The sequence below is a fragment of the Pinus tabuliformis genome, chromosome 4_2 (genome assembly GCF_031772625.1).
Source record: "Pinus tabuliformis cultivar Carrire ecotype Pingquan chromosome 4_2, CPIR1, whole genome shotgun sequence".
In the NCBI taxonomy this organism is placed as follows: domain Eukaryota; kingdom Viridiplantae; phylum Streptophyta; class Pinopsida; order Pinales; family Pinaceae; genus Pinus; species Pinus tabuliformis.
This window is the reverse complement of record NC_142304.1, coordinates 597,228,151-597,516,508: the sequence shown is the minus strand read 5'-3', so window position 1 is coordinate 597,516,508 and position 288,358 is coordinate 597,228,151.

Sequence of the window (288,358 nt, the reverse complement as noted above, 5' to 3'; positions counted from 1 at the left end):
ATTACAAATTAAATTTCATTTTCAACTTTAATTTCACCATCCACATATGTATCTACATAGTAGGCTTCAATTTCTTCCCATGTTCATGCTCTTGTACAAAGTCATCTTTTTATTTCACAACTTCTTTATCATTTTTTTTATAATGTTAAAGAGAACTACAATCTCCAATGTTATTTATGTTCTTTTGGTTCAACAAGCTCTTGTATACTTTTCCCAACTATTTCTGGAATATAAAAAAATTCAACTTCTTATGTTACAACAATTATTTTATTAACAACTTTGATCCTCTATGACTCATCTTAATGCTAATCAATATTGCTCCCCCTTTTACCATATACCATCTTCAAATTATCCCAAGTTTCTTTGTACTCGCTATAATTTTGGAATGAATATTGTCATCTAAATCTGGTTGGATCAGAGAGAATGTTTTTCAATCATTCTTCATTTTTACTATAAGCTGATCCTTAAACTTGAATCATAACCTCATAAGCTACTTAATTTAGAGATATTTTAAAGGCATCCAACAAAATATACCGTAAGTGTTCTGAATATAATATATTTCTTATAATAAAAATTTAAAAAGTATAACTTTTCTTAGACAAACTAGATTAATTGTAGATAAAAATTACTTCTCTAATAAATTATAATTTAGTTATAAACTTAATATGGTCTTCTAATAGGGCTTGTCAGATGAAGGTTGGGATTTTTCAGGAGCGCTCTGGTGGAAACGACGGTTTGACACTCATGGATTCATCAAATCGAGGTTTCAAACCTAGAGAAGAATAGGGCCAGAGCGGCAAAGCTCCACAGAAGAGGACAAACTCTGACCCGACAAATGGAAAATGCGGGGTCCATAGGGACCCCAACTTACAAACAAATAATGATGAACAAGCAGACAGCACGAGATGGGGTGTAGATAGCAGGTTACGAAAGGTCAAATAAGGAAGATTTGACCAGCACGGGGAGGAAAGGCACCATAGGCAATGAAGGTAATAACAATAAAAAACTGAAAGGAAAGGATGACAGTAAAAGAACAGAAAGCAGAGTCAGAGAGAATCCAACACAAGCACATTTCGCTCATGAAAATAAATAGGGAAAGGAGCACATAGAAGCAGAGGTAGAAGCTCTGAATCTAGATAAAGAGGAACAAAGGGAAACGACGTCAGCGTTTAACAAAAAGAAGAACTAGGGTCCATGTAAACCCAAAGCTACAGAAACCCTAAGGGTTGTGATATCAAACCCGGAAATTCAGGCATACCGAAATCACATGAGTGAACATGCAGTGATCTGCAGATTCATGGGGTTTTGGCCAACAAAACGAGCATTGTGTCAATGGATAAAGCAACAATGGAAACCCAAAGGTGATATTAGATTGCACTTAGGAGCTAAAGGCTTTTTTACTGTTGTTTTCTCAAATCTAGAAGATAAGGATAGAATATTCAATGGAGGGCCTTATTTCTTTGCCTATGTGGGCCTTTACATAAGGCCATGGAAACTTAACTTTGTACTAGAAAAGGAAACCTTCAAGCAAGTACCACTGTGGATACATCTTTTCTCCCTACCAATTGATTATTGGGGACATGCAACTCTTGAACAAATAGGTAATAAGCTAGGGACCTTCATCAAAGCCTCAGAAGCGAATCTGCAAAAAAGTACACCTCCTGTGCTAGGATCTGTGTGGAAATGGATGCGTCGGAGGCTTTGCATGAGGGCCTATGGCTGGAGTATAGGGATGAGGATTATTTCCAAGCCATAGACTATGAGCAAATCCCATTCTGCTGTAGGAAATGTCATGAGCATGGTCATTTAATTAGAGAATGCCCACTTAACAAAGTAGCAGAAGATCACAAGGATGGCAAAGCAGAGAAGAACAAGGAAATCTTTACAAGACCGAAAGCTAGACAAAGAGCAAACAAGAAACGCCAAACTAAGGCAAGCACCTCACAAGGTAACATAAGCAATGCTTTTGAAATCCTCGAAACTGAAACGGATTCAGAGGACAACATCAATGTACAAAAAACCACTGAAATAACTAAAGCTACAATAGGACCTGGCATAAAAGAACCAGAGGGGAGCCCTCTGATCATAGCACTCTAGGTACAAGAAACAATAGAAGGAGTTGAAGAAGACTCAGAAATGCTCATAAGTGAAATCGGAAGCGAAGATATGGAACTCAATGATATACTAGAGCAAGAGGGTGTGGATCTACCAAACATGGTGGAAAACTGGAAAAAGAAGGGAATGGAACACATATCGGAAGAGGAAGTAAAGAGAGTTAATGACATACTCATAGCACGACAAAGAGCAGAGATGGAACTGCAAAGCAAAAGCTTGGGTATAGCTAAAGGGCTGGGAGTCCGAACACAGGGTCTGCATCAAACCTCCATAAGTTCCAAACACCGTAAAAAAAGAGGACGCAGAACCAACAATGAAGCATTGCAAGAACTGGGACAAATGCTTTTAAACTCCGGTAAGATGAAAGCCCTAGAGGCTTTTTCTCTAAGCTCCTAAACTTTGTTTAAAATGAAAATTCTTTCTTGGAATGCTAGAGGGCTAAATAGCCAAACAAAACAACGTCTTTTAAAGAAGAAAGTCCAAAAGGAACAACCAGACATAGTGTTTGTGCAGGAAACTAAATGTTCAAGTAACACGATACTCAATATAAGCAAAAAATTAGGTAAGCATATGGAATACTTGGAGACTGCCAGCAATGGATGGGAGGGAGGCTTAATCACTCTGTGGAATCCATAAGTAATCAAGATCCTCTCCTCTGAGGCGGCCAGACCTTTCATAGCTGTAGAAGCTCAAGTTGTAGGAAACTCTGAGACCTATATGTGCACCAATGTCTATGGTCCACAGAAACCAGAGGACAAACTTCTTTTTTTGAGAACTCTGCTCAACCTGAAGCTAAGGTATCCCCAAGCAAAGGCAATCATAGGAGGAGACTTCAACATGATAACCACCCTCATGGAAAAGAAAGGAGGTATAAGGAAACGCAACAAAGACTCTGAAGCTTTCCTAGACTTCATCAACATGGCTAAGCTAGTGGATGTTTTTCCCAGAAGTGGTGCTTTCACATGGAACAACAAAAGGGGAGGTGAAAAGCAAATAACTTCTCGTCTAGATAGATTTCTAGTTTCAGAAAATATATTGCTGGAAGGAATAATAGTAGAATCAAATATTCTTCCCAGTGGAGGGTCGGACCACTAGCCCATGACATTGACAGCTGCTATACAGGGCACTCCAAGAAATAAACCTTTTAGATTCAAAAAATTCTGGCTCACCCATCCTGATTTCATACAGCAAATTGAACAAGGGTGGAAAGAACCTGTGGGAATTAAAGGCACCAAAATGTATAGATTACAAGGTAAGCTGAAATACATTAAAGACAAGATCAAAATTTGGAATCAAGCAGTTTTGGGGAATATATTCAAGGAAAAAAAGAAAATAGAGGAGCAATTAGAGCAGATACATGAAGGATGAATCCAAGGGATCATAAACCCTGAAACTGTGAGTAAGGAAAAGAGGCTGATGCAGGACTAGCAACTTCGTTGCCAACAGGAGGAAACTTTGTGGAAGCAAAAATCTCGAGTCCAGTGGCTTAAGGAAGGAGAACAGAATACAAAATTCTTCCACAGATCAGCTATTGACCACAGAGGAGCTAATAAAATCCTTAGCCTTAAAAATGAATAGGGAGCCACGTTACAGACACATCAAGAGATCACTAACCTACTTACTACACACTTCAGCAACATAGCTCAAGAACCTGAAGTTGACGGAACGGAGGCCATTGATGAACTTATCTCCTCAATTCCCAAGCTGATCACGTCGGAGCAGAACTTAGCTCTGACTCGAGAAATTTCCATGGAAGAAGTGGAAGAGGCCGTGAAAGAAATTCCCAATGATAAAGCTCATGGGCCTGATGGTTTTACCATTAACTTCTACAAAGCTTGTTGGGAAATAGTCAAAACAGAAGTTTGGGAGGTTGTGGAGGATTCCCAATGATCTGCCTCAATCCTCAAGTCCCTCAACTCCACCTTCCTTGCCCTGATTCCAAAAGTGGAAGAGGCTAACACCCCTCAAAGTTTCATCCGATAGTGCTATGCAATGTCGTTTACAAGATTATTTCCAAAGTAATAGCCAATAGAATGAAACCCATACTTTCAGGCCTTATCTCAGAAGAGTAATCTGGCTATGTGGAGGGGAGACAAATTTTGGACAATGTCTTACTGGCACAAGAGATGATTCACACTCTTCAAACTCGTAAGAAAGCAGGTATGTTGATGCAATTAGATCTGTCAAAGGCATACGACAAAGTCAACTGGCATTATCTGGAAACAATTTTGAAAGCCTTTGGCTTTGCTGAACATTGGATAGTTTGGATTCTAGCTTTGGTCAAATCTCCTAAATTTTCAATTATGGTGAATGGTGCCCCTTCTGCACAATTCTCTCCTTCGCGAGGTCTTAGATAAGGTGATTCGTTATCTCCCTTCCTCTTCATGATCTTGATGGAAGGTTTGAGCAGACTTATTCACAAAGCTAAGGAGGAAGGAGTTATTAAAGGACTGCAGCCCCTGCCCATTATTCCAACAACTACCCACCAACAATTTGTTGATGACACAATGCTGCATGGCACTCCCACAGTCAAAGAAGCCTTGGGCTTCAAAAGGATTCTTAATCTCTTTAGCCAAGCTTCAGTTATGGAGTTAAATCTATCGAAATCTTCTATCTTCTTTTTCAATACTCATTTAGCTGTGCAAAAAAATCTCTCCTCCATTCTAGGCTTCCGAGGAAGCAGCCTCCCCTCAAGATATCTAGGAGCACCATTGATTGACAAACCTTGGCAAAAAATCCATTGGGAAAAGATCCTGGCTAGTCTGGAGAAAATATGTCATCATTGGACCCATAGGGCCCTTAATTTTGCAGGAAGATTGGTTTTAACCAAAGCAGTCCTCCAAGCCATTCCTCAATATATGCTCTCCATTATTCCAGCTCCCAAGGGAGTTCTGCAAAAGATAATGGTCGTCCAAAGGACATTTCTCTGGTCGGGTAATTCAGAGAAGAAGAAATGGTCACTGATAACATGGAGCAAACTTTGCAAACTTAAACCCCTAGGAGGGTTGAACTTACAAGACCCTCCCACAATTAACCGAGCCTATGGTGCCAAGTTATGGTGGAAGTGGCTGAAGGAACCTAAATTACCATGGGCCAAACATTGGAAAGAAAAGTATGCTCCAAATTATAGTTCCCAGAACCTAATCAGAATGCAAGAAAACCCAGAAGGCTCACCCATCTAGAACCTAGAAAGAAACAACCGGCAAATTATCCAGGAACATAGCTTTTGGGAAATTCGTGATGGGAAAACTGCCCTTTTTTGGGAAGATGCTTGGCAACAACTCCCCAAGTTGGAAAGGCCTGAGTTCGCAGATTGCAAAAGAAATAACCAGGAACTAGGGCGAACTACAGTGAATCAATATTGGAACCCTAATGAAAGGGACTTGGAGTGGAGAACTTGGATATTCAATGAAACAGAACACATGACTAAAGAACATAACAGTATGAGAAACCTGAGCACACAACTGGACAAACGAAGGATAATTACAGTAGAAGATAGTGACCAATTACGATGGGGGAAGCTAGAAGGAGGCAATATCACACTCAGAGAAGCCAAAACTCACTTAGAAAACTTAGAGCATGAAGAAAAAGGTCAAATGGTGCAACAAAGTTTGGGATTCCCAGCTTTGGCCAAAAATCAAAACTTTCCTTTGGCTCCTAATGCGCAGGAGAACACTTAGGAAAATCTTCGGAAAAAAGGATTCTCAGGCCCTTCATGATGTTCCATGTGTGGTAAGGAAGAGGAATCCATGAATCACCTCTTCAATACCTATGACTAGGCAAACAGTTTATGGAAATGGGTGGAAACCATACTTCAAAAGACAGACAGTGTCAGGAATTCTATTCAAGAAACTATCGAGAATTGGAGGAGTAATTTCTCCAATAATCAACTAGTTAATAGCATTTGGAAACTCCTACCAGGGTTCATTGCATGGTCAATTTGGAAAGAAAGGAATCGAAGAGTATTCCTAAACAAAATGAGAAATTTAAACCACTTAACAGAGACAATTCTCCAAAATGTCAAGCAGAAGGTTCTCATCAAAGGAAGAATAGAACAAGACACAAACATATCGAATGCAGACTTACAAATTTTGAAAGCTTTTAACCTTGACAAGGGAAACTTGGCTTCCTCCTCAAATTTTGGGCAGGAGTTGAGCACTAGTATGAACACCTGGAAGCAACCGCCTTTAGGTTTCCTCAAGCTCAATTTCGATGGAACCTCAAGGGGGAACTCGGGACCTGTGGGCTTCGAAGGGGTTCTCAGGGATAGTGAAGGTAGTATTTAGTACATCTACAGCCAAGCTCTGGGGGAAGGGACTAACAATGAAATGGAGTTCGAAGTGTTGGAACAGGGTTTGAGAATTCTCAGGAACCTAAAAGCGGGTGCAGCTGTGGTAGAAGGGGACTCTCAGCTGGCTATCACAGCAGCGAGGAAATTGTATTCGAGAGCCAAAGTGAGTAAGGTCACTCAGCACTAGAGATTGGCCAAGATGACAGAGAACATTGTCGAACATCTCTCTTGGCTGAACGAATTAATCTTTCAGGCAGTTAGACGCAAAGCTAACACCATAGTGGATCACTTGGCAAACTATGGCATAGATAATCCCACGGTCGTCTTGGACAGCTGTTGGCAGGACATCACATACATGGAGCTGAGAAGCAGGTGCACACTGCTTTCGAGGCAAGACATTTTTAACAAAAGATAAGGCAAGGGATACGAAGATCTTCGTCGGTAGTGGAGAATGACACCATCCAATCGAAGGGAAGTAGGGATAAAGGGCCGACATGCGAAAGTAGTACATGAATAGCAGAGGCATTTAATGCACAAGCCGGCTGGGGCAGTTCTTAGCAGCTCCATGAACAAAAAGTATGATCTCTGCCAGCATCAAATTAAAATAATTGCCACATGGCACTCACCAGAAAGGTTCAAGCAAGGCAAATTTAATAATAAGGATCCGGCCCATCAACAAAATTGTGATCCTCGGGGCAGAAATAATCATGAAGGGACGTGCAAGCATGAGGTGACGAGATGGGGTGCCTCAAGTGACTTAGGGGCTCATCCCTCTATAATTACAGTCCCTGACTACAAGACCAATGCTCTAATCTCCGAAGGTTACCAACATCGTCTCAATTGTGCTCTCAGAAGGTGGCTTCTGTCTGTTCTTTGTCATAGGAGGATGGCGCGAGAAGGCAGCAGGAATGCTTCAGCGAATAAAGCCCTGCAGCAGGCTCGGGAGGCATATGAAATGAGAACCTCGCAGAAGGAAAAACACAAAATAGAGGAGTTGGAAGCTATTGTTGCTGAAGAGGAAGAAAACCTGGAGGATAATGATATGGAAAAGGAAATGGAGTGGGTCTAGGACCCTGGCACGACCACAACGCGAACAACACAATATGTCCACACTCAGGCGGAGATTTGGCAAATGAAAACGATGTTAGCGAAAGCTATCAATATGCATGGGGAGTATCTCAATCAGGCTCGTCAGGTTAACCACGCTATTTCTGTAATTTCTATGGATCACACGGAGGTTTTGGAAGCTCTGGACTTCAAAATCAGTGCACTAGAGGAGCAATTTGGTAACATTTCCAAAAATTTAACAGTGTTGATTAGCCTTTTGAGGCATTCCATTTGCAAGGAAACCGCTGTCGTGGGGTTAGGGGCGGAGGAACCCATGGGGACCAATCAAGGGAAGCACCCGCCTCATTCCAGCAGAGCCACAACTTCGGCTGGCCAGGATTCCTCCACTAAGGATTTTATCGTTCTGGAGCTGTAATGGGATGCTTTGGGAGCCTCTGTGTGCTTTCATGGGTCTTGGGTCAGTACTTTTCTGTTTCAGCTCAGCGAGTCTACTTGTTATGTCTCGGCACTCTGTCTTTCTTTTTAAAAGTCTTTATCTTAGTTTTCCTTGCTAGTCTTGGAGGAACTCTAGTCAGATAGGTCTCCGTTCTGACATTTACTCAGCTGGAATTCTGATTTTGTCGTCCCCAGCCTCTCAATGCCGCCCTACATGGTGTGCCGTGGGGATTTTTGAGAGTCTAGTAAGTTTGGAATGGCTGGAATCAGGCAAGGATGTCGATCTTTAGTCTCCACAAACATACCTTTTTATACCATATGTATTTTTATGTCTTAATACAAATGTTGATCTACACAAAAACAAAAAAAACAAAAAATATGATCTTGTAATTAAAAATAAACATAGTATAAACTGAGAAGGATAATTCTTTCATTTTTCCCGAATATTTTGAAACTCAACCTAATAAATCAAAAAATACCTTGAAACATTACTATTATAATTTATTTTTAATCGTTAAAAAAATCCATGAAACACTACTTTTGTAATTTATTTTTAATTGTTAAAGAAATCCATGAAACACTATTTTTATAATTTATTTTTAATTGTTAAAAAAATCCATGCCATTTTAAATAAATCATATATTACAACGTTGTCATCAGCAATATTTTATCAATTGCCTGTTATGAGTGCGTTCATCTTCTTTCCATTAATACATACTGGATATACCATCAGTTGTGATGGAGCTACGGTGTATACATAGGCCATCTAATTTTAATTGGTTTCATGATCTTATTTCTTCATAACAAGATGATTAAAATAAAAATTGAAAAATGTGCCGGTACCCTATAAAACAGCCCTTCCATACAAATTTTCATCGGGATTCTGGCATTTGTAAAGGATGTTGTAAATGGCTGTCTACTATATCCAGCTGCCCCTCGTTTTATCTGGATGCCTTTAAGAGCCATTTCCAATTTTGACTTATTTTTTTCCAGAAGAAAAATCATAATATTTTATATTCGGGAAATATAAAAAACTGTATACATATCAAAATCTATGATAATCAGCTGTAAACAAACAGCATGACTGACTGTTGCCATAGCATATAAACCTCTGTAACTATTCATGATAAAGCCAGCAAAAAGGACGAGCCACCTGTAGCCGATCTGAGGGTAACAAAAAGTCTGAGCGCCATCATCATCTTTACAGAGCGTTTCATATGGATCAAAAACGCTATTGAAAACATTTAAACAGAGCCGCATGCAAAAAATCTATAGAAACACTACATAGTGTGAAACAGGACCCAATAGACGAAAAATAGAAACAGATCAGACCCTGGTTTTAATATGTGGAGGGCATATGGCCCGTGATTGAGATGAGGACGGAATCGAGGGGCTTCCTGTAGTTCTGAAAAATGCATGAGTTGCACCACTTCCATAGGAACCAACAGGTGAGGATAAAAAGAGAGTGCCAGGAAGGATTCTTCGCGCTCCACCAATTGAAAGCATCCTGAACAGATAAAAAAACTTGATGAGGAAAGCCATAAATCAAAGATAATTCATACCAGATTGATGATGAAGCGGCACAGCTGAAGAACATGTGCGAGTTGGATTCAGCTTCCGAAAGGCACATTTGACATCTGCCCGGGCCCTGCCACCCCTTTCTTTGAAGAACTTCCCAGGTGAGGTTTCTGTTGGAGAAGATGAGCCATGTGAAGAGGATCATTTTGAGCGGGCATGCAGCCTTCCATAATTTAAGTGGAAAGATAGGGGAGGAGGGCGTGAGGCCAGATAGGATTGCAGCATAGATATCTCTGACGGCAGTGGGCTGAGAAGAATTCTGAAGGGACCAGATAAGAACATCCTTTGGTCCCGTTTGAGTGAGGCCTTTTAATGTGAACTGTTTATAGCTGATGTCCATAGCGGCCGAAGAGAGAGGGGCATAAATAATTCCGCTGCGTCCTTCCAAATGGGGGATTGAGATAACCATGATTTAATTAATTTATCCCATGTGAAATAGCCCCTGGAGAGAAAAAAGGAAATCAGGGCAGAGGGGATCGACGATTCCAAATTGAGCGCCGTCTTATCAATGCCGATGAAAATGCTAGATCCCGAGCCAAAATTCCATCTCAAATTTGAAAAGAAAAGATCCTGAATCTTTCTGAAACTTTGCCAGATGGGGGAGCCACTTCTTATCTATGTTACCAGAAACGGGAAACGGAACGGGAAACGAAAACGGTACGAGAAACGAGGTTTGGAGGTTTCGCATATAAGAAACGAGGAGAGAGAAAAACACCATATTAAAGGTGAAGAAAGGAACCACTTTAGGGAATACTTTAGCCTCACGATCTTCATTCCCAAGATGGAACACAAGCACTTTCAATGATCTTAACGTTCCTACTAATTCAAGAAATCTGCTCACGGAGAAATTGTATCTCATTCTTGAATGCAACCTCAACTCAATCAAATTGCTACCACTGCCCATTTGGAGGCTTTCGATCATTGGGGAAATCTCATGAAATTTCAATCCATTCAATCTCAAGTCTTTAACAGACATATTGGCCTTGAAAGTTCTAAGTTTAGGGCAATTGACTGTCAATGGTTGTGGCTTATGGAACTGTAGAGCTAAATCTCTTAGGTTGAGAGCGGAGATGACTGGATTTTGCAGGCCAACGCAATCCATAAAGTTGAATTTACGAAGAAGAGGGCAATGTGAAAGCAAGCGGGCTAAAGAGTCATCTGTCATTGTGGTATGGCGTAAGGTGCACTTAGTGAGACACCTGAATCTGGAAAAATCAGTTGCAAAAGTGGTGAGAATACAAGTCTTCAATTTGAGGACAGTGAGACGAGTGCATGAGAAAAGGGAAGGCGGCGGGGTTTCCATTTCATAGGAATAATTGAGAGAGAGGCGTTTAACATTCTTCCGGGCAACGCACCGCAGCCATTTCAATACGTGTTTGGGTGTAAACCGCCGAGGGGCATGACGGAAAACGAGGTCCCAGGAATGGCGACGAGGCCCCATGGAGAGATCAAAAGAGTTGAGATCTGATTTATGCAATCCTGTTCCAATGCTTATCCATTGTTCCGCCCCTTTCTAAGCAGTATAAGCAAATATGCCATAATTTTATCGCACTCTCAAGTTGAATTAAATAAACCGAGATACAGAGCATGACCCGAAGTATATTTAAGATCACTGATATTGCAAATAGTTTTAACATCACGCATGACATCTCATTAAAAAAAACCAGAGATTGAAGTTCTTAGGTAGTACCTTTTGACAATAGAACTGACAATGCTGTTGAAGATAACTCAACGGGGGCGTGAAGCTGCTTGGCTCTGATCTGTGCCTTGCTTGTGCCTTGCTTGCATCTAAGTAATGATGGGTTCGCTCTGGTCTTCTGCTTAAATCCTTGACAACTGGTGTTTTTCTTTGACAGCGCTCTCACAATACCTTCTGTTCTCTCAAAAATACAGCAGTTCTTTCTTCAGCTGTCGCTCACAATACGCTGGAGTGCTTAGGCTTAATTTCCAGAAAACTAACAGTCCACTGCAGCAGACTAACAGTGAACTGCGAATTAAACTGGATTCAACCCTCTGTATCCAAAAAACTAACAATCAATTGCTAATTAAACTCCATTTAACCGACCGTTTGAAAAAATTACATTTAACCCGAGTTCGAAAAAATAAATTTAACTGCAAGTCTATCTGGAAACGGCCAGAAGAAACGGTTTCGTTTCGCGGGAAACTGTTTCTTGCCCGTGGAAACGAAAACGGCCGTTGCAGACGGCGTTTCTAGCATGGTTGCGTTTCTCCGAAGGTTTCTGCCCAGAAACAGCGGACATCGTCCCGTTTCTGGTAACTAGGCTTCTTATACCCAGAGAGAGCCTTCGAAACCAAAAAATCAAGCTTTTCCCTTTGAGGTAACGCTGGTTAATGAAAGAGCTCCATAGACATTTCCCAAATATGCCTGGGAGAAGGGATTTGCACAGCAGAGCTCTGCCGAAGGAAGGCATGTGCAACACGCCCCAGCCACCCACCTTCTTCGGCCTGGAAATGCAATTTTTTGCAATTTTTTGACTTATATATCTGCATGCCTTCAAAAGCCATTTCTGGTTTATTATTTTATTTACATGGGCTTCTGTGAAAAGGCTGCGCCACTGTTTTTTCCATATTGAGAGATCAAGAGAGAGGAATCTGCACAATGTAGAAAATGTTTATATTTTCATGTTTTGGGGTTGTGTGAATATGCTGGGTTGGGATGTATACATATTTTAGTAACTTTTATGTTTGTTTTTGGCCGGTTATATTGTAATTAGTTGACTATCAAAACCAACTTTTACTTCTCAAAATTTTTAAATTATTTATAAAAGATTTTAAAATTATAATACAAATTAAATATTTTAAAATTTTAAAATAATTTTAAAATTTTCATTTTTTAATTAACTATTATATAAAAAAATTAAAAACTTCTCTATGTAATTGTGATTTTTATTTTTTATAAAAATTAAAATTTAAAAATATATATATCACCAAATATCTATCAAATTGCTACTAAATTAATACTGTAAGAATAGTATTCCCATCAAATCCATCCACAGCATGCTTGAGTGACCCAACAGACAAGACCTTTCTTCCGTTGATTAAATTGCACTAAAAGCTTCATAGAGTACCTTAGAGAAGGAATGATTACCGAGAGTCAGCCAGGCAATGGGTATATATATATATATATAATTTCAAAAAAATTAATTATTTAGTTTTTTAAAATTAATTTTTTATTTAAAGATTTTGGAGGGTTGATCAGTTAATTATAAAATATATTATTAATTTTTTTTTAAGTTGTTGATTCAAATCTAAATTATATGCTTGAAAATTAGAGTGTTAAAGAATAGAGTGCATTATTAAAATGTTTTTTTGTGAAATTTTCGATTCAAACTTAAATTATATGATTGAAGATTATAGTGGTCAAGAATAGAGTGCATTATTAAGATGTTTTTTGTGAAGTTGTTGATTCAAACCTAAATTATATGTTTGAAGATTATAGTGGTAAAGAATAGAATGCATTATTAAGATGGTTTTTGTGAAATTTTTGATTCAAACCTAAATTATATGCTTGAAGATTATAGTGATAAAGAACGTAATCAACTCATTATCATGCAGGTATCATTGTCATGCAGGTATGAGCATGCCCCAATTACCAATTTGACCAAATACAAAACTATAGTAATATGTTACTCTTTAAAATTTTAATAAAACATTAAAATTTCAAAAAAAATCAAGTAATTATTTACCAGTCTTAATTTCTAATAAAACAAATTTTATATCAATACAAGTTAATCAACGTCTTTATTTTAATTTATATAAAAATTCAATATACCAAATTAAATAAATAAATAACACCCACATTATATTATAAATTAAAAATATTTTTTATAATATTAATCTTCTTAACCTTTTAGCATATCAAAACTATAGTAATATGTTACTCTTTAAAATTTCAAATAAAATTAAATAATTATTTAACAGTCTTAATTTCTAATAAAACAAATCCTCGTCTTTATTTTAATTTATATAAAAATTTAATATACCAAAATAAATAAATGAATAATCACTCTTTCCACAAATTAATTACTAAAAATTGTTTTGTTAAAAGTGATATTAGTAATTTAAGAAATTATATTTTTAAGTTGACTAGCCATAAATCCATTTGCCATCGCTACGGGAAGGGCAAGGAAGAGACCTCGGGCGATTCGACCTGTTTTCGTGCCCGGTACCATGATCGGACCGATCCAATCCAATAACAACTTATATATGTGTTGCAATTATACTCACTTTGCCATTGAATTGATAATCTGAAGTGTGATATTACTAATTTAAAAAATAGTATTTTATTATTTTAAACATATAATTTTAATAATTGTTTTGATATTGAATTTTTTTGATAAATTTAAAAACATATATTAATTTGTATCATATCTAAATTGAAAAATATATACTAATGAAATTGATATTTAATATTAAAAGTAAAAAGTTAAGAAATACATGAAGATGTTCTAATTTCATGAATAATCATATGAGCTATATAAACATTTAAACAAAATTATTGTGATCACGCTCATTATTGTTATTGGAAGGTTCATTATTGTTATTGCAGTGTTCGCATAACACAATATTATTTGACCCAAAAGCAAAAATTTACCAATTTTTTATTTTTATTTTAACCCAATAATACAATTATCAAAATCTTTATTTAAAAATTTGTCTTTTTCCTTTTATGAATGAAATAAATAATAGAAATCATTTTGGCATGTGAAAAAGTAAATATAGACAATTTTTAACTACTATATAATTATTATCATGGAATTATTTTGTTATTAAATACATTTTCCATAAAAGACAGGTACTAAGCAACAAAGTTGCATATTACATTGTTTACATAATAATGTTAGATATGACAAAATTCTAATTTAAAAAATGATATAGTATGAAAAACACTTAAAATATATCTAATGGTTAAATTATATTACATAAAATTCAATTCATGTCCAGCAATTAAATCAATTCTCACTTACCACTAGAGTTAGAAATTTTGATAGTTATTTTTTTTCAAAAATTTGATGATAACTTTCGACTCGTATTATAACCATTTAGTTTCCCTAAAATTGTTAGAATAAATTGTAGAATTGTTATAATGAAAAATAAATTGAAATAAAATTTATTATCATGAGTGGATGAATTGAATTTCTGTGGGTAGTAATTATTAGTAATTTTATATATTTACTGTTTTATTCACCAAAGAAAATATAAACAAAGGTGGGAAGTAACTCCTAGTAAGTATAATTATTTATATTTTATTCCTCTTTATTTTTATACAAGTACTTGCTTGAATTATTGTGGGGAAGTAATTGATGTTAAATATGTAATTTAATTGAATATGAGCTAATTTCAAAGATTTTATTTTTGAATAGTTTCCTTAAATAATAAAAAATCGCTACATAAATATGTAGAAACCATGCATGAATATTGCAACCATATCCATAAATTATGGCATAAATATAAGAGGTAGTTGTCCACATAGTATTATATTGTGTCAATGCTACAATTTAATCATAAGAATGCTTATTAGTCATGTAATAACATTTATTACTCTCTGCTAAAAAAAATTTAGCAATAATTTGGCTTTGTTGATCACTATTAATTTAACATTAACAAATACAACTTTATATATATATATATATAAATAGCCCATAACTTAAAAAAATTATTTTAATTTTGATATAATATGATGTTATGCACTAATTTCTTTTAAATACATAAATATTTAAAAAATAATATATTATTAAAATATTATAAAAATAAATATTTAAGTTTTAAATTTTATTAAATGAATTTCAATTCAATATCAAGCAATTAAATCCTTTCTCAATTTTATATATATATATAATACAACCATGTAGGTTTTATAAAATTTTGGGAATTGAAAACAAATTGAATTTCAATTTTATTATAATGGAATCAATAACTTTGGTACTTACCACTAAAAATAAGATTATATATTTAAAATTTTAATAACTAAAGAAAATATATAAATGGTGAGAAGTAATTCTTAGTAAGTATATGTATTTACATCTTATCTTAATTTTATATATATTTTTAGGCAAAAACTGAATTATGGTGGTAAGTAAAAAAATTTTGAATGCTTTATTTTTTGGATGGTTTTATGGGATAGATTAAATAATAAAAAATCATGCATAAATATTGTAACCATATCTCATTGTTTAAGAATTCTATAAATTATAAATTATTACAGTATGTTAGGTTACAAAATTTGAATTTTGATCGTATTGTATTATATTTGAACGTGATGATTTTTAGTTTATAAGGGACAATTAAATGAAAATTTGTTAACATGCAAGTATTTTTATATATATTTTCTTAAGTTTTATGTAAATTTATAAATTTCATTTTTTAGTTTGATTTAAAAAATAATAATATTATTAAATTTTTATTTTTTTTTAAATTAATTGAAAATATTATTAAATTTTTATTTATATTTTAAATTAATTTATTTTATTAATTTATTAAAAAATAAGTTTAAAATTTAATATAATTACCGTGTTAAATAAAAAAATCACTTATATTGAATACTTTATATTAATAAAATTATTTATAACGAACGACTAATTTGGTTAGTTTTAAAAGAATTTTTATATTCCTTTTTAAATATTTAATTAATAAAATTAAATATCTCTACTTTATTTTTATCTTTACTTTTATAACTTAAATTTTATAATTTTCCATAAAAAATTTAATAGTTTATATATCATAACATTTTTGGTTTTGGTCCTTTTTCATCCTTCCATATACTGTACCTTTACCTTTATGTGTATATTCTTCCCCACACTCTACCTTTACTTTTCTATGTATATTATCTCAAACATACACACTCAGAAATATAATATTTTTTTAATAAATTGAATTTCATTTTCTATATGGCTATTTAAAATGGTGGTAAACATTTAAAAATACGGTTATCAAATGGAATAAAAAGTAGTATGGGTTAAAAGCATAGTTATCGATAGAATAGTAAGTAAAAAATATATTTTTGAGCATATTTTTGGATTTTCTTTTGAGCATATTTTTGGCACTTTAAATTTTTGTACGTATCAAGTACGATATTTTTTTAGTGATTTTCGTGCTGTTGAAAAATGTTGATGCAACATCAACCATTTTTTAAATGTTGGACACTTTAAATATTCTTATGTCCTAATTATGCACAATTTTTTAAATGATGATTATTCAACCATTTTATAATTTTATTTTCAAATTGGTCTATTTTACAATCTACACTCACGATCCACAGAATCTTACACCTGTTTTGATACCGTGTTAAACTCATGGAAATCATTGAATCAAATAATTGAATTGATATTATGAGGAGCAAAATTCAAAAGCAATCAATGTATTCGAACTATTTTTCACACCACCTTGGCATTGTTCCCTCGTTTTTCTGTACAATTCTTCTCCTTTGCTGTCACTCATTCCACATTTCTCTGTACTTTACACTATCTCCAGTGCCCAATAGTTTCCCAAAAATGTGAATATGGTTTGTGTGAGCATGATGTATTGTGTGCTATGGAGGAGTCAAAGGTGTGAAAATCGCAGAGTGGTTTCAGAGAATTCCAAGTCAGAACCAAAATCATCTCATTTGCCTACAATGACAATGTCTGGACATTGGGATTCTCCAGTAAGGTTTCCAAAAACGTGGATGAGTGAATGAATCTTAGCTCTGGCCACGGCATGGCAGCAAATCAGGGAGAATTGACGATGAAGGCAAACAAAACCATGGTAATGATGGGTGCTAACATTGTTTATTAATCATCATGGTATATCTGAACTCAATCCACTGAGGATGGATTGCGAACAGTGATGTTGAAGTGGTCATATCTATCTATGCAGAGGAAAAGAACGTGTCACATGTGTGGTGAGTACCGGCAGAAGAGACTCATGAGCATAATGGGGGCTAAGTAGATTCCAAAAACAGCTTTGGTTAATGATAATCATGCTCAAGGTGAAAATAATAATCTCTATAATGTAATTACATTAGAGATCGTTTCTGTTAGGATAGGTTTGATTATGTAATGCTATTAATATAATTAGTATTAAACAGATATTATTCGTAGAAGTTGCTGGTACCAAATTAATGTTGGTAGAAGTTGCTCGAATCAAATTAATATTGTTTTGTTGTTTAGTAAATATAGCTAGTACCAAATTAATACAATAAACCACATCGAAAAAGTAATCTCTCTAATTACTTAGAGCAATTTTCAAGACGGTGTGGCCATGGCTCATCTCAGTTGTTGGATAAACCACCTACCATAGTTTGTGATCATGAGCATGCTGGTTGGCTAGATAATTTGCCTTTACAGCGATTCCAGTGAAGGGGGAAGAAAGAAATGGCAGTATAGTGATGGAAATTATCCAATGTGATGTGACTCTGATGATAAGGATGATTATAATGGCTGCCTTTTTCTTCTTGTGATGGCAGAAGTGGTAGTACTAATGTTTACCTCTGCTTGCTTTTGGCTGCGCAGTGTCGCCATGTAATTGCTGAAGGCAACCAAATGTAGCTGACACTCCTGTCATAAATTGTCGAATTCAACATCAAATCACTAAAGCAAAATCTAATAACATGGACTACTATCTTTGGCTACTTTCTGTGTTTTTTTTGGTCGATTCAATTCCAGATCTCAATTCTCGTAATGTGCTAGGCTACGTATGTAATGCTGCCAGCCATTGTTCTGCATCACTTCCATCACCCGGCAAGAGCAGCCACAATCCTGAACGTAAATCGATTGTATTTTTTGGACCAATGGCATGTACTAGCGGCAAAGTTGTGCGTCAGAACATTTGACTGCACAATGTGGTGAGGATAAAAATAAATTAGGTAAAATTTTAATTTTAATTATTTAGCACAAAGATAAAAGATAAAAGATAAAAAGATAAAAGATAAAAGAAAAAAATTAAATTTAAAACCTCATTTAAAAAAAAAAATAGATTGAGATTAAAAAAAAAAAAGTTATGGGATAGGAATGAATTTCAGTCCATAAATGTTTATATTTATATTTAAAATATATATTATTTATTTCAGGTTTGTTGAGTTTTGGATTGATTGTGAATGGATGTATTGTTAAAGCATTCTTTGCTATATGTTATTAGTTCAAATATCCATAGGTGGTAATTTAAAAAAAAATAAAAAAGAGTATAATTTATTCTAGAGAAATATATAACAGTTTTTTGAGAAAATTTTAATGACGAACTATTTAAAAATAGGCTCACTAATAATAGATCTTTTCAATTATTTGGTTTTTAAAACTTTCTGCAATAGAATACTCCAGATATAGCTAGATCAATCTTAATATTTTGTAGATTAATAGGAGTAATAGTACTCTAACACTACTCTTTAATTACTATCATCAACAATTTTGACACTAACCATTCAACAATGTCTTTATGGGCTTACCATGCTTACAAAATTCATAGCGTGATTTCATCTAGGTTTACAACTCTCAAAATCATCTCAATAAACTTCTTTAACTCCTTTATTTCTACATGTTGTTTCAACTTCTTCTCAACTCTATGCTCTATAATCGTTTTTCTATTTGTTCCAAACTTTGTATTTCATATTGCTTTTTCTTTCAACTTCAACTTTATTCTAGCCTTATTTTTCAATATTTTCTCATTTTCTTTGTCTTCTTGGTTTGATTCTTTGTTTGCATTTTTGGCATACTCCACAATTCTTTATTCTCATTTTTTGCATCAGCTTGTATTCTAACTATTGTTGATTAAATATTTATGTCAACCTTTGTAAGTTAAAATGTAATATCTTCATTTTGTTTCAATCTCTTCTTCCACTCTTGCAACGAATTCAATAACTATCTTGATTTTTTCATTTTTTCTATTCCTTATTTTGTTGAAGTTATAAAAACTTTTGCATGGTCACTTTTATCTCCATCATAACATCATGATCAAATTCAATATTTGTTAAAGTCTCATTATGTCAACAATTTTCATTACTAGATTTTCTTCACATTTTTCTACTATTGCAAAGTAAATTTCATTTCAACTTTAATTTCACCATCCACATATGTGTCTACATAGTAGGCTTCAATTTCTTCCCATGTTCATGCTCTTGTACAAAGTCATCTTTTTCTTTCACAACTTCTTTATCATTTTTTTTATAATGTTAAAGAGAACTACAATCTCCAATGTTATTGATGTTATTTTGGTTCAACAAGCTCTTGTATACTTTTCCCAACCATTTTTGCAATATAAAAAAATTCTACTTCTTATGTTACAACAATTATTTTATCAAAAACAGTGATCCTCTATGACTCATCTTAATGCTAATCAATATTGCTCCCCCTTTTACCATATACCATCTTCAAATTATCCCAAGTTTCTTTGTACTCGCTATAATTTTGGAACGAATATTGTCATCTAAATCTGGTTGGATCAGAGAGAATGTTTTTCAATCATTCTTCATTTTTACTATAAGCTGATCCTTAAACTTGAATCATAACCTCATAAACTACTTAATTTAGAGATATTTTAAAGGCATCCAACAAAATATACCATAAGTATTCTGAATATAATATATTTCTTATAATAAAAATTTAAAAATTATAACTTTTCTTAGACAAACTAGATTAATTGTAGATAAAAATTACTTCTCTAATAAATTAAAGTTTAGTTATAAACTTAAACTTAATATGATCTTCTAATAGGGCTTTTCGGATGAGGGTTGGGATTTTTCAAGAGCGCTCTAGTGGAAACGAGGGTTTGACAATCACGGATTCATCAGATTGAGGTTTCAAATCTAGAGAAGAACAGGGCCATAGCGGCAGAGCTCCATAGAAGAGGACAAACTCTGCCACGAAAAATGGAAAACGTGGGGTCCATAGGGACCCCAACTTACAAACAAATAATGATGAACAAGTAGACAGCACGGGATGGGGTGTAGATAGCAGGTTACAAAAGGTCAAATAAGGAAGATTTGACCAACAAGGGGAGGAAAGGCACCATATGCAATGAAGATAATAACAATCAAAAACTGAAAGGAAAGGATGAAAGTAAAAGAACAGAAAGCAAAGTGAGAGAGAAAACAACACAAGAACATTTCGCTCATGAAAATATACAGGGAAAGGAGCACGTAGAAGCAGAGGTAGAAGCTCTGAATCTAGATAAAGAGGAACAAAGGGAAACGGCGTCAGCGTTTAACAAAAAGAAGAACTAGGGTCCATGTAAACCCAAAGCTGCAAAAACCCTAAGGGTTGTGATACCAGACTCGGAGATTCAGGCATACCGAAATCACATGAGTGAACATGCAGTGATCTGCAGATTCATGGGGTTTTGGCCAACAAAATGGGCATTGTGTCAATGGATAAAGCAACAATGGAAACCCAAAGGTGATGTTAGATTGCACTTAGGAGCTAAAGGATTTTTTACTGTTCTTTTCTCAAATCTAGAAGATAAGGATAGAATATTCGATGGAGGGCCTTATTTCTTTGCCTCTGTGTTCCTTTACATAAGGCCATGGAAACCTAACTTTGTACCAGAAAAGGAAACCTTCAAGCAGGTACCAGTGTGGATACGTCTTTTCTCCCTACCAATTGATTACTGGGGACATGCAGCTCTTGAAAAAATAGGTAATAAGCTAGGGACCTTCATCAAAGCCTCAGAAGTGACTCTGCAAAAAAGGTACACCTCTTGTGCTAGGATCTGTGTGGAAATGGATGCGTCGGGGGCTTTTCATAAGGGCCTAGGCTGGAGTATAGGGATGAGGATTATTTCCAAGCCATAGACTATGATCAAATCCCATTCCGCTGTAGGAAATGTCATGAGCATGGTCATTTAGTTAGAGAATGCCCACTGAACAAAGTAACAGAAGATCACAAGGATGGCAAAGCAGAGAAGAACAAGGAAATCTTTACAAGACCGAAAGCTAGACAAAGAGCAAACAAGAAACGCCAAACTAAGGCAAGCACCTCACAAGGTAACATAAGCAATGCTTTTGAAATCCTGGAAACTGAAACAGAATCAGAGGACAACATCAATGTACAAAAATCCACTGAAATAACTAAAGCTACAATAGGGCTTGACATAAAAGAACCAGAGGGGAGCCCTCTGAGCATAGCACTCTAGGTAAAAGAAACAATAGAAGGAGTTGAAGAAGACTCAGAAATGCTCATAAGTGAAATTAGAAGCGAAGATATGGAACTCAATGATATACTAGAGCAAGAGGGCGTGGATCTACCAAACATGGTGGAAAACTGGAAAAAGAAGGGAATGGAACACATATCGGAAGAGGAAGTAAAGAGAATTAATGACATACTCATAGCACGACAAAGAGAAGAGATGGAACTACAAAGCAAAAGCTTGGGTATAGCTAAAGGGCTGGGAGTCCGAACACAGGGTCTGCATCAAACCTCCATAAGTTCCAAACACCATAAAAAAAGAGGACACAGAACCAACAATGAAGCACTGCAAGAGCTGGGACAAATGCTTTCGAACTCTAGTAAGATGAAAGCCCTAGAGGCTTTTTCTCTAAGCTCTTAAACTTTGTTTAAAATGAAAATTATTTCTTGGAATGCTAGAGGGATAAATAGCCAAACAAAACAGCATCTTTTAAAGAAGAAAGTCCAAAAGGAACAACCAGACATAGTGTTTATACAGGAAACTAAATGTTTAAGTAGCACAATACTCAATATAAGCAAAAAATTAGGTAAACATATGGAATACTTGGAGACTGCCAGCAATGGATGGGAGGGAGGCTTAATCACTCTGTCGAATCCACAAGTAATCAAGGTCCTCCCCTCTGAGGCGGCCAGACCTTTCATAGCTGTAGAAGCTCAAGCTGTAGGAAACTCTGAGACCTATCTGTGCACCAATGTCTATGGTCCACAGAAACTAGAGGACAAACTTCTTTTTTTGAGAACTCTGCTCAACCTGAAGCTAAGGTATCCCCAAGCAAAGGCAATCATAGGAGGAGACTTCAACATGATAACCACCCTCATGGAAAAGAAAGGAGATATAAGGAAACTCAACAAAGACTCCGAAGTTTTGCTAGACTTCATCAACATGGCTAAGCTAGTGGATGTTTTCCCAGAAGTGGTGCTTTCACATGGAACAACAAAAGGGGAGGTGAAAGGCAAATAGCTTCTCGTCTAGATAGATTTCTAGTTTCAGAAAATGTATTGCTGGAAGGAATAATAGTAGAATCAAATATTCTTCCCAGTGGAGGATCAGACCACTAGCCCATCACATTGACAGCTGCTATACAAGGCACTCCAAGAAATAAACCTTTTAGATTCGAAAAATTCTGGCTCACCCATCCTAATTTCATACAGCAAATTGAACAAGGGTGGAAAGAACCTGTGGGAATTAAGGCACCAAAATATATAGATTACAAGGTAAGCTGAAATGCATTAAAGACAAGATCAAAATTTGGAATCAAGTAGTTTTTGGGAATATATTCAAAGAAAAAAGAAACTAGAGGAGCAATTAGAGCAGATACATGAAGGATGGATCCAAGGGATCATAAACCCTGAAACTGTGAGTAAGGAAAAGAGGCTGATGCAGGACTAGCAACTTCGTTGCCAATAGGAGGAATCTTTGTGGAAGCAAAAATCTCGAGTCCAGTGGCTTAAGGAAGGAGAACAGAATACAAGATTCTTCCACAAATTAGCTATTGACCACAGAGGAGCTAATAAAATCCTTAGCCTTAAAAATGAACCGGGAGCCACGTTACAGACACATTAAGAGATCACTAACCTGCTTACTACACACTTCAGCAGCATAGCTCAAGAACCTGAAGTTGACAGAACGGAGGCCATTGATGAACTTATCTCCTCAATTCCCAAGCTGATCACGTCGGAGCAGAACTTAGCTCTGACTCGAGAAATTTCCATGGAAGAAGTGGAAGAGGCCGTGAAAGAAATGCCCAATGATAAAGCTCTTGGGCCTGATGGTTTTACCATTAACCTCTACAAATTTTGTTGGGAAATAGTAAAAATAGAAGTTTGGGAGGTTGTGGAGGATTCCTGACGATCTACCTCAATCCTCAAGTCCCTCAACTCCACCTTCCTTGCCCTGATTCCAAAAGAGGAAGAGGCTAACACCCCTTCAAAGTTTCGTCCGATAGCACTATGCAATGTCGTTTACAAGATTATTTCCAAAGTAATAGCCAATAGAATGAAACCCATAATTCCGGACCTTATCTCAGAAGAGAAATCTGGCTATGTGGAGGGGAGACAAATTCTGGACAATGTCTTACTGTCACAAGAGATGATTCACACTCTTCAAACTCGGAAGAAAGAAGGTATGTTTATGCAATTAGATCTGTCAAAGGCGTACGACAAAGTCAACTGGCATTATCTGGAAACAATTTTGAAAGCCTTTGGCTTTGCTGAACATTGGATAGTCTGGATTCTAGCTTTGGTCAAATCTCCTAGATTTTCAATTCTGGTGAATGGTGCCCCTTTTGCACAATTCTCTCCTTCGCGAGGTCTTAGATAAGGTGATCTGTTATCTCCCTTCTTCTTCATGATCCTGATGGAAGGTTTGAGCAGACTTATTCACAAAGCTAAGGAGGAAGGAGTTATTAAAGGACTGCAGCCCTTGCCCTCTATTCCAACAACTACCCACCAACAATTTGTTGATGACACAATGTTGCATGGCACTCCTACAGTCAAAGAAGCCTTGGGCTTCAAAAGGATTCTTAATCTCTTTAGCCAAGCTTCAGGTATGGAGTTAAATCTATCGAAATCTTCTATCTTCTTTTTCAATACTCATTTAGCTGTGCAAAAAAATCTCTCCTCCATTCTAGGCTTCCGAAGAAGCAACCTCCCCTCAAGATATCTAGGAGCACCTTTGACTGACAAACCTTGGAAAAAAATCAATTGGGAAAAGATCCTGGCTAGTCTGGAGAAAATATGTCATCATTGGACCCATAGGGCCCTAAATTTTGCAGGAAGACTGGTCTTAACCAAAGCAGTCCTCCAGGCCATTCCTCAATATATGCTCTCCATTATTCCAGCTCCCAAGGGAGTTCTGCAAAAGATAAGGGTCATCCAAAGGACGTTTCTCTGGTCGGGTAATTCAGAGAAGAAGAAATGGTCACTGATAGTGTGGAACAAACTGTGCAAACCTAAACATCTGGGAGGGTTGAACTTACAAGACCCTTCCACGATTAACCGAGCCTGTGGTGCTAAGTTATGGTGGAAGTGGCTGAAGGAACCTAAATTACCATGGGCCAAACATTGGAAAGAAAAGTATGCTCCAAATTATAATTCCCATAACCTAATCAGAATGCAAGAAAACACAAAAGGCTCACCCATCTGGAACCTAGCAAGAAACAACCGGCAAATTATCCAGGAACATAGCTTTTGGGAAATTCGTGATGGGAAAACTTCCCTTTTTTGGGAAGATGCTTGACAACAACTCCCCAAGTTGGAAAGGCCTGAGTTCGCAGATTGCAAAAGAAATAACCAGGAACTAGGACGAACTACAGTGAATCAATATTGGAACCCTAATGAAAGGGACCGGGAGTGGAGAACTTGGATATTCAATGAAACATAGCACATGACCGAAGAACATAACAGTATGAGAAACCTGAGCACACAACTGGATAAACGAAGGATAATTACAGCAGAATATAGTGACCAATTACGATGGGGGAAGCTAGAAGGACGCAATTTCACACTCAGAGAAGCCAGAACTCACTTAGAAAACTTAGAGCATGAAGAAAAGGTCAAATGGTGCAACAAAGTTTGGGATTCCCAGCTTTGGCCAAAAATCAAAACTTTCCTTTGGCTCCTAATGTGCAGGAAAACACTTAGGAAAATCTTCAGAAAAAGGGTTCTCAGGCCCTTCACGATGTTCCATGTGTGGAAAGGAAGAGAAAACCATGAATCACCTCTTCAATACCTGTGACTGGGCAAACAGTTTATGGAAATGGGCGGAAACCATACTTCAAAAGACAGACAGAGTCAGGAATTCTATTCAAGAAACTATCGAGAATTGGAGGAGTAATTTCTCCAATAATCAACTGGTTAACACCATTTGGAAACTCCTACCAGGGTTCATTTCATGGTCAATTTGGAAAGAAAGGAATCGAAGAGTATTCCTAAATGAAATGAGAAATTTAAACCACTTAACAAAGACAACTCTCCAAAATTTCAAGCAGAAGGTTCTCGTCAAAGGAAGAATAAAACAAGACACAAACATCTCGAATGCAGACTTACAAATTTTGAAAGCTTTTAACCTTGACAAGGGAAACTTGGCTTCCTCCTCGAATTTTCGGCAGGAGTTGAACACTAGTATGAACACCTGGAAGCGGCCGCCTTTAGGTTTCCTCAAGCTCAATTTCGATGGAGCCTCAAGGGGGAACTCGGGACCTGCGGGCTTTGGAGGGGTTCTCAGGGATAGTGAAGGTAGTATTCAGTACATCTACAGCCAAGCTCTGGGGGAAGGGACTAACAATGAAATGGAGTTCGCAGTGTTGGAACAAGGTTTGAGAATTCTCAAGAACCTAAAAGCGGATGCAGCTGTGGTAGAAGGGGACTCTCAGCTGGCTATCATAGCAGGGAGGAAATTGTATTCAGGAACCAAAGTGAGTAAGGTCACTCAGCACTGGAGATTGGCCAAGATGATAGAGAACATTGCCGAACATCTCTCTTGGCTGAACGGCTTAATCTTTCAGGCAGTTAGACGCAAAGCTAACACCGTAGCAGATCACTTGGCAAACTATGGCATAGATAATCCCACGGTCGTCTTGGACAACTGTTGGCAAGACATCACATGCATGGAGCTGAGAAGCAGGTGCACACTGCTTTTGAGGCAAGACATTTTTAACGAAAGATAAGGCAAGGGATACAAAGATCTTCATCGGTAGTGGAGATTGACACCATCCAATCGAAGGGAAGTAGGGATAAAGGGCCGACAGGCAAAAGTAGTACACAAATGGCAGAGGCATTTAATGCACAAGCAGGCCGAGGCAGTTCTTAGGAGCTACATGAACAAAAAGTATGATCTCTGCCGGCATCAAATTAAAATAATTGCCACATGGCACTCACCGGAAAGGTTCAAGCGTGGCAAATTTAATAACAAGGATCTGGCCCATCAACAAAATTGTGATCCTCGGGGCAGAAATAATCATGAAGGGACGTGTGAGCATGAGGTGACGAGATGGGGTGCCTCAAGCGACTCAGGGGCTCATCCCTCTATAATTACAGTCCCTGACTACAAGAGCAATGCTCTGATCTCCGAAGGTTACCAACATCGTCTCAATTGTGCTCTTAGAAGGTGGCTTCTATCTGTTCTTTGTCATAGGAGGATGACGCAAGAAGGTAGCAGGACTTCTTCAGCGAATAAAGACCTGCAGCAGGCTCGGGAGGCATATGAAATGAGAACCTCGCAGAAGGAAAAACATAAAATAGAGGAGTTGGAAGCTATTGTTGCTGAAGAGGAAGAAACCCTGGAGGATAATGATATGGAAAACGAAATGGAGTGGGTCTAGGACCCTGGCACGACCACAACGCGAGCAACACAATATGTCCACACTCAGGCGGAGATTTGGCGAATGAAAACGATGTTAGCGAAAGCTATCAGTATGCACGGGGAGTATCTCAATCAGGCTCGTCAGGTTAACCAGGCTATTTCTGTAATTTCTGCGGATCACACGGAGGTTTTGGAAGCTCTGGACTTAAAAATCAGTGCACTGGAGCAGCAATTTGGTAACATTTCCAAAAATTTAACAGTGCTGATTAGCCTTTTGAGGCATTCCATTTGCAAGGAAACCACTGTCGTGGGGGAAGGGGCGGAGGAAACCATGGGGACCAGTCAGGGGAAGCGTCCGCCTCATTCCGGCAGAGCCACAACTTCGGCTGGCCAGGATTCCTCCACCAAGGATTTTATCGTTCTGGAGCTGTAATGGGATGCTTTGGGAGCCTCTGTGCGCTTTCATGGGTCTTGGGTCAGTACTTTTCTATTTCGGCTCAGCGAGTCTACTTGTTATGTCTCGGCACTCTGTCTTTCTTTTTAAAAGTCTTTATCTTAGTTTTCCTTGCTAGTCTTGGAGGAACTCTAGTGAGATAAGTCTTTGTTTTGACATTTACTCAGCTAGAATTTTGATTTTTTCGTCCCCAGCCTCTCAGTGCTGCCCTACGTGGTGTGCCGTGGGGATTTTTGAGAGTCTAGTAAGTTTGAAATGGCTGGAATCAGGCAAGGATTTCGATCTTTAGTCTCCACAGACAGACCTTTTTGTACTATATGTATTTTTATGTCTTAATACAAATGTTGATCTACAAAAAAACAAAAAATATGATCTTCTAATTAAAAATAAAAACAGTATAAACTGAGAAGGATAATTCTTTCATTCTTCCCGAATATTTTGAAACTCAATTTAATAAATCAAAAAATACCTTGAAACATTACTTTTATAATTTATTTTTAATTGTTAAAAAAATCCATGCCATTTTAAATAAATCATATATTACAACGTTGTCATCAGCAATATTTTATCAATTGCCTGTTATGAGGGAGTTCATCTTCTTTCCATTAATACACTGGATATACCATCAGTCGTGATGGAGCTACGGTGTATACATAGGCCATCTACTTTTAATTGGTTTCATGATCTTATTTCTTCATACCCAGATGATTAAAATAAAAGTTGAAAAATGTGCAGGTGACCTATAAAACACCCCTTCCATACAGGATTCTGTAAATGATGCTGTAAATGGCTATCTACTATATCCGGCTGCCCCTCGTTTTATCTGGATGGCTTTAAGAGCCATTTCCAGTTTTGACTTATATATCTGCATGCCTTCAAAAGCCATTTCTGGTTTATTATTTCATTTATATGGGCTTTCTGTGAAAAGGCTGCGCCACTGTTTTGGCCATGTTGATAGATCAAGAGAGAGGAATCTGCACAATGTAGAAAATGTTTATATTTTAATGTTTTGTGGTTGTGTTAATGTGCTGGGTTGGGATGTATAAATATTTTAGTAATTTTTATATTTGTTTTTGGCGGGTTATTTGTAATTAGTTGATTATAAAAAAAAACTCATTTCTCAGGATTTTTAAATTATTTATAAAAAAAAATTAGAATTATAATATTAAATTAATATTTTTGAAATCAAAATTAATTTTTAAATTTTCATTTTTCTAAAAATTAAGAACTTTCATATATAATTGTGATTTTTATTTTTTATAAAAATTAAAATTTAAAAAAATATAATATCACCAAATATCTATAAAATTAATTAACACTGCCACTAAATTAATACTCTAAGAATAGTACTCCCATCAAATCAATCCACTGCATGCTTGAGTGACCCACCCGACAAGACCTTTCTTCCGTTGATTAAATTGCACTAAAAGCTTCATAGAGTAACTTAGACAAGGAATGAATACCGAGACTCAGCCAGCCAATTGGGATATATATATATATATATATAATTTAAAAAAAAATTATTTTTTTATTTAAAGATTTTGGAGTGTAGATCAGTGTAATGATTCTACCTTAATTATTTACCGGAATTTACATATCTCATAATTTTTTTTTTTGTTAAAACTATATAATTCCTCCATCATACTGTACACATATATTCATACAGCGCCAGATTTGATATGACTCCAATGTACAAGTGTTATTAAAGCGTTTAATATCAAAGATTTGGTTTTTATGCATGACGGTCCACGCGGCTAACAAACAGACTCTAATCTATTTCTTATGCTACTGCCATCACGTGGCTTGCAATATCTGCTGCGAGTGATATTAAATCTGCCCGCTCCATCCTGTACGTGGCCTAGGCAGGCGGTCCGGTCTCACCAGCCACTTGGAAACCCCACCTCATCGACGGTGAAGATTGCCTTCCGTGATCTGACGGTGGCTACCTTCGTGCGCTGTGACCTCTTCTCCGAGATGCATTGTGATTAACTTTGGTGCATGGCTGTGATTATTATGCCCACGGCATCGAACCCTCTTTGATGTTGTAAAATATAATACCTTGTTGGTTTTTCTTTTAAGCTGGCGCGAATATATATATATATATATATAGATATATAGACTGTTCGCATTTCATGGTCTTACCTGCGTTGAAACTATGCATTTTTTTTAAGGTTGAGATGTGGCCTCGGCCATCATAGAGCTCTGTTCTTTACATTTAATAATGAGTTTCAGTTACAGAGTCCTTTGTAAATCCGCATTTGGGTTTTGGTCATATTTCCACTGTGCACGAATCTAGTTTGAAATTATCAGTGCCCATTCACTCAGGGTCATTGCATTAATATTTCCCTTAAAACATCAATTTATTTATTAGTTTGCTTCTGTTCTTAACCCTAAGGGTTTTATTCCTAGAATGGTTCAGCTACATCTCAAAAAAGGGGCCATAGTTAGGCTTCGGCTCAGGGTTTCTTGGGTTCATCCATGACTCATAACCCTAACCACAGGGCAGAGCGACCCATCTTCGCACACCCTGGACTCGCTATCTGCTTCAGAACATGTTATTATGCTTTAATAGGTAACTTCAAGTGAGGCATCTATTATAGTTCTTTATCATCTTTATGTTACTTGCAAACAAGCAAATGTTATTAGTTTAGTTATGGTCTTTAAGTTGCTTGCGAACGAGGCAACTATTATCAATTCTTGTTTTTGTTTCTGTTGCTAAGTTTGTCCTTAGAATATTTGCAAATGAGCCTTCTATTGTCAGATCTATATTTAGTCTTGTGCATGAGAAAGCTTTTCTGCTTCCATTAGTTATTTAGGAACTAACTACACAATCCTTAAGTTATCACACAGTTTTGATATTTGAAAGTTCATTCGTCCAGGTAGCCTATTACGTTTGCCTCCCTATGGTCTTAACTTCCTTTTCCTTAATGCATGGAACTAGTAATAGAACTATATTCTTTCTTTGCAACAGAATCACTCTACCAACATTTTAAAGACTGTCGAAACGAAGTTGTTCAACTAAATCGAATTCAACTTTCCATTCTGAACAAAGTTATCTAAACAAAGACTGTTAATTAAATTCTTAACTGAGAATAACTCTCCTTGACAGTTACACTTCTACTTGTGCCTTTCAGAATAGAAATCTTGTATATAAAGAAAGTATTTGAACTTGCTATATTTATTTTGGTTATAACCCTAGGAACCTGTTACTTGCAGAGAGAAACACTTCTAATTCAGTACATATATTAGTACAGTCTTCGGTTGGTACCTCATACCTGTGTTGCTTCCAAATAAGTAACTCCAGAGGAAGAGGTCACCTCTGATTCTGTAGCTAGTCAAACCACCCGACCATGAGATTGTCTTTCGAGACCAAATCTCCCCCCTAGCTTTCTCAAAGACATACAGTCTTTTGCAGGTTGCTCGCGCTCTGCGCCCTTACTATCTGATCATCACCAGACATAGTAAGTTTCTTTCCCTTTTTTCCACTGCCTATCTCTACAACACAGTTTTTCCTCCCCTCCCTTCCTTTTCCTGGAAGCCATCCATGGTTAGGGGAGGTAGTTAGGGTTCAGCAACTGTTTCCTTTTTTTTTAACTTCCCTCCTCAGAAGTTACATGATATCCTCGTCACTAGGAAATCATTTCTCATTTTCATTCACTAATATAAAAATATTAATTAATGCAACAGATAATAACCATCATCCTTCAGTTTGTTTTTTCACTATGGTAAATAAAAATATTTACAACATTCTAGGGATATTACATCTCCCCCTCCTAAAATTGGACATTGTCCCGATGTCTTTCAGCCATGAACAGCCTTGGGTAAGCCTTTTTCATGAGTTCTTCATCTTCCCAGGTGGCCTCATCAGGCCCAAAGTGTTGCCACTGCACCTTAATTGGGGTAATAGCTCGTTTCCGCAACATTATTTCTCTCTGGTCGAGGATGTTCAGCGATTCGACCAAGATTTCTCCTTCTGGTTCGACCTGCAACATGCAACATCCTAAATTAGTTTAAAAAAAAAACATTTACACTGATCTATCATAGATAATTCTCACCTGTATATCCTGCCATCTGATTACATGCTTAGGATCATAAACATATTTTTTTAACATGGAAACATGGAAGACATTGTGGACCCATATGTGACTTGGCAAAGCAAGCTAGTAAGCCACCAGCCCAATTCTTGCTAAGATCTGAAATGGTCCACAAAATCGAGGTGCTAACTTAGTGTACCTGCTCCATTGTAATGTGCTCCTTTTTGTTCGAATTCTTACATACACATGATCACCGACTTGATACTCCTTAAACTTTATTTTCCAGTCAGAAAAGTTCTTTTGCCTATCTTGAGCTTCTTAAATTGGACCGTACCCTCTTAACCATTTCCTCCATTTCCTTAAGCATTTCGAGACCTAACATCAATCTGTCTTCCAGTCCACCCCAGCTTGAGGGCGTGCGACACTTCCGCCCGTACAATACTTCAAATGGGCTCATTTGCAATGATGTATGATAGCCATTATTGTACGCGAACTCGACCAAGTGCAGATAATCTTCCCACTTAGTTGGTTGTTGCATTACATATGCCCTTAACATGTCTTCCACCACCTGGTTCACCCATTCTGTTTGTCCATCAGTCTGAGGGTGATACACTGTACTGAAATTCAGTTGAGTCCCCAATTCTGCAAACAATGTTTTCCAAAAGACCGATGTAAATTTTACATCACGGTATGAAATTATTGTTTTTGGTAACCCATGCAACCTAAATATGTTCTGCATAAAAATATGGGCGATCTGTACAGCTTTGTAAGTAGATTGCACAGGTATAAAATGTGTTGATTTACTTAATTTGTCCACCACCACCATGATGGAGTCGTTATTTTTCTTTGTCTTGGGCAAACCTGTTATGAAGTCCATAGAAATGGTTTCCCACTTCCATTCTGGAATGGGTAATGGTTGTAATAACCCGCAGGGTGTTGGTGTTCTGCTTTAATTTGTTGGCACTCCAAACAACGTGCCAAGTACTCAGCCACATCTTTCTTCATACCCAACCAGTAATATTCTTTTCAGAGCGCAGTGATCATTTTCTGATACCCCGGGTGTCCAGCATAATGAATTTTATGAAATTCATCCAAAATCAGGTTCTTAATGCTGTTTTGATTGGGCACATACAACCTTTTCTTATAATACAACATTCCAGCAACATCTATAGCATAACCTTGCTGATTTTCTTTGCTGGTTGAATGCTGTACTTGTTGTTTTATTTGCTGATATGCGATATCTTGTTCTGTTGCCTTCTTAATCATTTCTTCGAAGGTGCTTTTCCCTTCACTGCAAGAAATCTCATAAAGACATTGTAATTTTCGACTTAAAGCATCTGCCACCCAGTTCTCTTTCCCTTTCAAATGCTTGATCTCGAAATCAAAGCCACTTAGGAAATCCACCCACCGTGCTTGCCTAGCGTTTAAGGTGGGCTGGCTAAAATAGTTGGTCAGATTGTGGTGGTCTGTCAATAATAAAAATTTTCTTCCCACAAGATAATGTCGCCACATTTTTAATGCGTGAATGACGGCTGCCAACTCCAAGTCATAAGCGGAATATTTCTGCTCATGTTCTTTTAATTTCCTTGACTCGTAAGCAATTACCTTCCCTTCTTGCATTAACACGCCTCCTACCCCTTCCTTGCTTGCGTCCGTGCACACCACATAATCTTTACTAGGATCGATTATGCTTAGAATGGGTGCGGTGGTGAGCAGATGCTTAAGTTGCTCAAAACTCTTTTGGCATTCTGGGGTCCATCTAAAAGTTCTTCCCTTTTTCTGTAAGGAAGTGATAGGATAAGCTACTCTCGAGAATCCTTCTACAAACTATCTGTAATAACCTGCTAATCCCATGAAGGATCTGATGTTTTCCACATCCTTTGGTAACTAGCCATTCCATTATGGTCCTTATCTTTTCGGGATCCACCGCGATCCCTTCTTTAGTGATTATATGTCCCAAATATTGTATTTGTTCCTTAAAGAAATCACACTTGCTGAACTTGGCATATAACTGGTGTTCTCGGAGGGTTTGCAGTACCAATCTGAGATGCTCCTTATGCTCTTCCATAGTTCGAGAATATATCAGTATATCATCAATAAAAATTAGCACAAACTTATCCAAATACTGATGATACATGTTGTTCATTAAACACATAAAGGTTGCAGGGGCGTTGGTTAACCCAAAGGGTAGCACCACAAACTCATAATGACCATATCGTGTTCTAAAAGCAGTTTTAGCTTTGTCTTCTTCTTTAATCCTGATTTGGTGATACCTTGATCGCAAATCAATCTTGGAGAATATCGTTGCTCCTTTTACTTGATGAAAAAGTTCATCAATACAAGGTAGAGGATACTTATTTTTTATTGTCAATTTATTCAATTGACGATAATCCATACACATGCGGAGGGTCCCGTCCTTTTTCTTAACGAACAATACCGGGGCTGTCGAAGGAGACACACTGGGGCGAATGTAGTTTTTGTCTAACAACTCCTGTAATTGCATTTTTAACTCTATCTATTTTGGTGTGCTCATTCTATAGGGTGTTCGAGATACCGGGACTGCCCCTGGCATCAATTCGATAGTAAAGTCTATGTCTCTCTTAGGTGGCAGTCCAGGAATCTCTCCCGGAAACACATCAACAAATTCTTGTATCACAGGAATGTTTTCCAATGTGGCTATTTTATTTTTCGAGTTAGCATAACCCACTTGGATGGCATAAATCTGACATCCCTTCCTAATGCATTTTGCTAACTGAGAGGCGGTTATTGGCTGAATCTGCATTGGCCGCTTAATTCCTTGCATCTCTTGCCTTGCCCCAAGCTCATCTTTGTAATAAATAGTCTTTGTTTTACAGTTAACTATGAACCAATGTTTTTCTAACTAGTCCATACCAATCAGTACATCATACGAACCAAGAGGAAGCACATTTAAATCTGCCATCACTGGCTGTCCTACTATCTTTAAAGGGCAGTTATTGACCTTAGCAAGCACTCGTCTCTTTGCCCCTGTAGCCAGCTGTACTAGCCAAGGGTCCTTAAATTTAACAGGTGCAATCTACAATGCTCCACAACCTTAGGACTAATATAACTTAATGTAGCTCCACGATCAATTAAAACAGTTGCAGTAAGGTCTGAGATCTTACCTTCAAATTCCACCATGGTTGGCTGGTACTCCACTTGACGATCTTCCAGGGCAGCATTAATCCTTGGTAAACTACATCCTACATCGCCGACTGTAGATGCTTCATGGATCTGGGAAACCTGTTCGGTTCCCTTTCGTTGAGGACAACTTTTAACGTAATGAGGCCCACCGCAGCCCCAACATTTCTTCAGAGGCCTTGCTATCCCTTCACTGTCTATCTTTCCAGGTTATTTGCTGATTCTAGACTCATTAGTTGGCTTTGACTTGAGCGAATTCTTCTATAAATTTCTGTTGTTTTGCCCTTTGGAAAAACCCTTGTTACCACCACCACGATTCGCTTTATTATTTCCAACCAACTTGCTGCTTCTCTTATCAATCCATCTTCCGAGATTTCTCCCTTCTATTTACTTTGCTAGTAACAAATCTTGGCTTTACGTATTACCTTGTTCATTGTCTTTGGATTGTCAAACTCAATTCTTTCCCTCATGCTCAAAGGTAAACTACTAACAAACCTTTGTACTTTAGCTTTTTCCTCTCGAATATAAGGCACATAATGGATCAATGAAGTAAAACGGGTGATAAATTCATCCATGGTTTGCTGTCCCAAACACAAGTCATGGAATTCTCTTTCCTTTTCATCATAAAAACGTTCGGTCAGGTATCTTTCCTTAAAGTACGTTTGAAAATTTTCCCAAGTTATTCTGTTCGCTTACTCCTCTTACAATCTTAACTTCTTCCCACCATAGAGTGGCTTTTCCCTGTAATTGGAAAATAGCCAACTATGCCTTGAGGTTGTGGTAGTACTCATATAGCTGGAAGTATTTATTCATATTAATCAACCATGCCTTGGCTGCTTCCTCCAATTCCCCATCAAAGTGTGGCGGTTTGATCTTACGAAACTCCCCTTGCAACTCTATCTGTTGCCTTTTTGATGTCTGTTGCTTAGAAGCATTATCAGATCGTTCTTCCTGTTCTTCCTCCCTTCCTTCTGATTCTTCGGGTTCTGTGTGGTGATTTCGCTCCCAGACACCCTTGGCCGCTCAGTGCTGGGATTCAGCGGTTGTTGATTTTGCTTGTCAAATAGGCTCTTTATAACCTTTCCTGTTCCAGGGTTAACCTCGCGTTATCTTCCCACAATCGGGCCATTTCATTTTCAACTCCTGTACTGTCTCTAGTATTACAAGATTCGTATTGCGAGCCTTTTCTCCAAGTTGTACCCATAATTCTAGGTTATTTTCAGGACTTGTTACAGGTCCCTAACCCGCCACAAACCTACGTGAAACACTGTTTGCTCTTCTCATATTGGCGGTCTTCTGTTTTCTTGTACTTAACATAAGAAGAAGTAACAGAAGGAGGGTTAACGCATTAACTGTTTTTTTTTTTAATTGCACAATAGAAATGGGAATAAAATGATCACACTTTATCTGTCTATGCTTTTTTTCTTTTCTTCCAGAGGCCACGGTTTTTGAAACTTAGCTCTGATACCACTTGTAATGACTCTACCCTAATTATTTACCGGAACTTACATAGCTCATTAAAAAAATTTGCTAAAACTATATAATTCCTTCACCATACTGTACAAATATATTCACGCAGCTCCAGATTTGATATGACTCCAATGTATAAGCGTTATTAAAGCATTTAATATCAAATATTTGGTTTTTATGCATGACAGTCCACGCGGCTAACAAACAGACTCTAATCTATTTCTTATGCTACTGCCATCACGTGGCTTGCCGTATCTACTGCGAGTGATATTAACTCTGCGAGCTTCGTCCTGTACATGGCCCAGGTAGGCGGTCTGGTCTCACCAGCCACTTGGAAACCCCTCCTCATCGATGGAGGAGATTACCTTCCGCGATCTGACGGTGGCTACCTTTGTGGGCTTTGAACTCTTCTCCGGGATGCATTGTGATTAACTTTGGTGCATGGCTGTGATTATTATGCCCACGACATCGAACCCTCTTTTCTGTTGTAAAATATAATACCTTGTTGGTTTTTCTTTTAAGCTGGCGTGAATATATATATAGACTGTTCGCATTTCATGGTCTTACCTACATTGAAACTATGTATATTTTTTTAAGTTGAGATGTGGCCTCGGCCATCGTAGAGCTCTATTCTTTACATTTAATAATGAGTTTCACTTACAAAGTCCTTTGTAAATCCGCATTTGGGTTTTGGTCGTATTTCTACTGTGCATGAATCTAATTTGAAATTATCAATGCCTATTCACTCAGGGTCACTGCATTAATATTTCCCTTCGAACATCAATTTATTTATCAGTTTGCTTATGTTCTTAACCCTAATGGTTTTATTCCTAGAATGGTTCAGCTACATCCCAAAAATGGGGCCACAGTTAGGCTCCGGCTTAGGGTTTCTTAGGTTCATCCATGACTCATAACCCTGACCACGGGGCAGAGCGACCCATCTTCGCACACCTCGGACTCGTTGTCTACTTCAGAACATGTTATTATGCTTTAATAGGTAACTTCAAATGAGGCATCTATTACAATTATTTATTGTCTTTATGTTACTTGCAAACAAGCAACTATTATTAGTTTAGTTATGGTCTTTTATTTGCTTGTGAATGAGGCAACTATTATCAATTCTTATTTTTGTTTCCGTTGCTACGTTTTTCCTTAGAATATTTGCAAATGAGCCTTCTATTGTCAGATCTATATTTAACCTTGTGTACGAGAAAGATTTTCCACTTCCATTATTTATTTAGGAACTAACTACACAATCCTTAAGTTATCACACAGTTTTGATATTCGAAAGTTCATTAGTCCAGGTAGCCTATTACGTTTGCCTCCCTATGGTCTTAACTTCCTTTTCCTTAATGCATGGAACTAAAAATAGAACTATATTCTTTCTTTGCAACAAAGTCACTCTACCAGCATTCTAAAGACTGTCGAAATGAAGTTGTTCAACTAAATCGAATTCAACTTTCCACTCTGAACAAAGTTATCTAACAGAGACTACTAATTAAATTCTTAACTGAGAATAACTCTCCTTGACAGTTACACTTCTACTTGTGCCTTTCAGAATTAGAAATCCTGTATATAAAGAAAGTATCTAAACTTGCTATAATTATTTTGGCTATAACCCTAGGAACCTGTTACTTGCAGAGAGAAACACTTCTAATCCAATACAGATATTAGTACAGTCTTCGGTTGGTACCTCATACCTGTGTTGCTTCCAAATAAGTAACTCCAGAGGAAGAGGTCACCTCTGATTTTGTAGCTAGTCAAACCACCTGACCATGAGATTATCTTTCGAGACCAAATCTCCCCCTAGGTTGCTCAAAGACATACAGTCTTTTGCAGGTTTCTCGCGCTCTGTGCCATTACTACCTGATCATCACCAAACATAATAAGTTTCTTTCCCTTTTTTCCACTACCTGTCTCTACAACATAGTTTTTTCCTCACCTCCCTTCCCTTTCCTGGAAGCTATCCACGGTTAGGGGAGGTAGTTAGGGTTCAGTGACTGTTTCCTTTTTTTAACTTCCCTCTTCAGAAGTTACATGATATCCTCGTCACTAGGAAATCATTTCTCATTTTCATTCGCTAATACAAAAATATTAATTAATGCAACAGATAATAACCATCATCCTTCAGTTTTTTTTTCACTATGGTAAATAAAAATATTTACAACATTCTGGGGATATTATAATCAGTTAATTATAAAATATATTATTAATTTTTTTTTGAAGTTGTTGATTCAAACCTAAATTATATGCTTGAAAATTATACTGGTAAAGAATAGAGTGCATTATTAAAATGCTTTTTGTGAAATTTTCGATTCAAACCTAAATTATATGATTGAAGATTATAGTGTTCAAGAATAGAGTGCATTGTTAAGATGTTTTCTGTGAAGTTTTTGATTCAAAGCTAAATTATATACTTGAAGATTATAGTTGTAAAGAATAGAGTGCATTATTAAGATGGCGTTTGTGAAGTTTGTGATTCAAACCTAAATTATATGCTTGAAGATTATAGTGATAAAGAAAGTAATCAACTCATTGTCATGTAGGTATCATTGTCATGCAGGTTTGAGCATGCCCCAATTACCAATTTGACCAATTACAAAAAGAAAAGTAAACTAAACTTTTTTTAAATATCTTTGGTACACCCACATTATATCATAAATTAAAAATATTCTTTATAGTATTAACTTTCTCAATCCTTTAGCCTATCAAAACTATAATAATATACTATTCTTTAAAATTTTAATAAAACATTAAAATTTCAAAGAAAATCAAGTAATTATTTACAAATCTTAATTTCTACTAAAACAAATTTTATATCAATACAAGTTGATCACCATCTTTATTTTAATTTATATAAAAATTCAATATACCAAATTAAATAAATCAATAACACCCACATTATATCATAAATTAAAAATATTTTTTACAATATTAACCTTCTTAACCCTTTAGTGTATCAAAACTATAGTGATATGTTACTCTTTAAAATTTTAATAAAACATTAAAATTTCAAAAAAAATTAAGTAATTATTTACCGATCTTAATTTCTAATAAAACAAATTTTATATCAATACAAGTTAATCACCATCTTTATTTTAATATAAAACAAATTTTATATCAATACAAGTTGATCACCGTCTTTATTCTAATTTATATAAAAATTCAATATATCAAATAAATGAATAATCACTTTTTCCGCACATTAATTACTTAAAATTGTTTTGTAAAATGTGATATTAGTAATTTAAGAAATGATATTTTAAGTAGACCAGCCATAAATCCATTTGTCATAGCTACGGGAAGGGCAAGGAAGAGACCTCGGGGGATTCGACCTGTTTTCGTGCCCGGTATCATGATCGGACTGATCCAATCCAATAACAACTTGCATATGTGTTGCAATTATACTCACTTTGCCATTGAATTGATAATCTGAAGTGTGATATTATTAATTTAAGAAATAATATTTTATTATTTTGAATAGACATATAATTTTTCGTTTTGGTATGAAAATATTTTTAGGATAAGTTTAAAAACATATATTAATTTGTATCATATTTAAATTGAAAAATATATATTAATGAAACTTATATTTAATATTAAAAGTAAAAAGTTAAGAAATACATGAAGATGTTTTAATTTCATAAATAATCATGTGAGTTACATAAACATGTAAATAATGTTCTTGTGACCATGCTCATCATTGTTATTAGAAGGTCCATTATTGTTCTTACAGTGTTTGTACAACACAATACTATTTGACCTAAAAGTAAGAATCTTGTCACATACCAATACACATGTAAATTTTTTTTTAAGAATCAAGACCATCGCACAAATATATGAGCATATGATTAAATAAACATTCGTTAGATTTGCATATTGCACTCATATTATAACCTTATCATTTGCAACATTTCTATGAGGAAACTTTATAAATATATCTATCTGTTCTCTGTTATGATTGGTTCATTAATCCGCTCATACAAGTCAGCGGAGATTATGACTCTACCCTTACTCTCGCCATGGTTCATAGGCGTTTATTTCAAAATTGCCTTATGTAAATCTCGGAATTAAATGGTAAGTACGTAAGGTTCTTAGGTGGCATTTCAGTCTTAAATGTTTATGGCAATTTCTGTCTATATGTGTGCCGGTTGCTTCACTGAGGTAGGCCGAAGCCGCAAGCCCCGTCCGGCTCTGCTACCTCACCAGCTGGCCTGCGCGGCGTCGTCCATCTGGCTTGATGAACGTCCGGCCTCCGGCTTGCCATGTGATCTCCGCATGCTGGGTACACTGCACCGTCCGGCGTTCTCGAACTTACCATTTCACCGCCTACTCCCGGTTCATACCTTGACGATCGAATGGTGGGAGAGAGCCCGCCCAAATCGAGGGCTGCGATCGATCCTTAAGATGGTGAGTACTTTAAATATCTTCCGCGTGGTCACTGCTCAGTTTTGTTACTCTTTTTACTACCGAGCGCCTCTGTCACTCATAGTTCCATGGTGCCCAGACTCATGCAGAGCTGCTCACCTCCAAGCAATCGGGTGTAAACGAACTTGCCCTCCAGCTCCAGAACAGGTATCGGCATGATGGCATAATCTTGGTTCAAGCTCTCCGCTCATCTGTTTCAGTACTCATGTTTCACAGATTTTTTCCGAGCTTAACATTTTAGTTTCTCTGTTATGATTCTGCCATACTTGTTTACAGTCTCTTCTTAGTTTTCTCTTTTACAGGTTTATAGTTATGACGATATTGTTTTAATGTATCTCAGTTTATGTATTTTGCAGGAGTCGAAGCCGGTTGTCAATCCAGCGGCAAGGCCGGTTGGTGCTTCCGCAGCCGTGGAAGACCTTCCGACTTTCTGCCAACCTGTCCAGGTAAGGGTCTTTGTTATTTAATTGTTATATATCAGAGTCGTGGCTTGTTGGCGTTATATGGTAATGGCTGAGCCGCTCACCGTCTGATACAGGTGGTTGGTCTGCTCCAGCTACGGACTCTTCCGCCATACACCGGGTTACTCCCATGGAGAAACCCATACTTACCTTCGGATGCAGTTGTTTTATTTAAATGTTGGGTCTCCCCGCCAGCCCTCAGGCGGAAACCTCCATTAAGAGGCGCGGGGTGCCCTGTATTATTCACTTGATGCCTCACAATGTTCTGTTGTTAATATATATGGACCAGTTTCCTCAGATTAATCAATGTTCGTTTAAATGATTCCGTTCTCGGTTTTAAGCTTAACTTAAAAGTTAACATTGGAGTTTTTTTGTGCACAGACCTTCATTTGGTTCTAATGCTGTATAAACGTTACCTACCGGGCTTGCTGCCTTCTCTGCAACTGTTAATATGAATATAAGTTTTTTTTTTGAACACTTGTCTCTGTTCATTTCATTTCCAAAAGTTTATATATGTTTGTCTTTCCACGGTTATTCTTTCTGTGTAAATGTGTACTATCGGTTATGCCCCCGCCGGCTATCCATATTATAGCCCGTTCTCGGCGTTTTTTGGAAGAGTCGGGGCATCTATTAATAGCTACTGTGCATGCATGTCGGCCTCGGCCCTTCCTCCATTCTGCGGGGCTTGGGCATATCTGGCCGACTATCTTGTTGTTTTTTTTTCTTCCTGTATTTGTTTATACCTTTAAGCTGGAACTTACAATATAAATGTCTCTTTTTTGCTGCGAGCTATTCGCTCTGCTTCGTTAATGGTCGAATGTTCTTTCCTTATATTAATATGAAATATGGAAGTTCACTATAGTTCCCGGTTTATACATGCATTTACATATCACTCGCACAACGATATTATTATTGCTCTATTTCATCTAGAACCGTAGAAGATGGTTTCGCAGTAATACTTTACATGTATTCACAGATTGTTTACGCTCAGTGCTGATTTCTTGTTCTATCTCGTCTGGAAATTATAGAATACGATAACACAGTAATGCTTTCCTGTTATGTTCTTCTATACTTATGTAACAGAGGTCTTATTCAACATGTTTGCACTGTTAACCTATGTTTGAAATGTCCGGCTCCAGACTTTGCCGGTTGGGCAGGGATTAGGTTCTTTCTTTAAAGATTGTTTAAATAGTTCCTCATCGCCTTTACTTGCATATCAAATGACCTTAGAATGAATACACAGGTTTTAAAGAAATTCTTAAGTGCTGTTAGCAAACCGTACCTGATCAACAGCAAACCTGTTTGTAGCACTTGTCAACCTCCCGACCGTAGGAAGATCCTCCTCGATCTTCCACCCCCAAGCGCTCTTGCAGATCTTTTATTGACTGCAAACTCCCTGGTTACACCAGAGTCACGCTATCTGGTCCTAACCAGACGTAGCGGATTTAGGAAGACTTTCACTTCCAGGCACTGGCTATCTGGTCTCTACCAGACATAGCTCCTCCTCATACTTTGCCATCTGATCCCAACCAGACTTGGCATTCCCCCTTTTCCTCTGGGGTCTCAACTGTCTCATGGAGGTAGTTAGGTTTTCTCTTGTTTCAACTACCTCAACAGTTTTTTTTTTAAATCAACAATTGATCACATACTTAATTAAACAGTGATAGCACAATCAATTATCATAGTAATTAATAGTAATAACAACAGAGTTATTATAATTTACCCAACAGGGTTTATGGTTCACAATTAAATTACTGTTTTACTTAATATTACCGCTTCGCTAGGAGCATTACATCTCCCCCTCCTGAAGCTCAACATCGTCCCGATGTTGCGGTTCACCCAGAAACAATCCAGGGTAAGCTTCTTTCATACTCTGCTCATCTTCCCAGGTGGCCTCCTCTGGGCCAAAGTGCTGCCACTGCACTTTAACCTGGTAGATGACCCTTTTCCGCAGCTCGACTCTTCTCCGATCTAATATGTTCACTGGCTTGACCAGGAACTCTCCTTCCGGTTCCACCTGAAACACATAATATTCAGGTTAGCTGTTTTCCAACATTTCATTTTTATTTTATGTTTATTTTCACAGCATCTCCTTACCTGAATGTCCTGCCAACTTATTATGTGTCTAGGGTCATAAACATATTTCTTTAAAACAGATACATGGAAAACATTATGAACCCGGATATGGCTGGGTAGGGCTAGATGATAAGCTACCGGCCCCACTCGCGCTAAAATCTGGAAGGGCCCACAAAAGCGAGGTGCCAGTTTGGCACATGTATTCCATTGGAGAGTACTTCTCCTTGCTCGGATTCTGACATATACATGCTCGCCCACCTCATATTCTTTAAAGGTTCTTTTCCGATCTGCAAAATTTTTTTGCCTGTCCTGAGCTGTTTTTAAATTAGCTCGGACTCTCTTGACCATGGCTTCCATCTCTTCCAACATTTCTGGGCCCAGCATGAGTTTGTCTTCTGGTCCACTCCAACTGGATGGCGTACAGCACTTCCGGCCGTAAAGTGCCTCGAATGGACTCATCCGCAAGGATGCATGATATCCATTGTTATAGGCAAATTCCACAAGGTGTAAGTACTCCTCCCATCGGGTAGGTTGTTGCATCACATATGTCCTCAGCATGTCCTCCACTACCTGATTCACCCGTTCAGTCTGCCCATCAGTTTGCGGATGATAGGCGGTGCTGAAATTCAATTGAGTTCCCAGACCTTCAAACAAGGTCTTCCAAAAGACCGATGTGAATTTGACATCGCGGTCGGATACTATAGTTTTTGGCAGCCCGTGGAGTTTGAATATGTTCTGCATGAAAACATTTGCGATTTGAGCTGCACGATATGTAGATTGAACCGGTATGAAGTGCGCTGATTTGCTGAGCTTGTCTACCACAACCATTATAGAGTCATTGTTCTTTTTGGACCTTGGCAGCCCCGTAATAAAGTCCATGGTAATGGTCTCCCACTTCCATTCTGGTATGGGTAAAGGCTGTAGTAAACCCGCAGGGTGTTGATGTTCAGCCTTAACCTGTTGACATTCTAGGCATCGCGCCAGATATTCTACCACATCTCTTTTCATGCCCGGCCAATGATACTCCTTCCGAAGCGAAGTAATTAATTTTTGATAGCCCGGATGTCCCGCATAAGGGCTTTTGTGATATTCATCCAGAATCTTTTCCTTGATACTGCTCTGATTGGGTACATAAATTCTGTTCTGGTAACACAGAATTCCAGCTGCATTCAAATTGTACCCTTGTTGTATTATGTGAGTATTCAAATTCTGCACCAGCTGTTTCTTTTGTAAGTAAATTCGATCTTGTGCAGCGGCCTCTTTAATTTCTTTGTCAAGGGTGGACCGTCCTTCACTAATACCAATTTCATAAATACAATGCACTTTTCGACTCAGTGCATCAGCTACCCGGTTCTCTTTTCCTTTCAGGTGCTTAATTTCAAAATCGAAATTCCCCAAAAAGTCCACCCACCTGGCTTGCCTAGCATTTAAGGTCGGTTGACTAAAGTAGCTAGTTAAACTGTGGTGATCGGTCATTAGCAAGAATTTTCTTCCCAACAAGTAATGGCGCCACATCTTCAACGCATGAATCACTGCAGTTAATTCCAGATCATAGGCAGAATACTTCTGCTCATGCTCCTTCAATTTTCTGGATTCGTATGCAATCACTTTCCCTTCTTGCATTAGCACCCCTCCTACACCTTCTTTGCTTGCATCTGTGCAAACAACATATTCCTTTTCCGGGTCTGCAATACTCAGCACAGGTGCAGTGGTGAGTAAGTTTTTGAGCTGTTCAAAGCTTCGTTGACAATCTGCTGTCCACTTGAATATCTTTCCCTTCTTTTGCAAAGAGGTGATGGGATATGCAATCCTGGAAAAGCCTTCCACAAACCGCCGGTAATATCCAGCCAGCCCCATAAAAGATCTGATATCTGCCACGTCCTTGGGTATTGGCCATTCCATTATAGTTTTGATCTTTTCGGGGTCCACAGCTATGCCTTCTTTTGTAATGATGTGTCCCAAATACTGGATCTGTTCTTTATAAAATTCACATTTGCTAAATTTACCATATAGCTGATGCTCCCGTAGTGTTTGCAACACTACTCTGAGATGCTCCTCATGCTCCTTAATATTCCGGGAGTATATAAGTATATCATCAATAAAGATTAACACGAATTTGTCTAGGTACTGATGAAATACTTTGTTCATCAAACACATAAATGTTGCAGGTGCATTGGTCAACCCAAATGGCAGTACCACGAACTCATAGTGCCCATAACGAGTTCGAAAAGCTGTTTTGGCTATGTCCTCATCCTTAATTCTGACCTGATGATAGCCCGACCTCAAGTCGATCTTTGAGAAGATTGTCGCCCCCTTCACCTGATCAAACAGTTCATCAATGCGGGGTAGTGGATACTTGTTTTTAACTGTCAATTTATTCAGCTGTCTGTAATCTATGCACATACGGAGAGTTCCATCTTTTTTCCTAACAAACAACACAGGGGCTCCCCAAGGGGATACGCTGGGACGAATATACTTTTTGTCCAATAATTCTTGCAGCTGCATCTTTAACTCAGTTAATTCCGGCACACTCATCCGGTATGGTGCTCGGGATACTGGGGCTGCACCGGGTATCAATTCTATGGTGAAATCCAAATCTCTTTTGGGTGGCAGCCCTGGTATTTCTTTTGGAAACACATCTGCAAAATCTCGCACAACTGGTATACTTTCCACGGTCGTAATTTTGTCTTCAGATCTAGCATACCCCACTTGTACTGCATATATTTGACATTTCTTCCTGACACTTTTAACCAGCTGTGAAGCCGTGATTGGTCGGACCTGGACTGGTTTTTGAATACCTTGAATTTCTTTTTCTTTTCCCAGTTCATCTCGATAAGAGATTGTTTTTGTCTTGCAGTTTATTACAGACCACCGCTTTTCTAGCCAATCCATTCCTATTAGCACATCATAGGAACCAAGAGGGAGTACATTCAATTCTGTTATTATTGTCTGACCGGCTAACTTTAAGGGACAGTTGCTGACCTTAGCCAGCACCCGTCTTTTGGCCCCAGTGGCAAGCTGTACCAACCAGGGATTCTTAAACTTAACAGTTTGCAAACTACAGCTTTCCACAACTTTGGGACTTACGTAGCTTAAAGTAGCTCCTGGGTCTACTAAAATGGAAACAGTTCGATCAAGGATCTTACCTTCAAATTCTATCATCGTTGGCTGGTAATCTGCTTGTCGATCCTTGAGTGCAGCATTTATCCTGGGTATGGACCGAGCCACGTCTCCCACTGTGGAAGCTTCGTAAACCTGAGACACCTGATCGCTTTCCTTCCGGTGAGGGCAATTTTTAATATAATGAGGTCCGCCACAACCCCATCACTGAACTGGTGGCCTAACTGTGCCCTCATTATCAGCTCTAACCAGCTGTTCACTGTATTTAGATTCAGCAGGTGGCTTAAATCTGATCTGATTTCTGGATGGATTTCTATTGTTGTTCCCTTTCGAGAATCCCTTGTGAAGATTGCTGTGAGTTCCCTTAACTCCTATGGCCACCCTACTGCCCTTTTTATTTGTCCAGCGTCTTCCAGAATTTTCTCCTTTCTGTTTGTTCTGCTGATAACATATTCTAGCCTTCCGAATTGCTTCGTCCATCGTTTTCAGATTATCAAATTCGATTCTTTCTCGCATAGCCTGAGGTAGGCTACTAACAAACCGCTGCACCTTAGCTTTTTCCTCCCTAAAATATGGTACATAACGAAGCAGAGATGTGAATTTAGTTATGAACTCATCTATGGTCTGCTGTCCCAGCCGCAGATCATGAAACTCTCGTGCTTTCTCATCATAGAAACGTTCCGTCAGGTACTTTTCTTTGAAATATCTTTGAAAAGTCTCCCAAGTCACATCTTGCTCACTCACTCCCCACACCATCTTGACTTCTTCCCACCATAATGTAGCCTTGGCCTGCAGCTGGAAGATGGCCAATCGTGCCTTAAGATGGTGATCATACTCGTAGACTTGAAAATACTTATTCATGTTGATTAACCAGGCCTCTGCAGCTTCTTCTGATTCCCCATCGAAATGAGGTGGTTTAATCTTCCGGAACTCCCCTTGTAGTTCTATCCGTGGTTTCTTTGGAGTTTGATATTCAGAAGCGTTAACAGACTTTTCTCCTCGTGCTTCCGCCCTTTCCTCTGCTTCCTCCTGTTCAGTGTGATAGCTTTGTTCATCTGATACTCGGGTCTGTTCAGGTCTAGGATGAGACCTTTGTTGATGTTGCTGCTTATCGGATAAACTTTTCAGAATCCTCTCTTGTTCCATGTTTAGTCTTGCGTTGTCCTCACGCAAACGAGCCATTTCATCCTTCAGCTCCTGGACTGTCTTTAATATTGCCAAATCAGTGTTGCGACCTTCCTCCCCCAGCTGTACCCATATCTCAGGATTTCCCTGAGGGTGGGCAATATGATCTGGTCGACCCAAACTTCCGTGAGGAGCGCTACTGGTTCTCCTCATTTTGCTGTCACCTGAACAGAATTAACTCACTTTAACAGATGTAATTTTTCTATATCTCGATATACTCCTTACTGGCTTATTAGGAGGCTACTTTACATTACTGTCTCTATTAAAATTAGCCCGAGGTCCAGAGTTGTAACCTGGGCTCTGATACCACTTGTCACATACCAATACACATGTAAATTTTTTTTTAAAAATCAAGACCATCGCACAAATATATGAGCATATGATTAAATAAACATTCGTTAGATTTGCATATTGTACTCATATTATAACCTTATCATTTGCAACATTTCTATGCGGAAACTTTATATATATATTTATCTGTTCTATGTTATGATTGGTTCATTAATCCGCTCATACAAGTCAGCGGAGATTATGGCTCTACCCTTACTCCCGCCATGGTTCATAGGCGTTTATTTCAAAATTGCCTTATGTAAATCTCAGAATTAAATGGTAAGTACGTAAGGTTCTTAGGTGGCATTTCAGTCTTAAATGTTTATGGCAATTTCTGTCTATATGCGTGCCGGTTGCTTCACCGAGGTAGGCCGAAGCCGCAAGCCCCGTCCGGCTCTGCTACCTCACCAGCTGGCCTGCGCGGCGTCGTCCATCTGGCTTGATGAACGGCCGGCCTCCGGCTTGCCATGTGATCTCCGCATGCTGGGTACACTGCACCGTCCGGCGTTCTCGAACTTACCATTTCACCGCCTACTCCCGGTTCATACCTTGACGATCGAACGGTGGGAGAGAGCCCGCCCAAATCGAGGGCTGCGATCGATCCTTAAGATGGTGAGTACTTTAAATATCTTCCGCGTGGTCACTGCTCAGTTTTGTTACTCTTTTTACTACCGAGCGCCTCTGTCACTCATAGTTCCATGGCGCCCAGACTCACGCAGAGTTGCTCACCTCCAAGCAATCAGGTGTAAACGAACTTGCCCTCCAGCTCCAGAACAGGTATCGGCATGATGGCATAATCTTGGTTCAAGCTCTCCGCTCATCTGTTTCAGTACTCATGTTTCACAGATTTTTTCCGAGCTTAACATTTTAGTTTCTCTGTTATGATTCTGCCATACTTGTTTACAGTCTCTTCTTAGTTTTCTCTTTTACAGGTTTATAGTTATGACGATACTGTTTTAATGTATCTCAGTTTATGTATTTTGCAGGAGTCGAAGCCGGCTGTCAATCCAGCGGTAAGGCCGGTTGGTGCTTCTGCAGCCATGGAAGACCTTCCGACTTTCTGCCAACCTGTCCAGGTAAGGGTCTTTGTTATTTAATTGTTATATATCAGAGTCGTGGCTTGTTGGCGTTATATGGTAACGGCTGAGCCGCTGACCGTCTGATACAGGTGGTTGGTCTGCTCCAGCTACGGACTCTTCCGCCATACACCGGGTTACTCCCATGGAGAAACCCATACTTACCTTCGGATGCAGTTGTTTTATTTAAATGTTGGGTCTCCCCGCCAGCCCTCAGGCGGAAACCTCCATTAAGAGGCGCGGGGTGCCCTGTATTATTCACTTGATGCCTCACAATGTTCTGTTGTTAATATATATGGACCAGTTTCCTCAGATTAATCAATGTTTGTTAAATGATTCCGTTCTCGGTTTTAAGCTTAACTTAAAAGTTAACATTGGCGTTTTTTTGTGCACAGACCTTCATTTGGTTCTAATGCTGTATAAACGTTACCTACCGGGCTTGCTGCCTTCTCTGCAACTGTTAATATGAATGTAAGTTTTTTTTTGAACACTTGTCTCTGTTCATTTCATTTCCAAAAGTTTATATATGTTTGTCTTTCCACGGTTATTCTTTCTGTGTAAATGTGTACTATCGGTTATGCCCCCGCCGGCTATCCATATTATAGCCCGTTCTCGGCATTTTTTGGAAGAGCCGGGGCATCTATTAATAGCTACTGTGCATGCATGTCGGCCTCGGCCCTTCCTCCATTCTGCGGGGCTTGGGCATATCTGGCCGGCTACCTTGTTGTTTTTTTTCTTCCTGTATTTGTTTATACATTTAAGCTGGAACTTACAATATAAATGTCTCTTTTTTGCTGCGAGCTATTCGCTCTGCTTCGTTAATGGTCGAATGTTCTTTCCTTATATTAATATGAAATATGGAAGTTCACTATAGTTCCCGGTTTATACATGCATTTACATATCACTCGCACAACGATATTATTATTGCTCTATTTCATCTAGAACCGTAGAAGATGGTTTCGCAGTAATACTTTACATGTATTCACAGATTGTTTACGCTCAGTGCTGATTTCTTGTTCTATCTCGTCTGGAAATTATAGAATACGATAACACAGTAATGCTTTCCTGTTATGTTCTTCTATACTTATGTAACAGAGGTCTTATTCAACATGTTTGCACTGTTAACCTATGTTTGAAATGTCCGGCTCCAGACTCTGCCGGTTGGGCAGGGATTAGGTTCTTTCTTTAAAGATTGTTTAAATAGTTCCTCATCGCCTTTACTTGCATATCAAATGACCTTAGAATGAATACACAGGTTTTAAAGAAATTCTTAAGTGTTGTTAGCAAACCGTACCTGATCAACAGCAAACCTGTTTGTAGCACTTGTCAACCTCCCGACCGTAGGAAGATCCTCCTCGATCTTCCACCCCCAAGCGCTCTTGCAGATCTTTTACTGACTGCAAACTCCCTGGTTACACCAGAGTCACGCTATCTGGTCCTAACCAGACGTAGCGGATTTAGGAAGACTTTCACTTCCAGGCACTGGCTATCTGGTCTCTACCAGACATAGCTCCTCCTCATACTTTGCCATCTGATCCCAACCAGACTTGGCATTCCCCCTTTTCCTCTGGGGTCTCAACTGTCTCATGGAGGTAGTTAGGTTTTCTCTTGTTTCAACTACCTGAACAGTTTTTTTTTTTTAAATCAACAATTGATCACATACTTAATTAAACAGTGATAGCACAATCAATTATCATAGTAATTAATAGTAATAACAAGAGAGTTATTATAATTTACCCAACAGGGTTTATGGTTCACAATTAAATTACTGTTTTACTCAATATTACCGCTTCGCTAGGAGCATTACAAATCTACTTATTTTTTATTTTTATTTTAAACCAATAATACAATTATCAAAATCTTTATTTAAAAATTTGTCTTCTTCCTTTTTACGAATGAAATAAATAATAGAAATCATTTTAGCTTGTGAAAAAGTAAATATAGACAATTTTTAACTACTATATAATTATTATCATGGAATTATTTTGCTATTAAATACATTTTCCATAAAATACAGGTACTAAGCAATAAAGCTACATATTACATTGTTTACATAATAATGTTACATATGAAAAAAAAATTAATTTAAAAAATGATATATTATGAAAAACACTTAAAATATATCTAATGGTTAAATTATATTACATAAAATTCAATTCATGTCCAGCAATTAAATCAATTCACACTTACCACTAGAGTTAGAAATTTTGATAGTTATTTTTTTTCAAAAAATTCATGATAACTTCGGACGAGTATTATAACCTTTTAGTTTCCCTAAAATTGTTAGAATAAATTGTAAAATTGTTATAATGAAAAATGAATTGAAAGAAAATTTATTATCATGAGTGGATGAATTGAATTTTGGTGGGTAGTAATAATTAGTAACTTTATACATTTATTGTTTTATCGGCTGAAGAAAATATAAACAAAGATGAGAAGTAACTCCTAGTAAGTATAATTTTTTACATCTTATTCCTTTTTATTTTTATACAAATACTTCCTTGAATTATTGGGGGGAAGTAATTGATGTTAAATATGTAATTTAATTGAGTATGAGCTAATTTCAAATATTTTATTTTTTAATAGTTTCCTTAAATAATAAAAAATCACTACATAAATATGTGGAAACCATGCATGAATATTGCAACCATATCCGTACATTATGGCATAAAATATAGGAGTTAGTTGTCCTCATAGTATTATATTGTGTCAATGCTACAATTTAATCATAAGAATGCTTATTATAGTCATAAGAACATTTAGTACTCTCTGCTAAAAAAATATTTAGCAATGATTTGACTTGCATGTTGATCACTATTAATTTAATATTTATGAATACAACTTATATATATATATATATATATATATATATATATATATATTCTAAACATCTAAATTGACCATATCTTAAAGATTTTATTTTAATTTTGATATAATATGATGTTATATGATAATTTCTTTTAAATACATAAATATTTAAAAAATAATATATTATTAAAAAATTTATAAAAAAATATTTAAATTTTAAATTTTATTAAATGAATTTCAATTCACTGTGAAGCAATTAAATCCATTCTCAATTATATATTTATATATATATCTATCTCTCTCTCTCTCTCTCTCTCTCTCTATATATATATATATATATGATATTACAACCATGTAGGTTTTATTAAATTTTCGGAATTGAAAACAAATTGAATTTCAATTTTATTATAACGAAATCACTAATTTTGGTATTATCACTAATAATAAGATTATATATTTACAATTTTAATTACTAAATAAAACATATAAATGGTGAGAATTAATTCTTAGTAAGTATATGTATTTACATCTTATCTTATTCTTATCTATTTTTTAGGCAAAAACTGAATTATGGTGGTAAGTAAATTTTTTTTGAATGCTTTGTTTTTTGGATGGTTTTATTGAATAGATTAAATTATAAAAAATCACCACACAAATATCTAAAAATCATGCATAAATATTATAACCATATCCATAAATTATGACATAAAGTATGTTAGGCAGTTGTCTCCATAAAATTATAAAGTGTCGAAAATACAATAAATCCCCTCAAAATTATAGCATAATTAAATGTTTGAAATAATAAAAAATATTTATTTATTTTTCAAAATTAGACATTATAAATTACATTTATCAATACTAAATTAATAATGTGGACAAAAAAATTAATAATTTAGAAAAAAAATATTTAATAATTTTTTTTTAAGAAATAAAAAAAATAAAAACAAAAAACAAAACCAAAAAAACAATTTATAATTCTAATATTTATAAAATTCAGGTTTCTCATTGTTTAAGAATTCTATAAATTATAAATTATTACAGTATGTAGGTCACAAAGTTAGAATTTGAATTTTGATCGTATTGTATTATATTTTAACGTGGTGATTTTTAGTTTATAAGGGTCCATTAAATGAAAATTTGTTAACATGCAAGTATTTTTATATATTTTTTTAAGTTTTATGTAAATTTATAAATATCATTTTTTATATTTTGAATTAAAAAATAAAAATATTATTAAATTTTTATTTATTTTTTAAATTAATTGAGAATATTATTAAATTTTTATTTATATTTTAAATTAATTTATTTTATTAATTTATTAAAAAATAAGTTTAAAATTTATACTCTAAATTAATATTAGAATATAATTAGCCTGTTAAATAAAAAAATCACTTATATCGAATACTAATTTGGCTGGTTTTAAAAGAATTTTCATATTCCTATTATTTAAAGTTTTTAAATATTTAATTAATAAAATTAAGTATATCTACTTTATTTTTACTTTTACTTTTATTACTTAAATTTTTATGATTTTCCAAAAAAAATTAATAGTTTATATATCATAACATCTTTGGACTTTTTTCATCCTTCCATATACTCTACCTTTACCTCTTTACGTATATTCTTCCCTCTATTCTACCTTTACTTTTCTATGTATATTCTCTCAAGCATACGCACTTAGAAATGGTGGTAAACATTTAAAAATATAGTTATCAAATGGGATAAATAGTTGTATAGGTTAAAAGCATAGTTATCGATAGAATAGTTAGCAAAAGGTATATTTTGAGTATATTTTTGACACTTTCTTTTAGCATATTTTTGGCACTTCAAATTTTTGTACATATCAAGTATGATTTTTTTTTTTTAATATTAGTGATTTTCATGTTGTTGACAAGTGTTGATGTAGCATCAACCTTTTTTAAATGTTGGACACTTCAAATATTCTTATGTCATAATTATGCACAATTTTTTAAATGAGGATTATTCAACCATTTTTCAAGTTAATATTTTGAATTTTTTTTTAAATATTAGTGCAGCATCTACGCCTTTTTAAAAGCATCAACATATTTAAAAAGTGTTGATGCAGCATCAACACCTTTTTAAATGTTTAGCATCGAACACCTTTTTAAATGTTGGATGTTGGTGATTCTCATGAGGGTTTTAAAAAACATCAACATATTTAAAGTGTTCAACAACGCCTTTTTAAATGTTAAAGATCAACATATTTAAAGTGTTATGCAGCATCAACACCTTTTAAATGTTGGATGTTGGTGATTCTCATGAGGGTTTTAAAAAACATCAACATATTTAAAGGGTTCATCAACGCCTTTTTAAATGTTGGTGATTTTCATGAGGGTTTTAAAAAACAACAACATGTTTTTTTAAGGCATAGTTTTGACACTTTAAATATTCTTATGTCCAAATTATGCACGATACTTTTAAATGCAGATTATTTAACTATTTTTCAAGTTAATATTTTGAGGTTAGGACTTTTTATTTATATATTGTTAATTAATACTTCACATAAAATAATTGTCACTAAAAAATAAGAATTTTAAACACTCCACAAAATATACACATTTTAAAAATAAATATAATTAAAAACATATGTATTTAGGTAAAAATGACATTTTAAATAAAAGAATTTTATGAAAAAATTGAATTAAAAAAGCTGGAAAACAGCAAATTTTATAATAACAAAATTTTGATGTCATTTCATGTGTTTTCCCCAAAAAAAATTATTCAAATAAAATTTTAAATGAAAATAACAAAAATTAATATTAAAAAAAATAAAACATACAATTTTAAGAAGACAATAAAATAATATTAAAAAAACAATAGAAACGATTTTAAAAAATTAAAAAAAAAACACAAACAATTTTTAAAAAGCTTTAAAAAATAAATAAATAAATAAAAATTAGGGGCTTTAGGCTTTAGCAGAGGAGGTACTGAGAGTCAATTTGATAGTTGATTTTTAAATTTTTATTGCAATGTGTCAAGTTGTCTTAGGCTAAAATTTCAAAATCACTATACTTTTAGCATTTACAAGAGAATTTACTTTTGGTATAACCACTCTTTTATTTGGTGTACATTCTTAAAGTTTTTTAGTATTAAAATTTTTCCATGATGCCATGGTTGAAAATTGTCTAAATTTTAAGGTTTTTCTAAGTCATGATATTTTATATTTAATGTTATGGTTTATAAGTATTTTTTTTAACACTATTGCTGAAAATTGTTGGAATTTGAAGGTTTCTCATAGACATGATATTTTATATTTGTACTTAATATTTAATGCTATGGTTGAAAACAATTATAAGTATTTTTTTCTTTAATACCATGGCTAAAAATTGTTGGAATTTGAAAACTTTTTTATAAACATGATATTTTATATATAAAGTCATGCCTGAAAATCATTGGAATTTTAAGGGTTTTCAAAGATGTGATATTTTATCTTTAACGTCATGCCTGAAAATCCTTGTAATTTTAAGACTTTCTAGAGATGTGATATTTTATCTTTAATGGCATGCTTGAAAATTATTGGAATCTTAAGATTTTTTAGAGTCATAATATTTTATCTTTAACATCATTATTAAAAAATGTTGAAAATTTATCCCAATCAGCGCATTTCATTTTCATGATATTTTTTTGCAAAAAAATGGCTTTTAATTCTATTTTTAAAAATATTACAAATTTAATCAAAAATAAATAAATAAATAATAAATAAAAAATACAAACAAACCCAAAAAAAACCTAAAAACTTTATTCTAACATCAATGCTTCTCGCTATTTTATAATGTTTTTTAAGTAACACTTTTTGTTTTCAGAAATTTTTTAATATTTATTTTAGATATTTTTAACTAAAATTATAATTTTGAAATAATAATTTTCGTTTAATCAATAACTTCATTCATTTAAAGTACACTTATTAAATAAAATGTAACAATTAAAATTTTCTCTGATAATCATATAATGCCATGCATAACAAACATATTTCTCTGAATAAGCTTATTTTATAAACTTTTTAGGATATAATATCTTTCCCACCCTTGGGATTCCCATCCTTGGGACACAACAAAGAAAATTTCAAATTAATTTGCATAGCACTAAATATTATTCAATGATATTACATTTCAGTAGACATTATTAGTGAGAAGCTTGGTAGGCATTTAGCTTTATTCTTCCTAATTAGTTTTGGATTTTACACATTTTTCATTAAAAATTTGGTTATGCTTAATTGTTTTCATATTTATAAAGTTATATAAATTTAAGAGTGTTATAATTTTATTATAAATAAGTGTTTTACGTATTTATTATAACCTATATTAAAGCATCATGGTAAAATGTATTATCAGAATAACTATAGCCAATCGTGATGAATAGTCGAACGTTGAAGTTTGAAGAAAGAGAGCGCCTGGACAATGGAGTTGCATTAACTTTAGAGGGTTTGGTTGGGCGTTGTTACTGAAGTTGTTATGGCGTGATATGTTTGGAGAAGGAATATGGGTTAAAGTGTTGAGTTACAAATATATCAAGAATAAAGATTCTATATGTTGGATCTGTCAGGTATCTATTGGTATCACAATGGGGACGATGATATGGCGTAGTTTTAACACGATTATAAATATTTTTTTGCAAAATTTATGCTTGCAATTGTATAATGGACACCGGATTATGATAGGAGGCGATCAAATCCTGGGTATGTGCACGGAATCATTTATCTATATAGACTTATTAAATTTTTTCAATAGCAGAGGCATCTTTTTCTAGAACCAAGTCATCGGAGAATGGCTTAGTAACGTACCAATTTGGAAGAAGCCCAATCAGCTCGAATTGTCCACACAACTCGCACTGGAATGGCAACAAATCACAGTAAAGATGGAAAGCGCTGGAATATGCAATGACAGAAGGGGCGACCAGATCACTTGGGTTGGAAAGGAAAAAAGATGGGGAGATTGAGGTAGCGGATACTTATTTCAACTTTTGCACACTGGAGCTACAGCTCACTGAAAGATGTTAGCTTTACAAATTTTGGTGTATGGAAGTACCTACCAAGCTCATCATGTTCTTGTGGCTCACATGGAAAAACAAAATCCTTACCTGGGACAACCTACAAAAGAGAAATCGACAAGTGTTGGGGATCTGTTACCTATGTTAGAATGAGGTGGAAGATAACAGTCATCTATTTCTGGAATTTCCTTGTTCTGTCCGCATATGGAAACATTTTTCTGCTAATATGAACATTCCATATGTGCAATACAATAATATTACTCACTGTTTAAAATGGTGGAGCATACAATGTTCCAGATGGAGGATGCTTTCCTGGCTGTTTTTTGGGAGATTTGGAAATGGTGCAATCAATGTATTTTTGAAAATGTTAAGGTGAAAGAAGATATGGTACTTTCTCACATAAATCAATGGATCAGTGTTTATAAGGGAAACGACTGCTCGCATAAGGATAAGGCTTTCAAGGGGGCAGCTCCACACTTTGCTTACCTTGCAGGTTTTTTGACAGGGCATCACAAGGAGAGAGGTGCGGCTGTGGTTGTTGGATTAAGTTCTCTGAAGACCAAGAGTATTGGATACACTGGTATGTGGGAGGGGGATCGGGCATGAGAGCAGAATCCATCACTTTGTGAGGATTACTCTGGTTCACAAAATACATGGACATCCCTCATATACATATCTATGGGGATTCCCGGTGCATCACTGATCATATCACTAGAAAAAACAAGATTCAACAGAATACACTACAAGGCTAGTTATGTCGAAACTGATCATATCACTAGAGAAAACAAGATTCAACAGAATACACTACAAGGTTGGCTATGTCGAATTGAAAAGTTATGGGCCACATTTCAGGAATCCACTTTACAACATATTAGCCAGGACTACAACCAGAATGCAGATAGGATGTCAAAGAAGGGCTTATTGGATTCATCAGAAGGATTGCACATCCAAAAAAACGACATTTAATACAGATGTCGGATGCATCCACCTGCCTGGGTAGTGAACACTTTCTTCTTAATCATGTGAAGAACACTGCCATATGAGATAAGTATATTTTTATATATTTTTACTCAGTGTTTTTTGTATATGGTATATATGTAAACAATGACACAACGTGCTTCTACAAATAGTTGACAAGGTTAGATACTTACACTTCCTGGTATATATATTAGTGTCATATAGTGTTGTAAATTGTATGAGGAATATGAGGCTAGATATACATACATGTTAAATATAGATAGGACTCTGGAACAAGGTAGCTACAAAAGCCCAATTTTCTGAATAATGTATTTTTTATATAATAAAAAACAAACATTTTTTCCCGGTTGAAAAAAAAAATAGAAATAACAAATATGTAATAACACGTAAAAAGAATTAGAAATTGAAAGTTTGTAATCCATTGAAACCAAGCAGACTGAGCACTGAGTAGGTCTAAACATTAATGGATTATGGAAATATTTTGAAATTGAAAAATTAGTTTTCTAATATCTCACTAACTCAAATTTAACAAAATAATTTTTATTTTTTATTTTAGTAAACAAAGCAAAATTTTAATTATAACCCACGGACTGTTTACGTGTATATTTTAGAAAGTAAACTATATACATAACAAAAATTACATACCATTCTATTTTATTTACCATTTCAATAAACATATCACTAATTATTTATCCTTTCAATAATGTCACCTCAGAGAGTCAAGCCATACATTAATGACGATAGGTTATACCATAATTCTGCGTAATGCTTTTAGTTGTGGCTCCAAATTCGATAGCATCTAATAGCAATATGCAGAGGACATAACTTTATAAACCTCGTGCCCCATCTATACCATAGTATTTCGCTAAAGATGACCTCGAGAGATAAATTATGTAATCCAGCTCCCATCCCTTAAAATGTAGTATAGGTTTGATAATAGATACTTGAACCACTAGGATTTTTTTTTAAATAACCACTAGAATTTATGATGGATATTGTAATGGTTACCATTTATAACAATTATTATTGTTTTTAATTTTATTAAAAACAATACAGTGATTTGTTTTAATTATAAATTTAAATTATGAAATTTTTATAATTTAAGTTTTTGAAATTTAGAGAATGTGGAATTTATTTATGTATTAAAAATATATTTTAAATAATAAAATTAAAAATAAAATAGTGATATGTTTTAATTATAAATTTAAATTATGAAATTTTTATAATTTGAGTTTTTCGACTATAGAGAATGTGGACTTTATTTATGTATTAAAAATATATTTTAAATAATAAAAATTTACTATTTTATTAAAAAAATCATTATTGAATTTATTAAAAATTAAAAAAAAAAAACAAAAAGTATTGTGGAGAATTGTAAGTAATTGGGGATTTGAATATGGGACTTCAAACTCAAATTATTTTACTGTAACATGCTTTATCCATCTTATCTACCAAAAAAAGGAAATTAAAACTTAATTTACCTAATCCTAGCTACAACTTAATGCACGGGTATTTATAATAATCTTTCGATACACTATGCAATAAAATATGTTATTAATGTTATATGTAGCCGATATATATATTGTTTGCCATTAATTTGTTTTGTACTCAACTGTATATCTACTCATGGTTCACTTAACGATTGATGGATAACACTTGCCTGGTTGAACCCTGGGCCAACTATGAACCCAAACCAAACCCTCTAGAGATTTCAATTGATTGGATCGATGGCCCACGTTGCATCGTTGATCGATTTGGGGATCAATTTGACGATTTCTATGCTTCTTAGGTGTTCAAAGTGTAACCAACCAGTTTTCTCCAAGGGTTTGTTCAGCATTTACACTGATGCAACGTTCAAGAAAATGCTCTACAATCTGACCTTCTTTTGTATGAGACTTTGACTTTGTTCTGCCATCTATTTCATTTTCGCAGATCTTTCCATTCAAGGACATGTTGTTAGATACAATACCAAAAAGGGGATTGATCAACTCATAGTTTTCAACTCGCACTCACCTAAGAATGAAGCTAACCCTTGGATAATTGTTTGCACTTCTTTACTAAGGTTTTGGGTATCATTCTCAAATTTTTATGGTGCTTCATTCTAGGTTTCGGCAAGTTCATTTCTAGGCATTTAGCAACATGTTTTCCAAATCCTGGTAAGTCCCAAACCCTGCTATGTTTTCCATTGATTTTGCTCTGTTTACTTCTCAACCTTGTTCTAATTTATTTTGGTTTTTTGGGTACAAGATCTAACCTAGGTATTATTTTCTCACAATTTGAGGATGATAGGATTACTAACAACAACAAACATAGACTGGTTTTGCCTATAACCAAAGGTTTACTCTTATTTCCAGGTGCATTTTCCTCATACTTCCCATAGGCCAGTCGATATTCCATTAGTCTAATTATTTCTAACATCTAAAAAGGGCCACGGAAATGAAGGGCAATATTTGCACAAATAGTCAATCTTAAAGTGTTTTTCTTAGTTTTTATTTGCACATATACTTGATCTTTGACTCTAAATTGCCAACAGGTTCTTTTCCAGTCAGCATAATCCTTTTGCCTATCTTGAGCAGCCTTTAAATTCTATCCGAATTTCTTTACCATTTGTTCCATCTCTGCAAACATCTCTGGCCCTAGCATTAATCTATTTTCAGTACTACTCCAATTCGTGGGTGTTCTACACCTTCTCCGTATAACACCTCGAAAGGGCTCATCTTCAAAGATTCATGATAACCATTATTATATGAAAACTCCACCAAATGCAAATATTCCTCCCACTTGTTGGGTTGTTGCATAACATACATCCATAACATATCCTCCAGTACTTCATTCACACATTCATTCTTCCAATCTATTTGTGGATGGTATGTAGTGTTGAACTGAATCTGGCTTCCCAGTCCTATAAAGAGGGCTCTCCAAAATGTAGAGGTGAATTTTACATCTCTATCTGATATAACTATCTTAGGAATACCATGCAATCGGAACACTTCTTTCATGAAAATATCAACAATTTGAATCGTCTTGTAGGTAGATTGTACTGGAATAAAATGAGTTATTTTACTGAGTTTATCCATGATTACCATGATTGAGTCATTGTGCTTTTTGGATCTGGGTATTCCCGTGATAAAGTCAAGTGTAATTACTTCCCACTTCCACTCAAGTATAGGTAATTGTTGAAGAAGGCCAACAAGGTGTTGGTGTTCATCTTTGACTTGCTGACACTCTAAACATATTTCCAAATATTATGTAATATCTTTGCGCATCCCCAACTAAAAATAATTTTTTTTATTGCTGAAAATTTTTCTGGTACCCAGGATCGGTAGTATAAGGACTCTTGTGAAATTCATTTAGAATCATATGTCTAACTGAAATCTGGTTAGGGACATATATCCTTCCCTAAAAGTTAACAACTGATCCTTATTTATATTATATTATGACTGTTTTTCTTGGTTGTTAGTCTAATGGGCTTGTTTCCATAAAAATGTATATTTTGGATCTCTCTGGGAAACTTCTTTAATTTGTTCCAAAATTTTAAATTCTATTTGACTATAATGCAAGTCATAAACGCAATGCATTCTTCTGATGAGTGCATCTGCAACATGATTTTCCTTTCCTTTTAGATGTTTAATGTCAAATTCAAATTCACTAAGAAAGGCATTCCACCTTGCTTGACAGGCATTTAAATTGGGCTATTTGAAATAACTTGTCAAACTATTATGGTTTGTCATTAGTAAAAATATTTTTCCTAAAAGATAGTGCCTCCATACTTTCAATGCATGGACCACAACGATTAATTCCAAATCATATACAAAATATCTCTGCTCATGTTCCTTCAAATTTCATGACTCATACGCTATCACTTTCCCATCTTGCATTAGTACTGCCCCTACCCCTTCTTGACAAGCATCCGTGTAGACCACGAATTCCTTGTTTGGGTCAAAAATCTTTAATACAGGGGCAATGGTTAATAGATGTTTTAACTGTTCAAAATTTTGTTGACACTCTGTGGTCCACTTAAAATATTTTCCCTACCTTTGTAAGGAGGTAATGGGGTACACAATTTGAGAGAATCCTTCAATAAAACGGCAATAAAACCCCGCCAGACCCGTGAAATATCGTATATCAGCTACATTTTCGGGTACAGGCCACTCCATAATGGTTCTAATATTTTGAGGACCAACAACTAATCCTTTAGTTGAAATGACATGCCCCAAATACTGAATGTCGTTTTTATAAAAATCACATTTGCTAAATTTAGCATACAATTGATGGTCTCGTAATACTTGCAGTATCATATGCAGGTGTTCCTTATGGTCCTATAAAGTTTTAGAATAAATAAGAATATCATCTATAAAGATGAGGACAAACTTATCCAAAAAAGGATGAAAGGTTCCATGAATTAAACTCATGAATGTCGTTGGTGCATTGGTTAGTCCAAAAGGTAAAACCACAAACTCATAATGATCATAAAAGGTTATAAATGTCATCTTAAAAATGTCCTTCTTCCTTTACCCGAATTTGGTGGTATCCCGACCGTAAGACAATCTTAGAGAAAAAATTTCGCCTTTGACCTGATCAAAGAGATTGTCAATTTGAGGCATCAGGTAATTATTCTTGATTGTTAGTTTATTAAATTGTATATAATCAATGCATAGTCTGAGTGTGTTGTCCTTCTTTCTTACAAATAATACCAGAGCCCGCTAGGGTGATACACTAGGATGAATATATCCTTTATCGATCAATTTGTGTAACTACATTTTGATCTTGGTTAACTCAGATACACTCATGTGATAAGGGGCTTTGGATATTGGCATTACTTCGGGAATTAACTCAATGGTAAAATAAATGTCTCGTTTTGGGGGTAGCCTTGGTATATTCTCAGGGAACACATCAAAAAAATCTTGGATTATTGGTATGTTTCCTAAGGTGGCGGTCTTATCCTTAATATTAGAATACCCAACTTGAACAACATAAATCATACAACCCTTCCTAATGCATTTACCTAATTGAGAGGCAGTAATGGGATGCAACCTCATAGGTTTTTTAACCCCTTGGATCTCTTATTGAGAACCATCTTCAACAAGGTAACTAATGGACTTTTCTTTACAATTTACTAAGGACCAATGCCCTTCTAGCGAATCCATTCGAATCACCATGTCATAGGATCCTAAAGCCAAAACATTTAAATGAAATTGAAACTGTTTCTTACCTACATCAATGGGGAAACCTGGTCATCTTAATGGTCACTCTTCTTTTAGCTCTAGTGGCTAGCTATACTAGCCATGGATACTTAAATTTATGAACTTGTAGATGACATTTTTCTACTGCTTTAAGGCTAACATAACTTAAACTCGCTCCCGGATCTACTAAAATAGACACATATTGATTAAATAACTTACCTTCCAACTCTATCATAGTAGGTTGATAATTTGCTTGATGGTCTTATAACGCACAATTGATCCTAGGCATACTTTTCACCACCTCCCCAGCTGTAGAAGCTTCTTGTACATTAGTAGCATACTCAGGCCTGAAACGATGTGGGAAATTCTTATAATAATGGGGCTCTCCAAAGTCCCAACACTGTAGAGGTGGATTTCTTTTTTGATTGGGCTCTGGCTTGCTCGATTCTTCTGTCTACTTAGGTTCTGTTTGCCATCTAGTTTTCTCTCATTTCTTCCAAACCGTTTGTTTGGCTGACTTTTTTGTGTGTTTTTTAAACTTGCATACTTAGTGCCTATGATATTCTAATAGCTCTTTTGCCCTTTCCTCTGGGGCCAACCTTTATTACTGTCCCCTTTTTGCTTCATCTACAGATAGAAAATTCAGGCCTTCTGAATTGCTTCATCCATGTTCTTGGGATTATTGAATTCTATTGTTTCCTTCATGTATGCAGGAATACTACTCATAAAATGATGTACTTTAGCTTTTTCCTCTCGAATATATGGAACGTATCTCAACAATGATGTAAATTTGATGACAAATTCATCCATAATTAGCTGCCCCATTCAAGTCATGAAACTCTTTGGCTTTTTAATCATAGAACCATTATGTTAGAAACTTATTTTTGAAATGCTTTTAAAATGCATCCCAAGTCACATCTTGCTCCTCTATCCTTTGCATTGCCTTTACCTCCTCCGACCATAAGGTTACTTCCCTTGAAGTTGATAGATAGCTAATTTAGCCTTAAGGTTATTGTCATATTCATAAACTTGGAAGTATTTTTTCATATTAATGATCTAGGCTTTAGCAACTTCCCCATCAAATGTTGGGGGTTTGAGTTTTCTAAATTCCCCCCTACAGTTAAAGTATCTATTTCTTCATTATCCTCTGATCAGAAACATTGTCGGTACCCTCTTCATTATTATCTTTGTCTCCCTCAATCCTCTAGGTGTGAATTTCTTCCGAAATATTTTCATTTTTGTGTCAATGTTCTTCATCATCTTTGGTTCTTTTATCAAGACTGAGCTGAGAAGTCCTATGGTTATGTCTATGTGAGAGACTTTGTAAGATTTTCTCATGATCACGCATTAGTCTTTGATTATTTGTTCTCGATCGAACCATCTCATCCTTCAGTTGTTGGACAGTTTCTAGCAGCATAGTTGTTTGGTTCTGTCATTCTGCACCCAGCAATACCCACATCTCTAGGTTCGCTTCAGGGATTTGTATAGAATCAAACTCCATTATTGGCCTTGGTGGGGGTAGACTTCTAGCTCTTCTCCTCATTATGTTCTACTCTTCTCTGTGTACAACAACACACTCACCATCACTACAATTTCCCAAATTACATCACAGTGTTGAAATTGTGCTCTGATACCAATGAAATATGTTATGCAAGAGTACTTATAATAATATTTTGATACACTATCCAATGAAATATGTTATTAATGTTATACATAGTTGATATATAAATTGTTTGGCATTAGCTTGTTTTGTACTTAACTTCATATCTACCCATGGTTTGCTTAACGGTTGATGGATAACACTTTCCCGGTTGAACCTTGGGCCAACTGTCAACCCAAACCAAACCCTCTAGAGAGTTCGATTGATTGGATCAGTGGCCAACATTGCATCTTTGATCGATTTGAGGATCAATCTGATGGTTTTCATGCTTCCTAGGTTTTCAAAGTGTAACCACTTGGTTTTCTCCAAGGGTTTGTCTAAAATTTTCACTGATGCGGCATTCGGGAAAATGCTCTACAATCTAACCTTATTTTTCATGAGACTTCATCTTTGTTCTGCCATCTATTTCGTTTTTGCATATTTTTCCATCTGGGGATATGTTGTCAGATATAGTACCAAAAACGGAATTGATCAGCGCAATGTTTATGGCTCACACTCACCTGGTACTGAATCTAAGCCTTGGATAATTGTTGCACTCCTTTACTGAGGTTTTGGGTCTCATTCTCACAGTTTTCTAGTGCTCCATTCTAGATTTCGGCGGGGCCAATTCTAGGCATGCATCAACATTTTTTCTAAATACTGCTTAGTCCCAAACCCTGTTATGTTTTCCATTGATTTTGCTTTGTTTACTTCTCAATGCTATTCTAATTTGTTTCTCTTTTTTGGATACAAGATCTAACCAAGGTATTCTTTTCTCACAGTTTGAGGATAATAGGATTCTTAACAACAATAGTCATGCATTGGTTTTGGCTCTGACCGAAGTTTTACTCTTGTTTTCAGGTGCATTTTCCTCATACTTCCCGTAGGAAAAAATTCATCAGTCGAAGCCATAAAACCTCTTTTCAAAAGGGTTGCTTCCATAACATTTCTTCAGTAGGATAAACAAAAAATGTTCTATAATATATTTCCCGAAATGGGTAATCCCAAAATTGGGAAGGGTTTTCGATCTTGAGACCATTAACAAGGATTGTGAGGAGAAACTCGACATTGTTCTTTAATGAATTAATCTATTCCTTTTCAAGTGTTTAGCTTTCTTAATAGTTGTAATGGTTTTGGTCCTCTGCAAGAGGGTTTCACGATACTCTTTCCAGTTATGTCCAATGCTGTGTAATATTGTTTTTGGTAACGTTCATATGAGTTCTTGGCAAGAGCTTCCATGCCAATTTTATGGGGTAATTTTTATGCTATTACCATTTGTCTCCGGAAAGGGTATTTGCTGATATATATATATATATATATATATATATATATATCATGATATATATATATATATATATATATAATTTGGTTTTCATGAGTTGCTCTGCTCTTGTGTATGAATGAATGATTGCATCTTTATCATTTATTTCTAGAATTCAAGTTAGGTTGTCTATTATTTACTAAACAGTTTTCCATAACACTGTTTGATACAAACTATACAACACTAGCTATGATTATTATGTTCTTTGTTTGCGTTGCAATTTCCTACCTAATATTTTCTAGAATTCTTTTCCAGTTACCAGGTTCTGAACTGTGCCCGGAGGTTGTTTAACATCAAGCATCCCAAGCTCTAACTAGTACCATATATGTGTTCATTTATAAGTGTAAATTTATTTCCCATTAATTGGTTCGCGAGATAAATTTCTTAGGGTTTCCTCTTTTCTTTTGTGTAACCCTCACTGGTCATAATAGTCTTCTTGTTCTCCCTTTGTTTCTTCAATTACCAGTTCATGGACTCTTGGGTTCCAAACTCTACAGCATGGGGTTTTGATTACCAAATCCTTTGATAATATTAATACAGAGAATGAATATTTTTGGGCTTCAAAGAAGAATAACCCCATTAATATATTTTAGTTTTTTTTACATTCTCTTAAAGGAAAATAATAAATATTAGAATTGATGTAACACCCTCCTCCCACATCCACCCAAGTAACCATGTCAACCGGGGTAAACATGAGACGAGAGGCTAATATGATCAGATTCGCCCTCCTAGGTGACCATCACAACATAGCCATCCAACTTCATCCACAAAACCTTTAGGAGACAAGTCAGCCACTCAGACAGCCTGTCCCTGGGTCCTACTGCTATGTTAACCAACTTATGCCAGAGTAACGCTCCCCAGACACTGCCAAGGCGAGTTATAATGCTCCCCAGACACTACATAGGTGAGTTATAACACTCCTGAGACACTGCCCATGTGAGTTAGTCTCTAGGCTAACGCTCTGTTTTGTTATCATTCTGGGATTTGAGCCACCTTTTTCGGCCCAGAGTTTGGGACACTGCCCAAAATGAAATGATCACTTACAATTGGTAAGAATACAAGGAAACAAGGATGCAAAAGCAATAAGATCAATAAGATCATAACTGGACTCCTACTATCCATGACAAGCATTTCATCAAACATATCATCAACATGTAACCTACATGTGTAAACAACATAATTAAGTTTAGGGATCTCTTACTTTTCTAAGAATCGCCATGAACCATTTTTTCCTCATGTTATTTGTTTCCTTATCATTTATTATATCATAGATACATTATCTAGTCAAATACAATTAAAATCATATTGAGAGCCATACATAGTTGTTGTCACAAATTATACATATAACCAGCATAATAGGAACAAAAATACAATGGACATATCAGCCATAAAAAATCCATATATACATCAATACTTTTACACATGAAAATCAAGGGAATGAATTTCTCATTAATGAATGCAATAAACCAACCAAACATGGGCCTACCATGTTCCACCCAGCCATAGAATGGCTGAGCCAAATCTCTCTTCAGCCATTCACCCTCATGCCATATTCCAATCATGAATGTGGGATCTCATAGAACGCATCAATCAAAACAAATATAGGGCTCCTAGAGGCCATCCACCTAAACCCATCAAACAATGGTTCCACCTCACAGTCGGACATCACAAAACCATCATCAGATTGGTCTCCATCCAAGCCTTCTAGGGCTTCGAGAGTGTTTATCGAACCAAGGCTTCCAGAACTAGTAACTCAACCCAAAACGTATACAGAGATTCCAGAGTGTTTGTCCAACCACGGGTTCCACAACTAGTAAATCAACCTACCAAGGGCTTCTAGAGAATTTGTCCAACCAAGGATTCTAGGACTAGTAACTCAACCCAAGCTATTACAGGGCTTGCAGAGCATTTGTTCAACCAAGGCTTCTAGGACTAATAACTCAACCCAAGCTAAGGAAACATGAGAACCAACAAAAAACAAACAACGAAAGTAAACCCACAATCACCATGGCTATCCAGGAAATGGCAAGACTAGGAAATCCAATGTCGATCTAGGAAATCATCCATGCCAATGACAAATCACAAGCAAGAAACCGCATGGATATGTCATGCATGCCAAAACCAGTGAAGAAATCATACATGCAACTCGGTACCTGAAAGAAAATCTAATTTTGCTTATGATGTCGATGCCTTATTGCACTTTCCCACTCTTCCTTTTCCTTCTTGCTCCAAGAATCCAAGTATGCCACACCCTCCAAGAGTGCTCCAAGAAAACTCTAAGTATCCAAGAGTATGAGAGAGAGAGAAAAAATAATGGGAGAGTTCCAACACTGAACTGACAAAAGGTTACCAAGTGATCCTCAGAAGCCTTTTTATGGATGAGGCCTCTATTTTCTTCATTTTCCTCCTCACATGCAACCTATGACCTTTCACCTCCTTTTTTCCTAATTTCCATTATTTTCATAAATAAATGTGCCAAAAATGCCTTTTAATGCCTTAGCCATTGCCTTTTCCAACTTCCTTATAAACACCCCCTAGGATGTATTTCCCAACATTCAGCTTGGAATGTGTGTCCCATTCATTCGTGGTTATTGTTTTTAACTTTTATTACATGGAATTTTCACCATGGCTATTACAGAACCCTCCCCCTTGGGGGACACCATCCTTGGTGTTCAACCACACATATACTTAAACAACCTAATGAAAGAAGACATACTACTCATGGAGCTTTATAACATAGCTCGATGCAGTATTTACAATGAAAGATCCTCTCAAGAGAAAAACATCATGACAACATGACAACATACAACATAATGGAGCTTTATAACACAACTCATTACGATATTTACAATGATCATCCTCCCGAGTGCCAACTCATATAACATCATAACATCATGATAACATAACCACATGATATCATAATAACATGACACCCATACCGCATATTGGAGCTTTATAACACAACTCATTACGGTATTTACATCTATACATGGGTGTACATATATCAACATCATCAAAGATATAGATACCAAAACATATGCCAAATCATATACCAAAACATGTATCAAAACATATGCTAAACATCATGTTAAAGCATATATCAATTCATATTATAACATATATCAAACCATCATAAAGCATATATCAACCACCATAAATCAGATACCAAACCACCATATGAAAATACCAAAGCACCATGTCAAGCTGCTTTACCTCAACCGTAAACAAGGAAGGATACATGACCCGCATCTGATCTACCATCTCTGATGTAGCTTCATTGGGCCCAAAGTGCTTCCATTGCACTTTAACTTGCTTGATTGCTCGGTTCCAGAGCATGAGCACCTTTTTTTGCAATATACACTGAGGCTCCGGATGGAATTCTCCATCTGGTTCCACCTACAATATAGACAATTCAATCACATCAGCAACATCCTTAACATATTTCTTAAGAAAAGATATATGTAAAACATCATGGACTTTCACTATCAGACACAGTGCAAGTCGATAGGCTACTAACCCAATCCTCTCAATGATGTTGAAGGGTCCAAAAAACAGCGGTGCTAGCTTTGCATATGAGCCAATCCGCAAGGAGATCTTCTTCGGTTTGATGCAAAAATACACATGTTCCCCAACCTGGAACTCCTTGAACAACCTGCTCATGTCTGCATAACTCTTCTTCCTATCTTGTGTTGCCTTGAGATTCTTCTTGATCGCTTGCATTTCTTCTTCCATGTCTTTCAACATATCTGGTCCAATCAATAACTTGCTAACCAGATCACTCCAACTGATAGGAGTGTTGCAACTCTATCCCTACAATACCTCAAAAGGACTCATCCTCAGTGACTCCTGATAACTGTTGTTGTATGCGAACTCTACCATAAGGAGATACTCTTCCCACTTTTGTTGCTGATGCATCACATACATCCTCAACATGTCCTTTAATACCCTTTTGACCCTCTCTGTTTGTCCATCTGTCTGCAGATGATAAGATGTGTTGAAGGCCAACTCTATGCCCAAACTTGCAAATAACTCCTTCCAAAAATTAGAAGTGAACTTTGCATCCCTATCTCACACAATCTTCTTTGTAACACCATGTATTCTAACCACGTCTCTGATGAATACATGTGCCACATCACTAGCTGAGAACATAGACTTCATCGGAATGAAGTGTGCAACCATTGTTAACCTGTCCACAATGACCATGATCGAATCATGTTGTTTCACTTTGTTTGGCAACCCTATGATGAATTCAATGGAAATAACCTCCTATTTCCATTCTAAAATTGCAATAGGTTGTAGCATTCCACCTGGATTTTTACACTCTACCTTCACTCACTGACGGTCAAAGCATCTAGCCACAAACTCTGTTACATCCCTCTTCAAATTCGGCGAATAATGATATCTCTTCATTGTCAGTGTCTTCTAATAACCTGGGTGACCTGAATATGGTTTCGCATGAAACTCCCTCAAGGTCACCTTCTTGAGCTCACTGTTATCTGGTACATATATCATGTCCTGGAACCTGACCAATCCATCTATTGTAAGATGATAGTCCATGCCCTATGCATATGCACTTGTACCTGTACCTGTACTTGTATGACCACCTATACCTTTACCACTACATGTACCTGTACCTACACCTGTATATGTACATGTACCATGACCTATACATGTACATGTGTTATCACCTTGTCGCAACATGTGCACAATCTCCATATACCTAACATCATGTTGTCTTACTTGTAATATCCCTTCCTGTAAATCTGTCCCATATGAGCTCATAGCTTCCAAGTGATGTACCTGTATGCATCTACTAATAATATATGCCACCCTGTTACCCTTACTTTTGATGTACCTGATCTCGAAATCAAACTCACTGATCATGGCCAACCATCTAGCTTGCCTGGTGTTTAGATTCGACTAGTCAAACAAATACCTCAACCTAATGTGATCACTCATAAGCATGAACCAGCTTCCAATAATATAGTTCCTCCACATCTTCAGTGCATGTATGATCATTGTTAACTCAAGATCATGTGTAGGGTAGTTCTTCTAATTCTCGTTTAGTTTACAAGACACATAACATACCACTTGTTTGTCTTGCATAAGGACTCCACCAAGACCTCTCTTGTAAGCATTTGTGCATACCACAAACTCCTTGTTTTCATCTGCAATCTGTAGTACTGGTGCATGTATAAAAAACTTCTTAAGATGCTTAAAGCTAGCCTCACACTCCTCAGTACATTCAAACATCTTACCTTTCCTCTATAAGGATGTAATGGGATAGGAAATCTATGAGAAGTTCTTGATGAACCTCCTATAATATCCTGCCAGACCCATGAAAGATATCACCTTGTCCACTCTTAGGAGATACCCACTCCATGATGGCCCTTATCTTCTCTGGAGCTACTGCAATGCCTTCCTTAGAGACAACATGTCCCAAGTAGTGCACCTCAATCTGAAAGAAACTACACTTCGTGAGCTTAACATACAATTTATGCTCTCTCAAAAACCTCAATACTGCTGCTAAATGCTTAACATGGTCTTCCTCATTTTTAGAATATACCAGTATATCATCAATGAACAAAATAACAAACCTATCCAAATATGGACGCAATACACTATTCATCAAGAACATGAATGTAGCTAGAGAATTAGTTAAGCCAAATGGAACAACAACAAACTCATAATGTCCATACCTGGTCCTGAACGCAGTATTGTAAATGTCCTCTTCTTTGATGCATACCTTATGGTATTTGGATCTCAAGTCAATCTTCAAGAACACTGTTGATCCCTTCAGCGGATCGAAAAAGTCATTAATCCTCGGAAAATGATATATGTTCTTGATAGTTAGTTTGTTCAACTCCCTGTAATCAATGCATAATTTTAGGGTACCATCTTTCTTCCTCACAAAAAAGACCGATGTGCGCTAAGGTGATACACTTGGCCTAATGTATCCCTTGTACAACATTTCCTTCAATTGTAATTTTAACTCAATCAACTTGGGTGTGCTCATCCTGTAAGATGCTTTCGATGCTGGAGTTGCCCCTGGCACTAACTCAATTAAAAATTCTACCTCCCTGTGAGCTTGCAACTCTATAATGTCCTTAGGGAATAGATCCTGAAAATGCTACAAAATTGGGTACTTATTCAACACATAGGCATCCTTAGCCTCCTTACCCTTATCACTAGAAATGTGTATTGCAAATAGCATGCACTCCTTCCTAAGGCTACATTTTTCTTGCATAGTTGTCACCATCCTAACTGATGTAGCTTTCTTCTTACCCTGTAATACTCTTAGTTCTATGTTGTCATCAACACTCTCAATAACTTTATCATAGCAGTCAACCTTGGTTCTATGTAGATACAACCAATCCATGCCCAATAACATATCATATGAACCCAACGTAATACATTCAAATATGTTGTTGTAGGCATACCATTTGAGTCAAATGCACAAGCTCTTACCCAATGATGCACTCGCTTCTTTGTACCTATCACACCAACTACACTAACCAAGACTCTACATGCAACTCCTTATTCAAACTTCACTTATCCACCAAGTTGGGACTAACATAGCTATAATTAGATCTAGGGTCAATCAAAATAGAAATAACTTCATCAAAAAGCTTGTTGTCCATATCATTGATAGAGGCGTGGTGTTCTTCATGCCTATTGTCCACGACGCATAGATACGAGGAATACTTTGGCCTACATCTCCAATAGTCTGCACCTCCTATGCACTATATATTTGAGGTATACCACCCTGATTTCACAGACAATCTCTCATATGATGTTCTTTTCCATAAGTCCAACACTCTATAGGCTTCCAGCCTCCATCCTTATTCTTTTCTTCAGATAGACGTCCCTGTCCTCTATCTGATGCATTAAACCTCTTAGGTGGTGCAAAATTCTCATTGTTATTTGTACCTTGTGGCCTTGTTCACTTTTTATCCCATTTTCCTTCTTTTTTTACATTACCTCTCTATATTAGCTTAGTTTCAGTGTTGCGCTTCTGTTGTTCATAACAATGCTTTAGCTTTCGAATGCCTGCTCCAATGATCTAGGCTCATCAAATTCAATCCTATCTTTGAATGAAACCAGTAGTCCACTAATGAATCTATAAATCTTAGCCTTCTCCTCCTTAAGTTAATGCACATACCTCAATAGTTCCAAGAACTTACTGGTGTACTCATCATCTGTCATGGATCCCAAATTTAGTTCTTAGAATTGTTTTTCCCGGTCATCAAATTATCTATCTGATAGATAATTTTTCTTGAATAGCCACTCAAATTCACTCCAAGTCAGATCTTCTTCATTTATGTCCCTGACATTCTTCACATCTTCCCACTAAATGTTTGCTTTACCTTTAAGACTGAAAGTCGGCACTCTAGCTTTCAAGTTCTCTGAATAGTCATGCAACCTGAAGAAATTATTCATACTGAGTAACGAAGCCTCTGCATCCTATGATCTCTTTACCTCTCCATAAAAAGTAGGTGGATTTGCTTTCTTAAACTCATCTAGCAATTATCCCCTATCACTCCTCCTGTAAGGATGATAACGGTGACGATCATAGTGCTTATCTGAATGAGAACTAGATTCATACATGTGTCTATCCCTTCTCCTCTCCAAAGTGTCCAACAATCTTCCATATTGGATTGTGTCATCTCTATCTGATCAGTGAACGCCATGTGATCTACTACCATATGGCCCATTAGTTTTTCCTTCTTGCTCATGGATGATCCGATGTGGCGCTTGCCGCTGCAAATCTAACAAACTCTGGAGTATCACTGCATTTACCTCGGCTATATTTTCATGTATCTATATGATTATGTCATTATCTACCTTACAACTCCTTATCTCTTCCTTTAAACTTCTCAATGTTACTACCAAATCGGAAGAGTTCCCAACAACATACTACTCTATGGATTCATAGGGAGTGTCTCTGTAGTCAACCATCTTTCTAGCCATTTGATATTTCTTCCTATAAGGCATAATATGCCAGATAAACCAAATCACAATAGATTAATGTACCTTAATATAGCTCGAGGAGGATACCTTGTCTGCAGGATCACCAAGTCAATGCGATACATGTATAACATAATCATAGCATATTGACAAAGTAAACGTATCAACTCATAAACATCACTCTAACTAGGGTCTAGTCATCAATGCAAGGCCATATCAATAATGCATTTATGACCTCATGCATGACAATAACCATTAATCCATTGTACACATTGCTACATGCAACCGATAACATGCATAAGAAATTTGTAATCAACTACAAATACGCATAAATGCATGTAGGTCGAACATAATCAATCAGTTCTTGCAATCAACCTACAAGACCGATACATGTAATCCAAATATTCAATAATGTAGCCTAACATACAAGGATGTAAGTAGGAGCCATAAAATCGACATTTAAGCGACAAATAACCATATACAGTCAATCACATACTCATGTTGAATATGTTGATCTAGATTGTCATTGATGTCAATATGGCAATAATCTAGGATACTAAATGATGATATGAAGCCAAGGAGAAGCAGAGCAAATCCATGAAAAGAACATGAGTAGTCAAAGAAGAGCTATTAGAAGAGGTCATTGGAAGCCACGAGAAGCAAAGAGGAACACATCGGTGGAGGTGCATAAATAGTGTTAACGGAGAAATATCAGACGAGTTAACATATCAGAGGAGTATTGTAGAGTATCAAAGCAGTTAACATATCGGAAGAACGGGGGTGGGAAAGTATAGACTTCCTTGATCATGGTTGAACTCCCGCACTCAATCCTAACCTTCGATCTCAAAGTCAACCCTTAGACCACTATCAACTGTGGCGGTTAAGGCCAGGTTTTAATCCATGTGCCAGACGAAGTCTCGTAAACCGTCAATTGAGATAACATTGTGGACCCACTGCATCATTATAATACATCTTAAAGAAATATCTCATCTGCCATACTGCAAGTGTTTAAATCCTTGTCACATTAAAACCTCCGATCACGATATTATTATGGACCCGATTGCGCCATTATAACACGCCCTATTGTAATATCGCATCCGCTGTATCAGAACTTTCATATCGCAATTCATAAATGGATGTCACAGTAAAAATTGCGATTGCGATATTATGATGGACCCAACTACACCACTATGACATAACTTAATGTAATATCGCATCCGTTGAATCACAAAGTTCAAAAGGGATGACATGTTAAAACCGTCATTTGTGATAAAGTTGTGGACCCGATTGAGGTATCAAAAGAAGCTTATTGGAATATCGCATCCGTCACATATCGCAAGTCTGGAAGAAATGTAACAATGGTAAACCGCCGATTGTGATTAAGGTGATGATGTGGCAGGTGGGACCACCCATTATATGTTTTTTTAACTATGTTGATATGTGAAGATCGATGATGTTGATATTGGAGGACAGAGTATGTTATGGGCACAACTTGTAAAAGACCTCCAGAAGTTGTGATTGTGATTAAAGGAATGACGTGGCACGTGGGATCTCCAATGTGGATATAACCTCTCTTGTGATGCGATTTCCATGAATAATTAAGTTTGTGGATGAAAGGGCCTCTCTGATATAATTTTAATATGTGACATCATAAGTCGGCCTCTCTTCCAAATGAACATGTTTGTTGAGTATTAGTGAATTCGAAGAGACAGAGGAAACCGAAGATCAAGAATTCGAAAGTCGAGAAGCCAAAACTTCGAGCGAGCGTAGAGGAAGCAGAAGATCAAGAGAGCGAAAAAGGAATCCAAAGGTCAGGCATAACAGGCATCTATAATAGAGAACAAGAAAAGGTTCACAACTAGTGAAGTGAAAGAAACAAAGAAAGTCGTAGGTCAAACAGGAGGACAGAAGTAAGTTGTAGGTCTAGCAAGGTTGGGAGAAGAGAATAACTACCAAACATATCTAGATAATATACATCATAGGGTTAGAGCCCTTGGGGTTGGTGCCTCAAAATTGGTAGGATTGGTGTCCTTGGAGTTGGTGCTCCTAAATCCAAGGTTGGTGCCTTGACAAGACAGGGTTGTTTCCCTAGAGGTTGGAGCCTCACAAAGTCCAAGTTGGTGCTTGGGAACTGGTTGAAGCCGTATATACATTATACTTGATTTATTGTAAAGATTATATTAATAAAAGCATGTATTCCTAGTGTTCATTTTTGTGGTCTAAATATAAATGATTTAACTGATAAAAATAACAATTGAAAAGAAATACTAATTCACCCCCCCCTCAGTATTTCCAACAATTGGTATCAGAGCAGGTTTCTTCATATCAGCCTAACAACTAGAAGAAGAATTCTTAATCACTATGAGAAATCAAGAAGTGTCAGGAAGACCTCCTCTGTTCGATGGGACAAATTTTGGTTTTTGGAAAAAAAGAATGTCCTACTACTTAATGTCCCTTGGACTTGAAGTTTGGCATTTGGTTTTAAATGAGTACAAAACTCCTTCCACTCTTCCAACAGATCAAGATGAAAGGAAAGATTACATTGCAAATGTAAAAGCCTTAAATTCCATCACTAGTGGAATCATTGATTCTGAATTTACAAAAGTCATGAATTGTGGTTCGACTAAAGAAGTATGGGATAAGATAATTAGCTTATACGATGGGGACTCCAAAGTTAAGAAGGCAAAGCTTCAAACTTGTAGAAGGCAATTTGAAAGTCTGAAAATGGATGATGAAGAAGATATTGCATCATACTTTCTCCGAGTAAATGAAGTGGTCAACACTCTTAAAGGATTGGAAGAAAACATTGAAGAAAGCACTATTGTTCAAAAGTTCTTAAGATCTCTCCCAGATAGATTTGACTGCAAAGTAAGTGCTCTAGAAGAAACGAAGGACCTAGATACTCTCAAGATGGATGAACTTCATGGAATCCTCATTGCCTGTGAGATGAGAAAAGGAATCCCAAGTTCCAAAGATGCAGCATTCAAGGCCTCAAATCAAAACAGGGGAAATAATGGAATACCAGTAGTGATGACTCCGATGTTGAATCCAAATTGACGCAATTTGTATGAAGACTAAAGAAAGTATCTAAGCTAAAAGGTAAGTACCCTCTTATTTGTTTCAAATGTGGAAGAATAGGCCATTATGCTGAAAAATGTCCTCATAAGCATGATAGTGATCATGAGGAAAATTCTAAAAGGATGGTATACAAAAAGAAAGGGTTCAACAAGAACACTTTCTTCTCTAAGCAGAATGAGTATGATGAAGGTGAATTTGTAGTCATCAAAAAGAAATCAACTAATCAGTTCCCTCACCGCAAAGGAGGTAATGAAGAATCAGATGAAGAAAATGACCATGCTGGAAGCCAAGAAGTATTATTCATGGCATTCACAAATGATGATGATCCAGGCCTAGAAGGAAATGTAGATGAATTGTTAATAAGTGCCATTAAATAAAATGAGAAATTACGAAATAAAATCATCTCTCTCAAGGTAGAAAACGAGGAAACAAAAAGAAGGAAAGACCTCTTGAAAAATAAGCTAAAAGAAAAGAAGAAATTTGTGAAGAACATTAAGCCAAAATAGTATCTCTAAAGAAGGAATTGGAGCAAGTCAAAAAGGGTTAGGAAAGCTCTCATATACTTGATTCTATCCTAAATAATCAAAAACCTCAACATGACAAATATGGGATAGTTTTTAAAGGAGAATCATCAAGTACTAAGAATAATGCGAAAAGCTATGTCGATGTACTTTCTAGCAACCCAAAAGAAGAAAGATTATTTCATCAAAGGCCCATCTCAAATCCAAAGAATGAAGAGAGAGTAACTCCAAGGAAGAATGCTTATTCAAATCATGGCTATTACAATAGGTACAAAACTATCTTTTTTGGGCATTGTTTTTATTGTTAAAATTTTGGTCATCAAGCTAGACATTGCATGGCTCGTAAGAATGAAACACCAAAATTGAAGGATCAAACAAACAAACCATATGATCTGAAAGGGCAAGTACAAATCAAGACCTACAACTCTTTTGATCCCTTGGCTAAATTTGATCCAATTTTCTCATTATGTAATGATAATGGACATAATGAACAAAATTTCCCCCTCAAAAGAAGAAAATAAAAAAATGAGAATCCCAAAATGGATAAATGTGGCCTAGCTCTATGTGTGCACAGTGATGAAAATCATTGGTTTGTGGATAGTGGGTGCTCTAGACATATGACAGGGAACAAAAGGAAGTTTGTCTCATTGAACAAAAAGGAAGGAAATGTATCCTTTGGAAGTGGATCTGCCAAAATTGTTGGAAAAGGAGCTATTACCATTATTAATGGAAAAGGAAAGGCTCAAAATGCTTTGCTAGTAAACGAGATCAAACACAATCTCCTGAGTGTTAGCCAAATCTGTGACCAAGGACATAGTGTTGTTTTTAACACTAAATATTGTGAAATAAGAAACTCTTCCTCAGGGGAACTTGTGGTGAAAGGAGTTAGAATATCAGATAACATCTACATTCTCAACAAGATTTAAGAAGATAAATGTTACTTAAGTCAAATAGATGAAATTTGGTTGTGGCACAAGGGACTTGGACATACAAGTTTCGATAAGTTGATCAATATCAGCAAGATTAACGCAGTACGAAACATCCCAAAATTATTCAAGCCAAATCAAGGAGTATGTGGTCCATGTCAACATGGAAAGAAAACTAGAACCAACCACAAGACCAAGGAGTTCTCTACATCAAAACCTTTGGAGATAATCCATGTTGATTTATGTGGACCAACTAAAACTCTGGCACTCCAAGGAGAAAGGTACTTTGCTTTATTTGTTGATGACTATACTAGAATGATGTGGGTATATTTCATAAATATAAATCCAAAACATTTGAATGTTTTAAGAATCTTGAAGCTTTTGTAGAAAATGAAAAGGATTCTAAGATTAAATGTCTTAGAACGGATAGAGGGGGATAATTCACATCAAAAGAATTTAATGAATTCTGTAAAGTACATGGAATTGAAAGAGAACTCTCTGCTACTAGAACACCCAAGCAAAATGGGGTAGTTGAAAGAAGAAACCAAACAGTTCAAGAAATGGTAAGAACAATTTTAATAGCAGTTGACTTGCAACCAAAATTATGGAGAGAAGCAGTCGGGACAACTGTTTATACCTTGAATAGAACTCAACTAAGACCAAACAATGAGAAGACTCCTTATGAATTATGGAAAGGAAGACCTGCTTCACTAAAATACTTCAAGATTTTTGGAAGCGAGTGCTTCATTAAAAATCAATGATGGCTCACTAGGAAAATTTGATTCTTGGGTTGACGAAGGAATATTCCTTGGATATTCTACAAGGAGCAAAGCCTACAAGTGCTACAATAATCGACTACGTAAAATAGTGGAAAGCATTGATGTGAAGATTGATGAAGACCTTCCAAAAAAAGAAATTGAAGATCATGAAGTTGACCCTCTCATTGAAGAAGAACCTGAAAAAGAGGAAAAAGGTCAAGAAAAACACAAGGAAAAAGAACCATCTCAAACCTGAAGAAGGATGACAAGTACACCAAAGAAAAATGATGTTGCTCTTCTATCCATGATAGTGTAGAAATTCTGCTCTCTACACATCTTGTAGAGAAACTGTAGATTAAACTGATTATGCAAATGTACTAAAGCAAAATACTCAATCTACTTCTACTATCAAACTTGCGGAAGCTTAATTGATTTTGAGAAAGATCAAACAGAACACATATAATAGAGAAGAAGATTCAATCACACATGAAACACAGAAGAATACTCTAGGGAAAGCCTCAACTAAAAACCTCACTATCTGTGTTATCATACAAGGTGGAAATATCTCAGGATTACACAAAGATTTAGCTCTCAAGCTATCCAACTCTCAGTACAATCCCTCACTGTTGCTCACAGACAGAATAGACAACACATATGCCTTCTCCTCTATCCTCCAAGCCTCCTATTTCCTTGTGTTGTTCCTCTGGGATGATTCACCTTCAACCAAGTGGAACACTGCTCTTACACACTATAAAACTGCACAATCCTCAAGGAACCTTGTTCCGTCTGCATGGATGAGTTTCCTTTATAGGAAAATTCCTCCAACTAATAGTACATTGTCCCTACCTTTAAACTCAACTGGGTCTCTGTCTGAACTGACATGCATGAGTTATTTATGAGAGAATATTCAGTTATCTAGAGAACACTAGTTGCATGCATGCATGCATTAACTGATTAAACTCACAATTAGTTCCTCAAACAGTTCGAAACTAATTTAACTGGACTTAACTCAGTTCACTGAACTAACTAATTACAACTCATCCTTATGTCCTTAATTAAGGAATAACTTCCTCAATCAAAGGGATAATTGTTGCATGTCTTCACAAAGACTTCATGTTTGAATTTCTCCAACTAATTAACTCAAGTTGAATTAATTAATTATTTTTCAAACAGCTAGTGAGACTAAATTCAAATTTTAATTCTCAATTTTGATTCAAGGACAAATCAAAATTGGAATATATCCTGAAATTCTATCTATGGCAATGCTATTTTTAGCATTTCTTGTTGCTATTTTCAAAACTCCCTCTCAACAAGAAAGGGATTATCTGTCACCCCGATCCTGGCTCTATGGAACTCGAATTTACACTTTGATAATGCCTTAGTCAAAATGTCAGCATCTTTCTCCTCGGTCGAAACATACCGCAACAACATGATCCTCCTCGCCACACAATCTTTGAGATGATGATATCGAATGTCTATGTGCTTAGACCTATCATGAAACACTGGATTCTAAGAGAGTTTGATACAACTCTGATTATCACAATAGATCACATTTGGATCCATCCTCTGATCAAACAAACCAACTAGAATTTTCTACATCCAAATGGCCTCACATGCTGCCTGACTTGCAGCCATGTATTCAACCTCTGCTAAGCTAAGTGCAACTGACCTCTGTTTCCTACTGTACCAAGAAACTGCAACTGAACCAAGGTTGAAAATTCCCCTTGATGTGCTCTTCTGATTTGATGGAATCCCTGCCCAATATGCATCTGTGAATCCCTGTAGCTTCACTCCCTCTGACCGTCTGTACCATAATCCAAACTGAGATGTGCCTCGGAGGTATCTCAAAACATGCTTTGCTACCTTCCAAAACAACTTGGTAGGCTGAACCAAAGCTTGACTCAATTGGTTCACTGCAAAGCATAAATCCAGTCGTGTGTTCACTAAGTACATCAGTGAAGCCACAAGTTGCCGATACACAGTAGCCTAAGTAGCATCCTCCTTCCTCTAGTTACCTGCTAGAGGAATCTACATGTGTTTGCACTTCTCCATGTGGAATCTCTTGAGTATCTCATTGGCATACTTGCCTTGAGATGCTAGCACTTCCCCATCATTCTGCCACACTTCCATGCTTAGAAAATAGTGCATGAGACCCATGTCTTTCATCTCAAACTCTCTTGCAAGGTCCTCCTTGCAAGACATGATCAACTGATCATCACCTGTCAATATCAAATCATCAACATAAAGAACAATGATCAACTGCTTACCTTCCACCATGATGTGGTACAAGTTCGCATCTGCTTCACTCTTTGTGAAGCCCAACCTGGTGAAGTAGTTTTCGATCCTGGTGTACCAATCACGAGGTGCTTTCTTCAGCCCATACAAATATCTCTTGAGTTGGCACACATGCAACTCACGATCGAAGGTCTCAAATCCTTTCAGCTGCTCTATGTACACCTCTTCCTTAATCTTGCCATTGAGGAATGCAGTCTTCACATCCATCTGATGGATCTTCCAACCCATCTGTGCTGATAGTGCCAACATCGATCTGATAGATGATTACCTTGCTACAGGAGCAAAAGTCTCATCATAGTCAAGCCCCTCGACCTGTGAGAAACCACGGGCAACAAGCCTTGCCTTATGTTTCTCCACACTAACATCAGTAGCATGCTTTACCTTGTAAAGCCAATGGGAACTCATAACTGACTTGTTCTCTACTCTTGGAACCACATCCCAAACACTGTTCCGAACTATGGAGTCATACTCCTCCACCATAGCATCAACCCAAATCGGTTGTTGCACTGCTTCCTCCAAGGAAGATGGCTCGGTTTCAACACATTCCCCAACAAGGGCCATGTATCCAGTGTACCTCTCAGGTTACCTCCTCTATCTGCACTGAGAAGATGGTTCTCCCACATTCTCTCTCACATCCAACAATAATCTATTAGCTTCTCTCATGCACTTCTGCCCATCTCTAGAAGACTCTCCATGAGTGGATGTCTCCACTCCTGGAACCTCTGCATGCGGCTGCTTCGCATCAGTCTGAGGCTCCTCCTCCTTAGGAACCAATAGTTCCTCCACAACCTGTAGGTTGAGCTCCCTCTCAAGGGAAACTCAGATGGCCTTCTGCTCATCAAACTTGAGATCTAAGCGAACCACTGTCCTCCGACTGGTAGGCAAGTACACCCGATAGTTGTGTGGTGTGTCAGTGTACCCCACAAGTATCCCCAACTCTGTTTTCGGCTCTAACTTCTTCAGGGCATCCTTGGTCACATAGAAAAAAATTGATGAGCCAAAGATCCTAAAGTGACTCACATCTGGTCTCTTCCTGGAGAAAGTTTCCTTTGGTGTCTTCATCCCAAGTATGCGATGCAGGCTTCTATTCTACAAGTAAAGTGATGTGTTGCATGCCTCAACCCACAAATGAAGTTGCAAGCCTTGGTCATGCAGCATCGCTAGAGATTCTCCCACAATCATTTTGTTCTTCCTTTTGCCCACCCCATTGTGCTATGGGTTATGGGGTGCCGTCAACTCCCATTTATTTCCTTCTACAACACAGAAGTCCTTAAACTCTTGAGAGACATACTCTCCACCATTGTCGCTTCACAAGGCCCTGATCTTATTTCCTGATTCTTTCTCAACCAAGGCTTTGAACTCACAAAACCTTGAGAAGGTTTGATCCTTCTTCTGCATGAAATAGACCCAGCATCTACGATAAAAATCATCAATGAAAATAGCATAGTACCTTTGTTTAGCGGTGGAGGTTGTCGAGAATGGTCCACACACATCTGTATGAATTCGCTCCAAGATTGCTTCTTCTCGACTATCTCGATCCTGAAAGGAAGAAATGCATACTTACCCAACGTACAACCTTTGCATGTGTCCACTTGTTCAAGTTTACCTTTGGAAATTCAGGTAGAAATTTGTTGCATTATCTTCAAGGCCCCATGATGCAAGTGGCCCAACCTTTAATGCCATAACTCACCAATATCTTGGCTTTGCACCAATTTTTCTTTGGAACTCAATGCAGCACAATCATCTACCTCCAACTTGTAGAGATTCTTCACTCGAATCCCAATCCTCTTAGTCTAACCCATGGCTATGTGTCTCAGGAACGCCTTTCCTTTCTGGAGACACCATCTTAGCCTTTTTTCTCCAGCACCACGACCGATACCAAGTTCTTTTTCAGTCCTAGCACATACTTCACATCAGTCAGGGTGAGAGGAGCTCCATGCTCCCTCTGAAACACAACCATACCTTCACCTGAAACACGGTACTTTCCATCATTTCCCATCTCTATGCGCATCTGGAGGTCCTTCTCCTCCAAGGTACTGAATAAATTTTATCACCAATCATGTGGAATGAAGCTCCATTGTCAATATACCAAACACAACCCATCATCGATGACACCATGTATGCGAAGAGGGTAAAGTTCGAAATGGACTTTACCCTTCGAGGATCCCGACATTCTGATCCTTTCGAGGATCGGAATGTTCGAAATGGACTTTATTTCGAGGATCCTGACATTCTGATCCTTTCGAGGATCGGAATGTTCGAAATGGACTTTATTTCGAGGATCCCTTCTTGGACTTCTTCGATGGGCAATTAGTTGCATAATGCCCCATCTTGTGAATTCGGTTTGCACCTGCAACCCCGAACTTCAAACTTCGAATTCTTCTCAGTAAATTGTTCATAGCTATGACAAACTTTGCTCTGATACTATGTAGAACTTTTTCTACAAAACCTCGCTCTGATACCATGTATAAATTCTGCTCTCTACACATCTTGTAGAGAAACTGTAGATTAAACTGATTATGCAATGTACTAAAGCAAAATACTCAATCTACTTCTACTATCAAACTTGTGGAAGCTTAATCGATTTTGAGCAAGATCAAACAGAACACATATAACAGAGAAGAAGATTCATTCACACATGAAACACAGAAGAATACTTTGGGGAAAGCCTCAGCTAAAAACCCCACTATCTGTATTATCATACAAGGTGGAAATATCTCAGGATTACACAAAGCTTTAGCTCTCAAGCTATCCAACTCTTAGTAAAATCCCTCGCTGCTGCTCATAGACAAAATAGACAACACATATGCCTTCTCCTCTATCCTCCACGCCTCCTATTTCCTTGCATTGTTCCTATGGGATGATTCACCTTCAACCAAGTGGAACGCTGCTCTTACACACTGTAAAACTGCGCAATCCTCAAGGAACCTTGTTCCTTTTGCATGGATTAGTTTCCCTTATAGGAAAATTCCTCCAATTGATAGTACATTGTCCTTGCCTTTAATTTCAACTGGGTCTCTGTTTGAACTGACATGCATGAGTTATTTATGATAGAATATTCAGTTATCTAGAGAACACTAGTTGCATGCATGCATACATTAACTGAATAAACTCACAATTAGTTCCTCAAACAGTTCGAAACTAATTTAACTGGACTTAACTCAATTAAATAAGATAACTAATTACAACTCAAATACAACTCATCCTTATCTCCTTAATTAAGAGATAATTTCCTCAATCAAAGGGATAACTGTTGCATGTGTTCACAAATACTTCATGTTTGAATTTCTCCAATTGATTAACTCAAGATGAATTAATTAATTATTTTTCAAACATATAGTGAGACTGAATTCGAATTTTAATTCTCAATTTTGATTCAAGGACAAATCAAAATTGGAATATATCCCAAAATTCTATTTATAGCAATGCTTTTTTTAGCATTTCTTGTTGCTATTTCAACAGATAGAACCATAAACATTTACTTAAGCAAGGATCCTCATTGGATAAAAGCCATGGAAGAAGAAATGTCTCAAATCGAGAAGAATGAGACATGGGAGCTCGTACCTCGTCCAAGGGATAAAAATATAATTGGAACCAAGTGGGTGTTCAAAAACAAAATGAATGAAGATGGACAAATCATCAGAAATAAGGCAAGGCTTGTTTGTAAAGGTTATTCACAAATTGAAGGAATTGACTTTGAAGAAACCTTTGCACCAGTAGCTTGTGTGGAAGCTATAAGGATGTTCTTGGCATTTTCTTGCTCAATAGAATTTAAAATCTATCAAATGGACATAAAATTAGCATTTCTGAATGGGGAACTCAAGGAAGAAGTCTACATAGAGCAACCAGAAGGGTTTAATCTAGAAGAAGGAAAAGTATTTGTTTGTAAGTTGAAAAATGAATTATATGGTTTGAAACAAGCTCCTAGAGCTTGGTATGCAAGATTGAATCACTATCTACAACAACGAGGCTTCGTGAAAGGGGTGGCAGGAAGTAATATCTACATAAAGACGGATGAGGATAAGTTACTAGTCACACTTGTCTATGTTGATGATCTGATTTTTTCTAGTAATAATGATGAGATGAGCCATGAGTTTGCTCAAAATATGTCAAAAGAGTTCGAGATGTCGATGATAGGAGAGTTATCTTACTTCCTTGGACTACAATTATCTCAAACCACGACAGGCATGTTCATATCTCAAGCCAAATATCTTAAAGACGTGATTAAAAGATACGGAATGGAAGACTGTGCACCCATGAGCACACCTATGATCACAGATTGAAAATTAAGCAAAGATGATGACTCTCCTCCAGTAGATGAAACTCATTACAGGTCAATAATTGGAGCCCTTCTATACTTAACTACTACAAGACCCAAAATTATGCAAGCAATAGGAATGGTGGGAAGATTTCAATCAGCTCCTAAACAATCCCCTCTGTTGGCTGTAAAAAGAATTCTCAGATACTTGAAACGAGCTCCTGATTTTGGTCTTTGGTACCCTAAGAGATCAACTCTTATTGTGACTGCATACATCGATGTTGATTGAGATGGAAATGTCGATAATCGAAAAAGTACTAGTGGAAATGCATTCTTCTTGGGAGATTGTCTAGTATCTTGGCTCAACAAAAAACAAAAATCCATATCACTATCAACAGTTGAAGCCAAGTATATAGCTGTCGCAGATTGTTGTACTAAAATATTATGGATGAAGGAAGCTCTGAAAGATGTCAACATATGTACAAATCAACCAATCAACATACATTGTGATAACACCAATGCTATCAGCCTAAGGAAAAATCCAATGATGCATTATAAGACCAAACATATACCAATCAAGTATCATCTCCTTCATGAACAAGTAGCTAAACAAAACATCATCTTGGAATATATCAATACTAAGGAGCAGATAGCTAATATTTTGACAAAACCTCTTCCTTGAGAAGCATTTGAACATCTTCATCAAAAGATGCAGGTTATTTCTTTAGCATCACATTGAGTTGATTCGTAAGGGGAGAAATTTGACCAAGGGAGTCATTATGCACTCCTTTGCCATTGATGTCAGAGGGGGAGAGAAGAAGAATATTGCCATCAATAACAAAGGGGGATATTGTTGATCTAGATTATCATTGATGTCAATATGGTAATAATCTAGGATACTAAATGATGGTATGAAGCCAAGGAGAAGCAGAGCAGATCTGTGAAAAGAATAGGAGAAGTCAAAGAAGAGCTATTGGAAGAGGTCATTGGAAGCCACGAGAAACAAATAGGAACACATCGGCGAAGGTGCATAAACAATGTTAACGGAGAAATATCAAAGGAGTTAACATATCGGAGGAGTATTGCAAGGTATCAGAGGAGTTAACATATCGAAAGAACGGGGGTAGGAAAGTATGGACTTCCTTGATCGTGGCTGAAGTCCCGCACTCAATCCTCACCGTCGATGTCAAAGTTAGCCCTTAGACCATGGTCAACTGCAGGGGTTAAGGCCGGTCTTTAATCCATGTGCCAGACGAAGTCCTGCAAACCGTTGATTGAGATAACATTGTGGACCTGCTACATCATTATAATACATCTTAAAGAAATATCGCATTCGCCATATCGCAAGTGTTTAAAGCCTTGTCATGTTAAAACCTCCGATCACGATATTATTACGGACCCGATTGCACCATTATAACACGCCCTATTGTAATATCGCATTCGTTGTATCAGAACTTTCATATTGCAATTCATAAATGGATGTCACAGTAAAAACTGTAATTGCGATATTATGATGGACCTGACTGCACCACTCTGACATAACTTAATGTAATATCACCTCCGTTGAATTGCAAAGTTCAAAAGGGATGACATATTAGAACCATCATTTGTGATAAAGTTGTGGACCCAATTGAGGTATCAAAAGAACTTTATTGGAATATCGCAGCCATCGCATATCACAAGTCTGGGAGAAATGTAACAATGGTAAACCGCCAACAGTGATTAAGGTGATGATGTGGCAGCTGGGACCACCCATTATATGTTTTTTTAACTGTGTTGATATGTGAAGATCGATGATGTTGATATCGGAGGACAGAGTATCTTATGGGCACGACTTGTAAAACACCTCCAGAAGTTGTGATTGCGATTAAAAGAATGATGTGGCACGTGCGATCTCCAATGTGGATATAACCTCTCCTATGATGTGATTTCCATGAATAATTAAGTCTGTGGATGAAAGGGACTCTCTGATATAATTTTAATATGTGACATCATAAGTTGGCCTCTCTTCTGAACGAATGTGTCTGTTGAGTATTGGTGAACTCAAAGAGATAGAGGAAACCAAATATCGAGAAATCAAAGGTCGAGAAGCCAAAAAGTTGAGCGAGCGCAAAGGAAGCCATAGATCAAGCGAGCAAAAAAGGACAGGCAGATCAGGCATCTATAACAAAGAACAAGAAAAGGTTCACAACTGGTGAACTGAAAGAAACAGAGAAAATCGTAGGTCAAACAGGAGGACAGAAGTAAGTCGTAGGTCTAGCAGGGTTGGGAGCAAAGAATAACTACCAAACATATCTAGACAATATACAACAGAGGGTTGGAGCCCTTGGGGTTGGTGCCTTAGAATTGGTAGGATTGGTGTCCTTGGAGTTGGTGCTCCTAAATCCAAGGTTGGTGCCTTGACAAGACAGGGTTGGTGCCCTGGAGGTTGGAGCCTCACAAAGTCCAAGTTGGTGCTTGGAACTAGTTGAAGCCCTATATACATTGTACTTGATTTATTGTAAAGATTATATTAATAAAATCATTTATCCCTAGTGTTCATTTTTTTGGTATAAATATAAATGATTTAGCTGATAAAAATAGCAATTGAAAAGAAATATTGATTCACCCCACCTCTCAGTATTTCCAACAGAATACTCTTCATGAAATCAACATCAAATTCTCTGTGATAACCGTACTACAACCCTAATCCAACATCAAGCAATTGCAACAAGTATATAAGTGTAAGAGATGCACATCCATGCATGACTAACACATTCAACCCATCCAATCTGTTAGTTGAACCATGCTCTGATACCATTCTATAACACCTCCTCCCACATCCACCCAAGTAACTATGCCAACCGGGTAAAACATGAGATGAGAGGATACTATGATCATATTCAACCTCCTAAGTGACCTTAAGGAAGTGGAATCGATGAAACATCACACACAGTCATCCAACATTATCCATGATGAGCCTTGGTATTGCAACAAGAATGTTGTAACTCCCAACGCTACCGACTTTAATTATCAACCTATGGTTTGTACAAACTTAAGAGGTATTGACACTATATGTGCAACATACAATGTGTCTTTCATTTGTTGTCATGATGTAATGGAGTGCATGTATTGAAGTCAAATCCTAAACTAATTGCAGAAAATGAAATGTTCTAAATGGAACCTTAACCTATTGCAAGAAAGAAAGTACAAGGAAAGAGACGGAAATTCAATGCTAAATCACACAATTTCCTAATTAACTACCAAGAAACTATGATTTGTAATAATATTAAATTATCATGAAAAAAAGGCTACTATCTAAGCATGGAAGTAAGAAGCATCAAACATCACTAATGTGCAAGTAATGGGACTAAAATAAATATGTTTTTGTCTTTTTGTTTTTTCATGCAAAATCAAGTATGCAAACTAATTTCCATTGGTGATGTGACAGGTGAATTAAGGATGTTGGAGGTTGGATTAAAGGGTTAGGAGATGGTTGGATGGTGTGGGAGACCCTTGGGAGGCTTTTGGTGACTTCCTAGAGGTTTTCTCTCAATTTGGCCTCAAAACAGGCCATTTCAGGAAAACCTACAAGATGTACTAGAAACCTACAGGATCATACATGAAACCTATAGGATACAACCGAGAGAAAAATGTGAGGTGTTGGAGGTGATGGGAGGCCTAGGAAATGTGTGTTATGAGTGGAATGGAGTGGAAAAATTCCTAGGATCACTCAGAACGCAAAACCAAAGTCGGGAGAGGGATGGATTTGCTCAAAAAGCTTGGAGAAGTTTCCTTGTGAAATGATGAAATTGGTGAGGGTTTAATGACCAAGAAAATAAAATCCAAATTGGATGGGACAATTTTTTTTATTAACTAGGATGTATTAGGTCCCTATTCCAAGAGGAATAACTCAAAAATACCTATGTTAACCCATGCAAAAAAAATAAAAATAAAACATTACTAGTCGAAAATCTAGAAATTTGAGAACTAGTGAGCTAGTAAATCTAAGAAATCTCTAACCAAATCAAGTGAAAATGCAATGGGGTAATTTTTGTTATGAACTAGAATGTTTTTGTGATCTAATGCAAGTGGAATCAATTCAATTGAAGCTCATTAGCATGCTCTAAAAAATAGCAGAAATTTATTGTTCTTTGTTAAAAAGGAGGTCCAACAATCTAGATTTGGGAATAAGAAGACTAATCCAAGCAACTCAATCATTCCTATGAAATTCCAAAGCTTTTCCAAGGATTAAATAATGCTTGTGACCCTTCAAAATAACTTACATCAACCATTTAACTCAATCCTACAATAAGAAATCATTAATTCTAAATGCAGAAATAGAAAGAAATAAAAACAAGAGATGCATGTGAATAAGCAATGAAAAGAGGGAAAGAAAATGATACAAAAGCGCTTTGAGGTTACTAGGATGGCCAAGTCCAAGGAAACTCAGATACATATGGATGAGAACAATATTTAGAAGCTGAACATGACACCAATCTTCATTATTTTCGTCAATAGAATTACATCCCTGCAAGAAAATACAATGGAGCTTCAACAATACAAACTCTCTCTACTATAACATTAATCAAAATCTCCCCACAGAGGAAAATTCGACTTGGTACTTATACAAAATGATTAGGAATCATTCCCCATAAATGGAGGAAAATTTTCCCACCAAAATCCCTTGATTAGTGAATCTAGTCCCCAATACTATGAATTTGCATTAAATGGCACGAAACACTTTCCTATATTTTCTCAATCATTCCCTAGAGGAAAATTCGACTTGGGACTTATACAAAATGATTAAGAATAATTCCCCATGGATGGAGTAAGCTTTCCCCTCCGAAATCCCTTGATTAGTGGATCTGATCCCTTGATTGGTGGATCCGCTCTCTCGATTAGTGGAACACATTCTAGATTTTCTCAATCATTGGAGTTCCACAATTTGTGCCATAATTTCATAATATCTTGTTGACTTATTATTTATTATTAATCCTCCAGTAGTAGGGGACAAGTCCCTAAATTATCTCCTCCTCCAACTCTTCATAATCTGCCTAATATTCTCATAATATTCCACAAAAAATAAATAATATTAGGCACAAATATTCAATTATTCATAAACCTTCCTAATGAATATATTAAAGTTAAAAATAAATTATCTAATGCAAAAAGAGAGATTTAATGTGCTGAAGGATTATAGGCCTTAATTTATGTTTTAAATTAGAGGCATTGGTATTAATTTATGTCTAATTTAGAGGCCCATCATAACCCCCTGTTGAAAGTGTTGCTCATCCTCTGAGCAACTTAGTGACCTCATTGTGCCTCATCCATGGCCCTAGTGGCCTCTCTCTTGTGCATTAAGAATCTTGGCTGTAAGTTCTGCAAGGAAAAACTAAAAAATATATTTGTGCAAAGAAAAACCCTTATTTCTTTAGACCATTAATTTGCCTTCTTCCCCTTATTCAAGATGGTTCTTGATTATTTTTTTCAGTTTGGCAAGGTCTTTCACACCCTTATCAACATTCTGATACCTTGTTCCACCATTTATTTGCCTTAGGACTACCTCCTATAGGATTTCTGGGTCACTGTAATTCCTATAGGATCATCCTGTAGAAAACACAGTCCCTTTGTAAACTAAAGTAAAGGAGTGGAAAAAATGACAGAAATGGTGGAGGAATGAATGGTAATGAGTGGTAAAATAAAAATTTGAGTGACAAGGGTCTCTTTGTGATCCTCCTTTGCTCTTTGACCATCCTTCTTGCTAACCTGCAAATGGAAATTTCATGAAAATGGAGAGGATGCTCTCTTTTTTTTTTTGAGAATGAAATGAGATGGATGAATGATGAATAGATAGTGAATATGAAGTGGATAGAGGGATTGGAGTGTTGTGGTGACCTTGGCCTTTGCAAAAATTTCTTCTTTAACTGTTGTCCTCATTCCTTGAAATCATTACCCTTCATAATTTGACTTTTCAACATTGCATGAGTGGAGTGAGCTGCAATCAACTAGTTGAAGGTAGCTGAGACTGCTAACCCATCCTTAGCTTATAAAACCTCATCTATCATGCATTGACAACAAATTTCTAACTATAATATGCTCAAGAGAAGAGGTCAAGAATATTGCATACTTGTACCTACCTAATGGTTGTTGGAGAGACATGCATGCTGCTGCTGAGTCGATGTTGATGTTCAGGTGCTGGATGGTGACGGTGATGATCCTAATGCTACTTCTAAGCTCTGGAGGAGCGTCTTTGACCTCTGGATCTCCTTTAAAACTTCTCATTGCCAATCCTATAGGTGTTGTTCTGTATCCTGTAGGTTTACATGACAGCGACTTGTTTTGTCCATATCTCCCAAATAGTAGACTGGATTGAGCTGAAACTTTTTGAGCATGTTGCCATCATCATTATGCACCTCCCCATAGAAAAATTTTGGTCAATGGATGCATGGATCTTAAGAAAAACCAGAAATGGCTAAAAGTGATGGAGGACGATTTCTTGGAAACTGTGCACTGGAATTTGTGGAAATTTCTTGGGCATGTTACCATCATCCATATGCATCTCCCCATGAAATTTTTTTTTAAATGGATGCACATATATTGAGAAAATGAAAAAATGGCTGAAGGTGATGGATGCCAATTTCTTAGAAACTGTGCACTGGAATTTGCTGAAATTGCTTGCAGTAAACCTTATTCTCCCTTAGGCATTTCTCGCTAGCAGAAAATTTCTCTCCCATGAATGGTCCATCATAGATTTATCATGAATGAGATCCTTCCCTCACTAGAATATTAGTTAAGCGGGTGGGCGAGCCATATAATTCCAAGCTGGTTTCTTTGTAGAAAGCTTTACCGTCAAGACCGAGCAGGGCGAGTTCTTGGCCGAAGCCAAGAAAAGGTTTACCCACTTCATTTTCATTTGCCAAGCCATCCAGCTGGCTAGCTAACTAACAACTAATAACCGTTAGGTTAAAGCAGGAAAGACAACCTGAATGTTAGACCAGCCACCAGGGTAGCTCGAACAATCTAACTTCGCATTGTCAGGTATAGATTAGTTGTCGGGTAACCTGAATTCCTTCCTTTTGACTGGACATAACCTAACTTACATGTTACCACCATCCATATGCATCTCCCCCTGAAACATCTTGGCAAATGAATGAATGGTTTTCAATTTATGGCAAAAACAAATTTCTGCTCTATGTATTTTTGTATCTTGTAGTAAAACAAAGCATCCTGTAGTTTTTTGGGACAACAAGGAAAATGAGTGGTAGAAGCTTGAGAATGATGGTTGGATGGTGAAAATAGATGAGAGTGATGGATTGGCATGGCCTTGGCCTTGTTGGAGCATTTCAGCAAAGTAGGAGAAAGTCAAAATTTGACTTCTTTTGACTAGGCTTGACCAATCTTCCTTTTGGTACCAACTTGTTCTTGTTTCTTGCAGATGTTGGAGATTACATGCATGCATGGAGAAAGGATTATTTTATTTTTTCCCTCTTTTTTTTCTAGGCCTACTAGCTGCCTCAAGGAGGTTTTCAACTAGTAGGTCTGCCTAGGTGCCTCAAAGAAGGTTTTCACCTAGGATCTTTTCTTTTTTCTCTTTTTTTATTTTTCTCCCAACCCACTAACCGCCTCATGGACGTTTTCAATCAATGAGCCAATCTTAGGCATCTCCAAGGAGATTTTCATCTTATATTTTTATTTTTTCTCTTATTTTTCATTTTTCTTCTACTACCCTACCCTACTTGAAAAACAAAATCACTCTCATCTATAATAATACTTCCAATGTGCACATGAAGATGACAGACAAAATGATGTGGAGGCTTGAAATGTATGCGTTGACATGTACCTGGATTTCAGAGACCAAATGATTTGACTTTGAAAGGATCAAGCATAGTTGAGGAAGAGAGTGATCCTGCGACTTAGTGACTGTTTGGAACCATATTTCAATATAGTTGTAATGTCCTTGGTCCTTTTGTTGATCTAGATCATTCTTCATGTCTTCTTCTACCATGACATTCAAATATTCTTTTTTTTTGTTGATCGTTCTCTTGAATACATGGAGGATTTGATGGTAACCATGAGGGAGTTCTCTCAATCTCTGATTTTGATGTCTACTCTTCATCAATCGCAACCCATGGTTCTATGGTCTTCTTATTTGAATCTTCTTCTTTTGGATGTGGTCTTTCAATGATATCAAGATGATTTGTTTTTTGCAATACTTTTTCTCAGCTATGGTGAATACCATTGATCTCAAGAGGAGATGTTTGGAAGTGTTGTACCTCAGCATTATAAGTGGGCTAAGCTACTTCAATGTGTGGGTTTTGGAATGGTGATACATGTAGTTGAGTGGGAGTGTATATTTGAGATGGATGTGGATGGGGTTGTGGTTGTGGTGGAGGTGAATGGTAAGGATCACATTGAGTTTGGTATGGAGGATATTGAGGAAAATACTGAGGATATTGTATATGACTCCCATAAGTTCCTTGCCAACCTTGTTTCCAAGATTGGTTTTGGGGTTGATATTGCCAATGTTACCAAGGAAAGGGTGTGTTCCAATTACTTTGAGGTGGATATGCATATCCTTGAAATTGTGAATTAGGCTCTTGCATCATATTAGGTTGAATATGCTACCATGGTCCTCTTGGAGCTACATAGCATTGTTGCATTGGCAATTGACTTGCTCCATTTTCCTCTTGGTGAACTTCCTTCAACTTTGGTAATGAGGAGAAACATTTAACACCATCTGATTCTGTATGGACAACACAAACATCTTCTTTTTTCTCATTTTGTATTCTTAACATTTCTACTTGTTTGGTTAGATTGCTAAGAATTTTTGTTTTAAAATCATCAAACAACTTTCCAAGTTTAGGTTGACTTGTTGATCTTGATGTTGATTTACCTACTCTTGCTTTTCCTCTTGACATGTGTTTGCATGTTTCACAAATTTCCTCAAATGATAATTGATATACATCACCTCTACTCATGAGATTAAGGAGATCAATCCACTCATCCCTAATTGTTCTAAGTAAGAGTGTTTTTAGTGTGTCAAATCCTAAATGATGTAGTTTTCCCCTCTTAACATTGTACATGAACCTCTCTATTAGATCCTCAAGGCTCTCATCTTCTCTTTGATTCATTCTAATTATTTTTTCTTTAAAATCATGATCTTTATATTTTTCTAGGAATATATTTTGCATATCATTCCATGATCTTATTGAATTAGTCCCTAAACTCATGAACCATTTAAGAGCTCTATCCTTCAATGTTTCCAGTAACAATCTCAATTTTTGAGTTTTTAATAAGTAACCATAAGAGCTATAAACAATCTCAAATTCAAATAAAATGTTTACGGATCCTCTAACCTTAGACCATGAAATCTTGGAAGAAAAGATGGAGGGATGTTCTTCATGTTCACACTACCATCAGTATCTTGAATGAGAAATCCAAGAGGATTTTTCCTCATTGTCATCATCTCCATCCATTTCTTCTACATTCTTTGTCATATTTTTCTTCTACTTGCAAAAGTGAATGGTGATATGGCTCTTACCGCACCACATGATCAATTGGGGGTGGGTTGGTGTTGGAGACTGTTTTGTTGTTGTTATGATTGAATGAAAACATTAATGCGATGCACTTTTCTATTTTTGAAATGAAATATGCCTAATGCAATTATTATTTTTTTGCAAAAATTAAAAAGAAATGAAATAACTAAGGAAGAAAACAATGCATACTTTGACACCTCCCCGGCAATGGCGCCAAAACGTGATGAGCCTCAGTATTGCAACAAGAATGCTACAACTCCCAAGGCTACCGACTTTAGTTATCAACCTAGGGTTCGTATAAACTTAAGAGGTATTGGCACTATATGTGCGGCATACAATGTGTCCTTCATTTCCTGTCATGATGTAATGGAGTGCATATACTGAAGTCAAATCCTAAAATAATTACAGAAAATGAATTGTTCGAAATGGAACCGTAACCTATTGCAAGAAAGAAAGTACAAGCAAAGAGACGGAAATTCAATGCTAAATCACACCATTTCCTAATTAACTGCCAAGAAACTATGATTTGCAATAATGTTAAATTATCATGAACCAAATGCTACTATCTAAGCATGGAAGTAAGAAGCATCAAACATCACTAATGTGCAAGTAAAGGGACTGAAATAAATCTGTTTTTCAAGTATGCAGACTAATTTCCTTTGGAGATGTGGAAGGTGAATTAAGAATGTTGGAGATTGGATGGAAGGGTTAGGAGATGATTGGATGATGTGGGAGTCCCTTGGGAGGCTTTTGGTGACTTCCTAGAATTTTTCTTTCAATTCGGCCTCAAAACAGACCATTTCAATAAAACTTACAGGATGTACTAGAAGCCTACATGATGATCCTGTAGGAATTATAGGAAACCTACAAGATACAGCCGAGAGAAAAATGTGAGGTGTTGGAGGTGATGGGAGGCCCAGGAAAGGTGTGTGATGGGTGGAATGGAGTGGGGAAATTCCTAGGATCACTCAGAACTCAAAACCAAAGTCGGGAGAGGGATGGATTCACTCAAAAAGCTTGGAGAAGTTTCCTTGTGAAATGATGAAATTGATGAGGGTTTAATGACCAAGCAAATAAAATCCAAACTGGATGGGACAAATTTTTTTATTAACTAGGATGTATTAGGTCCCTATTCAAAGTGGAATCACTCAAAAAGACCTATGTTAACCCATACAAAAAAATAAAAATAAAACATTACTAGTCGAAAATCTAGAAATTTGAGAACTAGTGAGCTAGTAAATTTAAGAAATGCCTAACCAAATCAAGTGAAAATGCAATGGGGTAATCTTTGTTATGAACTAGAATGTTTTTGCGATCTAATGCAAGTGGAATCAATTCAATTGAAGCTCGTTAGCATGATCTAAAAAATAGCATAAATTTATTGTTCTTTGCTAAAAAGGAGGTCCAACAATATAGATTTGGGAATAAGAAGACTAATCCAAGCAACTCAATGATTCATATGAATTTTCAAAGCTTTTCCAAGGATTAAATAATGCTTGTGATCCTGCAAAATAACTTACATCAACCATTTAACTCAATCCTACAACAAGAAATCATTAATTCTAAATGTAGAAATAGAAAAAAATAAAATCAAGAGATGCATGTAAATAAGCAATGAAAAGAGGGAGAGAAAATGATACAAAAGGGCTCCGAAGTTCCTCGGATGGCCAAGCCCAAGGAAACTCAGAGACCTATGGAGGAGAACAAGATTTAGAAGCTGAACATGTCACCAATATTCATTATTTTCATCAATAAAATTACATCCCTGTAAGAAAATACAATGTAGCTACAAGAATACAAGATCTTTCCATAATAACACTAATCAAAATCTACCCACAGAGGCAAATTCAACTTAGTACTTATACAAAATGATTATGAATCATTCCCCATGAATGGAGGAAGATTTCCCCACCAAAATCCCTTGATTAGTGGATCTAGTCCCCAATACTAGGAATTTGCATTAAATGGCAGGGAACACATTCCTAGATTTTCTCAATCATTCCCTAGAGGAAAATTAGACTTGGCACTTATACAAAATGATTAAGAATAATTCTGCATGGATGGAGGAAGCTTTCCCCACTGAAATCCCTTGATTAGTGGATCTACTCCCTTGATTGGTGGATCTGCTCCCTTGATTAATGGAACACATTCCAAGATTTTCTCAATCATTAGAGTTCCACAATTTGTGCCATAATTCCATAATATCTCCTCCTAAATTATCTCCTCCTCCAACTCTTCATAACCTGCCCAATATTCTCATAATATTCCACAAAAAATAAATAATATTAAGCACAAATATTTAATTATTCATAAACCTTCCTAATGAATATATTAAAGTTAAAAATAAATTATCTAATGCAAAAAGAGAGGTTTAATGTGCTGAAGGATGGTCATAGGCCTTAATTTATGTTTTAAATTAGAGGCATTAGCCTTAATTTATGTCTAATTTATAGACCCATCAATCTACAGAACCTTCAAGAGATATGTCAGCCACTCAGACAGCTTGTCCTTGGGTCCTATTGTTGTTTTAATTAACTTAGGCTAGAATAACTCTCCCTAGACTCTTCCAAGGCAAGTTATAATGATCCCCAAACACTACCCAGGTGAGTTATAATGCTTCCTAGAAACTACCTAGGTGAGTTAGTCTCTAGGCTAATGCTCTGTTTTGCTAGCATTCCAAGATTTGAGCCACATTTTTCGACCTAGAGCCCGGGACACTGCCCAAAATGGAATAATCACTTAAAATTGGTAAGAATACAAGGAAAAAAGGACGCAGAAGAAATAAGCTGAACAAGACCATAACTAGACCCCTACTAGCCATGATAGCCATTTCGTCAAACATATCATCAACATGTAACCTACAGGTGTAATTAACATAATTAAGTGTAGGGATCTCTTACTTATTTGAAAATCACCATGAACCATTGTTTCCTCATGGCATTTGTTGCCTTATCATTTATTAGATCATAGATACATTATCCATTCAGCTACAAGTAAAAACATGTTGAGAGCCATACATAGATGTTATCACAAAATATACATATAACTAGCATAATAGGAACAGAAATACAATGGACATATCATCCATCAAAATCCATGTATACATCCATACTTTTACACATGAAAATCAAGGGACTAAATTTCTCATTAATGAATGCAATAAACCAATTGGAGTTGGGACTACCACGTTCCACCCAACCATATAATGGCTGAGCCAAATCTCTCTTTAGTCATTCACCCTCGTGCCATATTGCAAGCATGAATGTGGGATATCATAAAACACATGAATCAAAACTCATCCAAGGCTTCTAGAGGCCATCCACCTCAACCCATCAAATAGTGATTCCACCTCAAGGTCAGACATCACAAAACCATCATCAGATTGGTCTCCATCCAAGCTTTCCAGGGCTTCTAGAGCGTTTGTCCAACCAAGGCTTCCAGAACTAGTAACTCAACCCACAACTTATACAAGAATTTCATAGCATTTTTCTAAGCAAGGCTTCAAAGACTAGTAACTCAAACCATCAAGGGCTTCCAGAGCATTTGTTCAACTAAGGCTTCCAGGATTAGTAACTCAACCCAAGATATTACAGGGCTTCCAAGACTAATAACTCAACCCAAGCTAAGGAAACATGAGAAGCAACCAAAAACAAAGAATGAAAGTAAACCGACAATCACCATGGCTATCCAAAAAATGCCAAGGCTAGGAAATCCACTATTGATCTAGGAAATCCTCCATGCCAATGACAAGTCACAACCAAGAAACCACATGCATATTCCATTCATGCCAAAACTAGTGAAGAAATAATACATGCAACTCGGTACCTGTAAACAAATATGATTTAGTTGCTTATGTCAATGTATTCTTGTGCTTTCTTGCTCGTCCTTTGTCTTCTTGATCCAAGAATCCAAGTATTCTGCCTTTTTATGGATGAGGGTTCTATTTTCTTCATTTTCCATTATTTTCCCTCATTTTCCTTCTCACATGCAACATATGATTTTCACCTTGTTTTTCTCCAAATTTCCATTATTTTCATAAATAAATGTGCCAAAAATGCATTTTTCCTTTTTAATGTCTTAGCCATTGCCTTTGTCAATTTCCTTATCTATAAACAACCAAATGAATACCCCGTAGGATATCTTGCCAAACATGCAGCTTGGAATACTTGTCCCATTCATTAGTGGTTACTGTTTTTAACTTTTATTACATGGAATTTTCACGAAGTTTATTACAATTGAGGAAAAAACATAATTCATATCAACAACAATTATAGTTTCACAGTCCATATTCTTTTCTCAATCACTAAGAATAAAGCACTACTATACTTGGTACTTTACTTTTTCCACGAAGGAAATGTTTTGGTAGCCTATAGTGACACTGCACCTTATCTTTGATACGTAGTGTATGCTTATCTACAAATATTTACAGTATACAATTAGGCTGCAACCATTATTATCAGGTTTTGTAATACTTATCTGTTAATTTTGGTTATTTGGGAATCGAGAGGGTAATCACGCCTCACACAACCTTGAGAAAGGAAATTATTTGGGAATAGAGAGGGTAATCATGCCTCACAACCTTGAGAAAGGAAATTACGTCTTTTCCTCTGAGCACTTAATAGAGAAAGGAAATTACATCTTTTCCTCCAGAGCAACCCCAACAAGGTTATTCCTCAGGCAACAGACCTCCCAGGTTCAGCTTGGGACATGTAATAGTCTTAAGACTTCCACCAGTTTTATTTTTCCAGCTCAAGAAATCAGGCAGCGGGACATGTAGTAGTCTTGAGGCTTCCACCAGTGTTATTTTTCCAGCTCAAGAAATCAGGCAGCATCATGTATGGGTATTCAATTCATTTACTCTTCTCTTCGTTGCTTCAAGCTTCATCCTGGGTTGCCTTCCTTGGCCACGTATTTGAGTTTTTCCTTAAAAACCCAAATAGGAAAGAGATAACTGATTTTTTAAACCGTCTAGTAAAAATAATGTTCTTTATCCATTTACCCAAGTGAATTACATAATTCTCTTACCTACTCTTTGTGAGAAGAAAACAATAATATAATTATAAACCTAAACTATCCATGAACTGTTAGGCTTCCGATTAGCACGCACGTTATTTTTAAGTTTAAATAGTAAAGTAACTGCAAGTAAAAATCACAATGTACTAGATTGTCAAATGAGTAAACCAAAATATTTAAAAAGTTCTAATAATTATATTTACTTATTAAATATGCTTTTGAATGAAAAACATATTTTACAGATCATCAAATTTCAAATCATTGTGACGTTGAAGTACTAACATAGAATCATCTTAATCATAGATCTAGCAAGTACCTAAAGGGATGAAATATTTTGAGGTGTAATCAATTATTCTAATCCAAAGATTGAAAAAACAACTTTTCTTGTCCAAAGCTTGAAAAAAATTTACAACTTGAGAAATTTGATCTATCTTGGTGCCTAATGCTTGATAGTTTGGTGGTTTCTCTCTAGTTGTATACATGGATTTAATGCCCTGAACTTCTCCTTGGTTTTGGATTGTGTCATCTACACAACTTAAACTTGCAGTTCCAATGAATCTTTGTTGGATTTTTGGCAAAATTGACCAAAAAACATGTACATGAAAAGTAACTACAATGTAAAAAGTGAGGCTATTTGAAATGTTTTAACCATAATATTTTTTTTTTTTTTTCCAATTGTTTTATATAATAATTTTTTTAACTATATATAATATATACATAGTTGACATTGAAATCTTCTGGTTAACATAAGTAGTGATATATTTTATTAAATGTTTTTATGTTATTAATATATTTTTAAATACATGTTAATATCATTTAACTCTGCATATTGAATTTTTTATTTATGACTTATATTAAATTTTATTATTAGTAATAATATTTTAAATGCAACATATTAATTTATATTAAAAATTTGAATGAGTTATACATTTCATAAACTTTTTTACTTTCAATTACCTTAACTCTTTAAAAACAAAGTTATCTATATATATATATATATATATATATATATATATATATATATGTAAATTTATTGGCTTAAGTTTTGCATCTTTAGTATGTATATCTACTAATCTCATGAAGTAAGATAAGAAAATTAAAATTGATTATTTATTTTATTATTTTTATTTAAAAAATATATATTTTATTTTAATTTTAAAAAGAATGTATCCACTTAAAATTGAGCATGGACTGAATCACTTGTCATCCTCATGCTAAATTGTAGAATACAACTCTCAACGCAAAAAATAATAAAAATATATATAAATTTTACATTAAATAGATGAATCACTTGTCATCCTCATGCTAAATTGTAGAATACAACTCTCAACGCAAAAAATAATAAAAATATATATAAATTTTACATTAAATAGATCTTTAACATTTATACCTATATTTGTCATAAACTAACTGGAAAACACATAGGAATTTAAAAATTACACCACCAAAGTAGGAATTTCAAAATCACACCACCAATTAATTTGACAATGCAATCCACTCCATTGTCAGTTTAATTTGACAATTTTCCGGTTTTTCAGAAGAAATTTACCGTGGAATTGCATCCCTCTTCGGAAATAAAATCAACACATTTTCTTATTCTGAGCAGTAACTTATGTTACAAGTTTTCAGGCACCTAAGTGCACTGGTCAAGCGGTGGGGGTTGTTGGCTTTCTCGCACCCCGCCCATAATCGAATCTCTTCCCTGTGGAGCTGCGACTATTATTGAGCAGTTATATATTGATGCGATGTGTTTGATGTGGCTGATGTACATTTGTAAATATTGTAAACACTGGGCCTAATATAAAAAGCTTCTTCAGGGGACTAGTTCCCTTTTTAAAAAAAAAATATTACAAGTTCTCACATGCATATTCATTTATTTTTCAAATTTGTTAAAGTCACATGCTTTCATGATTTTAGAAAGTCTGGTTATATGCTTAAGACCAAATATTGACCGCTTAGACGACCCACAAATTCCTTGAATCAAATAATGAAATAGATATGTAGGATTGAGACCAGATATTGACAGCTTAGACCGCCCACAAATTCCTTAGAATCAAATAATGAAATACATATATCATGAAATTCTTTGGAAAGAAACAAATAATTAAACTGATATTATGAAGAGCATACTTCACAATGTATTAAAAGTATTTTCTGTACCATCCTTCTCCTTTGTTGTCACACATTCTACATTTATCTGTCCTTTGTACTATTTCAAGTCGCCAATAATTTTCGAAAGTGAATATGGGTTGTCTCAGTTTGAACTTTGAAGCCTTGATGTATTGTGTGTGATGGAACAGTCAAAGATGTGAGAAATCAATCATGCTCTAACTAAATCGCAGAGTTGTTTCAGGGGATCCCAAATCAGAGCCAGCATCATCGCATGGCGTACAGTGGCATTGTTTGGAAACAGGGATTATTTCCAAATACTCAGCGAATGCAAACAAAACCATAGTAATGATGTGTCCAAAGATTATTTATTACTCATTATGTTAAATGTTGTATCTGAAATTTATCTGAAATCAATCCATTGTGCTTGGCTGTTGGTTTCTTGAAATGTTATATATATATAGAGTATGCATTGCATTGCATGAATATCGGAGAGTAAACAGTGATGTAAGTATGGGGAGAAGAGTTAAGTCAAATGTTATATATATAGAGTATGCATTGCATTGCATGAATATCGGAGAGTAAACAGTGATGTAAGTATGGGGAGAAGAGTTTAAGTTAAATATTTGAGAATCTGATGGACATGGACGTGGTTAAAAAATTGACAGCGATTTATGCCAGTTCGATTCTCAAATATTCAGGGAATCTGCAATCCACTTAAGGATGACTAAGTAACCCAAAAAGACAAATTTAATAAGAAGTGTTATTTAGAATTTCAATGCTAGATGAAAAGAAAAAATAATCATCTATCTCAAAATTTGCTATAATTTTCAATCATTCCATGCCTGCAGCTCAAGACGATGTGACCAAGGTCCCTCTCCCGTTCGATAGACCACCTACCATTGTATGTGATCATGTGCATGTGATCATTTCCCAAGGTCAGAACAGCCATTCAATGAAAAAGGCAATCATTCCATGCCTGCAGCTCAAGACGGTGTGACCAAGGTCCCTCTCCCGTTGGATAGACCACCTACCATTGTATGTGATCATGTGCATGTGATCATTTCCCAAGTTCACAACAGCCATTCAATGAAAAAGGAAGAAAGAATTGGTAGTATATTGATGAAAGTTATTCAATGGGTATGTTGTGACTGTGATGATGAGGATGATTATAATAGTGATCGCTTTCTTCTGGTGATGGTAGAAGTGGTAGTACTAATGTGCCGCCTCTTCTTTTGCTCCGCTGCTTGCTTTTGCTTGAGTGTGCTATAATTGCTGAAGGCAAACTACCATAGACTCCTGTCATAAATTGTCATCTCTTCCTGCGCATTTTGTCGAATTCAATGCCATGTAAGTATGGTAAACGTCCATTAATCTAATAACACGGAGTTATTAACTTTTTTTCCGTTACTATTTCTCAATTCACAATATGACTGTCTAGCTGATATAAATTTTAACATGAAGTCTTATTCTTGGTTACTGTTTTTCAATTCACAATATAGTTTTTTAGCTGATTTAATCCTTTAATTTTAGCGGGGCTTACAAAGCTTGAAATCAATTAAAAAAATTGTTTTAGCTGATCTACTTTTGCATGTCAGTATAGCTTGTCATTAGCTTTATATTTTTCATTTTTATTTTTTCCCTGAATTTTATATTTGAAGTACTCCTTAAATTCAACTTTAATTTTATTATTCATTATTTTTTATTTTTTATTTGATTTTTTCTATTTGTTTTCATTTTAACTACCAAACATTTTTGTATTATAAAAGATATTTTTCTTTTTTCTTTATCTTTTTTTTCTATTAACACAACAATTTCAAATAAATTTATTAGTTTTTCATTTTTATGTTCCATTTTTCTGCAATTATAACCATTTTTCATAGTCATTTTCATCTTGATTTTGCAAGTCATTCCCCTAGAAATACTAAATCAACATCATAATCAAATTCAATATTGTTTGCAATCTCATTCACGTATTTAACAATTTTCATCATGGAACGTAACACTTCATTATCAAAAGGACTACTCCTATGGGATAAAGGCAATTTCATTTTTTCTTTCCACTTCAATTTCATTATCCTCATGTGTATCTACATTGTGGGCTTCACTTTCTTAACCATGTTCATGCTCTGCGTCCTTGGTCACAATTTCTTTATCAAATTCTTTCACAATGTTCAACACAATTACAATATTCATGCCTTGTTTATTTTCTTTTACTTTAACAAGTGCTTCCATAGCTTCTCAAATTATTTCTACAATATCAAAAAAATTTACTTCTTTGGTTACAAAAGTCACTTCATCAACAACTCCAATATTCTATGACTCAAATTGATGCTCATAGGTGTTGCTCTCTCTTTAACTATATGTCATTATCAAAGTATTCCAAGTTGTTGTGGCAAATTTGGGAAGAATGCTCTCATCCAAACCTTGTTGAATGAGAAACAATGTTTTTCCATTGTCCTTGTTTTTAATAATCTAATCCTTCTAAGTTTAAATCATGACCTCATAGGCTACATGATTTAGGAATGAATTCTTAAATCCATTCAATAGAATATCTCATAAATACTCTACATGTGGTGTGTTTCTCATCATAATAATTTAAGTCATAAATTTTACTAAAAAACTAGGAAATGACTACAAATAAAAATGGTTGCTCAAATCCATGTTAACGACGCTAAATTTAGTTAAATTTACTATGAAATATATTTCTAATCAAATAATTTGGTAGACTAAAAACACAAAATATATTGCAATGAAATAAAACTTGTAAATTTGCAAATATAGAAAAAAAAAAGTTTACAAAAATATGAAATCAAAGTAAATATATGTAAAAAAATGTTCATGTAAAAATTGAAATGAATCTAAAAATTAACTATGTCTAATTTTTTTTTATCTTTTTATAATAATTTTATTATTATTTCGACCTGACCTAAAAACAAAATGTAAATTTCTAGAATCAGTTATACCTTTCTGAATATGTCAATCAATTGTTTGTGATGGAGTTACGTTGTACACATATGCCTTTCTAATTTTAATGGGTTTCATGAATGGTCTTATTTCGTGATACCTAGAGGAGTAAAATAAAAATTGAAAGATGTGCAGGTGCCCTATAAATATAATCCTCCGTTCCATCCAAATCTTCATCGGGATTCTGGCACCGGGAAAGCAAAGTTGTACAGGAACGTGCCTATATAGCTGTATGGCTTTAAGAGCCATTTCCAGGTTATTATATTTTTTAAGTTGTGTTCTGTGAAGAGGCGGCGACACTGTTTTGGCTATGTTGAAAGGGCGAACGTAAGGGCGAGGAATCTGCACGATGTGGAAAATGCTTATATTTTGAAGTGGCTTGTTTGTGTGGTTTTATATATATTTAATCGGTAATTACTTTAATGTTTAAATTTTATGAAATTCATTTTTAATTATTTTTTTTTTTTCAGAGAAAAAATCTATATATGTTCGAAGCCCTCATGATTACAATATGGTAGAAGCCAATCAGAATACGGCCGAAATAAGGCCGAAGCCAGGCAGAATACGGCCGCGGCCGAAGCCGGCAGATACGGCAAAGCCGTCACATATCGCCGAAGGGGGACCTCCGCACGGTCCGTCATATCATAGTTAGATAATTATTTAACAAATATAAATATGATCTAAAATATATATTTAAATTCAGTAACATTATTTAATTATATAATAATTTAAAATACATATTTAAATTCACTAATATCATCTCATTATATAAACTTCTAACACATATAAATGTCGTTAACTAACTTACATATCTAATAATTTAGCTAACATTATTTAATTATATAATACTTGAAATTACGTATTAAATTCACTAATATCATCTCATTATATAGACTTCTAACACATATAAATGTTATTAACTAACATACATATCTAATAATTTAGCTAACATTATTTAATTATATAATAATTTAAAATACATATTCAAATTCACTAATATCATCTCATTATATAGACTTCTAACACATATAAATGTCATTAACTAACATACATATCTAATAATTTAGAAGACATCACTATCTTGATCACATCTAACAATATCCCATACTAATTATATTATTTTTTATTAGTTTTTGTTAGCATTTTATAAAATTAGTACGATAATAAATTTAAATTGGACAAATTACTATAAATACTAAATTTAAATTACTTGAAATCTCATCATTTTAGCGATAAATTAAATTTTATTAAAAAAATTGTTAAATTATATTAAATCTAAATTAATTATAAAAAAATTGACTTAAATTTTTTAATAGATTGAATTTTAAAAATAAATTTAAAATATTATATTTATATTTTTTAAATAAATATTATTCATAAAAATTTATTGATTCCATTTTCTTATTTATTAATTTGAACATTAGAAATTAGAAATTAGAAATTAAAAAATAAAATAAAATAAAATTTATAAATACATATTAATTTATAAATTATATTTTAAATAATAATTATAATTAACAAATTAATTTTATATATATATTTGAAAAATTAAAAAATAAAATAAAATAAAATTTATAAATACATATTAATTTATAAATTATATTTTAAATAATAATTATAATTAACAAATTAATTTTATATATATATTTGAAAAAATAAACTTATTTTATATAGACTTTATAGAAAACTTTATATATATATATATATATATATATATATATATATATATATTAAAAATAATTAAAATAAATACAATGCAATTTGTTGTTAGTTTATTAATTAAAATAACTATTTCATAAATATTATCACTATCAACTTTTATATATATTTGGAAAAATAAACTTATTTTATATAGACTTTATAGAAAACTAGATAGATATATATACATAATAAATACAATGCATGCAATTTGTTGTTAGTTCATTAATTAAAATAACTATTTCATAAATATTACCACTATTAACTTACAATCACCTTACAACGACCTTTGTGGAGACTTTAACCCACAGCTCTAGCTAAATTCCTTCAACCATATAATTATATTTTATTATAACCTAAAGCTTCTGCGTAAAATTATCAGACTGAAAAACAATAAAGAGGACTGCTAGCTTCAAACTTTGATGCAAATGACTTGTCGAATTCTTATCACGTTCAATGATTTTGATATTTTAACTAGAGGTTTAAGAATGCACATAAGTAAAATTAATTTCATCATTATAAGTGGACAAGTTAAGGTATTGAATTTAAGAATTATCGTTATCAGTGGTTGCTTTCAATTTCTTGGACGAATCTTATAGGAATAGTTCTTTGGGGAAAATTATAGGAATAGTCTCATCACTAGTCTTCAGCGCCTCATCGGGAGTTTCTCTCTTACTGGAGCGCGGCCACCTAAAGAAATTAGGTTTCTTAACGATTATTAAAGTATCTAGGTTATAAAGTTCAGGTCTCTTATTGATAAGGAATTCTATCAATGTATGTTATAAAGTTCGAATTTGAATATTGACTCACTGTATGTATGATATTCGAAGTTGGTGATGGTTTTTAGTATAAAAGTAGATGTGGTTTGGAATTAGGTCGAGAATTTGATGAAAGTGATGTGTTTTTGCTGGGTTTCATTAAGTTTTATTCAAATTCATTAACATATCTTGTATTTTGATTGACATTTATTGAAATTAATATTATTTGATATTGTCGAAAGTGTTGTGGATGATTTTAGGGATAATTTAGTTCTTCCAAAATAGCTTACGAGATTTGAACTCGGTTTTATAGAGAATTCTATTCAAACCAATTGATCTTTAATCGCGTCGACAAATGAAACATTATGTGATTTATGTCAAAAGAATCTCTTTTAAACTCATATGGATCACAGAAGCTTCAATACAACAATAAAAATATATATATAGCTAATCAATTAACTCAGTAAAATATTTAACTTTTTTATTAACAAATACACAAATACATCTACCAAGTTCGGCCGTACTGGCCAGAAAAATTCGAAAATACGGCAGTACGATTCGATTTGGTGGCAAATTCGGAAATTGGAATTCCATACAGTTTTTTTTTTGTTTAAATAAATTTTTTATATTAATTTTTTTTATAATAAACCTTAAAGGGTAGGTTAAACTTATTAACTTATTACAATGATGATGGAATTTGGTAAATAAAAAATTTTATATTAAAATTTTTTATAATAAACTGTAAATGGTATGTTAGGAATATTACAGTTATGATGGAATTTAGTAAAATGATATGTTAAGAATATTACAATTATGATAAACGGTAAATGGTATATTAAAAATATTATAATTATAATGGAATTTAGTAAAATGATATATTACTAATATTATAATTATTATGATGGAATTTAATTAAAAAAATTATTAGTATAAAATTTAATATTTAAAAATAGAAATTTCTATTTTATTTAATTAAATAAAAAAATTTTAATATAAAATTTAAAAATAGAAATTTCTATTTTATTTAAAACATAAATTTTTATATTAAAAAAAATTACATGAACTATTTAATTTGGTAAAGATTTTTGTTTATATATATATATAGATATATAATAGAAATTTATATATTAAAAAAGTATAGTAAATAGTAAATTGCATATTAAAAAGTTACAGTTGTAAAAAAAATAAATTATATATTAAAATATAGTAAAAAATAGTTAATTTATACGTGTTAAAAATAATAAATTCCTATAACAAAGAAAAATAAATTGTTATTTATAAATATTTATAAAATATATAGTCTCTAATTTTTTATATTTGAATTTTATACTTCCCCTATTCCCCACTAGTAACAAAATGGAATCGGTGAATTAAAGTTGGGGTGTGTTTCTCCCTTCGTGTCTGTTGGGGTGTGTTTCTCCTTTCCCGTCTATTTTGAATTGTGTAGAATGCATATCTGGACTAACAAAATCTACACTGTAAACAACTCTTTGAAAGTGTGTTTTACTGGAAACGCTAAATCTACAAGGAGAGAATTATGTTGTTTTAGTTATAATTAATAATGCTGTTATTTTTTTTTATTTTTAAGGGTTATATTAAAATTTAGAATTTAAGAATATAATTTTTTTTTTTAAATATATATTAGAATATAGATTTTTGTTTTTTTTTTTTTAAATATATATTAGAATATAGATTTTTTTTTTTTTTTTTTTTTTTTAAATAATTTAACTTTGAAAGATCTCTACTTTCGAATTTTTCCCGAATATTTTCCGTATCGAATCGAATTCGAATTCGAATTTGGTAACTATGAAATACACCATCATTCGATTCAAATTTGGTAACTATGAAATACACCATCTTTCGTGATACAGATACAGAAATCCTTACCCTACGTTAAAGTTTTAAACAACAAATATTGTTTTTCCTAACCAGATGAGCAATATCCAAGTATCAATATATTCAACAACTCTGGCCGGGAATTTCACTGGAAGTAAGTACAACAGTAGTTGACTATGTCCAAAGTTCAAGCCAAACTATTAAGGTCACTGAAAGCCATCAGTCCTGCTGAGGACACTTCAATTGTAAGGATGAGAAACGAGGACACTTCAATGGTAAGGACGAAGAACGCATGCATGAAGGACGATTTTAAAAAACAGTGTTTGTAGTGTACTTTTTACGTAAAAAGTTGCAGATTGTCCATCTTACAACATTAATTCATTCAGAGTAGAAATCTGACTTCAAACATCTTTTAAATTTTAGGGTTTCCGTAGTTTTGGTGGAGACAAACAACATTAATTCAGTCAGTAAAGAAATCTCACTTAAAAGATCTTTTAAATTTTAGGGTTTCCGTAATTTTGGTGCTCGTTCCAATTATTTTAGTAGAAAATATTGACAACGTAATCAGTATTGGAAAACAAATAAAGTTAGAATAGACAATTTGCTATTCAAATTCCTGATTCCACTGATCACCACTCATTTCTTTTAACACAAAACCCATTTCATATTTATTTCTACAATCCTGGATGCATTTTTATTTCTAGAACCTACCGTGTAATTCTGTTTTCTGTGTTTATGTAAATTTTCACTGTTACTATTCAATTTCTCTTGCTTATATGTAACCCTCTGAAGTTGAGTACATGTACATATCTAATTTATGGATGTAAATATAACTATATTATAACTATGTTAACTATAATTCTACTATAACTATGTTCACTAATCAAATTGGAAGGAAATTGTTATATTTCAGTTTGAAATTTAACTTTTCAATAATAACCACTTAAAATAAATTACTTCAACAAAAAACACATATACCTCCCAATGTGTCAAATTATCCAATCTTATCTAATCTTTAAATCCGAACAAATACCTTAGAGTGTTCTTCCTTAATAGCTTTTATCTCCTTCTATGAAGATTTTTTTTTTTGCTATATTCACTTTTGATTAATGTTTCTCAGTTAATGCGATTTCTTGTTTTTTCAAGTGACTTTCCAATTCTAAAACTCTTTATTTTTCATTTTTCATTAGCGAATTTACTTATTGATGATCCGTTTGCATTAGCAAATGCTGGTAATGCATCACCAATCTCCTCAACAAAATCTTCAACATTTAGATTTGCAACATTCCAAAAAATCACTGATTCGTTGGAAGAAGTTGACATGCTTTTCTCTTTTTTATTTTTTTAAAAGATAGTTTTCTTTTGACTACTAAAAACATAATTATTCAAAGATACCATTATCCTTAACTCTAATTATTGTAGTTAATGATTGACTTGAAAGAGCAATGATGGGGCTATCCATTGTATAATACATAATTAGAGTGGATGAAAATGTAGGTACCATGCCTGAATAGGAATACCTGCAGTCATTGTTTCAATCGTAAACTTACATCTTTTTATATATAAATAGATATTTTTTCTCTCTCTTGATCCCATCTATTTTGTTTCAGAAGTGGTTTGTAAACTGACATTCTTTTAAATATAAATAGATATTTTTTTCCCTGATCTTATTTATTTTGATTATTATTTTTTGTATTTTTATAGTGTTTTTTTTTCTATCTTTCACTATTTCTATTATTGATTAAATATAAATAGATATTTTCTCTTTCTCTTGATCCTATCTATTTTGATTATCATTTTTTGTGATTTTATAGTGTCTCTTTCCTTCTTGTTTTTTTATGTTCTTTCTTTCACTATTTCTATTATTGAGCCTAGAGTCTGATTCTACAACCCAGTATGACGGGATGTATAAATATGTCCGTGTTCAACATGGAGATCACACATGTCCCTCTTAAAATAAAAATAAAATACATTCTAAATAGAAAAATAATGCCCCCTATAATAAAAAAATGAATATGCTATACATAAAGTAATTTCATGTAATGTAATTAGAAGTAAAATAAAAATAAAAAAGTGTGAGTAAGATGTTTAAAACTTATACATTTAAAAAATATTTCAACACAAGATTTAAATAAACTATGTCAAGATCTATCTTAACTAAGATTTATGTATATATCATGAAAAAAATAAGATTTTATTGTTAAAAAGTTTGAGGTGGTCACAATTTTTTTTACAGTTTGGTCTACTCTATATAATATTTAAATTAGAATTTAAACAATGAAAACTCACACATTATATTTTACACTCTAAAAAAATTTACATATAAAAAAATTTGATTCTTTTTATGTTAAATCCATACTTAAAATAAATCTATAATAATTTTTAAGTGCCTTTACCAGTATAGATATTTTATTTTCCATTATTTTTTTTATTTTTCTTATCAATAACCATATCTACTTCTTTTTTATTCTTTTCTTTTACAGAAGTAGTAGTTCTATCAAGTCGAAAAGAAGAAACATAGAAACATTTAAACGATCCTATTAACTTCTTCAAATATTTTATTAATTCTTCGTACTTTGTTCACTCGAAAATCATATGAAAAAGAGAATGGTTATGAAGATAAGTTTTGTACGTTACGGCGGAGCAAAGTCGTTTAAGTACTCCTTTTCGATAATGCCTTTTGAGGCTTTCATGTGCCAACCAAATTGCTTCAAGCTGCTTTGTTTCTTTTGAAGCATGTTCGATGTTTGATAAAAAATAAGTTCCTACTAGGAGAGGAAGAGGAAAAGTAGGTAAAATTCATTTTGATTTTTTTAAGACCGATAGCAATATTTGTGAACATACTTGATAAGCAACTTTTATGACCACTAATCTATCAAGAGTATATTTAGAAAGGATATTCAACAACCAACAAGAGCCACTATGGTAGTGGTAGTCTCTACTGGGGTTGAGAAATTCGAGTTCTTTGAGTTGCCATATTTGTGAACATACTTTGATAAGCAACTTTTATGACCACTAATCCTATGAAGAGTATACTTAGAAAAGATTCTCAACAACCAACAAAAATTAATTTCCACATTCACATATTGAGGATTTTCATCAATCCCCAAATTAACAAGAGAGCCACTGTCGTAGCGATAGTCCCTGCTGGGGTTGAGAAACTCGAGTTCTTTGAGTTGCCACAATGACTTTGGCAGTAATTTTAACATGTTCCAATTTTACACTTTTAGTCAGGATTAGACTGATCAGTCTTGGGCATCTCAGTTCCCTTGGCATACTTGTAATTTTATTGCGAAAAACTGAGATTCTTTTGCAATATTCGTGAGCATTCATCTTTAAAGACAGAGTTCTTCTCTGGAAACATAATAAATGAGCAGAGATACTCCCCATTTGCAGAAAAGAGTGAACGTGTTCTGGGTGAAGGTAGCTTGTCCTAAGCATCACAGATCTTCCCGTGAAAAATCAGTTTGTTCCGAAACATCCACCTTTTTCTTTCGGTACCATTCCTCGTTCATAGTGATTTTTCAACATATGTCATGGTTGTCGAAATGTTGTTTACATTTGTCATGGATGTCAAAATGTTGTTTACATTTGTCGTGTATACTGAAATAAATTAATTTCAATTTAAAATGAACGAAATGCCAAAAATAAAAAGAATACTGTCAAATTTATTATCTCATTACGCACGCTGATAATGAGAAAAATGCATTTCTTACTTTCCTAATTTTCAATCAATATAGAATTGTGAATCACGATGGATGAACATGATAGATTGTGAAGTGGCAGACTAACAATATGGTTCACCTCCATTTGTATTTCATCAGAATTTATACTATACCGCATACATTATTAATGTAGTATATCTTTGCAGCGTACCACATTAAACGTTCTCCGTTTACCATAGATGATAATTTTCAAAACTTTCATAAGATACGGTGACGTAGATATCCATTGCGATTGTATTAACATAACGTGATTCACAACGTTGAGATTTTCACAATAAATTATCACTCTTTTTAGTTGAACTTATTAAATCGAAAAAAGAGTTAACAACTTAAAAACAATTCATTTCAGGTCGTAACAACTCTTTCCATTTCATTGCAGGGACTCCCGGTTGCTTGCATCCCTCACCATCACTTCTAACAATCTCAGCCAATGTGAAACATGCCCTTCCACATCAGCCGACTTCAGCTTATGAACAATCTCAGTAGAATTGTAGTTCAGGTAATAAGCTTTCATGGATTGAAAACTGCTCTTAACAGTACTAATTCTAACTTCCCAATACAGTTTCAAACATGCCTGAGCCCTACCATTTCTCTTAAGGAACTCTGCAATCATCTGAAGGCTTTCAATACCAACAAACGCTTGTTTCGATTGGGGTATTTCACTGCTTACCTTGAGATCCCTCGGCAGGCTATTCTCAAACAGAATCGACATGAACGAGGACTCGAGCTTCTTCACAGCAATATCTAGCAGCTCCCCACCATCATCCGAATTGCCTTTGCTTCCTAGGGCTCCAATACAACCCTGCAATCTACGGATTGTGTACTTGTCCACCATCGGACTTGGGTTCGAAACTCGAACGGCCTCCTCCAGCAACCCCACTGCCAGAGGCCTGTTCTCCAAAACAAAACTCAAATAGCCCTCCAGCCTAAGGGCAGCATCCAGATAGCCCTTGAGATTGTCCTTGGGATCGCCCATGAGGGCAGTTTTGAGTTCTCTGATCGAAATCATGGCCTCGAGGATTCTTAGCGCCAACCCAACTGCCCCATGTATGCCGACTTCAGCAGCCTCCACAAACATCTGTTTCATGAAACAGAGATAAGCTATATAGTACTTCCAAAGATTGGAAAAACAAGAAGAACAGAATTCATGAAGCATAGAAGACATATCAGTAAACATCGAGTCATTGTGTACTTGTCCACCATCGGACTCAGGTTTGAAACTCGAATGGCCTCCTCCAGCAACCCCACTGCCAGAGGCCTATTCTCTGAAACAAAACTCAAATAGCCCTCCAGCCTAAGGGCAGCATCCAGATAGCCCTTGAGATTGTCCCTGGGATCGCCCATGAGGGCAGTTTTGAGTTCTCTAATCGAAATCATGGCCTCAAGGATTCTTAGCACCGGCCCAACTGCCCCATGTATGCCGACTTCAGCAGCCTCCACAAACATCTGTTTCATGAAACAAAGATAAGCTATATAGTACTTCCAAAGATTGGAAAAACAAGAAGAACAGAATTCATGAAGCATAGAAGACATATCAGTAAACATCGCATTTGTTACCTGAAAAACAAATACAATGATCGCAAAATATAGGACAAACCACCTACTTGCAGAAGCCATGGAAGCTGCTAATACTCAGATGGGGTATATACACAAGTGAAGAACTCAGATGTCCTGATTCAGCAGTGAAGATGGAGGCAGGTTGAGTCACCCATCAAGGTTCATTTCTGCGAGAGACAGAGCTTTTAAAAAGACACCTGTAACACATGCAAAAAAAAATGTATAATACAAAAATATATTTCAAACACGTAAAATCCCGTGGGCCCACAATTTTACCACCTGCCTGCCTCTCGTCCTTCTTGCATACCCAACGTCTTTACCTCTGTCTCTTTTGCATGTCCAACGTGTCTACCTCCTAGCTAACCAACTCATTAAGCAAAACCTCAGATGCAGCTAACTAGAAACCCACACTTACTTTGTTGAGAACCAAAAACCCACCGTTACGCAGATTGGTTCAGTCGACTAAAGATCGATAGGGAATTCAAAGACAGAATTAGCAGCATTGCTCAGAGGCTTAAGGAAATCTCAAGGGAGAAGAACAGGGCAACTGGAAAAATTACAGAGTAGAAAACAAGACAATGTGAGCAGTCAAAATTCAAGAACTGATGGCCTTGTCATCACACCGGGAGACTCTGCCATGCAGAAAAGAAGAAGAGTGTCTGAATATGGTCCATGTACATCATCACAAGTTGCATCTGACAAACCAGGTAAGCGTAGTCTTATTTTCCCTCAGTTTCAACAGTTGCTGTCAATTATTGTTTTATTTTACTGTTTTACATTATAATACTTCTATTCCCAATTTCAATTTGTATGATACACTTTTAAAATTTAAAAACCAATATAAGATTATACTTGCTAGTCAAATGATTTTATGATCCTATGTTGATGACAATGGCAACAGATAAACAAGGCAAAAATAGGAAAATATCCAGTTTCTGACTAAAAGAACCAGGGAGGGCTTCAAATCTCAAATAGCGAAATGCAATTACATACAACTAAATCAGTGGATTAGAAAGGGAACTACTATTTTTGAAACTAGGGAAACAAACACAATAAACTCTGAAAGTTGAACTCTAGATCGCAAGGGTCTTCTGATAGGTTAAAATAAAACTTTCATGTAGTACAGAAGAAAGAGAAATTTCCTGAAAAGGTGAAGGATGCAAATGCAAACCTAGGCCTAGAGTCTCCAAACTGTAGTATATGCAACAACGGATTAGAAGGGTTTTAGATGCAGCATGCCCGGAATACAGGGCCATGCAACGATATGCAATTCAAGCAATGGATTAGTATTATTTGAATTCCTATATCTGAATAGAACCATGAAGACATTTGTAACTGTGCATGAACATGGTAACCACCTGGAGAATGAAAAATCCTGCCCAAGCAAGGCATGAGGCAATTATCAAGAGAGAGCCCTTAGTTCAGTCTTTGCCAGGGACAGCTGAGGCAGACTTTACATATTTGGTATTCCGTTCCGAGTAACAGGTTTCCATAAGTCTCTGAAGACTTACTCCTCTTGTCATACTTCATTTTGGTAAGTCCATTTGAATTAAGTAATTAAGAAATTACAGTTTAACTGAATTTCGAAATTCAAAATTGTTTTTTGAAGAAGCATAACAAAAACAAGCTACTGTAATCATTTTTATAACTTGTTTAACTGAATTTCGAAATTCAAAATTGTTTTTTGAAGAAGCATAACAAAAACAAGCTACTGTAATCATTTTTATAATGAAAAGTTATGGTTTTTTTAGGGTGACAAAAAAAAATAATTGAATTTCGAAATTGTACCTCCAGGCGCAGATTAACCAGATAAGATAGGCGACAGTGGATCAACGAAGAAGTGCAATTAGGCTTGTCTTTCTCTGCTTTTCTTCTGCGAATTGAACCGGCTGGCTCTGATGCGAATTGAATTGAACCGACTGTGCTCTGATGCAAATTGAACTGCCTTGGCTCTGATGCGAATTGAATTGAACCGACTGTATACAATCTGTTGTAAGCCACATGAGGATGCCTCTATCAATGTGACTACATGCAAAAAGACTCACAGACGGTCACCACCTATCTCGTCATGCAGTTCACTGCTCTGAACAATCATGTCAGCACGCAACGGTGACAAGTGTAAACAAAAACTTTGCATAAAATAACTTCCCGAAACCTTATTACTTTGCATAAAATAACTTGATCCGCCTTTGTTTTAAAACACTTAGGATAAAATAACTTGCATTCACTAAAATCACATTGGGGCAAGAGATGCTTGCAATAAGAGGGTGAAATCGAAAGTTTGGTTAAAAAATTTTGGAGCCAAATCACCAGCAATAAAATTTGCTTAAAATTGCTTAAACACTGAAAATTTACGTTCAATAGAAGAACTAATACTTGGCCAACGCTCAATCGAACGGCATAGTCCCTGCTATGCCGGAGGCAGGGACTAAAACCTCATAACTCAGGGAGGAACAATTAGTCACTTTTTTAAACTTATCTTGTAAATCATAATATTTTTCTATATTAACTAATGACTTAGGAATAGTGTTTTCAAAGTTAGGTTTGACTTTTAGAGAAGAACCAGAGATTTTTTTATCATGTTGATTTCTGTTAAATATTACATTTTTTGAAGTTATCTTTTTGTGTAATGAAATTTAATATTTGTTCATCATTGTTAAAAACTCTCCAATTTAAAAATTGATTCTACAGAAAATTTGTCATGAAAAAAAAAATCTAGAGAAATTAACTTAAAGCTACATTGGCTAATAAGTCAAAATAAGTGTTTTTGGATTGAGGTATTGAAACAATATCGAAATTATCAAAACTATGAATTAAATTTCATAACTCATGCTAATAATGCTATAGATAATTAGAAATACAACAAATTTAAGTTATATGCTTATTTATTAATTATTTTTTAATCCCCTATTGCTTTTAAGTTTTTCCCTTTTAAATCAATTGTATTTTGAGACCTTGAAGTCGGACCTCATATTTAGCAATATTATATGTACAGTGAAAGCCTAGCTTTACATGATAACAAAAAATGATTTCCATTAGGGTCTTTAAGTATACAACAAATACTTGCACCATTGGTTTTGGAACCATGAAAAGATAACAATCATAATAATTACTTACATCATTATTCACATAAATATACTATATTATACATTTTTTTTAGAAATTTATGTACAATGAAGAATTTCAAATTCAAAGCTTAAATTTACAATAGGTGAAGGGTCGATAACAAAATTTCCAAAATATAAATCACAAAAATAGTTCCCAAGAATAAATGTATTGAACATGATTGCTTTGGTCGTTTAAATCAATAACTTGCCGCATGGACCAATAAAATCATGCCATTTGTACCAATTTCATAATGTAACATTAGTCCCAAGATAAAAACACCTTAGCATAATTACACATCTTAAAAGGCCAAGTGAAATAACTACACAAGTTAATACATGATAAGATCAATAAATCATAGCCACCTCCTCTCTTAGCCAAAATTAGCCCCTAAAACATGTCAAATATCTCCAAATAAAAAGAGTACACTTTGGCCAACAATCCAACTCTAACGTTGGGCACCCTATAAAGTAGGTGTTTTAACCTTGTAAAAGTTGAATTAATGTTACATGTCACTTCATAACCTCCCCCAAAGGATGTTTTACTAAAGGTCAATGAAACATTAATTGTGAAAGATGAAAAGGGGTCCACAATAACCCTCAAATGGTGAAACATACTTCCAAATATGTGAAACACTTTGAACAATGTGAAATGACATCCAAAGGAACATTAATGGTGAGATATGACTTAGAATACATAGAGTTGCCTCTAAATGTAACTCCCCTAGGTATGTAAAGTGCCTCAACTAAGTGTTCATACCCCAATATACTTAATCAATAGGGTCTCAAGTGAATTGTCACCCTCATCATTGCTAGAAATCTATTACCATGATTAAGGAAGAGTGATACTTAGGCTAATATCAAACCAAAACATGTACTCATTTATTCTAGTAATGAACTACAATTATCATTGATCTCCAAGGGGTTCACACTACTTCACATCACTTCCACCATGTTTGTTGGGAAAAAATCCTTCCAAAAATGCAAATATAAACATGAACTATCAAGTGATAACTATGATTACGCACATTGTAGTTAGTTCATTGTACTATACTCCATGAGGTTTTCACCTACTGTTGTAGCTGCTACAACCACCCTCCAAAATTTTGTATATGATTTGATTTGGGAGCCTTCCTTTCTGTCCACAAGATCTTATCTCTTACTATCGTCAAGTATTCATGATTTGATAAAGACTTATCCTTTTATGTTGTGCTTTTGTTTACTTGTTTTGATATTGATATGATCTTTTTAAGTCATAATCTAACCTTCTGACCTGACCTTGCAGTAGTCCTGGGCTTGCCCCCAGAATTTGTGTAATCTTGGAAGGCAAGCTAGCCTTGATGATGGAAACTACGCAATCTAGAATGGTAGCTTAGTCTTGAGCTTGAGAATTGTGCAGTCATGGATGATAGCCTAGCACTAATCTTAGAAAATTCACAATCCATCCCTTGTGCTTAGAAACTATGCAATGCACTGAGCCGGGAAGTTGTCCAGTTCCCCAAAATTGCACAATCATCCTTGGAAACGTGCATGGGAAGTTTCTTGAAAAAGAAAAAAATAAAAACAAAATAAAAAGGCATCCCTAGAAAATAGGGAGTCATTATTAGTTTCCAAAAGGTGGTACAGTCGCTATTTTTAGAAATTTCCACCAAGTGTCACTTTTTCCTTGATTTTAGGCATGCGCGTCATAAACCCTAATCCACCCAAATCTATTTAATTGACACCTCTAGAGCTCATTTTTACATTAGATCTTGGAGATATAGTATTCCCAAGGAGATCAAGGATATTTCAGTGGAGTTTGTGTCACTTTTCCGGGTGAGTTTTGCTTTTGTCGTCTTTTGTCGCTTTTTCTGTCGCTTTTCGCTGTTTCACTTCTGTGAGTGTTGTTTTGCTTGTTTCTCTTCATGGTTGTTGGTGTTTTAACTTATATTATCTTGTAGAAGTGTTGATTCATTTTGTCGCTCACCTTTCATAAGTGTCACATCAGTTTTCTTGTTTTTGCACACCGATGATCATCATTTCGGAGACTCTTCTTACATATTTATTTTTCCTTCTGTTTGTTGAGTTTTGCACTTAATGCACGTTGATATATCCATACTTAGTCATATCTACATTTTAACTTGCATTATCACTTAGATCTGCTTGTTTCCTACACCCTAACCAACAGATATGCACTTCACTTCACCATGCACTACCTTGCCCAGCTGGGAATTGTGCAATTCCAAGGCTCAAGCTAAGAGCTTGGCCTTTGAGACTGTGCAATGCATAGTAAAGGCTAGCCCAACTACACATTGCACAATTTCAGGGCTCAATCCTGCCACCTTGGCCACTAAGACTGCGCAATGTGCAGTCTCTCCATGTCACTGCTCAGGCTGAACTGCACATTGCACAATCTCAAGCATCAGGTTGCCTCACTGGATGTTGAGACTGCACAATGCATAGTTCCCTTAGCCATTTTCCCTCCCTTAATCATGAGAATTGCGCAATATCTCTCATAAGTTTGTGTGTTTACTACCTAATATTGCTTTGAAATTTGATTTGTAAAAGCTAATGTAATCTTGCCATGAGTGCTTTTTCCTCATGTAGGTATCACAGTTGTTGAGAATTTCTCTCTATCAGTCACTATTATCATGGCACTCAAGAGATCTTCTTCAAATGATACCACAGAAAGTAGTATCGGGGAAGCAGTTGAGAGTACACTAGTAAACTTGCCAGTATATTCAGACACTCAACTATTTGTGGAAAAGGAATCATATCTTACATGGCATAAATTGAACAATTTTTTTTAGCAAAGAGCTTCAAAGTAGATCTAGAGGACCGATAGGTATATGTTAATGTCTAGAAATTAAGGCTACACAAGGTTGCATGTAGATATTTAACCTTCCCATGTGTAAATGTTGTCAACTAGATTGTTCACATATTGATGTGAAGACTATGACTTTGAGCAATGCTAGTGGATAGAATCTTGCTACTTTTCTCGCAACAAATAACTGTCTTATATACCATTTTCCCAAGCCAAAATCGCTCATGGATTCATACTTCTATGCCACCAATAGTTGTGTGGGCACAAAATACATTGTTAAAAGATGGTTGAAAGGACCATCAAAGTTTCGACAGACACCCACTAACACTTAGAAGACAAAGTCTCTGAGGAGGGCATATCAACTCTTGATCATCCTAGCTTGTAGAAGCTATGGTCAGCGAAGCACTGAGAGATTTCCTGAAGGGTAGGAAATATTATTGAACCAGGTTGTAAACAAGGGGAATTCATTCAACTGGTGAGACTTGTTGGATCGACAATTAAGTATCCATGTAGCCAATGCCCTGAATCATCCCAAGGGCGGGCAAGCAATATTTTGCATGTTTGCATATTTACTGGATGCAATCTGCACACACAATTCATTCCCTGGCATGAACTGGACTTGGACACCTCGAGATCATGTTGTGCATATCCACTACAGATTTCTCTCAGATTGAAGCCACAAAGGAGTAATGGAGAAGCTAACTGACCACTTCCTCATTTCACTACACAACATGATCTTTGAGGAAGAACCACCTTACATGTCACGTGGGGCAATGGAAGTAGTATCAAATATTGCAGATTGGTTTTCCTCACTAGATGACACCTTCCTTAGAATCTTCGGTAGCCAGAAGTGGCCGCATATTTTTCCAAGGTATGCCACCAACAAGCTTGTCATTCAAGAATTTTCATATCATCTCTCCACAGGGTTGTCAACACCTTTGCACAGAAAGAAGAAAGCACCTTTTCCAACTCTCCCTATTCAAATTGGATTGTACAAGATCAAGAACTAGAAAGTCGTAGATACCGAAGAAAAAGTGATAGAGAAGTTTGCATTCAGTACTTGGGACTTTAATCCGTTCGATCCCCATGGTATTTGCATACTACTTTGCGAGAATTCACTTCTAGTGGCTCACCAGGACATTTCATTGGTCAAAGGAGGATCCATGGAATAATTTTTATAATGCCTCCATGTCCTGCGAGCCTGTCAGTTTTGTAGGAACTTTACAGGTGACTCCGCAGAAGGAACCTACTCTAGAAGCAGTTCCAACAGAAGGGAGAAACCTCACATAGGATAAGGGAAAGAGAAAGGTAGTTTATAGCCCAGGGGGAAAACGAAGTCGTGTTAGGATATTCCGACACATAGGAAATAGTTAAGTATAACTTAATCTAGTGTAGAGTTAGGTAAAGTGTGTTTCTTTATTATGTACATTTGTAACTTACAATATGACGATCACGATATGTTCTATACATGAAGTGATCTGATGGTTCATTCTCTCCTCGGTATTACCGACACTTGATATGTGGCTTAACACCCGATTGGTCCATGATCTCTATTTAAAGAGCATGGAGGATCATTTGTAGGGTGACTATTTATGAGAGAAGCTTGTGTAAATTTTCTTTCTTTTATTAATAAATTCCTGAAGTGACCGCGTTGGCTCAAGTCGTGGACTGTTTCCCTCTTTGAGGGTTTTAACCACGTCAAGAATATTGTTGTATTGATCTGTGATCTATTTCTGAGCAGTGTACTTTGGTGTTCTATCTAAGGAACTTACCCTATAAATTTCTACATGGTATTAGAGCTATTTGAGGGTCGTATCCGTTGGTGATCCAAATCGGAAGCCAATACAACTGCATCTGACTGTCATTTCCTAGATCTACTGTTTTTGACCGCTTTCAGGCCGAGAGGACTGATCTATTGTGTTAGGAGCATCTATTCCAGTGAGGAAACCCTTTCCTTTCATGCGAAAAGGTTTTTGATAGCCCTAGGTACGTCACTTTTAAGATCTTGAGGTATACAACCTTTATTTTCAGTTTTAGCTATTTATCTCTCTATTTATTTCGGTTTATTTATCTCTCTATTTTTTATTACTGGATTTATACCTTTCATTTTTGTGTATGCTCTTTGCCCCGCGACTCTGTGCGATCTTGGCAAATCAAAAACAGAAAGGAATGATTTTTCTCATGCGTATTCTCTTTTCCGCCACGCCTTAGTGTGATCTCGAAAAATCAGAAACATTGAGGAAAATATTTAGTTTCCGGCAAAAGCTAACTTCAAGCCATAAGGTTTATTTTTTTTGTATGTCCATGTTGGGTTGTGTGGTTTTTTGTTTTGTAGGCAAAAAGAGATTTTTCAAGTAAGCACGCACCCCAAAGCTTCAGTGACTAAAAAAAAACCCTTCCTCTTTTCCAAAAATTACTAACATTTTAAACTAGCTCACTTGGTCCAAAGTTACTTTATGAGAATAGAGGTCTTGAGTTCAAGTCTTTATTTTTGTTGAGTTACTTTTTCAAAAAGCACATGTAACTTATGTTTTAAAGTTACTTTATGTAAAAGTGTTCTCACCCATTATAAAAAGTGAGTCACTTATAATTCTAAAGTCTCTTTATCTTTTATTTAAGTTACAATTTAGTGGGTAGCTCATAAAATACCATTGTAAAAATGACTTTCACTTATTTATAAAAGTGGGTCACATATTTTTTTTTTTTTAAGTGAGCTAATTATATTAAGTTTGCAGGGGGGGAGGGAGGGGGGAGGGGATTTTCTTAAATATAACATTACCATTCACTTCCGCACATACATGCACTTCATCAGCATCTTCAACAACTTTTCTTCAAAAATTTATTTCTTCTTCATCTAGAAGCCGTTTTCAGAGTCATTTTTTTTAATCAGCCTAACTTTTCGAAATATTTCCATTGGAACATTTAGTTTCAGCATCTACAGCTTTAGTTTATGTTAAAATGGAAATTCCATGCCGAGTTATTCTTGACAACACCAACTACTTCCAATGGTGGTCCTACATTGTGGATTTACTTAGAAGTAAAGGTCTTTACAGAATAGCCTCAGGGCAAGAAAATAAACCTAAAGATGAAGATAAGGCAGCCAAATGGGAAAATAGGCAAGATCAAGCACGTGGGTTAATAGGGATGTCTATTTCTCCAGACCTTAGATTCTATATTGCAGAACTTGATACCCCTAATGAAGCAACGAAACAACTTACTAAAGTTTTTGGAATTAAAAATAATATTAGAGACCATCAACTAGAAAATGAGTTGCTTACGTTGGACCCCAATAATTTTTCTTCCATTGAAGATTTTTTGTCCAAGTTCAAGACCCTTAGACTTCTCTTGGAAGGTGTTAAGGTTAAGAAAGAAGAGGGTAGCGTTATCTATTCCATTCTTACTAAGTTGGGACCAGACTACTCTTTGTTTGTTTCCACCTTCCATTCTACTAGAGAAGCATTTATTTCTCAAGGACAAGACTACAAGTCCCCCTCTTTTGATGCCTTTTGTGATTCTTTAATAAGAGAACAAGAAAAACTCTTACATATTGGTCTTCTAAATCTTGGAAACTCTTCTAAGAAAGCCTTAGCCGCCCAGCAACAACCAAATTCAAAGAATCCTAAGAAGCAATATCCTAAAAAGAATGGTCATAAACCAAACAAGGGTTCTAAGCATTTTCACTCTCAAAATGAAAAATCATTTCAACAAAATGATAAGGAAAATAAAAACAAAGGGAAGAAGACTCATAGACATTGCCACTTTTGTAATCTAGATGGCCACTTACAATCGAAATGCTTTAGGAATATGGAAGCCTTGGAAGCAGCAATGAAGAAGCATAACATCCATTTGGAGCACTCTCCAAATTCAACTTCATCTTCAGGAATTGCACTTTCTGCATGTGGTTGTCAAGCATCTCGGTCTGGTTATGCACTAAATGTATCTTCTTCTTCTCATTCTCATGAGTGGCTCATTGATTCTGGAGCTTCTTATGACATGGCCAAAAACAAAGCCATGTTTTCTTCTTTAAATGATTGTAACACCAAAAATATATATGTTGGTGATGATATATCTCTTAGTGTTATAGTGACTCAAACTATTCATCTAGACAATGGTCAATTTAATGATGTATTATGTGTTCCAACCTTATCCTGCAACCTTCTATCTGTATATCAGATAAGTCATTCAGTTTAAGGTAAAATCGTTGAATTCTCTCCTCATGATGTTGTAATTAAGGACCTAAGAGATCCTAAACAGATTTTAGCTACTAGCATTGCTGATGATTCTACAAGGTTGTATAAGTTTAACAACTTTGGGTCATCAACTCTTCCCTCAGTATTTGTTTCTCATAATGATGAAGTGAACAAACTTTGGCATGAGTGATTTGGTCACTTAAACTATCGCTCCCTTCAAAATCTATGTAAAGAAAATATGGTGATAGGTCTTCCTATAGTATCTTGTAGAGATGGTGTTTGTTCTGGATGTGTACTTGGAAAACATCATAGGAATAGTTTTGAAAAGCGTGCCTCTTGGCACGCCTCAACCCCTTTACAACTTGTGCATAGTGATTTATGTGGTCCACTTCCAGTTGTTTCATTCTCTGGCTACAAGTATTTCTTAACTTTCATTGATGATTTCTCCAAACACACTTGGGTATACTTCTTAAAACTCAAGAGTGAAATATTTAACATGTTCTTGGCCTTTAAGGCCTTTGTTGAGAAACAATCTAGACATCAAATTCTTAAGCTAAGATCTGATAATGGAGGAGAATACGTTAACAACAAATTCATCAACTTCTGCACTAAGAATGGAATTCAAATGCAACATATTGTTCCATATACTCCACAACAAAATGGTGTAGCTGAAAGGAAGAATCGCACCTTAAAGGAAATGGCTAATTGTATGCTTCAATCTAAAGGACTTAGTCTTAATTTTTGGTCATACGTAATTAACTGTGCAAATTACGTAGTAAATCGCACTCCTACTAAGGTTTTAAAGAATATCACTCCAGAACAAGCATGGAGCTCAATTAAACCAGATGTAAGTCACTTTCGTGTTTTTGGAAGCGAAGCATGGGCCCATATTCCATATGAGAAACATAAAGATTTAGAACCTAAGAGTGAAAAATGTATTTTTGTTGGATATTCTAAAGATGTCAAAGGATATAGACTTATTCCACTTAAGTCCAAAAATGTTATCATTAGAACAGATTTAAAGTTTGTTGAAAATATATCGATCTGTGAGCTTAGTTCGGCGGATGTGCCACCTCTCTCTATCCCTTATACTTCTAAAAATATTTCTTCTTCAGATGATGACAGCGAGGATGTGTTATGAAACCAGCTCAAGAAAACATAGAAAAGATAGATCAACGCCTTAGAATTCAACCTCTTCGAGGGGGCAACCTCCTTTACATTACATAAATGAACAATTCTTGGATGATTCAAATGACAAAACCTCCTTTCTATATATAGGAGTCTAAGGAGTCACAATATAATCCAGGCGACCTAACAATAATAATATAAAGCCACAAAAATAACAATAGAGGGATTCTATGGGGCACAGTAATAACAATATGGGGGCAATAGGGGCACAACAATATTAATAAGGGGTATAACTATAATAGTAATGGGGTAATCACTAGTATTATAGGGACCCAACATGCCCCTCTCCTTCAAAAAAGTGTTGTCCTCAACGCTTGAGCAGTTCTGGATACTTCTGCATAAAATTCTCATCCTCCCATGTGGAATCTTCAGCGGATAAGTTCTTCCACTTGATAAGATACTCTGAAATTGATCGATTTCGTAGCTGTCGAGTTCTTGTTTCTGTGACTGCTTCCGGTTCCAATATAATTTTTCCTTCCTCGTCAAGTTCTGGCAATATTGTTTGAACTGGGAGCTTGTCACCTATAACCTTCTTTAAACATGAAACATGGAAAACTGGGTGCAATCGAGAAGCTGCAGGAAGCTCCAATTTGTATGCCATAGTACCAATCTTTTGCAACACCTTGTATGGACCATAATACTTTGGTGATAATTTATTATCCTTCTTAGCTTGCTTGAGAGACATTTGCTTATATGGTTGTAGCCGTAGGAATACCCAATCACCTACATCAAAACTTCTTTCACTGCGATGTTGATCTGCCTGTTGTTTCATTCTATTATGTGCCAACACGAGGTTATCCTTTAAGAGTTGGAGGACTTGTTGTTGATGTTCGATGTGATGTTCCACTGCCTGAACCTTAGAATTTTCTCTTAAATATGATGTGATGGATGGTGGTTGATACCCATAAAGTGCCATAAATGGGGTCATTTTTGTTGCTGTATGGAAGGAAGTGTTATACCACCATTCAGCCAGAGGCAACCATTTGACCCATTGTGTCTGTTTATCAGATACAAAGCAACGAAGATATCCTTCCAAACATTTGTTTACTATCTCAGTTTGCCCATCAGATTGAGGATGATAAGATGAGCTATGAGCTAACTGAGTACCAAGACAAGAAAATAATTTTGTCCAAAAATTTCCAGTGAAAATGGGATCTCTGTCACTTACAATAATCTTTGGGTTTCCATGTAGCTTTTGAATTGTTTCCATAAATGCAGTAGAAACTGTACTGGCTTTAAATGGATGTGATAATGCACAAAAGTGTGCATACTTGGTAAGTCTGTCAACTACCACCATGATGACACTCTTTCCCTCAGACTTGGGTAAACCTGTGATAAAATCCATTGAAACCTCCTCCCAACGTTGGCTTGGAATGGATAAAGGTTGTAATAGACCCAGTGTCTTAATTGTTTCAACTTTATTTTGTTGGCAAACCAAACATTCCGCCACAAACTTTTGAATATCTGATTTAAGGCCATCCCAAAAAAATTCCTTCTTAACCCTGTGGTAAGTTTTTAAAAATCCTGAGTGCCCTCCTAAGGGAGAAGTGTGCAATTCCATAAGAATCTTTTGTTTTAGCTGGGAATTCTTACAGAGGTATAAGCGATCTTTGTACCATAACGAATCATTTTGCCAGCTAAATGTATCAGACGTACTGGAATCTTGTTGTAACTTTCGAATAAGTGCCCACACTTCTTCGTCATTCTTCCATTCCTCCCTTGCTTCGTTTATCCAATCTGGTTGGATAATAGAAATGGCGCACAACAATGCTTCCACATCCTCATCCTTTCTTGAGAGTGCATCTGCCACCACATTTTGCTTCCCTTTTTTGTAGATGATTTCAAAGTCATAACCCAACATCTTTGTGACCCACTTTTGTTGCTCTTCAGAGGATAATCTTTGTTCTAAAAAGTATTTAAGGCTATCATGATCTGTTTTTACCTTGAAGTGTCTTCCCATTAGGTAGGGTCGCCATTTCTTAAGTGCATGGAGTATTGCCAACATTTCCTTCTCATAAATAGCTTTGCTTAAAAACTTTCCCTTGATTGGACGACTTTCAAAAGCAATGGGTCTTTCATCTTGCATTAGAACAGCACCAATTCCATTTCCTGAAGCATCACATTCCACAATAAAGGTTTTTGTGAAGTCCGGTGTAGCTAAGACCGGTGCTTGGCACATTGCCTCTTTAAGATGTTCAAAGGCCTTTGTTGCTTCCGGAGTCCATGAAAATGCATCTTTCTTCAATAATGTTGTTAGAGGTGCTGCTATTCTCCCATAATTCTTAACAAACTTGCGATAATACCCTGTCAACCCGAGAAATCCTCGCAGATGCTTTATGGATGTGGGGATTTTCCATTCCTTAATGGCTTTAATTTTGCTAGGGTCTACCTTAACTCCTTCATGAGATACAATATGACCCAGATATTCCACCTCCTGGACTCCAAAGAAACATTTGGATCTTTTTGCATATAATTGTTTCTCCTCCAATAGTTGTAGCACCCTGTCAACATGTTCAACATGATCCTTCCAAGACTTGCTGTAGATTAGTATATCATCAAAAAATACTAACACAAATTTTCTAAGGAATGGTTTGAAAATTGAATTCATCAAACCTTGAAATGTTGAAGGTGCATTGGTAAGGCCAAAAGGCATGACCAAAAATTCATAATGACCCTCATGAGTTCTAAATGATGTTTTCGGAATGTCTTCAATCTTCATTCTGATTTGATGATATCCTGAACGAAGATCCAACTTGGTGAAGTAAATTGATCCATGCAATTCATCCAGTAATTCATCAATGACAGGAATGGGGAACTTATCTTTAATAGTGAGCTTGTTGAGCTCCCTATAATCCGGACACATGCGCCATGATCCATCCTTCTTGTGCACCAATACTACTGGAGCAGAGAAAGAACTTTGACTCGGTTGAATTATACCAGCCTCTAGCATTTCTGCAACCATACGTTCAATTTCACTCTTTTGGACATAGGGATATCTGTACGGCCTGATGTTTGGAGGAACACTTCCTGGAATCAGATGAATAGCATGATCATGATCACGCATAGGTGGGAGACCTTTGGGAGTCTCAAATACCTTGGAATGATTGTCCAGGACTTTTTGGAGATCTGGAGAAATAGATGATTCTGATGTGGAAACATCTAGCGAACATAATTGTGCAATTACACCTCTTTGCTCCTTTTTTAGAAGCTTTTTCATACCATTAGAGCTGATTATCTTTCCTGGTTTCCCTGCAATACCCCTTAATTCAACTTCCTTTCCTTCAGTAGAAAATTTGATGAAAAGTTCTTGAAAATTAAAAGCTATTGTACCCAAGGATTGTAGCCATTGGACTCCTAGTACAACATCAGCACCTCCCATTGGAATGGAAAGCATTGGGCTAGTCAATACATATTCTCCCATGGATAGCTTGATATTATGGCACTTTCCAGAGCAATTTATTGTTCCTCCATTTGCAATCATCACTTGACACTCTGGTGCTGGATATAGGAAGCAATTCAATTCTTTTGCTACCTTACAATGAATAAAATTGTGGGTGCTTCCTGAATCAATCAACACTATTACCTTTTTCTTCTTGATTTGTCCTTCTATCTTGATGGTTTGAGGAGTGGTAATTCCCGCCAATGCATTACAAGATATGGTCGGATTTATTTGTTCTTCATCTAGGCTTTGTTCCTGGAGTATATCCTCTTCTTTTGACCTTTCTTGCTCCTTTTCTTCTTCCTCTTCACAATCTATGTAGAATAATTTCTTCTCAGCACACTTATGACCTTTAGTGTATTTGCTATCACAACTGTAACAAAGCCCTTTTGCTCTTTTCTCTTCCAATTGTTGTGGTGTCAACCTTATAGGTTGTGGAAGACTAGGGGAAACAACACTTCCGTCTTTATAGTTGTGAGTGGTATGCTTCCTGGTTGCCATAATTTTGCTTTCCATTTTTCTTGCTAACCTGAATGCCTTCTCTAATGAATCAGGTTCCCAAAGGCGAACATCATGTTGGATATTATCCTTTAAAGACCCTATGAACACATCAATCCTATGCTCCTCTGGAATATCTTTTACCCTTATGTTCAATTTTTGGAACTCCTCAATGTGCTCCATTATTGAACCCTTTTGTTTGAGACTTATCAATTGGCTAAAAAAAGTGTTGCTTTTTGTATCCTCATAATGTGCTATCAATTCTTCCGTAAAAATTGCCCAAGTGATAAATTGTTTACGAGAGAAAAGCCATTGATACCATACAAACTGATTTGGTTCCAAATATAAAGTTTCCATACGTACCTTTTGTGTTTTTTGCACATTATTGAGATCGAAGAATTGCTCCATCTGTAATATCCATGTGGTGGGATCCTTGCCATCAAACTTCCTCATATCGATTTTTGGAATATGGTGAGTCTTCGATCCAACATTAGAGTCTATGGAATCATGATTAACATTTCTTTTGTTCTCATCATGAGTTTCCTTTAGTACCCTTTCACCCTTAGTGACCATTTCTTGTAGCAACTTATTCATATTTATTTTCAATTCGTCCATGTCTGTCTTCATATCTATGTTCAAATCGTCCATCTTAGTTTCTACGCTTTTCTTTAAACCATCCATCTTAGCTTCTACATCTTTCTTTAAACCATCGATCTTAGATTCTGTTCCTTTTTGTGCAAGTGACAATTGTTACACTTGGTCGCGTAATTTTGATATATCATGTTGCATTTCTTCCTCTTCTTCATGGGTCATGCTAGAGCTTTCAGGTTGCCTACTAGGTGTTTTAATTTTCTTTCCTCGGGGCATCAATTACCAATAATAATGCTTTAATATGCCCTTTGAATTCCTTCAAACTAATTTTTCAAACCAATCTTATGCAAAAATTTTAAAAAACTACACACCTTTTTTTCACTTTGTAGGAGCTCGATATTTCCTCTGATGTATCTCTGTACTTTCCTATCATCTAGTTCTATATTTGTGACCTGAAGTATCCCTTCATGTCCTCTTTCCAATGCCGCAAGTCTGACCCAAATTGGATTCTCCAAGGAAGAGTTATGCGAAATCTCCCTCAGTGACTTGATTATAGACTAGTTCAGTAGGGCGAACTTGTATGACGTGCCACGAGTCACTATTTCGACCTTTGGATCTGAAAAATGCATACAAGAAATTTCAGTCCGTCCTCTTTCTGTACCTTCTTACGAAATTTCAATCCGATCCCCAGAGAGAAAGTTATGTCGATTTTCCCCAGGTCACCTGTTTGGAATGTAATTCAGGAGTCTGCAAAAAGACCAACTTCCTCAGATCATATCTCCACAAATGTAGCACGAAAAGCCCTGAAATTCGGACCCAAGGTTCAGCGCGATTTCTTCTCAAATGGGTTGTTTTTGCAACTTCTGGAACATCGTAGAAAAAAATTTATAGTGAAAATGCCACAAATACCTGTTTGGAGCAGCGAAACCCTAGAATCCAAAGCTCTGATACCAAATGTTATGAAACCAACTCAAGAAAAGATAGAAAAGATAGATCAACGCCTTAGAATTCAGCCTCTTCGAGGGGGAAACCTCCTTTACATTACATAAATGAACAATTCTTGGATGATTCAAATGACAAAACCTCCTTTCTATATATAGGAGTCTAAGGAGTCACAATATAATCCAGCCGACCTAACAATAATAATATAAAGCCACAAAAATAACAATAGAGGGATTCTATGGGGCACAGTAATAACAATATGGGGCAATAGGGGCACAACAATATTAATAAGGGGTATAACTATAATAGTAATGGGGTAATCACTAGTATTATAGGGACCCAACAAGATGACAATCCTCCCCCACCTTCTCAGGATCCTCCTTCAGCTCCTCAGCTTCCAAAATGGATCCGTGCTACTCGAGATGCATCAGGTGCTCTTGCAGGTGATCCTACAGATCAACGACGTACACGTTCTCAGTTCAATAGAGCCTCTTCTTTACTGGCTCAAGCTTCAGTGAATTATGATCCTGACACCTTTGCAGAAGCTTCAGGCCATCCAGATTGGGACGCAGCTATGAATGAAGAATATTGTTCATTATTGGCTAATGATACATGGGATCTTGTTCCTCTTCCAAAGGGACAAAAACTTGTTAGATGCAAATGGCTTTACAGAACCAAGTATGGACCAGATGGAAAATTTGATAAACATAAAGCTCGTCTTGCTGCTAAGGGTTTTTCACAAGTTGAAGGCATTGACTATACTGAAACCTTCTCCCCTGTTGCCAAAATGAACTCTATCTGCATTGTTCTTTCCCTTGCTTCCTCTTTCAAATGGGAAGTCCATCAAATGGATGTTAAATCTTCCTTCTTGCATGGGGACTTGCATGAAGAAATCTATATGGAACAACCTATTAGCTTTATACAAACAGACTCCAGCCTTGTATGTCGTCTTAAGAAATCCCTTTATGGTCTCAAGCAAGCCCCTCGGGCTTGGTATGCCAAAATGGATAACTTTCTTTTAAATACTGGCTTTTCTACATGTCATTCTGACAATACTGTCTACACCAAGAAAGTGGGTAAGTCTCTTATCATTATTGTTCTATATGTTGATGATCTTATCCTTACTGGTAGTGATCCCAACCTTATAAACCATGTGAAGTCCAACCTTAAAAAGATGTTTGAAATGGCATACTTAGGACACTTGCATTATTTTCTTGGTCTTCAAGTCTTGCAATCCAAGGAAGGTATTTCCCTTTTCCAGGACAAGTATGCATGTGATCTTCTACACCACTTTCACATGGAAGACTGTAAGCCAGCCCCTTCTCCCTTTCAGTCTGGAGCCAAACTTTCAGTCACTTGTACTTCCCCTGAAGTTGATGCTACCTTATACTGTCAGCTTGTAGGAAAACTTTTGTATCTGACCCATACCCATCCTGACCTTTCCTTTGTTGTTGGCCTTATTTCTCGGTTTATGCAAAACCCACATGAAAGTCATTGGAAAGCAGCTAAAAGAATACTTCGTTATGTTCGAGGTACAATTCAATTTGGGATTCATTACAGTGTAGAATCATCTCCTCTATTGGTTGGTTTCACTGATTCTGATTGGGCTGGTGACCCTAATGATCAAAAGTCTACTACAGGTTATGTCTTCACTCTTGGTTCTGGACCTATTACATGGGCTTGCAAGAAACAAAGTGCCATTTCTCTTTCTTTAGCAGAAGCTGAGTATCATGGTGTTGTAGAAGCTGGTAAGGAAGCCCTGTGGCTTCATCGGATCCTGTTAGAGTTTGGTTTTCAGCAGCATCATCCGACTACACTTTGGTGTGATAATCAAAGTTCCATTCAACTATGTAAAGATCCAGTCCAACATCAACGCAACAAACACATTGAACTACACATGCACTTCATCAGAAAGCTCATTCATGACCATGTTCTTGAAGTGAAATATTGCTCAACCGATGATCAAGTTGCAGACATCTTTACAAAGGATCTCATAGAGGTGAATTTTACTAAACTTTGATTTATGGTTGGAGTTCAAGAAGTTGTCACTAAGGGGGGATAGACTCTAATGCCTCCTTCCTCCTCCTATTGTGTCATATTTGTGCATCCTTCAATCCTATCCCAAGTTGTTCTTAAGGGGGGATGTTAGGATATTCCGACAGATAGGAAAAAATTAAGTATAACTTGGTCTAGTGTAGAGTTAGGTAAAGTGTGTTTCTTTACTATGTACATTTGTAACTTACAATCCGACAATCACGATATGTTCTAGACATGAAGTGATCCGACGGTTCATTCTCTCCTCAGTATTACCGACACTTAATTTGTGGCTTAGCACTCGATTGGTCCATGATCTCTATTTAAAGAGCATGGAAAGTCATTTGTAGGGTGACCGTTCATAAGAGAAGCTTGTGTAAATTTTCTCTTTTATTAATAAATTGCCTGAAGTGGTCGCGTTGGCTCAGGCCCTGGATTGTTTCCCTCTTTGAGGGTTTTAACCACGTCAAGAATATTGTTGTATTGATCTGTGATCTATTTGTGAGCGGTGTCCTTTGATGTTCTATCTGGGGAACTTACCCTGTAAATTCCTACAAGTCGTAAGATTAAAGTGTATCTAGCTATTATGAAAGAAGCTTTAGTAGCAGAGGTAAAGAGAAAATACAGGATGCAGAGAGAAGAACGGATTAAGAGAGAAGAGAAGAGGATATTGGAGGAAGAAAAGTAGAAGAAAGAACAAGAAGAAGAGGAGAAGCGGGAAGAAGAAGAGAGTTGAAGTGCAATAGTAGAAGAAACAATGCAGAAACAAGTTGAAGAGCAAGAACAAATCCGGAAACCAGCGCAGGAGAGTCGACAAATGAAGGACACAGAGATTGATCAGTAGATTGAAGAGTTGATAGAGATCGTAGACATGGAGGAGTAACTAGAGCCGCGGAATCAAGATGTTGACCTAATGCCAAGTACACAACAGGTCACCATTCAGTTTCCACCGCCTACAACAGAAGAGTTAGCTCCAAGTGAGGAAGAGGAAGTGTTTCCTCTTGATGATGATCTGGTCATGGACATGTACAATTTGTCGTATGATGAACTTCAGAAGAAGATTTTACAAGTGCGTAAGAAGCATTTTCCTTATGACCTCACATCGCCTACATTTATTAGAGAAAGGGTAATTTTGGCAGACACTAGGAAGAATCCCAATGCCATTGCCACAATCAACTTGGCCTTTGTAGGTACGGCAAAGTCAAACAATGAGTACTTGATGGCGAAGAATAAAAAACTAGCACAAAACTTGTAGGTTGTTAGGAAAGAGGTAGAACAACTCCACACAACAACTAAAAATGCAGCTTCCACACAGTTCCACTTGTAGAAAATGAAGGGAACGATACTTGGTGAAGTATCGACACTTGGAGAGACCATACAAAATCTTTATGAGGAGCTTGTTACTGTGCATAATTGTCCACTTGCATGGTTTGCAGCAGAAATGTAAAGAATTTGACAAAACTCTCAAGAATGTACAAGATGCCATCGATGTTGTACATGAATGGTCAATGTGATCCAAAGGGCGTCGCTTGACTTGGGAAAGAAAACAAAGCAAAGGAAGAGATGGAGAAAGCAAGAGTGTGGATGTTGATCCAGAATTAAAAAACAACTCGCCTCATTCATTGGTAACATTCAAGCCTCATATGCATGGTTATAAAACAGTCTGGATTTCTTGGTGAACTCACACAGGATCCCATCAGTTGGCTCACTCACTGAATCCAAACCTAGGAATCAATTCAGGCAGGAGATCAAAGGATACTTGGAGTAGCTTAGACAAATTTCCACCAAGGAAGATTTGGAGCTGAACAGAAAAAACATGTAGAAGTACATTGGTGGTCTTGTCTAAGTGAACACAATGTTCTCCTGCTCCAGTAGGAAGTTCAAATTGGTTCCAAATCATTGTACTCGGATGCCATGTAGGCTAGAGTCCGCTTCCAACCAGACACCATCACACAGTTTGGGAATGTCATCGCATAGTACCAAGCTTGGCACCGATACGTGACCCGAATACATCAAGTGGAAGTTGTTGAGCTTTAGTTTCCCTAAACTCAAGCATGATAGTGTTTTGTATTATTAGGTTGTCTAGTTGGCTCTACCCAATTATAATAGCCCTGGTGAAAATTTCATGTAATAAGAGTTAAAAACAATAACCACAGATGAATGGGACACTTATTCCAAGCTCAATGTTGGGAAAGACATCCTAGAGGGTGTTTATTTGGTTGTTTATGGCTAAGGAAATTAGAAAAGGCAGTGGCTAAGGATTTGAAAAGGAAAAATGGCATTTTTGGCACATTTATTTATGAAAATAATGGAAAATAGGAGAAAAGGGAGGTGAAAGTTCGCAGGTTGCATGTAAGGAGGAAAATGAAGGAAAATAATGGAAAATGGAGAAAATAGAGGCCTCATTCATAAAAGGGCTTCTGAGGATCAGTTGGTAACATTTTTTTAGTTTAGCTTTGGAGCTCTTTCATTATTCTCTCTCTCTCTCATATGCTTGGACACTTAGCATCATCTTGGAGAACTTTGGCATTGGAGAAAGAAAGGCAAAGAAGGCAAGAGGAAGTAAAGATCAAGTAGGGAAGGGAAGGATCAAGAAGCTACAACAGGCTTCATTACAGGTATCGACTTGCATGTGTATTTCCCTTGCTAGATTTGGCATGCATGGGATTGCATGTGTTTCTTTTCTACCATTGAATGTGTTTTTCCAGGTGTGACAGTATTTTCAGCCTAGCCTTTCCATTTCATGATAACTTTGATGAGATGGGTTCTCTCATTCAATTTATGTGAGATGGCCAAATTGGATTCGAAGTTGAGTGGGGTGGATCTCCTAATTGACAAACACATGGTGTAGTGGTCCTTGAATTGAACTGAGGATGCATGAAATCACTGACCTAATAACCTCTTAACCAAACTATGGGTTGCGGTAAAGCCAGATTTTGTGCCTCGGTGGGCCTAGGAATCATTCCCAGTGAATGGCGGGATATACAGTAAAGCCAAGAGGTGGATTTTCTCTTTGTTGGCCTAGTGATTCCATGATGGAATGCACAGTAAAGCCTGGAGAGTATGTATCGGTGTAGGGCTTAGTGATTCATGGATTGGACTGCGGATGCATGGGAAATCCTGAGAGACTAGGAGGCACTCAAATTCCCCACGGTGTAGGCAAATAGCTCCGGTGGCATCCACATTGATTGGAGTTTTTGATGTGTTCTATGAGTCCTACATTCATGCTTGGAATATGGCATGACGGTGACTTGATGAAGAGAGACTTGGCTCAGCCAATCTATGGTCGGGTGGAACGTGGTAGTCCCATCTCCAGTTGATTCATTGTATTCATTAATGAGAAATTCATTTCTTTTATTTTCATGTGTAAATGTATTGGTGTATATATGGATTTTGATGGCTGATATGTTTATTGTATTTATGTTCCTATTATGTTGGTTAGATGTATATTTTGTGACAACAACTATGTATGGCTCTTAGCATGTTTTTTCTTTTATTTGAATGGATATGGTATCTATGACCTAATAAGTGATAAGGCAAAAAATGACATGAAGAAACAATGTTTCATGGTGATTCTCAAATAGGTATGAGATCCCTACACTTAATTCTATTGTTTACACATGTAGGTTACATGTTGACAATATGTTTGATGAAATGCCTATCATGGATAGTAGGGGTTTGGTTAAGGTCTTGATCAACTATTTACTTTTGCAACATTGTTTCACTGTACTTTACTTGATTCTAAGCTTTCATTCCATTCTGGGCAGTGGCCTGGGCTCTTGACCTGAAAAAGTGGCTTAAATCCTAGGGTTACTGGCACAGAACTGGAAACTTTAGTCCACAGTCGCTAATAGGCAGGCCTAAGAGAGCGACTTTAGGTCTATGGGTGCTCCCTTTCCTGTAGCATGAGAGCGACTGTGGCCTCAGAGGTCTAGAACAATAGTGGGACCCAAGGGCATGGTATCTCAGTGGTTGACTTGTTGATGATGTTGTATGACTGTAATGTTTCGTCGATTCCACTTCCTTAAGGTTACCTAGGAGGTTGAATCTAATCATAGTAGCCTCCCGTCTCATGTTTACTTTGTTTGGAATGGTTACTTGGGTGGATGTGGGAGGAGTGTGTTACACCAATTTTTTCTTATATGGGTATGAGTAATTGTAATATTCTTTTGTAAATAATTTGTAAGTGGAATTCCAAGTCTCAATATTGGAATGTGAAGAGTCATGATGTAATGTAATGAATCATTTTGTAAAGAAGTTGAAGAGTCACAGGGAAGTCCAAAACTCAAAAAGGGGAGTTGAAGAGTCATCCCCTCTTGTTATAAAGATATCCTCATAACCCATGTAAAGGGATTTTGGGAACCAAGTGTTTGGCTAGGCTTAGGCTTAGAATTAGGAGCTTGGGAGTTTGTGAGAGCCTTGGCTTATCCATAGAATAGAGGGGGTATACTTCTTTGAAGGAGCAAGTGATGTTGACTTCACGTTCCACTATTGGGGCTAGTGGTCTATAAATGCTATATGTATGATTGGAACTTTAACTTAATAAAAGCTCAAAGCCGACACGATTTCATGCATATGTTGTAAATATAGTAGGATTATTCTTGTTATGTTTGCAATGTATGTTATTTAACTTACGCTTATGTTTATGAACTATTTCGTTTGCATTGGTACAAATCTTTTTGAATATGTGTTGTTGTTTAATTCATCATTGTTAACTTGTGAACTATTTTGCATATTAGATTGTAATATCATTTATGCTCGTGTTCCTTTCAAGTTGTGTACTATTACAGGCTTCTAAGCTCACTCATTTTCCCTTTCGTGTGGTAGAACCTTCATGCATCGCACTTGAATGTCTACAGAGTCACACACTTGTTCTCGCCAAAGTCAGTATACATCACCCTACGATCTATTGCATCTAAGGCACATCATTAAAACCCACTGCGTCGACAATTGGGTCGTATTCCAGATGGGACTCCTACACCAAATAGTGTGAGTTATAATTGGGACTTCATATCGGGGAGATCCCCTAAATGTTGGTGGGTTTAGCATTGTCAACACCTACGAATATATTAGACATTGATATGCAAAAAGATATGATCAAATTTGTTCTTCCAAGTAGATGCGAATTATACTGTCATTAATGGCTCATCAATTAATATAGTATTTTCATTCTACTTTTACTAGTATTTATTGAGATAAGATGAATGGACTAATGCTTCTAATAATATTCATTGTCTTACATTATGTATTCACTTATGCACACTGTAAAATGACTAAACATCATCATATTAATGATTGAAGTGCACTTGATATTTGCTTTTTGCAAGGAATAAATATAGAGGAAAAATGCATTGACAAACTCTCACAAGTACCCAAAGTAATCATATTATTTTTCTTGTGCATTTTCCTAAAGCAATCCCCATCTCACTGATCTGAAAATGGAATGTACTTGAAAAAGGGTGCAAGGTATCCATTTTCATTTATGTAAATGAGTGCAAAAATACTCCAAGTTTAAATCTGAAAATGGAGAACTTCTTATTTCTAATACAGAGATAGACTGTAGGGGCATTTATCGGATAGGTCACCTCTAAAAAGAGGATGAGATCCAGAGGCTACCTGGCCCTCTACAGGCTCTGCCTAAAGAAATAATAGAAGTAAACACTCAGATGTCACTAAAATACTCATGCATGAAGCTTGATGTCTTGGCGGAATAAAACATTTAAGTTTGAACATATATTTAGGTTGTTATGTGTGGATGAAAGTTATTTAAATTTGTTGTTTAACACATTATATCAGTTTTGTTTAGCATGATATCTGCAGCAAATAATGACACAAAGATGATGAAGCAGTTTACCCCGCCTAGGCTACATCTGTTGGAACAAACCTCCCAAAATGGGCTTGTCCTCTTGTATTAAGAATGCTGCAAAGGCTAATACAAGTAAATAATTGCCCCTAAAGGCAAATTTGACTATGAAAACAGAATCATAAGATATGAAAAAGCTAAGAATGCTCTTCCCCAAGCACTAAATAGTGAAATTGTACCTTAAACAGTACTTTCTTCAAATGGCCCTAGTGGCCCTTTAAACTTATATGAAGAAATTAGAGGTGAAGATGACCTCCAATGGTTCTGAAACCTCTGCCAATGGACTCATAAGGTAAAAAATAGCAGAAGTAGGCTTTTGAATCACCGAAAACGGATGAATACAGCCCCCAAACAGCTCAAGCACTGAAATGGCCCTAGTGGCCCTGAAAGCTTCCCTAAAGAAATTCGAGGTGAAGAATGCCTCAACAGGCAAAAAGAGTTGTAGAAATGGACTCAAAACACTGAATACATTCAGAAATGACCTTTGTTTCACATTAAATGGCTGCACACATCCCAATGTAGCTCCTAAACTAATATGGCCCTAATGGCTCCTAGAACTTCCACGAAGCAAAAACACCTGCAAACAACCTCTGTTGGCTGTGAAATCTATTCCAATGGCTTCAGAATGTTGAAGAGACCCAAAAAAAAAAAAAAAATCGTCCAAAAAGGCCTCCCCTAGCCAAAGTTATGGCCTATTCATGAACTGCTAGTCAACCCCTAAAGAAACTCAACTTAACTTTAGTTAAGGCCAGTTAAGCCCTCCAAATATGGCGAGACCGCAAAAAATGGCGCCACCGCCAACCTAACTACCAGTTAGGCCCTTAACCACTGTAGCTAACCATGCGCATGTGACTGCGATTTTAGGGCGTGGGTTGCGGCATTGGATTTCGTGCCTGACCCCGGGCTTTAGCTCCTGGTTCATGGTGCATGGTCATATATGTAAGGGGCTGGCCCCTTTTTACGCCTACCAATTAACTGTTCACACTTTAAATATGAAATATCCCGTTGACATAAAAAGTGTGTCCCATGTGGTGTAACGGTAAAACCTTTGCACTGTTATGAGGTAGGTTGGGGGTTCAATCCACCAATCCTCCCAAAATTTTATATATGCGCCCAAAAATATGCTGACATCACCCTGGGCCACATGGTGGCCTCAGGACCTGCCACGTGCAGAATTCCATTAGCTACCAAAAATAAAATATTCTCAAAATATTTTAAGGAATATTCCCTGGTGGAATATCCTTTTTTATTTTATTTTTTAAATTCAAAAAATGGAGGATATTGGGCAATTTTTAAATTGAGATAAATTTTGCATACGGATTCTATTTTTCGAACCGTTCACGGCGGTAGAATCAAGAGGACGATCTCTATCCGGTTGTTCAAGTTCGAACTAGTTCTAAGAACTTTCATTTTTTAGCATTTTCGACACTTGGTCTTGAGCACCTAATCACACCTCCCAAATGAGAGGCTTTTGGTCCCCAAAAGCTTACTGAAATCTCTGAACTAAATTGTACAGCAAATGAGAGAACAAAAACATCCTCTTCCGTTCAGCCAAATGAGTAGAAAGATAACCAAAATCTCCTGCCTTGCCAACTGTTGTCATGGCGAATTTTTGCTGAATAAGCCAAGTACTTGTCAAATCCTGACCAAGCTTTCTCGCCAGAAAAATCTGAAATTTGCAAAAACCAGCAATGACACTTGCTAATGTATGAGCTGAATTCTCCCACTGAATATGCAGGCTTTCCCATGTCACTATACCCATCAATGGCGACATCTTTCTCCAAAAAGAAATCTGAATGTGACTTAGGCCAATACCCACAACAAACTTCCAAAAATGAAGTAGTTGTAGAAGAATTCTTGTACCAGCTGTAGCATGCTTAAATTAATGAAAATTCTCATCCCAAAATCTTGGGATACGTGCTGCAAAAACTTCTTAAAAAGAAGTACAATGGTTTTGTTCATGAATAGTAAAAGTAAGCAAACCATAATGAACCAGGTAGAGACCCATGCTGAAAGTTAAGCCCCCTTTGCTTGCATGCTTTTCCAGCTCATGGAAAAATGACACGAAAGGTACCTTGTGCAACAAGACAATCATCAATGACAAGTTGACCTGAAATGTGCTGAACAATGGACACAACCATAAATGTAGCAAGGGTGTACACAACCGACACAAGTCGACAAAACATGTGCAACACAATCGACACAAGTAGACAACATAAGTGGCACAATCAACACAAGTCGATGAACAAGGTGCGACACAATCGACACAAGTTGATAAGCAATGTGTGGCACAATCGACAATGTAAAAAGTGTGATCACAAGCGACACTAGTTGACCAACAACAAGATACATTTACAATCACATATGCATGTATCATGAACAATGAACTATATACAGTTCGGAAAATACACATACAACCTCTATGTACAAGTGCAACTTCAACTCTTTTTTTCAGAGACCAACAAGTACATCAACCCAAAAAAAACATGTGGGTGACAAAGAGCTGAAATGAAAGACATTGTTGCAATAATAGTGAGCACCATATTCATCTTTTACCTCCATGGCAAAATTTTGAAACAACATAAAAAAAACATGCATACATCCAAAGTTTGTATATGCGCAAAAGGAGTACATCTTACTGTGTCAAGAAGTCCATCCACTTCTCACCAAGCCACTTCCATGGCAACTTTTGCTACTGCAACGTTTCCTCATGTGAAACTTCCCTGTCCACATCAATAATGGAATATGTGGTTCCGCCTTTGCCAATCTTCTCATCCTCTTGCTGCATGTGTGTGGGACGACGAGTTGGATGTAAAGTCCAACAATGAGAGACAACATGTCCCCTCTTTTGGAAAAAAGTGCAAATCTTATGCACCTTCTTTGAAGGTAGTCTTTTCTTTATCTGCTTCTTGTGTGCTTTGTTCCTCATCCAGCATCTCGAAACATGATGGTTAAATTGACCACAATATGTACAAGAGAACTTTCTTCCATTAAAGCATGTAAAATTATCATGCTTTGCAGAAACACAATCGAATTGATCATGAGAAGATTTATACCTCTTGTGTTGCTTTGCATGTTCATCCTTTCTGCCTCCATGAGGAGATGAACTAGTAGAGGCTCCAGCTTTCAATTGCAAACTAACATCATCATTCTTGTCTTGAAAACTGTCTAAAATTGCATGCTTTCCATAAGCTGCATGTCTACCATCTTCTTGCTGCAACAAAGGCTTAAAGCAATGGCAATCATCTTTGAAACAAATTTGACATATTTGCCTCATGGAACTTGGAACAAAAGTTCTCTTTGAATTAGCCTCACATGCCTTCATGGCTTTTGAGTCTTCGCCATTAGATTGCACATAACCAAGTCCAAGATTCTTGGGTCGTTCCTCAATAGAAAGGGGTTCAATCATGCCTTGTGCATGCTTTCCTAATCCTTTGCCTTCATAACCCATCTTAATCATTAACTTCGATCCTACTCCCCTTGTATACTTTTCGAAAGACCCAACACATCTTTCTAAATAGGAAACTGAAGACAAATCAGAATGGATTACCTCTTTCTCACGCATGTTCTTGGTCAAAGCCTCTTGGGCTTGCTGAAGCTACAGCTCCATATCATGAAATCTTTGAAGAATTTCTTCCTTCTCCTGCTTCATGGCCAACAATTTCTCATGAAGCTCTGTGCTTTCTCTTCTATCCTCAAACAGGATCTACACCATATCCTTCAATATAAGGAATTCACGCTTCATATCCTCATCGAAGAACCTTGTGAAGGAGGAAACTTCACTTGATGAAGTTGTCATTATAATGTCAATGAAAAAATTAACTTCAACAATGTTCTTAAAGCTTTTCAAAACAAATGACAAAGATTTTTCACCCAAATGTCTTTACAACCATCACATATTCAAGTAGCCAACAACACACAATTCAAGTGAAATTCTTGTTCAAGCAGCCAACAGCAAATCAACTCAAGTGAAAATATTGGAGTGGTTTTGAGGTCCTTTTGGGGTAAGGAAAATATCTTCTATTCCTTTTGTCTTCTCCAAGACTTAGCTAATCAGTAGCTATCCCCAAACTTCGGCGAACTCAAACAACATGCAGTTTGAAAAATAGTAAAGCAGTCAATCTTCTACACTTCTTTAAAACACCTTTCAAGCTATACAATCAAGCTATTGATGTCAATCAAGCAAACCAAGTGCTCTGATACCAACCTAATCTGAAAATGTAATGTACTTGAAAAAGGGTGCAAGGTATCCATTTTCATTTATGTAAATGAGTGCAAAAATACTCCAAGTTTAAATTTGAAAATGTGAGAACTTCTTATTTATAATACAGACACAGACTGTAGGGGCATTTATCGGATATGTCACCTCTAAAGAGGGGATGAGATCCAGAGGCTACCTGGCCCTCTATAGGCTCTGCCTAAAGAAATAATAGAAGTAAACAGTCATATGTCATTAAAATACTCATGCATGAAGCTTGATGTCTTGCGGAATAAAACACTTAAGTTTGAATGGTTGTTTAGGTGTTTATGTGTGGATACAAGTTATTTAAATTTGTTGTTTAACACATTATATCAGTTTTGTTTAGCATGATATCTACAGCAAATAATGACACAAAGATGATGAAGCAGTTCACTCCCTCCTGGGCTACATCTATTGGACCAAGCCTCCCAAAATGGGCTTGTCCTCTTGTATTAAGAATGTTGCAAAGGCTAATACAAGTAAATAAGTGCCCCTAAAGGAAAATCTGACTATGGAAACAGAATCAGAAGATAGGAAGCAGTTAAGAATTCTCTTCCCCAAGCACTAAATAGTGAAATTGTACCTTAAAAAATACTTTCTTCAAATGGCCCTAATGGCCCTTTAAACTTCTATTAAGAACTTCAAGGCGAAGATGACCTCCAATGGTTCTAAAACCTCTGCAAATGGAATCAGAAGGTCGAAAATAGTAGAAGTAGGCTTTTGAATCACCAAAAACAGATGAATACAGCCCTCAAATATCTCAAGCACTGAAATGGCCCTAGTGGCCCTGAAAGCTTCACTGAAGAAATTCGAGGTGAAGAGTACCTCAACAGGAAAAACTAGTTGTATAAATGGACTCAAAACACTGAATACATTCAGAAATGACCTTCGTTTCACATTCAATGGCTGCACACATCCCAATGCAGCTCCCAAACTAATATGGCCCTAGTGGCTCCTCGAACTTCCATGAAGCAAAAAACACTTGCAAACGACCTCTGTTGGTTGTGAAACCTATGCCAATTGCTTCCGAATGTCGAAGAGACCCAAAATCAAAAAAACATTCGTCCAAAAAGGCCTCCCCTAGCCAAAGTTATGGCCTATTCATGAACTGGCAGTCAACCCCTAAAGGAACTCAAGTTAACTTTAGTTAAGTCCAGTTAAGCCCTCCAAATATGGTGGGACCGCCAAAAATGGCGCCACCGCCAACCTAGCTACCAGTTATGTCCTTAATCGCCAAAACGAACCATGCGCATGTGACCGCGATTTGAGGGCGTGGGTTGCGGCATTGGATTCGTGCCTAACCCCGAGCTTTAGCTCTTGGTTCATGGCGCATGGTCGTATGCGTAAGGGGACGGCCCCTTTTTGGGCCCGCCAATTAATTGTTCACACTTTAAATATGAAATATCCCATTCACATGACAAGTCCATTCCATGTGGTGTAACGGTAAAACCTCGACGCTGTTATGAGGTGGGTTGGGGGTTCAATCCACCATTCCACCCAAAATTTTATATATGCGCCAAAAAATATGCTGATGTCACCTTGGGACACGTGGCAGCATTCCATTGGCTGTCAAAAATGGAATATTTCGGGAATATTTTAAGGAATATTCTTTGGAATATTTTAAAGAATATTCTGTGGAATATTTTATTTAAAAAAATAAATAAATAAAAAAATGGAGAATATTGGGCGATTTTGAAATTGAGATAACTTCTGCATACTGAGTTTGTTTTTCGAACTGTTCACGGCGCCATAATCAAGAGGACGAGCTCTATCCAGTCGTTCAGGTTTGAACCACTTCTGAGCACTTTCATTTTTGAGCATTTTTCGACACTTGATCTTGAGCTCTTGATCACTCACGGTTCTATGTTTTCTCTTTGAAATTGACCCATATTGGTGGTATGAAATAGTTTTGCATAGGATATAAACTTTGACATTGACAATGATGGTGATTTGTGGCCATAATATCCCAACAACGTTAACTATCATTATTGCTAAGTTTCTATGTCCATGAATATTATCATTCTCAGTATGAAATTTAAGATTGTGGAAATGTTATTATGCATCAATAGTAGTATCTTCTAAAGATTAGAAAGAGGGAATTATGGGGCAAGGGGTCACATAGTAAAATTCCTCCCTTAATGTCAATTAATCAACATCCATATGTTTCTTTTATTTTGTTCATATAAGAACAATGAAACTGTAATAACATTTCAATTTCTTTGGCATTGGTATAGTCATATTTACTTACATTAATAAACTAAAGCTATTTATAAGAATTGAAAGTATCCAAATCATTGATTTAATGATCTTACAAGAATCATTAAATTGATGTTTAGGGGAGAGATGAATATCATACACCTATTAACATATCAAGGATATGTAGATATATGACATTGTTTACTAAGGATGTTGATATAGCATCATTTACAAAATGAAATTAAAATTTCAATAAACTAAAATAGGATAAATAGGAATTTTTTTTCAAAGGATTGATTTTTGTGTATAAACATTGAAACAATGCCATATACATGTCATTTCTTGACACCAAATCTAGTAGTTCCATTGAGGCTAATGAACCCCATTAATGGTGTATGCTAAGTGAATTTTTGAAATAGATGATTTATAGTGGCCTCTTGTAATATCCCCAATTTTGTAATATAAATTGTGTATAACTAAGATATAGTCTAGTGAAACAGATGATATGGTGGAGGGATAATATATGTAATGTAAACATTGTATGTAATGATAATAATAAAACACATAATTGGTTATGTGATAGAGAGATGAAAAGAGTATGAGGAGAATATGACTCCATGAGAGGGAAACGAGTTTGGGTTAAGATGTTCCCATAGGGGTCAAAGTCAAAGTCATGAGCTAAAATATTAGTTGATTTTTAATTTAAAATGATTTAACTTTAGGGAAAGTCAACCCTAGATGATTATATGAGGGTAGTTGAGAGAATTCCATGTGTCAAGTTAAAGCCATTCATATAAAAGTGAGGATTTGGTGAGTTGTTAATTCATTCTTACCTATTTGTGTTATCAATTTGTATGGTTTCCCAAGGGGGGCAGCAGTACCTTATAGAGACTCAGCTACATGTAGAATGCAGGGAGAAGTTACCATAGAAACATCCATGGTGCCCCAACATAGATATTTTCTAAGCCAACTTATGATAGAGCCTTGTTAGAGTCAATTAATTTGAGTGAATATAATTTTAGAGAAGGGGGGTCCCCTCTTAGGTTGTGTAGGCTGAGAGGAAAAAAGAGAGTTGGTGATTGGGATGGTTGATCGAGTGAGCTAATTTTGTACAAGGGAATTTGACAAAACCTACCTAACTTCTCTGATACCACTTTGACACAGTTAGACGTAGGTTGTTGACGTTGTCAAGGTGTGTCACTAAGTCCGAAATGGATTGGTCTCATCCCCTAGGCAATAACTCCTTTTGGAACCCCACATTGCTGTTGAAACACCAAATCTTATGCACACACAATCACCACTCATGGCTATACTTTAGCCCTAACCCCAATTAACCTGTCATTAGAGAAATTTTGAGGTCTCAAATGGGCCTTAAAACAAAACTGTACAACCAAAATCAACTTTATAAGAACCAATAGGATTCAAGATGATGATATAAACCAAGGGGATGATTCACCATTTTTGGAGTAAAAAAGTAACAAGATTAAAAAAACACTACTTTTTCAACTCATATTTTTAACTTATCTCCCAACAATTTTACTCATACTTCAAGCAAGAGAACTCCTTGGATGCAAAATTTAATTCATCATCCAAAGAGTACCCATGTTGCATACTTTGTATGGACCCTACTACATGAAAAATGAGAAATACCTGAAAATGTGATTGCAATCAAAATTTTTCATGTATTTATCATTTTTCATGTAGTAGGTTCCATCAAAATTGTTCAACATGGGTAATCCTTGGATGAGGAATTAAATTTCACATCCAACAAGTGATCCCTCTCAAAATTTGAAAATACAAGTTGCAAAAGTAGCTTTTTCTTTTTTCCCTCTAAAATTTGATGATGCAATCTAATATTATTTTATTATTTCCATTATTATTTTATAATATTCCTTAGGAGGCCCATTTTAGAACTCAAAATTTCTCTAATGGGCCTCACATTTTCCCCCATGGAACTTGCTCCTTTATATGTTATACCTGACTTCTTGATGTGGGTACTAACCAATGACTACGATCACATGGTCAAAATCATTGGCCATAGTTCATTGTAGGGGTCATCCCCCTATGACATCAATCAAGGGGGAGTGTTCACTAGTAATTTTTACTTGGGGTATTTCAAAACTAATTGAATGACATAAATTTGGTGGAAGAAAATCAATGACTCTTGTTGATTGGAGGTAGGTGGATCCTTGATGTCAACAACGATCGGGGGTCTATAATTACATTTCCGCACTCATGGTTTCGACTCTCCTCTTTAGCTAGAGACCATGCACTTTGTATGCTAGCACCATCCACTTTTTTTCTCTTCAAGATAGGATGATCATCAAAAGGACTTGTCACCAATTGGCTCTGATCGTTGTATGCATCTCGTTGCGCTCAGAACTTACATCTTCAACAAACAATTTGGCTCTATGAAGGTCTGGATCATAATCTTGACGTCTCACACAGAGCTCTTACTAGTTCTCGATCTCTATTCTCTAAGATTGTGCTCACATCCTTTCTACATGACTCATATTTATAAAACTACTTTTATGGAGATTGAGCCAAGTCTCAAACTCTTACATTAGTATTCCAATGTAGGGGTCACACATAACCCCCAAAATTAAACAAAGGTGAGATCGACAGTGGGGCCTATTAATAACACCCAATCCCAGTGTTCAATTCAGTGTTGAAATTGAATTATTGCCACAACATGGAGCGATATCAAGCCAGTGAATGCCCATGGATATCAATCCCCATTAATGATAGAAAAGAAGATTCAACGCCTTAGAATTCAGCCTCTTGGAGGGGGCAACCTCCTTTACATTACACAAATGAACAATTCTTGGATGATTCAAATGACAAAACCTCCTTTCTATATATGAGTCTAAGGGGTCACAATATAACCAAGCTGACCTAACAATAATAATATAAAGGCACAAAAATAACAATAGAGGGATTCTATGGGGCACAGTAATAACAATATGGGGACAATAGGGGCACAACAATATTAATAAGGGATACAAATACAATATTAATGGGGGCATCACTAGTATTATAGGGACCTAACACATTAGTATTCCAATGTAGGGGTCACACATAACCCCCAAAATTAAACAAAGGTGAGATCGACAGTGGGGCCTATTAATAACACCCAATCCCAGTGTTCAATTCAGTGTTGAAATTGAATTATTGCCACAACATGGAGAAATATCAAGCCAGTGAAAGCCCATAGATATCGATCCCCATTAATGATTACATAGACAGAGTAGATTCTTAACATGTCACCTAATTCGGAAAGTAAAACCTACATTAAACAGAAGGGAAAAATACACATGGAAACTCAAGGCCAGTTCATTCTATTATTCATAATAAAATATATTCCACTGTGAACTACAAGCTCTTATGTTCCTCCTCAAGCTCCCTAAGCTCTACTCCCTCCAATTTGATCGAATCCTAATTGTACATACATGTATAAATCCTACTAAATAGAAAATATCCTAACCAAATAAAGGTAAATAAGACATTTTCCCCAAACTACCAACACCTCAAGTTGGGACTTGTCACTTTTGCAAAGACCCATTTGGCCAAAACACCAACTCAATAAAACAACCTAACCACACACATTCTTCTATAATTTAGACACATCAAATTCACATATTCTAGATTTTTTTAACAATTACACTTGACCCCTTTGGGTATAATAAAATAATTTTGACTAGGGGTTGATGATTCTGCATTAGACTCTCTAAGCTTAAATTTTCATGACTTAGGAATGTGCCTTTGATTGTTGCATCCTCTAGGATCTCATAATTTGTTGTTGATATCCATTAGCTTGCTTGTCTAGTCATCTGGAAATTATCCTTTCCTTTCCAAGATCCCATGTTTTATATTGTTGTTACTTAATTTGGTTGTTGTAGTCCTCCATAACTAGCCATAACTTCCTACTTGTCACTTCTCTTTGGTGGCTTCTGTTATCACCCCAAGAAACTCTCCTAGGTTGTATATCAGAGATGTTCAGGAACATTACAAACTCAACAAAATTGTTGGAAATGGGTGGATGAATGAAAGGAAATTATGCATATTCAAGCCAGATAACCACTTCTACTATGCTTAACCCAAGACATGGGTGAACACCCCCAGACTACAAGGCTTTAGACCACCAATTACTCATAGTTTGAGGATTAAGTGGAAATGGAGAATACTGATCACACCAGCAGATGCATAGGACCCTATGATGGCCAGCTGCAACCAGTTTAAAGGTCTGTAAATATATTTCCTAATGCACAGACAGGATGACAGCTCTCTGGCATTAAAACAACAGAAACCTACATACACATTCAATAATACTTACTAGATTCTAACACAGAGGTGGGATGACAGCCCCTCTAATGCTAAACATCAAGAGCAAATGAAAAATGCATAACAGGCACAGCCTAGAACAAAGAAGAAGTGGAAAGTGAGCAATTGACAGCAAAAGAAGCTTGCATTAGCTGAAAATGAAGACCAGAAGCTGCAGGTATCACAGTAGTTACAGTCTCCAGAAGTTGAACTTTACATCAAAATAACATTCATCAACCTTGATTACATCTTGTTTCTTGGTATATATGGAGTTTGTTTACAAAATTGCTCTGTTTTTCTATGCGTGGAGGGGTCATAACTGACCACCAACCACATTTACAATCAGATATGGGTCTCTGCTGCAAACTGTGTGTTTTAATGAACAAAATCGGCCTTTCTGGTACTCTGTTGTACTTCACGAACCAGTGGAATGTCGTGTTTATCTGCTCAAGGCTATCCTTCTCGTCCTTCGGGTGTACAATGTGTTGAATGCAGTGGGTGAAGTATTAACTGCGCAGAGTATTTGGTGAGTGATCGCTTCATGCTTCGGGTGAATGATACAGGGCAACGAGACGAAGACAACATGGAGGATGTATGAGTGGGATAGGAAGGCAATATTGACCGTTGGATGAAGTAAACGAATGGCGGAGATCGACTTGGAGAGGCTATCAGGAGGGAATGCAAATGGAGGATCGAGGGTCATCGGATCACGGGATGGACGATCAGACGGTCGACGGGCGACTAACATGCGTGGGTGATAATGAGCGAGGTCGTACAGGATGGCGGAAAATGGTTTCCCCGCACCACTTCGGGATGGCAGGCGGTTTGCATATGTAGGGGCGCGAGCACATACGATGAGCGACACATGGCTGGTGGGTCTGGCGGGAAAACTGCTTTCCCTGCGGGCTACCGGGCGTGCGGCTTTCGGCGGTGGGAGCAACGTATAACGTTGGATCACAAGGTGGAGGATCGGACGGTGGTGAATAAAAGCACATGCTTATTGCTTGATGTGACAGGGAAGGGTCCCACTGATAGTATTTTTTATATGTGCGTGGCCATATAATCCATGGACTCGCAAGTTTAGCTTTGGGCCCGGGACCAGAGGGAAAAGGGGTTATACGGGGTTTATAAAGGAAAACAGAAATAATGGAGTTAGGGAGAAATAAGGAGAATTAAGGGAAGGAAGAAACGGGGGTAGCGGGAGTTATAAGGGTATAAAAAAAATAAAGGGGGAAGGGATAAAATGAATAGCTACGAGCTCTTTTTTTACAAAAAACACACAGCCTCAGTGTCTTTGACCCAGCGAATACCAAATTATGTAGCAGAGCTAACACTGGCTCCTTCTGGGGATGAGATCCTCCCTGTGAGGTCTCAAGAACCTGTAGCTCAATGCCTTTCCATTTGAAAACAAATTAGCCAAAATTCCTAATGTTCCATTGGGCATGGAGTTTACTTTGCCTACACAAAACTAATAAAAACAAAATATTTACAAACTCTAAGGCGAAAGACCTTAAACAACATAATTTTTTAGAAAACGCCCATTAACTGGGCCATCAAAAACTGCTTCTCCTCCCATACTTTTCAGTATGAAGGTGTTGTTCCCTTGAATCTGTGAAATAATGAAAGGGCCTGTCCAGAAAGCATCAAATTTCCCATGGTTGCCTTTCTTTTCTTTTAATGCATCCCACTTCAAAACCAAGTCACCAACCTAAAAATTATCTATTTTTGCCTTCTTGTCAAAGGCTTCCTTGATCTTTTTCTGATGTGTTGCAGCCTTTTCAACCAGTTGTTCTCTAATCTGATGTACCTCTGCTAAATCAGTGATCCTCTTTGCCATTTCTTCTTCCTCATTTTGCTATGTTTGAAGGAACTTTGCCACAGGGAGAGTTAGCTGAATTGGGAATACAGCTTCAGTACCATATACCAGCTTGAAAGGAGAATTCCCTGTGGATTTCTTAATGGTCACTCTGTCAGCCCACAGTGCATACTTGAGCTTTGAATCCCAATTCTTCTTATTGTCCTCTAACAGCTTCTTAATTATCCTTATCAGGCTTTTATTAGAGGATTCTGCTAGACCATTACCTTGAGGATAGTATGAGGTGGAATGAACCAGTTTAATACCCATTGAATCACACATTTCCACCAATTCCTTTGCCCTAAAGGCTGCTGCATTATCTGTGATTAATTTATGTGGACAACCAAATCTACTGAAGACATTATCTGTCAAAAACTTCATGACCACATTATGATCAGCCTTTCTGGTAGGAATTGGTTCAATCCACTTAGTGAAATAACCAGTGGCTACTAATATCCATCTGTGCTGGCCACTGAAATGTGGATTGATTTCTCCAATGAAATCCAAGCCCCACTGCTGAAAAGGTCCTTTTGCATGTATTGGTTTTAGGGGTAGGGACTTCAACTGTTGTTTTCCTTCAAATCTTTGGCACTTGTCACAAGATTTAACAAATGAAAATACATCAGAAAATAAAGTGGGCCAATAGTACCCAGCTCTAAGAATCTTATGGGAAGTGGTTTTCCAATAATGGTGCCCTCCACACATGTTGGAATGAAATTGATGCATAACTTCTTTTGATTGTCCTTTGTCCAGACACCTCAAAACCACTCCAGATGGATCCCTCCAGTAGAGCAGGTTTTCATTAATGCAATATTTGGCTACTCTAAGCTTAATAATTCTAGGTTTACTTTGAGTAAATCCTGAAGGGATTTCTAGCTTCAGCAAGAAATTAACTATTGCAGAATACCAATCACAAGAAGCTAGATTTTAGGCCACTGACTGCTTTCTGTCTGGTTCAGCTGCTTCCATTTCTTCTGTTTGACCATTTTCTACAATTGTGCACAAGACATCAATATCCAATGATCTGCAATTTTCTTCATCCAATAACTTGGCAAGACCCTGACCTCTGACAAGCTTGGTGGGCTTCAATTCTATATTAAACTCAATCAATTTTGCAATCCATTTAGCCATTCTTCCATCAACATCAGGTTGTATTAAGACATCTTTTATTGCAGTAGAGGGCACATATGCAATTATCTTGGAATGCAGAATGTAAACTTTGAAAGCTTTCAAGGATTTGATAAGAGCATATGCTTGTTTTTCTATAATGTCATACCTCAGTTCAGCATCCCTCAAGTTTTTGCTGAAAAATGCTACTGGATGTTCTTAACCTTCTTCATCTGCTTGCAATAAAACTGTTGCAATGGTGTCTTCAGAGGCAAATGAAAATATATGGAACTCCTTGCTGTAATCTGGACTTATTAATATGGGAGCCTCCATAATGGCTCTTTTAATGGACTCAAATGATTTTCTTGCTATATTATTCCATTTGATTTCTACCCCTTTCTTCAACATGGAGGTAATATGCTTCACATATTCAGCAAAATTCAGGATAAACCTCCTCACAAAATTAATTTTGCCCAGAAAGGACTGAATATCCTTCTTTGATCTTGGGACAGACAAATATTGTATTGCTTTGATTCTTTCTAGGTCAATTTGTACACCTGAAGCAAAGACAACATGCCCTAACAGCTTGCCTTCTTCTAAAGCAAATTGTGACTTTTTAGGATTGATTGAAATCCCAAACCTTTTGCACTTCAGAAACACTTTTTTCAAATGCTGCAAATGATTTTGATGGCTGCTGGAGTAAATTGTTATGTCATCTAGGTAGATAAGGAAAAATTTATCCTTCTCTCCTACAAATGCTATATCCATAGCTCTTTGAAAGGTGGCTCCAACATTCATCAGTGCAAAAGGCATCTTAGCATACATAAAAGTGCCCCAAGGAGTGGTGAATGCAGTGTTCTCTTGGTCATCCGGATGCATAGCAATCTGATTAAAGCCTGAAAATCCGTCCTGGAAAGACATTACTTTGGCTCCTGAAACTTTTTGCGGCAAATGCTCCATCTTGGGTAGAGGATAGTTGTCTTTCTTAGAGAATTTGTTTAAATTTCTGAAATAGATACACAATCTGATTTCTCCACTTTTCTTCCTCACTACCACCAAATTGGCTATCCACTTGGAATATCTAAGAGGAACTATAATCTTGGCAGCCATCAATTTTTTAATTTCTTTTTCAATTAGAGGAAGAAGCATAGGATTTAATGGTCTCATCTTCTGTTTGAAAGGAATGATGTCTTTCTCCAGAGGAATTTTATGCTGAATTATGTTTTTATCATACATTTTCAAGTCACTATACTCCCAGGCAAACACATTAGCAAATTGCTTTATTAATTTGCAATATTTAGCACTCTGTTCAGCAGACAGATGAGTGGACAAATTTATGTATCTAGGCTGACCTGGACTTCCTATATCATGCTTACAGACTGTAGATTGGTCTTCTTTTTGGGCAGCTTTATAAGGCACATCATTTTGGTCAAACAGTCTTTCTAGAGGAATTAAACCCTTAGGAATATGATTTTTGGGAAGCTGGACAATGATATATTTGCCAATTTTATTTCTAAGCTAGGATTTGGGGCTTTCTAACAAGGCTTCATTATCTTGGTCAATTTGCAATTCAGCAAACTCATCAATGACTTGTAGAAACCTATTTATCTCATCATCATCATCAAAAACTTTCCAATGCTGGACATTGTCAGGCAAGGATGATCTATACTTCATTTGAACTTCATAAACTAGTCTGGGAGGCATGGGAGGAATAAATAGACTAGCAAACACAGCAAGGAAATCAGCGAGCTAATTTTGGGCTCTAGGAATATATGAAATACATAAATAATCAAAAGAATCTATGATTCTCCATACATCATCTCTATATGCTTTCAGCCTTGGGTTTTGCCTGAAATGTTTTATTTACTTGTTGAATAATCAAATCAACATCTCCAAACACCTTCAAATTCTTGATTCCTCTGTCTTTTGCTGCATTAAGGCCCAATCGCAAAGCCTCATACTCTGCTATATTGTTTGTGACTTGAAAAGCCAACTTGAAAGACAGTTGTGTGGTTTTTTGTTCTGGAGATATCAGCACCACCCCTGCTCCTGCAGTCTCCCTGGAACATGCTTCATCAAAGAACATCTCCCAAACCTGACTTCCTTGATCTTCTTCGGCCCGATTTTTTGGTTTCCTGATCTGCAATGAGGCCTTCTGAGATTCTTCTATTTGGAGAATACATGCTCCAAAATCAGTGTCCACTGCATATATGGGATGATTAGTAGGATTCTTCTCATCACTGATAATGTATGCCAGTTGTGCTTCTCTATACAATCTCCTGCTTTCTCCTCCAGAAACTGGGACAGTGGCATAAGATAGATCATTCTGTAATGTCCCACCTAGTCTCTTAATCCACCCTTTGGACAGCAGCATGCCAAACTTAGGAGGGACATCTACTACCACAATATCCATCATCATACTCTTCATGGGCAGCTGCGTTAGGGTAATGGCCAGATCTTTAATTAATCCTAGGAATTTCACTTTTCTTGAATCAAAAGAGAATAAATCATGATATGGTATAGTAATATCAAGGCCTAACTCTTCCATGACAGCTTTAGGTATCAAATTGTGGCTGGCCCCTGTGTCTAGCAAGCAATTGTGGAAGATTTTGTCATGAATGGTCAAGGAGACATAAAAAGATGGAGAATTATTATCAGCAGGTTCAATCATGGGCTAAGCACAACAGCAGGCTTATCATCTTGCAAATTGACAGAGTGAGTGGATGTTTGTGTGGTTTCCAGCTCAGGAGCTTCAAGGATAGGCTTTCTAAATACTTCACTCTTCACCAATTCCATTAAGGGCACAAATATTTTCATCTTCTGGACTTCTGACTCTAAGTTGAAAGACGAAGGTAATTTATTAGAACCTCTTACCTCTTGAACTGGAGATTTGAGGATCACTGGATCAGCTGCTAGTCTTCCCTGTTTGATATTCTGTGACTCTGTTTGGACAACAGCTCTTTGGGCAGGATTCTCTTTGACATTTTTTGCATTTGACCTCAGATTATATCTTCGATGCTCCTCATCTTGTAGAACAACTTCTCTGTCCCATTCTTGACTGTCTTGTTCTTGCAGCAATGATTCTTCATACGCAGCCAATGTCAAAAAAGCAGCACTGCCTTTGTCTTCCATGCAGTGAATTTCATCCTCATCTTCTTCAAACTGTTCCTCCTCCATGACTACATTCTGGAAAGGAGCTTTAACCTTTTGTTCCTCATTTGTTTCTTTACCCCTTTGAATAATTTGCAACTGTTCATTTGCTCTTCTAAATGGATTTGGATTTCTTGGAGCAAATGTGTTCTGCTGCCTTGTTTTTCCTGAATTCTGCTCAACCTTTAGCTTAGAATTTCAGCAGCCAATGACTCTATCCTCTTAGTCTTTTTATCTAATTTAGGCTCTGAAGATGATGTAGAGGAAGTAGAAGCCTGACCTCTCTGCCTCCTTCTGTTAGCTTGACTTTTTAGCTTTTCTGCGGCCATGATATTAAACTCTACTTCTAGAGTTGCATCCTGCATGTCTGCCAGAGTAACACATCTCCTTTCTCTCAACAACAAGAAGAAATCAAATTCAAATGCATTGGCATAAGTGAGTTTGGCAAAGGTGGGGGTAGGCTTTACCTCAGCTGGTATCCTACTATACATACGATCAAATCTTTTATTAAAATCAGGCAATGATTCCCCATTTTCTCTCTTCAGGTTACCAAACTCAGTATGATAATATAGCAAGTCCTTTTTATCTCCCCAGTGCTTCAAAAATGCATCATCTAAGGCTTCAATATCTTTTATTGTTCTCTGGGGTAATTATCTGAACCACTTTCTAGCCTCTCCATCAAGGCTCTGGACAAAAACTCTCATCCACACATCATTTTCACTTATATCTAAATTATCAGCATAACTGTAAAAAGCTTCTAAGTGTTCTTCTACTGTCACTCCTTCTGTGCCAGTAAACTTAGGCATATATTTTTGATATTCTCCCAAAGGCATAGGGTTCAAAAGAACAGGCAAGACCAAAGGTCCATACCTAGCAGCAACAATTCTTTCTATCTTCGTGGGTGCTTGCTGGCCTGCCATGATTGGGATATGTGTAATAACACTGGCAGATTGAGCAGTATGAAACAATGAAATGGATGACAGAGACAAAGGGATGTTCTGGACTGTATGGGAAACTTTCTTTGGACTGAAACTCAAAGGGGAACTAACTGAACAAGGGGATGCATTAATCTCTAAAGGAATTTCCTTAATAACAATGTTGGGCTCTAAATCTTCAAACTGTATGTCTTCAGCTATAACTTTATCTTTCAGAGATGAATGAGATTTCTTAGGCTTACCTAATCCTAATGCCCCTTTCTGTGATGCTTTCTTCAATTTGATAGTCCTCTCAGGGCCAGGCACTGGTTCAACTGGTGATTTCTGAGGATTTCTTCAAGTATGTCTCACAAACTGAGCCAAAACTTCAATGCGGAGTCGCCAAAGGTTGGTCTTCCTCCAGTGGAGTCACCAGATAGATGATTACAACCATAAATGTGCCTAGACCTTGTCTATCATCAAAATCTGGAATTGTGTCGTTTTCCCAGGGAAGCTGAGCTTCAATTCTCCTCTCCCCGGCAACGGCACCAATTAATGTTATCAGCCCAAGAAACTCTCCTAGGTTGTATATCAGAGATGCTCGGGAACATTACAAACTCAACAAAAATGTTGGAAATGGGTGGATGAATGAAAGGAAATGATTCATATTCAAGCCATATAACCACTTCTACTATGCTTAACCCCAGACATGGGTGAACACCCCCAGACTACAAGGCTTTAGACTACCAATTACTCACAGTTTGAGGATTAAGTGGAAATGGAGAATACTGATCACACCAGTAGATGCACAGGACCCTGTGATGGCCAGCTGCAACTAGTTTAAAGGTCTTTAAATCTATTTCCTAATTCATAGACAGGATGACAGCTCTCTGGCATTAAAACAACAGAAACCTGCATACACATTCAATAATACTTACTAGATTCTAACACAGAGGTGACAGCCCCTCTAATTCTAAACATCAAGAGCAAATGAAAAATGCATAATAGGCACAGCCTGAAACAAAGAAGAAGTGGAAAGTGAGCAATTGACAGTAAAAGAAGCTTGCATTAGCTGAAAATGAAGACCATAAGCTGCAGGTATCACAGTAGTTACAGTCTCTAGAAGTTGAACTTTACATCAAAATAACATTCATCAACCTTGATTACATCTTGTTTCTTGGTATATATGGAGTTTGTTTACAAAATTGCTCTGTTGTTCTATGCGTGGAGGGGTCATAACTGACCATCAACCACATTTACAATCAGATATGGGTCTCTACTGCAAACTGTGTGTTTTAATGAACAAAATCGGCCTTTATGGTACTCTGTTGTACTTCACGAACCGGTGGAATGTCGTGTTTGTCTGCTCAAGGCTGTCCTTCTCGTACTTTGGGTGTACAACGTGTTGAATGCAGTGGGTGAAGTATTAACTGCGCAGAGTATTGGGTAAGCGAGTGCTTCATGCTTCGGGTGAATGATACAGGGCAATGGGACGAAGACAACATGGAGGATGTATGGGTGGGACAGGAAGGCAATATTGGTCGTTGGATGAAGTAAACGGATGGTGGAGATCAACTTGGAGAGGCTATTGAGAGGGAACGCGAATCGAAGATCGAGGGCTGTCGAATCACGGGATGGACGATCGGATGGTCGACGAGCAACTAACATGCGCGGGTGATAACGAGCGGGGTCATACAGGATGGCGGAAAATGGTTTCCCCGCACTGCTTCGGGATGACAGGCAGTTTCTGTATGCGGGGGCGTGAGCACATACGATGAGCGACAAGTGGCCGGTGGGTCCGGTGGAAAAACCGCTTTCCCCGCGGGCTATCGGACGTGCGGCTTTCGGCGGTGGGAGCAGCGTATAATGTTGGATCACAAGGTGGAGGATCAGACGATGGTGGATAAAAGCACGTGCTTATTGCTTGATGTGACAGGGAAGGGTCTTACCGATAGTATTTTTATATGTGCGTGGTCATATAATCCATGGACTCATAGGTTTAGCTTTGCGCCTGGGACCAGAGGGAAAAGGGGTTATACGGGGTATATAGGGTTTATAAAGGAAAACAGAAATAATGGATTTAGGGAGAAATAATGAGAATTAAGGGAAGGAAGAAACGGGGGTAGCGGGAGTTATAAGGGTATAAAACAAATAAAGGGGGAAGGGATAAAATGAACAGCTACGAGCTCCTTTTTTACAAAAAACACACGGCCTCGGTGTCTTTGACCTAGCAAATACCAAATTATGTAGCAGAGCTAACAGCTTCCATACTCAAAATTCTACAAAAATATCACGACCTACTCCTTGGTCATTATTGCCCTCACTTGCTTGATGTAATATCCTACAATAAACCTTGTCTTGTTGTGGATTTTTTCCTCCTCTTCATTGGTGTACCATTTCTTAGGTACCTTCTTCATCAACATCCTGAATTTCTCAATTTCAATGGTCAACTTATTCTCTTGTTGGATCAGACTACTTGCACTACTTATTTGTAGCAATATATTCAAGACTTTCATGGATTTAACTACCACTTCTTCATTTCCATAACCTTGTTACTTCCATTCTTCATTATTAGACATCTTGAAGATGTTTAAGCACCTTGACAACCTTCTTTTTAGTTGCTTAACAGTCATGTTTTCATCTATTTCACAACAATTCTTATTGTTATCTTCAACACCTTGGTTTTTTCCTTGAGATTCTATGGAAATCTCTTCATCCTTCAATAATATATATGTTTTCCCTTCATATGAATTCACCTGCTATTGGAACTTTCTTAGTTGAATGTTCTACTCCTCAACACAAGGTGCAACTTTACTTTTTGTAGCATTCAACTCTATATTCATATGCTAAATATTTTCAATTTTATGAAATAAATTTATCTCATCTCATTTCTTCTTTTCTTGTTCTAACAATAATTTGTGCCCTTGGCCTAAGAATTGTTCTCCACTAGCGATGGTTACATCAGGAAACTGATAAAAAAAAATATTAATATGCTTTTAACATCCCAATATCCTCCTAATCTTTGGTTGCATTATCTATACAATCTCCTTCAACCCTAGGACTGTCCAACCAAAATTGTAAATCATATTTGTATTATAACGCTATAATATTTAAATGGTGTCCCTTCTCCCTTATGATATTTTCCTCCTCATATTCACTTCCTTTTTAACAATTTTCAATAGTTGTTGTTCCTCTTCAACATGTTTACGAGGATCCATATTCCCTTTTGTTGTCACAAGTTTATTTCCATTTTTTTCATTTATATATTTATCCTTGTCTTGATCTCTTAGAGATATTTTTTCCTTATCTTATTCCTTGTTGAAAATTTTTAATGGATTTACATCATCGTAATATGCAAGACCTGCATTCACACACAACTTATGAGTTTTATAAACATAAGGCCTTCTAGCCTCTTTTTTTGCCTTCATCATCAATTTTTATTGGTGAGTATTAATCTTCTTCTAATTTCCTTTATGATACAATGTTGTCTCATCTTCTTGTATGATAGATTTTAAATTTTTTCCTCCTATCGTGCTTTGAAATAACATTCCTTCATTCCCCCTATTCAAATGAAAACTATAGATGAATTTCCTTCTTTGTCATTCATGTGACTTGCAACCATACAAAAAACATAAGTATTAAAACTGTGAGGCTTTCTATCCCATTTGGTGCCTCTACGACCACACCTTTTATCAACAACTCCTTCTACTAGTTTGGACTCTCCATGTAGTCCATGAGACTCTCAAATAGTCGCTCCTCAACATCTTCCTCATTCTCTTATCCAAATAATGTGTCTTTCTCTAGTTCACATAATGAACTTTCTGCTCTCAATACTTAGTTTCTATGAGTTGAGCACTCAACAGGTGCCTTGACTTCCTTCTCAACTTCCTAACATATAATTTCCTAACAGACCTTTTGGTATCATAGGTTCACTTCCTCTCGAACCTCTTAAGCTTCCTCTATTCCTCTGGTTATTGCAATCTACTCATCTCCCAAGAACTTAACTTGTCCTCTCCACCTTTCTTAAGGATCTCCCATGTTCTCTACTCTTTCAACCTCATCTAGAACAAATTCTCTCTCTACAACCAATATGTTGTGAGGGTTTTTTACTACAACTCCCTTTTCTCCTTCTGCTACTTGTAACCACCAATCTCTTTGGTTAGATTAAACTAAAAAATCATAATTCCATTTTTTATTTCACCTACCAAGCCTCTCAAATAATGAGATCTTCAACTTTCTACATTCCTTGCTTTAGAAACTCTCCTAGCTTTGCTCCTTGGTTGGTATCTCTTTAATATCGCTTCAAATCCTCTAGTTTTGTTTTAAGTCTCGGTGTCTTGATATCCTCCTATGTTCTTTCTCAGGTTCCCTTGCCTAAAATTCTTCTAAGGCTTCTCTACCACTAACTCTCTACTATTTGTGGCCCTCAACTATCCTCGGTTCTTGAATCACCCTTCTTTTTCATGAGTACTATTTTAATCTTATTTTTTGGCTACATATATTATGAATGTTTAGTTTCTCTCAATCTCCAAAGAGTGATTATTGTGCTCTAATATCACTCTAACACAACTAGGCATGTAGGCTACTAACGCAGTCCAAGTGTGCTCCTATATCTGAAGTGGAATGGTATACTATCATCCCTTAGGACACAACTCCTTTTAGAACCTTGTAATGGTATTAAAACCCCAAACAAAATTCATACACAATCACCACTAACTAGTATACTTTATACCCGATCCCAATTAACTGGTGGTACTGCTCCTTCCCCCACAAAACCTAATCCTTTCTACTTTGTGCGTGTTATACCTAGCTTCTCAACATGGGTCATGTTGTCACTGCGAAAAACACCCTCCTTAATTTCGCCAATACTTGAATTTTGGAGCCTACTATGGACCTTGTGATAGGTTGTTCCATAGTCACTTCTTGGTGGGTCGATGCTTTGTTAAGTCTTTGAGCTTGCTTCTAGATCACAAGTGTCGAAATGACCTGCTCACATATGCTCAATCTATAATGCATTCATTAAATAATTTCTTCGTGTAAGCTTGAACACGTGTGTTACAGTGCGCTAAGATAGTTTCTATGTAATGTTTAACCCATGTCGGTAGTTAGTGTGCACTTTCGTTAACATTTGCTCACTTTGTTTGCAATCGTACTTCTATTTCAGTGAGTTTCTTCAACTGTTTCCTTTTTCGCACTTTCATCTGTCTCATTTTCATGCTTATGATTGCCGTTTTTTCTTGTGTTTTCTTTAATTAGTGTCATTTTCATGTTATCTTCATCCTTGAATGTGTTTTTTCACCATCATTTACATATCGCAAGTTTTGTTCGCACTTTTTTTGTCATATCACAAGTGTCGTCTTTTGCCACTTATCGTGTAAAGTGGACTTTTGGCTTGTTTCAAGGGTAAATGTTTGTGATAATGACTTGTACTTATAATGTAGACATGTTTTGCACTCGTTTCCAAAGTTTCAAACATTGTTGCACAAGTGTCGTCATTGTCGTTGCAAAGTGTACCTTTAGTGTCACAACTAGGGAAACTCGTCGCAATTGAGGAAAGTCGTCACATTTAGGGAAGTATCTTGTTCATGTATTATGAGTGATCAATGTTTTGTCTTCAATTATTCTAATTATGTGATCATGCTCAATTTTTGTCCTTGTCCACTTTGGCTCACTGATTCCACACTTATTCTAAGTGTGTGATCATGTTCAAGTTTTGTCCTTGTCCACTTTGGTTCATTGATTCCACACTTAGCCTCATCCGGAAAATTTCACTCCTGGGAAAGTTGACCTGACTTAGCCTTCTTGGACTATGAAGTATGTAGTCTTAACCCTCAAGCCCTGACCTTACCTCTTAGAATTGTGCACTGCGTAGTCATAGTGCCTAGCTTTGACCCTTACGCTCCAGAATTGTGCAATCCTTGCCTCCCAATCAGCCTTAACTACACACTGCACAATGTCAAGCCTCAAGCTTCTAGCCTGACACCTTGAGATGTGCAACTGTGCAATCCTTGAGACTTTTATCCCTATATAATTATGCATTGGGAAGCTTCAAGCCTCAAGCCTCAACCTTGATCCCTTGAAACCCTCAACTACACAATCTCCCAGCTTGTTCTCCTATCTTAAATACACATTAGGTAACTTCAAGCCTCAAGCTTGACCTCCTGAGTTCCCTAACTGCACAGTCACTTAGCCTAGGCCCTCATAATTGTGCACTGCATAGTCTCAAGCCTCAAACCTCCATCTTGAGCCCTTGAGTCCCTCTGCCCAGGCCTTCTCAACTACACGTTGCATAGTCTCAAGGCTCAAGCATCCATCCTAAGTCCTTGAATCCCTCAATTGCACGATCCTCTAACCATGGCCATCCTGAACTGCGCATTGTGTAGTCTCAAGCCTCAGTCCCAGACCTTGGCCTCTAGAACTACACAATCCTTGAGTCAGTCACTCAATTAGTCACTAGTTCCAACCTTAACAAGTGATTTCATGAAGCATCTTAGGCCAGGGGTTTATTGGACTGATGTCATCTTGTCATGAGTGTTTTGCAGTCACATGTATTCCATTATGTCATGACAGGATGATGATGAAGGAGATGGACAAGTATCCCATTCTAGAAGATACCCTTGTAGTTGCAAAGGTAAGTTGATCCATTAAGTGAAGACAAGGGACGTGGTTTGCAACAACAGCTAAAGACCAAGACCACATTGGAGACTTGGTATCTTCAATTCATGAGGTGGAGGAAGAAGAAGAGTGTGTTCCATATTTCAAGAAGACAGAACGGAAGAAGCAACAAAGAGTGACTTGACACTGCCATTTCATCATGTAGTCCATGTCACTAGTTTAATTTCATTTCATGTCATCAGACATCATCTGCCACATCATTTTATGGAATATGTAATTCAACATTGCAAAATATATTATAAAAGTGGAAGTCCAACAGTGATCCATGTAATGTGAAAAGTCATGTAGGAACTCAAAGAGCCATGGAGAAGTCAAACAGTGATGAAGGTACTCCAAGAGTCACAAGGGAGATGAATGGTCACCTCATTTGTTATATATACACCCTCATTGTACAAGAAAATGACTTTTCACCTTGGCTTCTCCGATAAGGCATAAGAGAGACAAAGTCAATACTTTTGGGGAGAAAGTCATGGATCCAATGCTCCACTATTGGAACTAGTGATGTTCGTTGTATACATATGTCTTGGGACTTTTACTTAATACTTGAAGAATGATGGCCATCACATTTTCATGCATGGATTGTGAATATTTGTAAGATTTTTAGGTGAATGTTTATGATTCATGTTTTCTTCCACCTGTACTAAATTAGTTGAGCTATTTCGATAATTTTAGTGCTTATCTTATTGAAAATGTGTTGTAATGGTTGTAACAATTGCCACATCTATGTGGACTATTCTTCTTGATGTTAGTGATTCTCTTTTCACTTTTGTGTGCCTTTACTAGGGTCGTACTATCATCTGTCTCTTAAGAGGCTCACTTCTCCTCCCTCTGTAGTAGAAGAATCTTGATACCCCTGCAACCGAACATTCACCAGGCACACTTACTTGTTTTTCGCAAAGGTAAGTACACGCTTCTCTATCTTGTGGGCAACTAAATCCAAGGAAAATATATAAGAATATATGGTTTTCGGGTTGATACTTCGAATGGGGAACCTATTCCAAATGGTGTGAGGTCTAATTGGGAATTCACATCGGGTAGAATCCCTCAGTTGATGGATTTCTATCATTGTCAACAAATGGCAATAGAAGGAGGGCCAGACAACAAGTTGTGCCTGTTGAGTCTATTTTGAATCTCTTATCTTAAATGTCTCATCCTAAAATCATATTCTCAGGGTATTTTTCTAACCTATCCTCTGGTAAACTTTTAATCCCCGATGAGCCTCTTTATCACTTGTCCCAATTGAAGTTTGATGGTAAGGATGGGGCATCCATAACTCAACACATTTTTAATTTTCTTAAATTTTTTGAATATTACGAAATTAATGATGAAGATTTTTCTTGTGTGGCTTTCGTCCTTATCCTTCAAAGTCTTGTTAATCGATGGTTTCATACCTTACCATCTTCCTCCATCCACTCTTTTCATTATTTCCTCTGGGATCTTTATCAAGCCTTTGATACGTATGATTACCGAGATGTTCTTAAAATAATTAATCAGTTAAGTATCAAGCCTAATGAATTAGTTGAGGATTTCTCTTATTGATTCCTTCACCTTTGTTTTGAATTTCCTTAAGAATATACAAATTGGGATTTCTTGATCCAGGTTCGGGTGTGACGAAGGACCCTTCCAAGACCTTTTACTTTCGTGATGTGTTAAATTGCATTTTAAAAGAACATTAATGAATACATCTGCATGCGGAAAAGAAGAGGGACATAACAATCATCAGCACATGAAAACATAAGCGTTGATAACGGAGTTTGTCTAGGAGGGACTACGTCTCCGGGCCCTGGTGTCAAGATGGTGTAGGCCGCTGCATTAAGTGCTGTCAATAATGGTGATGTACAAAAGAGATGATGTTGCGATCATACAAGGAAAAATTCCCTCACGCAGGAGTGGCTCTAAGAGATTTTCCACAACTGGAACTCTTAATCAAAAGACTCCTATCATTATGACACAAAAACATGCATGATGAGTATCCCGCCAACATGGCACAAAAGGGATCTCAATGCAAAACATGCATGACGATAACAAGAGTATCCCAACAACATACAACAAGGGATCTCAAAACATAACATGATGAGTTATGACAAAAAGTACATCACATAGAAGATTCTGCATCAAATCAAGCAAGGAATCATGACAACATGTAATAAACAGGATCATGCATCAACATCAATCAAGGATTTTTGCAACATAATGCATAAATAAGAAGTACATGAACACATCATATACCTCACAACCAAGGGCCATATGAAGAAGTGGATGTCACACTGCTGAAGCTACTCGGATCATCGATCTCAAGGCATCGATCGTATGAAGATGACTGCTCGCACATGAAGGTGGACATCTGCGCTGGCACTTAGAAAAGTGACTAGAAGAAGAAATAAGAGAATGACAAATATGAGTGTACTATCAAATTTGTGGTGTCAAGTAGTGTTGAATCGACTGTCCAAAATCCGAATTCTGAGAAGTTGAGAATTATGGGCTCAAGGAATCTTTTAGATTCCCCCGAGATTCCTCAAAGATTATGTTCCATGGATGGACTAGAAATTTGCAACTCAGATGGCTAATTTGTTCTCACCATTGTGATCCCTGCGGAAAATCATGAAAAACAAGTATAAACTTGACTATATTCTGACAGGGAAAAATTTTACCTTCTTGGGAAATTTTCAAGGCTCATGGTTTCGCTCCCGTTTTTGCTGAAATCATGGTTCCACATGAATTCTAAAAATGATCAAAAAATTCAACTCTGATGGAGAAACAGACAGCACTGTTGCGCTCGTGGCGACGAGAAGTGTAGAATCCATATAAAATTTGTCAATTTCTGACAAAGTGAAAATTTTACCCTCCTGCAAAATTCATGGTTCCTACATTAAAATATTAATTAATTGTCTTGAAATCCATGCCCACTTTCTGCCTCCTCGAACTACGTGCACTAGTAAAAATATGAGTTTATAAAGAAAAACTTCGGCGGATTTACCAATGAAATGGTTTAGCGTAATGGTAAATTCGGAATTTGGTTGAGGGGTCGGGGGATCAAATCCCGCCCCTCTATATATATTTTTATAACCACAATGATATATTAATGGGGGTTGGGTCCGCATTGGGCAGCCCACCCCTAATCCTCCCGCATTATCGGTGCATATAATATCGGCGATCGGCCTGATCGGCGCCTATTAAATCGGCGATCAGCATCCAAAATCGACGATCGGCGTATGGACGTTGGCATATATATCGGCGCGATTTAAGGGGTTTCGCCGATATATATATCGACGATTGGCACATATATCGGCGATCGGCGCTACGTATGTATCAGCGATATTATAATGGGTCGGGGTGATAGGGTGTGGGCCGGGTCCACCGCCGGTGGCCCGCCCACCCCGATATACAATGTTTTAAATATATATGCGATGGTTGAGGGGTCGGCGGGGGTTATGGCCACCGACCCGAAAATAGATATTGTTGTGATTTGTTTAAAGGGGCAATTAGACTGGCGGGGAGTTATGGCCCGTCGGCGTTATAATAACTTTGGTTATGAAGGTTTGGGGTGGCAGGGGTGGTGGCCTGCCACCTCATAACAAGTTATATTTTGGATTTTATAAAGAAGAGGGTTGAGTTGAAACTTCTAGAAAATAAGGGTAATTGGGAAAATTAACAAGGCAACAATTTCGACCGATTTCAGGAGCTAGGTTTATGCCTCGGGGTCGGTCAAATTGTAGGACACTTAAACTTGGCCCACAGCCCAACTTTGACCAAACTTTGACTGGCCCGTTCTCCCTCATACGAGCTCAGTTTGACAAACCGTTCACACCTCCATGATCAGGACGATGAGATCTATGGTCTAGTCCTAGTTTGAAGTCATTCTGAGCACTTTTATTTTTGAGCCCTCTTTGTCTTGTGTGTCTCTCTAGAGCCACCTAGATCAATCCTCCCCACTGAGGAGCTTTTGGTCGTCCAAAAGCATGAAAAATAATCTGCAACTTTCTTTGTACCCTACCTGCATCTCAAGCGTCCTGAAAAGGTCTCGCTTCTCTCTCCTTCACCTTTGTTCTTCGGAGCCTTAAGCGACGAGCCAACACCTGCTACTTATGCAACCTGTAGTACATTGTTTTGCAAATTACATGCTGGAATGACATGACCAGCTAAAGACCCAAATGTCCCACACTTGCCATGAGTTTATAACACATACTCGGTGGTCAATTTACATTAAGATGGACGCAGTACCCCAGTTATGACAACAAGGCCAACATATCATTGTTGCTTCAAAAAGTGATGGAAAACACATTATCACTGCAACACATGATTTACAATCATAAGGCCAAACACTATTGTTTCAACAAGTGATAGAAACATAACATCACTTTCAAAGTGTAAAATACGACTCAAAACATGACCAGACATCATTGTTGCTGACCAAGTGATGGAAAACACATCATCACTTTTACACTTTAAAATGCAACAAATGATTTACAAAAGAAGGACCATGAAACGAGAACATGTCTAGAAACCATTTTTCACTTATCGATGTGAATGGGTCACCTCCTTGAGGTAGTTTTGCTAGTCGAACAACTGCTCTTCTTGGTTCACGCACCGACGCTTTGTCTTTAAGGCGCTACTCTAGATAGAGCTTCCAACAAGTGGCTCTTTGATGGCCATTTCTGTCGCAATGACTGCAGTAGGTTTTCTTCCTCCATATCTTCTTAACATGTTCTTTTCATGCTGTTGAGAGGGTCTTTGACACCTCATGAGTGCTACCATTCTTTTCCAACACTTAGAAAAGGTATGGTTAGGTAAACCACAAAAGGTACATGTTTTTCAATGCCTTGATCTTCGTTTATTAACAACATGATCATAATCAAAATGAACATTCGAAGATCGAAAGTGGTTATACCTTCCTTTGTTGTCTCTGATGTCAGTATGGCGATGAGAGCTTGCCTCAGCTCTCTCCCTGCAATGGGCACTGTCGTGGGATGATGGGGATGTGTTCCCATCATTCTCTTTCCTCGACAATTTCATCGATGTCTCGGACAACTCTGACACCTTCGAGCACTCTCCTTTAGTGTATCTCGAGCCTGCAAATGGATGTTTGTGCACAACCTCCAAAGGTTGAGTTATGCCTTGGTTATTAACACCAAGTTCTTCTTTCTCCTCGTGCCTCATCCTTGTAAGGAGCCTCATGTTTGTCCCTATAATTGGGATCTCCAAATCTCCAATAGACATCATACTATGAGAAGATGAAACTAAAAGGAAATCAACATCTTTTACCTCCTCTTTCGATTTGGAAAGAACTGATGAGGGTTTCTCATCATCCATTGTTGGTGGTTCGCTAACTGTCATGGCGCATTCCCCAACTTCCTTTCTGACATACCCAAGTCCTGTTCGACACGGTAATTCCTCTACTTTGATGGGGTTGACAATGCCTTGGCCATTAATGCCCAAGCCTTTTCCTTCATACCCCATTCTCTTCAACAGTTTGGAGCCAATTCCTATGGTATGATTTTCAAAAACAGCAAAATCATCATCAGGAAACATACATGAAGATGGAGAACTACTTTTTACCTCACATGGGTCTCGCTACAGCTTTTCCAAGGCCTCGTCCTTTGCTTGCAGCTGTCGTAGCAAACTCTGTTTTTCCTCTTTCTCTTCATGTAGATGCATCTTCAATTCATCATTCTCTGTTTGAAGATTATGTTTGTTTTGCTTCAATTCTTCCATGGCCTCTTCTGTGGCTTGCAACTGAAGTTGCAATCACTCCTTTTCCTCTGTCTCTTTCTGTAGAGTTTCATACATAATTTCCACTTTCTTGGAAATGTTGAGCATGGTCTCGTACATCACTCTTTCATCCTCTGTCATTGTTCACACTGCAATTCACATCAACACAAAGACCGCTCTGATACCACTTGATCCAGGTCCAGGTGTGACGAAGGACCCTTCCAAGACCTTTTACTTTCGTGATGTGTTAAATTGAATTTTAAAAGAATATTAACGAATACATCTGCATGCGGAAAAGAAGAGGGACATAACAATCATCAGCACATGAAAACATAAGCGTTGATAATGGAGTTCGTCCAGGAGGGACTACGTCTCCGGCCCCGGTGTCAAGATGGTGTAGGCCACTGCATTAAGTGCTATCAATAATGGTGATGTACACAAGAGATGATGTCCGATCATACAAGGAAAAATGCCCTCACGCAAGAGTGGCTCTAATTTATGTTCCATAACTAGAACTCTCAATCAAAAGACTCCTATCAGTATGACACAAAAACATGCATGATGAGTATCCCGCCAACATGGCACAAAAGGGATCTCAATGCAAAACGTGCATGACGACAACAAGAGTATCCCAACAACATACAAAAAGGGATATCGAAACATAACATGATGAGTTATGACAGCAAGTATATCACATAGAATATTCTGCATCAAATCAAGCAAGGAATCATGACAACATGTAATAAACAAGATCCTGCATCAACATCAATCAAGGATCTGTGTAACATAATGCATAAAGAAGAAGTACATGAACACATCATATACCTCACAACCAAGGGCCATATGAAGAAGTGGATGTCACACTGCTGAAGCTACTCAGACCATCGATCTCAAGGCATCGATCGTATGAAGATCACTGCTCACACATGAAGATGGACATCTGCACTGGAACTTAGAAAAGTGACTAGAAGAAGAAATGAGATAATGACAAATTTGAGTGTACCATCAGATTTGTGGTGTTAAGTAGTGCTGAATCAACTGTCCAAAATCTGAATTCTGAGAAGTTGAGAATTATGGGCTCAAGGAATCTTTTAGATTCCCCGGGATTCCTCAAAGATTCTGTTAAATGGATGGACTGGAAATCTACAACTCAGATGGCGAATCTGATCTCATCATTGCGATCCTTGCTGAAAACCATGAAAAACAAGTATAAACTTGACTATATTTTGACATGGAAAAATTTTACCTCCTTGGGAAAATTTCAAGGCTCATGGTTCCGCTCCCTATTTTTGTTGAAATCATGGTTCCACATGAATTCTGAAAATCACTGAAAAATGTGGAACTCTGATGGAGAAATGGATAGCACCGTTGCGCTTGTGGTGACGAGAGGTGTAAAATCCATATAAAATTTGTCAATTTCTAACAAAGTGAAAATTTTGCCCTCCTACAAAATTCATGGTTCTTGCATTAAAATATTAATTAACTGCCTCAAAATCTGTGCCCACCTTTTGCCTCCTTGAACTGCGTGCACTGGTAAAAATATGAGTTTATAAAGAATAATTTCGGCGGATTTACCAATGAAACAGTTTAGCGTAATGGTAAATTCGGAATTTGGTTGAGGAGGGGTCGGGGGATCAAATCCCGCCCCTCTATATATATTTTTATAACCACAATGATATATTAATGGGGGTCGGGTCCGCATTGGGTGGCCCACCCCTAATCCTCCCGCATTATTGGCGCATATAATATTGGCGATCAGCCTGATCGACACCTATTAAATTAGCGATCGACATCCAAAATCAGCGATTGGCGTATGGACGTTGGCATATATATCGGCACAATTGGGGTTTCGGCGATATATATATCGGCGATCGGTGCTATGTATGTATCGACGATATTATAATGGGTCAGGGCGATAGGGTGTGGGCCGGGTCCACTGCCGGTGGCCCACCCACCCCGATATATAATGTTTTAAATATATATGCGATGGTTGAGGGTTCGGCGGGGGTTATGGCCGCATACCCGAAAATAGATATTGTTGTGATTTGTTTAAAGGGGCGATTAGGCCGAGAGGGAGTTATGGCATGTCAGCCTTATAATAACTTTGGTTATATAGGTTTGGGATGGCGGGGGTGGTGGCCTGCCACCTCATAACAAATTATATTTTGGATTTTATAAAGAAGAGGGTTGTGTTAAAACTTCTAGAAAATAAGGGTCATTGGACAAATTAATGAGACAACAATTTCAACCGATTTCGGGAGCTAGGTTTATGCCTCGGGGTTGGTCAAATTGTAGGACACTTAAACCTAGCCCACAGCGCAACTTTGACCAAACTTTGACTAGCCCGTTCTCCCTCATACGAGCTTGGTTTGATGAACCGTTCGCACCTCCATGATCAAGACGATGAGATCTACGCTCTGGTCCTAGTTCAAAGTCATTCTAAGCACTTTGATTTTTGAGCCCTCTTTGTCCTGTGTGTCTCTCTAGAGCCACCTGGATCGTTTCTTTAAGCAAAAGTTTGAGAATTTGGTTCACATCTCTTTACACAGCGAATCTGAACCTCCTGATGTTTCTACTTCCCCAGATCTTGTAAACCATGAAACACCCCTAATATCACAGGAGGCATTTTTTATTCCTTTTATTCCTTGTCCTCCTCCTTTTCCAGTTCCGATGAGGGTGCCTCCATGTGATGATAATAAATTTGGGAAATCTGCACATAAAATTCCTAATCCATCTTCTCATCCTCCTTTTGCTTTTCATGATTTAAATTCAATAGAGGAAATCCCAAAATGGCTCATGAAGCCTATGGGGAAAACAAATCCTTTCATTCCTCAATACGACATTGACACTCTTAACATCAATCTTGAATTAGGTTCCATTGAAAGTGTTCTTAAAGGGACAAATATCATCCTCTATCATCTACATATCATGACTCTACGTATCATGATCTGCTTGATCAATCATCTCCATCAACTAGCTATTCATGCTCTCTTGATTCAAATTGTGATCAAATATAAGGCAGTCACATTACACTGGTAGAGGCGAAGGAAAGTGGAGATATTTTTTATATATCTTCCCTTTTTCAAAGTTTCCCATGTCAAGATGATGGTGATTCTCCATTCTTTGTTGATATTGAATCTGGTAATCTTGGTAGTCAGTCAAATGCGATCATTTTTCATAATCAATATCAAAACCTAGGAAACAATCATTCTAATGAGGATGAATCTGTCGATATATATGATGATGGATTCCCAAGTGCACCAACTGATCTTCCTAACTCTCAAGAAGATATTAATTTGGAATATTTAGATCTGGAATCTGATTTGGTCAAAGGAGATGTTCTTATCGAAACTTCCTCTTCACCTCATTATCCCTTATGCCCTACCATTTTTTATGCATCTACTTGCAATGGAGACACTCCATGCTCTTCAAGTTCTTCATCTAATGAGTTAACTTCTCAATTGGCACAAGGTGGTGAGGATATCCATGATGAAAGAGAAAACAATCAAATCATTGAGTATCCTTTCCATCCCTCATCATCTCTTGTTTTGCATAAAGATAATTCTTCAAATCAGCTTGCTCAAGAAATTTCCTCGATTCATTCATCTGCATATTTGCGATCATAAGAATATTTCGACTTGAGTAATCTGGTTGTTGAAGTTGTAAAATCTAATCAAATCAGTGATAGAGATGGTTGTCATCCGGTTAGTAGTGGTATTATTGAAATCAGTGGTAGTAGTTATCCTCACACTGTGCACGATCTGGTTCAATCTTCAAAATGTGATTTTACAATCCTTGAAAGTTCTGGGACTTGTCAGGGAGTCGAGGCACTTCAACTTCTGTTGATGGTTATGTCAGGATCTCGTGACTCTAGTAAGGTCCCTGAACTAAGTCAGATCTAGTTTCTCTCACGAAATCTTTCTTTTCGCATGGTTTCAATGGATCTAAATTCCTTCTTGAAAGATGTTTTATATTGTGGATGTAGTCTTTCGAGATTTCAATATTTTATTTCTGATCAGATTCATGAATATTCTTCAGTTGATTCATCTTCATGCAAATATATTATGTCAAACTCAAGTTTGGAATGTGTATCTCTCATATAATCATGAAAGACAAATCATGATTCTATGAGAGAATCATGAAAGACGAATCATGATTCTATGTCAAACTCAGGTTTGGAAGTGTCGTCTTTTCCCATGGGAATTATCACTTATCGCATAAAGTGGATTTTTGGCTTGTTTCAAGGGGAAATATTTGTGATAATGAGTTTTTCTTATCATGTAAACATGTTTCACACTCATTTTCAAAGTTTCAAGCACTATCGCACAAGTGTTGTCACCGTCGTCACAAATTTTACCTTTAGTGTCGCACTTGGGGAAAGCCATCGCAATGTCTTCACATTGAGGGAAGTTTGTCATTCAGGTATTCTGTGTTATCAAATTTGTTTCTTAAATTATTCTATGTGTGTGATCATGCTCAAGTTATGTCCTTGTCCACTTTGGCTCACTGATTCCACACTTAGCCTCATCTAGAAAATTTCACTCCTGGGAAACTTGACCTCACTCAACCTTCATGAACTGCGCATTGTGTAGTCTTAACCCTCAAGCCCTGACCTTACCTCTTGGAACTACATATTTCACAGTCATAGTTCCCAAATTCGACCCTTGATATCAAGAATTGTGCAATTTATGCCTCCTAGACAACCTTAACTATGCATTGCGTAGTGTCAAGCCTCAAGCTTCCAACCTTACACCTTGAGTTGTGCAACTGCGCAATCCTTGAGACTATTCTCCCTCTATAAATGCGCATTTGGAAACTTCAAGACTCAAGCCTCAACCTTGAGCCCTTGAAAGCCTCAACTGCACAATCTCCCAGCTTGCTTTCCTGTTTGAACTGCACATTGGGCAAATTCAAGCCTCAAGCTTGACCTCATAAGTTCCCCAACTGCGTAGTGACTTAGCCCAGGCCCTCAGAACTGTGCATTGTTTAGTCTCAAGCCTCAAGCTAGGCCTCCAGCTTGAGCCCTTGAGTCCCTATACTTTGTGGTCCCTCTTCCCAGGCCTCCTCAACTGTGCATTGCATAGTCTCAAGGCTCAAGCCTCTAGCCTGAGTCCTTGAGTCCCTCAACTGCGCAATACTTTTACCCTGGTCATCCAGAACTACGCATTGTGCAATCTCAAGCCTCAATCCTTGACCTTGGCCTCTATAACTACGCAATCCCTAATTTAGTCACTCAATTAGTCACCAATTCCAACCCTAACAAGTGATTTCATGAAACATCTTAGGCCAGGGGTTTATCAAACTGATGCCATCTTATTATGAGTGGTTTGCAGTCACGAGTATTCCATAATGTCATGACAGGATGGTGATGAAGGAGATGGATAAGGAGACCATACTAGAAGATATCCTTGTAGCTGCAAAGATAAGTTGATCCATCAAGTGACGACAAAGGGACATTGGTTTGCAACAACAGCTGAATACTAAGACCACATTAGAGACACCTTATCTTCAAGTAATGAGGATGAGGAAGAACAAGATTGTGTTCCATATTTCAAGAAGACATAAAGGAAGCAACAACAAAGAGTGACTTGACATTTCCATGTCATCATGCAGTCCATGTCACCATTGTCATGCCATGTCATGTCATCAATCATCACCTACCACATAATTTTATGGAATATGTAATTCAACATTACAAAATGTATTGCAAAAGTGGAAGTCCAAGGGTCATCCATGTAATGTGAAAAGTCATGTAGGAATTTAAAGAGTCATGGAGAAGTCAAACAGTCATGAGGGTAGTCCAAGAGTCACAAGGGAGGTGAATGGTCACCCCATTTGTTTTATATACACCCTCATTGTATAAGAAAAATACTTTTCACCTTGGCTTCACCCATAAGGCATCAGAGAGATAGAGTCAATACTTTTGGGGAGAAATTCATGGCTCCAATGCTCCACTATTGGAGCTAGTGATGTTCGTTGTATACATATATCTTGGGACTTTTACTTAATCCTTGAAGTCTGATGGTCATCATGTTTTCATGCATGGATTGTGAATATTTGTAAGATTGTTCTGTGAATGTTTATGGTTCATGTTTGTTTTCACCTATACTAAAGTAGTTTAACTATTTCGATTATTTTAGTGCTTATCTTATTGAAAATGTGTTGTAATGGTTGTAAAAATCATCACATCATATAGTATACATATCCCGAAGAATAAACAAATCAAGTAACGACTAATTGATCATGTCAAATTCATAAATCACTAGGTTAAACCAGAATATACAACAAACAAAATTAAATAAAGAGAATAAACAAAAACAAAGATAATGAATAGAATTATTTATTTAAAAATGGATATCTTTAGATCGTAAAATCATCATGAATTTGGTGTGTACAATATGTGTAGTCAGACATTTCCAAAGGATGAATTATTTTATCCCAAATTCTCCCCTTCTCAAATGAGTAATGAGTGTTTATATACAAAAATGATCTAATAACTTAGGCATAACTACCCATATATTTAAAAGAAAATTAAAAATTATTTTTGGAGATAGTTTTGTAACATTTGCTCCTTAGATTAACTTTATACATAATCCTTTCATTTCATTAATTTTGTCCAAATCATCTACTTAAGAATCTGTTAAAATATTCTTGATGCAATATTAAAGAAAAAAAATTAGTTTAAATATAAAACATAATAATAAATTAAACTAAAAATAAATACCCTTCCCTATCTGAACTCTCCCCAAAACATATTCTTTACGTACCTTTATATAAGTTATTTTTCCTTTTTACCTTGGTAATATTTTCACAAACTATAAAACAAAAAAAAACCTTAGATTATAAAATATATTTAACACATGAATTTAGTACCTTTATATAAAGTTATTCTTCCTTTCTACCTTGGTAATATTTTCACAAATTAAAAATAAATACCCTTCCCTTTGTAAACTCTCCCCAAAACATATTCTTTACGTACCTTTATATAAAGTTATTTTTCCTTTTTACCTTGGTAATATTTTCACAAACTATACAAAAACCTTAGCTTATAAAATATATTTAACACATGAATTTAGTACCTTTATATAAAGTTAGTTTTCCCAAAAACCTTAGATTATAAAATGCATTTAACACACATGAATTTACTTTCCAGAAATTTTAATGCTGCATAAAAAAAAAATCCGGAAAGTAAATTCATGTGATTCCAGAATTTTTAATACTGCATAAAATCTGAAATTTATTTTTTTATCTTTAAAATGTTTGAATTTTTTCCCTTTCTAATAAATCCGCAAGACAACAATTGAACATTCAAATCTTACATGTGAGCAACTGGTTCATTTTTATGTGAAAAATAAAAAAATCAGATTGATAGTGTGCTGGAATTAATTTTAAAATTTATTAGATTTAAAACTATGGACTAATTCCAATGAAAATAAAAAATAAAATATAATGTTAAATATGATTTAAAATTTAAATTTTAATTATATAAACTTACGTATTTTAAAATATATATATGAGACTTGACAAAATTTGATAGGGTTAAATATTGATCTGTTGCAGTTAAAATGGTTTTTTAGCTGCATATTTGGATTCAGCACCCTGAAAAACCCCTGTAACGTTTTGATTGTGCAGAAACTAGCTATCAAACTTGCCATTCCAATAAATTGCTGCCAGATTTTGACCAGAAAAGCTTCCAAAAAGTCCCATTATATACGACAACTGCAAATCGAATAATTGAAAGATTTGAATCAAACGGTGTAGGTTTTCTTCGGCTACAGACGTGATAGGTATTTAATCCTTTTGTTGGTCCCAAAAACATGTCAAAATTTTGAGGGTAAATATGTGGTAATAAGAAAATGTTATGTGATGAGAGGTGAAAGGGTAGTTAGAGATTTTTTATATTTTATATTTTATATTTTATTTTTAAATTTATTTATTTTATTTTATTTCTATTTTATTTTATTTCTATTTTATATTTTATATTTGTTTTGTTTTTATTATGTTTTATTTATATTTATATTTTTTATTTTTTTATAATTGTTCTAAAAGCAAAATTTTGTTTTAATTTTTAATTTTTTAAATTATTATAATAATGATTATAATTTATAATTATAATTTTTTATAGATTAAGGTTTTTAATTTTTCATTTAATATAATAATGGTTTTTATAAGTTATAATGATCATTATAATAATAAATTTAATGTAGGTTGGATATGAATATTTTGTTATGAAGATTTGAGCATGTTATTTCAATCATAGGAATATGAGAAGAAGTCATATGATGAGGGAAATGCAAGGCAAGGCCCACAAAGGTAGTCTAGTTCTAAACAGAGTCAAATTTAGTCCCATCATCTGGCTCCTACTAGGGATGGTGCCTCTTTGCGAGGCACCAAGAACAACAAACCAGATGCCTTCAAATTAGGTAGGGAATCAATTTATGATAAGAACATGCCCTTCATTTGTTAATAGGAGGAAAAATGAAACTCAAAAGGAAAAAACATAAATCTTAATCTATCCTAGGAAAGAGAATAGAAATATTTGCATCTTAAAATAGAAATGAAACCAAGATTAATCACATGAAATCCTAGTGTGTAAAGACTGATGAGTTCAATGGTTATTGGCATATAAGACATTTGTTCATATTTTCAGTCTATTAAGATGATTACAACAATGATTTAAGGTCTAACGACCATCTTTTGATATATGTCTCAACCTTCATTAGAGCATTTCAAAACCATATGAAAATAATTGCATTGTTACAGTTGTTGATTGAAGATTGTAGAAATTATGGTACTATTTTAAGATCACAAGGATGGCATTCATTTTAAAATAAAGTTCAACTGAAACCATGATTCTAGTTATCAAGGTTTATTCCCTTTTTGTTTCCACTACATAAGTTTCCAAAATCAGGCGTCGCTCCACTCCCAGCAAATGTTCGTAGCCCTAGCAGAGTCATCCACTATCCTGACTAAGAAATTTCATCTTTTTTCATTCATATATGAGCATGAAAATAAAAAACTTTAGTTTATTTCACTTATTGATTATGGGATGATCACGCACTAGAGTTTAACCAAATACCACTGACCTTACTCTGTTGCCAGTGAACATCTATAACACCAATGGAGATGTAAACATTCCCCATTTTGAAGCAACTAATGGAATGATTACACACTGGGGTGACCCAATACCACAGATGACGCTCTGTTGCCAATGAGCATCCATATCCCCAACAAAGTCATCTACATCCCCCATTAGGAAAAAGGATTACTTTCAAGTAATCAAGTACAACACATTCATTAATGAAGGTCTCATGCATGGGATATAATTATAACTAGAACAACAAGAGTTTCATTGCTATTTGATTTTTTGAAAACAAATATTTATGTTCATAGTTTAAGCACTCATAAGGTAATTCAGTCCATCATGATATTTATGTGTAAGCAGTTGAAAAAATGATATGGTCAAAGAAAATGCTTCAATCATGAAGTTTGAAATCATTAAAATGATAAGGTCCAAGCCTTTTGGAAAAATAATTACCCTTCATCTATCATATATGAGCAAAGTCTTTAAAGATGTACTCCAAACTCATCAATATAGTGTATACTATGGAATCATGAATCTATGTTTCATTGTGGCTATGATCACTAAAGTTTCTCTAAGATGTAAAGGTATCATGTTTATTTCTTCTAAATCTAAGAAGAAAAAGTAAGCAAAAAGATTGTTTATGCACATATTTTATATACAATGTGTCTCAATAAAGATATTTATCAAAGAAATTGAAAATCAAATGTAACCAAGTTAAAAACTTGTCAATGACACACTTTCTAACTCTGGGCTCCACTCTAAACCGAAATATTAGTATGGGAAGTAAATTCAAATAAGAATAAGTTTTGTTAACTAACCTACATCCTAGAAGTAAGTAGAAGTATAGGTAACAGTATTTTGATGTTCTTTTAAATACCTTGTCAGTCTAGCTTTCCATGAAATCATAGTATTCTATGTGAAATTTCGATTGATCAATCCTTTCAAGCATACAATTTTCTGCAATCATTTCATAGGAGGTCCTTTCATATTTTCCTTTCTCATTTATTTCTGAAATTGAAACAGACTTAGTCCCATTGCAATACAAATCTTCATAGCATTCTTTAAACAATTCCTTATTAGAAGCCAGTAAAGAGTATTCTTCAAAATAATTTGCATATTTGAAATTAAAACCCATTGTATCATAATCCAAATTTTCAATATGTTGCGAAAGAGATGGTAAATTATGTTTCAGAAGATGAAAGGTAACCTTATCATTATATGATGCAAAGATATCAAGTTTTTTAGTAATGGTATTACTATTAAATTCAAGGGAAACTGGATTTCCTTCTTGATAAGATTTACAATCTGTAAATTTTGAACCATAACCATGATCATCCTATAAGTTATTAGACTGATTATAGTTATCATATCTAGGAAGAAGTGAAAGATATGAATTGATGTTAATTTCATTTTTGCTATCAAAATCACTTTCCTCATAATTATCATAAATAGGTTGCAAAGACGTTGATTGAGTTATGTTGTTATAATCCCCATTTTGATAAATATTATAAGTATTTATAGCGTTTCCAAAACAAGAATTAAAATCTCGACTTGATTCATGATTCCTTTCATCTCCATAATTATCATAAATAGGTGTTTGAGAATAGTCAACATGAAAACTAGATTGAATGGAATTATAATAGTCAAAGAGAAGTTCATTTATTAGTTTCCATGTTGCATCACAAAATGGTTAAAAATTTGGGTCAAATGATTGAAGAATATATGTATCAAATAGTTATTGTTGAGCATCTTTAGGAATATGTAACATGATTTCAAATTGGTTAGATATAAAATCAAATATTTCAAATGTAGCATCTCTTTTAGAATTATTATTATTGTTATTATCTTCTAAACATGAAACCAAAGATAATTTAGAATTAACAAGAGAGATAGAATCTTGAAATTTTTCAAAACATGAATGCATTGTATGATCTTTAGTGAGAAGTGTCTTCTAAATGGTTTTTATAATTTTATATACCCTATTCATTAATACCTAAGATAGAATATGTCCTTTGAAGATATTTAGAGTTAGAATCATCAATATTACTTTCCACTTCGTATTCATTGTCCATTTCAAGTTCTTTACTGTTATCATATTGATTTTTATTATAAATTTTACAACAATCAAAATCAAGTAACCCTACAGGATATATACATTTATGATGCTCACAAAATATTGTATAAAAATCCTTCAATGAAGAGATTCCATTAGGAGGAAGTCTTTAGTACCACTTATTGGCACCACCTTCCAATGACATCACGAACAACTTCATGAGTACATCCTCGTGATGAAACCCCATCTTGGGAATGCAGTCATGGAACTCTTTGAGGTGTTGTGTCAAATAATCGCCTTCATCATTTCGACAGCAAGGCAGGAAGGTATCCCATACTTCAATGTATGTCATTTCATATGGAAAACCTATAATGTCAGAAAAATTTAAAGGGACAAAGTGTGAATAAATCCATGAAACTGTCGTTCAAATGAAAATGAATAAGTTAAATAATTAAGGAATCAACAAGTGAACATATAAACAAAGAAATATTTACTTGAAACCCTATAAGGCACATACAACTGTAACACTGCCCACCGATGGGTCACAAACTAAACCATTAATTCAGATACTAGGAAAATGAAATATGGACACTTTGTTCCCTTGTAACGACGTCATAAGAATGTTGGTTCTCAAATCATTCTAGTAACTAAGAGCAACCCAAGAACACATTCATTTAGGATATAAATCCTCCTACTTCAGGTTAAAACGAATTGCCTCCCTTCACCTTAGGGGGGTATTCCTTGTGTGAAGTGTTAACTAAATAAAATTTCTTTTAAAGTAAATAGAATAAGGCCAGATTAATGATATGAGAGAATGAAAAAGTTTAATGTTTTAGCTTTAGGGAAGGGAACTTATATGAAAATATAAGATCTATGGTTTGAATGAATAATTCAAGTACACAATTTAAATAAATAACTCAAACCTACATTAAAGGAAAAAACACAAATAATATATATAAATTAAAACATGAATAAAGGTAAAATAAAATAAAAACTAAAATACTTATATATCTTGAGTGTAATGTTATTCACTTAAATGCAAGTATAAGGTAACTCAATAACATGTATTGAATTACTTTACAAACAATACATAAAACAAATAACTAACACATTTATTCTACCAACAATATATATTGGTAAATAAATGAATTCAATAAAGATTACAACAAATTAATAAAGATCATGTCAATTATCAACATGTTAATAATTATCAAGATAGAGATATATAAAACAATAAAATAAGATAAAAAGAGTTGGTATGTATGATATTTAAAATGGGCAAATGATAGAAAGTATCATATTGACTTCAAACTGCAACACAACCTTTAAAGTTGATTCAAATTCTTTAAATAACATGTATTTAAAAGCTTTAAAGCAACCTACATATGCAATATTCATTGTATAATCAAGTTAAATTATCAATCTTGCATATTTTACAAGTAAATATAAACCCTAAATAAACAAGGACATATAGAGAGGGAAATAAAAATAAATATTCTTATTTATATGGTTTTCTTTATGACTTTTTGCAAATAAATAAGCAATCAATGCACTGGTATATTTAACAATAAATCAAAGAAATATGTCAATTTGAGCATTTTAGATAGTATGCATATCTTGAAGAATAAACAAATCAAGTAATGAGAAAGTGAATTACAAATTGATCATGTCAAATTTATAAATCACTTAGATCATAATATACAACAAACAAAAATTAAATAAAAAGAATGAACAAAAATAAAGAGAATGAGTAGAATTGTTTATTTAAAAATGCATATCTTTAAATCACAAAATCCTCATGAATCTTGTACATGTATAACATGTGTATTGAAACTTCTCCAAAACCCAATTTCTTTTTCCCAAAGTCTTTCATTCTCAAATGAGTAATGACAGATTATATACAAAAATATTTAATCACTGAAGCCTAACTACCCATATATTTAAAACAAAATTAAAAATTATTTCTAGAGATAGTTTCATAATGTCTTCCTTCTTAGTATTAACTGTATGCATAATCTTTTCATTTAATTGATTTTGTCCCTATCTTCCACTTAACAAGCTTTTAAAATGTTCTTCCTTCTTTTATTAAAGAAAAACAAAAAATAGTTTAAATATAAAGCATAATAATAAACAAAACTGAAAATAATAATGCCCCTCCATGTGTAAACCTCTCCCATAACATATTCTTAACATATTCTTTACCTATTTTTATATAAAATTATTTTTTAATTTTACCTTAGTAATATTTTCCTAAATTACACAAAAACCTGTGTTATAAAATATATTTAACACACATAAATTTACTTTCCAAAACTTTAAACCCTCCATAAAATCTGAAATTTGTTTTTCATTTTAAAATGTCTGAATTATTGTTGTCTTTCTAACAAATCTGATATATTTAATACACATAAATTTACTTTCCAAAACTCTTTTTTTTTTTTTTTTTCTTTCAGAAGAAGAAGCGAAATATATTCATATAAGAAGATTACATAGTGCAAATGCAAGAAGCATATGCAGAAACATTCATATATGGAGATTACATAAGCAAATGCATGAAGCATATGCAGAAACGTGGACCGAGCCACAAACAAATCTGCTATAACAGATCCCAAATAAAACCCCGAAAGGCCAATATTGCCCCCCAGACAGGGCAATCCAAATATATGGTGCAGAAGAGGTACCAAAAAACCAAGCAGATAAGCATCTGAAGAAAGAACAGCAAGATCTGACTGTCCAAAAAGGAGGGAGAGGCATGAAATGAGGAAGAGAGCAGCAAAAGAAGCCACTCCTTCCCCGCCCCCTCAAACTCTCCACCTGATCCAGACGAGAAACAGAGGAAGAACGCTGCCACAATCAACCGCATCTGCCTGCAAAAAAGACCAAACGAGAACATCCATAGGAGTGGCACGAAATAGGGCAGAGGCACCACTATTCCCTCAACACTCCAAAGGATATGTCGTGGCCAGAAACAGACCTAACTGCCACCAAGAAGGGGAAGACCCATCGGAGCAGAGGCGTCACCGAGGGCAGAGGCGGCAAGGGGAGCCACCTCGCCCCCGCTTAGAGAAAACTAAAGACCAAAAGACTTCAGCCCTCCTGCTCGCCCCTACTCGCCGCTCTTGCCCGCCCTCCTACTCACGCTCCTGCAAGCCCCTTCCGCTCCTCCCCCCTGCCTGACGCTTCTGCTCGCCCCCCTTGCTTGTTCACCCCTACTCGCCCTCCTGCGCACGCTCCTCCCCTCCTACACACGCTCCTCCCCTAACCGCCCTCCTGCCTGCTAACCTCCTGCACGCGCTCTGCCCCTATCCACCCTTCTGCTCGCCCCCTGCCTGCTCACCCCTCTACTTTCCAAAACTTTAAACCCTCCATAAAATCAAAAATTTATTTTTCATTTTAAAATGTCTCAATTATTGTCTTTCTAACAAATCTGCAACAAAATAAATAGACATTTAAATCTTACACAAACAAATTCATATTTAACGTAAAAACAAAAATCAAATTGTTAATGTGCTTGAATTAATTTCAAAATTTATTATAAACCTAAAACCATAAACTAATTTCGTTCAACGCTCCTTCCTGCTACAGACAAATTTTCTGCCTGCACAACATGCCTATTCAACTATCGATAATAAAACGTATGAGTTAAAATTTTTATTTTAAATTTAAAATAAAATTAAATTTAAGTTTAAATATGATTTAAAATTTTAATTATATTTTAATAAAATTTTAAACCACATAAATTTAATTTTAATAAAATTAAAATAAATTTGTAATTATGATTTTTATATTGTTTTTTCTTTAAATTTTTGTTATGATTTTTTTTTAATCATAATTATGATTAAGTCATATTGGTTGGTTCAAATACGTCAGCCAAAATTTTCTTTTATAAAATTTTTACTAAAAAGTCAAGGCGATTGAGACCCCACAGAATCTGACGGTTGAAAGTCTTGAATCAAACAATGTGGATTTTCTATGAGTGGAAACCGGATAGGTACTTAATCCTTCCGGTGGACCCAAACACATGTGTTGAATCTTTGGCTTTTTGCGGGGGTCAAAACTTTAAGGAGTATAAATACATGGGCCCTCATACCTTCGTTTCAGTGAATAAACATAGATGTTCAAGTTTAGTAATAAAAAAAATGTTAAATCATGAGAAGGGGAAGGGTAGTTAGAGATTTTTTTATGTTTGTTTTTATTTATTATCTTTTATTTTAATTTTTATTTAATATTTATTATTTCTTTTATTTGTTTTATTATATATATATATAAAGTAATAAAGAGTGTGAACGTGGCCTATTAAGTTATCCTACGTGAACCTGGTCCATCAAGATGGGAAATTCACTAATGAAAGGTGGCGTAGCTACCTCGTCCATTCCTCAGTTGACCACCACCCCAGCGATCCATCCCAAGCAAGCTAGCACGATCCTCCTATCCAGCTAGACAAGCCAAACAAGACCAAACAAAGCCATAAAGCATATATATATATATTAAAATTAAATTTTTTATTATTAACTTTTTATTTTCTAAATTATTATAATAATGATTATAATTTTAAAGTTTTTTTAATTATTAATTTTATATTAAGATTTTTATTTTTTCATTTAATAAAATGATGATTTTTTAAAGTTATAATGACCTTTATAATAATAAATTTAATGTAGAGTGGACATGAATATTTTGCTATGAAGATTTGAGCATGCAATTTCAATCATTGGAATATGAGAGGAAGTCATATGACAAGGGAAATGTATGGCAAAACCCACAGAGGTAGCCTAGTTCTAAAAAGGGTCAAATTTAGCACTTTGGCTATCACTTTATAACGTGCCCATATCATGCTCCTTACCCAATTCACCCATAAACTTCTGTAACCAAATCATTTCTTTACTAGCCTCTGTAGCAGCAACATACTCTGCTTCTGTTGTTGAAAGTGCAACAACACTTTGGATTTTTGAAACCCAACTGACAACTGTTCCACCAACAATAAATACATATCCTGTAGTGCTCCTCCTGTTATCTCTGTCACCTGCCATATCTGCATCAACATATTGTAGAAATTTTGAATAATAAACACGTATTCACAGAGATTATCCCGATTATGCACTATTGCGGAATACATGGATAATACATAACCTCCTTTACGTTGATCATCAATTTAGCAACATCAAAAACAATGAAACATCAATAGCATGCACACATTAACATAGTATGTAACCCGGGGAAAGCTTACAGCTGAAAACCCCACACTATATGTATATTAATGATTGAGAACATGTAACAATACATAGTATAATACTCCTCACAAGTACTCAGTACTATCTCCACCTGTTACACACAAAACTAGCTCAGATCCGAACAAGTCACAGGTTCAAATCTCCTCCGCTGCTTTGCCTGCCTCCACTGCACAATCCTGCATGAGAACCACGTGAGCACAAGCTATAATTGCCTTGATATTGGCCCACACTGCGCAATCCTCATTAGCATAACTCAATCCCTGCATGTGCAAATCTCATGCACAACTGATAGTCACAACTCACCCTTTCACTTACCCCTAACACATATCTCTATTGAACTGTCCATGCACTGAGTTAACTGATGTATTATTTAGTTGCTTTATGAGTTAGTAATTAGTTAATTAATTAATATTTAATTCACACAACTCATCACTAGTGTATTCTTTAGTTAGACTAAAATACAACTAGTTCAACTAAGTCAAACTGAACACAACTCCATCAACTCCACATCCAACTCCACAGAACTCACATGCATGAGTTCTAACTGAAGTCCTCCGTGCAATAGCTTAGCTAACACATAAGAAACCACGTGATTCCTTTTGTCAGCTGCATGTGCCACATCCGTAGCTCGAACTGAAGTGCTCCAAGAGAATAAGATAATGTTTAGAGTCCAAATATTACTAAGGGCTAATAATATTTGACTGTTTCTATTTTTAGCTTGGTAGTCTAAAAATAGACTCTGATCACTCCACTGTGAACCAAAAATAGAATTCCATCTATTTTTCCCAACATGACCAATCATCCATAAACAGTATCCTGCAACTTATAGACCATGATCCATATGTCTAAAAATAGACTTTGTGCCAAAAATAGCCTACGGGCCCACTTAGTGAAGGCGACTCCTTTCCACTAAGCTCCATCATCTTGTTGCATTTTCAACACTCCCTCTCAACAAGATATGGATTATCAACAACCCCTATCCTGCAACTCTCGAATGTTCTGCATGCAACACATTTGCCCGGTCCACTTGCTCCAACAACACTTGGAACAAAAACACTCCCAACTGACCACTATGTTGGGCTAGGAACATACTCTGATGCTGAAGCTCTACCTGCTGCTGACAAGTGCTCCCTCTCTGACATTTGCGCTACTGCAACATCTCCATGCATCTCTCACCATTACACACTTCACTGTGCCACCTAGCACTGTGCAAAACACTTGTGCCTCTGGCATTGCTACAGCCTGCTAGCTATGCGTTGTCCTGGGATTCCCTACACTGTCGCTCTCTCTGCCGCTCCATCTGCATCTGTCTCTACCCAATCATCCATTTCCTGCTACTCCATATCGGGGCTCCCGTAGCAAGGTCTCATCCAAGAGGTTGGGTACCTCAAGGATCCTACCCCTCCTCCTTGGGATGATCAATCCACATCACCCCACCTCCTACCTGGAGGTATGGCTGCATGCGATCCCTCAGCCCACTTGGCTCGAAGTTTCCCCCTACTGGAGGTCTTTGCATGAGTAGATGTCTCTGCTCGATCTCTTCTCAGCTTCCCTTGTTGTGGCTGCTCCACAACCTCCGAAAGTTGCTGCACCAATCGTGGCTCCTCCACAATCGTCTGAGACTTCTTCTGGCTCTGCATGTTGAGAGGTAATATACGCTCCCTCTCATCCACCAAGTCTCCATCAGTTGCCTCACTACTCAAGGCTTTACATGCATCTTGAACCTCAAGAGCATACAAGTTCTTGACCCGTGACCTAATCTGCTTCACCTGTCTAGTGATGATGTGTCTAAGGAAAACCTTTCCCTTACTGAAGACTACATCATAGCCTCCATCTTCCAGCATCGCGATCGACACCAAGTTTCTCTTCAGTCCCGATACATACTTGACATCGGTCAAGGTAAGGCGAGCTCCATGCTCCCTCTGAAAAATAACCGTGCCTACACCTGAGACATTATACTTCTCATCATTACCCATCGCTATGAGTATCTAGAGATCTTTCTCCTCCAAAGTACTAAACAAACTTTTGTCACCAGTCATGTGGAAAGAAGCTCCACTGTCAAGAAACCAACCACTTCCCATCATGGATGAAACCTTGCATGCGAAGAGTGTAAAATCCAACTCAAACTATGAAGCAAGTGCCTCACCTTCAGATCCTACCCCGGATCCCTTCTTGGATTTCTTCTTTGGGCAATTAGTAGCATAATGGCCCAACTTATGACAACGAAAGCATCTCACCTTCGACTTGTCCTTCTTCTTGCCTATCACACCAGAATGAGAAGCTTTCTTGCTCTTCCCCTTCTTTGCTTTGGCAGCCAAAGCGCAATTCTCTTCATCAGATACCTTTGATGAAGATCCATTCTCACACTTGATGTTTCTGAGTTTATCCTTGAGCGCCAGGTCGCTCTTGCTTTGGAATAACAATCGAAATCCGTTGAAAGACATTTCAACAACACTGCTGCAAATTCGAATTCCACTAGCTCAAAAAAACTCAACTGCCTCTGATCTAAAATTCGTGAGAACAAAGTATTTCTTGTACAGAGATCGACTGTATGGGCATTCACCGGATATCTCACCTTCCAAAAGAAGGATGAATCCAGAGGCTACCTGGCCCGATTATAGACTCTGCCTGAAGAAATAAAATGTAAACACTTTCTGAATAATAGATCTAATGATCAATCCCGCTTTGATATCCTGTAGAACTTTTTCTACAAATCAACCAGCTTTGATACCATGTAGAAATTTTGAATAATAAACACTTATTCATAGAGATTATCCCGATTATACACTATTGTGGAATACAAGCATAATACATAACCTCCTCTACGTGGATCATCAATTTAGCAGCATCAAAAACAATGAAACATCAACATAATGCACACATTAACACAGTATGTAACCCGGGGAAAGCTTACAGTTGAAAACCCCACACTATCTGTATATTAATGATTGAGAACACGTAACAATACATAGTACAATACTCCTCACAAGTACTCAGTACTATCTCCACCTGTTGCACACAAAACTAGCTCAGATCTGAACAAGTCACAGGTTCAAATCTCCTCCGCTACTTTGCATGCCTCCACTGCACAATCCTGCATGAGAATCACGTGAGCACAAGCTACAATTACCTTGATATTGGCCCACATTGCGCAATCCTCATTGGCATAACTCAATCCCTATATGTGCAAATCTCATGCACAATTGATAGTCACAACTCACCCTTTCACTTACCTCTAACACTTGTCTCTGTTGAATTGTCCATACATTGAGTTAACTGATGTATTCTTTAGTTTCTTTATGAGTTAATAATTAGTGATTAATTAATATTTAATTCACACAACTCATCACTAGTGTATTCTTTAATTAGACTAAAATACAACTAAGTCAAACTGAACACAACTCCATCAACTCCACATCCAACTCCATAGAGCTCACATGCATGAGTTCTAACTGAAGTCCTCCATGCAATAGCTCAACTAACACATAAGAAACCACGTGATTCCTTATGTCAGCTGCATGTGCCACATCTGTAGCTCAAACCGAAGTGCTCCAAGAGAATAAGATAATGTTTAGAGTCCAAATATTACTAAGGGCTAATAATATTTTATTGTTTCTATTTTTAGCCTGGTAGTCTAAAAATAGACTTTGATCACTCCGTTGTGAACCAAAAATAGAAGTCAATCTATTTTTCCCAACATGACCAATCATCAATAAATAGCATCCTGCAACTTATAAACCATGATCCATATGTCTAAAAATAGACATAGTCTAAAAATAGACTTTGCGCCAAAAATAGCCTGCGGGCCCACTTAGTGAAGGCGACTCCATTCCACTAAGCTCCATCATCTTGTTTCATTTTCAACACATATCCCTATAGAGAAATGTTTGAACCACCAAAGCATAATGCTTGATTTGTGGTACCTTTCAAATATCTGAGAATCCATTTCATTGCCATCCAATGTTCCTTTCCTGGATTGTTCATGTATCTGCTTACAACTCCCACTACATGTGCAATATCAGGCCTTGTGCAGACCATTGCATACATTAAGCTTCCAACTGCTGATGCATATGGAGCTTTAGACATATAATCCATGTCTTCTTGGGTCTTTGGGCACATTTCCTTACTAAGTTTGAAATGGCTAGAAAAAGGTGTACTAACTGGTTTTGCATTGTGCATATTAAATCTTTTCAACACCTTTTGTATGTACTCATTCTGAGACAATGTTAATTTACGATTTTTCTAGTCTCTAGTGATTCTCATACCAAGGATTTGTTTTGCAACTCCCAAATCCTTCATTGCAAATGAATTTGCCAATTTTCTTTTGAGCACATTTATTTCCTACATGTTATACCCTGCAACAAGCATGTCATCCACATACAATAACAATATAATATAGCTGCCATCATTTTGCTTTTTTAGATAAACACAATGATCAGAGTGACATCTAGTATAACCTTGTTTAGACATAAACTTGTCAAACTTTAGACACCACTGCCTTGGAGCCTGTTTTAAGCCATACAAGCTCTTCTTCAACCTGCACACTAGTTTATCCTTCCCTTTCACCTCATATCCTTATGGCTGCTGCATATATATCTCTTCCTCCAAATCCCCATGGAGATAGGTTGTCTTTACATCTAACTGCTCAAGATGCAAATCTTCAACTGCTACTAGACTTAAAATAGTTCTGATTGAAGTCATTTTAACAACAGGAGAAAATATTTCATCAAAATAAATACCTTTCCTCTGTGCAAACCCCTTCACCACAAGTCTAGCTTTGTACCTCTGTTTTCCTCCATCTTCTTCCTTTAGCCTGTAAACCCATTTATTCTTCAATGTAGTTTTTCCTGCAGGCAACCTGACTAAGTCCCAAGTCTGGTTATGCATTAAGGAGTTCATCTCTTCTTCCATGGCTACCTCCCACTTCTTCTTGCTTTCAACCTGCATTTCTTCTTCATAACATTCGAGTTCACCAGAATCAGTCAACAATAAATAATATAATGAAGGATAGTATCGTTCAGGGGGGTCTACTTGTCTTGGTAGATCTTCTAACACCACTTTCAAGTGTTTTGGGTGCCTGTTGCTGTTGTGGTGGTTGCTATTGTTGTGGTTGTTGATTATTATTATTTTCAGGCACCTTTACTTTTTCAGTGATTTCATCAGGCACTGTGTATTCCTTGTTTTCTTTTTCCTATTTCTTTTCCTACAACTGATTCTTATACAAGACTTTTTCATTGAATATTACATCTCTACTCCTAATTATTTTGTGATTTTCATAATCATATAAGCGATAACCAAAATCATTAACACCATATCCAATAAAGGTACATTTCTTTGACTTTGCCTCAAGCTTTGTTCTATTTTCTTTATCAATATGGACAAAGGCCTCATAACCAAAAGGCTTTAAAAAAGAGTAGTTTACCTTTTTACCTGTCCATGCTTCCTTTGGAACACCACCATCCAAGGAACTTAAAGGTCCTCTGTTTATTAGATAAACATCAGTATTTACAGCATCTGCCCAAAACTGTAAAGGCAAACCTGCATGCAATCTCATGCATCTTGCATGCTCCATGATTGTTCTGTTCATCCTTTCTGACATACCATTTTCTTGTGGTGTTCTTGGAACTGTCTTCTCTCTGCGAATTCCATGCTCTGAACAGTACCTATCAAACTCTTTGCTACAATATTCACCTCCATTGTCTAATCTGAGACACTTCAATTTCTTTCCTGTCTCAATCTCAACCAAAGCTTTCCATTTCTTGAAAGTATCCAATACATCAAATTTATTGTTAATACAGTAAATCCAAGTTTTTCTAGTTGCATCATCAATAAACGTAACATAATAACGAGAGCCACCAAGAGATGATACCTGAGCAGGTCCCCATACATCTGTATGCACAAGCTCTAATTTTTCGCTCTTCTTTTCTTTCCCAACTCTGAGAAATCTGACTCTCTTATATTTTCCATAAATGCAATTCTCACAGAAGTCCAAATCAACATTCTTCATACTCGGCAAAAAATTCCTTGAATGAAGAATCTTCATCCCCTTTTCACTCATGTGTCCGAGCCTATGATGCCATAATGCTGCATCTGCTCCTTTGGAAGTTAAAGCATTAACAAAGTTAGAAATACCATTGCATAAATACAATGTACCAACCTTTTCACATTTTGCTATTACCAGGGCTCCTTTGGTGACCTTCCAAGCTTTATCTGTGAAAGTTTTCACACAACCTTCACCACCTAACTGCCCTGTTGAAATCAGATTTTTCTTTAGATTTGAAACTTGCCTTACCTCCTTTAGTAGGCATTGGTTTCCATTCTGCTGTTTTATAAGAACCTTACCCATTCCAACACTTTTACAGGATTTATCATCACCCAAACAAACTTGTCCAAAATCTCCTTGAACATAGTCATGAAAGTATTTCTTATCACATGTGGCACGGAATGAGGCCCCTGAATCTACCACCCAAGAATCAGTAATATTTTCGAAAGAAATAATCAAAGAATCTTGTAACACCTTACTTGTCACATTTGCTTCATGATTGTTTTCTTGCTGTGCATCTCCTTCTTTTCCCTTCGGAGATCTACAGTCTTTCTTTAGGTGTCCTTTCTTTCTGCATTTCCAGCACACTATCCCCGATCTGGACTTGGATATGCCTTTCCTTGATTTACTGCGATATCCTGAGCTCTTTCCTCTTTCCATTTTTCTTCCGCTAGTCTCTACACTCAAAGCATTACCCGATGTCTCACCGGAGCTTTTCCGTCGCATTTCCTCGCTAAGGATAGCACCGACAACATCATCAAACTTTAAAGTACTAGATCCATAAACAGAGTTACTAATGGCCATTACTAAACCATTCAAACTTTCTGGTAATGAGCACAAGAATAACAGAGCTCTAACTTCATCATCAAAGTTTACCCCTACAGAACATAGCTGACTTGTAATAGTTTTAAAATCATTTAAATGGTCTGCAACAGATCCACCTTTCGACATCTTCATATTAAATAATTGTTTCATAAGAAATACCTTGATTGAGGCCAAGGGTTTTTCATATAGTTTCTCCAACGCCTTAATCAAACCCTCTGTCGTTGTTTCCTTCGAAATGTTGAAGGTGACTGACGCTGCGAGGCACAACCGTATTGTTCCGAGTGCCTTTCTATCGAGAAGGTTCCATTCTTCATCTGTCATACCCGTCGGCATCTTTGTTTTTCCGCCCAATGGTAGGTATAGATCTTTCTGATACAGATAATCTTCCATCTGCATCTTCCATAGCGAGAAGTTTTGGCCATTAAATTCCTCAACCCTAAACTTACCATCTTCCGCCATTACTCCCACTCGAATGAGGAACCCTTCTTTCTTGCGAGTTTATCAGCCAAATAGACCTTCGGCTTTGATACTAGTTGTTAGAAAATTATATATTATGGAGCAATGGAACACATAAAATATTGTAGAAATATAAACATAGAAAACGCATAAGACAAGAGAGACATAGATATACGTGGTTCACCCAGTTTGGGATACGTCCACCCCGAATAGCTAGTCCTTCCTTTCTATTATCTAGCAAAATGAAGAGACGCAACCTACAGCAGATCTGTTGTAATATCCTTTGTTTTCTCTCACAGCCTCACCTCTCTGCTTCTCGCTCAGAGAAATACACATCTATTACACAGCCTCAAATACAATGCCCTCATACAAAGAGAGAGGTTGCCTTCTAGGGCAAAAAACCCTAAACTAAACATAAGTTCTACCGTTAGATCATCTGCCTAATGAACGGCCCAGATTGACTAGAAATTATTATACTTTTACAAGGCAATTTTACATCTGTTTTTAGCTTTGGGGGTACTGCCCCTAAGCCCCCACCAGGGGACCACTGGCCCTCGGACCCCCCAATCGGGGGGGAATCGCACCCCCCCCCCCCGCCCTACCCCGCATGGAGGGGTGTACAAATTTCCTGGGGTATACATCTGGCTAAAAACAAAGACCTCTGAATAATCATGCTCCATATCCAACAACGCTATATGAAAAATGAAAAATACAAAAACACGATTGCAACCACATGTTTTCATGTATTTCTCGTTTTTAGTGTAGCGAGATCCTTCGAAAGTATGCAACATGGGTACTCCTTGGATGAGGAATTAAATTTTGCATCCAAAGAGTGCTCACATTCGAAATTTGAGTGAATTCGTGGGGAGATAAGTTGATAATATGAGTTGAAAAAATAGTTTTTTATTTTTTCCCTCTAAATTTTGATGTTGTATTCTAATCTTATTTTATTATTTCCACTATTATTTTATAATATATCTTAGGAGGTCCAATTTAGACCTAAAAACTTCTCTGTTGTATGCTTGGTAGAAGGGAGGCTAGACATATAATCCATGAAGATGGATTCCCAAGGCTAGCTAGGGGGAGGAAGAGGAGTGTATAGGCCTTGCTTCTTAATTGTTGGCTTGTTGATGCCATAGGAAGTGTAGGATCTGATATATTTTCCAACGTCTTGTCAGAGTTCCAGCTAATAAAAATACTTCTGCAGTACTTCCACTATTTTGTCCAGACCAAAATTCCCTGCAACACGACTATAGTGTGCCTCCCAAATCAACTTGACACACTTAGTTAAAGGAACATAAAATTTCCCCACGTAGAATAACAGTGCATCATCGAGGTGGAAGTCTATTACTTGCTTTCCATCCATCAGCATCTAGATTATGGTAGCGAATTTTGGATCATTTTTGTACAACTATGACCATCTATATGTCTCGTGCCCACAAGAGTTGAGAATAGTGGTCAATACCACAATCGAGGATCGATAGAGTCAATTTGCAACATTGTTGGTGTTATCTTTCTTGTATTTAATGTTCAAATGAAATTGTTGCATATATGTGGATCATTTTCAATGGCGATCATTCTACAACTTCACTTGTGTCTGTATAAACTGAAGAGGTCTGTGATCTATGTGGATGATCGACTCCTTCCACAGAATGTAATGTTTCCACTGCCTACAAGCCTGCATGATGGAATACATTTCCTTATCGTAGGTGGGGTATTTTTGAATCGTATTGGAGAGTGTCTCACTATGATATGACACTATATTCATTTATTGGGTGATAACAACACCAATATCATAATGGGGGGCATATGTCTCAATTTCAAATGGTTGTTGCAGGTCTATAAATGTGAGTATGGATGTAGAGAAAATGCGGTGTTTCAACTCAAAAGATGCATTCTGTTTGGCCTTAGACCAAAAAAACATTGCTTTTTCTCCAACCTTAGTAACTTGACTCAATGGCCAAATGATATGACAAGATCCCAAAATGAACCTTCAATAAAAATTGGCAAGGCCCAAAAAGCTGTGGAGTTGTGTTAGAGTTGTTGGGGATGGGCAATCCCGAATGACTTGGATCTTAGCCATATTCATATGCACGCAATTATCATCAATGATGTAGCCTAGATATTGGACTTCGTTCTTTCCAAAGGTGCATTTCTCCAATTTGACACATATTTTGTGTTACCGCAAGGTTTGAAGGACCTATCGAATATGTTGCAAGTGCTCTGCCCAACTCTTGTTGAAGTTGAGGATGTCGTCCAAATATACAACTACGAAGGAGATCATGAAAAGCCACAAGATGTCATCCATTAGCATCATAAAAGTTGCAGGGCCATTTGTCAACCCAAAGGGCATGACCAACCACTCAAAAAGGCCCTCCTTGGATTTCTTCCATATATATGTGGATATTATTGTAACTTGGTGATAACCAGACTTAAAATAAATATTGTTGAAGTGTTTCCCCCCTTGGCTACTCAAGGAGGTCATCAATCTACTGGATTGGATTCCTCATACTAATTTTATTTAGTGCCCAATAATCAATGTAAAGTCTCCAAGTAGCATCCTTCTTCTGTACGAGTACAATTTGGCTCCCACAAGGTGATGAACTTGGTCAGGTGTGCCATTTTTGTAGCAGCCCTTGAATCTACCACTTGATTTTCTCATTTTCCAAAAGAGAGCGGTGGTATATTGGCCCATTAGGTAAAGGTGTTCCAAGAGTTAGATCGATCAAATGCTTGATGTGATAGTGCAAAGGTACCCATGTGGGTGAGAAGGCGATGTCCCTATAATCTTCCATGATCTTATCCACTTGCTTATGCTATGCAGAGGAACCCATTCTGGGTGCCATGGATGTGGCCATGATCTTCCCCTTTCTTCGAGAGTGGATAAGAAGGAAAAAAATTTCCTAGTCTCGGAGATGATCTTACTCCATTGCTTAGTAGAGATCAAAGAAATGACAGTAGGCGAGGCTACCTTCAGTATCCTATATTGTTTTATGCCCAAAAAAATAATAACATTATGTGGTTTGGACTCATAGACAACATGAAACTTGCAAAAGTTTGGTTGGTCTAATAAAACATCACAAAATTAAAGAGGAGAAACATCATGTAGTACCTCATCCTTGAAGGACTTGGTATTGTAGGGAAGGTGACATTGTTGGCTGATGTGGAGACCTCATCCCTGGTGGATCCACTCGATGGTGTATGGATATAGGTGTGGTGTGGTCGGTAGGCCTAGTCGCTTAATGAACTCCACAGAGATAGGGTTCTTTTGGCTCCTGCTGTCAACAATGAAATGCAATAGAGAACCCTTCACCCGCATCTGTGATTGGAAGAGATGTTCCCCCTCCTCTGGATCTTCGGGTTCCATCTTTTGGACCTTGGTGGTGGAAATGGTGGCATTGGGTTTCACATCAATAATATGCTTCCCTTTGTCATTTTCCGTTTACGGTTATGGTTCAGAGTCAGACCACACTTCTAAATTTGAAGCCTTTAGTTCATCCACTAGTGACTGCTTGGCATGCCACTCATTTTTGTTGTGGATGGGGCTTTTGTGGAACTCACACCACATTCCTTTATCCTTCTTCAACTTCCTAGTGGTTTTCATTTCTTGTGGCATGGATGGATTATCCTGGGTCACCCCACCTTGGATCTAACCTTTTTTATGTGGTTTGGAGGTTCCTTTTCCCTACTTCAGGTTTGTAGATCCAAAGTCTCACTTATTTGTTTAAATTTTTGTGGCACCAAGAAAGGATATGTCCAGGAACACCATTTATTCCTAGATGTATTTGTGCATACAATCATTGTACTTGAGTACCAGAGGTTGCTCATAATCCTTGATACCCAACTTCACGCGAAGGGTATGAAAGGAATTTGAGAACTTTGGCACATCTTAGTCCTGTTCTTGCCGTAGTGTGGTCCATTTTATGTACTTATCTTCATAGCTCCTAATGGAGCAATATTATTCCTTGATGACATCTCAAAAATAATTCCAAGAGGGTGCAACTGAAAATAGTGAGCGTTTCTCCTCGTCCCTCGACTCACATTAAGTTCCCCGCAAGTCCTTGAAGTGGGAAGCAAATTTGAGGAGTGAAAAAGTAGTTTTTCCCCTATCATAAAAATTATGGACTGAAAAATATCCTTCTAGCAGATTTAAACATCTATTTAGAGCATATGCATCTATCTAGCCTTCAAATATAGGAATGTCAAAGTTAACTTGTACCTTAAAGGGGGCAGCACCTATGAAGTGACTGCAGGATGAATATGCTTCACCCATTGATACCCGCCAAAGGATCTGGGAAATGTTATCCATCATATCATTCCTTTATCGCTTGAGGGCCTCTATTGTAAGGGTTCAACCAGTTCAATTATCAACTCCTTATACCCTGACCTCATTGGGGACATGCACAAAAAAACGGGGAAAGAGTAGATTGTTCTGATACCATTGATCTAGATTTATGAAGGAACAAAATGAAATACATATTCAAAACTAAACATAGAGACACGATGAAAAAAAACTTCAATTAATAAATAGCAAGTGTTGAAAAATGTTTACATACATAAGACAAACAAATTAGCTCAAGTGATGATAGCCTATCTCTTAGGAGAGATGTGATGGATACATGAATTTTGAACTCTATTACAATGAGACTCATAGGCCTTTTTATCAATGAGAAACAATGGAATACCATAAAAATAAAAAAACCTAACCCTATGAGATGAAGGGCCAAAAGTTTGTGGACCTCATTAGGGTTTGTTGGAATGTCAACTTCATGGGGTCATAACTTTGGCATACGACCTTCGTTTGGCACATCCAATACCTTGTTAAAAAGGTCTATCCAAGGACAACAACTTTTAACTAAAAAATCCTACCATAGGCTTCAAGTTTTCTTATTTTCCAAAAAATACTTCATTTTGGTCCTCAAAACGGCTATAAAAGTTCAGGACCCAAAAAACTCCTAAAAACAGAAAATATGATGGAAAATAGGAAACTGAAAGGGAACAATGTTGGGGGTGTAAGTGTAATAGGTGGGTGGCCACCAATATCGACTTGGATCAGTCCTCCCCCCTTAGGAAGTAATGGTCCCCATTAGTTGAGAACTTACAAGAGATGCAAAAACTTTTGCCTAACTTGGTCCCTCGTGAACCACTTTCCTTGGTGCAGAAGTTGGTCAGCTTTGACAAAACAATACAGTTGGATCCTCTATTGCCGAGTGTTTTTAACCTGTGTGTCCATGATCCGTTTAGTTGTGACATGTTTAAGGAAATCTAGATTGATCTTTTTTGGTGTCAATTGTTCAACAATGTCTAATGTGTCAACAAATGATGGAAAGTATGGTTGAAGGCGGTCCACTTTGAATACGAGGTGCATTCCAAGGAATGGAGAGATACTTAGCTCAAAATCATTGCCACCCGCAACCTTGGTGATGTTGTAAGGCCTATATCAAAGTGGTTGAAGCTTCTAATGGGTTCTGGCAAGGCATTCCTTCTATATATGCAACCATACCTTATTACCCACAAGAAATTTATGTGGCAGGTGATGTTGATCATGATGTTGTTTATACATGGAATTGGCTTTATCTAGGATATCATAAACCTATTGGAAAATGTGTTGGATGCATTCAATAAACTGGTGGATTTATTAGCCCCAAACTATACATGTGCATATTCTACCTGTGTAGTTGCCAGAGGTAAGGCAACATTAATTCCGCACAATGGTTGAAATCCTAGGCCCACTTGAAAGGGGTTGTGGCCACTCAAGTTATGGAGATATTTATTATAGTTTTTCCACATATAAAGCATACTCTCATCCCATTTTAATGGATTCTTGGAGTTTTCGTATTATGTGCATTATCATCATGTTAACGACCTTTGTTTGACCATTAGTTTAGGAATGGAATGCAGTTGACTTGGTGAGCTTGGTGTCTAAAAATGAATAGAGGCTTGACGAAAATGCACTAAGGAACATGCTATCCTAATCAGATACAATGGTCTGTGGGATCCTAAAATGTACCCATACTCATTTGATGAAATTTTTGGCAGTGTCTTTTGCGGAGATACTCTTCTTTCAATCAACCAATATAGCTACATTAGAAAATATATCAACTACCAAAAATACACTGTCATTGCCATGCTTGGTGGAAGGTAGCCCAGACATAAAATCCATGAAGATGGATTCCCATGGTTGGATAGGAGTAGGAAGAGGAGTGTACAAGCCTTTCTTCTTAATGTTTGGATTGGCAATGGCATAGGCAGTGAAAGATCTAATATATTTTTCAACATCCTATCAAAGTTTTCGCCAATAAAAATGTTTTTGTAGTAATTCCACTCTTTTGTCCAGAAAAAAATGCTTGGTGACTTGACTGTAGTGTGCCTCCCAAATCATATTGGAATGCTCTCTTGAAGGAACTCAAAGGTGCCCCAAGTAGCATAACAATGTGTCCTAGAGGTGGAAGTTTGGTACTTTCTTTCCATCCATCAACATCTCGTATGTGGTAGAGAATTTTGGATCATTTTTTTATAGTTGTGGGCATACATAAATGTCATACCTACAAGAGTTTAGAACAGTGATTAGTGCTAAAACCTGGGGTTGACTGAGGCAATCTACAATTTTATTGGTGTTTACTTTCTTGTATTTAATGTTCAAATGAAATTGTTGCCGATATGTGGACCATTTCTGATGGTGATCGTTTTGCAACTTCCCTTATGTCTATATAAAATCAATAGGTCGGTGATCTATGTGGATGAATATCTCCTTCCTCGGAATGCAATTTTTCCACTGCCTGCAAGCCTACACAATGGAATACATCTCCTTATCATATGTGGGGTATTTCCAAATCGTATCAGAGAGTGTCTCACTGTGATAGGCCACTGGATGTCCCTGTTGGGTGAAATATGCACCAATAGCATACTCAGAGGCATTTGTCTCAATTTCAAATGGTTGTTGCAAGTTTGGCAATGTGAGTACTAGTGTACAGAAAAGGAGGTGTTTTAACTCAATGAATGCATTATGTTGGGTCTTAGACCCAAAAAAAATATCTTTCGCTTTGCCCTTAGCAATTTGACTAAAAAACTAAGTGATATGAGAGAATCCCAACACTAACCTTTGATAGATATTGGCAAGCCCAAAAAAGCTATGAATATCTGATAAAGTTTTTAGGGCTATCTAATCCCAAATGACTTGGATCTTAGCCAAATCCACATGCATGCCTTTTTCATCAATGATGTAGCTTAGATATTCGACCTAGTTCATGTCAAAGGTGCATTTCTCTAAGTTGGCACATAATTTGTGTTGTCACAAGGTTTGAAGGGCCTGCCGAATATTTTTCAAGTGCTCTGCCCAAGTCTTGTTGAAGATGAGGATGTCATATAGATGTACAAATAGGAAGCATTTGGTTAGAGGTTGCAAGATGTCATCCATTAACCTCATAAAAGTTGCATGGGAATTTTTCAACCCAAAGGGAATGACCAACCACTCAAAAAGGCCCTCCTTGTATTTGAAGGTGATCTTCCACACATATGTGGGTTCTATTGGAACTTAGTGATAGAAAAAATTCAAATCAATCTTGCTGAAGTATTTAGCCCCCCTAAGCTAGTCAAGGAGGTCATCAATCTATAGGATTGGATACCTATTCCTGAGAGTGATTTTATTTAGTTCTCGGGAATCAATGCAAATTTTCCAAGTACCATCCTTCTTTTGTACGAGTACAATTGGGATCCCACAAGGTGATGAACTTAGTCAAATGTTCCCTTTCTGTAGCATCTCCTAGATCTGTCGCTTGATTTCCTTATTTTCCATAAGAGAGTGGTGGTATATTAGAACATTGGGTAGAGGTGCTCTGAGAGTTAGATTGATTTAATGCTTAACCTAATAGTGCAAAGGTACCCTGTGGGTGAGGATAAGATGTCCCTATACTCTTCCACACCCTTATCCACTTGATTTTGTTGTGTAGAGAACCCCTTTCTAGGGGCCATGGATATGGCCACAATCTTCCCTTTTATTTGAGAGTGAATTAGAAAGAAAAACAAATCTCGATCTGGGAGATGATCTTACCGCATTTATTATCAGAGATCAAATAAATGGCAGTAGGCGGGGTTAGCTCTAGTATCCTATATAGTTTTTTTCCCAAAGAAATAATAACAATTCACGTTATGGACTCATGCAAAACATGACGCTTCCACAAGTATCGTTAGCCTAATAAAAAATCACAAACTTTACGAAGAGAAACTTCACACAATACCTCATTTGGGAAGGGCTTGATGTTGTAGGGAAGGCAACACTATTAGCTGACAAGAAGATCTTGTCATTGGTGGAGCCACTCAATGGTGTATGGTTCCGGGTGTGGTTTGGTGTGGTCGGTATACCCAACCACTTAACAACCTCTACTAAGATAAGGTTATTTTGGCCCCCATTGTTGACTATGAACTGCAACAGAGAACCCTTCACCCATATATGTGAGTGGAAGAGATGCCCCCCCTACTTTAGATCTTCAGGATCCATCTTTTGGAACTTGGTTGTGGTAATGATGATGCTAGGTTCTATATCGATAATTTACTTCCCCTTGCTATTCCCCTTTTTTGGTTCTAGGTCAAAGTCAGAACATGCATCTGACTCTGAAGTTCTTAACTTAGCCACCAATGACTGCTTGGTGCAACACTCATTTTATTGTGTGTGGTGCTCTTGTAGAACTCACAGAACTTTCATGTGTCCTTCTTCATCTTCGTGATGTTATTATTTACTTGTGCCTTTGATGAATTGTCATCGGTCACCCCACCTTGGCTCTATCCTTTGTTTTTTGCTTTGGAGGTGCCTTTTCCTTGCTTCGGGTTCGTAGATCCAAAATGTTGCTTATTTTGTTTAAATTTTTGCTTGATCTTGAAAACATATTGGTACTCTATGCCAAGCACGGAGATGTCTAGGAACTCCATTTCTTCTGGATTAATTTTTGCATACAGTCATGGTACTTGAGTACTAGATTCCACTCAAAATCCTTGTTACCCAACTTCGTATGAAGGGTATGAAAAATATTTGTGAACTCTAGCACATCTTGGTCTCGTTCTTGTTGTAGTGTTTTCCATTTTATGTACTTATATTCATAGCTCCTAATGGGGTGATATTGTTCCTTAACGACATATTAGAAAGAATTCCAAGAGGGTGCAGCTGAAAATAGTGAGTGTTTCTCCTCGTCCATCTACTCATAGTAAGTTTCCCACTAGTCCTTAACATGGGAAATGACTTTGAGGAGTGTAAAAGTAACGTTTTCCCTATCAAAAAAATTATGGACCAAAAAATATCCTTCTCGCATATTAACCATCTATCTAGAGAATTTGTGTGCATCTGACCATCAAATATAGGAATGTCAACGTTAAGTTTTACCTTGAAGGTGGTGGTGCCTACGAAGTGATTGCTCAATGAAGATGCTTCGCCCACTAATACCTGTTGTGGGGAAAAATGCCTATGCAGAACGATCCTATCCACCTAAGGTGTGACAGTGCCTTAGCAACAAACAGAGACAGCTATTCTAGTATTCTTCCTTTATGAATTAAGAATGAAGAGAGATGGATGGACTAACCGGTGTCTTCCGTTTGTCCCTCGATCCAGTTTCCCTTCTCTTTGAGAGTTCCCAGCTACTTGCCTTCTCGCTCGCCCAGCTTCAACAGGTCTCTGCAAGATCACAAGAAGAGAACACTACACAAAGACATAGATTCATATTCATAACTAGTTCAGGATTAGAAATAAACTAAACATACTAATGCAATCATACATCAAAGATACATCAGTATATAGGAGAAACCAAGATAGCTTCATTGATGAATAACAAGGTTCGGGAAGAGATACAACCCAGAGGGCTCCAATTCAGCATCTCCTTCCCAGCAAATGGAATTCCTATCTTCACCCCCTTCAAAGCATTAAGCACCCAATGATTCCAATCTCAAACCAACAGCAATTCTTTGCAATAACAAAATTCCAGCCTCTAGATCTCATGGAGGAGAGATCCATATATAGATGTTTGGAGAGAGGATGAGTCAGCTTGAGATCTGACTAGTGTCCTCTCCCTCTGTCAGTTCTTGATTCCACTTGGAGGTTCTTGCTTCCACTTGGAGATTGGGAACCTCTTACTCATCACTAGTCGAATTCACTAAGGCAAGTGTCATTGAGGAAGATTCTGGAAGCTTCCTGGGTCTTGACACCTCTTGGAATGAACTTGCAATTTGTCAACTTTCGCTCAGCGCACCCTAGTAGTGCTTCTACCTGCGTTGCAGTGCAGGTAGCCAGTGTTGACTTTGACATTCAGCGCAGACAGCTAGTGGAGCCACTGAATTGATCCTGAATTGACTTGTTTTTGAGCAGTTTCTGGTGGAGAACTTCTGTGAATTGTTGTGGTTTGTTAGCCTTGTTCCTCTAGGGGTAGGAACAACATGTTTAGGGACTTTGGATCCCTTAGATTATGGACATTTCATGCTCAATGTTGTAAGGCACAAAAATGTCTATAACAATACCTGCCGAAGGATCTGAGAAAATTTATCCATCATATCATTCCTTTGTCACTCGAGATCCTCTTCGAGAAACATTTTGAAAGGAAATATTTCTCCTTCATCTTTCATTTCATCTGCTATGGGAGGCTGTCAAAGTTGATGATTCTGATCTTGCAAGGGTTCAACCAGTTCAAGTCCCAACTCCTTATACCTTGACCTCGTTGGGGACATGCATGAAAAAAATAGAGAAATAGTAAACCATTTTGAGACCACTTATCCATATTTACGAAGGAAATAAATGATATACATATTTAAACTAGAACATAGAGATAAAATGAAAACATAACTTAGAATTAATAAATAACAAGTGCTAAAAGATCTTTACATAGATAAAAGAAACAAGCTAGCTCGTGTGATGGTAGCTTATTTCCGAGTAGATATGTGATGAATACATGCCTTCTAAACTCTATTACAATTAGGCTCATAGGCCTTTTCATCACAAGAAATAATGGAAAACCCTAAACATCCAAAAACCTGCCCTAGGAGATGAAGCACCAAAAGTTTGTGGGCCACGTTGGGGTTGGTTGGAATGTCAACTTCCCAAGGTTGTAACTTTGGGATACGATCTTCGTTTAGCACATATGATACCTCATTATAAATATCTATTTGAGGAAAAAAGCTCTCTACTGAAAACCTCAATTTTATTTTATGATTTTCCCCATTTTCCAAAAAAACATAGAGTAGGGCCTCAAAACGGCTCCAGAAGTTCAGGACCAGAAAAATTGCTAAAAGTAGGAGTATCCTATAAAATAAGAAACTGAAAGGGTACAATGTTGGGAGTCCAAGTGTAATAAGTAGCTGGAAACCAATATCCACCTGGATTAGTTGTTGCCCCCTTGGAAGCAATGGTCCCCATTGCATGGAGTGCCTCCATGAGATGGAGAAACTTTTGTTGAACTTGGTCCCTGGTGAGCCACTTTCCTTGGTGCAAGAGCAAGCTAACTTTGAACACATAATACAGTTAGATCCTCTATTGGCGAGTATTTTTAACCCGTGTGTCCATTATTTTATCAATTGTGTCTTATTCAAGGCAATCTGGATTGTGCTCTGTTGGTTTCAGCTACTCAACAATGTTTGGTCCAATAATCATAGAAAGTATGGTTGAAGGCAATTCACATTGAATATGAGGTGCGGTCCAAGGAATGGAGGGATACTTAACTCAAAATCATTGTCACCCACAACCTTAGTGATGGTGTAAGGTCCATATCGAAGTGGTTGAATCTTTCGACAAGGTGTTGCTTCTGTATATGTAACCATACCTTATCGCCCGCTTGAAACTTATGTGGTACACAATGTTGATCATGACATCATTTATACTTGGCATTGGATTTATCCAGGATATCATGAACCTGCTCATAGATGTGCTAGATGTGTTCAATAAGCCTAGTGGATTTATCAACCTCAAACTATACATGTGCAAATTTTGCCTGTGTAGTCAGCAGAGGCAGGGTAACATTAATCGAGCACAATGATTGAAATCCTAGGGCCATTTGAAAGGGGTTGTGGCCAGTCGAGCTATGGAGATCTCTATTATAGTTGTGCTACACATAGGGAAGACCCTCATCCCATGTATGTGGATACTTGGAGTTGTACATGCATAGTATGTGCACTATCATCTTGTTGACGATCTTTGTTTGGCCATTAGTTTGGGGATGGAATTTAGTCAACTTGGTGAGGTTGATGTCCAACAATGACCAGAGGCTTGACCATAATTCATGCAGGAATATTCTATCTCGATCTAATACAATGATATACAGGATCCCAAAATGTACTCATACTCATTTGAAGAATATTTTTATAGGGCCTTCTGCAAAGATACTCTTCTTGCAAGCAACCAATATAGCCATCTTGGAAAATATATCAACAAACACAATTACATAGTCATCACCATGCTTGGTAAAAGGGATTCCAGACATATAATCATGGATATGGATTCTCAAGGATGGCTAGGAGTATGAAGAGGAGTGCACAAGCCTTGCTTCTTAATGGTTGGCTTGGCAATGACATAGACATTGTAGGATCTAATATATTTTCCAACGCCTTGTTAGATTTTTTCCCAATAAAAATACTTTTGTATTACTACTAATATTTTTTCTAGACCAAAATGCCCTATGACCTAACTATAGTGTGTCTGCCAAATCAACTTGGTATTCTCACTTAAAGGAACATAAAGGTACCCTAGGTAGCATAAAAGTGCATCCTGGAGATGGAGGTTTTGTACTTTCTTGCCATCCATTGACATCTGGTATGTGGTAGCGAATTTTTGATTATTTTTGTACAATTGTAGCCATCCAGAAGTCTCATGCCCCCAAGAGTTAAGAACAGTGGTCAGTGCCACAACTGGGGGTCGATTGAGGCAATATGCAACATTGTTGGTGTTCCCTTTCTTGTATTTAATGTTGAAATGGAATTGTTGTAGATATATGGACCATTTATGATAGTGATCATTATGCAACTTCCCTTGTGTCTATATAAACTAAAGAGGTCAGTGATCTATGTGGATGACCATCTCCTTCTCCAGAATGTAATGTTTCTACTACCTTCAAACCTACTGATGAGCCCCAGAAATGAGTAATTATATGGGCTCATTCAGCCTCCTAATTCGACTTAATCCACCATTCCCATTAGTTTATTGCATGTTTCTTATTATATTTATGCTAATAGAGTGAATTGGGTTAGTCATTATGCCAAAAAGTCTAATGTGTGCTTTATGCAGATTTTTGGTCAATTTTGAGACAAAGTCAAAGGTTTAAATGAGCACTTGGCAGCCAAATTCGTGGAAGAACAAGGGAGAGGATTTGTAGGAAGGTTCCCCTTTCATTTATGAAGCCTTACCTTGAATTCTCCATCAAAAAACTCGGAGCACAAGGGGCAGCCAAGCAAGTCAAGTATGACTGATGTTAACTGCAAGTTTTGGCAGCCAAGTCCCTAAAGTTTAGGAGGACTGTTGGGGTCCTCAATTTGTATAAATAAGAAGGCTTAGGGCCTCATTTCAGTTAGTCATTTTTTAGGCAGATGTTAGTCAGTTTTTAATCAGACGTTAGTTCAATTTTGGTCAGTAGGTTAGCTCTGCATTTCAGCACATTTTCGAGCTTTTTCTTGTAGACAGTTTTTGGGATGTAACTATTATTTCTTGATCAATAAAGATGAATCTAGCTTTGCACCAGCTCTAATATTTCTTAGGAGGTTGTAGCTCTTGGGGTTGGGCCCAACCCAAGTGCCTAGTACCTCCTTTGTGCACTTTTATGTGTCTTTGTTGCATTCATAAAATAATTTATGTTATCTAGATTAAGATCTTGTTTTGTTACTTAGGTTGTTTTTGATGATTAAAACAGCTTTTCATGCTTTAGGTTGATTTGACAGTTTGAGTACAGAAAAGATCTTCAGAATAGGCCATCTAGCAACCCTTGATCTCACCTCTCCCTCCTTGGGACCATGAGTTGAGACCAAGGCATACTTGCTGCCATAAAAACATTGTTCTTGCTTCTTCATGCAATTTCTAGTGTTAGATTCTTAGTTGCAAAAGTTAGTACAGTTGTGATTACATGCTTAGATCCATTCTTGCTTGGTTTCCATAGTTGACTTACATGATTTACTGCCTCTAAACTTTTGTTCATCATGCTTATGATTTCTAGGTCAAATTAGGTTAAAGTAGTTAGATATTTGGTTTTCTTAGTCTTTGTTGGTTAGTCTTGGAAAATAACGTGCAAAGCACCTGTGAAACCTCCTCTCCTACCCTTATCCCATCAATGTAACCTGCTCCAACCCCCTGACTCAGATTTCTCCCTTTCATTTGCCACCCCTTTTCCAATTTGACCTAATTCCCATATCTTTATGCAACCTTGCTCCCTCCATCCTTGAACCAAATCCGATCACCTTAACCACTCCGCATCCTCATTCACCAAGTCCTAGACCTCCTCACACCCTTATCTCACCTCCATACCCACTTCTTCACCTTTTTTCCACCATCAGCCCTTCAAAATTCCCTTTCAGAACATCATGTAGAACCCTTGCAGACTTCCTGTAGAAGCTCACGAAAGCGGTTTCTTGAGATCCAATCACCGTGAAACTCTCTAGAAGGGTGCTAGGGACCCCTTAGGCCCTCTTCTCACCTTCCCAACCTCCTATAAGCATTTCCTTTCGCCAATCAACCTCTGCACAGAAAAAATAGTCAAAGCACATGCATAATAACTCTGCGAAATTACTCAAAAATGAAAAAAGATGTTTTCTTCATATTTATCTTCAGAAGTAGCTTAGTCACATGCATTTTACCTTTCTATAAGTCAATGGCATCCATTTATGTAACTTTCATCCTTTTACTTGCACCAGTAGGATTAGTCGATAAAACTAGGGTTTGCATTTCCTTTCAGCTTTCCGCTTCTTTTTGCAAGTAGATTAGCCTCCTTTGACTTAGCTTTCGTCCATCATATTTAAAATATTCTTCTAAGAGCTCATAGAAGTTGGCTTAAGCTCCTAGTGGACTTGTGCCAGCTGATCAAGTGAAAGTTGCGGCAAGAGCTAGTACTTGTGCATATAGCACCGTCGCTTCCAAGTTTGTTACGAACTACCGGGTTGATAAAAGTAAAGAAGGGAGCCCCAAGAGTTGCAACATTATTAATGCAATACTAAAGCCCACCATTAAATGCCTGCTTATGAAAAGAATTCTTTTTACAGAATAGAGTATAGGGGCACAGGTTCTTTTCTCAGCACATAGATAGATAGACATTGTCGTTTTTTCACACACTCACACAGGCTGGCCTGTATTGCTGCATGTATCTTTCTTACAGGAGAATTTTGAAGAAGGATGGGGAGATATTAAATGCGGAGAGAGAAGGAAACTGTGTAGACTTAGGGAAATTTGCAGGCAGACTTTCACTTTTTCAATACACAGGCAAACTTCCACTTTCTTTTTTCCCAATCTACTGTCATGTTCAATTTACCCTATTACTCAAACAAATCATGCATAGAGGACTTTTCTCGAGCCTACCTCGTTTGGAGCTTGAAGTTCGATGAAAATTCTGGGTTTTCCTTCCGCAGAGCTGTTCTCTGCCTTTCCTATAGAAACCTTCCTATAGAAGGCTCTCGTTTCCTGTAGAATGAAACTGCACTTCCTATAGAGCCCGATACGCGGGAGATTTTTTAACAAATGCCAGAAATCTCAAAAAATCAGGCAGGAATATTGCAAAGGACCACTAGTTAGCTGATCTGGAAGTGGTGGACACGTGCTTCAGTTGTGAATTTCGTGAAGGCGCAATGAACAAAGAGTGGTGAGAGTTTCGGCCGAGCATCGTTTAACTGCAGCGTGATTCGTGTGAGAAGATGATGTGGCAGAAATGTGCGTTGCCATTATTCAGACCGTTGGTCCCTACTGCAGTGTCATCATGAGACTGGATGTTTTCTACCTGTAATCCCTTACCATCAGTTGCGCTAGAGTTCCAAACATCTACCACTGTTTGTTTATTTTAAATTTCCCGTGAATGACTATACACGTATTGGGTGACCTACGAATGAGTGCAATCGACTAGCTGAGGGTGTCAAGTTAACTTGCTATCTTCATGGCTTAATCCCACCATTTCATTCATTTATGCACTTTCGAATCATACCGATGCAAATAGAGGAATTGGTTTATACACTTACCTGTAAGTCGACGTGCTGCTTGGTCCTTTTTGCTGCTGCATGCTCATATTCTATGGATGCATGCTGGTCTGTTTTCTGATACATGGCTTATTTTCTGGTGCAGGTATCCTCTGGCTAGATCTACACTGCAGGAGCCCGCTTCAATGTTCAGATTTGCACCCTCATGTTGTTGATGCTGAATTTTTGCAAGACAGCAACTTGTTTTCTCCATAGCTCCCAAACGATAGATCGGATTGAGCTGAAACTTTATGAGCATGCTTCTATCATCGTTATGCACCTCCCACAGCAAAATTGTGGTCAATGAATGTACATATTTCGAGAAAAACTGAAAATGGTTGAAGATTACAGAGGTCAATTTCTCGGAAACTTTGCATTGGAATCGGCTGAAACTGCTTGGGTAGGTTACTATCACCTATATGCATCTCCCCATGAAACAGGTTTTGAAATGGATGCATGGATATGGAGAAAATGCAAAAATCACTGACGGTGATGGAGGCGGATTTCTTGGAAACCATGCACTGGAATTGGCTAAAATTGCTCAAGCATGTTGCCATCATCCCTATACAACTCCCCCTATAACAGTTTTGTAAATGGATGCACTATTTTCAAGTTAGGGAAAAAAACAAATTTCAGCACTATGCATTTTTGTTTCAAAGCATTCTGCAGTTTTTTGCATAGTAAGAAAAATGAGCTTGGGCTATAATGCAGACTTGGAATTGATGGGAGAGAGGTTTGAAGATTGTAGGAAGACTTATGAACCCTTTAGGAAGCTATCATGTTCGCCAAACTGCCTTTTAAAATCCATTTCTAGCTTCCTATTATTTCTACAGGAACTTCCTGTAGAACACACAGTTTTTAGTAACGAAGCACAATGAGATGGAAAAAATAATGGAGAAGGGTGAGAGATGGAAACGTGGATGTTTGCAGGCCTCATGGACATATTCCCAGCCTTCGGGTCCTCTTCGGAGATCAATTTTGGCTTGTTTGTAGGCTTCCTGTAGAAGACACAAAACTTCTTGTAGAAGACGCAGAACTTCTTGTAGAAGGCACATAACTTCCTCTGTCTTTGTTTTGAGTGATCCTCCTAACCTGCAATGTCCTTGCTAAAACCTGCAATTATTCAATGGAAATTAGGTTTTCTTTTTCTTTTTCTCTTTTTTTTTGGAAAACAACTAGGGCACCTCATGGAGGTTTTCACCCTAATTGCTTGCCCTAGGCGCCTCCAAGGGAGGTTTTCACCCAGGGATCTTATTCTCTTTTTATTTCCTCTTCTTTCCAACCCATTGACCGCCTCATGGAGGTTTTAAGTCAATGAGCCAATCTGAGGCACCTCCGAGGAGGTTTTCACCTTAGATTTTTATTTTCCTCTTATTTTCATTTTTTTCTTCTTCTTTTTTTTTCTTTTTTTCCTACCCTACCCTACTTGAAAAACAAATTCATTTTCAAGTATAAGAATACTTCCAATGGAGCCATGTGCACATCGATATTAGAGACAAAATGATGTGGAGTCTTGAAATGCATGCTTTGACAGGGATCCGGATTTCAGAGACCAAATGGTTTGACTTTGAAGGGATCAAGCATAGCTGAGGAAGAGAGTACTGCTGCAACTTAGTGACCGTCTGAAACCATATCTCAATATAGCTCTGATATCCTTGGTCCTTTTGCTGATCTGGATCATGTTTCACGTCACCTTCTACCATGACCTTCTCATCTTCCTCTTTTCGCTGATTTTTCTCTTGAATACATGGAAGATTTGATGGTAACCATGAAGGAACTCTCTCGATCTCAAATTTTGATGCCTTCTCTTCATCAAGTGCAGCCCATGGTTCTTTGATCTTTTCTTTTGAATCTTCCTCTGCTGGATGTGGTCCTTCAATGATTTCAATATAGTCTCTTTTTTGCAATACTCTTCCTGAGCTATGATAAATATCATTGAGCTCAAGAGGAGTCGTTTGGACATGTTGTGCCTCAGCTTTGCAATTGGGTTGAGCTATTCCAACGTGCGGGTTTGGACATGGTGGTACGGGTAGTTGAGTGGGGGTGTATATTTGAGATGGATGTGGATGGGGTTGTGGTTGGGGAGGTGGTGGAGGAAAAGGAGTGGGAGGAGTGTTGTACTGGGGCCTCCACCCTTGATGAGGTGCATTCCACTGAGGCTGTGGCTGAGCATAGGGGTGAAATGGATGAATAGCTAGTTGAGCAAGATATTGAGGAGGATATGACCAAGGAGGGGGTGTGGACCAGGAAGGATGAGCAGGGGGACCCCAAGAAGGCATGGAAGTGGTTTGATAGGGGTCATAATAGGTTTGGGATGTCCCTTGCATTCCCTGCTGGTAAGGTATGGGTCCATTTGGCCTCCTTTGGTTCATATGATAGAGTGATTCAGTGACTCCTTTGGCCCTCTGATATGCAGCTTTAAGTCTAGGCAAGGAAGGGCACTGATTCGTAGGATGGTCTTCTTCACAGACAAAACACACTTCTATGGAGTGCAATGGACATTTGTTCTTGGGATGCTTTCTAGTGCACCTCAGACAAAAGATGGCCAAAGCCCTCTCAGCTTTCTCTTGCTTCTTTTGGATCCGCAAGGTATCCATTTGCATGGCAAGAAACTGCCTCATCTTGCTCTTGACATCTTCCCACATGTTTCCAATTTCACCTTCAATGGATGAGTTGGAAGAAAAGGTATTGCTCCCAACATTTCTGTTTCCAGCCATTTGCTCCAGAGGAATGTTTTCTTCTTCTTCTCCCCTAGAGGTTCTTCAAATATGTCTTGCTATCCACCTAGGGGTTCTTCTTAATCACAACCATCGAAGAAGAGAAGGTTGGCTGTGTGAAGCAGTGGGGGTGTTGTGCAAACATTTTTCTGACTTATATCTACTCCTAGAAGGCATGAAAGGAAATCTTTTTGGCTGTTTTTTTTTTTTGCTTGTACCTGCAAAACTGAAATAGATTGAACTGCAACTAACTGAAATCTATCTTTGCTTAAATGAAAATGCGGAATTGAAATGAAAGCAGGAAAGGACTAATCTATTTTGCTAAAATGAAATTGCAGGAATGAAATAGTAGGCTACGCTTGCAGAATTGAAATTGTATTTTACGCTTGCAGAATTGAAATTGCGGAATTGAAATGCTAATCTATGAAAGCAGGAAATGTCTAATCTACTTTTGCGGAAATGAAATTGCAAAATGGAAATAAAACAATCTACTCTACGCTTGCTAAAATAAACTACTTAGCAGAAGATTGTAGTAGAAAATAGAAGAAAAGTAGCAATCACCAGTACTTTGACGCTTCCCCAGCAATGGCGCCAAAAAGATGGTGGGCTCCAGTATTGCAACAATAATGCTGCAACTCCTGGGGCTCCCTTCTTTACTTTTATCAACCCGGTAGTTTGTAACAAACTTGGAAGTGATGATGCTATATGCACAAGTACTAGCGGACTTGTGCCAGGTGATCAAGTGACAGTCGCGGCAAGAGCTTCTACTTGTGCATATAGCACTGTCGCTTCCAAGTTTGTTACAAACTACCAGGTTGATAAAAGTAAAGAAGGGAGCCCCAGGAGTTGTAGCATTCTTGCTGCAATACTGGAGCCCACCACCTACATAATGGAATACATCTCCTTATCATAGGTGGGGTATTTCTGAATTGTATCAAAGAGTGTCTCACTATGATATGCCATTGAATTCACTTACTAGATGAGAACTACACTAATAGCATAGTCGAAGGCATTTGTCTGAATTTTGAATGGGTTTTGTAGGTCTGCAAATGTGAGTATTGGCGTAGAGAAAAGGTGGTGTTTCAGCTCAATGAATGCCTTTCGTTGGTCTCAGACCAGAAAAACTTTGCTTTCACTCCACCCTTGGTAACTTGACTATCGACCAAGTGATATGAGATAATCCCAACGCGAACCTTCAATAGAAGTTGGCAAAGCCCAAAAAACTATGAAGATCTTTTAGAGTTGTTTAGGTTGGTCAATCCCGAATGACTTGGATCTTAGCTAGATCCACATGCACACCTTTCTCATTAATGATGTATCCTAGATATTGGACCTAGTTCATGCCAAAGGTGCATTTCTCCAAGTTGGCACATATTTTGTGTTGTTGTAGGGTTTCAAGGACCTGCCAAATATGTTGCAAGTTCTTTTCCCAAATCTTGTTGAATATGAGGAGTTGGTGAAAGGTTGCAAGATGCCATCCATCAACCTCATAAAAATTGCAGAGACGTTTGTCAACCCAAAGGGCATAACCGACCACTCAAAAATGCCCTCCTTGGATTTGAAGGCAGTCTTCCATACATCCGTGGGTTTTATTAAAGCTTGGTGAGAGCCATACTTCAAATCAATCTAGCTGAAGGATTTGGTCCCCATGAGCCAATAAAGGAGGTCATCAATCCATGGGATTGGATACTTTTTCCTGACAATGATTTTATTGAGTGCTCGATAATCAACGATTTTATTCAAGTTGGGCTCCCACAAGGTGATGAACTTGGATGGGTGTGACCCTTTTATAATGGATATTAGATCTGCCACTTGCTTCCTCATTTTCTAGAAGAGAGCAACAATATATTGGCATATTGGGTAGAGGTGCTCTGTGAGTCGGATCGATCAAATGCTTTACTTAACAGTGCAAAAGTACCCCTGTGGGTAAGGAGAATATTGTAGAAATTCCCACTGTAGATCAACAGATTATGCAATATACTAAAGCAAAATACAAGATCTACTTCTACAACAAACTTTGCGAACGCTTAATCGAATATGAGCAAGATCAATGAAAACACATATAACTGAGAATGAGAAATAAATCACACATAACACAGAAAAAATAACCCGGGGAAAGCCTCAGCCTAAAACCCCAATCTTTGTATTATCATACAAGTGGAAATATGTTCAAGTTACAAAAAGAATCAGCTCTCAAGCTATCCTGCTTTCTCTGCAATCAAACCATACTACTCACAGAATGAATAGACACTGTATATGTCCTCCTCAAGCCCTCCAAGCCTCGTATTTCCTTGCACAGTTTTTCTTGGGGTCCAGTGACGCCAAATGTGTGAATTGGCCTCATCACACTCACAAAAATTGAAGAAGTAACTACGTAATCTCCAAGGAAATAATTCCTTCTACATGCAAGAGATATTCATAATTGAATATTCTAGCAACTGATAGTACACTGACCCTCCATCTGATCTCAACTGGTCTCCGTCTGAACTGACATGCATGAGTTATTTATGAGAGAATATTCAGTTATCTTAGGTGCAGAAGTTACATGCATGCATGCATTAACTAATTGAACTCACTATTAATTCAATCAACTGTTTGAATTAATATAACTTGACTTGACTTAGTTAACTGAGCCAACTAATTACAACTCATCCTTATCTCTTAACTGATGGATAAATTCCTCAATTCATGGAGAAACTATTGCATGTCCCCACATAGACTTCATGTTTGATTTTATACAACTAATTAACTCATGGTGAATTAATTAATTATTTTACAAACAGCTACTAAGATCAAATTCGAATTTTTACTTCTCTATTTTAGTTCAGGGACTAATTAAAATAGGAAGGTATCCTGAAACGCTGTTTATAGCAATACTAAATTTAGCACTTCTATATTTAGCATTTCTTGTTGCTATTTTCAACACTCCCTCTCAACAAGAAAGGGATTATCAGTAACCCCAATCCTATCTCTGTGGAACTTGAACTTGCATTTTGACAATGCCTTAGTCAAAATATATGCATCTTGTTTCTCGGTCGAAACATACAGCAACAACATGATCCTCTTGACCAGACAGTCTTGAAGATGGTGATACCGGATATCAATGTGATTGGACCTGTCATGAAAAACTAGATTCTCAGAGAGTTTGATACAACTATGATTATCACAGTACATCACGATTCGATCCATCCTCTAACTAAACAATCCCACTAGAATCTTCCGCATCCATATGGCTTCACATGCAGCTTGACTAGCAGCCATGTATTCAGCCTTTGCTGAGCTAAGTGCAATTGATCTCTATTTCCTGCTATACCAGGAAACTACAGTTGAACCAATGTTGAAGATTCCTCCAGAAGTGCTCTTCTGGTTTGATGGACTCCCTGCCCAATCCGCATCTGTGAAGCCTTGAAGCTTCACTCCCTCTATCTGTTTGTACCACAATCCGAACTGAGATGTGCCTCTGAGGTATCTCAGCACATGTTTCGCTGCCTTCCAAAATAGCTTGGTAGGCTGAACCATAACTTGACTCAGCTAGTTCATCGCAAAGCATAAGTCGAGTCGTGTGTTCACCAGATACATAAGTGAACCCACCAGCTGCTGATGAACAGTAGCAGCTACTACCTCACCTGAAGTAGCATCCTCCTTCCTCCAGTTCCCAGCTAGAGGAGTCTGCATGGGCTTGCACTTATCCATGTGAAAGCGCTTGAGTATCTCATTGGCATACTTTCCTTGAGACGCAAATACTTCACCATCTTTCTGCCACACCTCCATGCCTAGAAAGTAGTGCATAAGACCCATGTATTTCATTTCGAACTCTCTTGCAAGGTCCTCCTTGCAAGACTATATCAGCTTATCATCACCTGTCAAAATCAAATCATCGACATAAAGAATAATGATCAATGGTTTACCTTCTACCATGATGTGGTAAAGGTTCGCATCTGCTTCACTCTTGGTGAAGCCTAACCCATTGAAATAGTCGTCGATCCTGGTGTACCAAGCACAGGGTGCTTGCTTCAACCCATACAGAGCCCTATTGAGTTTGCACACATGCAACTCACGATTGAAGGTCTCGAAGCCTTCTGGCTGCTCAATGTACACCTCCTCCTCAATCTTCCAATTGAGGAATGTTGTCTTCATGTCCATCTGGTGGATCTTCCACCCCATCTGAGCTGATAGTGCCAACATCGATCTAATCGATGAGTACCTTGCTATAGGAGAAAAATTATCATCATAGTCGACCCCCTCGACCTGTGAGAAACCTCGGGCAACAAACCTTCCCTTGTTTTTCTCAACGCTGCCATCAATTGCCTACTTTACTTTGTAAAGCCATCTAGAACTCACCACTGACCTTACCCTGAGGTCTTGGGACAACATCCCACACATTGTTCCGAATGATAGAGTCATACTCCTCTACCATTGCATCAACCCAGACTGGTTGCTGCACTGCCTCCTCGAATGAAGAAGGTTCGGTATCTACACCCTCCCCAACCAGGGCCATGTACCTAGTGTACCGCTCGAGTGACCTCCTCTGTCTGCGCTAAGAATATGGATGTCCCACATTCCCCCGCGCATCCAGCATCAACCTATCAGCGTCCGTTGAGCGTTTCTGCCCATCTTTGGAAGTCTCAACATGAGTGGATGTCTCCACTCCCAGATCCTCTGCATGCGGCTACTCCTCATCAATCTGAAGCTCCTCCTCCTTAGGAAGTGAAAGTTCCTCCTCTACATGAAACTTAAGCTCCCTCTCAAGTGATAATCGCATGGATTTCTGCTCATCGAACTTCAAATCCCTGCGTACCACTGTCTTCTGACTGGTAGGTAGGTACACCCAATAGTTGTGGGGTGTATCAGTGTACCCCACAAGTATTCCCAACTCAGCTGTTGGATCCAGCTTCTTCTGAGTATCTTTGGGCACATAACAGTAAACTGATGATCCAAAGATTCAGAAGTGACTTACATCTGGTCGCTCCCCGGAAAAGGCCTCCATAGGTGTCTTCATTCCCAATATATGGTGCGGGCTTCTGTTCTACAAGTATACTGCTGTATTGCATGCCTCAACCCACAAATTTAGTGGTAGGATTTGGTCATGCAACATCGCTCGAGTTGCTCCCACAATCGATATGTTCTTCCATTCGGCCACCCCATTTTGTTGTGGGTTATGGGGTGTCGTCAATTCCTTTTTAATTCCTTCTACATCGCAGAAGTCTTTAAACTGTTGGGTGACATACTCTCCACCATTGTTGCTACGCAAGGCTTTTATTTTCTTTCCAGATTCTTTCTCTGCCAAGGCTTTAAACTCACAAAACCTCAAGAAGGCCTGATCCTTCTTTTGCATAAAGTAGATCCAGCATCTACGATAAAAATAATCAATAAAAATAACATAGTACCTTTGTTTAGCAGTGGAGACTGTTGAGAATGGTCCACAAACATCTGAGTGAACTTGCTCCAGGATTGATCCAGCTCTACTATCTCAATTCAGAAAGGAAGATTTCTCATACTTACCCAAGGTACAACCTTTGCATGTATTCGTTTGCTCAATTTTTCCCTTGGGTAATCCGGTAGAAATCTGTCGCATGATCTTCAGGGCTCCATGGTGCAAGTGGCCCAGTCTTCTATGCCATAGATTGCCAACATCTTGGCTCTGCACCATCTCAGCTCTGGAACTCAATGCAGCACAGTCATCTACCTCCAGCTTGTAGAGATTCTTTACTCGAATCCCAATTCGCTTTGTCTGTCTAGTACTGATATGCCTCAAGAATACCTTTCCTTTACTAAAGACTACATCATAACCTTTATCTTCTAGCATAGCGACAAACACAAGATTCTTCTTTAGACTTGGTACATACTGCCTATGAAACACAATCGTACATTCACTTGAAACACGGTACTTTCCATCATCGCCCATCTCGATCTGCATCTGGAGATCCTTCTCCTCCAAGGTGCTAAAAAGATTCTTGTCACCTAACATGTGGAATGAAGCTCCACTGTCTAGGTACCACACACATCCCACCATGGATGAAACCATGCATGAAATAAGCGAGAAATCCAACTCAAACTGTGAGGCTAGTGCCTCACCATCAGATCCCTTTGAGGAACCCTTCTTGGATTTCTTCTATGGACAATTCATAGCATAATGGCCCACTTCATGACAATGAAAGCATCGCACTTTCGATTTGTCAAACTTCTTCCCACCATGGGAAGAACCAAATTTGGGATGGGATGCCTTCCCTTTCCCTTTCCTCACCTTACTCGCTAAGGCTATATTTTCCTGATCATCTTGCTTCAATGAGGATCCATCTTTGGTGCTTCTTCTTATCCCCTCCTGCATCAGTTCTGACCAAATTTGTTCCCAATCTCGCAGTTTTTCTCTTCCATTAACCGAGTCTTGGTAGCTATGCCAGATCTCAGGAAGACTGAAGAGTGCAAGACTCACCATGTCATCATCAACAATCATGATCCCTACACTTCCAAGCTCATCCCTACATCGTGTTGCTCTTTTCACACTTGATTTTCCGAAGCTTGTCTTTCAGCGCCAACTTCCTCTGATCGCGCTGTTTTGATATAGATCTTTCAATGTTTTCCACATCGAAAACGATGTCTCCTTCCCATGGAGACTCAAGACTATGTGGTCTCGAACTCCCTCCAAAAGGATTCTCCTTGCTCTAGCCACACATTTCTTCCATTCCGCCAATTGAGTAGCATCATTCGACTTGGGGACTTCTTGATCAATGAAGTCCTTTAGACCGTTATCCTCTAATACTGCTTTCATGTGATCCTTCCAGGCTATATAATTCGAGCTGCCATCAAGGGCATACTCGAGTCTTAAACCGCCGAACGCCATTAGTGAAATTGAGATGTGATAAGAACTCGATTTCTATATTCAAGAACCTCAAACTTCGAACTTTGAACTTTTTGTATACTATTCTTCGCCTTGATCACCTTTTTTCCGATACCATGTAGAAATTCCCACTGTATATCAACAGATTATGCAATATACTAAAGCAAAATACAAGATCTACTTCTACAGTAAACTTTGCGGAAGCTTAATAGAATATGAGCAAGATCAATGAGAACACATATAACTGGGAATGAGAAATCAATCACACATAACACAGAATAAATAACATGGAGAAAGCCTCAGCCTAAAACCCCAATCTCTATATTATCATACAAGTGGAAATATGTTCAAGTTACAAAACGAATCAACTCTCAAGCTATCCTGCTCTCTTTGCAATCAAACAATACTGCTCACAGACTAAATAGACACTGTATATGTCCTCCTCAAACCCTCCAAGCCTCCTATTTCCTTGCGCAGTTTTTCTTGGGGTCCAGTGATGCCACATGTGTGAATTGGCCTCATCACATCACAAAAACTGAAGAAGGAACTACACAATCTCCAAGGAAAGAATTCCTTCTACATGCAAGAGATATTCACAATGGAATATTCTAGCAACTGATAGTACACTACCCCTCCATCTGATCTCAACTGGGTCTCTGTCTGAACTGACATGCATGAGTTATTTATGAGAGAATATTCAGTTATCTGAAATGCAGCAGTTACATGCATGCATGCATTAACTAACTAAACTCACATTTAATTCAACCAACTGTTTGAATTAATCTAACTGGACTTGACTCAATTAACTGAGCCAACTAATTACAACTTATCCTTATCTCTTTAACTGATGGATAAATTCCTCAATTAATGAAGAAACTGTTGCATGCCCCCACATAGACTTCATGTTTGATTTTCTACAACTAATTAACTCATGGTGAATTAATTAATTATTTTACAAACACTTGCTAAGATCAAATTCGAATTTTTACTTCTCTATTTTAGTTCAGGGACTAACTAAAATAGGAAGGTATCCCAAAATGCTATTTATAGCAGTACTAAATTTAGCACTTCTATATTTAGCATTTCTTGTTGTTGTTTTCAACAAATATGTCCTTGTACCATTCCACGATCTTATCCACTTGATTTTTCTGCATGGAGGAACCCTTTGGGGGTCATTGATCTGTCCATTATCTTACCCTTGCTTTGAGAGTGAATCAAAAAGAAAAATAAATCCTAGTTTGGGGGATTATCTTACTGCATTTCTTAGTAGAGATCAAAGAAATGGCAACCGGTGGGGCTACCTTTGATACCTTATATGGTTTGCCTAATAAAACATCACAAACTTCAAGAGGAGAAACATCACACAATACCTCATCAGTGAAGGGCTTAATATTATAAGGAATGTTGCATAGTTGGCTAATGCAAAGATATTTTCCTTGGTGGACCCACCCGATGGTGTATGGTTGCGGGTGTGGTATGGTCAATTGGACCAACCACTTAATGATGTATTCTAAGATGAGTTTTTTTTTTCTCCTGGTGTCTACAATGAACTGGAATGAAAAACCCTTCACCCACATTTGTGTGTGGAAGAGACGCTCCCCCTCCTCTAGATCTTCGGGCTCCTTCTTCTAGACCTTGGTGGTGATAATAGTGGTGTTGGGTTCTGAATCAATAATATCCCCCCCCTTGTCATTCCCCTTGTTGATTTATTGCTCAAAGTCAGAACATGCATATGAGTTTGAAACTTTTATCTTGTCCACCAGTGACTACTTGACACAACATTCATTTCTGTTGTGGGTGGGGGCCTTGTTGAAATCACACCACGTTCACGTGTCCTTGTTTTTTTTTTTTCTAAGCAACATTATCTACTATGTATTAATATGTACAACGGAAAATTACATGCAGTGTATCATGCTGCCTAATGGCAGCTGTAGCAAAGTCCCCCAACCCATTACATTTCTGAGAAACCCCTCTGAAGATACCTGAATTGATCCCAAAACCTTCAGCAGAAAGACAAAAAACCATCTCTGTAAAGCCCTCGCAGGGGCAGAGATTGACCAGAGCTTGTGGATATAGCCCAGGCCAGACAAAACTCAATTCCATGACGGAAGAGTGACACAGAAACAGCAGACGATTTATATGACCGAGAATGACCGACATTGAACAGAAAAAACATACTAGAATCACTAAAGACAGCAGGAGAGAGAACCAACCACGAGCCCAACACGCGTCCAGTCTTCATGCATGAGAGCCATCTGGGCTTAGCCCTCTGTCTCGTCATCCTCGGGCTCGCACTCCCCTGGGTTAGCTTCCCGTATCCACGCCCAGCCTTGTCCTTCCGGCAGACCGTCCAAGAAAGCCGGCAGTACAGGTTCGTTCTTCTGCAATTCTGCCTCCCTCGAGCTAGAGGCCTCCCCCACTGGCCTTTTGCCTTTGTCCACGAGCCTGCACTCTGCCTCCAGAGCCTGAGGCAGATTTTCCGAGTGGAGTCGCTCTTCATTGACCGCGGGGTGCTCCATTGCAGAAGGTTGAGGCAAGCCTTCTTCCAGGTCCTCCGGAATTCTGGTAAACAAGACTGAAATGTGCGCATTGATGCCCAGATTTTCTCTGGGATTGCACAGCGAGAAGATGACAGAGCCGAATGCTGGTAGAGTTTGCTCTCCATTGTTGGACCCTCCGACCTCCGTGACTTGCCTTGCCTGCACCTGAGGTGCTCCTTCTCGTCGGTGGCAGTAAATGCAACAACAATGGTGGTGTTGGTTAGTTGCAGGCCCGCGAGCGGATCTGGCTCTCCCTGAGCCTCTGCCCCGACGGCATGGCATTCTATCACGCACCATTTTCCCAAGCTCCACTTCCTCCAACCAAGCTTCCTCCCAATTCGTCTCACTATGGCAAACAAAAGACTGTAGGCATGAACCAGGGAGGACCAGGAGTCGACCAGTCTCCCCCAATTCCACCAAAACTCCAGAATTTTCAGGACACAGAGCAGGAGCACCATCACTGTGGGTTTCATCCCCGGCCAACTCTGCAAATTTAACGACCTCTGCATTCCGTCGGAATGTCCCCGCATTGAATGCGGCCATCCGCCTTCGCTGTGAACCCTGCGCCTTCATTAAGGCTCGAATGCTGCCTTGCAGGTTGATGGGAGGTGGCGGCGAGGAGCCTTAATGCTCTCTGTCCGTCGCGTGTCCTATCGACCGTGCCAAGTGGCTTTAACACTTCATGCCTGGTGTCACCCGCATCCGGGCGTTCACGTGTCCTTGTTCATCTTCATGATGTTTTTCTTTTCTTGTGGCTTCGATGGATTATCCTGTGTCACCCCACCTTAGCTCTTTCCTTTGTTTTGTGGTTTGGAGTTTCCTTTTCCCTACTTCGGGTTCACAAATCCAAAGTCTTGCTTATTTTATTTAAATTTTTGTTCAATCTTGACAATATATCGATATGTGGTGCCATGCAAGGAGATATCTAGGAATTCCATTTCTTCCTAAATATATTTGTTCAGACAGTTGTAGTACTTGAGTACTAGATGTCACTAAGAATCCTTGATACCCAACTTCGTGCAAAGGGTATGAAAAATATTTGTGAACTTTGGCACATTTTGGTCTCATTTTTATTGTAGTGTGGTCCATTTTATGTCATATCTCCTGATGGAGTAATATTGTTCCTTAACGACATCTAATAAAGAATTCCAAGAGGGTGTGACTAAAAATAGTGAGGGTTTCTCCTTGTCCCTACGCTCATAGTAAGTTTCCCACCAGTCCTTGACGTGGGGGCAACTTTAAGGAGTTCAAAAGTAATATTTTCCCTATCAAAAAATTATGGACTAAAAAATATCCTTCCAGTAGATTTAACGATCTATCGAGAGCATCTACATCAATCTGGCCTTTAAATATAGGAACGTCAAAGTTAACTTGTACCTTAAAGGGGGTGGCGCCTATGAAGTGACTAAGGGATGATTATGTTTCACATGTTGATACCCGTTGAAGGATCTGGGAAACATTATTCATCATCTCATTTATTTATCGCTTGAGGGCCTCTTCGATCAACATTTTGAAAAGATCTCTTGCTCCCTCATCTTTCTTTTCTTCCATCATGGGAGGCTATCAGGGTCGCAGATTTTGATATTGCAAGGGTTCAACCAATTCAAGTCCCAAATCACATGGACAAAAAAATAGAGAAAGTGTAGACCACTTTGATATCACTGATCCAAATTTATGAAAGAACAAAATGAAATATAGATTTAAACAAGAACACATAGATACAGCAAAAACAAAAGTTCAATTAATAAATAGCAAGCGATGAAAACTGTTTACATATATATGAGAAACAAACTAGCTCGGACGATGGTTGCTTATTTCTGAGGAGAGATGTGACAATTACATGCGTTATGAACTTTGTTACAGTGAGGCTCACGTGCTTTTTTATCAACAAAAAATAATGGAAAACCCTAAACATCCAAAAACCTAACCCTGAGAGATGAAGTACCAAAAGTTTGTGGGCCCCGTTGGGGTTAGTTGGAACGTCAACCTCCCAGGGTCATAACTTTGGAATACGATCTTCGTTTGGAATGTATGATACCTTGTTAGAATAATCTATTTGAGAAAAACAACTTTCGACCACAAATCCCTCCCACAAGCTTTGGATTTTTCGGTTTTCCGAAGAAAAAAAATGTTGTTTAGGGCCTCAAAATGGTTCTGGAAGTTCAAGACATGAAAATTTTATTAAAAAATGTATGCTAGAAAATAGGAAATTGAAAGTGAACAGTGTTGAGGGTCCAAGTGGAATAGGCGAATGGCCACAAATATCCACCTGGATCATATTGTGAACACTTATTAGGGCATGGTATTTCTTTTGAATGTCCTCTGGCTCATTTAGAGAATACTCTAGGCATTTTCTATTTGTTTGTGACAGTGTGTCCATTGTGTGATGTATTTGGCTATAAGCATGGCAATGATGCATTGTCTTTTGAAGATTAGTTGGTTATTAATGGTGTCTTGGGCTCTTGCATTCTAATTGTTTTGTTTGGATTAGCTTGTCCATTTATGAACAATTTTTCTTTATTATTGTTTGATTGGATTTGTGGATTTCTTTATGAACCTTGGAATCTGATGTAATTTTTTTTAATATGAATACAAATGGTAGTAATTAAAAAAAAAAAAAAAAAAAACATATCCTCCTTGATGTATAATAAAGAAAATTTCAAATTAATTTCCATATTACTGAACATTATTTGGTGATATTATATTCCATTAGGCATTAAAACCTTATTGCCACACTGGAAAGTTTAGTTAGCAATTTAATAAAAAACTTAATTATAATTGCAAATTAAGTTAAAAAATGACTCTATTTTCATGATTAATTTTAATTTTAAATTAAATAAAAAATTGATGATTATTTATTTTCCACTTCTATTCTATAGATTTATAATCTCAATGATTACGATATAGGCCATAACCTACATTACATTTGGTTATTAATACACTTTGGATTCTCAAATAACCACATTTAACATGTTTGACAAATAAATTAGAGCTTAGATGGGGTAATCTGTAAAACCAATAAGGTCCGCGATTCCCTGGAATTTATCGAGAGCTCGACATTAAGGAAGAAGTCAAAGCCTATCTATGGGTATACAAACTGGAAATAATAGGGATGTAATAGTAACTTGGTCTACATGAACGATTTACTCGTTAGTTTATCGTGTGGTTAAATTTAAGAGCGTCAAAAAGATTTGATTTTGTGATTTTTTAATTTACAAAATATTTAACAACCAGAACTCGATCAATTGAACTATCTTTTAAAACTTACTCAATAACATTTTATATCAATATATAAAAGTAACAACTTTATAAATCTATAAAAGTAACAACTTTATAAATCTAATGGTTAATCTATACCATAATATTTCATTAAAAATAACTCAAATATAAATAATGTAAACCAATTCTTATTCTTTAAAATTTGGTATAAATTTGATAAGAAATTTCGGAGACAATCATTAGAATTAATGATTCTGGTTTAGTTTCCAAATTTTAAAAGGTAAATTTTATATATCTCATGTTTAATTTATTTCATAGTATTTTACTAAAGATAACTAGGATAGATAAATGAGATAAGCCAACTCATAGTATACACCTCATAGAAAATTAATAAAATTTGTGATGGATATTTTTTTAATTTCTATTGTTATAGTTTTCATCATTTTGATTTTGATTTTTTTAAATATATTTTTAATTTATTTATTTAAAATTTTATTTTTAAAATAATAACCTAAATGTTTTATAAATTTTCTAAAGTATCAGTTGAAAACATATATATTCAATGAAGTATCAATTTGATAACATAAAATTTTTAATAATAGTTATATTATTTAATCCCCTACCAATATGAACCCAATGCATATTTTTAATTTAAAAGTTCCCTACTTTTACTACATAGTAAGGTATCTATTTTTTCATTAATATTTTTTATACCCCTTCATATTTTACATTAACTTTGACCTTCATTTTTATACCTACCAATATAAAAGCCCTTTACCCCTTATTATATGCTCAACATATTCTATCATTTTTTCTTCAATACATATCCCCAATATGAATACACGTGGTATGGTATTGCTCCCCACTAAAGTCCCCATGAATCATACTAGCTGTAATTTCACACTTTAACCACCCAATTACCCATTTTCAAAGTTCTAATGAGAGATGTTAATAGTTTCAAGATAGTATGATGTGTGAATGACCTTTTCTTGGACTATATCTTGTGCTCTTTTCATAGTTTCTTTGAAGGACATGTGCGCCCTATATTTTGTTACCAGTGATATAATGGGGATACACATATGCTATATGCATGTTTATGTAAACATTTTTTTATTTAATAAAAAGGGATTTGCTTGCGAAATTTCATCCATGTTTTAGAATAAATTTGACAAATTTTTTATTTTTAGTATTTTTTGTGATGTAGTAGTTTAATTTTTTTTTTTTGGAGTTTTTGGTTACAGTTTCCCTGTATATTTGTTCAAAATCTCATAATTTTTTATTAAAATAACAAGTTTAAAATGTGAACACTACAAAATTCTCATGTCATAAAAATTATTTAACGCTTTAAATTTATTTATATATTCAAAAATACATTTTAAACAACAAATAAATCACAATCTAAAAAATAAATTAAACTTCTTAAAAATAAATAAATTAAACTTCTTAAAAATAATTAGACTACTCCCTGATAAATTGTCACATTCACATTCATTTATTTTTCAAAATTTTTGCAATCACAATTTTAGTGAGATATTGATCGCTTAGATAACCCACAAATTCATTGAATCAAATACTGAAATCGATATCATGAAGAGCACAATGTTAGCAGATTCTATAATGCAAAATAAACAATTAAAAGAATCGAAAACTTGAATGCCCAAAAAATCATACCTCCGGCCATTGATGTTTGAGGCAGTGCACTTTCTTTATAAATGAGTTGCGCCAGTGTTATCCAAATACAGGGGAAAATCCGCTTTCACGCCATTGACCATCACAGTAACAATTTCCTTGCTGCATTTAAGAATACCTTGGAACTAGCCGAATCTCACATACGAAGTTGTGCTCTTAAAAGTCCCATCCTGCTGCTGATTAATACTAATACGCAAGTACTGTGAATGCAAGTATATACAACGTGTATGTATTCTAAAGCTACATCTATAGTGGCCCGCTAAGCACAGCAAAGCCGGCAGTAGAGAAAAAAACTCGAAGATTTCAAACATGCACGTCTAAAAATACAACTTGACGGTCTGAACTGGAAAAATTAAAATATCATGAGAAATTTCTTCCTATTCCATTCATGGTTCAGACCCGGAGCTTTACAGGAGAAGAAGAAGACTTCATATCTCGAGAAATTGCTTCCTATCTCATTTATGGTCCCAGCTTTTCCATGGCTGAAAGAAGAATGAAAAAAAAAACCCAAAAACTCTCATCCATGTGGCACTTCCAAGCTCTGCTCACTCTAACTTGATGGTGTAAGGCTGAACGGGATTGAGCTAGTGAGCTTGGGGACCAAACAGAAGTATTTATAGCCAAGCTTCTGTTCGCTATGTGTCAAATGTTGCACAGATCATGGTAAGAACTGCAGAGGGAGTAATGGACCACTCCAGGAGCTCCCAACAAGAAATTAATTTAGCTACAGATAGTTTCCGTAATTGAAAGAAATGACTGCAGTTGGTTTCCGAAATTTAAGGAAATGACTGCAGTTGATTTCCAGATTATCGGCGACCGTTGAGAGAAGGAGCTTAACACAAACGTCATAATCATATGAAGCACGGTATTCGAAGTATTTTCAGATGGCATTTCTCTATACTATCATGCTTTACCGTCACACATTCTACATTTATTTGTACTTTAGACTATTTCATGTGGTCCATAATTTCCAAAAATTGTGAATATTGGTTGTGTGAGCGTGATGTATCGTGTGACCTAGAGCAGTCAAAGGTGTGAAAAATCAATCATGGTACGAATAAATCATATTGTAGAGTGGTTTCTAGAGATTTTAAATCAAAATCAAAATCATCTCATGGATTACACTGATAAATTTATTTATTAATATAGATTCATTTTGAATATGGATTTAATTTAAGTTTAGAGGGATCCAATTTTGTCACATGCAATTTTTTTATGAATCAACATTATTTAAATATTTTGTATAGTTATTTAATTTTTAAATTTTTAAATTTTTTTATTTGGGCTGATATGAGCAAATCTTCAATTTTGATAACAGACAGACAAGGATACACATCACACTGGGTTGTAGAATGAGCCTCTCTGCATAACTAGAATTTGGTCAAAAATTTTTCAAAAAATCTTATTATTGGAATGTTTGAATTGCTTTTTATGATGGAAATGGATTCAGCGCCATAAAAGATCTTTTGGACACTCAAAATTTTGAAGTTTAACAGCTGTAATCAAAATTTCCCAAAATTTCTACTAAATTTTAGCAAAAATCATACCAGAATTTCCACTATTTTCCAGATGAATTTATTACCTTTAAAATACTCTGTTTGAAAATAGTGACTCTTTGTTTAGAAATAGGGACTCCTAATGGTGTGGACTTGTTCCTTTATGGAAGGATGCCACTGATCTTTGCCTAGCTGTCGAACTGTGCTCCACGTGGAATGCCGTCAAAGTTGCTCTAAAGGATAGCGGGATTCGACGTCATGGCACGTCTGATCACCTAATTTGGTCCATGTCAAATGAAAAGGTAATAGCCAGAGTAAAAGACATTTATCTTGATCTTATTTCATCAAGGGCTCCGCAAAACAGCTCTATATTTCCAATGTCACTCTGGAAATCGGGATGCCCCCCTAGGATGATTTTTTTCGCTTGGCTGGTGTTTAACAACAAGAACCTGACGTGGGACAACTTGAGGAAAAGAAGCTGGCATGGCCCACGCAGGTGTTCGATGTGCGAATCCGACAAAGAGTCAAATTTCCACATGTTCTTCCAATGCAAATCCTCTCAACAAATCTGGTATGATTTGGCCATTATTTTTGGTTTTCCTCATGTTGCTTTTGTTTCTATCCATGCAACTTTCGAATGGTGTTGTAATCAAAGGGAGCCAAGGCGTTTTCTCATCATTATCATGATATGGTGCGCATGGAAATGGAGGAATCACAAAATCTTTCGAGATTCCAAAGATCCCTACAAATCCATTCTTCACTGCATCATTGCTATCTTCGACTCAATCCTAATTCAGCTGGCCATTTAGCACGGGATTGCCTCATTTCTATGGTTTTGCTTTTTGGAATCATTGGTCAATGTGTTTTCCTGACTGCTCTTGGAATATGTTTATCTCGGTTATATTTTATGTGCATCTATTCATATGCTTTTCCTGAACCTGTTGTATATGTGTTTGCATATGTTTCATGTTTTCTGTTATGAAGCTTGCTCGGACAACTGCCTTCTGCTGATTCTCAAATGACCTAAAACATGGCCTCTCATGCCACTTTTTTGTATCCTATGTTAGTTTTTATATTGTCTCAATATAATATATGATGATGTTTTTTTCTCTAGGAAAAAAAAGGTTTCCAAAAATGTGAATGAGTGGATGAATTTTACTCCGTTTGCAAATAGTGACTCTTCGTCAAATTGAAATTCCAACTCTACTTCTCATAAACATTAATAAAATGATCGCATACCATTTCTGCACCATTGCAGCGTAATCGGAAGCCCTTAAATAGAAATAATTTAATTTTGTTATTATTTACACCGATATGGAAGATGTTCGGGAAAATAAATATTTAAAAAATAAGTATTATATGACATTTAATATATCTAAAAAATATTTAATATTAAAATATTGTTGTGGTATATGTGGCTATGGGTTAGCTTAATGGACATTTTTACAAAATATTATGTTAAATAAAAAAATGAAATTTAATGAGTAGTTATATAACCTTATGACAGATTATTATATATGTTTGGATGAGAAACGTAATAATCTTTGTTATTATTTAGGTTGAGAGGTTATTAATCATGTTAAAAGTTTAGTTGTTTTTATCTTTAATGTTATTTAGTAAAATCGATATAACAAGATTAAATAAATTTTGAAATAGAGTCGCAAGATGCAATAATCAAAGAGAAGGTATCACATTACTAGAGAGAATCTAAACGAGAATATCCATTGATTAAGGAGGATAGAAAGCAATTAAAAGTCAGGAATTAACCACAAATGTATAGAACATGAACAAATAGAAGTGCTGCCAAAAATTTGTGACCAAATGCTAGCCAAAATGCTTATATTTCAAAAAAACATTCATCATGAATAGTGTTATGGACCAGATGCTCATACAAGATTAGCCCAGGGAAGATAGAAAATCCACACTTAGACAAAGCATCCGCAATTTGATTTTTTCTCTCTGTAAACATGCTAGAAGGAAATGTCATTGAAAGTGGGGAGGAGTGACCAAGTGTTCTCCATTCGGTGAGTCAAGGAGGGCACTTGAAGGTCATTGACCCCCTAGAGGTCACCTGAAGGTCATTGACCCCCTGGATCCAATGGATGATAGTCAATGTGCTTCTGACAACCAGAATCATGTCGATAACAAGCCAAACCAAAAGGGCACACTGTAATACCCCCAAAGGGAAATCAATTATGCTCTGCAGTTGGAGCTAGCCCCTTGATACCAACAAAAACTATACGCTTCCATTGGTGAAGAAATTTAGTTATGGTGAAGAAATTTTGGATCTTGTAAATTAATTTGTGAATAAAATTTTACAATTTTAATTTAATTTAATTTATGAATAAGATTTTAGAATTTTAATTTTAATTTTATTTTTATTTTTTAGGTTGTGGTTCATGGACACCCTGGTCAATGGCTGGCGCTACGTCCACGGAAATATCTGGGTTGATCAACCCCGAAGGGAATCTATCCTCGCGGCCCACTAGCAAGGTCTGACCTCAAGGGCTTCGAGGAGATTGGACCCTATGACCTCCCGATGGCGAGGCACTGATTTTGACCAACTAAGCTAACCCTTGGGGCTAAATTTTAATTTAATTATTAAATAAATAATATATATAATATTTTTATCAATATATTTTAATTAATTGAAATATTAATTAACACATTAATATATCAATTAAAATATAAATTTATTAATAATTAGTTTAATATTAATGCAATATTTACTCTCATATATATATATATATATATAAACACATTATTATAACATTTAATATAACAAAGTAATAATATATTAATCTAAACATTTATAATGTCTTAATTTTAAATTAATTTACACATTAACACACGTTAATTATGGTGGACTATTATTGACATAGTCAACTATAGTCAACATGGGCATTTTAGTCAATAATAGTCAACATGACCATGGTGAACCATACTTACCACAGGCATCATGGTCTATTTGTAGGTGACCTGTGATGAACCATAGTGAACTATATTAAACCATAGTGGATGGCTAGGGTTAACCATAATCAAAGCATGGTTAACCATCAACAACCACCATTTCTATGGTAACCATTGTCAAATCATGGTCGACTATAGACAAACCATAATCAAAATATTGTCAACCATAGTTAAACCATATTCAAACCATGGTCAACTATAGTCAATCATATTCAACTATAGTTGAACATAATCAAACCATGGTCAAATAGTGGTCAATAATAGTCAAACCATACTATATTCAATCATGATCAACCATAGTCAAATCATAGTCAATCATAGTCATTGATAGCCAAAATATAGTTAGCAATGCTTAAAGATGGCGAAAATGGACAATTTTAGTCAACTGTGGTCAATCGCAGTCAAACAATTGTTAAACATAGTCATTCATAGTCAAAACATAGTCAGTGATGTTTAAATAAGGTGAACATGGAAAACCATAATCAACCATGGTCAACCATAGTCAAACAATCATTAACCATAGTCAAAACATAGTTAGTGATGTTTAACAATAGTCACACATGGTCAACCATAGTCTAACCATGGTCAACCATCATCAACTATCATCACCATGGTTGACTATGGTTAACTATGATTGACCATAGTTAACTATGGTCACCATGGTCAACCATAGTTGACTTTAGTCAACATGGTTTACCATTGTTAACCATAGTCAGTCATGTTCAACCATTGGCAACCTAAGTCGACCATGATTAATCATGGTCATCTTTGGTTAACCATAGCCTCCATAATCAACCTCTGAAAACCATGGTCAACCCATACTCAACATGACCAATAATGGTTAATATGGTCAAACATGGTCAACCTAGGTCATTATGGTAAAACATGGCCAACTATAGTCATTCATTATCAATATATACAACCACAATCTATCATAGAAAGCTATGGTCAACCACGGTCAAATTATTCAAACAATGTTCATCCATGGTTAAACCATGCTCACCCATGGTTAAACCATGCTCACTCATAATCAATGTTTAAAAATATTTAATAATATTAATCTTAATATGGTTTAAAACACATTGGTTTACTAATGTGGTTGGCTATGTTTAACAGTTAACACTCTTCAGCTTCAGTCAAAGATAATCACCTATAATTATTAGTAATTAATATTAATAGTCAAATATAGTAACCACATTAGTTAAACATAGTCAAAGAAAGTGATTTTTATAGTCAATGTTTAAATAGTTGACCATAATCAAACTTGGTCAACCCTGTGTTTAGCATATTTGACAATAGTCAACCTTGTTGAATCATAGTCATCCTTAGTCAAATGTAACTCAACCATATTCAGTTGTAGTCAACCATGGTTGAACAAAGTCAAACATTGTCAACCTTATTCAACTAAGGTCATCCTTGGTCGATTAGAGTCAAGATTTCAAAATGTTTAATAAAAGAAATATTAATCCTTTTTTTTTGGTCAAGTAAGAATGGAGCCTTCTATTAACAGTACAACTACATTACATATGTTACACGCCTTTGCTAGTGCAAAGACCCAAACAAGAACCAGCCTGTTGTGGGAATGCCATCAATAGGAAAAACAAAACCTAAGATCAAACCATTTCTCATGGATTTCCAAAAACTTATAAACGGGAAGGTGTTAAACTCCCATGGGCTCTCTATCATCCACTGACAACTTTAGAGCATCTGCTAAGCTAACAGACCCTTCCAAAAGTTGTAGAGTTCCGCTAAACTTCCATTGATCCAAACCTGACGGTATTACAAACCACAATTTACAAAAAGTTTGAAATCCGCCCTCCTAAATATTTGTCGACACTTCTTAACCGTTGATTTATTCAAGATCCAATGGTCACAACACTTCCCAACTTTGAGACTTTCTCCTCATCTATCAACCGTCGATCTCGCTCCACCAGATCTAACGGCTCACACATATTTTGGTCAGTTAACTTTCGCACTCCAAATCCACCTGAAAATCGGTTTCCCTCTCTCACCTCGCTGTTACATGTCACTGTGTGTGTGGAATTGAAGCCCACCGGGAATTACTGTTTACAGCCTTTCCTCTGCCCGAAATCCACTTATGGGTTTCTCCAACCCACTTCTACTCGTTAACTGTCGAGTAACTTCCTTGCCCAAACACCATAGATCTATCTCAACCGAGATCTATTGGTCCAAAATCAATCTCCACGCCACTGTGTCCTTGGTCTTCCTCCGCTGATCTCGACCATCCGCTCAAATCCATTGGAATACTGATGCCAATACAATTTGCGGACTACTGCCAATCAACAAGCAAACAGTTTAAGCATCCATGTACTCCCGCCTGTCTCCTGAGCCTCATCAATCCATCTTGTCGATCCATCTATCCCTATCTTTGGCAGCCTGACAGAGACAATCCTCTAATAGTTTGCCTGGGGGTATCAACTCCCAAACTTGCCGAATGTCCCTTTCCTTACTAATCACTCCTTCATTCGCCAGACGATCAGCTAACATATTAGCTTTTCTTTTCACATGGACAAAGTTTACAGTTTTTAAGGTTTGTAGGTGGGTATAAATATGGAGAAAGACCTATGATAGCCTCCAATGTTTTGACACTTTATCCGGTGTCGTACCATTGCATATTTTCTTGGCCGCTCTAATAATCAATTCCGAATCTGCTTCAATGATGACATTGTGTGAATTTGAGTCCACCAAGATTTCTAGGCATTGCTCTAAGGCCATGAGTTCTGCCATGTTATTAGTGGCCTTCCCCAAGTGGCCATGAAAGATCTCCTTTATTCGTCCCTGTTCATCTCTTATAACACCCCCAAAACCAGCTAACCCTGGGTTTCCCTTAGACGCTCCATCTATATTGACTTTTAAGAAACCATGTGGAGGAGGCTTCCAAATATTTGTATCTGCATTTATTTGGCTCACACCCTTAATTATGCCCTGTGGGCCTATAGACTGGAGACCCAAATGCAGTAGTATACACACATCTTGGGGCAAAGGAGGGTCCTTAGGAAGTTTCCACAACAAGCTTCTAACTGTGCCTTTGAGCTGCCTTAAAATTTGATCAATTATGTGATGGGGCTTGCTTGCTTTGTTCTTGAAGATCCTACTATTACATTCTTTCCAAACATCACAGATGACAAAGCTTGGAACCAACGTCCAGGCTTTATTGATGATTTCATTTCTTGAGAATTTTCTCCTCCAATTCTTCAAAGTGTTGGAGATGTTGAGTCTATCCCTATCAGTGTGCCTAAAGATTGAAGCCACCCATTCCCACACGGTAGAGGTGAAGGGGTAGAGGTTGAGAAGGTGATCCATCGTCTCCTCTTGTGAGCCACATAGGTAACATTTGGATGGGCCAGTGAAGCCTTTTTTCAGGAGGTTCTCCCAAGTTAAAATTTTCCTTTAATGAACTAGCCAAATGAATAACTTTATTTTCATCCAGTGGGGGCTCTATCAAATATTCTTCCATACTTGATCAGGGTATTGGTAGTTAAACCCTATTACTACCTGTTTATCTTCTTTGAGGTTGAAGTTTCCTTCGATGTTCCTTCCCCATCTTAGTTGGTCAGGCAAGGAGGATACCAAAATCCTCCTATGCTCTAGATCCTGAGCAAGAGAGTCTGCCTGGGCCTTCAAAGGGCTCTCTTCACTGTGGCCTAGATCCTTCCAGATTCTCCATTTTCCATTGTTCCTTACCTGGTCCCAGAAGTCATTTACCATGAGTAGACCTTTGTTGTCGGTATCATTCTTGAGAGCTGCTAATTCATCCTTATACACGTTGGGTTCCTGTTGCTAGTTATCCTCCCAAAACCGAGTTAGGTTCCCAGCTCGGATCCCCTAGAAACTGTGTTGCTGAACAATACCTTTGTTTTCCCAGGCAAGGTTCCAAATGTGGGAGCCCTTAATATGCCCTGATAATCGAATATGATCCTTCTCCTACCAATTCTTGGCATATTTTTGTTTCCAAAGCTTGGCCCAGGGGGTTGTTGATTCCTTGATCCACCTCCACCAGAGTTTAGCTCCCGAAACTCTGTTGAGGGTTTCAGGGTCATGAAGCCCCAACCACCATGGATCTTGGGCTTGCAGATCTTGTCCCAGGTCACCAAAAGCCATTTATTTTTCTCTTCTCCTCTGCCCCATAGAAAATCCCTTTGTATTCTCCTGATCTGTTGCTAAACTCCTTTAGGAGCAGGAAGAGCTGAGAACATGAAAATGGGAATTGCCTGCAAGATAGCCTGTGTGAGCACAAGGTGCCCCACCAAATTTAAAGACATGCATGTCCATTTTTTTATCTTGTCCTGAAGTTTATTTATTATTGGCTCCCATACTCCCTTGCTTAGAGGCTTATCTGTAAGAGGTATGCCCAGATACTTGGAAGGTAACCAGTCCCTTTGAAACCCAAGAATCCTGGTGATGTTTCTCTGAATAGCAATGTTAGTGTTAAAGAAAAAAATTTTGATTTGTTGAGGCTTACCTCTGTGCCAGCTGCCATAGCAAAGTCATTTAAGATTTGTTTGATCGCTCTAGCTTCCCTGACTGTGGGTATGCCCTGCAGCATTGTGTCATCCACAAATTGTTGATGAGTATTTGCTGCTCCATCCAAGGTGAGTTTGATACCCTGGATTCTTCCTTCAGCATTTGCCATTTTAATTGCTCTGCCTAGCCCTTCCATCATGAGAACAAAGAGGAAGGGTGAGAGCGGATCCCCTTGTTTGAGACCTCTAGAGGGTGTGAAGGTTCTTGAAGGAGCGCCATTGAGCAGGATGGAAAAACTGGTCATGGTAACTAGTGCCATAACCCATCTTATCTAGTTTTGGTCAAAGCCATAGGCTCTTAGAACTACCCTTATATAAGACCAACTTAGCTTGTCGTAAGCTTTTGCTAGGTCCAGCTGAATGATCATACCAGCTTGTTTGTTGCTTTTGAGAGAGTGTACCACCTCGTGAGCTTGGATGATGTTATTGAGGATTTGTCTTCCTTCCACATAGCCCGTTTGCTCCTCTGAGATGAGAGCTGGTAAAAGGGGCTTGAGTCTATTGGTGATCACCTTGGAAATAATTTTGTACACCACATTACATAAAGCTATGGGTCTAAAGCCATCTGGAGTCATGGCTTTTTCTTGTTTTGGGATCAAAGCTATGAAGGAAGCATTAAGAGCCTTCAGAACCTTTTTGGATCTTCTTGAGTCTTCCACCACCTCAAGGATATCCTATTTGACTATTTTCCAACAGGCTTTGAAGAAGTCTACATTGAACCCATCCAGGCCTGGAGCTTTTCCATTTTGCATTTCATTGATCACTTCACTGACCTCCTCTTTCGACACTGGCCTGTTAAGATTGTGGTTGTCCTCTCTGGTAACCAGCTGAGGGATGTACTGAGTGAAATTGTTGATGAATTTGGATCTATCCAACAGAGGCTCCTCTGCTATACTGAGGAATTGTTGAACAAGGACAGATTCCATATCTTTGTGAGAGACAAGTTTTATCCCTTGAGAATCTTTGAGCTTTGAGATTCTGTTGTGTGCCTTGTGATCCATGGTGGATTTATGAAAGAACTTCGTGTTTCTTTCTCCCTCTCTAATCCACTCCACCCTCGATTTCTATCTCCAGAAAATCTCCTCTTGCATGCATCCATCTTCCCATTCTTCCCGCAAAGAGTTAGCTAGCTTTTTTCGCTCCTCGGTAAAGCCATATGTGATGCTGATCTGATTGATCCTCTGGAGTTTTTTCTCAGCTTCTCTTTTGGCTTTGAAGATATTGCCAAATTCCTTTTTGTTCCAATCTTTAAGCCTAGATTTGATATGTTTAAGTTTTTATTGGAGTAGGAACATTCTAGTGCCTTGAATGTTCAGATCCTCTCTCCACCATTTGTCAATATCGTTGGTGAATTCAGGGTGAGAGAGCCAGGCATTTTCAAATCTGAAGGGTTTGTTTCTTGGTGTGCCCATAAAAGTGGCTTCCAGCTATACAAGCCAATGGTCCGAACCTCCAAAGGGAAGAATAGAAGCTGACATGGTAGGGCCTGAAAGAAAGAGGTCCTATGAAATAATAAATCTATCTAGTTTAGAGGTGAGTTGTGAAGCCCCTCGCCTCTTGTTATTCTAGGTGAAGGTCCCATTTATTGTTTCAGTGTCCACTAACCCCATGTTCCTTATGAAGTTCTAGAAGGCCATGGAGTCTCTACCTAGCTGTCTGATACCGCATTTTTTCTCTGTAAGAGATTTTATCATATTGAAATCTCCTACAATGATCCAAGGCATATTAGGGTGTCTTGCTCTTAGTTCCTCAAGGGAGGTGAGAAGCTTGAGTTTATCTTCTTGCTTTTGAGGTCCATAGACATTTGTGATCATGTATATCTCTTGATCACCTAAAGGTTGACATACCAAAGAAAGATAGTTCCTTGACGCTTCAGCATCCAGGATTCCAAATTTTTGGGGATCCCAGAGCGTAAGAACCCCCCCCCCCGCCGAGTTATTTGCTTTAAAATCTAGATACTCATACTTGATTAGCCATTTGTTATGAATTTCTCTAATCTTATCCATCGAACATTTTGTCTCCTGAATAAAAACCATATCTGGTTTTTCTTTTTTTATTCTATTACTAAGATTTCTTTGTTTCTTTCTATTTCCTATGCCTCCAATATTCCAAGTTGTGAGCTTCATTAAAAAAGGTTTGTAAAGGAATAACTGGTGAGATCTTTCATCTTACCTGAATTGATCAAGAGTTTCCCACATTCGTTCAACAACTCATTCTGTCTTTTTCTTCCTCTTTTCCTACCTGTGTTCTTTGGAGATTGTGCCTGTGTCTCCTGCATCATTACGATCCCTATATGCTCCTAGCTTTCATGATTTCTATTGACTCCAGAGCCCTTCAGTTGTGATCTCCATAGGAAGAGCTATTGAAACCTATCATATTCCTCTTTTGGAAGGGAGTCCACTCCTTTAGTTGTCCCTTGTTCCAGAAATTTCTCTAGATCTATATTTTCCCTTTCTAGAATCTCCTACAGTTCATGGTCCTCCATTCCCACCTCACTTGGAGTCATCTCATGGTCCCTACTTATCTCCATAATGCTTGGCAGATCATCCTTTTGCTGGTTGTTTTCTATGATATCTTCCATGCTAGCATCCCTTTCCTTCTTAATGAAGTTGTTCTCCATTTCCTGGTTTGTTTCTTTATTTCCATCTTCTTCCTCTAGGATCTTAAAGCTATTGTGGCTCGGTTGTCTTTCCTCATTGATCTTTTTTTGTGGCTGCTTCCTGCCTTTCCCTTTGCCCCCAACCTTGGTGAAACCCTCGGGATTTTTATCTGCAGTGGTTTTCACATTTCTCTCCATATTGTTTGTTGGGCAGTCTCTGTATAGATGCCCATGTTCATGGCATTTGCGGCACCTAAATGGGATGTGCTCATAGTCCACCACCTGCACCCATTCTTCATCATATACTTCTAAAATTATCGCTTCCGGAAGTGCTCCAGATAAGTCCATTTTCACACATATCCGAGCGAAGGAGGTGTATTTTCCTTTCAGAGTCGCATCTGAGATATTTAGAAAATGCCCCAGTTTGTTGCCTATTGCTTTCAGAGATTTCGGTAGCCAATAATCCAGAGGAAGGGAGTATAGTCTAATCTATACTGTTACCGATGTGAATGTTTCGCGTTTTAGGACAAAGTCCATCATCCATGGCCGCATGTAGAGGCATGTAGTAGCGTAGAAATATGGTCCTCCTTCGAACACTCTATCTTTATCCTCTAGGCTTGTGAACACCACTGTGAAGAAGCCCTTAGATCCTAGATGAAGGTTTATTTCCCCCTTTGGTTTCCAGTGGCTCCTTATCCATACGTGCAACACCCTCTCCGTCGGCCATATCCCCATGAATTTTCATATAACTGCATATTCCGCCATATGATCCCTATGTGCTTGTAGTGCTGGGTCACTTAAGATGACCTGGGGAATGATGTTCAACTTGGGTTTGCATACCCCAGTTGTCCTTATTGAAGTAGTTTTTTGACTGCTACCTCCTTTCTCCTTCTCCTTGCTAGCTTCCTGCTGATTCCCTTCCTGTTAATGAGGTTTGTTTCTTCCCAATATTTTCGTGTTACTTGCCTCTATTGTCTTTTCCAGAGGATTCTTGAAACTCTGCTTTCCAGCGTCCTTGCTTCTATCCGTAACTACTTGATTGTAAGAGGGAGCAACACTCCCCCCTGCGTATCCCACCATGGTACCCAACGTCAAACCCTAACGCCAACCCTAGATCAAGTTGCAGAGCCCCCCAAGTGAATTTTTCACCTCAAAATATTAATCTTAATAAGGTTAACTAATAATAAAAATATTGTGACGTTATAATGGTACGTAAATCTATCCAACATCACAATGTGACAATCGTTATCGCAATGTTACATTACATTGCAATTTATCCAAAATCACATTGCAACATTATAAAATTATTTTACCACATTTAATAATGTGGATGGCGATGATTGAATATGTGTGAGAGTTAACATTTTTCAACTTTGGTCAAACATAATGGTCCATTAATCTTATTGATTAATATTAATAATCAAACATAGTCAAATAAAATCAACCTTTATAGTCAATGTTTAAGTAGTTTATCATGATCAAACTTGATCAACTCTATGTTTCTCATATTTAACAATAGTAATAAGAAAAATATTAATTTAATACTAAGGTTGAGTATATTATTGTTATTATTGAATATATTATTAAAATTTTACCATGATATAACTCGGTCAACGGTCCTATGTTTACCACAGTAAAAAATAGTCAACCTTATATATTCATAGTTATTCTTAATCATCTTAATTAGACCATATTCAATTATAATCAACTAAAGTCAACCTTAATTGGTCATAATCAAGATTTAAAAATGTTTAATAATGTTAATATTAAAATTAATAAAGTTGAATATAAATAATATTTATATTTACAATATTATTATTAATATAGTTATATAATTGAATATATTATTAACAATATAAAGAATAATAATGTTATTAATATTAGTAGTATTAATATTAGAAAGGTTTATCAATAATATTAATATTTAGGTTTGTGAATAAGGTTTAATATTTAACAATAATATTAGGGTTTGCTAATAAAGTTTAATAAAGCTAATTAATAATAATATTAACAATTAACAATTAACTATGGTTACTATGATATACTATGGTTGACCATAATCAGCTATTGTGGCTTGTACATAACTATGGTTGACGTGACATTGTCAACTATCATCAATCATAGTTAATTTTACTCAACTTTAGTTAGCCATCATAAATCATGGTAAATCATGGTCAATGTTAATCAACCATAATCAACCATAGTCATCTTTGGTTGACCATAGTTAAATTTGGATAATGATATTTAACCATGTTCAACATGGGAAACCATGGTCAAACATGTTCAACTTCATTGAACAGTGATCAACAATGAAGTTTTGTTACATTATTGGTTGACCATGATTAAACTTGGTCACTTTCAGTCAACTATATTCAACCTTGGTCAATCTCACCAACCATGATCAAACTTAGTCACTTTCCGTCAACCATATTCAACCTTGATCAATCTCACCAACCATGATCAAACTCGTCAATCTTCTTCAACCATTCTTAACAAATTCACCCCACATGTCAATGGTCAACTAACATAACCACATTAGTAAATATGATTGATATATGTAGAAGAACTATATATTTTCAGCTTAACCACATTAGTAAATATGATTAATATATGGAAAAGAACTATATTTTTCAGCTTTTTATAAGTCAATCAATGTTTAAAAATAATGTAATCAACGACATTTAATAATGTAATTGTGCTAATTTATTACTCATTATGTCGTATAAGAAGTAAATGCAATCAAGTAAATCCAATAGATTGCAGGGTTGTTGGTTTCTTGAAATGGGATATAAATATCAATGGAGTATGCTGCATTGAATAGGTGTCGGATTGCGAATAGTGATGTTGAAGTGGCCATATCTATATATGCAGAAGAAAAGAACGTGTCACATGCGTGATGAGTATCGGCAGAAGAGCCTAATGAGCAGAATGGGGACTAAGTAGACCTCAAAAACAATTTTGGTTAATGAGAAAAAGCCTTAGATCTAAAGGATAATAAGTATTATGTATAGTGACCATGCTCAACTAGATGAAATGAGAAAATAATCATCTCTGTAATTACTTACTACAATTTTAAGTCATTCCATGCCTGCAGATCAAGACGGTGTGGCCAGGGTTCCTCTCCTGTTGGATAGGCCGCCCACCATAGCATGTGGTCATGTACGTGTTTGCTGGCTGGATAATTTCCCTTTACAGCGATTCAATGAAAAAAGGAAGAAAAAGATGGCAGGCTATTGATGGAAGTTTTTAAATGAGTATGATGTGACTCTGACGACGAGGATTATTATAATGGGCGTCGCTTGTTGTGACGGTAGAAGTGGTAGTACTAGTACTAATGTGCCGCCTCTTGTCTTGTTTGGCTGCAAGTGTGCTATAATTGCTGAGACACTCCTGTCATAAATTGACGTCTCTTGCCTGCACGTTTTGTCTAATTCAACGTTAATTGGATGAAAAACAAAATACCTATACATTGTTTATAAATGTTGCAAACGTCCATAGATCTAATAACATGGAGTCCTATTCTTGGCTACTTTTTCTCAGCTGTTTTATATGGTCGATTCCATTCCTGAACTCAATTCTCTGTAATGCTGCCAGCCATTGTTCTCCGTCCCTTCCATCACCCGGTAAGAGCAGAGCTGCAGAAGCAACTGCAATCTTGAACGTAGATTGATTGTATATTGCGCCAATGGGATGTGCAAGCAGCAAAGTTGTGCATCAGTACGTTTGAACACACAATAGGAAGAAGGATGTCCCGCTGCAGCAACATGACTTGCTGTCTAATCTAGTATCAAATCCTCTTTTAATTGTTCGAATTTTGAGTCACAGGTTTGTACGGAAATAAGAACATTGATGCAATTTTGTGCAATTTTTATTTTTTATTTTTTTGAAAGAAAAAACTTTATGGTATTATATTGAGTCAATATAAAAGATCCAGATGATACAAAAACTGGCGCAAATAGATGCAGCACGATTTAGAGACACTGAGGTCAGATACAACATCGCTGATGCATACAAAAACATTAGATAAAACAAATACAGGGTCATCTGTACATCACTTGCCGGATCATATCAGATATGAAACTGAGATTTTTAGAAATTGCAGGACAGCCATAAATCATGTCATATGACTGTCTAAACTGAGATTTTTAGAGATGGCAAGATTTTGTGCCATTCTTACCATCTACCATTAAGAAAATTAAATTAAAACCAAAAAAAATCCATAGACAGAGACAAAACTGTATATCATAATTGTGAGCTGCGGCATATAAATTTTCATACTGGTATCGTTTTAAGGAATACATATAAACACATGTAATTTATTTTATAGGAATTTAAGATAATTTTTAAAGGAAAATTTATTGGAGAACTACTCCCAACTAGATTTACCAATGATATATCATCTTAACCATTCCATATTTTTATAACTTTTTAAAAGAAAAAATTTGAAAAGTTTTGATGTGATTTGATAAATTTTGAGAATCTTCTCAACTAATTGGAGTAATAGTATTTTCACATTTTCATTTTGGCTAATAATTTTAATATTAATTATTTATTAAATTAATAACTTTTATAAAATTTATAACATGTTATTTATTAATTTAAATCTTAGCTAAGTTTACAATATTTGATATCAACTCAAAAAAAACTTATTTTATCTCTCTATTTCTACATGATGGTGCAATTTGTCCTCAACTCCATACAAACTTTTTTCTCTTTTTTATTCCAAATTTTATATTCTACTCCAAATTTTATATTTTACATATTATTTCTCCTTATTTGATTCTTTTTTTGCCTCTATTTGTACTTTAGTCATTGATTCTTCTTTTGCAGTTGTTTTTACTTCAACTATTGATTCTTCTTTTGCATATGTTACTACTTCAACCATGGTTGATTGAACATTTTTGTTAACATGCCTAACATAAAAAAAACATCTTTATTTTATTTCATTTCCTCTTCCACTCTTGCAATAGTTCAACAACACTAATGGTGTGAAAGCATTGATCTGGATTATACTTTTTTGCGAGAGAGGACGCCTTTGGGTGGAAAAAATGATGGCTCGGTCAAGCCTTTTTGAAGCGCTCCATCAAGCTCCTCGAGCCCTAAAAAAACGACTCGATCGAACATTAAAACTAACTTTGGATGGAGCTCCTGTGTAACCCTAGGTTAGGAGCTTGATCCAGCATTAAAACTAACTTTCCATCGAGTCCCTGTGTAACCCCAGGTTAGCAGCTGGATCTAGCCCTAAATCTCCATCAAGCCTTAAAGCTGGAAATCTTAAAATTTGTATAAATATCAATAATGATATGCAAACTTTAAAATTTTAAGTATTCAATAGTTAAAAAGAAAACAAATTTAATTACTAATTATATTTGAATAGGTAATTATAAATGGTGTGGATTAATTTCCCATTGTATTTCTAACGTTTTGGTGTATAAATTTCAAAAGTGATTCTATCCCCCTTGCAATTGAAATTGTAATAATCTTATGTTTATAATTTGGTAACTTAAAAATTAGTTTTTAATATGATTTAAATTTTCAATTTTATAATTTAACTAATAAATTTATTATAAATATAATTTACATAATAAATTGATTAAAAATAAGAAAATTTATCAATTTGTTTTAATAAATATCATAATTTTTTATATAAATAAGTGTAACTTAAAAATGTAAATTTGACGTTGTTGGAAATGTATATTTTATCAAATAAACACGATTCCGTCATAATCATATCTAGTGAAATCACACATACACACTTATATATAATGTAGTGATATCCACTCGTTTAGAAAAAGAAATTAACTTAGCTGTAATAGTTGTAAGTTATAATTAATATAGTTGTAATGGATGTAACAATATCTACTATTATAAATCCTCTTTTCTTTTTTGCAATATAATCAATACCCGGTCTTGTTATATATATATATATATATATATATATATAGATAGATATCTCTACTATTATAAATCTCTCTAAAATGTGATTTTGCAGAAGTGCTAAGTATATATAGAAATTTTTTCTCCTAACTTAGGTTTTCAATATATATTTTTAAAATAATAAAAACACAAGGAAATTATAAAATTATAAAATATTATTTGACTAATTTGAATTTGAGTAATCTAGATATAAATGTGGGTATGAAATTATTTTTAAAATAATAATATTATAAAATTTAGTTTAGTTTGCTGTTTTATTTATTTATTTATTATAATTTGATTTATTTTTATAGAAAACAATAAACAAATTATTATTTTTAAGAATTTTAAAATTTAAAAAGCAAAGTTAAAACCTTTTATAGAGAGTTATCTATATATTATTATAATTATTTTCATGGTAAAGTAAAATAAAATTTGGATTTATAATTAAGGAAAATTAGAGTTTGGAATATATCTAAATATTTATAAAAATTCTTTTTGTGGAATAAATAAATTTTATAATTCGCTTATAGATAAGTATTGAGAGGTTTCATTTTTTTTCCCTTTTTTTATAATAGCTCTATAGTTGGATCGAGCCTTTGTTTAACCATGATAGAGGGTTTGTTAAACTCTCGTTTGATTTATTTGAAATTTAAATTTCAAACACTCAGCGCTTGATCAAGCTATTTGAAATTTAAATTTAAAACACTCAATCAAGTGCTTTAAGCGCTGGATCGAATTGTTGAGGACCTAACAAACAAGGTTTTAGCTCCTCTTTTGCATATCAACATCATTTTGTACCCTAGCGGACTCGAAGCAGAATTTGTCTTTAAGTGGTCATGTTGGATTCAAGAAGGAACCCTCTATCGAATGATATATGAGTTTGACATTTTTGAATTCATATGATTTTTTTTATCTCATTTCTTTTAAACATAACACTCGAATATTTTTTGAACAATTTTAAAGAGGTTGAATAAAAAATCAACATCATAAAATATACATAGTTTTTTTTATAAAGAAAATACCACTATCTTTGTTTACTAGTCCTCTTAAAAAGGGTACTCTTAGTTTTTCAAATTATTTAAATAGTTGAAAAAATCTTATGTGAACATATGTGTTTGCAAAATGCAATTGAAATATTACTTCGCCAACTTCCAAAAATAAGAAAAAAATATAATTTTCCACAAAAAATAATTTTTTAATATGAAAAACTTAGCTCTCTCCATGTAGATTAGTATATTATGAAAAACTTAGCTCTCTCCATGTAGATTAGTAGATTATGCTCATATATATATATATATATATATATATATATATATTAGACTAAGTTATGTCACGTGAACACACACATACATCTTAAGATATGTGAAAATTTGCAAGGAAAAGAATTTCATTTCATGGAAAATTGACATATTATACGACTCTAAATATTTTTTGCAAAAAATATCATTAGGACAACAACATAATTCTCCACAACACATACATCTTAAGTTATGTGAAAATTTGCAAGGAAAAGAATTTCATTTCATGGAAAATTGACATATTATATGACACTAAATATTTTTGCAAAAAATATTAGGACAACAACATAATCCTCCACAATTTGTCTTTTTAATTTGAATCAAAATTCACACTGATTATATGAATTTTGAGGGCTTCAATTTGATAAAAGAGGAAAAACTTGAAATTTTATAGCCACATTTAGTCCAAAAGTGTAACCCAGCTTCATACTTTCACCCAATGATTGTTTTCATTTTTTTTTCTTTCTTTTACTACAATTATATCAAATTTTCCATAATCACTTTCATCTCCACCATATTTGGATTTTGCAAGCTATTCCCCAAGAAATGTTAATTCAACATTATAATCAAATTCAATATTTGTTACAGCCTCATTTATGTCCTCAACAATTTTCATTGCTAGATTCGCCTTCCATTTTTATATTGATATAAAAGCAATTTTGTTTTCAGGTTCAACTTCATTTTTAACATTCACGTGTGTATCTACATAATGGGTTTCAATTTCTTCGAGATACTCATGCTCAGTATTTTGTACAGAGTCACTTTTTTCTTTTAAAATGTCTTTATCAAATTTCTTTGCAATATTGAAGACAAGTGCAATCTCCCTGTCTTATTTATATTTTTTTATTCCAAAAAATTAATCCATAGCTTTTAGAATTATGTATGCAATATCAAAAATTCTATGTTATATGTACAATAATCACTTTGTTATCAACTACAATGCCCTGTGATTAAACTTGATAGTTATCAATGTTGCTTCCTCTTTAACTTGATCAATGATCTTTAGACTATCCCAAGTTACTTTAGATGTAGTTGCTAGTGCAATTTTCATACCAATGCTCTCATTCAAGCCTTGTTTGATGAGAAACAATGTTTTTCCATCTTTCTTATTTGAATAAGCTAACCCTTCTAATCTTGAATCATGACCTTATAAGCTATTTCATTCAGGGGTTTTTCAAAATCATTCAACACAATATGTGGTAAATATTCTATATGTGATCCACTTCAGTCATAATAGCGTAAAAGTCATAACTTTGCAAATAAAAACCACTTGTCAAATCCATGTTGATAAATCGAAATTTAGTTGAATTTATTACAAAATTTCAATTCCCTCCACCAATCCAAAATGTACCACCACTTTGTAAAAATAAAATATAGCTCATAACTTTTGTGAAATATAAACACATATATAAAGTAGAAATACACTCTGAAAAAATATATAAATAATTGTAATAGTTAATACGAAGAGCTTCGGCGTAAATCACATAAAGAGAGACATTTGTCGACGCGTTTCGAACCAACCAGTGTGGTTCATCATCAGGGCGATGAACCACACTGGTTGGTTCGAAACGCGTCGACAAATGTCTCTCTTTATGTGATTTACGCCAAAGCTCTTCGTATTAATATTATGGATCACAAAAGCTTCAATTCAACAATTGTAATAGTTATTAAAATAAATTTGAAAAAATATTTTACATTTTATGAAATAATTTTATTATTATTTCTATACATAATCTTAATTGTTTTGGGGGCTAATAAGTGAATCATTTCATTTATCAAAATATATTTACATCAATCCATTCATATTTTCTATTTTTAGATAAACAAGATCTTCCCATCTAAAAACTAGACTTTGCATGTATATAAAGAGAATAACTAGTCCAAAATTTTAATAAAATCAAAATTTTAAACTTTATCATATCACAAGAGGACAGTAAACTATAAACCAAAACACAACAACAAAAATATAACATAAACTAAGATTCAGAGGATATGACCCGAGCATGAACCTTTACACTTGTCCTACACGGTGCTCAAGGAATGGCGATACATAGAATGTGCTACTCTATATGTGAGGTTTGTGAAGCTTTTATCCATTTGCTTTATATAAAATATATAAAATCTCATATTTCCTTACTATTTTAATTTTATTATTATTTTAATATAGAAATTTAATATATATATAATTTTAATAATAATTTTAAAATGTTATAATAAAAAACAAAATATAATTTTAATATGATGTAATGTAAATAAAATTTATTCAAAACATTTTTAAAAATAAAAATCTTAGTAATGAAAATAAATAATATTATATATTAAATTTTTAAAACTAATTTTTACGTTCCAAAATTTAATAAATTTAAAATTATTATATTTTTCTAAAAGATTACTATTAATTATTTAACTCAAAAAATTTTAAACCATATACCATGCCTCCACCTATTGTTACTAATTAGGCGGATAGGCCTTTCCTATGCATCAACTTTTCGTCAACACTTTTACTTTGATCCGTTACATCAGATGAAACACTTTCAACCGTTGATCTGAACCAGAAAACAAAACAATGGAAAATCAAGAAAGCACGGAAAGTCAAGAAAGCACAAAAGCTCAAAAAAGATTCTATGCAAAAAAAATCAAGAAAGCACGAAAAAATCATAAAAATCAAAGATCGAAAGAAAAAAGCTCAGAAAAGCAAAGATTTTTGAGGATTTTTATTTTTATTTTTATTTTTTAAATGCAATGTATTATTAATTTATTTTTATAATTTAATTGAAATATAAATTTTAAATTTTAAATTTAAAAATTAGTTTAGATTTATTTTTAGTTGTAAGTTTATTATGTGTTAAGAGGGACTTTTTTTTTGAGGTATTGATTTTTTAAGTGTGAAAAGAGATTTGATTTTTTTGGCATTTGGTAGATGTAGAGTTAAAATGAATTTAGATTAGTTTAAATATTAACCTTTAAATAACTCACATTAGAGAAAAATACCATGGGAAAAAACCATAGATTAAAAATATAATAAGGAAAAACCATGGGTTGGAAAATTTTATATTTTATATTTTAATTTTAATTTGACTAAGTCAAAATGTTAAACATTGTAACATCTCTCTAAAATAACTAAATTCAATTTAAGTCCATGCTAGCTCCCATCATTTTCCTGCTCAAAAGATAGGCGTTCTCAACACCTTAGCTACTTCGGCGGGCATTGCAAGTTTATGACGAAAATCACCTTGAAGATGAGAAAACTGACCTCCTGGAAGTTTTTAATAAGAATGGTTATAGTAGGTCTCAAGGTCTTAAGGCTTTTCAAAACGCTGAAAAGGGTCCTAAGAGTAAGATTGACCCCAAGGATTGGTCTTCCAGTGTTCATCTTCCCTTTATTCTAGGGACCACGGATAAAATCGCTAGGATCTTGAGGAAGCATAAGATTCATTCTTCTTTTAGACCTCTTAACACTATATGAAGTTCTCTTCATTTTGTTAAGGACCCGATTAACCCCAAGGATTAGAAGGGTGTTTATATCATTCCCTATTCTTGTCGAGCTCCTTATATTAGTGAGACCGGTCGATCCATTAACCAAAGGATTTGTGAACATGCTGCGACATCAGGTATGGAAGGTCTCGCTCCTCCGCTTTGGTAGAGCATGCAGAAAAAACCAATCATCACATCTCCATTGAAGAGGCTAAGGTCATTGCGAGGATTGACCATTTTCATTATCGTAAATTTAGAGAGGCCTTAGAAATTGAAAAAAAGACTTGTTAATTTAAATAGAGATGACGGCTGGAGTATCAACAGATGCTAGATTCCTGCACTTTCTTCCTAAAAAATTATTTTTATTTATTTATAGATTAATTAATTAATTTTTTTTGTTAATCCCCATATTGCTTAGTTTATGACTCTCTTAAATTATTCTTGGTAATATGAATAGGATTAAACCTTAATATTAATATAATATTATATATAATAATATTCATTAATAAGATTATATAGGGTTATGGATCCTTTCTCACCTGAGGGGGGATGTGAAAAAGAGAGCGAGGAGGGTTCCGTCGGCAGGAGGACTCGAACCAGGGCAGCCTAGGCCATCGGCCTAGGGTGCTGCAGACTAGATCTCATTTTGGATGACGAAGACTAGGAGGTATGGGGTGGGTCAACAAGTTTTCTGTGGAGATGGTCCATACAATGGCCATGTAGGCTGTGGGTTGGATCCAGGGTGCTCAATCTGCAAGGATCCCAAGGAATATGTTTACTGGGACAAATTTCATCCAACTGAGAGGGTACAGTGGATGATTGCAGAGGAGGTTTTGGGCAGGGATTCTTCCTTCGTTTCTCCAATGAATCTCAGAGGCTTGATCCAGTACACAAACCCCACCCCTTCCCCCTTTGATCCTTTGTTTACGTAATATATTATACCCTAAATTATTCATTAATCGAGCATGTCCAAAGGTATGAATCAACAATCCAACTGTATATATTTGTGATGCTTACTGGTGCAAATTTTCATTTTTCCACAAATGCATAATAGCGAATAGATTTACCTTAAATTATTCAACGTCCAAAGATATCAATCAACAATCCAGCTGTATAGGTATATGTGTGACGTTTACTGGTGCAAATTTTAATTTTTCACAAAAGTAGAATCGCTGTCAGGGTTTACCGAGAAGAGTTGTGGCAGTGTAGGCGACTAGGCTGATTGAACCAATATCTCTTCTAAAAAAATTCAACAATTCCAATTTAATAATCCTATCGGCCTCTCTTTGTACCTTTTGGGACAATTGCTAGTTTATTAATGCTCAGGTAGGTTCACTCTTCCTTCCGATCATACACGGTGGAATATAGCAATCACTTTTTTGTGATGGAGCTAAGGTGTACACATGTCATTTATTTTTAATTGGTTTTATGAAGGGTATTATGGCATTATTCATCATAGGTTATTAAATATGCCTCCACCTACTGTTACTAATTTATTAACGCTCGGTAGGTTCAGTCTTCTTCCGTTCACACAGAGTGGAATATAGCAATCACCTTTTTGTGATGGAGCTAAGGTGTACACATATGTTATTTATTTTTAATTGGTTTAGTGAAGGGTGTTATGGCATTATTCATCCAATTTTGATGGGTTTGAATGCAGAAAAATGATTTTAGATTGGAGTGATTTTAATAATTTTTTTGGAAGTTTTTTAATTTATTTTCTGATTTAATTTGTTTAGAATATGATCAGGATCAGTTGAAATTACAATATTGATAGGTGAATTCTTCATAGTTGAAGTTTTTTAGGGATTTTTGAGGGTGCTGAATTTATGTATATAGTAAAAAAAACATGTTTAAATAACACAAACAAAGATTTCCCCACAATTTTTCTCAAGGGATTTTGGCCAAAAATATGTTGGAAACTCCAAAAAGCTACCCCCTTTAGATCCATCTTAATTGTATATCTACCAAGAGTAAGATATCAAAACTATTTCCACTTTCAATTTTTTATTTTTATTTATTTTTATTTTTTTATCTCAAAAGATTTGATCACTCTGGGCATTTGGTAGATCTAGAATTAAGATGAATCTAAGATAGGTTAATTATTAGTTATAATCATAATTATTTGTTTTATTTTATTTTTTTACTTTTATGTAAATTCACAGAGATAAAGTGTTTTAAACAATAATTATAATTATAATTATAATTATTATTTTTATTTTTATTTATGTTTAATTTTATTTAAATTTTATTTTGTGTAATTTGATGTTTACATAACATAATAGGAGAGGACAATATCTCTTCTATAATAGGCTAGATAGGGCCTTTGGACCGAATAATTTAAGTCATGGCATGTTTTTGGGCCTAGAGGCATTCTCTAGCCCAGTATGGAATATATATTGTAAGGTTATGTTATATTATGTAAAAAATTTCACTCATTCAAATTACATAGCAATAAAAATGAATTAAAATACAATTAAAAAATAAATAAAATATAAAATAAAAATCATAATTATAATTATTAATTAAAACATTTTGGTTGGGTCAAATTACATAAAAAATAAAATAAAATAAAATAAATAATTATAATTATCAATTATTAATAATTAAACGAGTGTAGATCCATCTTAATTCTGTTGAAGTGCAAATCTCTTTTAAAAGTGAAAAGAGATTTGATCCCTCTTTCCACTTGGTAGATCCATAGTTAAAATGAATTTATACTGGGTTTATGTATTATGTTTTTTAATAGTATTATGAAGTTGTTGGTTTGAATTTGACAAAATAACTTTAGATTGTAGCATGCTTTTTAAGCTATTTAAAATTTGTTTTTAAATATATAAATAAAATTAGTAATTTAAAAAATTTAAAACACTAAGATTGTGCATTTTTTTTGTTTTCATCACCATTATTCAAGGAAAACCATGCAACCTAAAATAACTTGCTGGTGGTCATTAAAAGCAGACTTTCATTAGTGCCAGATACCTCTGGGCCTTGGACTGTTAACTTATTTTCTTACTTCTAAAAAAGATAAACTCTTAGCCAATATAAACAGTTTTAAGACATTAAAAAACGATGTAAAATTTATAATTACAACAAGATTATATCGATTTAGATATATAAATAGATCTCATTGATCAGTTTATTAGATTTAATTTTAAAAACAACCTATCTTTATAAGTATATATTTAATATATATATTTTAATAATCCATCTGAAAGTTTCGATTATGATTATGATCAGAGTGATATTGTAACCATGTAGTTTCAATAAAATTGTCAAATGTTGCGTTCTTAAATACTTATCACGTTCAATGATTTATGATATTTTTAAAAACAAAAGTTTAAAAAAGCACAATATGGAAATTGAAATTGATCACGTCACTATGAAGTGGACATGTGGGCTTCATATTACTTTCAATTTCTTTAACAAATCAAGTACGTCCGTTGGAGAAATTTATAAGAATAATAATTGGCAAGTATGTAGGTTATAAATTTCGAATTTGAATATAGATCGTATTTTATTATATTTGAACGGGATGATTTTTATTTATGAAGTAGCAAGTATGCTTAGAATTTCAAATTCTAGTTGGTGTAGAATTGTAGAATATATATAATATTTGTGAATTTATTATTTATATTTAAAAAAAATTATTTTATTTATGCAATGAAGTTTAAAATTTATATTTCAAATTTTGCCATTTAATTTAATTATTATGTTATAATTTAATTACTATGTTATATGTATGATAATATAGAGGAATTACCCTCTGTAATGGGGTGGCAAATAAAAGTGATTTAGGGATTGGGGCACGGATTTATTACTCTACATTCTCATTTGATGGGCAACATGCGTGGGGATGAGTACTCTCATTCAACTTCAAGGTGGTCATTAATGGCATTAATGTTGGTCTCTTCGTTCCTTGGCATGCTGTACTAGAGGAGCAAGTGTTGGACTGTGTAATGGCAGATGAAGCTTTCGATTATAATGGGAGGGAGCTTGAGTGGTTGGTTGTTCATTTGCCCACCGCGGGTTGAGAGGAACTCTAGGAGGAAGGCCTTAAGTCTCAATACAAGGGGAGAAGGGAGAATTATGAGAAGAATTGGCCCCAAGAACCACCGAGTGTAGGAGGTCCTAGGCGAGGTTAAGTGGATAACTGGAAGTGAGCCAAACAATGGAATTTCTCTTGAGGAGCATCCTACCTTCAGTTTGGACATAGGGCCTTGAGGCTAGACCAAGACACTATTATGGGCAATTCACATCAGTTACAAAAAAGTAAGTATGGCAGTGTGTTTTGCTATAGTTAATTGTGTGTTTGTTGGTATCCTAAATTGCCCTATTTTCTACCCCATTTCCATTAAAATCAACCTCTGTTTTATCTCAATAGAATAACCTTCCTTCCTGCACTAGTACATGATAGTTACCCATTCCTGCACAAGCTCAAATTTTATATTAAGATTTATTTCAGCACTCTATTAATCATTTTATATGGATTTCATGCCTATTTACATATCTCTTGTAACTCATATTAATTTCCTAGAGTAACCATGGAACTTAGTATTAATTATGAATGAGTATGACTAGTGTAGGTAGATTCCTGCACCGCCACGAAGACTGTCCAAGATTTCCGAGAAGCCAAATCTTCCACGAGGACGGGTTTCGATCCTTGACTCTGAGTTTAGCTATTGATGAACTGAAGCAGGATAACAGGTGGTGCGTAATCAGGGAATATTTTCCAAAGTTAGGTTACAGCCAAGCAAGATTCATGTGTATTATAACTGCTAGCCAAGTTTGTAATTTCGGTTTCTAAGTCTGTTCGGTCGAAAGGCCTGAACAAGAAATGTCTATAATTAGTGAAAACGGCTAGAGCCGAAAGGATATATAAAATATAGATATAGGTAGGAGGAGGCTAGTCAGAAAGGATCCATCGATTGTAATTTTGTTTATGTAATCCGGTTATCACCTCAGCTCTAGGGATGGACTGCTCTATCATGTATATTTGTCAAATCAAGTAATATAAGAAAATTTCCATGATTTTCATACACAACGTCTATTTTATCTTTGATGTATCTTTTGAAGTGCTGAGCTTTCTCGTTCCTTAGAAGGGGAACGAGTTGGTTGGCTAGGGCCTAGCCAACCCAGCTCGTTTACCCCTCTCGCTTTCATTATTCAAAAAGAAGGTGTGGATATTTTGTTTGCAACTGTGTGATGTTATAGTTTTAATCTTTATCTTTCAAGTTCTGATTTAAAATATCTTTTGTAGCTAACGTGTGAAACGGATCCGTGGTTTGAGAGTTAGCTATGTTTACTTTGTTTATGAGATATATTTCTTGCATTTCCTTTATTCTCAATCTCTGTTTTAACTCATTTTTGATCGGATCATGCAGAGAACTCTTTCCTACACCAGTGCATGTTGTTGCCTGCACTTTGGTTTAATCATTCTTTTGTAGCGAATAGTGAATCACTTCTCTGCATATTATTTCCAGTTATTATGCAAGTGAATGAATCATTAATTTAGTAACTGTCTTTGGTATTAAAAGTACATCTTTAAGAGGATCTGGAAGCAGTTGCATAAAATCATCATAAACATATTATACTTGCAAAGAACATAAGCATCTTTGAATGGATTACTAAAGTTAGTTAACACATGCAAAACACTTAGACTACTGTTTGATTCTTTTGAAGTGCCTTTATTTCATGAAGTTTATTTCCTTTGCAAGGTTTAATGAATTGAAGCATTTCCTTTTTCACAGATAATTTACTTCAGAATTTCATTTACAGTTGCAATTCTTTTCCAGCACATCTTTTTGAAAGTAATTTGGAAACTAGGTGAAGGAAGCTCTACTTCGGTGCAAGAGTTGGTCTCTTGTCATAGAAACAGAGTGCTCTAAACCCTTAGGCTTAGAGCACCTCCATTAAGACATAATTCTTCAGTAAGGAAGGTCACATATACTTTTGCACATAGATACTGTACCTGCACTAGTGTAAGCAAATTGTAACAGTACAAGGACAAGTTGTTTGTGTGGAAGGAAGATCAGAAGGAAGACAAAATTCTGCAAGGGCCCACTTGTCAGACTATTAGCCATCCATCTGAAGATGAACATAGCATTTCATTACAGCATTTAAGATTGTTTCCATTGTGTGGAATCTCTTTACTTGATTTACATGCAAATTGTCTTTTACATTCCAGCACTAGAGTTGATTTGGTGTCAATTACCTTTCCGATTGTTTTTTGTCTGATTTTGCAAAGCATTTCCTTTATGAAGTAGGATTAGAGATAGGAAAAGTTCATACCATTTCTGGCATTGCATGTGCTTCGTCTCTAAGTTTACGAAACACTCGGGTTAACAATTAAGTGTTGAGGAGTTTGCTCAAGCGCAATTCCTACACCCAACAGTGTTGATGTTTTATAGTTTGACTGGTATTAATGAGGTAGAGTGGTTCTCTAGTAAGGTACCTTCTTGCTCGCCTTCTCTATTTTTTTTGGGGAAGTTGGATCAACTTGTATTTAGTTGGCAAGCGGGGAACCATTTCCAGATGGGTATGTTGGGCGTGAGCATTCAAGATTCTATTGGTTTCCAGTGTCTCTCAATTTAAAGGAAGATATATTTGTGACTATTAGAATGTTTGGTGAGGGTATCTGGCATTGGTGTTGGGTTGTGTAGCAACGTAGCAACCATTATTTGGAAATTATGGGTGGTTTCTATGGTGGCTTTCGAGGGCCACTTGGGAAAGTGGATTTGGTGGAGGAGAAAGTGGGTGGTGGTGACCCCCAAAGTGACATAAGGGCACTCCAGACTGGTTTCTTAGACCAATTAGTGTAGTGGCAACGCCTCCATTATAGAACGTGAAGGTTTAAAGTGGGAATTGAAAATGTATCCTCAACAAGGTTGGATGCACAAAGGTCAAGAGGCAAGGGGTGTCCTTGTTTAGTAGTAGTCGTCGAAGCAGAGTCAGGGAGAGAATGTGGACCCACCACTTTCTTTAGCATTTCCCTTAGCAGAGAGTACCTCTTTACTGGAAGTTACTGCCAATCTCATTTTCCAAATGAGGAGTTATCTAGAGCAGTTCAATTGAGCCCAGTAGGATGATCATAATGACACTGTTAATTTGATGAACCATATTCAATGGAACTTATGGGAGATGCATGATAGACTGGTAAACTTGTGGAGACCACTACAACATATCCAAGGGAAACTTGATTAGTTGGAAACTCAACTGGCTCATATGGAGGGACATGTTCACTGTGAATTCAAGCTCCCTCCATCCCTTGGCTTGGGTTCAGACCATCCTGCCTATTGAAGGTGCTAGAAATCCATCAACCAAGGGGTCTCTCTGATGTGAAGTCCCAATTAGACCTCACACTGTTTGGAGTAGGAGCCCCATCTGGAATATCGGCCTAGTTGCCATTTTTCTTATAGATTTGCCTTGGATTTAACTGTGAGCATGACAGAAGAACACGTGGTGCCTTCGAAAAGCAAGGAGAGTTTCCCTGGTGAGTGTTTGATCATATGCATGTCAAATTTCTTTCGCTGCGGAGGGGGGGGAAATTGAGCCTCTAAGAGAGAGGTAGTAGTACCACCCTAGTAGGGGCACACATGAACAATAAGGGTTTGTACAACATCAAACGAAATAGTCCACAGAGATGTGATGGTCATTGAAACCAATATAACAAGGAAGATATGTCCAATATCCAACGGAATATTACACGAGGATGTGATAACGATAATAGAAATTACAATGCATTCTCAATATGATAAGTATCAAAATAATCGAAATAGTTCAACTACTTTAGCACATATGAAAGCAAACATGAATTACAAACATTCACAAAATAGTCTTGCAAATATCCATAATCCATGCATAAAGAATGTGTTGGCCCATAGGGCTTCTCATATTAAGTAAAAGTTCCAAGACACATGTATAAAATGAACACCACTATCTCTAATAGTGGAGCGTTGGAGCCACTCCTTGCTCCTCAAAAGAACTAGCTTATCTCTATGATTTCGTGCGGGAGGAGACAAGGTGAAAAGTCCTTTTCTCATACATTGAGGGTGTATATATAACCAAGGGGTGATGCTTCACCCTCCTTGAGACTCCTTAACTACCCTCATGACTGTTTGAATTCCTATGAATTTTCGATTTACATGACTCTTCATGTTCCATGTGTGTTCTTTAGACTTCCACTTTACAATACATTCGAATAGGTAATTACATAATCCACAATGACGATGTGGCATATGACAGCTCATGACATAACATGACATGACACTATTGACATGGACTACTTGATGATGTGGAAGTGTCAAGCCATTTGTGTTGGCGTGTCCTGAGTTTCTTCTTCAGAATTCTCTTATTTTCACCTCCGTGTGACTTGGTGATAAGGAATCTTCAATGATCTTAAGTCTTGAGTTGCGATCGCAAACTGATGTCCCTTTGCTTTCTTGTGATTGATCAACTTACATGTTCAGTTGCAAGAGTGTCTTTCAACATGCTTCCCTCCTTCATCTCTTTCTTTATCATCTCTCCATAGCATGGTAATGTACCTGTATTTGCAATTCACTCATGACGAGACGACATCAGTCTGAAAACCCGCTAGTCTAAGATGATGCATTCTGATCCATTGACTGAGCCGAACTAGGTTACAGGTCAGGAGAGAGGGCTTAGTGACTACGCAGTTGATCAACTCAAGTAATCAGGGGTGAGGCTTAATCCCTGAGACTGCACAGTGCATAGTTTAGGCTAGACTGTGGAAGAAAATTGTGCAGTACTGGGAGCCAGTGAGATAGGTTGAGGGGGTGGACATTGAGAGGACATATTGCGCAGTTCTGGGAGACAAGGGAGGCTGGGAAATTATGTAATTGTGTAGTTCAAACTCTCAAGGAATGATCATGAGGCTTGTGATTGCGCGTTGCACACTTAGGGCCATGTTGAAAGAAAGAATTACACGATTCTAAAGGCCAAGGTCAGAGCTTGAGCACAGAAATTGTGCAATGCAATAGTCCTGGGAGGAAGGAACTGCACAATACATAGTGACAAGGGGTAAGGTCACAACCAGAGGACTGAAACTGCTCAGTGCATAGTTCAGAGAGGTTGGGTGAAGCCAAGTTACTTGGTCGGGAGTCCTTCTCAGAAATGGCTAAGTGTAAGACTAGTGAGACTGATGTAAACAGTGATAAGACTTCGACTGTGATCTCACACTTAGAATACTTGACGACACAACAACATAGATCACCCATGACCCATGAACAATGCATTTCCCTCTGTGTGACAACTTTATGACCAATTATGACAAGTGTGACACTTAAGATAGACTTTGGGACGATCGTGATGACACTTGTGCGACAATGCTTAAAACTTTGTGAATGAGTGTGATAGATGTTTACATAGTTATAACAACTCATATACACAAAGATAGACCCTTGAAACCATCAAAATAGGATTCTACACATTGTGTGACAACCAATCATGTGAAAAGACGACAATTTACCCAACTTGCAAAGGGAACAAAATACTTCAAGAAAGTACATGAAATGAGTTTCGGTGTTTGCGACAACAATGTACAAGACTAAGGAAGGCTCCGAAATTGAGTGTAAGCCAAAATTTTGGAGGGTTTTGTAGCAGCTACAACACTGCCTCAATAAACTCTCATGATGTGTGATGTTAAGTAGCTGTCTTTTGGTTTTATGGGAATTTTGGCATTTTTTTTCCAATTAGTGTATGTAAATCGTTATCATTTTTTCATTTTTTTATGTCTCTAGCTATGCATCAGTTAGCCAATAATTCTAGTAAGATTAAAGGCAACCGACTTTTGGAAAATGCTGTAAAAAGATGTACTCTTTTGAATGAATAGAAAACTTTGATTAAAAAAAATTATAGAGGAATTACCCATAAAATTTGAAATTTTTAATAATTATTATGTCTATCACATTTTCATGAGTTAAACTTAATGGTCTTTCAAATAGTTTTTAATAGAGAAAACGTTATATCCAATTGAGTCTTACCTTGAATAAGGGATAAAATATTGTGACTAAAAATAGAGTGATTTGAGTGATCCATATACAATGGAGACTTACGATCACTTGAATTAGTAAAAGATCCAACCTTTTGTTAATAAATTGACCATTTTTTGTGATACATACATTCTTACCTATGGTTAAACAAAATAGATTTTTGTCGTAACCAAATGAGAAAATATTGAAGTATCAATCTACTCAACAACTCTAACATGAAATTTCACTAGAATTAAGTACAACAATAGTTGACTTTACCCATTGTTCAAGCCAAACTATTAATGTCACTAAAAACCATCAGTGTTGTTGAGGACATTTCAATTGTAAGGACAAGGAATGCATGCATGAGGATGATTTACTGTGTTTAGTGTACTTTTTACATAAAAACTAGCATATTGTTCAGCAAGCAACATTAAACAACATCATTTCATGTAGGGTAGAAATATAAAACCTAAAACACCTCTTAGATTTGATGGTTTTTGTAATTTTTGTGTCGTTTCGAATTATTTTTATAAGAAATTGTGTTTGTTTTAATTATTTTAATAAAAAATGTTGGAAAGGTAATCTTGATAGACCATTTACCAATCAAATTCCATCCCTAATACCATTAATCACCTAACTCCCCTGGTCACCATTCATTCATTTCAGGGAAATATCCATTTCATATTTATTTTAGAGTCTATTACGTGATTTTTTTTCTCTCTTTCATCTAAATTTTCCCTTTTACCATTCAATTTATCTCAATCATATCCAATCCTAATTATAATTGCACAAGAATAATTGTATTACTCAAATAATGTTACAATATAAATATATTAATGTTTTTTCAAGATAAAGAAACTATATTGATCACAAAATCAACTTGGTTAAGCAAATATATCAATAAAACACCAATTTAGAAAGCATCTAGTTGAGCAAATGTCTCTCAAATCAACTAGATCTAACCAACCCCTAAAAACTAGGAAAAACTCCTTAAACCATTCATCACACCTAAGACAAGTAGGATTTATATTCTCTAACACTCCCCTTTAATGGCTACTTTTCTTGATCTCAATCAACAAAGTATATCTATGGTCCAACTTGGTGTTTACAAATATTAAGCATTATCAAAATGTTGACATCCATATAAAGGAACAACCATCCACTGGAATGCATGGGTAACTAGCCACTACAACCACTAGTCTACTAAAATTTCCTTTGTGTAAATGGTTCATTCAACCATGTAATCTTCATACATGTACCTTTAATGCACCCTGCATCACCATCATCACCATTCTAGGTTTTATCAATTTACTCGTAACCATGATTTGGGTTTTGTCAAATTAACCCCAACCATGCTCTTGGTTTTGTCGGCTTACTCCCAAACATGCTCTTAATGCTTTTGTATCACACTCCCAAGGAAAAACAATACTCTATAGGAATATTTTTCCATATGTTCCCTATCTTTCACAAACTTCATCATATCCTCACATGGTTTCTTCTTACCACAAACAACAAATCAAGTGGGTTTTCATGACCACAAACCATCATGACATGTCATTTTCAGTTGACCACAAAGTTCACATACAAATGGTTTTCATATGACCACTAGCTACACAGAGGTACACGTGCCTCATATGGTTTATATCACAAATAACTTAGGTACATTCAATAATAAACACCACTCATGGAGATACCCGGTACATACACTCTCTAGGACCAATACATCAACTCAAACATGACACTCTAGACTTGTTTATACTCACAATGTGTGATTTATATTACAACATGGACATGAGTCTATTTTATTATTCCACACACACTCACATTTGTCCATCATCACCCATTCTTCATTGTTGTTGCCACAACAAATATCATTTGTTTTTATAATGATTCCAAAGGCATTCTCCTTAGACCAAAATATAAAGATCACTTTTCTATATCAAGGACCTCTCTATCTTCCCTGCTATAAACTCATCATTCCACTCCAAAAATTCAACCTACAACCAATCTAGGTTTCTCATGAAAGAACAGTGCTACCCACTTCCACCACAAAAGTGTCCATGCTCCTTCTTGCTCTTGACAAAATCTCATCATGTACCAATTGGAAACCAAAGTAACAATTGTTGAGTGATAAAAGGTGTCTTTTTAACTCCTAATTATCTTCACATTAATTATCAATCCAGGTACGATTTTTTATTTCAAGAGTGTACTCAGTCTGAGGCAGTCATTTACTCAAGAGTAATGTTTCTAAATTGCAGTACAGTGCTTCAAATACAAGAGTAAACAGATGCTTGAAATAAAATCTAATTGCAATGGCAAGAAACTTAATATTCTAAAACTAGATCATTCACTCAAGAAACTACAACAATCATCAGTCAAGGATGTAGTAGTAATAACTCTTTCCTCTGTCAACTGATGCAAATGAAATAAAACAAGATCCTCAATCTGAGAACTTAGACAGTGATAGTCCATGTCCTTTACAGTTGTTGATCTTACACTCCACACCAAAACAATTAACTGGAAATGACAATTCAATCAATAATGCTGCTAGTAGAAATGGAACAAACACACTTGTTGCAATAACATTTAAAAGGTGAAACCAAATCCTTGCATGAAAGAGATAACAACAAAGCCTATTTGAATAGCAAAGCTAATTTACTGGAAATGAACAGCAACACTAAATTAATGGAAATGAATAGCAAAACTAAATGAACAACAATCTGTAATGAACGACAGAGTCCGAAGTGAACAATGAAGCTTTATAACTAGAATGAATAGCATAACAATTTAAGTTGCAAAGGATAATAATATTGTTATGATGGAAGAAAACGACAACGCAATTCAATTACAATTTTATGCCATAAAACGATTTCAGGGAAATGTAAAGAAACAGGAAATTGTAAAGCAATGCAATTCAAAGAAATGAAAAGTAAATCAAACCATCACACAACTGGAATTGTAAAGTAATGGTACAAATAGTGAGTGGATCCACCAGGGCCAGGCCCTTAGCCGCCAGTGAATACTGCCAGATTACTTCAAGAGATGTGAAGGAACTACAACTGTTTTTATATATTCATCATTGCATAATCATTACAGCAAGTTTGTGCTCTACTTCAATAGCGAGAGTCGATGATCAAAGTTACAATTTCAAAAGTAATTCTCCCATTCCTCCTATCCTATCCTATCTATCTCTAATCTAATGATCCATCTAATTCTCTCTCTAATCATCCATCATGAATCCCCTTCTTTGATCTCTGTTCTCATTTAAATACACAGAGAGCAGAGAGAAGTTACAACAGATATGATTACAAAATGATTTCTATTACAAAATTGGATTGTTCTCAACAAATTGATAAGCAAGATCATATCTGAAATATCTTTCCATCAATCATTCAACAGGAACAGGTCGAATTTGGCATTGCAACTGGGATAATTTGGAAAACGGCCACAACAGCGAATCTGAGAAAAACGTCTTCAAAGAACCTTCCGTTTCTCTTAGTACGGGCCGAATTTGGGAAAACTGCTCATTGCAAAACTAATTTGGTCCGTTCTAAACAAAACCCATGTTTTAGATTTTCCATATTTTGCCCGAACCGTTCAATACAAAATTGTCACTTCTTATTCTAGCGAATTTCTGAGTTGGCACATTTAATGATGAGCTGGAGATCAAATCTTCAATCTAGAAAATATCTTGGAGGCTAAAATGGTAAAAAAATTTATTAATAAACCATCATTGGTAAAAACATACATAATAATTAATTTATTAAAAATAAAGGAGAAGAAATAATATTTATCCATAATAATATAAATAATTATAAAATGGAATTATATGATAAATCATGATAAATGACATGATAAAGAAGAGTAGAAATGGATGAAATATGTGATAATAATAATGACATATTAACGGTCCAACAACAATGATACCTTATATTAAATGGGAACCTATTGTACTCCAGTCCCTAACATCAATATGGCCATTAAGACTGATTGGATGACCATCCTATGGACCTACTTGCATCCACCGAGATACATGGGTCCCATCCATTGTACTTTCCAATTATCTTGGTAACTAGTCTAGATACAGAATGTATCCATCTCAGTGTTTCATTCTCAACACCTACCTATTAGGACTTACAGTTCACCACTTGACAAACAATTCAAGGAGAAAAAACTCTTAGCTAGAATTCACTTCTAGCTACAACACTTCTTACTATGTATACTCCAAAACAAAGTTTAAATCAAAAATTTATTACAACACTCCTACATACATCAACAAGAGATACATGGAATACATGACAAGGATAATATCTTCCTCCTTTGTAATCATGGACATACTTGGCATCTGTAGTATACCTAGGGGGGATAGTATGGGGTACAGAGGGAGGTACCCAAGGGAATAATGTAATAATGGGATGGGCCACAGTGATAAATAAAGTAGGGCAACACCATACATTCACTCCTTAAGGAAGGAGAACACTCCACAAGCCATATGCTTGTCCATACAATATTCCTTGACATCTCTCAATGGGGAGTCTCTAGCCTCTATATAGGCCTCATACATACAATACCATGGTCATTACCATGGTTCCCTCAATACCATCTATCTAATACAATGGTCTTATTACATTATTGATAACTACTTGTGGTCCCTTACATGATACGGGTTAACAACTTTATTTATTACTATGGCCCATCCCATTATTACATTATTCCCTTGGGTACCTCCCTCTGTACCCCATACTATCCCCCCTAAGTATACTACAGTAAGTCCACGAATTGCATGTCTTACACTTGCACTCGCTTATGTTCTATGGACGCGTTTAAACTCGGAGTGTGTTTGTCTTCATTCTTATATCTTTCATATTTCTTGGTTAGCACAGTTGTGTTGTTCGTGAACCATGCCTTCACCAACATGGGTCAACCAATGCGCTGGTGGCTGCATTGGAAGTATCACTTCATGTGAGTAGACCCATGCATCATTAGCTTAGGAGTAGGAATAGTGTTTGATTTTGGTTTGTTTGTTTTCATGCATGTTTGCTTATTACTTTGCACGTTTGTTTGCTTGCTTGCTTGTTTGCTTACTTGCTTTTCTTATGATTTTAATTCTGCTTTTTCTTCTTCTTCTTCTTTTTCTTGTTTAGTTCCGTAGGTTAGTTTCGCATGAAACTATGTACGACTCCTAAAACAAGCTGGGTAAAGTACAAGAGGACTTATGAAGTTATCAATACTTGGTTATCTGTCATCTTGCCTACGTATGAAGAAATTTTTATCTTCAATCCATGATACGTCGATGGAAAATACGTATTGTTCAAAGTGAACCTTGGTGAAAACACAATGCTTGCTCTAACTAGTGTCACCTGCTCTAGTCAGCTATTTTTGGATTAATTCTTCGCAGCTGAGTCAAGTAGAGTAAGGTAAGGGGGGAAACCTTAACAAGCACGTTAGAGTTATATATAAAATACTTCTTTGAAGGAACAACCTATTCTAATCCCAATAAGTCGGGATCCCTCTTTCGCCTCTGAAATGAATAAGTGCTATGCACAGTTATGAAAAATGAAAAATGAAAAAAATGAAAAAGTGAAAATTTTTGGAAAAAATGAAAAATGTATAAGGTGAAAGAAGAGAAAAGCTTCCTGCACAGAGAGGTAATGCAAGTAACTCTGTTGGGGTATTGACCAGGCTCGTTGGCAGTGAAGTGATGCTTGTATTCCTGTGTGACTCCGTCGGGGTATTGTCCAGACCTGCTGGCAGCAGATAAACACCAGAGATGAAACTAAAAATCTAATGACCGTAAGGCTTGTGCACCATTATACCCCTCACCCCAATCCAAACAACTGTGTTGACATGGCTTGGAATGTGTGTCGATCGACCACGAGCTTGGCAGATGCTACATCTTACAATAAAGCAAGTGTGGAAACCAAGACGAACAGAGAGCTGAACAATACTTCCGGAGGTGTTAGAATTGCTTTTCACGAACAAGGTCCATTAAGAGAGTTGGAGTTCTACCAATGTGTCGCTCTATTGTAACCACTACAACGACCCTCAAAAATTTTTCCTTAGCTTCGTTTTGGAGCCTCCCTACCAACCTTCCTTAGCATCATGTCTTGCACTGTCAAGTACATAAGCTTCATTGGTTTTTCAGCAGCTTGCCGGCCTGTGCATGATTCTTTAGTTCACTCCCCTCACATGCTGCTTCTCTAGACTTGGTCCAGCTACTGGCTTAGCAACTCCCTCAGAAAATTGTGCAATTCTGGAGGGGAACCAACCTTCCCTCCAGAAATTGCACAAATCTAACTAGTAGCATGTTGGGCTCAGAAACTGCGCAATCCTATCAAACAACCTTCCCAGTGAAAATTGTGCAATCTAGTCTAGTAGTGTAGCTAAGCCTAGAAATTGTGAAATTCTGGGCAGCAGTCAGCTGCTCCTCCTAGAAATTGTGCAATCCCTCTAGACAACCAGCCTAGCTTCTTCCCAAAAATTGTGCAAAAATCCCTCTAAGTCTAGCAGACTATTGCATGTGCCTTCACGTTGACCAGTTCCCTTCGGGACCGAGAAAAATTGACTTGTGTGCATGGGTTTCTTTTTCCAAAAAGTAGTAAAAAGCTACATGCAAAAAGCATTCCTAGATTTTAGGGATCTATTTTTAGCAGCTGTAGGTTACATGCAAAGATCATTTTAGAAACTTTCCTCCAAGTGTCGCTTTTTCCTAGAGTTGGGGCATGCGCATCATGGCTCTCAAACTTATTTATTTGATGCTTCAAAGCTCATTCTTCACATCGATCTTGGAGCTTTGACATCCCACAGTACATCTAGGAGTCTTCGTCACATCCAGCTCATTTATTTCTGGGTAAGTCCAATTTACTTGTATTTTGCAGCATTTCTGTCATTTTTTGTGTTTTGGCTTGTGTGAGTGCTATCTGCTTGATTTCTGTGAATGCTTGCTATCATTTGAATGCATGTTAGCTTCTACAAGCTTCTGTTAGCATCTCACTATTTTTGCATGCATGACATTATTTTGTACGAACGTTCGTCGATTCCGTGACTCATTTTACACACATGCATGTTTTTCTATTTTCTGAATCTTGCATTCATTGTTAGCATGCACGATCATTCACTCCTTCTTACACTAAGTATTGCCATGCATTCACATCTTCATTTGCTTTCAATTTCCTGTCGGCAGGTTTGGGTAACCTTGGCTCGGAGTCTGCCTTGCCCGGACAACATTGCGCAATTTTGATTGGGAAGGCTCTCCCTTCCTCCCAGAAATGCATAAATCTAGCTAGTCAGTGCTTTCTACTCTTGCTTTGTGCAATTTTGAGAGGTAGTGACTGTTGGCCCAAAAAATTGCGCAATGCAGTCCTTGGGTCTGCATCACTTGCCAGTTGAAATTACGCATTGTGCAATCTCAACACCTAGCAAGCTAGTCTGGATTTTGTATTGTGCAATTACAACAATCAACCAGCCTCTTGATAGTCTGGACTACCTTTTACGTAGTTTCATCAATCAGTCTCCCGGCCTCCCAGTGAAAATTACGCAATCCTTGCCAGTAGTTCCCCAGGTAGGTTGCATGTCATCCCTCAAGTTTTCTTTGGTTTTAATAGACATAATTCTTGCCATGCATGTCGCCATGTCTCCAAATATAGCAGGTGTTCATCCGTCTCTGAGCAGTTCAGGATCAATGGCCTCCAAGAGAGTAAGATCAAAGGACACCGACGAAAGCACAATTGGAGCAGTAGTTGAGCAAGTGTCTATGAGTTTTCCAATATAAGAAGACACCAAGCTGATCGTAGACAAAGACATCAAGCTGAAATGGCAAGAGGTCAATTATGCATTCTCATGCACATTTGGGGAAGATATTGAAGACCTCCAAGTCTATGTGAACATTCACAAGTCTAGCTTGTACCAGATTGCATGCAGGTATCACGTGTTCCCATGCGCGGACATGATACATTAGATCATCTCGCACACTGACCCCAAGACGATGACATTAAGAAGTGTTAGCGGGACATAGATTTCTACCTTCAAGGTATAGGACTATCAACAGATGTACCACTAGCCGAAACCAGTGATCGCCATGCAGACACCCTTCAGCATACCCAACAAGAATACCAACTCTAGGGATATCTTGAAGAACTGGGTGAAGGAGCCAACCAAATTTAGGATGACACCCAACCAGATTACAAGATGAAGATACTACAGAAGGAATATCAGTACTTGGTCATCTTTGCATGTTGCTTGTATGGCCAAGAGAGCAAGGAGACCTTCCCACAAAGTTGGGTGATCGCGTTGGAGCAACTGGCCAGTGAAGGCAAAGCATGCAACTGGTCTGACATGTTGGCTCATAGGCTGAACGAATAGGTAGCAGGAGCTCAGCAGTCACCGAAAGGTTAGCGGCAGAAATCTACATGTTCACTTACATCTTGGATGCAATCTGTGCTCATCAAAGAGTTCCCAAGCTTGAAATTGGCGTGGACATCAGCGGAAACCTCTGTGAACACTTATTGTAAATTGTTGTCCGAAGGCATCTTTTAAGGAGTCATCACATAACTGTCAGATAATTTTGTCACCCCAGTGTACAAGATGATATTTGAGCAAGATCCACCTTACATGTTGAAGGTCGTGATCAAGGCACTAATTGACATAGAAGATTGGTATGCCTCACCGTCTGGCACCTTCATATGAATGTACAACGCAGAGAAACCTCTGCATGTTTTCTCGAAGTTTTCCATCGACAAGCTCGTCATTCAAGAAGTATCATACCACATCTCGGTAGCACTGTCAGCTAGGCTACACTGGAAGAAGAAGGCACCTTGGCCTACTCTTCCATTGCAGATCGGGTCATACGAGATATGAAATATCAAGCATGCAGATGCCAAAATAGAAGAGTTCAAGAAATATCCTTTATACACCCAAAGCTATAATCCGTATGACTCGCATTGTTTTGTGAAGGATCATTGCCCGAGAGTACAGTTTCCATGGATCCACAGGGCATGTCATTGGGCTAAGGAAGACCCATGGATATATTGTCACAGCTTCTCCAGGCCCAATGAAGTGGTCGGCATCGTTGTGGAATGGTTAGTGAAGCAGCGTGAAGCAACATCCAGGAGAGCACCAGCAACAACACCAGCAAAGGTAAAGATACTAGTGTGCGACAAAGGCAAGAGAAATATTGTCGACAACACAAAGGTAGAGAAAAGATGCAAGTTCATAGCATACCCACTTGTGCAGAAAACTGCATTGGTAATAGAGGCGAAGAGGAAACAATGCGACAGGAGGACCGTGCAAAGGCATAGAGAAAAACAGAGAATCGAGGAAACAATGAAGAAGTTGTATGAGTTGAAGGAGCAACTCTGGAAGGAACAGGAGTTGTGCAGACAGGACAAGGAAGCGTAACAAGGACAAGTACAACATGGGGTGAAACATGTACAGACATATGAAATTGCGCCCGTACATGTAGTAGACTCATTCGAGCAGCTGGCACAAAGCAGAAAGGGTGAGCAGTCGCAGGAGCAGGACTTCGCTCAAGAGATTGAATGAGCACTTGAATATTTGGATACAGAGATGGAGCAACTAGAGTTAGAGCAAGACATCAACCTCATGCCTTACCAACAAGAAGTTGACCCATCAGCTTCACTGGATCAGGAAGTAGAGCAAGTCCCAAGCGACCAAGGAGATATTGAGATCCTTGGAGATCATCTGGAAGAAGAGATGCACAATGTATCATTCGATTAGTTGCAACATATAGTTGTACAATCACGTAGAGTGTCTACTCTGGATAGCCACACATCTCCTGTGAAGTTTGAGGAATGAGTGATTGTATCCGACATGCACAAGCATCCAACATCATTGGTCGATTCTACCAGAGCATATGTCGAAGCCACTAGCTCGAGTGTTCGCTTCTTGATAGTAGAGAACGAGCGAATGACTAAGGAGTTACAAATGGCCAAGTAGGGAGGAGAACTAGTTACAACATCCTCTTGAGCAAAGTTGAAGAAGGTGATACTGGATGGAGTATCGTCCCTTGAAACAGTGATGCAAGTGTTGTATTCCAGATTTGGTACTATGCATAAGGCAGTTGTCCATCTCAACGGTTGGCAACAATGATGTTCTATAAGAGCACGTATCTTGTCAAACTTGCATACTATTGTTGACCACATGAAAACATGGACAATGAGATACAAGGGAGCCCCATTACACTTGCCCAAGATGATGAAGCCTAGAGTGGTTGAGCTGAAGGCATGTATCCAGAGTCAAATCCAGAACTATGAAGAACTCCTGCAGCTCATCACTAGTTTGCAGGGTTCCCATGCACGAGTATTCAGAAGCATGGATGTTGTTGTGCACACACATGCGATCCAATCTATTGGGACACTCACTGAGGCAAAGACAAAGGCACAAGTCCGACTGGAACTTGACTCGTACTTTGACGAGTTGATGTGCATAGCCACCAGCACAGACTTGGCGATCAGTGCAAATACCATGCATCATTATGTTGTTGGTCCGACCGCACTCAAGACAATGATGTGCATGCTATTAGACGAGTTGGACAGAGGAGCCAGAATAGTGTACCCGGATGTAATAGAGGTAAAAGTTTGTTTTCATAAAGATGTCACCGCAGAGTACGTGGACACCATCGCGGACTATCGAGCTTGGTATCATTTCACTACAGTCAACCATCATGAGGATGTTAAAGAGTTGGTCTTACCATAATTGTCTGAGTCATAGTGATGTATTGCATGGCTTGCTCAAGCCTATTTTGTCTCACATTGGTACATGTGCAGATTGTATGTAACATATTGTCATGTGGAAGTTCAAGTGTCAATCGTTGAATGTAACAGTCATAGAGTAGTTGAAGAGTCATGAGGGTAGATGAGCAGTCACAAAGGGGAATGTCAAGGGTCACCCCACCCTTTGCTATATATAGTCCCTCACAACTCATGGTAGAGGCTTTTGGTCAGCCAAGCTTCCGATAGGAGTATATTAGAGAAATGTTGGAGAGTATTGTAATGGGCCTTAGCTTCTCCACAGTGCAGATCTAGTACATCTCTTTGGAGGAACAGGTGGTAGTGACTGTAATGTTTCGCAATCGGGTTTAGTGGTTAGTCATGGTTGTACTGTGTGATTGGAACTTTCACTTCTTAATATAACAAAGCCAACACATTTCATGCATATGTTGTTATTGTATTTTAGCTATCTTGTTTACTCTAATGATATATGTATCTGTTTTCTTATGCATGTGTGTATAGACTCTTTCTATATATGTATGTATGAATCTTACTGAAATGTGTTGTTGGTTTAACCATCACATTGGATTGTTAGCTTACTTGCTTTCTAGTTTGTGATGCATCTTCGCTCGTGTGTTCCTTTCTTAACTGCGTTCTTTCACAGGTTTCGAAGGGATGCACTCACCTTACTTTCCGCATGTTAGAATCATTCATGCACCTTCCTTGGCTTGTTGTGCATGTCACACCCTTGCTACCAACAGGGACATCTTACTTGCCTTTGCGCACAATTGCGGTCAAGGCGATACCGTACGACCCACTGATGGGACTCCTACACCAAATGGTCTGAGTTCTAGTTGGGACTTCTTACTGGGGAGATCCCCTGACATGTTGGCGGGTTCAGCACCATCAATAGAACAACATGGCATAAAAAGACAATTTTTGTAGCTAAAACTCCTCGACAAAATGGTGTCGCAGAAATAATGAATAGAATTGTTCAACAAATGTCTCATGCTATACTTGATGAGTCTAGAACTCCTGATACCTTCTGGGGTGAAGCTGCACATACTACAGTAAATATTCTCAACAAGGCTCATGTTCATGTGAATAGTGATAAAACTCCATATGAACTTGGGTATGATAAGCCTCCCACTATAAAGCATTTCAAATTTTTTGGAAGCAAATGTTTCATCAAAAATAATGATGAAGAACTTGGTAAGTTTGAAGCTAGAGCAGTTGAAGGAATACTTCTTGGTTACTCATCTAGAAGCAAAGGATACAGATGTTACAATAAGAAATTTTTGAGAATTGTTGAGTGCATTGATGTTGTGATTGATGAAGCATGCATAGGGTCCAAAAGGGTCACATCAACAAAAGAGGATGATTATGATGAATGCTTTCCCACATCAAATCATAATGATATAGAAGAAGAAACTAATGAAGCAACATAAGAAGATACATCAGGTAAAGAAAAGGCTCCATCTAGGTATGTTCAAAATAATCATCCAGAAACTCAAATTCTAGGAGAAAAGGAATATGGGGTACAAACAAGAAGAACCCTTGTAGGATCTTCTAGTTATATAGCTTTATTATACACCATTGAACCACAAAATTTAAATCAAGCTAGTAAAGATGAATGTCGGGTTAAGGCTGTGAATGAAGAACTTGTCCAAATTGAAAAGAATGATACTTGGGAATTGTTCCAAGGCCTCATGATAAAAATGTTAATGGGACAAAATGGATATTCAAAAATAAGTTGAGTGAAAATGGAGAAGTCATTAGAAACAAAGATATACTTTTTTGTAAAGGTTATGCTCAACAAGAAGGTCTAGAATTTGAAGAAAAATTTGCACCAGTAGCCAGACTTGAAGCCATAAGAATGTTTCTTGCATTTTCAAGTTTTCGAAATTTCAAAGTTTATCAAATGGATGTAAAATCTGCTTTCCTTAATGGAGATCTAGAAGAAGAAGTATATATTGAACAACCAGAAGGATTCATTTTGGGGAATGATGAAAACCTTGTATACAAACTCAAAAAGGATTTACATGGGCTAAAACAAGCTCCACAGGCATGGTATTATCGCCTTGACAATATCTACAACAACAAGATTTCACAAAAGGATCCACAGACAACAAATTGTACACAAAAGTTGAGGGTGATAAACTACTAATTATTGTTGTTTATGTTGATGATATCATTTTTGGCAGTAATGAATAATATATGAATAAAAACTTTGCTTCTATTATGTAGCAAGAATTTGAAATGTCTTTAGTTGGGGAACTAACCTGTTTTCTTGGTCTACAAGTACAAAAAGAAAAAGATGGCATCTTTCTCTCACAAAAAAAAATATCTCAAGCAAATTCTAAAGAAGTATGGGATGGAAGAATGCAACCCTGTATGTACTCCCATGATGACAGGATGTAGCCTCAGTTCTAATGATGATTCTTCCATAGTAAACCAACTAGAGTACAGGTCCATGATTGGAAATCTGCTTTATCTAAGAGGTACCAAACCAGATATCATGCATGTAGTTGGGATTATTGGATGATTCCAAGCCAATCCAAAGGAATCAAATCTTCAAGAAGTAAAGAGAATATTCAAATATCTCCAAGGAACCCAAGACTTTGGTCTATGGTATCCTAAAGATGTAGATCTTACCCTTCATGCATACACAGATGCGGATTGGGTTGGAAATGTTGATGACCAGCAAAGCACTAGTGGAGATACATTTTACGTGGTGCCTCGATTTGTATCTTGGTTCAGCAAGAAACAAAGTTCCATTGCCTTATCTACAACAGAAGTAGAATATGTAGTTGTTGCACACAACTTCTCTGGATGATGCAAACATTACATGATATACAAATCAGAGGTTCTCCACCCATCTCCATCCTATGTGATAATACAAGTGCTATTAATATTTCGAAAAATCCTATTATGCAAGTTCCAAGACCAAACATATTCCTATTAAGTATCACTTTCTACGAGAAAAATTTTTGTTGAGAAAAAGGTTAAATTGGAGTATGTTCCATCCAAAGAACAAGTTGCTGATATATTTACTAAACCCCTTCCCAAAGAAGCATTTGAATATCTCAGACAAAAACTGGGAGTTGTCTCTACCTCATTTTGATATTAATTCAATTTTCTCAGCCTATAGGTGAAAGTTCAGGAGGTTGCTAGCTATAAGCAGGTTTCATGAGGTATAGTCGTGTATATACATGAGTTTCTTTACAAACATCCATGTATTTTTTTCTCTGATAGAAAAACAGTGTGACAGACTCAAGATCAGCCTCTGACATATTTCTGACAGCTATGATTTTATTTTTCTTGGTCTGGTGTTGATGGGTACAATCTGTTGATATGGTATTGAGTTATGTTTTTCTCATTGATATTTAGCTGATTGAGAAAGATGCTTTGATGAATTAGTTGTTGAAAATGAATAGGTAACACAAGTTTAGGGGGAGCATCAGCCTTGCAGAATATAATGCATTGTTGCCATTTTGGTCGCTGAATTATTCTACTTTTAAGATATTTTAGTCTCAGTTATTAATGGCATATCTGTCATTTATTGTAAAGGTCATGTGGACACCTATGATGTAATAATTGTCATATTCAGTCATGTATAGACTTTTGAGGTCATGTCAAATAAATAATCCCACTTGGTTGGATGGTAGTGTAAAAAATGTAATCCCACTTGGTTGGGTGGTTGAGTCAAATATGTATCCCAACTTGGTTGGGTAATTTATGTAAGTATGAGTCCTTGGTGATAGAAAGGTTAAACTCATTTCAGTTATAGAGTCATGCTCTTCATCAAGTCCAAAGGGGGAGATTGTTGACATTATGATGCATGTGTTGTCCTTGATGGAAACTCACTTGTAACAGAACACCTATATGGTAACTAGATGAATCCACAGGTCAATTTAGAGGTGACAGAATGATGGAACAAAATACTAGAATGATGGGTCAAAGGTTTACAGATAAGAATCAGAAGTTTGATACAGGTGAATATTTGAAAATCTATACGCAGGTTCGTCAAGGCCAAGTTGCATATACATGCAAGTTTAGTGAAGCAAAGTAGTGTATGGTTTTTTCACCATGGTATTCTAAATATTAGTGGTCCTTACCATGGTATTGGCCCATAGTAATGAGCGTGATAATAGATATTGATCCCGTCAAAGATTACCATCATCACTAGTCTAGTTTTGACCTGCGGTATTGATAAGGGATAAAATATATAAAGAGGTGAAGATCAAAGTGCTAAGTGTGAAAGTAAAAGGATTTTTGATGAATAATTCAATCTAAAGTATATTTGCATTGTAAGGACCATAATTGTCACACAGATCTGAAATAATTGTGCACCAATGAATACAATGATGGATCAGAATCATGAAACTTGAAATGACTTTTCATTGTATGATTTTCTCATTGATTGACTAGATCTCAGTACTAACACATGTTTTTATCTCTGAATATTATGATATGGGTCTTTCTAAAGTTCTAAAGAGCTACACAATATTAGGCCAAAATTTGCAGATCTATATGTTGGTTGGTCTTGGGTAAAGCGCGTATACACGCGGGTTCACTTATTCAAAATCACATATATAAAGTAAGGGGTTTTTGTTCATAAATGACGGATCAACCTGATCAATGTTGTTGTTTCTTTGTTGTATGACAATGATTTCCTCATGTTGATCTGGGTTGAGTGATAATGTTTGAAGTAGAACTGATTGAATGATGAAGTTGAATTTGTTTACATGATGATTGGTTGAAAATATTATTGATGTTGTTGACTGTAAGAGGGTTTTGTAAGCTAACAAAATATTTCAAAATATCTCTGGTCAACTCCGTGTCTGATTCAAAATTACAAGTTTTGATTTTTTAGTATATTAAGATCTGTACGCAGGTTTCTCTACAGAAAAGCGTGTATGCATGCGGGTTGCCTTAAGAGAAGTAGCATTTACATTTTGACATTTGAATGATTATGGTTGCAGTTGATTCTGTGTGTTGATGAAGTATTCTGAATTCAGTTTTGTATATTAGTTATAGTGATATGACTGTTCCAATTCATTGGTTGAGTTTTTATTAAGTGTTAGTTGATTGGGTTTCAATGGTTGGTTGATTCTGTGTGTCAAATATTCATGATTGTATTATAGTTATGATTGATCATAAGTGTTGAATTGGATCCAGTGTGAAAATTTATGAAACGTGGTCCATGGATTTTGCTCAGGGTTGGGGTGTTCAATAAGGAAGTCGAAGCTTCCTTCCAGTAGTAGTTAGTGATCAAATCAGGGGGTTGGAGCTCCCTTCCAGTAGGAGATGGAGAAAGAGTGAAGGTTGTAGCCTTCAGCAGGTGGGTTCCTGCGTACTGGTATGAGTCTACACTAGTACAAGAACGTAAGAAGTTTTTGATATTAATAAGTTTTGAAGATTGAGACGAAAACAACAGTGGTTTTCTCCCACATTGGGTTTCCACCTTAAATCCTGGTGTTCATGTGTGTTACTTTATTCTTTTCTTACTGCACTTGTTTAGTGCTTATCAAATGCATGATAAATCTCTTACATTCTGGTTCAAGTTTAACAGATAAAGAATTAGACGTTTTACAAGTTTACTGAGCATACACTAGTTTCTTTTACAACAGTCATGTATATACACTAGTTAAGTTCAGTCAAGTCACATATACATTTCAGAAAAGAAAATTATTATTGTGAGTTTTTAAAAACACTGATTCACCTCCCCTAGTATTTTTTCCAATGCGTGTATTGGTTTTTGACCAAGAGAAGGATTCCTTGGGGTAGGAAAGTTCAAGTCAATATGGTATGGGACTTACATTGTAAGGCATGTGCATGAGAAAGGGGCTTGTGAATTTATTGATTGCGATGGGAATGTTCCTATGGGGCCTAGAAATGGGATCTACCTAAAGAAGTATAATTCTTAAGTTATTGCTCAAGCATTTACTTTGTTTTGTAATTAGTGTATATAGTGAGTTGCTTCATAAGGCCATTTTATATTGTGTTCAAACTTTAGTAATTCATTTAGACTCACAATTGGTGGTGTCTCAACTTAATAATATTTACCATGTGCAATATCTTATGTTATTATAGATATTTATTCATGTGATATTGCTTAAGTGTTAGTTTACTTATGTTACTTATGTTCATATCCCAAGATCAAGAAATCAGTTTGTGATACAATTGCTAATTATGTATTAGATTGACACAATTATCATTCATTATATTGAAACTGTATATAAAAACATAATCACATAAATCATTCAATCAATATTTGAGTTGAAAAAATATCTATATATTTATAGGTCCAAAATATAGTTACAAGATGTAGAAAATTGTCCTACAAAATCAGGACTTATAGCATGTTGATCATATGTAGGATTTAATCAGTATATCATAGTAGATAGCTACACCTAGGGCCCTTGGACCTGATGTGCATCGTGGTAACAAATAATGATTTTTGCTACCCATTGGAAGAGTCTCACCCATGGACATGGTACTCCAACCACATGGAGTTGAATCCCCTCAGGGAGATTGTTTACCTATGTTATAGGAACCCAACAAGTTAAATCCTCCAAGTTCCTTTGTATGGAGCAGAGAGCTCTATATGCCTCTCTGAAAGACTACTCCTTATCTCTACCTCAATGCCAATGCCATGGAATCCCCTCAGGCCTGAATGGTCCAATATCTACACATATATTTTGTTAGTAATTTTGTTCCATGCAATAAATATTTAATATTCTTGAGTTTAATCATATCAAAAATCATAAAAATAAAAATGTCATTTACCTATCTCACCCCATTCGGCATCTAGGGGAAGGGCTAGAAAGGATCTCCTTAAAATTCATTACCTACATATAGGTATTCATCTATCAACAATATTATACTCCCACAAGTGGAATAAATCAATATCAAAGGTAGCAAGTGTTACCTACCCCCCTCCTAATCTACCCACGAGGTCTTCCCACCTTTCCATTCAAGATTATCTCATATGGGTGATATGCGTGGCAACCCTTATTTAGGGTGTTGGAACTCTCTCCAAGAAGAAGGAGCACAAGATGCTCGCATACCCAAAGTACTTCATCATACCTTGCTTACATGTGGTCAACTGACTCTTCATGTTCATCAGTAAGGTAGTACTCTAATCATTGACATTCAGTCAGATACAATCCACTTCCAAAAGCATATGTGGTTAAGACACTTAGCAAAGTGAAGCTAATATTAAAATATAAGTAATAGTAAATAAATTGATATTGAGAGTCAAGCTCTCTATGCTCCTGATTGGTATCTGAGTACCCACCTTCTGGCTACCTATTGCATAGTATATGTCAGTGTAGTCCTCAATGGTAAGGGCACCATTGTTCTTACTTTTTCATATTGATCACCTCTCCTGTCACTGACAGGACTGTAATAAAGTAGATTTCCTCTACATCAATGTGTAAGGGCATTCCATCCATTCATAAAACAATCTTGTTCAAGACTCCAGTAATGTATTAAGGTTTATAGAAAGTGCCTCTGAGACTACATATTGGGCATGAGGAAGAATGGAGTAAACCATAATACCTTAATGAGTCCATGGCTTATTGGTCTTCTAGGATCAAATTGTCATCCTCTTAGTGCTCATGCTCTCTCCGTGTAATTTTCATCCTAAACGCAATCAATTTTCGGGGTTAGTTATCTTATTTTTCAATATGAGTGTGCACATATGTGGTATTCCTTCTAAGTAATAACATATTTTCATGACTATCCTTCTAGAAAGTTGTGTATAGGGTTGGGCATACACAACCCAATAACATGATACTCAGGTATGCATAGAATCCTTGGTAAATTTCAAAAATTGTACTCCAAATTCGATAAAAAAAAATGAAGAGAATAGAGTCAATAATTACCTACAACTCACATAATCTTGATTAGTGGCCTAGAATTTTCAAAATCCATGAGAAAAGTTCAGAAGACTTTGAAGCTCCAAATGCACATCAAGGGGTAAATATATAAATTAGTGGTAAAACTTTCAAATTTTAACTATTTATACAAGTTTCTAACCCACTTTTTTATGGTTTATTGTCATTCTTGTTCATTTTTATTCGGTAAAATGATCTATAGCCGTAGTTTCAAGTGTTTTACACTTAGTGACAAATTATCGGCTCTTGTTTACCACAATGTGATCCATTATGGAAAGTGTCATTTTGGAAAAATGGAATGTAGGGTAGGAATTCTACATTACATAATGCATTTCAATCATGTTTCCAATACCTCACCATGGGATTGACCCCATTATTTTTTATACTATCCTTTCACTCATCATTTTATGTGTCGAAACTTAGTGGTAGAGCCTACCTTAACATGGGTACTCTAGTTAGCACCTCACTAGCCACTTGGTGCCCATGATGCTCAAGAATCCTCTTTAGTCCTATAATGAATTTTCATTGAAGTCGTACTTCTTCCTCACTCTTATTATTTCTTATAACACAGAGGATCCAAAAATGGTTAATGGCAGGTGGCAGGTGTCATTTTGGAAAAATGGCATATAGGGAAGGAAATCTACATTACATAATGCTTTTCAACCGTGTTTCCAATACCTCAACATGGGATTGACCCCATTAATTTTTTATAATATCCTTTCACTCATCATTTTATGTGTCATAACTTAGTGGTAGAGCTTACCTTAACATGGGTACTCTAGTTAGCACCTCACTAGCCACTTGGTTCCCAAGATGTTATTAATTCTTTGGCTCAGGAATCATCTTTAGGCCCATCATGATTTTTCATTGAAGTCACATACTTCTTCCTCACTCTTATTCTGTCATATACCTCAGAGGATCCAAAAATGGTTAATTCACACCATTGCATTACATATTGACCACTTGCACTTTTCAAGTTTAATGCCAACTCTAGCTTGTGCTCTTTTACAAGCCACCTACATATGCATTATTTTTTAAAGTACAATCCTTGCATTTATTTCTTTTGTGACTTGAAACCATTATACCTAGAGGGAACATTGTCTCAGTGTCCATATCCTACATGTTTTCCCATGCGTTGAGCATAGGAATGCTCTAAGTGTTGGAACTAGTTTTCTTGTTTGTGACACTCATTCCCTCCCTTGTATCGAAGAATTATTTTATTCTTTTTCATGATTTTATAATATGAAAAAATATAAGATAATAAAATATTAAAAAAATAGGAGATGGAAAAATTTATTTGTTTATTTATGGCAACAATGTTAATCATGTCACCCTTGAACAAAGCACCAAGTTATATGTCTTATCATCATTAGGATGGTTAGCATGTCCTTTTGGAAATCAAACCATGGTTTTCTAGTCTAGTTTCTCCTTCAATTTCTTACTATTCAAATCACATTGACATTTTTTTTATGCCTACTGTATCACAGAATTATATATCATTCATTATTGAGCCTATGCTACCAGTCACAAAATGTGTCATGTTTACGTTCAAGGGAAGTAGTATTTGTGTCAATCATTCTATGGTGTCCCTTGACTCATTGTGTCGTTGATTCCTAGTTTTCATGTCACTTTCAGTATCAACATGATCTCAATCATGTACTCAAGTTAGTATGGAAGATTGAATTCATATTGATGGCTCTGCTCTTATCGAATTTGACAAATTTCTATGGCAGTAGACCTAGAGTAGCATGCTAGACCTATTTCCATCAATTATAGGTGACCTTGTGCATAGCATTCATTTTCATCATTGGTCATTGATTGGGTGGTCTCCTTTATGTTCTATGTCATCTCACATTATCATAAATTGGGATTCGTGTAGTACCTTGGTTTTCATTTGACCCTATTGGTGGATTGATAACCTTTGTAAATAGGTTTCATCATTGGTTGTTATTTATAGGGTCTATTACATGTGTTATTCCATCTAGTGCATGTGAGATTTGTACTCATTAATGGTTTGTTCTTTTATTTTGTCTAAGTTCTTCCAAGTTATTGGCCTTCTGGTTACACTCATGTTAGTTGATGGGGATTTCCCTAATTCCCTCCTTCCATTGGATGTTTTCCCATCAACCCCAACTCACTGCTTTGCGAATAAGGTTTAGAGATCCATTTTAGTACCTTGAGGTTTGCAATCATCAATGGAAAATTCCATCGTTATTGACAATGGGAATACATCAATGTCCAATGCTCGATAGATCCTTTAAGTAGTCAACTTCAACACCTCTATTCGAACTTGTTATATTGTATTAGGTACCTTGATGCCCATTATCATTTTTGGTGGGTAGTCTCATGTTTGTTAACAATATACATCTATGACCGGTAATCAAATAATCTCACAGGGACAACTTCAACTCATCTATTTCCAATGTGTTAAAATGTACCTTGGACAATCAGTTTTGGAATACCTCTGGTTGTATCAACATCTTTGTTCACTTACAAATCTCCTAAGTTCCTAATCGTGATAACCATCTTATTATGTTTCTTCTCACTTCACTGTCATATTATATGTTGCCACCTAATTTGTTGGAAAGTACCACTCCTTTATGCATGACTTTAGTACTTCTATAGAGGATCAATTTTTCACTTCGGTATGTTGCAGATTTCCTCCAAGTTATAAACTAAGACATAGGTTCATTGTGTATTACCCATGACTATGATCTATTTGACATAGATCCAATATGTATTTCTTCATGGAAATGATTTTCGCCTCAATATACATATATGTGGATCCATAGCATACTTGATTTGGTGGAAATTCTTTTTCTTCTCTGAGCATGGGTATACCCACCTTAGGGGATGATTTGTCTTTCATATTTTCTCTCATAGGTATTCTTCAGTCCACTAGTTGTTGAAATCCTCTTGGTTCCTCCTCATAGTGTCCTCTTGATTATTCTTAATTCATATCGGCCATCAACCACCCTTTTGATTGCATGCATTAGGGAACATCTATTATACCATCTTTTTCCACACTTTTCTTTGAGATTCTCTAGTGGCCTTTGTATTCCCCTATTCCCTATGGAAAAATTCATGTTCCCTACAAAGTATTTAAAAAAAAACTTTTAAAAATCCATCGGCACTTATTATTTTTGCATCGTACATATTTCTATGACCCTCATCAAGGTAAGTCACGTATATATGCGAGTCTCCAAAAAAAAATTGTGTATGCCTACAAAATAAACCAAGAAGGAACAGATGTGTGCATTTTCATGCATTTTTTGGCAGGCCTTATGGGTTACACTAGAAGCCACTTTTTTTAGCTCATGTCTTAACCACCCTAACCAGTTTTTGATGGTATAAAAGGACATCTTAGGTATGATAAAAGCCATTTCTTTCCATAAATTGTCCAGATTTGGTGAATATGCTATCATCCAAGTCTGTATCGCTATGATTTTAATCATTTCCTTCAATAAATCCTAGTTTCCTTATCTTCCTTATATATCCCCTATATTGTGATCTATTGTTATGCAACCATCTCACAAAATAGAAGAAGATTAGATCAACAACTTCAAAATTAGCCTCTTCACGGGGGAAACCTCCTTTACATTACACAAATGAACAATTCTTGAATGATTCAAATGAAAAAACCTCGTTGCTATATATAGGAGTCTAAGGGGTATCAATATAATCAGAGCCGACATAACAATAATAATGTAACGATACAACAATAACAATAGTGGGCTTCTATGGGGCACAATAATAACAATATGGGGAATACATGGGCACAACAATCAAAATAAGGGGGCTACACTGACAATAACAATGAGGGAATACACTAGTATTATAGGGAACTAAAATGCCCCTCTCCTTCAAAAAAGAGTTGTCCTCAACGCTTGAGTAGTTATGGATGCTTCTGTATAAAATTATCATCTTCCCGTGTGGAATATTCAGTGTGTAATTTCTTCCACTTGATGAGATACTTTTAAATTGATCGATTTCGTAACTGTTGAGTTATTGTTTCGATGACTACTTCAGGTTCCAATATGATTTTTCCTTCCTTGTCAAGTTCTAGCAATATTTTTTGAACTAGGAGCTTGTCATCATAACCTTCTTTAAGCATGAAACGTGGAAACTTGGGTGCACTTAGGAATATGTAGGAAGCAACTCCAATTTGTATACCATAGTACCAATATTTTTCAACACCTTGTAAGGACCATAATACTTTGATGATAATTTATTATCCTTCTTAGCTTGCTTGAGGGACAATTTTTTGTATGGTTGTAGCTGTAAAAATACCAATTCACCTACATCAAAACTTCTTTCATTGTGATGTTGATCTACCTATTGTTTCATTCTATTTTGTGCCAAAGTGAGGTTATCCTATACGAGTTGGAGAACTTGTTGTTGATGCTCGATGTGATATTTCATTGCTTGAACCTTACAATTTTCTCTTAAAGATGATGTGATGGATGGCGGAAGATATACTAAATTAAGATCCAACTTGGTGAAGTAAATTGCTCCATGTAATTCATCCAATAATTCTTCAATGACATGAATGGGAAATTTATCTTTAATAGTGATCTTGTTGAGCTCCCTATAATCCAGACACATGAGCCATGATCCATCCTTCTTGTGCACCAATACTACTGGAGCAGAGAAAGAACTTTAACTAGGATGAATTATACCAACCTCTATAATTTATGCATCCATACGTTCAATTTCACTCATTTGGGCATAGGGATATCTGTAAGGCCTAGTGTTTGGAGGAACACTTCCTGGAATCAAATGAATAGCACGATCATGATCACAAATAGGTGGGAGGCCTTTGGGATTCTCAAATACTTTGGAATGATTGACCAAGACTTTTTGGAGATCTGGAGAAATAGATCATTTCAATGTTTGAACCTCTAGTGAACATAATTGTGCAATTATTCCCTGTTGTTCTTTCTTTAGAAGCTTTGCCATGCCATTAGAGTTAATTATCTTTCTTGGTTTCACTGCGATACCCCTTCCCAAAAAAAATTCAAGAAAAGATCTTGAAAATTAAAATTTATCATACCAAAAGATTATAACCATTGGAATCCTAGTACAACATCAACACCATCCATTGGAACGGAAATAATTGGACTATTCAATACATATTCTCCCATGGATAGCTTGATATTATGGCACTTTCCAGAGAAATTTATGGTTCCTCCATTTGCAACCATCACTTGACACTCTGACGCTGGATATAGGAAGCAATTCAATTCCTTGGCTACCTTACAATGAATAAAATTATGGGTACTACCTGAATCAATAAACACTATTACCTTTTTCTTCTTGATATCTCCTTCTATCTTGAGAGTTTGAGGAGTGGTAATTCCTACCATTGCATTACAAGTTATGGTCAGATTCATTTATTTTTTCTTTCGGGTTGGTTCCTAGTGTATCTCATCTTCTTTTGATGTTTCTTGTTCCTTTTCCTCCTCCTCTTCACAATCTATGTAAATTAATTTCTTATTAGCACACTTATGATCTTTGGTGTATTTTCTATCACAACTATAACAAAACCATTTTTCTCTTTTTTCTTCCAATTGTTGTGGTGTCAACCTTGTAGGTTGTGGAAGGCTAAGAGCAACAACACTTCCATCTTTATAGTTGTGAGTGGTAGGCTTCCTTGTTGCCATATTTTTTCATTTAGTTTTTCTTGCCAACCTGAACACCTTCATTTAGTTTTCCTTGTTGCAGAATGTTGTTGTAATGTTTTGATTATCTTTTCCTGTTTTAATTTCTCCAAGTTATTATTTATGTTCAATGTTCTCCCTGGAAAGATTTCAATTGTAGAGCTACCAAATTCTTCCATAGAATAAAGAGACATCTGCCTAGATGACAAATATTCAATATTGGATTTTTCTTGGAATTGATCATGTTCATATTTTGGAGATGATTCAAAATTTTCCATTGTATTCAAGATTTGACTATCTTCACTAATGTTTGAAATAGTAAAGAGAGGCTGAATGTCATTTTCATCATCAATCCATTCTTTGTCATCTATTTCTGTGATTGTTCTTGCTGGAGGATATAGAGTGAATTTCTTTGTTGAATTCCCATAAAAAATATACATGTCACTAGATCTACAGCTAATGAAAGCATCAGCTGTGGCCAACCAAGGTCTTCCTAATATAAGTGGATGTCCTCCTAGATTGTTCTTGGGGGTTAAGATCATAAAATCAACAAGATATTCCCAAGAATCTAAGGACACTAAAATATTTTCTAACACACCATCTGGTTTGATTACAGATCTATTTGCTAATTACAGTAATGTAGGTGTGTAAAGAAGATTAGAAAGCTTGAGTTGTTCCATGGTTTGTTTGCTCATGATGTTTATTGTTGCTCCTAAATCAATCAATGTATTTGGAATTTCAACTCCATTGATATGTGTTTTCACAATTGGACTTCCTGGATCTACATATTTTTGTATGGAAATTTTTCCCATCATTATATTTGCTATTTTTCCTACCAGGTGAATTCTTTTTGTTTCTTTTGCTTTTCTTCTTGGTTTCTTTATGCTCAACTCCTTTATTGTTTTAGCTAGGATTGGAATCTCCTTAATGGCTTGTAACAAAGGGATTTTGATACAGACATTTTTCAATTCATCTAGAAAATCATAATTAGGCAACATAATCTTCTTTTCTACTCCTCTATCAACTTGTAATCTTTCAGGAAAAGGAGGTGCAGAAGTAGATACTGGTTGCTCAATGATAGGAGTTGAGTTCACTGATTCTTTCTGTTTTTCATTTTTAGTATTTTGGTTTTGGAGAGATGTTCCTTCAAAACGTTTATTGGGCTGTAGAGAATCTTCCTCAAAATTGTCTTGTTCCTGAATAACTACAAAAGGCTTTTCCTTTTCTAATATCCTACCAGATCCCAGTTGAACATCATTTAGATCTAGAGGAGTGATCATATAAGTTGGAAATTGTTGTCCTTCCACCATGTAAGTATTCTGAGGATTTTTATTGTTGGGGTTTGGTAATGGTTGGACAGGTAGCTGATTTGGTCTCTGCTGAAATGGTAGTACGAGTTGAGGATTTTGGTTTTGAAGTTGTGGTTGTTGATTTTGTTGTGGAAATGGTAGTGAAAGTTGAGGGTTCTGATTTTGAAGTTGTGGTTGTTGATTTTGTTGTGGAATTGTGGGGGAGGATAATTCTGATATGATGGAGGATATTGATAATATTGAGAAAATCTTCCATAAGGATTTTGTACTCCTTGAGCCCAAGGTTGAGATTGAGATTGAGGTTGAGGCCAAGCTTGCTGCCAAGAATTCCAATTTGGTGGGGGTTGAAGATACATTTGATTGTTAAATCCCTGGGGGCTGAAGTTACATTTGATTGTTAAATCCCTGATTTTGTGGCCCCTACCAAGTTCTTCTAGAGACAAAGCAAAGAGATTCTGCTGAATTTGGAATTGTTTCTTCTTGAAAAGCAACCTTAAGACCTGGAATTGAAGGACGACCCTTGGTCTCATGGTTTTTGAACAAATCATACAAGTCTCTATGATTTTTGCATCCAAAGGACATTCTCTTAAAGCGTTTTTTTTTTCCTGCATTTGTGACAGAAAATAGCTAAAGCATCAGCCTCGGTTTTCTGCTTGTTTTGCAACTTAATGGTGTCTATTTGCTCACTAAGGCTCCATAGAATATCTGTTTTGAATTCATCACGCATATTCCCAATTTCTTCCCTACTCACTCATCAAGTTGCAGACTTATTCACTCTAACAAGAGAAAGATCTCTTGGACCTTTCCCAGTTTTGGATTTCCCTCTTGAGAGATGAACACATAATTCTCCTATGTCACTTAATGGGAGTTGAGAGATATCTCCCTTCCCCAACATGTTAAGGATATCTATCCACTCATTTCTAATGTCTTTTAAAAGAAGAGCTTTTAAGGTATCTTCATCTAAATTATCCATCTTTGCTCTTTTCAAGTTATAGTTGAATCTCTCAATTAAATCCTCCAAATTTTCATCCTCTCTTTGTATCATTTTGAACACTTCATCCTTGTGATTGGTAGGCATGCAATAATCCAAATACCTGTCCAAAAACACTTTCTTCATGTCATTCCATGTTCTAATGGACTGAGTGACCAACCCCATGAACCACTTCAAAGTAGCTCCTTTCAATGTTGAAGGAAACAACTTAAGTTTTTGAGAGTCTTCTAAGTAATCATAGGTTCTACACAAGACTTCAAACTCAAATAAAAATGTTTCAGGATCCTCACTTTTTAACCCATGGAAATTTGGGAGGACAGAAGGTGAGATATTTTTCATTGTGGCATTTGTTTCTTCATCAACTATAGGGAATCCAAAATAATTATCTATTTCCCTATTTCCTTTGCCTCCTCCATTATTTCCTCTACCTCCTCCATTATTTCCTCTACCTCTTTTTCTACCCCCTCCTCCAAACAATGTGAATTCTCCATCCTCTCCTTCTTCTTCCATTATAGTTTCTTTAGAGTCAGTATAAGGTTCAACTTGCAAGGTCACTTTCTCTTCCTCTAGTTCCTCTATTAATGGTATGTGGGAGAGAGGTTCTACTTATTCTTTCTCACTAGGTGTTCCTAATTCTTCAACTAAAATGTGCTCCCCTGTGGAGGTGAAAAAGGCTACTCCTTCTGTTGGAGACCCAAGATCTTTCTCCTCTAGGACTGCCTTAGCAGATGAAATAGGAGATCCTTTTGATTGGATTTCTGACCATAGAACTTCAAGAGTTCTATGGCTAGGAGTATGAGCTTGAGATGGAGATGTATCTCTTCATGTTCTTGGTGGAGTAGGTGATGTTGTAGGAATTGAACTCCTGCCTCTAGCTATAAATCTACCCCTAGAGTCTCTTTCTCTATGCATATCATTTTTTTTTTGAATGTAAGAGATAAGGTTACCTAATTACACTTCCTTGGCAACGACGCAAAAATTTTTAGTCAATTTAGTGTCCTAAATTGCTTGCATGAATTATCAACCGAGGTTTGTAAGCTGATGAAGTGTAGTGCACTGTATGTGCTTAGTTAACCCTTCTTACTTCGTTGTTTTGTATTTTTATATTGTTTTGGGGGTTTATGTTCTTTGATTCCTAATGATGTACAAACTAAAATATGAGAACTAAATCTAAACCTCCTAAAGGTGAACCAAGAGCTTAGAACTAGTCAAAATCTAAGTTAAAAGAAGGAAAAACAGAGCATCTATCCTATCTTGTCATTAATCCTAAGTCATGAATCTAATTCTTAAAATTAAAAGGTGAAGTTGTAAGGCAAGCTGAAGTAAATACAGAGAATGAAATTAACCGAAGTACTTCTAGTTACTCTAACCTTCAATTTTGAAAGATAACCTTCTTGAGATGGAATACGAGAAACTTTTTGTACTTTATGATCTAGAGAACTAAATAAAAACATGCAGAAGGTAACTGATTGGTTTCAACCATTGTGTAGAGTGAATGTTTAACCATTTAGTTTAGGATGGATATCAGCTTGAAATGGTGATCAAAAACATTCATTAACACAGTGTATTGACAATCTGAACTAGAAAATAAATAACAAAAACAATGAGTAAACTAGTCAACAATGCATTCTCATTACTTTCAACCTTATTCTGTTTAGAAACAAAGTCATTTCCTTTTATGAAATGGGTTGTAGAAACAAAAATGCACAATTGAGTTCTAACATTATGCTACTGATCAAAATTAAAAGAAATCAAACTACAAGAAATCAACCTAAGTTAGAAATACTGCTAAAATCAAATGGTGAAATTAAAATTGAACAGAAAACAAATGGAAAGAAAACCTCCTTCAGTGCAGGGGCCCTATGCGACTGACTGGGTTGAGCTGCTAACCAATTGAAAATGATCTTTCAAACGATCATTGATCAACACACGGATTTATATTATAAACAGGAAAAAAAGTCCAAAAATACAGAGTTGAGTCTCAACTTAATACATCAAAATCTTCAAACCCCCCTTGGTTCTGTACAACCAGTATTTAAAAGAAAATATTCATAACTGTCTTTGAGGAAAATTAGCCATAGGTGGCCTACACGTATCACAATTGAACTGCGTAAATGTTTAATCAGCTACAAGTGACTTGAAATCGAGCGATATGTTTTCACAGAACCGTTAACACAGGTGGTTGATCTGAGTTAATGCTACAATAGAACTGTTGGGTTTATTAATTAACCGTGAAAGAGTAAACAAAGAGTGCTATTGCTTCTAGGTTTCATATGTTTGACTCCACCTTTGACTATGGTCTTGAGCTTGCTTTCTTATTGATCTGGGTTGAGTGACTAGGATAGAATCCATGTGGAGACGATTCTAAAGATGCCCATGTGGCCGGTTTCTTCATTTGACACGTGAAACCTACCAGACCATGGAAGTAGCTACAAAATACACATTTAGCTGCAGAATAGGGTGTGTTATATAGCTAATTTGCAAAAACTTATTCAAATAGAAAAAACATAAAAATATAACATGTCAATCATTTAATTCCCTCCTTAAGACAAAATCTATCATTTATCATTAATGGTGATCTGTAATCTTATGGAAAGGCAAGGGAAAGAAGTGAGAAAAGCTATCAAGGAGAGGGTAATTCTGAGGTTCAACATACCCCCACTACAAAATCATTGCATGTCCCCATGCAATTTTCCAAAAATGTGAATTCTTCTTTCCTATTGCATTTGCTCAGACACCTCTGCTAGTACATCTAATTTTCTTCTTTTGCTCCTCTTTGAAGTGACTGCCATTTTGGGTTTCTTCATAAGAAGCTTGTTTTTAAGGTTGATGATTTTTATGTTCAAGCTTCTATTCTTCCTCTTCAACTTCCTATTCTTCTTATACCATAGCCCTAGGTGCAGTATTGTATTATCATGAATAGCCTTATCAATTTACTTTTTTCCCTCAGGGTTTCATTTTCTTTCTTGATATGTTTGTTCAATATCTCTAACTCATATATTTCTTGTTTGAGAGAGTCAGTTAGGGGTTCTTGTGGATTGACAGAGGATTCTAGATTGGCTAAGGATTTTGGATCCATTGAGGCACTTTTCTTCTCCAGTGATTCTATATAATCAT